Raw genomic sequence first — 288,358 nt, 5'->3', positions numbered from 1 at the left:
CTAAGTATCCATGCTTGAGTTATCAAATGACACTGCTGAACGTGTGTTTGTGAGCATGCAGGAATATGTTAATCAAGACAGATAAGGCTAAAAACAAGATGATAAGCACAACCGGTTAAATACTGAAAATACTGAACTCTGAACTCATATTCAGAGTTCAGTATTTTCAGTATTTAACCGGTATCTTTACCACGGGGCGATCGTGGCTCAAGAGTTGGGAGTTCGCCTTGTTATCGGAAGGTTGCCAGTTCGAGCCCCGGCTTGGACAGTCTCGGTTGCTGTGTCCTTCGGCAAAACACTTCACCTGTTGCCTACTGGTGGTGGTCAGAGGGCCCAGTGGCGCCAGTGTCCGGCAGCCTCGCCTCTGTCAGTGCGCCCCAGGGTGGCTGTGGCTACAATGTAGCTGCTATCACCAGTGTGTGAATGGGTGGATGACTGGGTGTGTAAAGCACTTTAGGGTCCTTAAGCGCTATACAAATACAGGCCATTTACCTTACCTACACCCAGGTGATGGGATGATCACATGCATGGTCCTGTTGCAAATTTTAAAAAACACAGGCTAAAAACCAATAAGTTACAATGCTCCTCCAGTCAATTCCTTGAACCACAGTGAACATCCGGTCAAGACAGCAACACCAAAATCCATTTGGGTGCCATGCAATATTAGAAAAATGTATTTGTAATAATTTTCCATTCAGAGGTCGACATGTGTTAAATGTGTTGAAGAGATAAAATCCAACAACAACAAAACAAAAACAAAAAACAAAAAAAACATAGAAAGAGAGGAAAATAGGAAATCTGTAGCATTTAAAGTCTGAAAGCAATGATTTATTCCATTGATTCTCTGCACTTACTTCCATGTCACTTTAATGACCCATCAAGAGGCTGACCAGCTTTGCGCCTAGCACCAATTTCACCCTGTCTGCTTCCTGTTGTCGCCTTTTCTAACTTCATGCACACTCACACATTTGTCACAAACTCCCACACGTACATAGGCATATGCTCTTTATCCGAATCCCTATTAGTTGGTGGCCAAGCAAGCACTTTGATTCAAGGCTCTCCCATAAGAATGAAAACATCTCAATATGCAGTAGGAATAGTAAGCAACAAAATGACCCAGCTTTTAACCAGGCACCACCTCAGACCTCACTTGGTGCGAAACTTAAAATGTATGTTGTATACTCTATTTCGATTGCACATAGCTTCTGGGTCTGAGAAAATAAAATCAATACATATGTGCCTTAAAAATATGTATTGATTAGGCCAACAGTGTGACTCTTCTGGATACAGATATACTGTATGTAGAAAGTATTTGCAATATTTATTACTTTATTTGCACCTTACTTTGGTACATCAGTGACAGGGATTTCTGTGGAAACAGACCACATTTCCTCTGCTTTAATACCTTTTGAAAGAAGTCAAAGCTTGGAAGTTCGGCCTTGAAGGTTGGAGGTTTGACAGCTTCAGAATATATTTGGGTCCAGAGGGTTTTAGCTACTATCTTAGTCTGTTGCTATCCTGGATTAGTCTCAGCATGCTTCATTTGTTGGTGCACTGATGCAACGTTTAAGGTGCACAAAGTTTGGCAATATAATGAGTAACTTTCTTACAGAGTAATACATTTTGGTAACAGTAACACCCAGCACTGTAAGTTAAAACCGTGTTTCTTACATTATCAGTATTAGCAGCAAAATCAATTGCTCCTAATTCATGAACTTCTATGCTGTTGTCAAGCCCCTCAGGCTCATTAGAAGATGTAACCACTGCTATTGGATTTTCTCTTTGTTCATACACTGAGCATGGCAGGCTTTCAGATTCCCCTGTCCTGATAGTGTTGCTTGTTATTTTGTTTTGAAGTCAGGGTTAATACATGATCTATTGTGAATCACACTGGGTCTTTGACATCCTCCACTGACCAAAGACTGAAATAACAAGACTCTAGAGGAGAAACAGATAGACAGAAAGGCAGACAAACAGGGGGGAACAAGCAAAAGAGCGTAGCTTTGTGGATCACAGCAATTATGATTCTGCTCTTTTAATGTACATCTAAGTCTTTCTGCCTACTGGTAGTTACATTCTAGTTAACTTGGTTGACAACTGACTTGTGATGACACTCCGTATTTTGGTTCTCTCTAAAAGGTAAGTAAAACTGCTTTTTGTAATGTTGCTGCATGCAGACATACACAAGCCAAGTGCCTGCACAGCATTCTGCTGCTGTTTGCTTTGCAGTAGTTAATTCCCAAGAGAGAAAATGCCAAAACTTGAAGACTTCCACTGCAAGTGCCAGATTTTTCTATATTCCCAAAAAAGAAAAAAAAAACAGACTTACTAGTGGACTGGGTATGTACAGGTGCAGCTCTGCATGCCTGTCAAGAATATGCTGCCCCAGATCAGTGGATGAGACAGGCGCAGCAGGCAACCTTTAGTGATGGGGGAAGGAGACAGCCATTTAATTACAATCACATGCATTATGAAGAAATCTTTCTTATAAATGTTCCGCTGACTGAGATCTTCAAGAGATAAACATCTGATGCATGACTGTATGTCCGTGAACGTAGGAATCTTAAAAATGCTAACACTGAATACAGCCATGCATACTTTACATACTGCAATACATGTTCTTTTCATCCATTATGCCTAATGAATCTGTGGAGACACTAAAAAATATGTGAAAATCAAAATTCAGGGTGATGAGTGCTGTATTGTAACTGTTCTTTACTTGCACAGGACACTTCTGATTGTTTAAATACAACACGCATATTTCTGTTATTCCTTGACCCATCTTGCTTAATTGCACGGCTAACAGGGGAATAATTCTGTTCATGCTATGAACTTGTAATGCGATGTTCGCTGAAAGCCCTATTGCTGTGAATGGCAACATATAAATGCATTCAAACTGGATTACACTGGATGATCGTAATGAATAATTAAAGAAAGCTTTTCTGTATTTTGTCCATATGTTCAAGAGAGTCTGGAAAGTAGCTGGAAAGAGAAGTTAATGTTATTTTTTAAAGTACTTACAGGCTTTTCACATTTCATTTTTAACCCACCAGCAGTGAGCACATGGAGACACGGGTTGACAGGACTGCTTATCTGTCAGATGTGATGGTAAGCTGCTCTTTGAGCTGGCAGCAACATGTCATATGTCATCATACACTTATTACTGTGCTGCTATTTCCACACCTTGTTTGCCCACAAAAAATATAAAATACAGATACATTTATAAGAAATGCTCCATTTTAGATATAATCTAAAATAGGGTATTTGGTTTTTGTTGTCTAATATGTAGTCAATGCCTGAATAAAGTCCAATCTGCGATGCTTGATTCAGAGATTTTTCAAAGTTTACATAGATCTTTCTTTAAAATCTAGTTTTATTTGTCTACATAGATTATAGAGTTAATAAAATGGAGCTAGATAGAAACAATCCATCTGTCCTGATTCATGGTTGTTACAGAGAAATTACTGAACATTTCCGGGTAATAAGCTGCAACCGTAAACATACTGTTTTCATTGTTACCTTTACACAAAGAAGCATGTTGGGGATATAAGGTTAGATTAATTCTTGTAAGCTGGTAATATTATCGCATTACCTTATTAATATGATGTTACTCCTACAAGTATGAATAGTATGAATATTCTAATGCAGAGACATTGCTAGCTTATCATCACCTTATCACAGATGTGTGCAGAAGGTTTCTGTGTCACTTATGTCATCATTGCAAAGTTTTTCAGTTCAAATGTATCAAGACATTCATATTATTATCGACAAACATACTGTAGAAAACTACAATATGTTTGTGGAGAAGCTGCCAGTATCTACAGCATCAGCAGGTATTTTCACAGGTAAATAAATATTTAATATCTGAGACCTTTCCAAATGTGTTCATTTGGTAAAGTTTGTTTAGAACTTAGTTTGAGTGAAGCAATGATTTGTAATCTTTCAGGAAAGTCCAGTTATGAGTCAACACAACAAAATAGATGAGTTCAAGCATCGACATTGTAAAGTTTCAGTGAAGGTCTTCAACCATATTTTAAAAGTATTGTTTTAAAGTTTTCAAATGTTGATCTAAGAGACCTCTGAGGGCTGCCTCATTATTTTATTGTTTCAGAACTGAAATGGAAACCGGAAGATAGAAACACAGACCTGCTGGGACTAATTTGCATTGGCTCTTGAGTGAGTAAACTATTTAAATATAAACAAGTTTATTAAGTATTTCCTGTAAACTGCCCGTGCCCCTGTTTCCCATTCTGACAGTGTCTCTCTCAGCGGTGTTTTATTTCCATCTGAAATTATTGCTTGATTTAAGATCGTTCCCTGGCACTTATGAGACGTTGTCTGCTAATGAGCATTTGGCCGATAGAGACAAAATAGGTTGTGTGACTCATTGCATAATGTAGCTCCTCCGATTCCCTGCTGGAGTTCTGCTGTTCCTTGAATAATAGGCCTGGAGTGAAATGATTTTGTGCCAGCGTGGTGCCTCAGTCTTCACTGGACCATGGATGTTATTATATCTGAGACACCAATCCATGTTTCCCATGCTGGGGGCGGGGGTTGAGGAAAACTGATGAAACCCTATTTATCAGCAATGAATATGTTCTCTTTTCCTGCTGGCTTGCACTTTGCTTTTCTCAGTGCCACTGTAAGCAGCCAGGAGATCAATTATTTTAATTATTCTTATTTAAACTGTTCATATATTTAAACAGTCCCTGACTGTAATATTCAGGGCTTACCGTGGAGGACTTTATGAATAGTGTATAAATGAATAATCTCCCTCTGCTTGCGTCATCTTGATTCTGTTGATTTCTTCAGCTTCCCTGCAGATGTCATTGACAAATGAAGACAGTTCAGATGAAAAACAAAATTATTTTAATCACCAAAATAGAATCAAAACTGTCAGACTTGTGTAATTTATCAAGAACATTAGCAGCTGACCTTGCCTCTCTGCTGAGTCTGTCTGATGAACTCCACTGATGCTTTCCTGGACTACAGACGCACAAACAGTCTTTTTTTTATGGCCACACCAACAGAGTCTTTGCCTACCCCCCACAGTCTTAGCACCTGGCTCTCTGAGAACTCCATGAGGTGATCTAAACTGATCCAGAAGGACGAGAAGATGATCTTGAACTAAATCTGGTCATTATTTTTCATACAATTTTCAGTATTTTTCATCACAGCTTGTACCTTTGGCCATGTGTTCGCCAGTGATGAGGCAGTACTCTAAATGTGACAGAGCACACTTGGCCCACCCAAGCAAACTGTATGTGTAGCAAACACTGATCTGGTCAATAGTACTTTAAAAGGCCCTTAGTCTCTTTTAGATAGAAATATAATAAGTGTTTATATTTCTAATGTTCATAACACAGGTTATATTAATAACACAGTTCTGCAAAAACTTTTATTTCAGTTACATGGGATATTTTTGGTAAATTTTATGTTTTTTAGGGTGCTGAATCCAAACATTTCCCTCCGTCACATACAGTTTTTTTGGGGGTTTTTTTTTGCAAAACATGAGGAGTTTACATTTAAAAAAAAAAAGCACAACGGCAATGGAAAAAAATCTATATTTTATTACAATTAACTATGCATATTTTTTCTGAGATTCCTTACCTTTTGCTATGAACAAAATAAACCTGTTGGTACATGATCATTTGAGCTCCTCACACATCCAAACCCACTGTGCCCTCCCCGTCCTACTGACCCTCCTCAATTCCTCGCATTTTCTATATGTATTTCTCTTGAGATTCGATCTTAGAAGTTTAGGATACCAGATTTCATATTATTCCCGAATATTTTTCCCAGTTTAAATGAGTAAAAATCTATAAGAAACAGTCAAAAAATCCTGTGCAGTTTTTTGGTTGCAAACCTGGTGATTTGATTCAATGCAATTATAAAGTGCAAAACAAATTAATCAAACCAACTTTCATAAAAACAGAGAAAACGTTCAAAAACTTGTTTAACGCTAAAAATTATAATATTATTTATTAGAAAAATAGCAAACTGAACACACAAGTTTGATACTCAAATGAGGGTCGGCACAGGAAAAAACTCAAGCATGACAGTCAACCACTAAAACTATTTTTCTTTCTATTTAGAAATATAAGTAACTGCAATATGCAATGTTAATCAAAAAGTAATGATGCATTCACATTCTTCAGCTTTATTGTAAAACTGTACAATTTAAAATTCATGGATAACAAGAGCAATCATATTTTAGTAATTTAGAGTTTTGCTTTTTAGCCTTTTAATTTTGATTAATTAAGCATCACAGAAACATAAGAAATGATTTCGGTAATGACCGCAGCATTAATTTGGGGCTGCTGTGATATGAACCTCCATCGGTGTTCTAATAAATTTGATATAGCCTATTGCATTGTTTATTTTTATTATTCTTATTGTTTTTTAATATTATGATACGCACATGCATCTGTGTCTATCCATCTATGTGCATTGGGTAAGGTCATAGTCTGCTGGTCAAAACCTAGTGCTCCTATATGTGACACACTCTCCTGTTGTGTGGGAAGAAATCAAACATGTGTACATGTCTGTGCAGTAATTAGTCTCCCTGTATTCCATGAACACACATACACATATAATTATGTGGCAGCTGGCTTTGTCTCTGTTGTATCTATGCCTAAATCAATAGACTCCATGCAATTAGTCCTTGTATTTATATTTATATCTTAATCCCAAAGAGATTAGGGATTTAAGCAGATTTCAATCTCTTCAACTGCTAACTTTATCCTCTTACATTTGAGGTAATTATTTCTCCTTTGTATTGAGCTATGCAGAGCTGCAAAAAAATCATTTCTACAGTGCAAAACAATTTGTAAAAGTAAATGACTGTATCTGCACTTTCCTGTTTAGTAGCTCAAACGCAAGCTGACACAAGAAGCTCATGCATGTGCAAAATCCTCCTTACATTGTTTCAGAATTGATATTCTCCACACTGACCCACTGAGCATGAAATAGAATAATGAATTGTCTTTGTGTAAACTTGCAACTCTCAGTAGTGCTTATTCAGCAACAGAAGAATAAAATCACTCTCAGAAAAATCTTGGCTGAAAAGCCAGTAGTTGATTGAATTCTGCTTTAAATGCATATTATATTTCCATATTATAACAATGTGCAGTTGACACCAGATTGCAGACTTAAAATGGTGCAGAATGTTGGAGTTGAGGGAGACTCTATCTGCAAAGGTTTACTGAAGCCATGTAACACATACATACCTCTCTGATAACCTATGCAGTGAGAGTATGTGTGTGTTCATGCATGTATGCATGCATGTGTGTGTTTGTACGTGCCCGATGTAGAACTTCATGAAGCAGTTAGTGGTGGATGTGAAACAGAGGTGAATATCACAGTTTTGTCATTCGACTTTTGGAGTACCATTACATCCTGTTACATCCTGGCACTCCATTAGAATGTGCCAAAATCCCCTCAAAGCTTCGGTCACACTCATATAAACACACATAAACACACGTTAAAGAATGGCAAATGTCTGATCCAACTACATTGGACATTTGGATTCTCACATGTACCTCTGATCTCCGATTCCTCCCAACAGCAGAAGCTGCTGGTGGAACTGAAGCAGTTTTTTGTACTGAAGTCGTTGCATAAGCAAGCAGTGACAAATGTTCTTGGATTATTTATAATGCAGCAGTGACATCTATTTACTTTCACAAAATAGCAACTCTAGAAGTTGGCTTGGATTTCAAACCTCAACCCTCCAGAGGTGTACCATCAAGAGAGGCACAGTTTTTGTACCGTGAACCCAAAAAAGAAGACCCCAGATGGCGCTGACAAATTTAAACTCCTTTAAACCCCTTTAAATCTCCTATAAATGGATTATACAGTGTATTGATGCCGCTGTGAAATCCTGCAAAGCAGTGCTGTTTTAGTTACTACACTACTATATAAAAAGGGGCTGTACAAAGTGAATAATAAACTTATCCCCATAGCTTTCATTAGCCTCTTGCTTCAACTGTATTGCGTTTTGATAAAAGTATATATAGGAGCAGCAAATTCCAGGAGCACCAGGCATCCATGCAGATTCTTTGTAGTCATTTATTCCCAGTTTGTCTTGAAGGAAAACTAGAAAATGGAGGAAGTTTTTTTTGTAACACGTGTTCTCGTGACCTCTCGTTTTCTTTTTTCTGTACCATTCTCTTTATAGTGCTGTCAGCATTAATCTCGTTAATACGACGTAACTCCAGCTGCACTGCGCTAACGCATTAACGTTCTAATGTCGTGCAGCCTTCGCACGGGGCGATCCCCGTTAACTCGCTAACGGGGATTTGCCGCGTTACTGCGGTTATAGCGTTAACCTCGTCTTATTGAGATTAACGCTGACAGCACTAGTCTTTTTTCCATATTGTTTTAGTGCTGTTAACTTTTTTAACAATTAACTAAATATTTCAGACTTTTATTAACTCTCTGCCAGATCACTGGCTTTCAGTCAGCTCTCTATTCAAGACTTTAACTGTAGCTTATAGGCTGAAAGCTACGATTGCATTACCAAAATACATTTAAAAGTGTCATGGTCCTGGGTCGTGTGACCCAGTGTTTGAGTTTTTTTATATATCTCTGGTATTCATTTGTGCCCTAGTTTAGTTCATCTAGTTAATTTCCTCCTGTACTCAGTCTCCCTGGTTCGTGCGTCTACCTGTCATGTGTCATGTCTGCGTGGTTATGTTTTGTTCATGTCATGTCTAATCTCCATGTTTCCTGTTTTACTTTGAAAGTCTGTATTCAATGTCAGTGTATTCAATGTCTCACTTCTCCTGTCCTGTCTTTAGGTTCATGTGTGTCAGCTGTGCTCCCATGTGTGGCCACTTCCCCTGATCATCCCTTATGTGTATTTAGTCTCTGTGTTTCATGCAGTCTGTGTCGTGTCGTCTGTGTTCCCACCCTCCATGTTTTCATGCCCAGTCTTTTGTATTCTTAGCCATAGCTTTCCATGTCTTCATAATTTATCATAGTATTAGGTCCTCAGTTTAGTTCTCATCACTGTGATTCTGCCTTGTTTGAACCCCATGTCTTCAGCCGAAATAAAGGCTCACTTTTCGTTCAAAACTCAGTTTCATATCTTCGCCAGTGTCTGCGCCTGAGTCCTCCACACAGTCAGCCACTGCGACCGTGGCATAAAAGGTGTCAAAAACTTGCCAGCTGTTGTGTTTTTCTAGTTGTATACCAGAAATTAGAGTTTATTAACTTCTGATTATGTACGAGATTTCTCAGTGTTGTGCGTTGAAAATAAATGAATACATTCTTGTCTCTTTTTACCATATGGAAATACTTTCCATTTAAAAATTCAATCATCAGTAACCAATAAGGAGGCTATAGAAATAAAAAGCCATGCAATTCACTGAACACTGATATTTTTTCATGGCTCTGCAAAAGAAAAATAACAGAGAATTATGTAAAATAGCACGTACATGTATTAGTACTCTCACACAGGAAGCTTAATCAGTTTGAAGTATGGAGTCAATGCACGACTTTGCACCCTCACATAATAAATCTAGAGACAGGTGCAATATTATTGCTTGAATTTAAGAGTAGGGAAGTAAAAAACCACTGTGTGATGCATAATTTCCTGTTCAAATTTCCATTTCCCGACGTGTTAAATAATGTACTAAAAGTATATGGAGAGGGGAAGGAAAAGAAATGAAACCACTAGTCACTAGTGTGCACCTCTTTGCCCTGCAGCTATACTGGCTTCTCTCAGAGGTGTGTGTGTGTGTGTGTGTGTGTGTGTGTGTGTGTGTGTGTGTGTGTGTGTGTGTGTGTGTGTGTGTGTGTGTGAAAACTGTGTGCTTCAGATCACTTGATGTAAAAGGGGTTAGAGCCTTTCAGTGTCATCAGGTAACTGATGGGCTGAGGAGAGAAATGAGACTTTGTGTCCATAACGTGGCAGTTTTCCTGAGATCTGGACGGTCGTATTATAGACGGACACTTGCGAGATGTCTGGGCTCATCCTGAAGTCTCTTCTGTTCCACAGGAGGAGTGAATAGAGAACTGCAATCTCACATGGCTTCATATTTACTAACACGATTAGGCTGCAGGGTATAGCGTTTTACTTGAATTTGGATTAAGAAAGCCATTGTACACTGTCAGAAAAATAAGTACAGAGAAAGTCTATTTCTGTCCCTGCTGGTCTGTTCAGGGTAAATCTACCTCTTTGGACAAATTAATGAATCTCAAGTTACGGTAATTATGTAACTTGAGGTGCAAAATGGTCTGTATGTGATCCCAAACAATAAAATATATAAATTTGTAAAACCAAAAGAAATGAGGTAAAATCTTATTTTACTTTTAGGTTTTACCGATTATTTAACATAAATATAAACCCTTTGATCCATTCTGATGAGTTTTATTCTGTAACTGTGTCACATATTGGCCTCACGGTTAGCTGTGATGAAAGGTTCTGGGTACAAGAAGGGGTACAATAAGCTACTTCATTTCTGGACCGTGTCAGCTCTGAGCCAGCCTTTAAGATGGCTCTGAGTGGCTATCTTGTTGGATAGGAATTCATAGAATTGCAACAAAAGATTCTAAGCTCTTCATTTCTTCAAAAAAGAGAAACAGGAAGAGGAGAAAAGCCTCAGACAGTATTGGAAGAGAATAGATGAAAGAAACCTCCCAACACTGTTCACGTAGAATTGTGAGATGGCATCTGTGTGTGTTTTAGATGCATATGCTTGCACTACCAATTTCGGTTACTGCAAAAATGTATCACTAGAGTTGTGCTCCTGATGATTGTTTTAAAGCAATTAAGCTTAAAACAGAGTGGCTCAATTACAGTATTCTCAATCCAGGGGCGCTTTGGCAAAACACCAAAGGCTGCAATGGAAAATTTATTCCTCCAACAAAATATTCTGCTGCCCTTGTGAACTCCATCACATCAGCCAATCTCACAGTGCTCGGTTAGCAAGATTTAAAGCTGCTTTTCTGCAGTACAATTATTAAAGCGGCCAGGAAAGGTTACTCAGAAGCGGATGATTTAGGGGGAATTTGGAAATTTAATTTAAACTTCCTAACTTCTGGTATCAGAAAATGATGAGTATACAAAATAATGGAAAACAGAACCATCCATTGCTACTTATATTTATATTGCTAAACATATTTCTCGTAATCATGTTTAATCCCAGCAGTTACACCTCACCAAACTCTTTAATTATTATAAACTTCCTTCTAAATGTTTCAGGCCAACTTTTCTACTCTACGTATTGTAAAACGAATAAAATAAAAATAGATCAACCACCTTCCCAAAGGGCGAATCTCATTTTGGCTGCTTATATTTCCAAAGTCATTATTTTGGTTACTACCAAGAGCTCATAAGCATGCAGATCAGACTTCAAACCACAACGACCACAGTTTGATTGACAGCAGGATCAAAATGTAAATAAAAATATTTTCACAACTCCATGCATATTTTAAAATAAATAAATAAATAAAATAATACAGTGGATTTCAGGACACTTCATTCTGTTACACTTCACAATAAAACACAAAAAAATCAAGTTATAATATAGATTTTCATATAATCGTATGGTTCGATGTCTGAAGCAAAAGTGCAGATTGTGTCCACTCATTTAAAAAAATCAAAAAACGCATTTTCATGTTTTTTTTTTGTTTTTGCAGGTTGTAAGCTCACAATGGTTGGAATTGAAATCTAGATGCACTGATCAAATTTCAAAGTCTATAGATCAGTCTATTGAGCCTATTGATGAACCAATCCCTATTGTTTACCTAATTGTGAAATGTGTTTTTACTAAAAAGTCTATCATATTAATTATGGATAAGCCGCAAATGTGAGATAAAGTGGTTCGTGTGTGTGTGTGTGTGTGTGTGTGTGTGTGTGTGTGTGTGTAAAGGAGGAATAAGAAGGGAAAGTGTTATAAGAAGGGAAAAAAATATGTCTTACCAGAATTATTGAGACCCTTGCTGAAGATGAGCCAAAAAGCTGTAAAAAGTAATGAGCTAATCTTCACTAAGGCCACCAATAATTCTGGAGGGCACAGTAAAACCACGGTAACATGCTGAATTGAAGATGTGCTGTCATGGATATTATTTATATGTTCGGGAGGAGTCACTCTCAGGCCTGGCAGGCACACAGAAAGACAAAGAAGAGCAGATGAGTGAGAAAATGTAGCCATATCAAAAAACTGAAAAGACAGACAACATGTGGGTTTCCATTTTTAACATTATCATAACAAATGTAGCTTTCTTCAGTAACTTCAAATACCAGCCCAGTAAAAACTCCCGAACCAAAGTGAATGTATGATGTACTATAGGAGAGGGGAGAGAGCAAGCAGAGAATGAAGTATTAAGGGCTGTTTTGCTGAGGGCCACTCCAGCTGTTCTTTCAGCTTTGAGATGTTCCAAAGCCTCAGGCAGTGATCACACTGACAAACCCTGAGAACAAATGCACAGTTTTCAACCGATTTATACCCATTAACAGGATGCCCGCAGGTACTGAGTGTTGTGCTGAAGAAAGGCTGATTCTTTTACTGAAAATAAGCCACAAGAAGTTTCAGATGTTGAACAATTACACTAGCCTATATACCCTTAATGGTAATGGTAAAATGAGACCAGGTTACATTCAATAATTAAATTTCTTTAACATAAATTCACTACAACAAAGCATTTGACAGTACTGTAGTGCACCTACTGTTATTTGAATTTGTTTTATTTAAAAGGGACAGTGCAGTTTATTATAGTTCAAGTGCAAGACATGAAACTGATGTACCGCACGTAGGTTTATAGCTACTGCTAATTTTCAACAATTGTCCCTTGTTGGGCTTCTTACCATCTAAATATCTAAACTGACAAAAGCATTGTATTACTGTAGAAATATTAAATATAGACAGAGTTTTATGTTATTCAGAAGTACTGCCTGGAGACAGAAAAAGAGCTAAACTATTTTTTTTCCAACAGCTTTAGTTCAATTCCCTCTGCTGCCTCCTCAAAAACAAGCTCTGGCCTCCACACAGCCACATTACCTTCAGTGATTATGCACTTTTCCCCCAAAGACAATTTTGTGGATCAGACCCCCTTTCAACATTTGCTAAACACCCCTGCTTGACAGTCACTTCTGGCCAGGTATCGGAAACAGCTGGACAAACTACAACAAAGCAAGACTTTTTGGCCTTTTCTGTGATCCTCACAGTCACATTTACAACCCAAGTTTGAACCAGGGAGTCTTGAATTAGCATCCTTTGTAGCATCATTAGAGCATCATTATCCTAATAGTGCTCCAACACCTTCATCAGCTTCACATGATGAAGGTGCTAGAGAGACTAGTCTTGGCTCACCCAAGACCAAAGGTCAGAACATCTGTAATCTTCTACATGCTGCAGAGAATGCAAGTGCTATCTAGAAAGTAACTCCTGCACAGTGAGGATCACTTTCTTTGATTGTGCAATTATTCTGCAATGGTTAGAACTATAAGTGACTAATTAGTTTTGATAAAATGAAATATTCATTAGAAACACAGGTTTTTTATAGATATGTACAGATGAGGCATTTTGTCAACAAAAAGATAAAAGCTAAGGCTGAATTAAGTAAACAGCTGCTAGACGTATTTAAAAGGGCATATAGTTCAAATAAAAATAGAGGTATTATAGGTGACCTCTATAAAGGATTAACAAATATGAAATTACACTCAACCTTATATATCAAAACAAAATGGGAAATGGAGGGAGGAATAGAGATAAAGGAGGAAGAATGGACAACAATACGGGCATACCAATGGAAATGTAGCAGCTCACAGAGCTGGAGGGAATTTGGGTGGAAATGCCTGATAAGATATTTTATTACACCTCACCAAAAATCTCACTATGAAGGTAACCCTCCCGCTTGCTGGAGAAATTGTGGAAATACAAATGCAAATCACTATCATATTTTCTGGGACTGTCATGTTATTAAAACTTATTGGAAGAGAATACATGCAGCAATACAAGAGACATTTGGAAGATATTCACCTTTGGAAAGTAAAACTCTATTTTTTGGACTTATGCCAGAAGGATGGACAAAGAACGATAAACACTTGTTTAATATTTTACTGGCAGCAGGCAAAAAAGCCATCACAAAAAAATGGCTTTCTTCTGAGAGCCCAACTATGAACATGTGGATGAACATCACAATGGACATTTACAGAATGGAGAAAATGACAGCAGATGTGAACTACAAGAGGGACCTGTTTGTATCACGATGGAAGAAATGAATGGACTACATTAAAAAAACGCAGGCCAGTTCTTGCTTTTGCTTTAGATTTTGACTTTGTTAACTACTACAAGACTAGAGGAAATATTAGTTATATTAATGGAAACAAAAACACACTCCCTACATATTTTTCTTTCCTGTTTCTTTTTCCTTATGTATTTTTTATTTATTTATTTACTGTTTCCTGTTTTGCTTCTTTTTCTTTTCTTTTTTTTTTCTTTGTTCATTCTTTTTGTATGGATATTTTAGTTGTTTAAATATAGAAAAAAATAAAAACATATGTAGTGACCAATTGCTGAAGTTGACAGTACTTGTATAGTGATTCCAAAATGATCAAATCAATAAAAAAAAAAAAAGAGGTATAAGTGACTGGCTTTAGGAGGAGTACAGCATACTAGTGGAGGGTTTTGAGGATGATTTTTTTTCCTCTGAATGTAAATAAGACCAGAGATATTTTCATTACATGAAAGGGGTTGGCTACATGGCCTCTGAATATCCTGGGACAGTATTTTGATGTAGAGGAGTATAGGTAGGAGTTCCCAGCAAACATGGCTGAAATCTCAATGGCATCCCTCTGGTCAAAACTGGCTGCAATGTGACAACAAAAACTGAACCTGAAACTAAAATGTTATTTGAAGCATTGTGAACTTAACACACTGGAGTCTTTCAGTTATCCCCACCCTGTCTGTGACGTCAGTATCGTGGACTGAGGAATGTTCTTCTTTAGATGTGAAGCCAATTTACTCAGTAGGATAAGAGGTTGTGGGTTTGGAGTCAAACCTGTTAGGAACCTTAAAAAGTGAAAATAAACATCTTGTGTTTTATTCTAATCAACAAAGACATAGAAAACAAATCTTCAACAAACTTTTTTCTTACTAGAAAGTCTAAAAATTATGTCTTGGCAACATTGAAGATATAACTCAAACCGACATCAGGGGAATGTCTGCGATGTCAGTTCAACTTTTTGGAACTATTGTTCAATCATGAGGAAAGGTGAGGAAAGGACAGCCAGCTGATGTTAAGGTGCTTGTTGGGTGCTGTGGTCTGCTGCAGGAGCAGCATTGGAGCTGTAGCTGTACAGACTGAATAAATTAATCAGGAAGGCTGGGTCTGCGATTTGTTGCAAAATGGACTTATTAGCTAGAATAAAATGTACTATATGACTGCACATTCTGATGCTTAAAGCATCTATTTAGACAGTTTGAAGCTGTTTCGTTCAATTTCACAATAAAGAAAAACTGTCAAACTTTTTAACAGAAAGATTTATCAGACAATATAGTGCCCTTAGCCACATTAATGCCTATGGGCAATTTAGAATCACTAGTCAACCTAAACCCAATTATTGCATATCTTTGGACTGTGGGAGGAAGCTGGAGAGAACCCACACAGACCAGCAGATGCTCAAGTCAAACGTTCCCGTTGTAAGGCAACATTGCTAACCACTGTGCCAACATGCAGAAAATAGTTGTTTGTCTCTAACAGCTCCAAAAGCGGGTTGCTTTTGTGTTAGCTGTGTTAGGCGTGTACCCCACCTCTACCTCTACCCCCCACCCCTCCCCAGTGACCTTGATAAGGATTAGCAGAAGTGAATGGATGGTGGAATATAGTGCAACTTTCTGTTTTTAAAGTAAGACAAAATAAAATACAATGCATGCCTTTTAATTCCTTAACTGCCTTAATGAAGTCTAAACGCTGAAGTCTAAAGTCTATACCCTGGAATTTCTCAGAGATATTCGTATGTACAATGTTCATCTGTACCTACTATAAATGTTTCTTTTTAAGAGCAGTTTGTTCCACTCTAGGCTAATCACTACGATACAGATAGGGGAGCCTTGTGGGTTGCGTTTGTTGAGCACAGCTGCTATAGTTGCCTCAGATTAAGAGCAGTTATACTATATTTCATCTGTGACCTGTGGTCATGTCAGAGCAAATGAAATTGAAGAATCTACAGCAATACCAGCATAATAGGAGGGAAAGAGTCACAAAAGCTAAAGATAATATCACCAGGCACTAATGCACTCTCAGTTGGACAACCCTTCAATTTAATAATATGCTCTAGACCTGCTGTTCTCACACTGTGGGAATGGCCCCCCTGGGGTGCATGAAGTAGCTGGAGAGGCGATTGGATGACTGGGGAAAACATGCAGTGACACTAAATTGAACGAATATAATGAACAAGAATTAGTTGATGGTAGCCAGCCTGACCTTTATTCCTCTAAAATTTGACTTGGATGCTTTTTGAGAAACCGCTTCCCTTCATTGTTAATAACTGAAAAAATATGTTTTGTGGCACATCACCTCCTTTTGGCTGTTGAATGGGACATGCCATTAGATATTAAAGCAATACCTATGTATGGTCTGATTACGTCCTTATTAGATTTTTCTGCGTGAAATCAGGATCCACTCATGTCAAATGTGTTCTTTCCGTTTCCTTTTCATCCTTACTTTTTTTTCATGCACCTTCTTCCTCCCCCCTCCCTGTTGTGCTTCTTTCTTCTTTCATTAGCAGAACAGGAAATGGGCCCTCTACTCCCCAGGGAAAGCTATTAAAACATAATAATATGCCTTTTCTCACCTCTTTTTTTTTGGTCTCTGTCTTTCTCCCTCTAGCACTTCTTCTCTCTCACCTTTGTAGATGACGGATGATTAGTCGGGAGAAGAGGATGATGATGTTGAAATTGGCAATGTTAACAATGACCTTATAAAGAAGATGCAAAGCATCAACATTTACTTTCCTAATACAGGTGCTAATGAAGTTGTACACCTTAGGCGACTACTCCGTACGCAAAATAAAGTCCATTTAAAGAGAAATGACAATAATTAACACTGCGTGAAAGAGAAAAAGGTGATTAATTTCTGAGAGACATTTGCATGCTCTATCATTAAAAAATGCCAAGTAACAATTTGTATTGGGAGTTATTTCTTAAAGAGTAATTATTGTAAGTGCATTGTGGGAGCATGAATCAGTAGCCTTGACTCTTTTTTTCCCTCTGCAGTGGATACAGATGGCATGCATGCATAGATAAACAGTACCTTGTACCCTGCGGCCCCTTAAACACATAAACACCGCTCTATTTAGAAGCACAAAAGGTAATGTTAGCAGACGGCCTGCAAACCGTCCAGAGACAAATCAAAGTGGAGGTAATGATGTTGAACACCTGTATTCCCCTCCACACAATAATTAATGTAGATATGAATGAACATGACGCAGGGACATCATCAAATGTAAATATCATTTCAAGATAAATTCAAATGATGTGTGAAAATTGATAAATGTTTATCTCTGGCTACCCTGAGTAAAGACGAGTTTCTGCTCGTTGTTGTGTAACTTAAGATGGTGTAGAGTGTACAAAAAACACTGGCTTTTCACACCTTTCTCTCATTTTAAAACCTAAAAGGGAACTGTTTTGCCTTCCTCAGTGCATTACAACTACACCAGAGAACAAATGTATTTCTCATTATTAATGTGGTTACATTAGCACTTAGATTAAGGTGAGTCAGTGATGACAATTACAGTAAACGATGCTCATGACACTGGGCTTTTGCAGTGGGCATAAATTATGCACTCTAAGCCTATGTGCACATACCTCCCTCACTATGCAAAACTGAGAAACTGGTCTGCAGACAAGAAGTTGGATGATTGTGACACCAGCCACTCTTCTTAGTTGTCAGATTGCTCATCCTCGTGTTTTTTCCCCACTTCTTGTTCCTTCCCACCAGAGAGCAAAATGAGACAGCCTTCATTTAAATGCCAATTAAATATAACATTAACACAGTTGCATCGTCTTTTAATATTTTATTACAGCCCTGTTTTATGTCAGATAAGTATAGCCATCTTTATGGCAACTCTTTAAAGTTTTCATGAAGATATTTGTGCTTATATTTGTTGAAAGATATTCACACTACCTTTCTCATTCATCATATGGCCACATGCGTTAGAAAACTAGAATCATTTTAGGACTGCTTACTTTAGGGTCCTCATCACGCCATGGTTTGTAACTTCCAATTGTGTGTCACACTTTTTTTTATACAGCAAATGACAAGGGACACACTAAAGTATCTTAAAGCTTTGGGTTTTGTCAAGTGTCCTGAGTCCGGTTGATGCATTTTAGGACTTGAGACATGCTTCAAGCACACTGAGGTTACAGATGGATTTGGCTCAAACATTACCACTTGTACTTATTTGGAAAACATGCAACATAAACTGGAAGCAAAGAGTATTCTCCTTCAAAGTAAAAGTTGCCAAATGGTGGCAAGCAGATCTCTAGGCATGTGGTGATCTATTTAACAGCTTCACTGTAAAACATGTGCGCATATACTTTTAAATGATGCTAAAGTGTCATGACAGCTGTGTGGGCATGCTTCTAAATGACTGTTCAGTAAGCAGTAAATAAATGCTGCTGGTATACAATAGCTAAGCAAAGCTTCTGTGTTCTGTTCAGCTGAGAGACTGAGGTTAGTTCCGAAGTTATCAACAGCTTCCATTTGGAGCTTTAGAGCAATTATTTCTCTGAACCTTAACTGTAATGTAGAGAATGAAGCACAGTCATTCCAAAACATCTGAGTGATGTTGGATTGACCTATCAAAAGTTATTTCACTTGTATTGTACAGAGATTGCAAACAGATGCCTAGAATTGCTGTTAAATACTGAATTTAAATGGATATTTGAGTCATAATAAATATTTATTTTTATAGTTGAGTACATGGTATTAAAAAACTCTCCACTGTGAGGATGATACTCTTAGACAAGCACATGTGAACTGAATTAAATATCATCTCACAAATAGTTATTTAGTAGTGATGGGAATTCTGGCTCTTTTTAGAGAGCCGGCTCTTTCGGCTCCTAACCGGCTCTTCAGGTTGTTTTGTTGCTTTAATTAATTTATTATCAACAACAATATAAAATTATGCACAAAAGGAATTACTAATGTAAAAAAAACCTTGGTTTTATTTATATATGTTTATATATAAATATATAAGGTGGCCCCTAGAGACAAAATGCATACAAAATCTAGTGTGAGTTTGTGTATTTATACACAAACGCAGCCACTAGGTAACAAAAGCTCAACACTGCCCGTAGCATCCTGAAGCACTTCGGTTGTGTTTTGGAGTTTGTACATGTTTTGTCTCTCGGGGCCACCGTAAATATACTTTTATTTATTCACTCCACATAAAATGTAATAAATAATATAATACAAAAACCAACTATTTACATTTCAGCTTTTCCCTTTTAAACAAATTTAAAGTGAAACAACACAAAACACTGCAAACCACAATGAAATAAAATATAAATTAAATATGCAAAACATATGGGCCTGCATGTATAAACTTACTGAATCCTTTATCATCCGCAACTGAAAATAGTTGTAAAAAATGTAAATACTGAAGTATTCAGTCAGGAGAATAACTGAGATAATCCATCCACAATGCAAGGTTAGTCACTAATATACTGTTGCATGGGCTGGGCTGCAGTTACATTGTAAGGTTTTCCCACATTCACACCTTACTGTTGCCTCCCCCACATCCTTTACATTACTCACCACCTCATCTTCTTTCACCTTCCCTCACCTAACTAATCATTAGCTGTGGCCAGACAGACATAAGATAAGACAGGTTTCAGATAAGACTGATGCTTACGCCTCTGTCTTTCCCCCCTCAAAACCACCCCCACTCCCACTCTGTCACCATCTTCATCATTTCCCACACCTAACTAAGCCTCATCATTAGCTGCAGTCTGCTAGGCATCACACAGAACCCGCTTCATTAAGATTGGCGTTTGGCATTTGCTTTCCATGGGGTATCTCTCCTTTTCCTGTTTCTCATTCTATTTGGTTTTTTTTTAACTACAGCCAGCTAGACCTCAACTCACAAGACTAAACGATGAATGGATGCTTCCTTAACTATGGCAGCGTATAGATCCATCCATTGTAATCAGAGATATAACTGCTTTTTTCCCCACTTGCTGAACTGCTGCAGCACAAGACTTTGTGAAAGAACAGTCAGGGTTTGCCTCTTAGTTTGGCAGGAGCATCTGTGAATGATTAAGAGTGCATACACTAAAGAAATAAACTTTGCAGCTGCGTGTTGTACTCATTATTTAAAGACCATTATCCTACAGCCATCTGACAGACATTTCAACTTTTGGTCAAAGTGGGAAATTTTAACTTTCCAATTTACAACTTTCCAACTGTCTTTTTTTGCGCCTCTAACTCTGTTGTGAATATACTGGTTTTATTAAAAGTGTAGTTTAATTTGAAAAAGCTTTAGAGAAAATTTTCCATAAAACATCTGTAGTAAATCTACAATATATTGCTTTTACACACATATGAACTTCAGTGACATCCCATTCTTAATACATAGGGTTTAATATGATGTCGGGCCACCCTATGCAGCTAATACAGCTTTGACTCTTTTGCGAAGGCTTTCCACAAGGTTTAAGAGTGTGTTCATGGGAATATTATTTTTCCAGAATCACATTTGTAAGGTCAGACACTGATGTTGGACGAGAAGGCCTGGCTTGTAGTCTCTAATTCATTACAAAGGTTTTCTATGGAGCTGAGGTCAGGACTCTGTGCAGGCCAGTCAAGTTCTTCCACACCAGACTCACTCATCCATGTTTTTATGGACCGTGCTTGTACACTGGTGGATGTAGGAAATGGATGAAGCTGCTCAGCCAGGGAAAACCATTCCATGAAGCTCTCTACACTCTGTTCTTGAGGAAACCTGAAGGCCACATGAAGTTTGGAGGTCTGTAGCGACTTACTCTGCAGAAGTTGGCGACCTCTGTGCACTATGAGCCTCAGGATCTGCTGTTGCTGGTGGTCTCAGTCACATCCAGTTTATAATAATATCACCAACAGTTGACAAGTGACAAGGAAATTTAATGACTGGATTTGCTCCGCAGGTGGCATCCTATCATGGTGCTAAGCTGGTATTCACTGAGCTCCTGAGAGGGCCCCCTTTCTTTTACAAATGTTGTAAAAAACAGTCTGCATGCATCGTACACATGTGAAAAGGATCGGATCACCTGAATGGAATGGTTTGGATGGATGAGTGAATAATTTATTAATTGAGTTTGTTGTCTCTCAGTTCTGCCTAGTCTTCTTTTCCACGCCAGCACTTTGTTGCTTTCCTCAGGAAACATTGGAGATTTGGGAAGTGTACGAAAGGTGCTACAGTTACCCAGGATAAACATCCATCCATCATTTCCCTCGCTTATCCAGTTCAGGGTTGTGGGGTATTTTGTGAGAGGCAGAGTGCAGAGTCTTGGACAGGTTGCCAAACTGTCACAGGGCTAATAAATAGAAACATCACATCTCTACATGTTCTCACATTCACACCAATTAACCTAACCCCATGCATGTCTTTGGATTGCAGCAGGAAGAGAACTCAGAGATAACTTCCACAGATACGGGGAAAACATGCAAATTCCACACAGGAAGGTCATATCCTAGATTCAAACCCAGTATTCCTTGTAATATTTCATCCTATAGTGGACTTTTTATTTTTGTCTGCATTAATAAACATGGTAAAAGTTACATGATATCACAGAGAGCGGATAGCGGTGATCTAAGGAAAAGACCTTTTGGCTGTGAGCACTGGAGCCCCGCTCAACTGATGTTCAAACCGTCAGTGTTTGAGGGCAGCCTTAAACAAATTCCTTCAGACAGATCAAGAACAATGTAACAGTTCACACTTTCTGCAGTCCAGCTCCTCAATAGAAAACTTACCAACAAATTAGGATATATGTGAAGGTGCAGATAAATCTACACACAAGACTCAGCAATCAAACTTTCTTAAAAGAACATGCTGCCCAGTTAGAGAGGAAAGGGCATTATTATACATATTAAGAATTGTAACTGCATGAGTTTTATGTCAAGTCAAGTCAAAAGAAAAAGTCACCCGAGCCACCTTTTTAAAAACAACACAAGTGTACTGTTACCTATTTGCAGCCTGGAGCTTCATTTTTTTTAGTAAGAACAGTAACATATAAAAGCTTTACTCACAACCTTGTGGAGCTAGATTATTGTGGGTATTTTTCTGTTCCTGTTTTTTGTTTGTTTGTTTTTAAGTGTTCAACTATTAGTCAAACTTATGGAAAAGGATATCCAAAAAAAGTGAAATCACATCGACTGTATCGATATTACTGAATACATGATGTTGGTGCTGACATGCTGGTGTAGAAATGGTCTAAATGGACAAAATTGTCTTTTCAGCTGTTTGGATTCATTAGAAGTTAGTTTCAGTGCAGCTATAATGAAATGTAATGTAACAATACTGTAGCTGACTTTTGGCTGGCTGCAGCTCCTACCAAGATGATTAATGTGGAATAATTCAGAGAAGGACGGATGATGCTACAAAGGCCATTGCTGTACAGGTGATTTGCTGTGATTTTGTGTCTGCTCTGTTAGTGGTTTTCTTTATTCTCTCTGGTTCTTTCCTTGGTCTCTGGGCTTGTTACGTCTTACTTCACTCCATTTAAACTCCTTTTCCCACATTTGGTTGCGACTATCACTTTCATGCAGATAAAGGCCAATGGGGGTGGTGAGGGCAATATTTAGAAAAACTTTTTCCTGCAGCTTTTGAGCAAAATAAATAAATTGGAAATGACTTCTTCATGCAGTGTCATTCTGCAAAACAGTGTGTTTTTACCAATCCATAATCTTGTTTAATTGCATAAAGAATTATTTAGGGAGTGTTACCTAGCTGTATGTTTGAGTTTATTGTGAAAAGAGCAGCTAATTTGAAGTGCTGAATCTACATTCTCCCCCTTTGGTGTCCATTGGGAGTTTCATGGATGCATCAGCCTCAGGCCAGAAGTCATTTGAAAGTAGAGAGCTCTTGATGGATTACAAGTCCTAGAATGGGAACACGGTCAGCGTAAGAGGGCAAGAGGCGCAATTAAGCTTCAAGGAAAAGTTACATGCTTTAGCAACTTCTCTTTTTAACCAGATTTAGCTTAAAAAAGATTTTCTAGCTGTCCAAACTATCTGAGATATGCTCGCTTAAGATGCTAACTTTGTTTTTACCCGTAGGTAGATTTGTTCTGCAGTTAGTGAGTCTATAAAACAACAGAATCAAGAAATAAATGTAAAGAAATAGTAAGTGTAGCAGGTCTGGCCTGACACTCTGCACTGTGTTTTGTGAATGACAAGTCGGCTTTTGCTTTACCAGTTGAGATGGGTTAATTCTCCCAAAGTTGTTTAACTAAAAATACATTCAGCACAGCAACTTCATGTGACTAGTAAGGAAGTAACACATGGAAAAAGTCAAAGAGTCACATGAAGAAAATAAAGCTCCGGAAAATATGACTACATTAAAATGTGCGCATTTTCATGAGAAATAATGACAAACCAAATAAAATCAGAGGATAATTTTTTGGACAAATATAAACAAATCTATCTTTTAAATGCACGGATGGAGTAAGGAATGAGAGCAAACTTGTGATTTGCTTTATGTGACTGATAGCTGCTGGAACAAAACTGTTTTTATATTGTGTTGTTCTGCACTGTGGGACTAGAAGCCTTCAAACAGAAGGAAGCACTTGCAACTGACCATGCAAAGAGTGCAAGTCATCACAAGGTCGAGATATACCTTATAGGTTAGTCATCAAGTAAAACAGAACCAGCCCATCACTGTCTGGTGTACCGAGATGCTGGCTCAGCTGTGGCTCACCTGTAAGTCTGTTAGACCATTTAACAATTTAGTGAGTTAATTTCCTTTACAGATAAATATACAAAAACATAACACCAAGAAAAAAGACAAAATTGACTCACTGAGTAGTAGTGTAATGAAATAAAATGATTGTTTTATCAACATGGAAATGAGAAGGTTTTCTTAAACAAATGAAAACTGCTGGCACCTTTTCTTTTTTTTTTTTTTTTTACATTAAAGGAACCCTTTTAAAAACACATCAGATCTAAATGGGGAAAAATGCTGGATATCTATACTGATGTGGACAGAGTAATGTGTTAGGAATGAAAGGATCCCACATTGTTTGATGGCCATGAAAACGATCAACATGCGGAGGGCTGACCAAAAGGGCACACCAAAAATTAAAGGGGAAAATGATGCGTCAGTCTTTTCCATTTTGCCAAAATGTAATTGCAAAAACTCAAAATTGAACTTGTGCATGCTCTTAATAAGAAAACGGAGGGTGTCCTGGGGGATCTCCTCCCAGATCTGGACCCAAGGTATCACTGTGTTTCTGGACAGTCTGAGATATAATGTGGTTAGGCAAATGTGGGGACCAGTCAGTGGTAACTATTCTTCCTCTAGGAACCTGTAAACTCTCGCGATATGAGGCATTAACTGGCACCAGGAAGAACCTGGGTCCGACTGCACCAGCGTAAGGTTTGACAAAGGGTGCGAGGATTTCATACCAATAAAAATGGCAGTCAGGGTGCCAGTGTCTCGCCTCTAGAAGTGTGTGCAATCATCCTTGGATATACCTCCCCAGACCATCACTGTACTGCCGCCTAACCAGCCGTGCTGAAAGCTGTAACAGGCACCATAACATTCTCCGTGGCTGCTCCTGACCCTTGCACAGGGCGGCAATGATGGACCTGCCAATTCCAGTCTAGATGACAAATGCCAATTGGGCTCCAAAGTGTCAGGAAGTGAGCACAGGGTCTACTAGAGGACGTCAGGTCCTCAGGTTGCCATCATGAAGCCTGTTTCTGATTAATTGTTCAGAGACATTCACACCAATAGCATACTGTTGGTAATTTTGTAGCTTTGCCAGTCTTCACCCTGTTCCACTTTGCACAAATGAGCAGATATCGGTCCTGATGATGGGTTACGAACCTTCTATGGCCCTGTCCAGCTCTCCCAGAGTCGCTGTCTGTATCCTGGAATCTCCCCCATGCTGTTGAGACTGTGGTGGGAGACACAGCAAACCTTCTGACAATGAAATGTATTGCTGTCGTATCCTGGAGGAGTGGGACTACCTGTGTAACTTCTGTAGGGTCCAGGTATATCCTCATGCTACCTGTAGTGACATTAACCCTAGCCAAATGCAAGGGACTGATTAAGAAATGTTCCTTTGATTTTTTTGAGGATTGTATAAGACTAAACACATTCACCCACACTTAATTAAAATGACCTCCACTGTATAAATGTATTTTCTAAAATTATATCTTGTGTCTTAGATATGTTGAACTGAATATAAGACACATCACAACATTTAACCTTGCAATGCCTGAACCATGAAATTACATTTTTTGGAAACTGGAATGTTCACTGAACCTTCTGACAATTTAAAGAAAGTAAATTAAATATCAGTTTGCACATATGAGTTTTAATTTGTGCTTAAAAATCTATTGTGGAGGGTTTTTTTTAGGTTTCTCAGGGGGGATCACATTGATGATGTAGCGCTCTCAATAACTCCAGAAAACTGGTATGCTTGGCATTACCAGGTTAACAGAATCATCAAGGACTGGGTCATGGCACATCTCATTATCCCGGAGCTTGTTAGTCAGCTCCAGGATAATGAGAGCAGTCAAATGTTAATGTGTCCATAAATACCAATTTGAAATACTCAGAATATGTTTAAAAATAACACAACTTTTTTTTTTAAAGAAAAAAGAAGGGAAATAAATAAAAAGTTCAACAAGTCTCAAGCCAAGAAACAGAAGAGTTATGTCCTCACATGCTAGTCTATATTTTGTGGTTTTTAATATATTTGATTTCGGTATGGAAATGCTGTTATTTAGATTACATTTTAATCTCAAATTTCCCCTTGCAATAAAAATAAAAACATTTTAGCTTCGTGCATGGGAAACTGTACAAAATATTGTGCCCTTGAGAATGCGTTCAATCTTCCTAATGCTGGACACCAGAACCTACCCGCTAATGTAAAGGTTTATCATTTTATCAAGCAAAACCACCACTGTTCACCAGCACTAACCAAGCGCGTTAGCCACGAAAAACTGTTTAACAGAAATTCAACAGAATTTATGTCTTATAACTGCAAACTCTATGGTTTAACTGCAAATTTTGCAGATATCGTAGAAAAGAAAAGAAAAGAAAAGAAAAGGGGGAAAAAAGCTTAAAATACCAAATTAACTTGAGGTTTATCACGTTTTGTATCTTGTCAATTTTATTCCCAAAGTGTTATTTAACTAAACAACCTTTAAAATTTAATGAGCTTGCTGCTTTAATTTTGAGGTTTGAGGATGAAAGTTCTGCAATAGATAACAGAAACGTTCCTGTTTTTTCACATTCCAACCTGGTGTCTCAGCAGTTTGTGAAATACTCACAGCATATATTATATCAATTTGTGTTTCTGTACACAAGTTATCCTGTTTGTGCTTTTTATGTTCTTGAATCTACATTTCCTAATATTGTTTTAATTTCCCCGAACACAATTACTCATCTGTCTGGTCTCAAATGTCTTGAATGTCAGGTCAATTTGCACAAATTGAACTTTTACACAAAAGACTTTGATTGATTATCAAATGTACATCAACGCAATACTATTTCGTGTAATTTGGGGGGGGAAAAAGGAAAAAGGAGAACCCATCACAATCAACAAGACAAGCAGAGAGACTTTTTCATCAAATATTGTTCCAGTAGAAAGTGGGCGTAGAGGAGGGTGACAGACTGTGTGGGCTTTTGTTTACACAATTAAACCCTGACAGGGATCGTGCGAGGGAGAGGCCGGTCGATTTAGCACAAAGTGTCCAATTTGCTACTGGGGAAAATAAGTAGCTTAAAAGCATATGAAGTTGCACTCTGTCGGATGGTTCTGTGTTGTTTGTTGGCACACTGTAATTACTCTGTCTGGACTTTATTGCACCGAGCATCCAGAAGATGAAAAGGGAAGCGAGAGGAGTGAAGGCAGAGTGCAGATGGAGTCAAAGGGCGAATGAATGTTCCAGACTGTTATTTACAGCAGCAAGGCCTGAAATTATGTAGTATGTCAGTGTGAAGTGGACCTTGTGTCCTTGTTATTATTAAAATATGGCTATCTTGATGAAAACCGCCACATGCTAATGGCTCAAATGATTATGAACAAATTACAAGTAATTGGGGAAGAAAGTAAACTTGCATCATTAGAGCTGAACTGTAAAGAGCAAAGGCTTTCTTACACTGCTATGAGATATAAAGACAGCTGAAGTGTTACTTTTTAAAAATGTATTTATAAGAAAACAATTGTTATTCTTTTCGGGTGGCCAAAATTAACCAAAGTCAGAAATTGCTGTGTGGTTGAACAATTGAGCATGTTATCATTTATTCTTAGAAATTGTGAGAATGTTTTCGTGTTAATTTTGTTGTGTGCATTTATCTGCTTTACCTTTAATAAACACCAGCCATCCTGAAAATGATGGTTTGGGGCAAGAAGAAGAGTAAGATTTTCTTTGGCGATGAAGCACACTTGTTAGTAGTCAGGCATTAAAAACTACAGATGACTAATATGAATTTAATGATCCTTTTTGATCTCTGTTTTTGTATAGTGGACATCAATACAGCTTAAAGCATCCATCATGCATCCTTCACTGTTTTGAAGCATTTTAGGCAAAAAACTGGGATGTCCTCTCACTTTTGTATTCTCCTTTACCCAGCTGATTCCTTACTCTAAGCTTCCTGATATTTTCATCCAAAGAACTGATTACTTTACTGAAAATTTCCAACAACACTTTAAAAGACTTTTTTGACCCTCAGTTACCCTCGTTCATCTTTCCGTCAGCTGCTATTTTGCAATTTACAAGAGACCTGTCACTCTTTAGGCTTTTGCCTTTTGATTAGCTGTGTCAGTGGCTTCATCTTGATATAGACAACCACAGGCGCTAAGAAAGGTTATTTTGAGCAGTGCACAGCTGCAACTGATTTTATTTTGTTTTTTAAAGCAATAATATTTGGGAACTTTTCAAGGTGATGGCTCATACAATAAAAATGTTCAATAGCAAAAAAAAATTACAGATTAACTTCATTTGTACATCTGTAAATTCTCTTTCTTCCCTGGCTGGTAGCTACATCTTCAACATCCTTTGTGCACTGTATCTACTATCCAGAGTGGGAAGGTTTAGTGCAAATACTTCATCACTGTGCTTAAGTTGAATTTTCTTGTATCTGTATTTTACTTCAGTATTTATTTTTCTAACAACTTTTTTTCTTTTACTCCCTAAATATTTACACAAATGTACTTTCTACTCGTTACATTCTCAATAGCAACTTCTTGCTTTAGGTTCCGCAGTGTACATTACAGCATTTATATTCAGGGGTTAAAGTGAGCCTAGCAATTAGCTAACGCTACAGAACAGGATCCAGCATTAAGGGAGTAATGTTTTTTAACTTTCAGGTAATTTAAAATGCTTTATGTTTAGTTTGTATTATTCAAATGTTGCATGAAAATAGACTTTATTTTGTATTTCACTTGCTGGGCCCACATCCTCATTGAGGTTTGACAGTGTTTTAGTAGATGAAGGTGAATGGCTTGGACATGAATTAAGCTGCAGTTTGCGGAATACCTTGAAGGGGACTGGCGGCCTCGCAGATCCCCATGTAATAAATAGATGTGAAGAATTAAAAGGGGAGAGAGGGTGGGGCACAGAAACAAGAACAAACAGTTTGTAGAACTGGAGGAATATATATAGATAAGAACAGGAAAGAGCGTGTTTGGAGGCGTGATCCTGAAATTCAGATACTTTATCTCCAAGAGATAAAAAAGGTTCGTTTGCTCTGCTACGGTGAATATATTGTAAAACACTGTTAGATAGTGGCTGTGGTCCTCATGGTTAGTGTTGGGTTACATGAAGTGTAGAGGACTAATTTAAGATGATACTTAGTTAAATTCACTGAATTCCAGCTGATTACCATATGTATACTGTCTAGCACACAGACAATATACAGCATACTGTTAGTGTAAGAAATATAACAGCCGGGATAGCTTGAACCTGCTGACATCTTGTTGAATTCAGTTGCGTAAATTTATAAAGAGCAGCAGGTCAGCTGATCACAGCCTGCACACTGAGACAATTTGCTGGAGCTCACAATAGAACTTTTTGTGCCTCTACACTGCAGTCTTGGGGTTCCTCCACATGTTAGATCTCACTTTAACCCCTGACTGTTCTCATTTTCTTGTTTAAAATGCTTGTGTTCTACATAACAGTGTATATTCATTAGAATATAGATTTGAATAGCATTTATATTCCCGTGTACTAATATTATTTTATTATTATATTAAGATGGTAAAAAGTTCATTTGCAATAATATACATGGTATAATTTTTTATGAGTTACTTTTTACTTTCTTACTTTAATACATTTCAGAGACTGTGCTTTTTCACTTTTACTTGAGTAAAGAAGTTGATTCAGTACTTTTACTAGAGTATCTGTTACGGCCGAGAGGGCCAGGCTGTGGGTGTGGACTCAAATGCAGACACAGAGGGAGGCAAAACGGGCGTGAACACAGTGCTTTATTTACAGTGCTTAGTTAACTTACAAAGCAGGAAACTATGAATGCTATGAACGGAGAACTATGAGGTCAAACTATGGACATGAAACTCCGACTGAGTGCTGTGACTAGGTGCTAGATTTCATGGACGGATCCTGGGAATGGAAAAAGGGGCAGCGGCTTGGATGGAGGTACGCAGTCACTATAATGAGAGGAGACAAGCAGTCAGTGGCAGTCTAGTGAATCATAGCCGAAGGATTAGACTGTGGTGGTTAGGGCTTACGTGTTGCAGGTTAAAGTGTCATGCGAGGAGGGGGTGTCCAAGGGGTTCCGGGTGAGGAGAGAGGGTCCAGAATATACTTGGAGCAAGGGACTTGGCAGGGAGGCAGGCAGGTGGAGTCTAATGATGAAAAGGAAGCAACTAGATGACAGAACCAGCGTTCAGACGGAGATGTGAGTAGTTTAGCTTGGGAAGCGTGACTGCCAGGTGGGTCCTAGGACAAAGAAAACACGGTGAGGAGAAATGCAATTGTTAAGTGCTCTCACAAGGGCTTGGCGGCCTAGCACTAACATGAGTTAGCAGAAGATCTGGCAGAGGTCTGTTGTGAGTGCTGGTCTTATATGCTGGTGACTTGATTGGAACCAGGTGTGGAAGCTGATTGGAGTCTCTGCCTGAAGGTGGAGCCCAGCGGAGGGGGAAAACCCCGCACTCACCTGGGCCATGACAGTATCTGTACTGCTACTTAAGTACAGAATGTCTGTACTTTTGCCACCTCTGCTACTATCCCTTCTCTGCACATGCCCAAACCATTTAAGCCTCTCTAACTTGTCTCCATATTGCTAAACTCAAGCTGCCCCTGTAGTATAGTCATTTCTAATCTCTTTTGCCCCGATCACAGCCAACGAAAATTTGAACATCTTCAACTCTGCCACCCATTGTCTTGCTTGTACGGTCTTTAATTCCTCTGTTCTTCAGAGCATACCTCCACCTCTTCAGACTCTCTTCCACATTATCCTTTACTCCTGGTACAGTAACACAGTGTTGTTTGTGACTATCATAGTCCATGGATACTCCTGGCTGACCTCCTCAGTCAGCCTGTCCATCAGCATCGCAAACCTGAAGGGACAGAGCCAATTCCCTGATACGGTAACTGTAGTAGCAGCCTATTAATGAAGAACAACTTCAAGTTCTAGCTCACAATCTTTGTTTAATGCAAACATGACGTCTGTTGATGTATATTTCAGGAACATAGCTAAGGATGCTCGTATTTTGTACATCAATAAAAGAAAAGGCAAAGAAAAGATTGCTTCCTGTTCTAGAAATTACACATATTACTATATCTTCTTTGTCCTTGAAAGAATGAATGAGGGAGAAAGTTACGGAAACCAAAACAGCAAAGTCATGGCAGCAAGCATGCAAGGACAAGTTGGCCTCACACAATGGCTGCATCATCACCTGTTGTCACATTGTCCTCATTGCTTAGCAGCAGAGCTGTCTGTCCCCTGCATCCTGATCTGCTCAGTTTGTTTCATTCAGCTCAGCAGCAGGGAGGATCTCCCACTGCACCCCGAGCTGAGTACCATTATGTAGTTTGGCACTGCAGAGCTTGTCACACCAGTCAGAACCCACAGTGGTACAGGTGGGTTAATTGGTTCTTGGCCCCAGCAGAGTACCTTCAACCATGAGTACAGAAATAAAAATACTGATATGGGCAATAATATGCTGCAAGGCACTCACTTTCTCTCTCACTTTCTATCTCAGTTATTCAAATACCACTGTTCTATATAGATGCTATGGCAATGCAATCAAATACCTTAAGCATAAGTCAGTTAACTGCAGCGGTGAAATTAATCATCTATAATATGCAGAGCATTACATATACATCCATTCTCCACTCATCATTCTCTTTAGTGCTTTAGATTAATAGTGGTCAGCATTACGGTAGAGCTATATTAAAAGTTATGGCTGTCCCACATCCTGCTAATGATTCAAAAAAATCTAAGTAATGGAATTCTCCCTGTTTTTACATCTTCGTATGAACTCGGACTAGGCTGCATTTGAAAATGGAAAGTTATATAAAAAGTTATTTATTTGGTAGCAGGAGGTTTCATTCCTGCTCCATATCTAACTAATGAGCTTGATTTATAGTCTAGACAGCGAATAGACTGAAGGCTCGGTCGGGGTACGGGAATTGAAAACCAAAATGTTTAATGGTTGTTTCCAGCTTCTCCTCTGATCAGATGCAGCTGGCTGTTGCTTTAAGCCTCCACTGCGCAAAGGGAAAATTCTATGAACTGGACATAAAATAACTGAAGAAAGTAAAGATTTATTTTACATCAGAAGATTCTGCAAACACAAAAGCCAAGGAGGCATATTTATATTAACTCATTCTGACATTTAGCTCAGATGAATCAAACTGAAATATAAATTTTGACTAAGAGCTTACTTATGAAGTGCTTTTTGTGCATTTATTTATTTTTAAACATTTTACATTACTCTCTTTCTTCTGAAATATGTTGCTTCAGAAAAAATCTCCATTGTGGTTTTGTCATGATAAAATTTTAAACTAACAAAAACTGTCCATCCATCCATCTTCTTTAGCTATATCTGGAGCCGGGTTGCGGGGGCAGCACCCTAACAGAGAAGTCCAGACCGCCCTCTCCCCTGCCACCTCCTCCAGCTTATCCGGGGGAACATCAAGGCGTTCCCAGGCCAGCCGAGAGATATAATCTCTCCAGCGTGTCCTGGGTCTGCCCCGGGGCCTCCTCCTGGTGGGACATGCCCGGAACACCTCACCCAGGAGGCGCCCAGGAGGCATCCCTGTCAGATGCCCGAACCACCTCAGCTGGCTCCTTTCGATGTGGAGGAGCAGCGGCTCTACTCTGAGCCCCTCCCGAATGGCTGAACTTCTCACCCTATCTCTAAGGGAGAGGCCAGCCACCCTTCAGAGGAAGCTCATTTCCGCCGCTTGTATCCGCGATCTCGTTCTTTCATTCACTACCCACAGCTCGTGACCATAAGTGAGTAGGGACGTAGATTGACCAGTAAATTGAGAGCTTTGCTTTTACACTCAGCTCTCTCTTCACCACGACGGACCAGTGCAGCGTCCGCATCACTGCGGCCGCAGCACCAATCCGTCTGTCGATCTCCAGCTCCCTTCTCCCATCACTCGCAAACAAGACCCCGAGATACTTGAACTCCTCCACTTGGGGCAGGAACTCATCCCCGACCCGGAGTGGGCACTCCACCCTTATCCGAACTGTTAACAAAAACTGAAATGAGAAAAAATGTTGGAGTCCCTTTTAGCAATGGAATACAACACAAATGGCATCAAGGCAAGGCAAGGCAAATTTATTTGTATAGCACAATTCAACAACAAGGTGATTCAAAGTGCTTTACAGAGACATTAGAAACAAAAACAAATAAAAAGCATGATTTAAAATTGATTAAAACAAGCAAACAAACAAACTAACTAAACACACACATTTCACACCTGTTCGCGCGATCTGGACCCTTATCGTAAGGGGAGCTACCAGTCCTTCTGTGGACGAGCTACTTTCTATTTTAAATTCCCTGAATTTAAAATACTCTCTAGACCCAGTCTAGACCCAGCTGGGGAGCTACCCAGAGCTCTAACCCACTTAACAAACAGACAAACAAACAAAACAGTATATAAAATCAAAACAGATAAAATCAGAAATAGATAAGATCAGTAGTTAGTGTAAGTTTTGAAATTTAAGCTTAAAAGTGTGGATTTGGTGCTTTATTCAAATGCAGCTGAGAACAGGTGAGTCTTCAACCTGGATTTAAATAAACTGAGTGTTTCAGCTGATCTGAGGTTTTCTGGGAGTTTGTTCCAGATATAAGGAGCATAAAAGCTGAATGCAGCTTCTCCGTGTCTGGTTCTGACTCTGGGAACTGATGATCAGTCTGTTTAAGTGACAACATGCTGTCATTCAGGCACAGACAAGTGGCTCAGGACTAGCACCATCCACTGATGAGAAATTAAATCTGATGGCACTTTAATAGATAATGTAATAAAGAATGTCAAATTTTCTTGTACTGCAATATGATGTTCCTCCCAGCTGAGGCCGAGGAGCTTCTCATTCACCAGCATCACACCACAGTCCTGCCTACATGCTCCATGCACATATTAATTTTCTTTGTTCACGTCATGCTCTCGTGCATGAAGGTGTTGGTAAAGCTGCTGGTGCAGCATCTCATTGTAGATGAGGACCTAGCATTACCACAGTTATGTATTTATTGTGAATTTATGGATTTATTCAGTGTTATTGAGTTGCAGGAATTTCAAATGCAATGTTTTAAACAACCCAACCAATACCAATAATAGTTATATTGCTAAGTACTGATGGTTGCTGTGATAATTGGAGAAGCCACATTCTAAATTTAGTTGTAAGAAAACATCCACGGTCTAAACTTTATTAAATTGATCAAACATAAACTGATGTGCTGCATGTGTAAATGAATGTTACTCTCTCACTTTGGAAATGCTAAGTGATAGATTGTGATGCAGCTCAATACTTCAGGTATGCAGGCAGCCAGGCTTTCTGGAAAAATAAAAATGAGACCTCCTCTGTGTTGACAATAATCATTACCAGTGAGCTTGGTAACCTGATCTCGTCTTCAACCCAGTAAAACACTTCACTGTAAAGTCTTAAAACTTGAGAGATGTTCAGGGATTTTAGGGAGGGCTGTGTGTGCACCTCCAGCAACAAAAGGCACACAAAGTGCATTGCTGTTAGCACTTGGTGCATTGGTTTCTACCAGTATTATGGACTAGCATTTGGGACTATGAGCTTCTTCCTGCATCTGGGGAAGGAAGCCAGTTTGACACACTTATTCAGATGAGTGGCTTCGATGTCTCTGAGCACTCAATTTTGGCAACCGGAGATCTTGGCAGAGACTAAAGTTGTATCTTCCACCAAAAGCTGGTTGAGTTTTGTTTTTTGGGTTTTTTTGGGTTTTTTTTTACCTCAAGATGTAATCTTCTAAACTCTAACCCGCTAATGTGATGGCATACATGCTGCGAGCAGCAAGGTTTAAGCAGTGATGCACACTCATATCCATCAAAATCAAACCAAATGACTTCAAGTCACTTTTAAAATGGGATATTGTAATGAAAGTGACATGTTTAATAGCAGCGCTGCAAGCCACCATCATCTAAGAACCATATGGCACAGTTTATGTTAGGGATGATATGGCAAAAGGCTTTCACAACAGGTCCTGTGGCACACAACTTAAGTATCCAATACTTCAAACTGCTGGTCCCTGCAGTTAGAATTAAACAGTGTGGTGAAAACAAAGATGAATGAAATATTTGGTGTGCCAATGGGACGTCGGGGCGTCTGGCATCATATATAGATAGATAGGATAAGGAAGATTTGAATGTAATATGTCAAAAACAGTGATGGAGGGGAGTAAAAGGTAATTATAGGGAAGAATGATTGTTATGCTGTGCAGAGGTAGACAATAAAATCTAGGAATGGAAGGTGATTGTAAAATAGTGTTTTATTTTCTCTATTTCAGCATTTCGGTAAAAGTAACAGTCGTACAGGATTTATTTGCTCCAAGTTGGCATAAAAGGTTCAGTTTCACTGGAGAGACCAGCACAGAAATAAAAGCGTAGATTTTTTTTCATTTCTTGTTATTTTTTTTCCTGTTCCACACAGTCACATGTTAATGTACTCCTACTGCAACTGTGAACACCGGGTAACTACAAATGTGCCTTTCTGTCCCTTTCCAGAACTGTAAAAAAAAATATGGATTTTTAAACATATAGTTCACAAAAATCATTATCCCTACAAAGTGAGGGAGTCTGTAATCAGTTCTATTTGTTTATTTGTTTGTTTGTTTGCTAGCCAATCTAGGTGGTCATTTCCCCCCCAAGGTTTAGAAAGCTGTGGATGTTAGACTGCTAAGCATTGTTAGCACCCATGTCAAAGTTGACCTTGGAAAAAAAATTCAGTCAGCCATATAAAAGGGTATGGGGAGAGCTTAACAACACACACACACACACACACACACATCAGAATGATGCAATAATAGGCTCATATCATCATATTGTACTGAAAACAGGTTGACGTTAGAATGTTGTATTGAAAAATATCATAAAACATCAACATTTTTGTATAGTGTTATGTATGAGTGTTAATAGTTCAAAATAATCTCAATATCAGGGATACATACCCTCACTGACAACACACAGAGTCAAGAGCCGTAAAAGGTGTGTGAAAGCCATCATTTAGAATAATCTAAAACATTAACTTTTGGCTCACAGGATTTACTTACACTAAATACTTTGGTGTGAGCATATTGCATGTTGTATTAATTGCTGATATTAAATTGGCCATAGGTGTGATTGGTTTGGTTGGTTTTGTCTCTCAAGATCCAGAATGCACATCAAAACGGCTGATTTCTACTCCTTTATTTTAATTAAAATATTGTCAACCTTCAAAATCAAAATGTAAATATTTTGAACCAGATAATTAACACACATAGTAAAGAGAACTCCTTTCGGAGTCAGACACTTCCATATGTCTTCAGCTTCACCTGACACTCCTGATTAATACCCTGGTGCACTACTGTAAAGTGGTTGTGCCCATGTTGTCCAGCCTGCCCATCTGCCATAGGTGTGTACTTGTTGGCCTTGTACTTTGTTTGCTTTTCTGTCTGTTATGAACTTTGTTTGATTACTCTACTTCTAAACTTGGACTTTAGCCAACTGTTTTTGACTCATGTTTCTGGGTTTGTCAGATGATTGAATCTTCACATTAATATGCACAAGCTGGTTTTATCAGGGCTCTGACCGCAAGCTCAACATCGGGGAGTGACACCATTGACTTTTTTAGCACAGAGCTTATATTTGGATAGCAGGTGCTAGATTAGTATTTGACTTCAGCAATCACAGGGCAACCTCATGGGTTAGCAATGTCCTTAAACAGGCTGCAAATGCACATCTTTTATTACGTTTATTTAAAGTTATTAAAGCTTATACACAACTTTGTGATGATGTTTGTTATGCTGCTGGAATCAGCCATCAGAAGACGGGTTCACTGTGCTCATAAAGGGATGGAGATGGTCAGAATAAAAACTTGTGGATGCTGTGGCATTTAACTACTAAGCACCTTTGGGTACAAACAGAAGCCAACCAATTATAATCCTCAGATAACTGAAAATGACAAACCTAAAATGGAAGTGTCTATAGTTAGAGTGAGTCTAAAAATGTAAGCTCAACTTGTGGTTAAAAACAACACCAATTAGTCACTCCAACGAGCATGCTGTCTTCATTAAAAGCTGCATCTATAGCTCAGCCTTGTGGGAAAGAGCACAGATCAAATGGCAGACCACAAGGAGTGAAAAAGCATCCAAGGAGCATGTATTTAAAATTACACACTGAAATAAATAATAGATTATTCTCCAGCACACGCTGCATAATGTTTTGCTTTTCTTTCAACAGCATTTATACAAATTCATAACCACCCATCTCATACATGCAACCCATAAACGTATTCTGTAACGGCGCTCCCTCGATTTAAAAACACGTCAACACTCTCCTGTAAATTTGCTTCCTCTATCACCCTTCAAGCTTCTGACCCAAGGGTGAACTCTTGTCCTTAGAGCGTATTTCTGTGTGTATTAGTGACAGCACAAGATTCCTCTGAACAGTGTGTATAGTAAATGTTTGTGTGCGTGCCTCACACCTTTCTCTTCCAGTACAATGCCTCGAGTTGTAATGTATATTTCATGCTTTGTTGGCCACTGCTGCACGTCAACCCTCAGCTGCCATCAAACATTCATACTGCAGAAGCGCATTTACATATCAAGGGACCCTGCTCAGCTAAATCTAGCTGGAGCAAGTACCTCTCCTTCCTCGTCCTGTTATCGCTCTTTCCGTATGTTTCATGTCTTAGCCCGGCTTTTCAGCTCCCTGCCACTCCCCCACCCTCCTCACACGCACACTCACTCTTTCATACTGTTTTGTTCTAATCCTCTTTTGTTAAAAGCCTCTTTGTCTTTCTTTTTGTGGCCATTACTCATTCTTTCTTTCATTGTTATAAAACTTTGGGAGAAGCAAAGAACTGCACATGCTGTCCTCTTGGATAGGCAGAAACCCTGTGGCTAAATTTGTTTAATATATGTGAAAGTACAAATGAATGAATGAATGAATGAATGCAGCTTCGGTGGAGCCCATTCTTTGCAGTAAGTGTGAAGCTGTCCAGAATTGCAGCTTTAATACTGCTACTAATGGAGCATAGTTTTGGCTCCAGCAGGCCACAAAGTCAAGCTCAGCGTTTAATATGAAGCCAATTCAACAGACCCAGGATGTATGTTCTTTTTCTATGAGTAAAGGTGGTTACCAAGGTGGCTGTCAACTCACTAAGTTAAATCAGAGTTTCCTATTCAAATCTAAATTGTTTTAAATGAAAAATTTCCTTCTGGTATGTGTAACCAGTGGTACTGGGTGATTTTATGCTCTCTGCGCACTGGCCTGTGAAAAGCCATTATCCTCATTCTGGTTTGAGTGAACGTGATCTGTGTGTTTTATGATGTGTTTAAAATCTAAATCTAAAACTTGTCAGTGTTGCATGGAATACAGATATGATCATTTCCTGGTGTCTCTTTTTATTTTATTTTATTGTATTATATGTCCTATTTGGCCTTGAAAGGCTAGTACATGAAAGCACATTAAAGCGTTTTGTTAGGGAAGGACTATTATTTCTGTTAATTATTTTGCTTTTTGCTATTTCCCTATAGCAACGCACACACACACACACAGACATCAAGGTATGACATTATGAGTCTTCATCACCCCTGACAGTGTGCTGTGGTCTAGTGAAGTCCGGCACTTGACCGTTCAGGGAAGTTTTTGTAGGGAAAGTGGGCTGAACACAATATTAGGCAGGTGGTCATCATGTTATGCCTGATCGGGGTGTGTGTGTGTGTGTGTGTGTGTGTGTGTGTGTGTGTGTGTGTGTGTGTGTGTCTATCTACGGTCTATTTTTGAAATACATAACATTTATTATCAAATTGCAAGTTAGGTAGAGTGGAGTTTAGCTAGACAGTGGACAGGATTTCTGTTGAAATGTGCGAATGAAATAGTGAGAAACAAAAATCAGCCCCTGAAAACAAACAAACTGGAAACAAATCAAGCTTTTGGAATATATAAAAAATATATCTTTTGGTTTGTGGTCAGGTTGTGAAGCCTGTCACACATAAGTAAAGGTGTCATACGAACACCTCGACAGGCTGAGGTTCTACCATAATGCCACAAGCTCTGCACTTTTTTTTCTTTCAGTATGCCCACACTTGTTTCAGCTCTACTTCCTGTCACTTTTTTTTTTTCAGACTTGCCTCCACACCAGCATTTCTGTCACGCTATTTCCCTCTGTGTCCCAACACCTTTTCAACATGTACATTCAAACTATGTGCATGAAGACATGAATGATACACTGTCCTTAGGATATCTGTCCATGTTACAGTACATCTCTCTGTCTCTCTCTGCAGGTGTGGATGTCTCATGGTTGAATGGAGGACATCACTTGCTGCAGGGCAGGACACATTGACAGGAAATGTGTGCTCTACAAGCTCCCCTGTGGCATTAGACTGTGGAGGGCATTTGAGTCTAGCTATTCTTTTTCTAAAGTGTCCACTCTTTGTGACACCAGAAAAAACAGCATCCAATAATTAAATAAATAAATAAATAAGAGAATACCGGTAAGCATATCATTCTGAAAAAGTGCTGTAAAAGTGGAAGTTGATTTACAGTAGATTTTTTTTTCTAATATCTTTCAAAGACTACATTTTAGAACATCAGAAACCATCTGCAATAAAGCTTCAGTAATATCTACATGTTCCTCATAGTACAGCCAATGGCATTTTTCACATCAGCAAATATTTAGTGCGGAGACATTCTTATTACAGCAATTTCTTAATCCCATAGACTGTAAATAATCAGCATATCTGCAGTACACTGGTATGTGAAATCTAGCTTGGAAACCTAGACCTAATTGCACACTGGAATTTTGAAGCTGTGCAACATCATGACTAAAAAACCTGGGAAGTACTGCATCCTCATATTGCAACATGTTAATCAGAAGATAGGCCAACCATAAAGTGTACTCTTGCTTTTGGCTTTTTGTTTAGTAAAGCAGGTATAATCCACTTTCACATGGACTTAACTTTTCATCCCATTTTATATACAGTTACTACATATTCCCCAATTGCAATATATTATCAGGTATATCCAATCAGTTGAGAAGTGTACCTAACCTTGAACACCTTTTTGATTTTAAAAATATCTCTCAACAGTCTCACATTAATGACTGTGTCAGTGTTTCTGTGCATGTTTCTGACACTGGGGTATCTCTGTGTTCATTACTTACATATGTTAATGTCCTTTTATTAAATTGAAAGTGTAAATATCGAGTAGCTTTCAATCAGGAATGCAGAAAATAGCTTTTCATTTATTGTATATAAACTGTATACCAGAAAATCTGTATTGTTCTTTTGACAAACACAGGGATGTGACAGGGGAGCTTCGACAAAACATATTAAAACTAAATAATAGCAAAACAGTGGGTTGTGGTTTTAGCCACAATTTCAACTTAAGCAATGAGTGTATGTGTAGTATATGTACTGTGGAGTTCCTGAAGGTGCAAACAGAAAGAAACTCAGGATCAAGGATTGAAGAGAGAAGGAAGACATAGACCAGCCATAAATTGACCATATCATTGGCCATAAAAGTTGAGCTCCAGCTTCATCGCATAAATGAGAACTGTATATCAGCCAAGCTAAAGAGAGTGCAGTGTCTAAGTTTGAGGGCAACACATCAGGTCAGGAGCATGCTTGACATTCACAGGGTCGTGCATGTCCCCAAGGGTCCGACTGTCAACGCTGAGCTCTGCTGTGATGTCCGGAGGTCTTGGAGGGAGAGAGTTTGTGCAGATGACCTGAACTGCGCTATATGTCATTGTGCATGCAGCCAACCAAAATAAAAAGGTTGGATTCTTTGTCCATAATTACCGCTTAACATCTGTCCTTTGTGACAGATTTAGCAGCTTCATCTCTCATTCATCAAAAGTGAATTCAAGCTGAAGGGTATCTGGCTTAAAACAGCAGAGGAGGTCTAGCGCACATGATGGAAAACTGCAACTGTAAGTTGTTAAGATGACATATTTGGGAAGCGATCTAATTATATGATGCGACTGAAGGAACCTTTCACCTGGAGCCTGGAGATGATTTTTAAGCAAAGAAAAAGAATTTGTGTTTGCACCTGATGAATGATAGGAACAAGCAGTTAACAAACAATAAAATTAAAAGTTGTTCGTGCAATTAACTGCGACCAAAATCCTATTTCCTCTGCTGATGTTATAATTTGTTTCAATAATGTATCCATTTTAAGAGCATTTACTGATTTGCAGTGCATTGTAGTGCATTTTTCCCTCCTTTGGACCTCTCTTGTTAGTGACTGCTTGTACCATTGCAGATTGTATGATGGGAACGTACTGGGTGAATCCTGAATGTGCAGTAAGGGCAGGAGAAAACGCTTGAAGCTACATCATTTTCTTCTCTTTGCTCTTCCCCCGGCCACCTGAAAACCAAACAACAGTTCGAGGGTGTATATGAAGGGAGCTGAAAAAGAAATACTCTGAAGCCTTTGGTGTAGAAAGGCAGAAAATAGCTTAGGAGAGACACTTGGACACATACCTGACCCAGGCAGTTATAATACACCTGTAGCGAGTCGCTCTGTGGGTTAAAAGATATAGATTCACAACTAGACATTTAGTGTGCACCAAACATGATACTGATCAGCAAGCTAAAAACAAGTGTACTTATAGTGTTAGGGGGACACAAAGGGCATGGAAAACAGCAGCAGGCTGAATAACCAACAAGGAGAGTGCCATGCTATGTACTACAGGGCCACAGACTCAGCGGTGTTGAGCTGCAGGGTCCCAGTCACTGCCTCTCAAGGCCAGATAGAGGTGAAAAGAGAATTATTCAGTGTTGCTTTCTGAGTAGCTCATGGTGGAGTGAGAGTGAGCCTGAAAAGAACCAGGGAGAGAGGTGTACGTACTGTAGGTGTGACAGCCCTATAGAGTGATATATATATTGCATTACTTTGTTGTACACTGAAAAAGCTACTTCCCTTACAGAGCTGACAGATTTGTTTTTATAAAATATAATAAATAATGAAAAAGGTAAACAGTTGCATGGTATGCAGACTCGAGGCTGGACAATGACAGCATAGTTGAAATAGAAACCTATCACTGTACTAGTGAATGTTATGCCCATGTAGTAATACAAACAACTGGATACACACTCCAAAGGGCGATCGAGGCTCAAGAGTTGGGAGTTCACCTTGTAGTCAGAAGGTTGCCGGTTCGAGCCCCGGCTTTGACAGTCTCGGTCGTTGTGTCCTTGGGCAAGACACTTCACCCGTTGCCTACTGGTGGTGGTCAGAGGGCCCGGCGGCGCCAGTGTCCGGCAGCCTCGCCTCTGTCAGTGCGCCCCAGGGTGGCTGTGGCTACAATGTAGCTGCCATCACCAGTGTGTGTGAATGTGTGTGTGAATGGGTGGATGACTGGATATGTAAAGCGCTTTGGGGTCCTTAGGGACTAGTAAAGCACTATACAAATGCAGGCCATTTATTTTTGCACGTCCAAGATGATCCTGTCACATGATGTGATTCCTCAATGATCAGTTACACTTGTGTTTCCATGACGCCGTAGTGCAGTGGTTTACACATTTAAAGAAACCAAGCAAAACATCCTGCGAGGAGAAATCCAGGCAGTTTGAGGTCATGCTAGGAAGAGCACCTGACAGTACCTTAGGTATGCTAATGTTATGGTCTTATTTAGAGAAATACAGCAATATCTGTATTAATATAGAAATTATTTACAGGGTATTGGAAGAGTTCAAACAAATATGACATATCCCATCAAGGGAATGCATTGTGCACTGTGCAGCTAACATCTCTGACTGATTTGTGAAGTTCTGTTTTGTGCACCTGAAAAGTTGGTGTTTTGAAATCACAACACCAAATAGTAGCACGTCGTTAACTTATGGAAGTCCCATCTTCAACCATAGCTTGCTTTAGCATCTACTTGACTCTACATATGACCACAACTTACAAAAAGAACACCATGTTGCATTAAATAATACTTGAAAGTAGCAAAGCGCTGAGCGATGCGACAGGAGTCTTTTAATGGTTAAAATAGTAAAAAGAAAAACCTTAAAAGAATAATAATATGTCTTTTTTACTTTATTTTATAGTAAAACTAATCCTATCTAGAAAGGGACTGAGGTTAATTCCTATTACGCATAGCATCTCCAATCCAGAAACAAATCAACCATGAGGACTGAAGAATTAAGCAATTACAATCACATTACACGTAGAATCCTCACAGCCTACTAAGAAGAAGAAAAAAACCCACAAAACATATTCACACAATAGAAAGTTTCTTTAAGTAAAGTTGAAGCAACTTTAACTTGTGAAATATTTAGCAGATGGGTTATTCCCTCAAGTGTCTGTCACAGAAAACTTTGTCTAAACCTGTCTTCTTTCCATCAATTCTCCAGCTGTGCTATTGCTTTTCAACATATCTGCCCCCGCTCCCACTCCCCAAACCCCCACCCACACCCTTCATACATTTTGCACACCCCCTCTATTTATGTACTAATCCCTCCTATGAACACTTAAGGCAAGGCTTATGTGTGGTTGTGTGTCAGAATCAATACGTGTCCCACTGTGGGCTCACTGAGGAGGATTTGAAGTGAGTGCTGAGTGAGTGTCTTCTGTTGCTGTGGGAGGAATGAGTGCAACTTTACATAGTGAGTAGATTTAACCCCAAGCCCTCAGAATCCCAAACATATACATGCTTGTATCTAAATATTTTTGTATTGACAAGATTGAGTGAGCCTGTAGTTTTTCATTTATTATTGTGCTGGATGGATGTTTTGCTGTATGACCTATGATCCGCTGATGGGTGCCTCAAGATGACATTCTAGGAATGCTTCCCTTTTAAAATGCATTTTTCCAAAGGTTTGCATACTCTTCTCAGTTAAATATAAATGTTGAAATCATTGTGTGATTTTATATATCTGAAGCAATCAGAAAAGGAATTTATGCAGTCGAGTTTTAAGGTTAACAAACTAATAACCTATAAAAATATAAATTAAAAAAACCCAAGTTCACGTGAATAAAAATGTGTCTCACATCTTGCACAGACATTAATTAATTTATTTTTTACAATTATACAAATTTACATTTAAAAAAAGATCCATTATCCACATTATGGCTTGTCTGAACTTCATACATGCTGTTCTGTGTCATGTTTCCATTAGAATTATCATTGTCACAGGGTCACTTCAGCTGTTTAGGAAAAGATCATTAAACAATCACAATAATGACAAAAGTAATATTCCATGGAATACCAGCCTAAAATCTGATCTTCCTGAGATATTGTTTTCTTATAAACTTTACATATCGCTACATACATTGTTCTGCAAGTTGGGAGTTAGCAGGATTCACACATTCAGGTATCAAGTCATTCTTTTTTTATTTTATTTCTTTTAAAAAGGTTGCCAGAGACTCTTTTCCAGTTTTCTCCCTGATTAATACTGCTTGTGAAATCCTTCTATAAAATCCATGAACTGTTGCCATGTCCAAATCTGTTTCTTGGCTACATCCAAATCTGATTCAAAAGGTCTATTAAAGTACAGGTTATTATGTTATCTACATTTTACACTACCGTAGACCATAGGGCACTGCATGGTCTCTCTGCTTCTTAGTATGCGTGCTAATTAGCTCTCCTCTGCCTAAAAACATTCTTCCCCTCTTAGCTCACAGTGAATCTTCTTCTTTGCTTGTTTAAAAGTGCTTTACTATGTCATCAGATAAGTAACAGTAAGTTAACAGCTCCCCATCATAATGAAAACATCATTAGAGGGTTAACATTTATTGTAACATCAGAAATAGCTGGAGGCAACATAAAGTGATGTTGTAATATCACACTATAGTCCATTCTATACTAATAAATAATGTTACTTGAGGATGACTCTGAAAGTTGTGTCTTTGAATTAAAGTCAGACACTTGATTAATTGAATTATTTCAAAACTTTGTTACAAAGTGTGCAAATCTCTTTTACTTGAATAGCCAGTATGGATAAAGGACTTGGTTTGGAGCAACCAGTTACTGTGTGAAATGTGAAGCGTATGCGATTTGACTGAAGATAAATTTACTTTAGATAGTATCATCATTATTGAGCATTATTTAATTGGAGATTATGTATCGGAATTTCAGGAGCGGGACCACGCCTCCAAACACGCTCCTTCCAGTTGTCATCTATATAGGTTCCCCCAGTTCTGCAAGCTGTTCATTATCGTTTACGTGCCCCTCCCTCCCTCCATGTTCTCAGTTCTTTAACTTTTTCACTCCTATTTAGTACATGGGGATCTGCCAGGCCCGGGAGCCGTCGCAAGTCCCCTTCGAGGCCTTCCCCAAACTGCTGCTCAATTCATTTCCAAGCATTCACCTTTACCTACTAAAATGCTGTCAAACCTAAGATGAGGACTTGGGCCCAGCTAGTGAATTGTCAAAACACAAGCTGATTCCAATATTTTTGATATTGCCATGTTCAAAGTCCTGAATCCATTCTCTAATAAGCTGGTGCATACTTTCATGACGAGAATTGTCAACAGTCAACACACTAACAGCAGTGTGAAGCTACTGCTGTGTATGACGTACTTCTGGGTCTCAGTTGAATTCTTCCACACTTTGATTCCATTTTCACAGGTGCACTGGAGCCACGAACCTTTCAAGACATGACCCAAATGAGGTGCATGTGAGAACTCAAATGTCTAGCACAATCAGACTGTAGATTAGCCAGACTTTAACTCGCCAGCTCTCAGGTCCATGTGATGTCAGATTGTGTCAAAGTGCAAATAGCACAGGTGATATTCCATGGCATTCTCCCCTCTCACGTGGCCATCATATGTCGTGTCCTTTTTGCTCTGTTCAGGCAGGTCTTTGCCTAAACCACACTGAGTACATTATCAGAAGTGCTAAACGCCCTGAAGCAGACTATTTCCTGCTGTGTGCTACACATGGTAAAGGACAACAGTGGGAAATGGCTAAAGATGCTGTCATCTCTGCCCAAGTCTGCTTGCGGCTGTTTCTCAGAGCAGGGACACATTTCAACTATAGAGGAGAAGGTTAAAAAAATTCTCTTAGTTAATATTAATCAGACAGTTGTGCTACTTGAAGAACTTCACCTGTCAATGTCAGGTTAGGGGCATGTATGTTTTGAATAATGGCAGTCTGTATTCTGTGGTCCTTGCATGTTGCCCTTTAAATATCCAAGTATAAAAAAATAAAGCCTGATTTAAAGCTCATATTAATGCAGATCCATGTTCTGTCTCTGATTGTATCACACACTACGCTCTTTAATTTATCTATCTGTTGCTCTACTGGAGCATATCTTTTCCTGCAGTCATCCTAGAGGACAGACCTAATAAAGCTTTGACAAATCACTTTGTTTCCACAGATGAAATACTACAGGTCTGGACAATGACACTTCAACTGCTGCAATATAAGAAAGTCTCATAGTTTAATCTCATGGTTATAATTTGCATTCACAGCTGGGAAAACTACTTACAGATATGGCTCTTTTGGTGGCTGTCTAAGTCAAAGTGCTTTTGATTTAAGAGGAGAGAAAATATTTCAACTGCTCCTTTGCTTCTAAGAGCTCAGTAAAAGGCTTGTGAAGGGCCATGGTGTTAACTGATTTGTATTACTCTCTTTTATCAGACTCGGGCCTGCTATATTAAATAAGAAAGAATTGCCTATTGCGGCATAATTATGAATTCATTACTTAGCTGGGGAGATTCGGGTTAAGATCCAACATTCATTTGCTCGGTTCTTGTTTTTCTTTTTTCTCTGCCTTTTCTCATAGTTTAAGCTGATGATTGCTTTATAGCTACACCTTTAATTCAGAGGAATGTTATTAGATAAGGTGAATGCTCTAAAAATCCTGGTAACTTATACCCACTATGTCATGAAGCATTTGGGAATTATTCTTTATGTGAAAACGTAAATCTTACACTATTTGTTGTAACAATAAGAATGTTCTCCTTCCAATACTTGGCCTCTGCGCCTTGCTATCAGCTGTTATCTAAGACCCAAAGCTACTAGAGAGTCTGTCCATATGGTGTGTGAATCCACCAGATATAACAGGGGTGATAATCACCATTTAAAATATGAGCAACTCTCTGTATATCAGCGGTTTAAGTGAAAGATCTCGTTTCTTTCCTGGGAAGAGACACAAATGCCTTAAGTCCCTTTTCCATTGTTACTTACTAGGATCAGATCACCACGATTCGACTCGGATCAACTGTTTCCATTGCAATTCAGTACTACCTTATGTGTGTGGTTGTCGTCATAGCAATGCGTCAGAGTATCCCACGACATAATTAATATGAACATGAATGCTACAACAAAGGTGGACGTCGAGGCAAGAATAGACCTGCCGCACGGTCTGTGGCTTTTCTTTATACTCGGTGAACGCGGCGTTGTTTTTTTGTAGCCATTTTCCTCATTGCCAGGTTTCAAACTTTTGTGAATGAGACGCTCTCATGACACATCAAGTGATGCTACTGACCAGCCAATCAGTGACATGCAGTCTGATGACATCACATTTTAGTACCTGCTTGGATCTCTTGGGACCCCGGCCAAGCAGCTACTAAAAAAGTACCTGGTACCTGGTAATATGACCTAATGGAAAACCCTGAAAACTGTAGCAAACCATGCCAAGTCTATCTGAGTAGGTACGAGTGGAAAAGGGGCTTTAGCGGTTGTGTCCAATGTACAAACCAAATGAAACGTACAGAGCTACTTGCTGTGGTGACCCTTGTGATTAAGCTGAAAGAAGCTTTCTTTATTATTGTTATATTGTTATACTTTGGCCTGTCTTTTTTTTCAACTTTATTGAAATAATTATGTCATAATTTCCAATTACTAAAAAGAAATAGTTTTTTGGACTGATAGGAAGGCAACAATAACTCATATAACTATTCATTACAACCGTGTAGAAGAGCATCTCTGAACCCACAACATGCCCACTCTTCAAGTAGATGGTATATAGTAACAGAAGGCCACTCTTTTCAAAACTAAGGCTACAGTTGAAACAGGCTCACCAAAATATGGCCAATAGAAGATTGGAAAAACATGGCTTGATCGGATGAGTCTTGATTTCTGTTGCTATATTTGGATGGTAAAGTCACAATTTGGTGTAAAGAATATGAAAGCATTGTCAGGGGCTGAGTCTGTGACCCAGCGTTTTGAGGTTATTTTGTATTGTTGATTTTCTTATAGTAAGTTTGTGATATAAATTAAGTTATTGTGTTCTTATTTAGTTAGCGTTTAGTTGAGTTTTATTCTAGTTTTTGGTCCGTCCATGTACCTGTTTATGTGTCTTTCTTGTCTTCTGTTTAAGTCGCTGTTGTCCTCTGTTTTACTTTTAGTTATGCCCGTGCTTTCATCTCCCCAGGCTGTCATGTGTTTCATGTCTGTGTTCCTCATCCTATTGTCAAGCTTTTGTCGCCATGTCTACGTCTCTCCATGTTTCCTGGTTTATTTTGAAGAGTCTGGTGTTTCCATATTCAGTGTTTTTAGTTTTACTTTTCCCTGTGGCATCAGGTTTAATTGTGTCAGCTGTGTCTTCCCAGGTGTTTCTACTTCCCTCATTACCCTGCTGTGTATTTAAGTCCTCCATCTTCCTCTGTTAAGTGTTGGGTTGTCTTTATGTCAAGTCATGTTATGGCACAGATTTTCTGCTTCCTACTGTTCATGTTCATGTTCATGTTCATGTTCATGCTCATGCTCATGTTCATGTTCATGTTCATGCTCATGCTCGGATTATTTCACAGTTGCGCTTTTGCATATTCCCTTTTTTTTGTCATTGTTTTCATAGTTAGTCACAGTTTTTCCAGTTTAGGTTTTAGTTTAGTTCCACTTTTTTGCCTCGTTTTTCTGTTTTTGCATCAGCCATAATATGGGCTCGCTTTTTGTTTAATGTCAGTTTGCCATTCTGGCCGCGACAGGCATGTATCCATCCTGCCTTAGGCTGGTGCTAGTGGTGTAATGATACAGGAGATATTTTCTTGGTATACTTTGAAACCCTTAGTGTCAGCTGAGCAGGTGACAAGTCAAATAGCCTCCACACTCATCAAATTACAATCAAACAGGACAGCTGAAGTGAAACAGGATTTTCACATCATGGACATGCAGCTGACAAACATGCAGCATCTGTATGACGCTGTCAATGTGTGGAAATCTCTAGGGAGTGTTTCAAGCTCATTGTTGAATCGATGCTATGAAGAATTAAAGAAGCGCTGAATGTAAAAGAGGGTCCAACCTGGTCCTAGCTACGTTTCCCTAATAACGTGTGTTGTTTCCAAAGTACTCTTTGCTCAAGCAGCAATCCCTGATAACAACTTTACCTTCTTGAAATTATGTAATCTTTTGATTAATCCCAACAATGTGTTTCCACTTTTTGCATGGATGGCTTTGTAATATGCAATTATACAAAACCATTCACAGAGCCATATTCTTTTGATGTAATATGCTGAGGTCTGTGTTGCACTGTCTTTGACTTGAAAATCATTCGACAGCATGTGGTTTAGCTTGAAGACATGGATTTATTTATATTCTGTTTCTGAATCTGACAAGTGCTATTGATTTAAAGAAGGCTGAAAACTGATGAGCATCAAATGAAACAAGAACTGCTATGATCATACAGATTAGAGGCGGCCTCCATCACTTGTTGCCCTTGCTAATTCATTGCATTAACCTCACTCAACATCATGTAATGATGCAGTCTGCAGAGGAAATGTCCATTTAATTGTTTTTCTTCAGGCTGCTACAAAGTGAGATACACAACCAATAGCAGCGAAGTGTTTAGGCAAAATCAACTAGAACTAACTATCAATAAATGAAATGGCATTCTACAGATTTTACTCTCATTTACTGAATTAAATTTACTGCATTTCACTTTAAAACTAAAGGTGACATGTTTTTATGTTAAGCTCATCCTCCATGTCTGCAGAATTTCAGCAGATTTGACTTGGTGTATTTTGTGTAATAAAGACAAAAAATAGTGAAAACATGAATATTCAGATCCTCTAGACACTGTAAAATACAAATTTATCTTAATATTTAGATATTTAGTGTGCAGAAATGTAAGACTGCAATTGCTTTTAAAAGCAAAGTAATGCTAATTTGGGGGAAACAGTGGAGAGAAGGTAAAAATTAGGGCAATATATGTCAACATATGTGGATGTGAGTGAACACAGAAGCAATACTTGGAAATAAAAAAAGAAGCAATGTAGTAAACTAAAATTTACACATGATCTCAAATAGTTTCCGTACCTGGTTGGTTATTGTCTGGGAAACTGGTTGAGTTTTGCTAAGCAAATCACCACATTCTGATACCAAACATTTTGAGATAATCTCAGAGGCACATCATTGTGATGTCTAAGAAAAGTCACAGTTAAAATCTGTTCTTTTCTCTCTGAACCAACTTCAGTCTCTGGAACAAGCTGTTAAATTGCTAGATGTGATCCTTTGTTCATTTCTATAATATCCAACTATTGTTAGCAATTGGGCTCTTATTTAGCCTGCTGCCTTCATATAATCATCTCTTATACTTCTTTGGTTGATTGGAAGCGGCAGTATTCCCTGATTGTGGCAGGTTAGCTTTCTCAGAAGCTTAAGTGTCTCTGCTTCTCCCTGGTTGTTCAAAAATGGCTAAATAACTGTTGGGTCAGTTACTCCTAAACAGATCCCTGTTTCCATCACTGTATTACAATACTCCAGCTTCAACACTGTGGGATGAGAATGAGTTGGAGCAGCTATTAGTCTGTGATACTAAGCTAGTAACATTCCCTTACCCCATGTGTAATTGTACAGCAGAATAATCTCTAAAACACTGTTATCGACAAGCGATCTTTGCTCTCTACAGCCAGCTGTGTGCAAAAATCAATAACAATCACATCCTATGCACTGATTTTCTCTGGATCTCTGCGACATGGTTGGGCAGCATCCAGTCACAGTCAGTCAGGTTTTCTATAGCAGGTCATCTGTGAGAAAGTTTAACTTATGGCAGCTCTCCAGACTCTCCTCTCTGCACTGTCATTCATGCTGAGGAGTGTCACACTGACACATCATATTTGGAAAATTGACAGTCCTGACAGATGTTGACAATAGAATTCATCTTTGAAACTCATGAATGAAACTAGCTTCTGGAAATGAAGCTTGTATATGTTAGAGAGAGAACAAATATTGCTTTCTGTATCTCATTAGATTATTGTCTCCTTTGGGATAATTTATGTTGGATAAATGAGGGAAACATTGTCATAAAAGATAACACGCATACTAATACTCATTCAGTTTCTCCTGTTACCATTCAGTAATTTCACTGAAAGTGACACTAAAGAGTCTTAACCTGAATAAAATACATAGTCTTCATGCATTCAGCATTCGTCACAGGCTGATATAAAGGTAAGAATTACAATCCTGGTTTTTTGGTGGGCAGTGATGACCAGTCACTCTGTAATGTGGGAGAACAGCAGGCTTCAGTAACTCTTTAATCAATACATAAGCTTAAGTACACTAAGCTTTGCGCTGTTTGCATCAGATTCTCAGAGTGTCGCTCTGTGACTGTCTCAGCAACAGCGCGATATGTAGTCAGTGTCACCAGCAGCCCTCGATGGAAGAGCTGATCCAGAAGCGATGACTGCAAGGGTCTAGCTATGTCTGCCACATGAGCAATCATCGCCTGCCATATTGCTTTCTGCTGCAGCAGTGCCCCGCCCACTGGAGAATCAAGCGTGATGTACCCAAGAAGACTTGGAACAAGCAAATTGAAAGCTATCTTAAACAAAGACATCTAACCCTCGAGCAAGAAAAGGTCAAAGCCAGAGATCAGAAGACCTGGAAGAACATCGTTGACCAAGATGGAAACCCTACGGCATCCACAGCGACGTATTGGCTTCATGGACAACCTTCCCTGCTGACCACCAGCTAGAGACAAAAGAAAAAGAGGACACTTAGTTTGACTCTGTGTCCATAAAATATTCTGTTTTATGTTAACCTTCAGACAGGAAGCCACATGTAGCCTCCAGGTGACAAATTCTAAATGAATTATTTTGTAACTGAACTCAAAATCTAAATCCCTAAATGGTCACAGTATGAACAAAAATCTTTGCACTCATTTGGTGCTAAGTTTTCTCATTCTTGCTTCTGTTTTAAAGCAGCAACACTGATATCTAGGAACATCGTTGCATAAAAATCTTGGAGAAACAAATTTGAATTTTGCTTTTAAAAGCAAAATGGAAGTTTTGTAACTTTCTGATGAAATGGTATTGGATTTGTAGTAGTAGCTATGTGTTTGTGTAGTGCCAACAATCTTCTTCATTAATGATTGAAGCATTAGAGAAATTAAAGCATGAAGATCAAAGCGTAAGACTAAAATAGCCAAATGATTTATTGGGCATTTATGTGAAAAGTTGAAACGACACTACAGCTTTTGCTACTGTTTTTAATATCATTGCTCTCTGGATGAGGTGAATGCAGGTCCATATCGACCTGTTAAATCCAGTATGATTCCCATGAAAGAGTATTTAAAAGGCTGAGATGGGCATTGTTAAGCTTCTTTTTTTTTTTCTTGCTCAGTTTCTTTCAAACAAACTCAAGGATATCACAGTCTAATGGAAGTGAACCAAAGCCTCTCTCTGTCCCTGATGAGATGCTTGTTGTTGGTGTGACTAACATCCGTGGTGGCAAACGCTCCTCCTGTCTTGTGATTTGTCCAGTTCAAGGAGCCTGGAGAGGTGTGACAGGCTTGCTTTGCTCATAACCTATCAGCTGAATAATTACCACTAACATGCTTCTCCACAGGGCTTTGCTGCTATAAACGGCCCCTCTGTCTCACACTAATGGAAAATTATGGCTGCAGTGGTGTCGCAGCAGCAGACTCGGGTCACAGGGGACCAACGTGGACGTATTCGGGTCAGTTACGGTCTGAAGAAGAAAAGTGAGGCCTTCAAGGAAAGAACCACGAGAATAAACAAAATGAGATTTCTCCACTTGTTCTTGCAACATCCTGTTTATCAGGATAGTCCTGATTACACTTAAGATTTGTTTTAAAGTCAATGCAAGAAGATGCAGCCTTCCATTACCACCGTACACATTCGCTAATAGGCCAATTGCTGAACTCTCCTGCTGCTAATGTGAGACATAATAACACACTAAAAACTTCAATAACGAATAAATTGCCACACTGATGCTCACTAAAGTTGAATTATGTGTGTTTCAGTTTCCACACGAAAAAAAAGCAGCGTTGCAAAAGAAATATGCAGACAGCATTAATATGACTAATAACAGGCTCAGACACATACCTGGGGGAAGATTCTAATGATTTGTACACAAAAGTCCACAGTAATTTGTAAAAAAATAAAATAAAAGGACTGGTGGGTTTTTTGCAATGCTTCACCCTAAGGGTAATGTATAGGGCTAAGCTGCCTTTGTAGCATCATACTCTGTTGATGACTCATTGTTAAATTTGTGTGTAATACAAGGAAGAGAGAGCTAATTTGAATTTTTACTTTTATTGCTTAAGCTTCATGTACCATTTAGACTACAACACCACAGCCAAATTATTAAGTTATGGTGCACAGATACTACAGACTGTTATAATGCACAGTTTGTCTCGTGCTTTGCTTAGGGCGTGCTGCATGGGAAGCAAACAGCACCTTGCTGTTTTTTGTTTCAGGAGCCAAGGTCACACCTTTTTCAAGTGGATTTTCCAGCCAAGCACAGGACAGTCATATTTGCAGGTGGAATTTTCCTCACTCACAGGAGGTTCATTGCACTTCAGATTGGGGCTTGCTGTGTAGCAGTATTGGCTCTCCTACCAGCTATGCTACCAACATTCTGATAACCTCCAAGTTCCCCATCTAGATGGTGAATGTAGCAATGGCTTTGGAGTCTCTAAAAAAAAAACCTGACAGAGTAATATTAAAAAAAGAAAGAAAAAAGAGACTTGTGAGATATGACAAAAAGATATGGTTGAAAGTGAAGTGTTTCCAGTTTAAATGAAGATGGTCAAGTGGTGGCATGGATACAATGCGTTGTTTCAGCAACACTTACATGTCATTTCAAATGGTAGTTGATTTTTTTTTTGTTTGTTTTTGGTATTCATAGGCCTATAGATATGTTTTGCATGTGCAGTTGGGCTGAGTCCTGTTTAGTCAACGATACAGAATTGTTGTTCTGCACAATCTCATCAACATGCATACAAAGTGTTTGCAGCACCAAGAGGACCTGAGAGGAAATGTTTATGAGTAACCATCTGCACTAAGCAAGTAAATCTTGGGTCCACACAAATGAAGTAAATTTTTAATACTGTTTCAGTGTATAATGCTTTCATGCAATCACAACCATTTAGTATTTAGTAGATTAAGGAGGAGTTATGTACTTTGTTTGCACTGATTCTTCCCCTTGTGGCTGTAAGTATCACCTAGTACATAATAGTAGTTACAGCATCACTCTGGCCAGCCGGGGTTTTTCTGTGTGGAGTTTGTATGTTCTCTCTGTCCCTGCCTGGGTTCTCTTTCCGGCTTTTAAGGCTTCCCCTTATTTGCCAGGAGCATGACGAGTTGCAGCCCTGCATTCAGCTGTTGGCTGATCCCAGTCAGTTTGGTGCTGATGCTGTTAATCCAGCCAGCTACTTTCCCAAAAGTTCAAGATTTACCAGTTGATATACTTGGGAGCAGAAAATCAAGCCTTGTGACAGTTTGATGTTTACACCAAATCAGCTGTTACTCCAAATGTGTACAGATTTTAATCTATTCACTTATTTGCCTACCATAGTGACCAGGAGTAACAGGGAATAAGGGTTAGACATCAAATTCAATTAAATTTATTCAGCACTAAATCACAATGACAGTTGCCTCAAGGTACTTTATATTCCTTTATATATTAAAGACCCTATAATAATACAGGCATCCTACATCCAAGGAAAGTATCACATGCACACATTCCCCAACCCCGACTTCTTGGAGGTAGTGAAAAAAATAACAATGCAGGATTCTTTCAAGGTTCTGTAACTGGAAGGAGTACGCTTTAAATACTTTAACAAGGATCCATTGGAGGGTAAGTCTGATACCAGCTGCTGCGCTAATTCCCGGTGCAATAGCGCATCTTACGAGGTGGCTGTGGCTCAGGAAGCACAGTAATGCATCTGTAATTGGGAGGTTGTTGGTTTGATCCTCGGCTACTCCAGTCTACATGCCAAAGTTTCTTTGGATTGCATAGTTGGTCTCTCATGTGTTCAGTGTGAATGTTTGTGAATGTTTGATAGAAAGCAATTATGAACAGAAAAAAGCGCTTTGAGTGTAGAAAAGTGCTTTTTAAGAACCAATCTGTGGCTATTGATTGATACCAAATCACAATCACTGATTCTTTACGTACTGTCTGTTAAACCTCTCGTGCTTTCTTTGTTCATTACGAAATGCCTTTCACCCTCCCATGTTAAGAAAACCTCATGTTGTTACTTTTTTATGTTATTTGCAATTTATTTTTAATTTATAAAAGCTTTTTTCCATCTTTCACTTTTCCTCTCATTACATCTGGGCTTTAAAAACTGAGTTTGATGTACTTTATATGGAAGTTCTTTTGGTTATATTTCAGATAATACTCACTATATTTCTGAGAAAGTTGGAGCCCTCACAGTTCTTTAACTGTGTAAAATCCATCAAAGGATAATTTACAAAGTTAATGTGCTGATATGCTGTGGCTGTTATCTGTTGTACCCAGTATCTTCTGATGTTCTCACAGACAAATTTCACACTACAGCAGATAATCTAACAAGATTTTGCCTTTGTGTTTGTTTCGCTTGTGGCCACAGCTCTCTAATCCTTACTCAGGGAGAAAGTGAGCTGGCAGCGTTGCTCTCATTTCTGCTTTATCTGTAAGGTGTGACACAGTTTTGTACTTCTTTTTTCATATGAATAAGTATTCCTCCAAGGCTTGAAAAGTAGCTATGGAGTTTTTGGATTTTTATTTTTAATTAAAAATGGAGGTTGTGTTAAACTTAAATGTATATCTTTGCAGTAGAAACTTCCCTAATGTTCTTTCACTGTGGTCCATATGTCTCACCAACGTTTGTTACATCAAATCCGACCAAGAACAGCTTTCCACTGCTGCTATATTTGGATGTTACGCAAGTCCAGTTTTCTCCAAGCTCACAATCTTACAGGAAAACTGTGGGTGTGCACAATTACGGCATAAGCAACAGGTCAAAGCTATGATGTGCCTAATGAACAATTAAACCGTAATTATATTAGTTTCTCACTGAGGAAACGTTTGGTTGCTTGTGTTGCTAATCCTCACCTGAGACACAGACCCTCAGAGATTGCCTTAATCTAAACGACCAGATTAAGAGGCTCTAAAGGCCAAAGACACATTAAGTCTATGGTCACTACAGCTGTCTAAGGCCACCATAAATCAAGTCTGTAAGGGTGCACTTGATTAATGGTTTTAGTTAAATGTGTATTCATTAGAGTACCCTTGTATAATAGACTTAATAAATTAGATTTGTAGACTGTCATATACACTCAGGCAAATAAATGGTTTTCATCCAAGTAAGAAGAGATGTAACTTTGTAGAAATTATACAATCCTCAGCTGAGGGTTTAATGTGAGCAATGTGTCCCATCTCTCATTGTATTTTCCACTGGAGCCTAATTTATATAAAGAAAGCATCTGATGGTGTGAAATGTGTTCTTGCTATTAAAAAATAAATAGCAAGCTAGTTTCATATTTTTCAAACGGTATGTCTTAATTCGTATAATGGATTTTGAATATTATTTCCAGCTTATATGAACAAAAATTTCATTATGTTACGTAAATATTAACATTGAATTTAACATCTAAAATCTAAATTTCTGTGTTTAAGTGCATGTTAGAGCAGTGAAGTCAATTTTCTGTGTTTAAATGTCATAGTTTAAATAAATGTAGATGTCTGGTGCTGGGAGAATGCCTTATTCTCTGGGTGACATCTCTGAAGCCACATAACGGTAATGCTTGTTGTATAAGAATGTGTCATCGGTTGGAAAATAGCTGTCCTGAATTGCAGAAATGTGATTTTATTTTTCTTTATTATGTTGTAAGTTGTTTGACACTCAAAAATATGCTTTTAAAACCAATGCACAAATAAAAGTTTACATGATGTTGCTTTTACCTTCTCATTTGGCCAAGTTCAGTTAGTCTTGTGTTTAGTGTTTCCAGCCCAAATGTTAGCACATGCAGCACACAGTCCTTCAGCTGCACATAACCCAACCTTCACAACCTTGGCTAGTTGCCCAGCTCACTGGCCACTTTGTATAAAGTGCTGGGTTATAAAGTTGTTGGCACTGCTTGGACAGCTCTATCTGCCATAAGTTCTCCAACAGTCACAAATTGACTCAGTTTTCCTATTTGTTTAAATAAAATAATAGTGAGCAATCAGTTCACACTACAGGTCAGTGTTTTATACCCTTGTGTGCCTTGGCACAGCTCGGTGTTACCGTGCACACTAAGGATAGGCCTGCTGAATCGTCGTAGCCTCTAGCTACACAAGCAGCTGTCTGTACAAAACTTAGCTTCTTCTTGACACCAAACCCTTAACTTCCAACTCTTCCCATCCACCGCCAGCTGAGCTAAACCACACTCTGCTGCCACGTCATCATATAAGAGTGTTTATTAAAAATTGTTCAGTCCATTAAAATATTAATTTTGTTTTTTAACATGGGGATGTGGGCTGCAAAACTAAAATATTTTGGCAGCATACATGTTTATTTTACTCTGAACAATGAAACTTGGCTGCTGTAGCAGTAATGAAGCACGTGCCAAAGCAGCGGCATTGCTTTAAGTACAAATGATTACCACTACAAACACTTAGGGAATTTTGGAGACTTATTTTTAAGAAATTCAGCCATCTACAAAACAAAGTTCTTACAACTGCATTTGACATCAAGGCATTTTTTAGGTTTTATCTGTGGTAAAATCTTTTAAACATAGCTAATCCTTTCCAGTTCACATTTCTTCTTCATTGGTAGAAAAGGTCTTTGTTGAGGCTGGAGGTAATGTCCCCATCAGATAATTTGCATTCTAGACTTAGCTCTCATTTCACAGAGAGTTCTGGGCTGAATTATAACAACAGAGGCAGGTGAGGGAGGAAAAGAATCACCCTGAGAAGTTCAAACGGATTCCGGGAAGGACACAGCAATCACTGCATCTGTCACAACTGCTTTGTTTAATCAATATGTTTGTCAGTTGAAGACAAACAATCATCAGGTCTAAAACTCATTCCGGTTATACAAGGAAATGTCATACGATGGATTAAATGACTTCCATTTACTGCTTCTGTGTATGCAAAAGCCATTTCTTTAATATCTGACTTCTTTCAAACATAAACGACTTTGTTGTCTTCCCCAGAATCGCCATCACTTTGCTTTCTGTACCTAGCTTTTACCCATACATGAATGTTTAAGCCACAGGAAGCTGGGAGAGAGAGATGCTGTATTTTGTTGCAGCTACTAACTTGTGTTTCACTCGGTTTTATAAAGTATAATTATCTCTCGTTTCCAGTTTGTTCATGTTTAAGGTGCTCTGCTAACATGAGGAACAGGTATCTGCATTCAAAGCTGCAGCACTGCTGAGAACATTTCCCATCTGTTGCCTTTCATTTATCTAATCCAAGGTCGCAGGGCTCTAGGACAATGTACCTGCTGTGGAGAGGCAGGAGAACCCCCGGACGGGGGCCACTTTATTCTGTTTTTCTCAGTGAGTGGTGCAGGATTTAAACATTAACAGTTAATTAGCTTCAGTAAAGAAGGCAGCGCCAGTTCTGGTTGATTCATATTTTTGCTGCTATAAATGACCACTCTAGGATTTGAGTTTCATTATATGTGTTATATGTTACTGAGATGGCAGTTCAAATAAACAAGGTTGTCATCATATTTCTTTATAAGACTTTTAAACCCACTCACACAAATGTCCACAAGGATTTATTCAAACTTCATGTTTGCAGTTTACATGATCATCTTGAAACTAAAACTGAAATATAATGTAAAGTTAAAATATATATTTCTATAATCGCAGAAAAAAAAACCCAAGTTAGTTGGTCCATTAGTTAATAAGCTGCTTTCTGATTCCTTTAAAAGAAAAAAAATGGGTTGAATAAATACAGATCTAATGCTGTGAGCCCAAAAAATGAGCAGGATGGGAATGTCACCCTGGGAATACAGGCACGACTGTGCTGCACCCTGGCTCCGCACAGCTGCTGGAGCTGATCGCATCTATTGAAGATGAAGCTTCCACCAGACATGCCGCAGCACGCTTTAGAAGTGCCCCACCACTGAGGCTGAGGAGGGTAGGAAATCAGAACGCTAAAATAAAATAAAAACACTATGCAGACTAAATGCTCTGGGATGATTTGAAAACAAAGATGAAATGAAATAACAAAAATGATGCCCAAGACATAAAGTCACACACACACACACACACGCGCACACACACACACACACAAATACACTATAATATCATGGCACTGTGTTTTCATACAAATTACAATCACATGTCTAATTTACATTCAGATATACACTTACCACCCACTCCTTAGTTACACCTTGCTTCTGCTGGATCGGACCCAGTGCAGGGTTGGCAGAGATCCAGTAAGGTGCTGGAAACATTCTCCAGAGGTTTTAATCCATACTGACATGATAACATTAAACAACTGCTGCCCATTTTTCAATTGCACGTTCCTTCAAACCTCCCATTCCACCACATCTCACAGGTGCTCTGTTGGATTGACATCTGGTCACTGTGGCGTGGGGTGTCGTTTGAGAACAGTGAGCTCTATGCTGCTCTAAGGATGAAATCCAGCAGTTTCTGGAAGACTTGGATTAACGTACTAACAACTATGCAACATTCACAGTCACCCTAAATCACATTTCTCCCCCATTTCTGATACTTGCATTGACCTTCATCAGGTCATCAGAAAGTACAACTTGTACAATGTATTTCAACACAGAGGTATTAATGCAAACAAGTTATGTTAAATGTAAGTTGTGTCGGTGGGATATGGAGTAGGTGTGCATGTAGAATTTATTACTTTGATATTGAACACGTCTGTTCCGACCATTGGAAGTGTTTCACCGAGTGATATCTTTTCCTTGACAGATAAGAGCTAAATAAAAAGCTTTATGACTTCATAGGTCATTGGTTATCAGATCAAGTGTCTTCAAGCTGTAACAACACCTGAAACAAGTGCTGGTCATACGTAAAATATATTTTATTTTTTGTGTTAGCAGGACACCACTCTCATGAAATATTATGTGCACAAGCGCACTAAAACCTCCAGAAGGATTTTGAATCTGATTTTTTTTTTTAAGTTGCATTGAAGTAAAACCTCATTTTAATGGCAAATTTGTTCAGTTCCAAGGATACACACAGCAATAAATATACCCCAAAATAGAAAATAAAGCTTTGTATTTCCTGAATGTCTTTTCTCTTTCCTTTACTTCTTCTCCCTCCAGTTCTCCCGTTTTTTTCCCATCATTCTACGTTTCTCTTAGATTTTTCCTATCTTCTTTCTTGTGCCCCTTTCATCCTCTCTGGTCATCTTCTTCCCTCATTGCCTTCACATAGATTTGCGTTTTGTCTTTCCTCTCCTGATTGTCCTCAGTGGCTACGTGTGTCCCTCTGCACCACAGCTCCCGCCTCAGCTGAAATATGAGGAGCACCAGGCTGTATATCATCTCAGCAGGTTTCACTTAAGCTGTAGTTTAGTTTATATTGATGACTTGTTATATTTTTAGCACTTTGAAAAGTTGAAATGAGTATCATCCAGTTAAACAATTTTAATTAGGATGTTTCAGTAGCAAAATCAAACAAAAAACAGACTCATTAGGACAGTCACCTCTCTTTTACACAGTGTAATTGATCACAATTAACTAATCCAAAATCCAGTCTGCTCATTGATTAAAAATGACTAAATGATTTCATGGCCAGTTTCTTTTATTTAAGTGTGCCTCACATTTCAGGATGATATAATTTTCTCAGAAATACACATTTGTAAAGCTGCTTAGAAATAATAAACTCCAAAAATCATCAAGGCTGAAAGTTTTTTTAATATCGAACTAGCTGACAAATAATACATGTTTCAAACAACATTTAATATTAGACAAAGATAAACTAAGTAAAAATGCAATTTCTAAACTATGATTTCATTTGTTAAGATAAAGAAATGGCTACTGAAACCTACCTGGCCCTACAATGAAATGAAGTTTTTGGAGTGGTCTAGTCAAAGTCCAGACTTAATAAGATTGAGCTGCTTTGACATCACCTTAACAGGCCATTCATTCTTAAAAATGTGTTAATATTGTTAAATAACATGTTTTAAAAAAGGAAGTAAGTAAAGTAAACAGGACACTGTCTCTACTGTCAGAGTTTTTCAGATTCATTATCTACCCTGATCATTTCCAGTTACATATCCTTCAAAGGTTAGTACCTATTTTACTTGAATAGAAACAAAATCTAAAGCCTGACTGTGAACACGAAACAGACAATTCAATTTCCCATCAAACCATAATTGAAATCAGCAAATCAGAAGCAAATAAATGCCACAGAAGTGGAAATATGTGGAACCTTGCTCTAAAATATTTTTCTTCTCAGTTGGCTTCTGTGATTTCGTATTCAAATATACGCTTTCACAGAATAACAATTATGCCCCTGATGTTTGCTGATAGATGTAGATGAGTTAACAGGGTATTGATTGAATGGCAACAACAGTTTCCCGTATTCATTTGAATGATCCTGCTGAGTGGAAGCCAGTGGTGGCACGTTCAGAAAAAACAAATCACAGAAAACAACTTAGGTTTTCTCATCCAAATAGAAAAGTAAATAAACTGGCAGATAGTGATTTACTAAGTGGAAAAGGGCTATTATAAAATCAGAGCTAAAAATTATGAGAGGACTACAGTATATCAGAAATTACTGATGCTGCTCATGAAGGCAGAGTTGGGATGACAGCGTGTACCAGAAGTAGAGTGAAATAATTTTATGTGAAACTTGACAATATTTTTTTTCCCTGTAAAACTTTAATAAAAATTGAAAGGCGCCGAGTTTCTTCTGTCACTCTTTTACAACTTTCTAACACTTGTATGCTTTTCACCCATTTTCAGTACGTGTTGCTAGGCAACAGCACTTGCACCTTATATATATTTTTTCAAATAATACCACATACTAAGACAAATAGTAATACGTAATAATATTTTTATATTATGGATGTTTTGTAAATAAAAATAAAACCATTTTTATTGGACTGTCTTTCAGGGATGCTTTCTGGTTTCCCTTTAACAAACATCACAGCGACAGAATTTTTTTAATTTTTTTTATTTTTAAACAAAGTACAGCCTCATGGCACAAAGAAATAACCCAAACTAAATCTGCACAGACAGACCTTGTTGTCTAGAATCAGTTCATTGGTGTTTTTTTTTATTTATTTTTAATCAAATTTTTTGATAGTAAGAAAAATATTGTCAGAGCTCTGGATAATGTATTGTTCCCTCTAAGTGCCAAAGACACTGATTTTCGTTAAAGGTTCATTTTATGTAAACATTTTACCTAACATCGCATCTGAAATCCCATAATATGCTTCTTATATGTGAACTGACAGTCATAGCTACATTTGTGTACATTTTGGCAGTATGTTTCCTTTACGTGTTTACTATGTAACACGTCACTGTTTAACAGACACAGTGCCAGTTGGAGATGCATTACCATGGTAAAATGTGATTATTCAAGTGTCAGTTGTTAAAATTGATACTGTTTTGTTCCTTCAAATTCTCATACCCAGAGTGTTTAGCTCTGCATGGGGTCTTTTATTTTGAAAATACTGTAATACAAATCTCTTTACCCTTCCTGTGCGTGACTCCCTGTTCTCCTTATGTGCTCTGGGCAGCTAGATGTGACTTAGTTAAAAATGTAGTCTCTCCACCATTTTTAGTGGCACAGAGAAAAATGCTATGGTGATGGATCAGCAAAAATTGTTTGGAGTTTGTGTGATCAGTTCCAACAGCTGTGACGGAGCCAGAAAACAGTGCAGCTGCACCAGGTATAATTCTGAGGTACAGTGGGGCAAAAAAGTATTTAGTCAGCCACCGATTGTGCAAGTTCCCCCACTTAAAATGATGACAGAGGTCAGTAATTTGCACCAGAGGTACACTTCAACTGTGAGAGACAGAATGTGAAAAAAAATCCATGAATTCACATGGTAGGATTTGTAAAGAATTTATTCGTAAACCAGGGTGGAAAATAAGTATTTGGTCACCTCAAACAAGGAAAATCTCTGGCTCTCACAGACCTGTAACGTCTTCTGTAAGAAGCTTGTCTGTCCCCCACTCGTTACCTGTATGAATGGCACCTGTTTGAACTCATCATCTGTATAAAAGACACCTGTCCACAGCCTCAAACAGTCAGACTCCAAACTCCGCCATGGCCAAGACCAAAGAGCTTTCGAAGGACACCAGGAAAAGTATTGTAGACCTGCACCAGACTGGGAAGAGTGAATCTACAATAGGCAAGCAGCTTGGTGTGAAAAAATCAACTGTGGGAGCAATCATCAGAAAATGGAAAGACATACAAGACCACTGATAATCTCCCTCGATCTGGGGCTCCACGCAAGATCTCATCCCGTGGGGTCAAAATGATCATGAGAACGGTGAGCAAAGATCCCAGAACCACACGGGGGGACCTGGTGAATGACCTGCAGAGAGCTGGGACCAAAGTAACAAAGGTCACCATCAGTAACACACTACAACGGCAGGGAATCAAATCCCGCAGTGCCAGACGTGTTCCGCTGCTGAAGCCAGTGCATGTCCAGGCCCGTCTGAAGTTTGCCAGAGAGCACATGGATGATACAGCAGAGGATTGGGAGAATGTCATGTGGTCAGATGAAACCAAAGTAGAACTTTTTGGTATAAACTCAACTCGTCGTGTTTGGAGGAAGAAGAATACTGAGTTGCATCCCAAGAACACCATACCTACTGTGAAGCATGGGGGTGGAAACATCATGCTATGGGGCTGTTTTTCTGCCAAGGGGACAGGACGACTGATCCGTGTTAAGGACAGAATGAATGAGACCATGTATTGTGAGATTTTGAGCCAAAACCTCCTTCCATCAGTGAGAACTTTGAAGATGAAACGAGGCTGGGTCTTCCAACATGACAATGATCCAAAACACACCGCCCGGGCAACAAAGGAGTGGCTCCGTAAGAAGCATTTGAAAGTCCTGGAGTGGCCTAGCCAGTCTCCAGACCTCAACCCCATAGAAATCTGTGGCGGGAGTTGAAAGTCCGTGTTGCTCGGCGACAGCCCCAAAACATCACTGCTCTCGAGAAGATCTGCATGGAGGAATGGGCCAAAATACCAGCTACTGTGTGTGCAAACCTGGTAAAGACCTATAGTAAACGTTTGACCTCTGTTATTGCCAACAAAGGTTATGTTACAAAGTATTGAGTTGTATTTTTGTTATTGACTTTTTTTTGTTACGAATTTTTACAACCAGTGAAAAATCTTTTCACAGTGAAGTGTTCGTAAGATCTGTTTTTAGGTCTGCACGCCATACCAGCCCTTTCTGACACGTGGATACATACAGAGCTTTTTTTTTTTTTTTTTTGGAACATTAAAAATCTTTTCGAATGAAATTTCAGATAAAGAGTTTATTCATCCTTCCATCCATTTTCTGACACTTATCCTGGTTCATGGTACACAGGCAGCAGCCCAAGCAGAGAAGCCCAGACCTCACTCTACCCGGCCACTTCTTCTATCCAGGGAAGATGCTGAGGTGTTCCAGGGCAGCTGAGAATATAATCTCTCCAGCATATTCTGGGTCTGCCTCGGGGGTCCTTAGGTCATTCACAACAGACCTCACATAGGAGGTTTCTAGGAGACATTCTGGTCAGGTGCTGAACCACCTCAACTGACCCTTTTTGTGTAATACAAACTAGTAGTTCCAGTCGCTCTACTCTTTGCTTCTCCAGAATAACTAAGTTTCTTATTTCTAAGGCCGAGCCATTCAGAGAAAGCCAATTTCCAGAGCCAACAAAACCACATCATCTGCAAAGAGAAGAAATCTAGAGGCCAGCAAAGGGACCATCTTGCGTTTAAAGATGGTCATTCATAGTGGACATAGATGGCCTCTTTATTCCTCTCTGAAACCAGCAAAATTAACACAGTGGCAGCCTTGAAATAGTCACTTGAGTTAAGGAGGCTCTCAATTCCTGTTTCGCCATTTGTTTCCAGTGGTCTCTAGTTCATTTGGCAAATACAGCTTCAATAAAGGCCAAATTGTTGATAAAATATGTCCTGGTAACATCTTGAAATTAATTGCACAACCATATGTCCACATATATTAGCACAAGGGCTCCTTTGGTTGTTTGGGTTTTCTTTCTATTACTGTATTTCTGTCTTTACCCTACAAAATAAAGAGCCTTGAAGTGGCTGTTGTCGTAATTCGGTGCTATATAAATAAAGCTGAGTTAAACCGAACATTTTGGTAAAAAAATATTCTCTGCATATTTCTAAGCTACTTCACACAGTAGTTTCGCGTCACTGTCTGCCATGAATGTCCAGCCTGGTCCAAAGCCAATCGAAACCCAACACAAAACAAACTTTAACTGCCATCTTTCAGCATGCTGCCACCTTGTGACCAAAATTTGTAATATCAGGTGAACCTCTGGAAATCTATTTGCACCCCAGAACAACAAATCAACAACAAATGTTACAGTCAAAATAATAATAATTACTTGCACCTCAGCATCCTGATGGAATATGTATTTGACCCAAGAAGGAATCTATATTAACAAATAATGATTCACGACAGAGCTACACAAATGCTCTCTCTCTCTTTTTTTTTTTTTTTTGTTCAGCTCCTCAGATCATTTTAATGCATTGGGGGTTTGTACTCAGCCTTACTATGCAAGTTTCAGTCTGTTTGCTGTTTGCAAATTATTTGTCAGAACAATAGGAAACGACAGCACATCAGAACATATCCAGTGTTGATCCTCTCTATAAACTATGTACAAGAGCATATCGAGATCACAGACGGCGGATTATTGATTTAATTATTTCTAGCATTAGCAGAGATAAAATCCTCATTGGCCAGGCTTTAAGGAATGGCAGAGTTGCTCTGTTTGTTTAGCACAAACAAAACGTATTAAGGGCTCACAAAACACTCGGTGCTCAGCTTCACAATACAGCTGAATGGATGAGAACAATATCTGTGACGCAGTCTGGATATCTCCTTCATGATGGCTCTGTGTACATTGCTCGAGCTCAGTGCGGCAAATCTGTTGTTGGGAAAAACGACAGGGGCCTTTTAGTGCTCTATTACCAAAGGAAGGATTCTTAATTGGTAAAATCTGCAAATAGGACAGTGACAGACAATAAGAAAACATGTTAAATATGGTGTATATTTTAAGACAAAATATCCAGCCTGGCACTTCAGTGATTACGAGTAAATACAGTGAAGCGTCAGATGCATAATCCCCAAATCAAATTAGGAGTAATTTGCGTCACTTAAAATGAATGAGCTCTCACTTAAGAAAGAGTTTTTATTTGATCATTTCCCAAGCACCATTAGGGCCTGTGGAGAGGATCAAAAGTAACCCTGACTTGTGCATATCCACTTCCTGAGAGCACTCAAGATGCATGTAAATGTATTCAGAATCAGTGTGATGGGGGAATTACAAATTAATTTTATATTTGTGTGGGTGTTCTGTCTCACGGGTGGTGAAAATGGAGCCTGACCATTTGTCACCAATCACAGCATCAAAACCTAATGGGAGGCGTTGTCAGATCTAATGGCAGAAGGTGCATTCTGTGATAAAACAGGGTAATTCCACTTCACAATAATCACAGGGGGGCTATCAAGTCGATAACTGCGTTTACAGCAAATGTCTTTCTGCACAGAGCGGGCAATTTTCTCTCTTGCAATAGCCGGAAACCCATTTTATTCGGGGAGTGTAGGGAATTGGTGGGTGCTGAAAGCAAAATTTCCCAGGAGGGTCTGGACATATTGTGAAAATCACTCCTACTGGAATGTAGCCAACATATTGTCACTCAGAGGAGGGTGAATTTGGGAACAATATTGTGTGCGCTCAAAGGAACAAATGCGCTTCAAGGTTGAAAGGGGCAGCTTGTCAACTCTGTGGCACTTTTTGGAATAATCTATTTGACGAAGGTTAGAGATAATGTTGGTTTACCAAAGTACTGCAATTCAAATTGATATCAGACTTGGTCTTTATTCGTCCAAGACAGACTTCCCATTTATCTTCTGTCTGACAGCATTTAAGCAGGGACACATTTGCCTCATGGGATTATATCTGAAAACAATCCAGACTTAAACATGCATCATTCTGTTTGAAGAAACCAAAGGACACACATTCTTTGGACACATTTGGCATCTTGCCTTCTCTAAAGGTCAACAAACCTAACATCATAATGGTCGGTCTATAAATATGAAAAAGCCTTTGAAATTAAGAGTTTAAATTAAGCCAAGAGCCAGAGGTTGATATGATTAACCTCGTGGTGACCATTACTTTACCAACAGTTTTGCCACAAATTATTTATATTACAACTTGCAGATATGCCTTTCCTGTTGGTATTGTGTAAAACATGAATGGAACTTGAATAAATATTAATATGCCCCCAGGACTGAGATAGAATCAATCTTGCTCAAACAGTAAATGGCATTGTGTTCCTCAATCCAGCTGTCTAACTGTCAACTGTCTAAGCACAAGACGTCCACAGACGTTATTTTGGTGAGACGTGACCTTTAAAAATATCTCACTATTTTGTCTGAATTTATTTGAAAAGTCAAATGTGAAAAGTCTCCAACAAAAACCATTTACCATTGTTCTACCAAGCAATTCTTTTCTGTCAGTTAGAGATACATAAAATCACAATATTATTCATAATAATATTATAAAACAATGATATGATTCAGGTGTTATTAATGTTTTATTATCAAAGATTTTCCCATGTATGCTGCATTTTGACACTATTCGGGCACATCATTAATCACAATCACAGCTACTTATTCCTTTTTATCTCTTCGACTGGTCAAAGAGATGCCAACAAGTCATTTAGAGTTTCACTGGATGGTGCAGAATTTCTTCTTCTCAGAACCTCTTTTGATGTGACAAATCACTTTGCCGACAGGCACGGTAATTTAAATGATAAGAACTTCTCTCTAACAAAATTAATTTTGATATGTATCTGGCAAGCGTAGCCACGCTATCGCAGAGAAGCAGCTGGCCCCAAGCTAAGGTAAAGCGCTCATTATTTTCCAATTAAACTCAGTGGTATCTGTCCAAATAAATGCTAAAGGCAGGTACAGGGAACCCAAGTTATTTGTTAAGTTGTCTAAGTGAACCTAATTAAAATGTTGTTACACTTTTACGTGACCTAGTTACTATGTTTATTGTGTTTAAACTGCACATACAAATATATTTTAATACCCCCTTTTAGAGAGTTCTTTAAGGGATTTCCAGAGAAGTGAGGGTTTCATCTTTTTGTTTGTTTTTTTACATTTTACATTTTTTCATCTCAAAAGGTTTTACACTGAAGTGGGGAATCATCTTTTTTACTCACTGGATACATTTAAGCATCAAAAACTAATTTTGTTAGATCTTGGAGAAGATCACAATTTCTGTGTAGTAATTGTGATGATGGATATGTGAGACCTTCTACATAAACCTGGTATGTGACAGCACACATCCTAGGTTCTTCTGGCAGTTTTAACATTGACCAATGTTATGATGATCATATGAAACTGTGGTGTTGTCTGCTCAGACTCCTCATCAAAGGAGTTGGTTTTTCTCCAGTCGGGTGAGAACTGTGCACAGTGATTCATTGTGCTTTGTTTTTCCCATATTTTTTAAACGTGATTGATTTTTCGATTTGACCAAGGCGGAGTTTTGCTAGCAACACGTATTTTAGTTGCTTCTCTGATGTTTTTGATGTTACCCTTCTTCTTCTCCTTTGTGTTGTACAGGTACAATGTGAGTTCAACCATGTAGGGTTTCTGCAACCCCTGGCTTGTGTTACAGCTGATGGGGACAATGGAAAGGCAAATATTGATCTGTTTTTGTGAGTTTTCTTTGTATTTGAGGCTTTTACACACCTCACAGCCCAAGACAGTCAGAATATTTTTCTAATACAGTCAGTGGACTTGGTGGGGTGAGTGTTGTCCTAAAATAGTTGTTTCTATATTGCTCGTTACAGTTTTTAGGTGCTGGAAGTTTTAGTTTGTTACTCTCCATAACAGAGAATATGAACAACATTGCTACTCAGCAGGTCTTTTTTATATAGCTAAGTATCACCCATGGTAATTTCAGGATATGGTTTCATCTCCATGAGTCCAGTTTGATGGAGTTGTTTGGTACAATAATAAGCGTTTTGGATATAGAGAGTTGTGTTGACTGTCTGGTAATCCTGTAGCTAACAGAGTTATTGTCCGTTCGTGAAAAAGTCAGCAATTCTGACTTCACAGTTGAATTTTTTTTTTCTGGAACATCTCCTGAACTCAGATTTTCCACTTGGAAAGTTGGAGTGAATCAACATACCCCAAAATCCATAATGGCAGCACTGAACATAAGCAGTAGTAAAACTGGGAAAGTTTAATCTGTACTGCCACTGTTGTGTATTTTTGACTCACTAAGCCACTGATTAGGCTCTATGAATGAATGTGTTTGTTCAGCATAAAAAAATAAGTAATATGTTGTATTGCTAGTGATGTCTTAATGGCTCTACCTTACTAAGAACCACAACAAATCCTGTTTTTCCTTGAACGCGCCAACTCAAGAGTGATGTCACTCCCGAGTTCAAAAATGCAAATAACCTGAAATGAGGATTAATGCTTCACATGATAATGGATTCCCACCCCCTATCACTGTAGCTTTCCTTTTCTTGTTTCCCTGCATACATATAAACAGTTAGGCTGTACATCTTTACAGAGCACAGTAAGGTACAGATATGGAAGTCTGATGAAAGGTTTCAGACAAAATATGAAAAGCTGTCAGAGAAAACAGTTAATTATAAGTACTGAAGTAAAAACCTCACCAGTTTGCATATATATAGTGAGATGACAAAGAATCAAGTATTTTGGATGTAGTAATATAGCAACCTGACATTTTGAAGAACATGACAGCAGGAATGACTGAATTTATTTGGTAGGAACAGAAAATTGCAATAAAATGATATTCTAAACAGTTCATAGAGTATGTGGGCCACATCAATAAATCAAAGAAACAAATCCCGTATGGTGATCAGTCAGCTCATCAGGCAATCTGTCAAGAGACTAATGCACAAATATGACATTTATCTGTCAGTTAGCTTGTCAAATTGATAGAGCTAAGGACAGAACTGACAGTAATTTATTCTCTTGTCTGTTCTCTGCTATGAAATATCTTGGGTACAAGTTTCACTTAAAAGGAAAAAAGTTTTTTTGCAGTAAGTAGCAGTTCCTAAAATGCTGTCCCCTTACTACACAGATGTTACTGAAGATAGAAAATGTAAACAAATCTTTGCAGTAGCTCAAATGTTTTCCTTTCCCCTGCTTCCACTCTTTGGACTACACTGGTTAAACACGTTGTGGAAATGATTTTCATCTTCTCCTCGCTGCAAAGTACACTGCAGAGATGGTTCTGTTCCATACAATGTCAATGAAAAGACTCAAGAGGCAGAAATAAAAGTCACTACAGGAGGTAGACACTGAGGCAAAAGTGCAGTGAGCTGGAAATGTATCGCTCGAGCAAAACTATATACTTCATGTATCTACTTCATAAATATAAAATATAGCGCTACACTCTCTCACATGTGAATGAAAAAAATGTATTAATGTGCATCATGCTGTTTCCATGACACGGAAAAGTGCTTCTGTATTTCTTTCACTTCTTCTACAGCTTGCTTTGGTGGGTTTGTGTCGTGTTTAGCTTTTATGTAGTTATAGTTTCTTATTTTATTCTGTACATTGTTTCTTTTGCAGGTAAACCCTTTATTCAAGGTTTATTTATTGTTCTTTTAATCACCCACAACAGAGTATAGCCGGTACTGTTTGTGGTTATGTAAATTCGGCCCTGAAAGGATTTACAATGCTGAGAACTGTGAAAAGCAGGGCGTGAACATACATAACTACAAGTGTCTTATTCTGGACATTGTTTTCACTTCATTACTTAAATCACGCTGCTGTTATTGTGTATATATTTATTTATATTTCTTCATACATTCTTATATAGTTCTATATTGTGTATTTTGTTGTACAGTTATTTTATTTTCAACTTTAATTTATATATTTTATCTTATTCTCCCAGTTAAATTTACCCTTCATTCTAATTTGTGTTGTACAGTTATTTCATTTTTAACCTTAATTTATATTTTATTCCTTCCTAGTTAAATTTACCCTTTTTAGTTTTTCATATTTATTTCCTATCTTATTCATAGCCTTTTCCTTTTTTGTTTTCTTTAGGTCACGAGCAGTTGTCCAAGCATTTCACTACATATCGTACTGTGTATGACTGTGTACGTGACAAATAAAATTTGAATTTGAATTTGGATGCTGTGTTTTTCACAGTGAAAACTGATGCAGTCCAGCCCACGGGGTATGTAATGAAACTGCAATAACTATTGGACTTGTGCTAAGTCTGAAACTTGACTCCACTTCCTGCATGAATTGAGTTCCTGGAACCATAATAATATCCATCCTTCACTCCATCTATCACTCCATCCATCCATCCATCACTACTGCTCATCTACATCTGGATTGTTTTTTTCTTTTATTTTGTCTACACATAACATCAAGATAATGTCCATCTTTCCTTCTCATTTTTATTTGAAATATGCAAAGTGAGGGGTTATCCTGTTAACCAACAGACAAACAACAAAACCAGTCACATAATCTCTTTGGTGGATGTAATGATATTTTAATAATAACTGAGTACTCGGGGTTTCACTGACAAACTGATCTTTTCTGCTTGCCACAGAGAATCTCTACGTTTTTTTTTTCCATAGCCGTTTAATCAGCTTTCCATAGTTACGATTTTTAGAAATGTTATTACTATGTAATTTCACCTTGTAAGTATGTCTCTCTCTGTTGACATCTTTTTTTTTTAAGTACAGTCTCATTCATCTCACCCTCTAAATGGTCACAGCGGACCAATGTACCTTGATGACCATGATTCTGCCCGTCATTCTACCATTGCCATGTGCCTGTTTGCAGGAGATTATGTCTATGATATTGACTTTCCTGTGTAAAAGTTGTCATGTGATTTGTTATTGTCACGGTCCTGGGTCGGTGACCCAGTGTTTTTGGTTTAGTACTTTTTCTTTTGATTTTATTACGAAGTATGACTGTTTTGGTTTCAGCTTCCTAGTTTGGCAGTACTTCCTGAGTTCTTGTTTTTAGGTTTTGTTTTTTGGCTTCCCAGTGTTTATTCTGTGCTCCCTCTTCTCTCTGTTCCTTCTGTCTGTCCATGGTGTTATTTTGTCTGCTCATGAGTCTGCGTATGTTCTGTGTCTCGTCTGGATCTCTCTGTCTGTGGTGTACTTCCTGTTTTACTTCGTAGGTCTGTGCCTTATGTCTGTGTGTTCAGCTTTGTGCTCTCCCTGTCTCGTCAGTGTAATCAGCGTCAGCCGTGTCTCCCAGCTGTTTCCTCTTAGCTCTGTTCACCTCTTGTATTTAGTGTCTGCGTCTTCCCCTGCTTGTTGTCACGTCATACCCTCATACCTCCCCTGTGCGATCAGTTGCATACCTGCCTGCTTGCTAGTTTAGTTTTGTATTCCCAGTTCAGTTCAGTTCAGTTTGTGCACATCAATACATCTGCTTAAGGTTCACCCTTTAGTTCCTGCGTTTGTGAGTCCTGCATTTTGGGTCCTCTCTCCCTGCCTGCCTGCACACAGCCATGACAGTTATTCGACATATTTGAGCTATAGCATTGGTAGAAGGAGCTTCTGGGTTTGAAAAGGCAGTCCAACACAGAAGTGCCTAAAAGCCTAAGTCTTTTTTTTTTTTTTTTTACAGTTTTAGGATTCAGAAAAGAAAATCATCCAGAATAAGCTCACTGGCCAAAAACATGTGCTTGACAAGTTGCTAGCCAATGACCTTGTGGGTTTACAGTCAGAACCATTATTTGGCTTGCGAGTTTCAAAACACCAAGCTTTCATAGGCAAAAACGCAACTCTAGAGGCTTCACAATGGGACATCACAAACCAGCAGGTGATGTTAAGTTAGGTACATGAATCTTTTATACTTCCTGTATTCTGTCTATAATTAAAGCTTCTTAGAAGCTGAGTGTGGCTAAATAACTAGTTTCCCTTTACACTTTTAATTATTACTGATTTATTGTGACATTTCTGCAGTCTCAACAATGCAATCAGAATAAATGTGCCCGTTTCTTTAACACAAGTTCTAATATTACTTGCTATTCACACTTCAGTCAAATATTTAAAGGCAGTTTGTGGATGACCAGCAGTTTTTTAATGATTCTGTTTAGCACTGCTGCACAGAGGAGGTTTTTACGATTCATATATTGAATCATAAAACTCATATTTTTTAATAAGAAAGGATTATATTTAGTGTCTGGCTTGGTAAAAGCCTTGCTGCAATATTTATATATGCACATGTAAATTTTATCTAGTTTCATATTATTTATGCAGAAACTTTGTATTAAATCAGCCAGAGCTGAGAGGCTATAAGGCTGCAATATATCATTGTTCGGCTGCTGTCACATGATGCGGCTTTCTACTCTCTGGATAATACTTAAATTACTTTGGCTGTGGTGTTCTGAAGGTAATGATGTCATTTATTTGAATTATTATAAGAAACAATGTGGGGTGCTGCTTTCTGTCAGGTGACACAGACAGTCTGTCAAATATGGTTGCCTACACAGTTTGATTTGGTGGATGGTGAACTGAGCAGCTCATTCTGATGGCTTTGAATAAAAAAAAAAATAGGCAAAATTTACAGCTGTTCTCTCCAGGGAGCAGGTAAAACTTTGATTAGTTCTTTGGGAAGTGAAAAGGGTGGAAGTGGAAAGTTAGGGGAGGATCTGTGTGCCATGTCACTACTAAGACTGAATTATTACTCTAAATAACAGATTCAAAGCCTGCACTAACTACCTCTTCTATCACAGCTTGTAGATTACACATATTCATCAGCACATAAACAGTTGTTCTTTAATTACATATATTGTATAATTTATTAACTCGCTGGCACATCTTTGAAACAACTGCTGATGGATTTGAAGGCTCCTATCTGAAAGAGCCGAGCTTTAAAATAGCAAAATAATTCATGTCCTTTTTGTCCCAGTGACATCAAAGAAACCACACAAGGCTGATGGTGCTTTAATGGGTTTTTTTAAGCTGTAGCTCATAGACTGCGCTGTATTCATTGCAGCATTCATGAGACAAGGATGTGGTATGAAAAAGTTCTGAGCGGAAAAATCCTTAACCAACATAAATGTCTGTGTTCCTGACAAGCAAAACCTCTTTTTGGCCTCTAAGTAACAAATGCTGAGGTAGCATGACATTTTTATTGCCACAATAACTCACCAAAGTCTGATCAGTCACAGCGTTTGAGAGTGACAACTATAATTCATGTCTATCTCCTGGAAGCACTTTTTGGTTTCACTGTTGGGTATCCAGAGATAAACAGTAGCACTTCCGTCAATTTTCAGAAAAATCACTCATTTATTCTGGTCTCAATCAGAGCTTTGATGGTCAAATGAAGATCACAGGATTTATCATAGATGAGTAAACTGGGAAAACGAGAGATTCAATCAATTAATGATTAGGAAAGACACGTTTGCTGCACTCACCTCAAAACCGATTTTTTGCATCTGAACTTGCTGTGTGTGTGTGTGTGTGTGTGTGTGTGTGTGTGTGTGTATATATATATATATATATATATATATATATATATATATATATATATATATATATATATATATATATATAGTACTGTATGTTTGTAAGTTTTCTCCCCAACAAACACAACAATGTCAACGAAACATTTTGCACCGTCAAAAGCACCTGCGGTAGCATCCAAAGGACAGAGGAAGATGCTAACCATCCCACAAAAAGTTGGACATCTGGACATGATAAAGGAAGGTAGAAGTTATTTTTCGGACCATAAGGCACACCGGATTATAAGATTATATCGCATTAAGCGAAACAAAACAGTCAGATAAGTCAAACTTTACTCAACTCATTCTTCTTGCTTCCTCCGAAACCATTGATTCATTCATGTTGAATCCTCTCACAGCTGCTCTATTCCCATGTTCTGGACCTGAAAACAGGGTTTGATCTTTGGTTTCATTCTATAATACTGGAATTATTTTTCTACCAAAGTGTTAGCTTTGAGAGTGTTTAAACAAGAGAGAAAAGTGTGAAAATGTTCATGCCTGTCTGAGAAATGTGTATGAAGTGTGTAGTGAGGGGTTTCACAGAGTCTATAATAATTGTAAAAAAAAAAAAAAAAGTTGGCTACTTTACGGATTTCACCTATCACGGGTTATTTTTAGAACTTAACTCCCGCAATAAGCAAGGGACCACTGTATATACAAGCTGAATGTGGTCGTAGGCAACCATGGGCAGTGATGAGCTAGACTTGATGTTCCTAAAAAAGAAAAAGAAAGAAATGCAAACTTTGGGTTCATCCAATTCTCACACGAAGGCAGCAGCAAGGAGAGTTTCATAGTTTGATCCAGGAGTTAGAGCTCTATCACGGCCACTTTTGTACATATTTCAGGATGTCATTGGGAGAGTCTGAATTCTTGTTGGGAATCCCACAATTGCGACCTCAATTGTGGGAGAGGCAGAGGAATACTTTCATATACCTGAGTAAGCAGTGTCAAAGGTAAAAAAATTTTTTTGTTTTTTACTATTGAAATGTCATTGTGTATTCAGTACTGGTTAACGTTTGAACTATGAGCGCACTTGTTGCCAAATGAAGCCATCTGATTGGTCAGATTTGTTTAATCTTGATAAGAAAAATGGAAAAAAATGATCTTGGTTAAATGGTCAGAGTATCATTTTTTAAATTATTATTAGTATACCAAATTTACCAATTACCATAAAACACACACAAATATAGAAACCTGATTGGAGGTTTGGCACATATAAACACCACCACCTTATTGGTGCTACAGCCATCTACTGAAGAAACTCCACCCAATGATTCAATATTTGACTCATATTTGACTTTAGAATATGTTGGTAATAAAGTCCTGTGGCTGCAAAACAAGCTCAAATTATGATCTCACCACCACCATGCTCAGCACTTAAGGGAGAAAGAAAGTTAAAGATTAAGGATTTTACACAAAACTTGACAAATGGAAAACCCTTTTTTAATCTATAAATGAAATGTGTTCCACAAATGTATCTTTGACAGCTGTGTGCTTTCATTTAAACTGTGGGGGAGCTTGTTTTAGGTAGGCAAAAAACAGTGGCTGAAAGAATATAACATAGGACGTAAATAAACAAATCCTAGTAGACTCCCTAATATGAAATTATGAGCCAGGAAATTAGCATTATGTAGGCATTTTAATTTGAATGATAAAACGAGTCTTTTATTTCAAAGCTAAAAGTAAAAAAGGTCAGATGAAAGTGGTTTGTTTTTTTTTAAATAAATGAAGCCCTGTAGCAGCAGCCACCATCTGGCTACCATAACTGCCCACAGGCCATTGTCTGGATGAGAACCATGAGTCAGCAGGAGGGAGGCAAGCAGAGGTCAACTAGAGCTCTAGGCAAGGTCACCTGCAGGACTGGACAAGCTGGCATAACTCTTGGAAGACACACACACACCACAAACAGATGGCCAAATGGTCCACTGACGCTTCTGTCGATCCATCTGCGGATTATTCTTATCATTTCCAAAAGGTGAAGATATTGATTTTTCCAGGGTTTGGCTGAAAGTGTTTGTGTGTTTGACTGATGCTTATCTCAGTATGCAGCATATCACCTGTCTGTCAGTGCCAGCCTGCAGAACCATCCAGTGTGGAGAAAAATCTGCAAAAGTTTATACCTGAGAGATTTGGCAGTTATCACTGAGCAAAATGTACCTTCCTCTTCTGTACGCACAATGAACTTATGGCTTTGAATAGCAATTAGCAGCATATTACTAATGTAAAAGATTTTTCATATAGAATTTCTCAAAGTAGCTAACAGAGCTGTAATGAAGCCTAATGATCTGTGTGTGTTCTGCAGGTGCACCGGTCTATAAATAATTAATTAATTAAAATAATTATGTGAAAGGCAGCAGCTTGAAAAATCATCCCAGCATCTGCCACACATAGATAAAAAGCAAATAAGTGCTCCATAAGCAATGTCAGTAGAACAATTTTTCATCATATCCATTTTACTGTGAACAAAACAAACCACAACCAACCGTAGTCACTGTGATGTATTTGTGTGTTTGAGTTTCCCTTGGGGGGCATTAAACTGAAAAATTCAATTTGCCAGTTTTCAAAGTGTTTCAAGGATTTTACTTCATAGCATGTGTTACTGACTATAGGGAAGTCCAAATTAGAAACATCCTATTCAAATTAAATGAACAGTATACTTCCAGCTTACAGAACATGTTGCATGATGCTCATGTTCTCCAGTGGTTATTAAATCAGATTTACACACATGAAGCCCTCGATTATTTTTATTAGTTATCTAACTATCATCCATTTGAGGGGGCCAGCTGAAATTGGGCAAGAAGTGAGCTATACCCCCGACAGACAAATCCCAACAATAGCCGCCTCAAGGTGCTTTATATTGCAAAGTAAAGACATTACAGTAATAGAGAAAAAACACCAACAATCAAACGGCAAGCTGCCAAGTGGGAGCAGTGGGAAGAAAAAACTCCTTTTTAACAGGAAGAAACCTCCAGCAGAACCACTCCCATCCACACCTGTCTTTAAAAAAAAGGGACACATTTTTTCCACAGTTCATGGCTAGCTTCTGTCAATGGCCAGATGTGTTTGAGGAGTGGACCCAAAAGCAGACTGGCGAGAGACACGATGAAGTTTAAGAAAAAGCGAGCCATTTATTCAGGCTGATAACTGTCATGGTCCTGGGTCGTGTTTCCTGTTTTATTTTGAAAGAGTCTGTTCCTTGTTCACTGCATTTAGATTACTCTCCCCTGTGTTGTCATTATGTTTCATTCTAGTCAGCTGTGTCTCCACTTTCCCTGATCACCTCATGTGTGTGTTTAGTCCTCAGCCTTGCTGTGTTCAGTGTCGCGTCGTCTGTGTTCTCACCCACCATGTTTGTATTCATAGTTTTCTGAAGAGGGAAGTGGACACACATGGGGAACACAGCTGACACAAATGAACATGACGCCACAGGGTAAACAGGAAACATGGAGAGACGTAGACACCTGGACCAGACAACATGGAAACAAACTTAAGTAAACATACAGTTGGTGCTAGAAATAACATAATACCAAATGACAGAAAAAATAAAACCAACACAAAGAATTCCAAAAAGATCATAATCTCAAAAATGCTGGGTAACATCCACATACCCCCTGACAGCTTGTACATTTTGAATGGCTCCTCTGAGTGACCATAAAAGAGTTTTGTTTTTGTTTGTTTGTTTTGATAATTGCATCCACTTGTGAAATATTTCTCCATAACTTCAAGTTATCTGCTGCACTACTAAGCATTTGTAAAAATGTTGTCTACCCCCTGTGCTGTTAGTTTTTTCACCTTTTTCAACTGGCACTTTTTATGGACTCAAATACACTTGCACTGCATGAACAACCTGTACCACAAACATTGGTTTGACGTTTTTTCCACTCCTGGAACCTCTCAACAGGCACCACCACAAAGTGTTTTTCTTTGTAGCTAAACCTCTGCTTACTTCACTTCTATTCAGCTGCTCTGTGCCGCTTTTTATTATATTTTATTTATTTATTTATTTATTGTGCATGTCTTGAGAAAGTCATTTTTCTCTTTTGCTGCTTTCAGCATAGTGTAAATGTTGCTTACAGCTGCATAGCCTGTGAGTCCTTTAAAGGAAAATATGCTTTATTTTATATTGTACATGCAGTAAATCATGTTTCCGTGTTAGTTGTTATACAAATACATGTATAAATTTTATTTGTATCCTCACGTTGCTGTGTATGCATTTTTGTTATGTATTTTATGTAATACTGTGTGTACTATTATGCAACAAATACTTATTTCTTTTCTGAGATAGTCCCCTATCATAAATATCAGTTTGGTGGTTTGCAGACAGGAATCAATCAGATCAAAGCAGTAAAAGAATAACTATTTAAGACAAACCTAAAACAGACAATTTCTTGAATTAGTGATAATAAATAAATAAATAAATAATATATTCCTAATTTTATTAGGGAATGACAAAAAGGGAAAACCAAGACCGGCTTTTTGTCAAATCCATTAAATTAGTGTTTTTTTACCTGAACATGTTCTCTAACACTGAATGAAGTTCTTTTTTATACCTTATAACTTTCCAGTTGTCGACATTTCATTAAAGTATTCTGAACTGCACAAAGAAATTAATGTATTTTCAGTATAAAGTCTGATTTTTGTACTAAATGAGGCTGTTGTTCTGCAAAAGTATTTCACAGCAGTCGCGCCAGCCTGGAAAAGTGAGATTACAACATGTCTGGAATAATAAACAATCAGCCTGTCATTTGTTCAGACAAATTCTTTCCTGTTAAAGACTTTTTTGTTATTTGTTTTTAATTAGCACCACAATTTTTCCCTTCAACATATTTTTTAAAGTATTTACGAGTGTTCCAGGGTATTCTTCTCATATTTTCTGGGTTTGCCTGACAGTCTCATCCTATAAACAGCCACGCCAGACAGCCAAGACTTAAAGCTGCTGTCTGATTTAGTGGAGAGCTGTATTTGGTGCCGCAGTAAAGTATTGAGCTGCGTGAAGTTGGTGTCACAGTGAGACGGGAGATGCTAGTTAACCTGCTGTGATGAAGTGCTTCAATGCCATTTGCCCAGCAGCAGACTGTGACATTCCAGTTAAACTCGGGGGGGACAAAACATATAAATAAAAGACTTTCATACAGCACTAAATGGTGTAAAAGGTCAGATTTATTTCCAACACAAATCAATATTGTTATCATCCTGCAGGAGTTGGGCTTTCTTTCTTTTCTGTAATTTGTAACAAACACACGCTTTGATCACAGAAACACTGTCTAGGCAGTGTATTTAAATCAGACATTGTTTTGTTGTACATTAAATATGTACTGTGTAATTTATAAAGGGTGAAAAAAATGTCACACCAGGGAACACACTACCTGAATAAGAGTAGTTATATGCACACAGGCCACGACAAAGAAAGGTAATGCCCTACCAGCCATAAAATTGCACACAAATCTCATAGAAATTGAATTCTTATTTATTTATTTTTTTACAGTCAGCAGCATAACTTAAAAACTAATGAAGTTAACTTGGTAGTATGTTTCTTGTAGAGCTGTCGAATGGAAGAGTCACGTCATCTCCCTTCCCTCCAATGAACTATTTTTTTTACAGCAACGGTGGATCATGGAGCTTCTCAAGAGTTCTGAAAGTTAGCAATGTATGCTAGCTAAACCATAGAGATATAGCAGTAAAGAAGTTTGAGACGCATTTTTAAAAGGTAAGAAATGAAAAAACAAGTCTGTTTGTAATCAGCACACATTCCAACTGCTCATTCAGCACTTGAGGGAACTATTTGAAGGCTAAATGACCCACATGATGACCTTGGATTCTGAACCGGACTCTGGACAGGACAGAATTCAAACTTACTCAAGGCCTCTGGATTTGGCAACCATTATTTATATTAATAATATTTTAATCCAAACCATCATCTTTTCCTTAGCAAAAACATGTTTTTTATATTGGTTAATCTTAACCAAGTACTTTGGGTGCTCATTCGACAAACCTAATCACAAAACAAAGTAAAGAGCAAAAGAAAAAGCATCTCAGTGTAAAAGTAATATCTTGTGTGAGGGATGGAAACATTCCAACAAATCTGAACTTGTAATTTGGTAAAAATGCTTCCCCCAAACCCTTAAGTCTGGCTTTTTAATGAAACACCTGCAAACTTACCACAGCATCTCCACAACATGATGACGATGCTGCCATACAGCAGTACCTGGTTCTTTGCTTCGCTGAAGGTCTCACGCTGAGGGAAATGAGCTGAGCTTGTGATGTGTTTTTTGTTGTGGAGGATATTCTACAAGGTTCAATCTGCTATGAAATAAGGCAAGATCAATACATTCAGAGGTAAATGTTACACACACAGACACACACACACACACACACACACACACAATTTGGACAACATCACATCTACAAGAAAGTGCAAAGGGGTTTCTCAGTTGGTAATGCAATTTTTATCTGCCTTGAGGTTCCTTTGCAGAGTGTTTCCTCATATCATTTTTTTTAAAGGTTTTTCCGTTGTCATTTCAGGATGTTGTGTGGCAGATTGAGATGATGGAAATCAAACAGTACGTCAGGGGTGGGCAACTCCAGGCCTCGAGGTCCGGTGTCCTGCAGGTTTTAGATGTCACCTTGGGTCAACACACCTGAATCACATGATTAGTTCGTTACCAGGCCTCTGGAGAACTGCAGGAGCTAATTTAGCCATTTAAATCAGCTGTGTTGGTTCAAGGACACATCTAAAACCTGCAGGGACACCGGCTCTCGAGGCCTGGAGTTGCCCACCCCTGCAGTACGTAGTCTATGTAGCTGTGCACAAATGTATACAAAATGAGCTGAAGAAGACTTGAAATGTTTATACTGTTGTTCACTCATCCAATGTCTAAGGCAATAAACACTAGAATAATATGCAAAGGACATCGGCTCAGGTCACATAAATTATACTTCTCTAAACCATGGAAGAGCTTCTTTTACTTCATCAGTGAGATTGATTTGCTCCACAAAGCTTTTATTTTGGGCAGAGAGAGAATAGATACAAAACTCTTAAACTCCATGTTTTGCAGCAAAAAGGAAGTTGATTAAGGTTTTAACGTTTGTAAATGAAAGATTAAAAAGTGAAAGAATAAGTGAAAAGATAACAAATTTTATAATTCTATCACAAAAACTCAAATTCATCAATTCATGGTCAGCTGAGATTAACATAACTGGCAAGAGTTCTTAATAGAGGAGAGGAGGCGATCAAAACTCCAGACATCCAGAGGCCCTCAGAGCACAAGAGAACAAGGAAGACCAACGGAGGGGCAACCGCGCCACTCTCCCCGATGTATGTCATGTATGTTTCTCAGGGTGTCATGCCTTATTGCCTGAGCCTCTGGAATGCTTAACTCTGCTGCACCAAGGGAGGAAGATCCTGCATCAGGTGATCGGAGGAGTTTGTGGAAGTGTCGACGAGGGCAAGAGTCCTTTCACTTTTCTACCGAATTTAGGCCATTTCCTTGACTCCACAAGACACCTTCCACTTTTTGACCTATTTCCAGATTTATTTAAAGGTATTGCAGAGTTATCCTCTGTATTATTTTAGTTAGTTTTAATCACTTGATAAAAAAGTTAAATCATCATGAAACTCAAGACAATTTTATATTGCATATTTTTCTATTAAAAAAATGAAAAGAAAAATAGTTTCATCCACTATATAATAATGGGTAGAATAATGGGTTAAACCGGTGTGAATACAATGTTAGTATTAATAGGGACATCAGGGGCTGTGACATCTACAAGCATAAGGAGACAAGCTCCAGCAAAGAACACTGGGTAAACTTCAGCACCTTGGACAGAGATGCTACCAATCAAAGTGTCTTAGCAAGATGAAGAATATCATTGTCTGCATATGGCCATCCAGACCCATGTATGGCCCCATGTTTTTCTTTGTTTTTTGGAGACCATACACTGGAGCATTTTATGCTGCTCAGGTACACATTAATGATGTATAGTAGCGTGATTTAAAGCGATTCCTTTTGCACTCAAATAAATCTTAGTGTAATGGAGGCTTTAAGCATTATAAACTTCTCTCAAAGTGATATTAGATCATATTTTTCTCTTTGAATTGGACAGCGGATACAAGCAAGTGATGGGACAATAATAACCCAGCCTTTCCAATTGCAATTTACTACAGTAGCTGGAGAAAGCAATCAGTGGCTGTGTGCATTGATGGGTTTGTCTGATATTAAGGCACAGTTTCACTGACTTTTCATTGACTTTGACATACACATTTTTCACATACACTAATGAGACCGTGGAGTTTGTTTTTGTACGAACATGCACAGATATCCCTAATCACAGAGATGACTGCATCTGATTATGCTTGATGCACCTTTGTGATGGAATTTTAATGAATGGGATTCATTGGAAAGGAGAGAAAGCACATCCGCGTCTGCATAACGCTCTCAGAGGGGAAAAAAGAAAAAAAGGAAAGCAAAACAGGGACAAATACACAAATTTTTCCGACATAACAATTTGTCATTTCATTAGTTTGCACAATACCAGCAGGATAGGCACCTGCTGGCCCTGGCTGTACCATCCATCATGAAAATATGCCACCAGTGTCCATAATCACTCTGTGCAGACAGAATAACGAAACAATAGGCCACATTGCATTCACTTCTCCCTAACCCCACCCCCCATCTCTCTCTCTCTCTCTCTCTTCTCTCCCTTTTTTTCTATACCCAAGACAAGGGAAAGGTTGACCCGCTGTTTTCTGTTTGCCATTTAGTGAGCATCTATTATGGAGATGTCAGAGCACAGAGACTTGGTCTCCCACCAAGAACCTCCAGCAGGCAGATATACGTGAACTTTGTTGCCACACTTCTCTCCATCTCTCCAGTCGCGAGCAGCTTTCTTATCTAATAAAGTAGAACCGACGTGAAAAACAACCTTTAATAACAGAAGTGACCTTTTAGCAGGGAAGATGGTGTGTGTGTGTGTGTGTGTGTGTGTGTGTGTGGCTGTGACGTGGGAGATGGTGGTTGTGAGTTGTCTAGATCACGACCTCAGGTGCTTTCATCTGCCTGCATGGCTCTGTCGACATGAAGACATGCTGAAGGGGACGAGCCACATCAGTAAATTGTAGGACTTTTACCAAAATGGTGGATGTATACATTTTTAACATTTCAGGAACCAAAAAGCGCACTTGTGATCCAACAGAATATTGGTGTGAATACAGTCTGGTGACAGAGAAATTACCTCTTTAAATGATGTTAAATACCAACATTTGACCAACATGAAGTCATGCAGCATGGTAGCACTAAATGGGGTTTTTGCATCAGTGCTGGTTATGCTGCCATCACATGAACTCCAAGGTAAATCATATATGTTTGAACAGTTTGTTGTGTTTCTTGAGGCTTTGTTCTGGCTTTTTTGACCCAGTAAAATAACATAAAGCGAAAAGAACAATATAATAATAATAATAATAATGGATTGGATTTATATAGCGCTTTTCAAGGCACCCAAAGCGCTTTACAATGCCACTATTCATTCACTCTCACATTCATACACTGGTGGAGGCAAGCTACAGTTGTAGCCACAGCTGCCCTGGGGCAGACTGACAGAAGCGAGGCTGCCATATCGCGCCATCGGCCCCTCTGGCCAACACCAGTAGGCAAGTAGGGTAAAGTGTCTTGCCCAAGGACACAACGACCAGGACAGAGAGCCCGGGGATCGAACCAGCGACCTTCCGGTTACAGATGCGATTCCCAACCCCCTGAGCCACGGTCGTATATAGAAGAGTATATGGCTCTGTTGTGTTAATTGATTTGATTCATTCCCAAAGTCAAGAAAATCTTGAGAAGAGAAAGTGTAGATAATCATTATGGGCATGGAAGCCATGAAATAAATTCTACCTTTACAATGTATTTAAAAAAATATGAAATTCTAAAATGAGCCGTAAGAAAGTACACATTTGCATTAATAAGAAGAGGGACTGGAGGGAAATAAATGAATTCTTACATCTCTACTGCTTCCAGCATCCACAGCTTGTGCCTTCACCTTTTTTGTTTACCGAATAAATCTGTTTCCGTTCCTGCCTACACTTCAGGCATCTTTGTATGCGTCTCCGGCTTTGATGAAGTGATTAGCACCATGCTGTTACCCTTAATTGACTGGCATCAAGGAGAGAAGGAATGAATATTAGGAAGCCCGGCTGAAAGATGGAAGACAGGGGTCACAAATTGCAAATAATTTTGTGAGTCCTGTGCTTATTCGGGGGTAGCAGGAGTCACATGGCATATGGTGTTTGTTTGTTTTTTTCATTAGCAAAAAAAAAGGAGGTAGATGTTTGGAAAATTAGTCGAAAATTTAGGCCAGCTGCATGCTCCGCAGGAAGAAATGGCATCAATTAAATATAAGGGAGAAAAGTGAGTGCAGGAGCTGTACTTGTATACTTGCATTCATTAGAAAGTAAACCTTTTTACTCCACTTAATGCAATTGTGTTGTCTTGATTTCCTAATGAGAGGTTGTACTTGAACCATTAAAGGACTGTTTCTGTGTCTGCTTTTCAGCATCTGGATGAGATATTTTTGCTGCCCTCGCTTCAGGCAGCTATTTAATGCTATTAAGGCTCTGATGAAGTGATTAGCAGCATGCTGGCTCAAAGACAAAGAGACTAAGCAGGGAACTGTGATAAATAGCAAAGGTCAGATTTTGAGATTTTGATTAAAATAAATATATGGACCCTGAATTGGATAAGCAGAGGAAAATGGATGGATGATTTTAAGGCTTCACATTTTGTTCAGTGTCATTTACTTTGAAAAAAACACTTCACAGTTAGAATATAATAAAACTATTTTTCATATTAATATGCACTAAGGAATATGTTAATAAAAACACAGGGTTATTATTATGTCTGTAACACCACCCAGAAATCCAAAGGCCTTCATTCAAATTAAGCAACCATTTGGATTTTCCCTTTAAGTGTATCAACCATGTTGGGAACATTTGTCTATTTCATTTAATAAAAAAGTTAAAATATTTTTAGCATTTTTTTTTAAACGTACATCATTTACCTTCTTACAGCATACAGTCACTGATGACTGTTGGGCTGAATATTGAAGAGTTGAAGTAGTAACACAGAGGGTTTTGCAGCATGCATACACATCACATTTGATAATGGTTATAAGGATATTCTCTGGGCCAAGGGGAATTCGAACCGAATTTCCTGATCTAGTTAGTAGTAGGATAATTAAAATAAGAGATGTGTTTAAAAAAAAAAAAGATAACTTTAGCTAGCAAAAACTAGCTTAAAAAAACTGAGCAGATGACTCCTTAGACTATTGCTATTGTTGTTATTATGATTATTATTAGTAGTTGTAGTATTAGAACATAACAAAGTGAATGTAATATTGTCATCGTAGCCATACACAAGCATACAATTAAAGGATGCACATTTTAAAATCTAATTCTGTGGGAGTTGACTCACTTTAGGCACCAGCCTCAAGTTGTCATTTGAGGAAATGCAATTTTTTTGTGCCACACTTTATTCTCCAGAACCAGAGGTTGCCACGTGGGCAAAGCTTAAATTGTACTGTATACACAGCTCTCCCAACATTTAGCATGCACAAGATCTTAGGGCTGCTTTCTTATTGGCTGAACGTTTACAAAATAATCCAGCACAATATTTTAAGAAATGTTTGATCCATTTGTTGATTAAATGCTTTCCTTCGAGAATGTTTTTCAGTGAATATTTTGTTACCATAGCAGTTATTATTCTTAAAATATGTAAAGCAAATATGGCAAACATAGTTTAAATTTCCATTAAATTAGGATACATGAGTTACAGTAGCTAGAGGAAAAGAAGCTAGCTAGCAGAGAGGGGGGGACAACAGGGGGCCATAATTTAGGAGTGACAGGCCTCTGTGTTAGCCTATAAATAAGCTGATTTGTGGAAGGCTGCGTGTCTGTCATTAGAGTGAGCTGGCCTGAGAAATGCTTGCAGAGAGGGACTTTAAATCTAGATGAAATCTTCCTTTGTGGCTGCACCTGCTTGTGATGGAGTAAATATTAGACAGTAAATGAATCACCGTGGATGGAGAAATGGTGGGAAGGTTCTTGTTGAATCAGGGCCCTTCGAGAGCCTCTACAGCCTGCGCTGTTCCGGAACAATAGCGAGAGAATGTAAATCACATGCAGAAGTAAACATATGACAGGACAGATAACAGTGAAGAAGGCTGGTTGGAAATGTCACCCTAATGAAAGCAATGGTTCAGCTCTCCTCCTTTTTTAAGTACCATATATATATATATATATATATCTTGAAAGAAAGGCGACAGAAGAGCCCTGTCTGTTGGAGGAAAGCAACTGCACACCCTGCTAGAATCTGCAAACATAAAGAGGTGGCTTGGCTGGCTTGCACTGTCCCCCCAAAGCCTAATAGCTCAGCATAATTACTCTGATGTAAAGAAACTGCCTACCACCCACCAAAAGTAATGAGTCAAATGTGCTGTCCTCCCATCAAAGTTCATTTATCTCAAATGAGGGAATCCATTACTGCGGCATCTTAGCATTGCAAATGCATCTCATGGAAGTAATTTATTGTACAAGGATTTACTTAGGCCAGCATAATGTTGTTATGATTCACAGTTAAAACACACACACACACACACACACACACACACACACACACACACACACACACACACACACATATACATTTTATATACATACATACATACATACATACATACACATACATATACATGCTGTTGACATGTGTCAAGACATGTCAGGATAAAGACTTTCACCCAGTCTTTATCCTGACATGTCAAGAATCCAAACATTTCTGTTTGGAGCCTGCTTGTGGTTCAAGTTCTATTAGACAGTCATTGTTGGGGTTGCTTTGGTTGAATTCAGGTAAACTGTGTGTGTAAAACAAATGCACCCAGAAATTGCCCACAGAGACTCAGTCAGCAGACTAGCTGCTGGGATTCCTGATTGCTTTCATTCCAGCCAGTTTAGTTGAGCCAATCCTCTAACACACAGACACATGAATAGCAACAGAACCTTGCTCCAGCACCAGAAGATAATGCGTTCTGTGCAAACAATCTTGAAGCAAAGAGGCAGGTGTGTTTCTCTGTATCAATCTGCCACAGCACTCTGGCTTAAAAAAGGGCATCCAGTACAGTTTGCCTAAAACAGCTTTGTTTTAATGCCAAGGGACTATGTCGTGCAAATAATTAGAGGCCTTTCTCACTTGCGATGAAGCACTGCGACATTCTCATATGGCCTTAGAAAGCATGAAGGATAAGGTCATTGAGGATGACTGGGTAAGCCATGTGCCTAAATTCAACACGGGCAAATGCAGAGCATTTTTTAAGGCATAGCCCTGCTGTTGGCTTTTCATCATCTAACTGTCATCAGCTTCTTACAGTTAAATGAAAATGTTAGGGATTACAAAGAGATCATCTTTATGGGGATTCAGTCTTCCAACTCATTCCTTGTTGCTGCTCAGAGATTTTAAAGTCGCAGTGTTTAAAATCTCACAGCTAGATGTCAGTAGATTGAAGTCAGCTGAATTCTGTTTTCTTACCTTCTTTCTCAACTTCTTATGTTTTAAGTACATAATCCCGACTACTGTGGCCGCTGTAGGACAAACGTGATTTAGTCAGCCACTAGAGCTCAAAACATTAAATTTAAACGGTTCCCCATAATGATCATGGCTGGCTGGCATGTTTCTACTATTCTTTGCGGAAAAAAACACACTTTTTCACTATATTTTAAGATATTTAAATGAGATCAACACTTAGCAATAAATCAGAATTGCTGCAATTATTGTTCGGCCGTATTTAACACTTTTACCTCAGAGTCTCCTCAACAATGCAAAAATAAAAAAAGTGAGCAAGGCTGTCAGTCCACTGTTTACCTCAGCTTGTGTTCGTGTCTAATTGTCACAGTTAAATGCAGGAAGCTGTAAATTTTATGAAAGCAGTCTGATACAGGTTGATGAGTCAGTGAAGCTCACTTACGGCTAACGACAGCAATACTGTGGTGAGAAAGATCTTGAACTTTTCTGTTGGAAAGCACTGCTGTTTTTCTCACTGTTAGCTGGCGTTAGTAAAACTTTCTTTGAGGTTAATCTAACATTGTTGGACTTGGACGCTTAGCAAATAAATAATACATTCTCATATAACTTGAGAAAGTAAGTAAATTGCTTATCAGATGGAAAATGTTTTAGGACATTCAAGCATAACATTAGGTCTCTGACACACTGTGTACAATTATAAAACTAAATAAATAAAACAACTGAGATTTGGTTGCAGTGAAGACTTTATTCTTTAATTCATTGAGTTGAGCAAAAAGATTCCATAAAAATGTGACGAAATAATAATAAATAAATAATTTTTTAACACAATCCCTTCATTTCAGGGACTCAAAAGTAATTGGACAAATTAAATAACCAAAAATAAAATGTTCAAAAGAATGTTTATTGGATTAATTCTTATGAGAACGAATTAATTTGTTGGATTGTAATTACACACTAATTAATGTATATTTATTAGTAAGATTTTTCTGACAGTGCTCCAGGTCGGGTCTCTTGTCACGTGGAGTGACCTTGAAAAGGACATGTGCAATTATATCACTGCATCTTGAAGTCAGCAGTCTAAGCAGACATGCCCAGACTTCCACTCTACAAGGTCACTGCCTTCACTTGTGGATGAACACCAAAGCAATCAAACGCCAGCCTGGTGACATGTGCCCAGAACACATCAACTGGCTCTTCATTGTGGAAGAGCAGCAACTCTACTCCAAGGACCTTCGATTGACCAAGATCCTCATCCTAAGGCTGAGTCCAGCCACCTTTCTAAGAAACTCATTTTGATCATTTGTATGTGCAGTCTCATTCACACCCAGTCGATCAATCGACAAGTCTTGCTTTTTCACTCTCACCTCAGTCTTCACCACAACAGACAGCATTTGCATCACTGCAAACACCAGTAATCCATCCGTTCTGATCTGATCTATCAATCCTTCTAGCCTCATTTGTCAATAAGGCCCTGAGAAACTTACATGTTTCCACTTGAGGCATCAACTTGCCCCTGACCCAGAGTGGGCGTGCTAGCTGTTTCTTCACACTCATCCGCAAACGACCCCAGTGCAAGCTGGAGGTGATTGCACACTGAACGACGTCATGTGCAAAACGCAGAGATGAGATTCTGAGGTCAGACACCTTCAGAAATATTTCATTTTGCATATAATGAATATAAATAACATGAAAGATTTTAATTAAATTTTGAAAAAATATTATATTCTAAGATATTCTGATGCACTAATAAATGTTTGGTAACTGCTGAGAAGCTCTACTTAACATTTTGAAAAGAAATCAAGAGTCTTGAATCTTGAATCTTGAACACGTGCATGTCTAGTAAAGTTAAGGTAATGAGGCTGGTGCTACAGCCCAGAAACTGCAACAGGTAGAGTTTCAGTGTTTCCCAGGAACACGTTTCAAGGAAATGTCAGCAGTATCAGCTCTCTATACTGACACTGTAACCTAACATTTCCTTATTGTAATGTAAAACATTTCAAATTAATGGGATTCCAACCCCAAGCTGACAGTTCAATTTTAAAGTTAATTATAAAGAAATGTGTAGTTTTTGTTGGCTTGTTTGTTTCATATGAAACCATCATGAGCTCCAATGTGTTTATCTTTTTAATAGCAGCCATAGAATATCGTGGTTTTGTTTGTTAAGTTTTAAGTTTAAGTTAGTTTTGTTTTCAAATTACACATCTGGCCTCAAATGCTCTGCATCTGGGCCCTCTCCCTGGAAAACTAGTCACACCAGCAGTCAATTCCCATTTGTTCTCTTAGGAAGAAAGAAATAATCAGCAGGAGGGTGATCCAAAAGTATCAAGTGTTCATGAATAACTGCCTGTGCCAACGGGCAAAGATCACCAGATAATGTTTTCATGTACTAGCAGAGAGATTCTCGCTTTCATTGAGCACAGAGCTCATCCTTAACAAAGTGCCTTGGCTTTAGCTTAAAGGCAAATTTTCACCCAATCCTACTGACAAAAAAATTTTTTTTAGCTATTCTACAGAGACACAAGAAGTACTAACCCTTCACACTTTTTTCTGTTCTGACTGCCGGGAAAACAGAGAAACAAACTACTGCAGAAAGCGAGAGGCAAAGCAAGCACTATGTTGACAGTAGAAAACATCTTCCAAAACAATGTCACCCAGTAAACCTAAAAAAAAAAATACATATATATAAGAAAAAACATGAAAATAAAGCATGAAAATTAGTCCAGACAACAAACTCCTGTGGTACCCTGAAGAGAAGCATGAGGACATGTGGTTAGAAGCAAAGACCAATGTGTTTTCGGTTCTACCTGTTTTGTTCTTTTTAAACTGGGCAAACATGCCACTGACATGAAAGTAAAGGTGGCACAGGAAACATAAAATTGATCTCCTCAGGGATTTCCCAGTCGTCTCAAGGTTTTTACTCGTGTTTGCTCCCATGATGACTCTATCTTTAGCCAAAGCTTCCAGTTTTGCTTCCTGCAGGAATCTCAAAACATGTTGCCTTCTAATACAGTAACAGCCCCAGGCAACACTCCACAATATTCACATTACAAAGGAGCAAATTTATTTTTGACCTGAGAAACAACAAAAAAAAAATATGCCTAGTATCCCACATAGCAACATTGGTATGGCCTGGATCTGGCCCACACAATGTGCTTACGTATGGCCCACATACCGCAAAGAATGACGGCCATTTGGTGGCCCAGATCAGGTTTGCCAGAGGTGGCCCGCACATGGGCCAGCACAGGGCCAGTTGCAGACACACTGGTGGCCCTCATTTATCAATGAGCACTAGAGTATAAAAGCTAGGGAGATTAGCAGGCTGACCCCAGCTGGCCAGCTAATGTGCTGAGCTACTAGTGAATAGTGGTGTCTTCAGGCTGTAGAGAAGTCGGAGGGGGGTTTTATGACTCTTAAATCCCTTTCTTTCCGATTTCCCCATCATTTTGGGGTTTGTTTTTGTCTTGAAAGACATGGTAAAGCCATCTCTTTAATTGAAACCTTTTAATACAATCTTGTTTTATTTGTTAATTTACCTTGACACTGTTTTTTCCACCTTTTTAAATGTGTCCCTGCTGAAACACCTGAATAAATTTAGTAGATCATTAGCAAGACTTGACTGCATGCTGAGGTGGCAACCCTTAACCCTACTCGAGTAAATTTAACCTCCTAGGAGCTGGCGTCCACATATGTGTTATCACATATCTGCTGTAACGTGAATCAAATGGCTGAATAGCCACCTCAGCATGCAGTCAAGTTCTATAGAGTCTTGCTAGTGACCTACTAATTTTATTCAGGTGTGTTGCATGTACCATTGCTTCCAGTCTACACCCTGCCAGTTTGTTAGTTTAATTATTAGGGTGTAAACTGTATAATTCTAGTTTTCCCTTTGTGTAAATTTGCTTCTGTTCAAACTTTCCTGTGGCCTTTGTCTCATGGTTACTACTCAGCCTTGCCCGTCAGCACACTCCAACTCAGCCTGACCACTTGGTGACCCAAGCTCTCTGCTGCCAGTTCCACACTCAGCCTGTCACTCTCCACTCATAACAGCCAGCCAGACTTCCTGACTTCCCTCAACTATGCCCTGACCTCAAGGCCAAGATTCAATGTATGACTCAGTACTTGCATTGAACATTTCCTGTTTGCTGGAACATCAATATCTGTGCTCTGCTTCTGGGTCTCTTTAATTTGTGTGACAGTTATTGGATTTTTTTTTTTTGTGGGTTTTTTTTGTGTGTGCCAAAGGTAAGACTTCCACCCATGTATTCTTTCACGTCACTTAAGCACTGTTGTCAGTTGATTTGATTTTTGCCTTCATGCACTGGCCTCGGGAATATAGTATGCTGACAGTTAAAGCTCTGTTTTAAAGACATTTAAGGGTACATTTGTAGGGTGAAGTGGTGTCACAACATTTGCCTTTTGTTTTGCTTTGTATCCAGTTTCCAATTTATTTTCACCACATGTCACTGGTTCAAGTTCAGGCACTAAAATATTTTAATAGTTTTACACAATAAAAGCATTCCATTAATGAAAAGACTGAAAAGATTGGATGGTTTTTCAGGTTTACATTAACCCAGCAAAATTTATATTGTGAATAATGCCCCAGGAATAAAAAGAAAAGGGACTTAATAGACCAAAACATACTTTAACTTTGAGATAGACTGAGCAGCAGAAGGGAGAGAATGATTAGGAAATGTGGCTGATGTCATCTGATTTCAGTTCAATTTTATGTATGTACCACCAAATCACAATAGCATCACAATAGCATTTGCAATAAGGCGTTTAATATTTTAAGGTAATAACAGTGAGAAAACCCCAAGAATCAGACTACTACCCCCTTTGAGACTGGTGTATGCACACATAGTGAGTGAACAAGAAACAAACAATTACTCAGGGTCACCTGATCAAGTCTTAACTATATAACTTTATTGCTGTATTTAATCCGTTTGAATCAAACTCTCCTTCATTTCCTCACTTGAAATGGTTCATTTGTGCACGTATGAACGGAGTAATTGCACTCGTGTGAGGACCAAAATAACCACACCGAGTGCACCGTTGGAAGAACTGGCCTCCTTACAGGTCCAAACAAATTCCAGAGTGGTTTGTTTATGGTGTGAACATGATGCAACCCCTATCTGAACCAACTACCAGGTGTACATTGCAGCTTTGCATTCTCAGTACTGGAAGGTACCACAGATGTGCAAAGGTCTGTACAAGCTAGCAACTAGCTTTTAAATGAACATAAATTCTCTATGTTCTCCAGCAGTCCAGACATAAGCACCTTCTTCCTGTATTTACGTTTGTTGTTCCTGCCCCAGAGACATCTGGACACTGGTTTGTACTGACACATTTTGGTTGGCTTGGAGTTCACTTGAATTTTTCTCTGTGTGAAAATAAATAAAACCACTGGAAATAGCTACAAGTTTACATGCTCATCAACTCATTTGGACCAGAGTAAACGAACTGGAGGTGTGAAAACTCCCTTAGACTTCAAGCCTATTTAACAAAAAGTACAATTAAGGACCTCTTAAGGGATATAATGTTTGACCAAACATTTGCAGTCAATGCAGCGTGGAGGGTTAATACTAAAGCGGGCAAAGAAATACTAATACTTTATAAAAAGCAGGGCAAACTGGGAATGTTTATATATAGCTTTGTTGGGGTTTTTTTATAATAAGCACCTTTTTTAACGCTGTTTTTACAGTTTGTAATGCCTGAGTTTTAAACAGACTGGAGTTGTACAACACGTTACAAATCCATTACAAGGCATGTGCTTTTAAAAGGTAAACCCATTGTGAAATAAATACCAGGAGGACAAAACTGCTGCTGAATTTCACTCTTTTGTGCAAAGGTCATGTCTTTACATCTGTGCGGGTGAATAGACTGAAAACCCTCTTTAGGCCGTCATGTCTCTTTCAGCTTCACCACCTATTCATCACTAAAGTGGTTTTAAAGAACCACAGCTTTTCTATTTACGGTAAGTGTGCTTACCTGACTTAATTTAGAGAGCAGGGCAGGTCATTGTTTTACCTTATTCTACTTTGTACAGGTTCATTTATTGTTAAGATAAGATAAGATACCTTTATTAATCCCACGAGTGGGAAATTTCTGCTTGTGCAGTTTTGTTATTGCACAAGCAGATTTTAAAGGTGTTTGCACTGAAAGGAATGCATCCACTCTAATCATGTTCATAGTAAAGAAATTAAAAATATGAGTGAATGAACCAAAATTACAATTTGACAATAGAAATGCATTTAAAATTAATAGAAAATAGATCCATAATGCATTAATATGCGGTGTTTTCTTCTCAAAAACACTATAAATGTTACCATTAACTGATCTAAAACCATGTATGTTTTTTTAATTCTTCATTTAATTTCAAATAAATCCAGCCAGATAACAGTAGTCACCATTCTGCTCAACATCCCCATCATCTTATTTTCACCAGGAACCACAGCAACCGGGAAGTTTAGCTGATCAGTAATCACAATCTCAGATCTCCTTCTTCAGAGTCTCTCCCATATCCAAGGATTAACTTTAACAACTCAGCAGGAACTGCTGTAGATAAAGCAGTGTGGTCTGATTCATGCAGTGGCTGCAGGTACAGGAGTTTCTGTTGTAATATATCACCATCTATGTTAGAGAGATTCTGTTAATGTACTATTGCGTATCATTTGTTTTCAGATTTATCAACACAACACAAATTAGTGCTACATAAACTGGGATAAGCTGTGGCCCGGGAGGTATTGCACTTTATCCACTAAGTGATTAGTACATAAGTGGTCAGTAAAGACTAGAAAAACACAATCTATACATGCTGGTACATTTACCATGGATATTCCATTTACGCTCAGCTTCTTAGGACTCATTCCTGGAAGTTTTGTGTGTTTCTACAATACATGCAGACTATGATTCTAATGAGTCCATCTTAATTAAAAGAATTATTTGTGTATTGTGAGATCCTTTTTAAAACTCTTTACCATTGCATGTCTTCAGGAGTAGCCTCAAGGCGCTTAATATTGTAAGGTAGACCCTACAATAACCCATACAGAGAAAAACCCAACAATTATATGACCCCCTATGAGCTAGCACTTTGGTGACAGTGGGAAGGAAAAACTAGATAGAAGACATGCTGTGAAAGAGAGACAGAGATTAATAACAAGTATGATTCAATGCAGAGAGGTCTATTAACACATAGTGAGTGAGAAAGTTGACTGAAGAAGAAATACTCAATGCATCATGGGACTCCCCCAGCAGCCTACACCTATTCAGGGTCACCTGGTCCAGCTCTAACTATATGCTTTAGCAAAAAGGAAAGTTTTAAGCCTAATCTTAAAAGTAGAGATAGTGTCTGTCTCCCAAATCCAAACTGGAAGCTGGTTCCACAGAAGAGGGGCCTGAAAACTGAAGGCTCTGCCTCCCATTCTACTTTTAAATACTCTAGGAACAACAAGTAAGCCTGCAGTGTGAGAGCGAAGTGCTCTAATAGGGTGATATGGTACTACAAGGTCATTACGATAAGATGGGGCCTGATTATTTAAGACCTTGTATGTGAGAAGCAGGATTTTGAATTCAATTCTGGATTTTAACAGGAAGCCAATGAAGGGGAAGCCAATACAGGAGATTTATGCTCTCTCTTTCTAGTCCCTGTCAGTACTCTTGCTGCAGCATTTTGGATTAACTGAAGGCTTTTCAGGGAGATTTTGGGACATCCTGATAATCCAAGACATTAGCATAGTGTTGGAATACACTGAGGTTGTTCTTTGTCACTAATCTTGTTTGTGATATTCAGAGACAGGATCTCAAATTTTAGCCAGTACAGAAACGATGGTCATTTGTGGAACTGCAGTTTGGCAACTTTTCTTTTGGAAGATGTTGGCTTAATCAGAATAAAACTGTCAACACACACTAGAATCAGCACTTCCAAATCTATATGTTTCCTCCATAGGCTGGCTGGACTCATCCTTAAAAATCGAGATGCTTCTTAAGTACCTCCCCTTGAAGGTTTTACAGAATTTTACAGAAATACCAGCCAGGTCAGTCTTGTAAAATGACTATTAGAGATGCATTTATAGTGCAAGGGCTGGAAGATATTGCTTCTCACTGGATGTACTGCCTTCAGATTTGGACACTGTGAGTCAAGTGAAAACAGTTTTCAATTGAAACCTGGTTGAACAGTGAAACTGCAGCGGCAGTGCAAACAGTCAACACTGAATTTCCAAGAAGCAATGGAAGAAATGTCCAGATATGCCAAAGAGGTTGTACAACATAGAGGTATCGCTATGTAGCCGTTTGGTTTCTAGTTATACCAGAGAGTTCAGTTTAAATTAAAATATACAATCATATCAGTGCTTTTAGCAGCATCTGATAGTTCGCGTGTTATGCAACTTTGTGGACATTTAAATTGGAATTTGGACAAAGAAAATCAAAACAGAAGCATGAGGCATATGGATGGCAGATGAAAGAAGAAAAAACAAACCAATACAAAATAAAAAACGCCTGTTCTGATAATCTGCATTAAACAACATTTTGCATGGTCTCAAGTGCCTGAGAAATCACAAGTTTGACGTAATTCACTTCGTTATCCCTGCAGAGATCTCCTTTGCATCAAATAAATGTGATAGGCTGTGTGCAGCAGACAAATCACCAAGCAGCTGATAAATATTCACTTAACCTTGTGTATGCTAGTGGCTGTATGGAGCTGTGACACAAACGACCAATTATAATGTAGAAGCCTAATTTAGTTAGGAAAACTGTCAACCGATGACTTAAAAGAAAACATTTGAAGTTAAAACCTCATGTGTTCCCCTTACTTCCAGCATATCAGTGACGCAGATCTTTTATCAGTAATCTGATCTTTCATCTCCGTTGAAGCCAAAAATAACTCACAAAACTCATCTCTTTCTGACATCCGTTACTTTGTGTGTGTTTTCTCTGATAACACCGCTGGGCTGTGTTCACCGTGACTTGTGCTTTTAATCAGATGTACCTCCCAGCAAATGCAGCTCCCTCATTAGCATTCACTGTGTTCACCTCAGTGCACTGCTGGCCGCTCACACTCCCACTCACAGTGCTGTCTTCTTCACTGTAGGATATGATACATAATGCATGTACTCCAATGGCTCCCCCCTTGCTCTCTCTCGCTCCTATTCTATTCCCTTATCCTCCGGTCCAATGAGAATAATGGGGTAAGGGACACAATATTAACAAGAAAAGAAGGAGATTCATTACCTGGTTATCCACTCAGCTGAACTGACCTCAAGCACTATATGAGCAGCCAAATGGCCTTTATGCAAATGTTGTTCAAGTCAACAGAACTCGTGCTGTGATAAACTGCTGAGGATGGGAAGGATAAAACATAACGACTGGGGAAGAAAAAATCAGGTTTGCTCAAGATAAAGTAAAATAAAGCTAACAAAACAGGCACAAACATAAAAGGGCTGTCAGGAAGTAACAGCACTATGCAAAGGTCTTAAGCCACTGCTCGTTTCTTTAGATCTTCACTTCCAAGGAGTCAGACTTGCTTGTATTGTTGTTTTAAAGTGATCTTAAACAGTAGTTCTCCAGGTTTTCTTAAGGTGTTTCAAAATGTTTCTTTGGACATTAGTTCCTTTTACACTCATTTTCAGTCTAGTCATTGTTCTTGATCATTTTCAGAGGAATGTGGGGTTTGGACGTATTAATTAGTCCATCTTCTCCCGGGCCAGGTCACGGGGGCAGAAGCCTAAGCAGAGAATCCCACACCTCCCATGTTCCCAAGCAAGCCGAGAAATACAATCTCTGAATTTTTGAATAATTCAAGCATAAAAAAGACACCTTATTTAAGAGATTAACCAATGTTGTGCTAGCAACCTGTCAGAAACCCCCAGGTTGGACTGAAAATCAGTGGCAACAGGTTATATGGAGTGATACATCCAATTTTGACATTTTTTCTTAGAACCTTTGTGAACATGTATGGAGTAATAACAGTAAGTAGCCATCTCTAAAACATTATGGCTACTCTGCCATGATTTGGCACTACATTTCAGCCAGTGGTGTCAGGGATCTTGATTATCAATATCACTTATTGATTCTAATTGGCTCCATTTTGAGAGTCACCACCATCTCTAAGAAATAGAGAGAAAATAAAGGAGGAGAAACAGAAAACAGCAGGTGGACAAAGGACAGTCAGGGGACACTGACAGTAAAGACGTGAGTGGCTCACAGTTAGCCTAAAAAGTAACTAGCTAGCCAGCTAATATCAATTTTATCCATTCAGTGTCAGATGGATAAACATCAGTGTGGGACAAGATGAAGGGACTGAAAGAGAAAGCAAATGAATGTGGAGGTGAAAGAGGAAGAGCCATTACTGCCCAGTGTCTGCAGGACAGGAGGACCATTATATTCTGGTATAACAGCTGGCCTGATTACATTCAGTCTGAGATAGTTACCGCAAAGATAATGCACGTGTGTTTCAGTAATTAAAGCGTAAACCACAGGCTCCATAAACACCTAACCTGATTAGAATTTAAATGTGGTATCAGTGGGATAGCACATTTAATTTTTATCTAACTGAATTCAAATCCATTCAAACTCAAACACAAAGTCTAAATAGAAGTGGATTTCACAATTCTTTTTGTATGCTTTGGCAGAAAAGTCAAGTGAGAAGTCATCGAGAACTAATACAAATGGATGGAAAGGACAACGAGGACACCGAGTACGAGAACACTGAGACCGAAATGCATGAAACAATGTAAAGTTGAAGGCAGAGAGATAAAAGGGGAACAGAGAGAGGGAGCAGAGAGACACAGTAAAGGAGCTCAGGAGACAGAAAAAGAATCAAAAAGAGTCAGAGACCACAGAAGTCATTTTTACTCTCCAAACATCTTAAAATGCACATATAGATCAAGGAAATCCATTTTTCCTTCTGTACACACTAGTGCACCTCTGCTAATTTCAGATGCACCCCAAGTCATTTTTTTCTCCAGAAAAAGGGTTGATGGTCCCTCTGCTGTCCTCAGGTTGTGCAGAACCATGCTAAAAAAAAATACAAAAAAAACAACAACAACAACAACCCATAAATAAAATCTGAGAATGTGAGGTTCATTTACACTCAAGGTCAGGATCTGTCAGCCTTTTTTTTTCCTTGGGGAGAGGGACTAAAGGACTACAAGGACTAAACCTTTTAAATAACAATAAATCTGGTATGGAGGAATGCAATCACCTCAATATTAACAATATTATCCACTTTTATATGACATCTACAGTGTCTGAGGGCTACACAGAAGAATCAAAGTTTGAGAACTTCTGGAAATTTTGAGAAGTCCTTGACAACACCGACCTCTGTAAAACTGTATATAAGACTTATAAGATGTTTTTATTTCACTGACTTGCTGTGGAACGAGGACAATTGTACTTTTTTTTTTTTTTTTTTGCCTGTCCCATTTGGTTGTTTAGCCATCAGAATTGTTGTCTGAAGACCAACAAGGATACCCAATGGATTTACTTTGCCAAATGGATCATCGTGGCATTGCCGTATTGGTCCATTTGATCGACCTTTGTTTTTATTATTTATTATATTTTATTTTCAGATGTTACAGACGGGACAGACATGAGTGAGGGATAGGAAAGGGAGAGAGAAAGAGGAAGGAAAAGAAAAACAGAAGGGGGGAGAAAAAAAAATCTCGTGGATCACCTGTTGAGAGAAGAAGAATAGAAAACAAGCAAAAAAAAAAAACCAAAGCAACATACTAAACACAACACCATCGCATTAATCTAGCTAAGTGTAAACAGCAGTAAATACTAAATATTCAATGTTGTTGTGCAGCACGCAGGACAGACAGCGCACAATGTGCTTTGAAGTAGCAGCCAAGAAAGGTGTAATTTAAGTCTACGAGCAGTGAACACCCGTGTGCAAACCTGTGTGGGTCAGTGCGCTTGTATTCAAATGGTTTCCACATGTAATGGTCTGCAAGAGGATGTAGAGAGCCATAGCCCCGTCCCCCAGGGCATGAAGCAGGCATGGAGGAGATCCAGGCCCCAGACATCCAGAGGCCTCAGAGTGTGAGAGCCCAAGGAGGACCACCGGAGGGGCATCCGTGCCACCCTCATGGGAAGGGCTGAGGATCCCCAGACGAGGCGTCAATTGTACATTTAATGATGCTTTTCTTTTCCCTGTGCTGTTTATTCTACCAAAAAAGAAAATCAATAATGTTTGGTTTGGACTGTTTCATTTGAAACAGTTGTTGGCTGTTTGCTTTTAGCCTGTGATTGACAATAGCTTATGTGATTAGATTTGTTTCTTAGCAACAATAAAAAAACACTGCTGGTGCTTTTGCCTGTGCGAGGTTGTGAGAATACTGTGAGAGTCGTGCTCATCCGTACGTCTTTCCTCTTGGCTTCCATCACGTTCTTCTCGCACCCCGAACACCTTGTACAAAGTAACTAATTCCCTTCAGATTGGAAATTCCATTAGCACTCTTTACTCCTTCTCCCTCTCCTTATCTGTCAGTGTTCCTCTCTCTGTCTCCCAGCGTTCATTCTGCTCCACTCTAAATAAACCTCATCAATCCACTGCAACAACAAAGTCGCTACAGTCTTCAGAGGCGGTGAACATCATGCTCTGCTGCACCTCAGACACCCCTCCGATCGAGCCTGGAGGTGAGAATTCACATTTCGGCCGAGAAACTGCAATTCAAGGCTGTTCGTTGGACAGTGGGAAAACAAATTTTGTACCACCAGCTCTTTTAGAGGGTAACATTATCATTTTGTATTGGAATTTGTAAAAAAAAGAACATCTGGAAACCAGAGTTGGTCGTCCACACGACTGCTAAAATTAAACTGTTATTCTAACATGTGGCCTTTCACTGATGTCTCTCTAACCTCGACATATGAGACAGAAAATCAAAGAGGAAACTCGGTGTGATTGCATAGAAATCAACCCAGCAGTTGCTTTATATACTTTTGCGAAATTGAGAAGAGTTTGTTAAATTTCAGCCTTCACTGGCTTTGCGGTTGTTTTTCTTGGCTTCTCTTCATCGGCTCCCTGTTTAATCCAGAATCGAATTTAAAATCCTTCCCCTCGCATACAAGGTTTCGAATAATGTTATTGTTGCAAAACCGTGCAAAGAGAAGCACAGTAGTAGTAAAAACATGACAGGCTATAATTTTATAAATTCAATCCTGTCTCAAAGATGCTCATAGGCTAACTTTGTTTATATCAATACACTAAAGCAGCACAGTGTATGCCCCAAATCCTCACATTAATTCTTTTTGCAGATACAATGCTAACAATTAGCAAATCAGACATGAGCGTTCCATCTAATATGATCACTATTTTGATGATAATGGAGTTGTTAGCAGCCATGCATGAGAAGCACTATATTGTGAATTTATTACTGAACCCTCTGTTTCTTTGGTTTTATGAATATTAGATACTTTTGTATCCCCAAGCCTGATAAATGTTTGTCTAACTCGGCCAGAAAAGGATCCAGCTCAAAATAATAAGAGCTAGAATATCAACAAGGGCACCTTGGGACCAAGAACCATGCCTTCCTATTAGTTCAGCCTCAGTGTTTGCTTAGGGCTCCCACTAGGTCAGGAAAAGCCAACAATAAAATCAGAGCCGCTGGTTTACAGTCACGTAAAACATGATTTAGGTAAAATCAATAGAAGTCGTTTAAAGAAAACCAAGAACTAGCATGATAAAAAAAACAACTACACAAATAAATACAAACAATAAAAATTTAACTATGATTAAAACTAGGCAAAACAGTCTGTGGCAATCTTTGTTCTGCCGTTACATGAAGACTTACGTGAACTTTGGACACGTTTAATCGCATATATAATAAACCAACCTGACCAACCATACACAGACAGCACTGAACCACTGGATGAGTTTTTTTTCTCTTGAGCTCATTTAGGGGGTTGGAATGGTGGCGGGAGAATACGAAACAACTTTGTCAGACTGCGGTTAGTGTCTCATTTAATAGTCAGTGTTTTTTTGTTTGTTTGTTTTATTTTTACTCACATTTTTTTCTTTTGCTTTCACTTCTTAGTTCAGTTTAGATTAAAAAAAAAAGGATAGTTTGCCATATCACAGTAAAATACGGCATAACTGTCGCATTTAAATATGACTCATGTGGGTCATTTGTGAGTGTTCTTATGGGAAGATTTGGGAGTGGCACCCCTCTAGCGATTTTAATGACAGCTAAATTGTTATGCTTAGCATGAGCAGGGACACCAGGGAGCAGTAAACAAAAAACAGCCTTTTTTCCAGCAGTCAAAGAGGAAGTTCAGCTCTTCTATTACTACGGGGTGTTTATTTCCAGGGGAGTGATGGAAATTGTGTTAATTTGCAGGTGTGCTTGACAGAGACTGAACCTGGCAGTTATAGCTGTAAAATGTCAAAAAAAAATAGAAGAAAGAAAACAAAACATACCACATATATATTTTGTGAATGATGAAATACATTTTAAAGATACATACAATTATTTAGCAAAACAAAAAGAACTCATTGTTGTGGTAGTAATGCCACTAATGGAAGCAACACTCCCCACTCATGGAGCTGCAATATTTGAAAATGTCTTTTGTAATACTCATTAGCATTCACTTCATGCAGCAAGGAAATAGAGATAAAGGGAGAAAGGGAGAGGCAGAGAGCATAAACAAAGACTGAATAGGCAAATTGGAAGCAGAATAGTTTAGCAAATTAGGTGACAATGAGTGCTTCACCCATCACCGGGCCTCAAGGCTCCCCTGCTGTTTGCTTGAAGTCGTTTAAAAGAAAAGAAAAACATGTCATAATGACAATAAGCTGCTTGGAAATGAAGATAAAGCATTTAAGGTCCTGCGTCGTTGTCTCTCAAAACTCAAAACAACTTTTAGCCAGTTGCACCTCAAGTGATTTATATAATCTTAGGTGAAGAGGTTATAGGTATACAATAGCCAGGTGATTATTTAAATCAATTGTTGTTGTTATTGTTTTATTAAGGGAGGGGGGGGGGACTATTTATCTGTATGCGAAATAATCACATTAGCATTACTAAGCAGTTATTACATTACATGCATTACATAATTTCTTTAATTATGCTGTGCATTCACTCTTTTAGTCCAAAAAATGATTTTAATAGATTCGATCCACCCCACATAAGGGTGGATCTTTCCACTGTGTCCTTAACCAAACAAAGCTAAGAGCTTTATGTGCAAAGTGATGTTAAACCTGAGTTATCCAAGCTTCATCTTCAGGTAACGAAAACAGTGATGAGCAGCTCAGCTTGTAGCATTAAAGCCTCGATTCCTACACATTTTCGTTTTCAGCTTTTCACAGTTCCTGTGTGTTTCCCTATGAGGAATTGTGTCCATGTGTTGGATTGTAGCCTAAGGTTTGTTGTTAACTGATAATTATGTGACTGTATCTGAGGCCATGTCAGCAGGTACTAAATATTTTTTCAAAAGTATTAAATACTGGGTGATGTAATTTTTAAATGTACTTTTCTTTATATGTAATCCTCTAAAGTTACTTTTTATGAAAACAATCATTTTTATGCATTAACCAAGTTTGAATGCTCTGTGCTGTTATGTAACTGACAAAGTTCCAGTACAAGTATACACAGCCAGACACGGCCAACATAAATAGCCCACACAGTCACATTTGTATTAGATAAGGCTCTGTGGGTGGGAGGGGCTGCCATAATGTCCCTGCAGCTGGTGGATCATCTTCTAAGGTTAAAATGTCCACTGCTCTGGGTGACTTTAATCTGCCCTGGTGCTGCTGGAATGCAGCAAGCCTCATCTCTGCCCGACCTAATCTTCAGTGTAATCCACAGACCGACTGCTTTCCCAGCACTATCCTCTGCACCCACCACATGAGCTATTTGGAAGCATTAAAAAAAGCAGAGAAACTGTCAAAGGCGCTGGCTTTGTCTCTTACTGCAGAGTAGACCAGTGCTTTTTAGATTTAGCTGGCCTGAAAATTCACTGGATTTTTCTGTCTTAAAATCAGATGCCACTGAGGACACGCATAAAGTCATCGTCTGAGACACCCATATGGCTTAGGAGGCAAACGCCTTATCTTTTAGGCCACTGGGGCTAATAATACATATATAGCAGACTTTCGTTTATTATGCCATTACAGATGTCGTTTCTTAAACTTAACCAAGACTATAAGACTTGACACATGTTTATGCTAGAGCGAGTTTTAATGTCAACTGGGAGGGAGGAGGGCAAGTTTCGGTTTGACTGTGAACTGAAATCAGCTGAAAGAAGCCGAAGATTTGACCTGTGTACACAAACTTTTAGGTCAGTTATTTTATACTCTTACAATATCATATGTTTCATGTTAGAGAGTAAAATGGTGAAAAATGATCAAGACTAATAGATGGCCTCTTTTTAAAAATTTCAGAGTTCAGTCTGCGCTGAATTTATTTTATTATTTGTAAAATAGTTAGTACAGCCCTTGACCTCAAAATTCTGCTGGACTCTCAGATGGCTCAGCCTCTATAAACTCTCAGTCTGACACAGACTGCACTGTATTTTATTTTATTGCTTATCCAAAGCCATGACTGTGAGGTGTGGCTCATAAATGAAAAATGTGGATGCTGAAACAAATCAAACAGACCGACTATTATCAGCAATTTGAATCAAATGTGAAACCCTCCACCAAAGTGAGGACAGGCAAGGAATTATATATTTAGGAGAGTCACGGCAACTCTTGAGCCGCAGAGGTGCTCTCGTGGCTTCGCGAGAGCGATATTTTTATTTGGAAAAGCGGCTCAAGGTTTATCAGTGTGTACAGTGGTTTTAAACTGGTACACGCTCAAACTTTAATGGATTAGTCTCACTCATTACACTGTCTGTCCGCTCTACTTACCAAAATACACGTTTATCTTCGGAACAGGAGAGAAGGTTATCAAGCTCAGTGTAAATAATTTTACCTGTGGCACTGCTGCTTTATGGTGACGTTCAAGGTGAGAGAAAATTGAAATTTTAATGAATTAGTTCCACTTGTTTTGTTGTGGTGCTTTATGGATGTGGGTCAAATGGGGGTTATCGGGATGATAGTCTCATGGCGTGAAGACAAAAAGGTGAGGGAGAGCTGAGAAGTAACAAACTGAAACTTTGCTTTTATAACCTCACAACATCTGATAAGATGAAACGATTCGAAGCTGCGATCGCACACCCGATGAAACTCCCAGTACCTGCTTTCCAGATGGACAAAGGGCAGAACAATGAAAGGAAAGTGTCTCCTGCTGTGTCTCTACAGTTCTTCTCCTCAGAAAGCTCCACAAAGAGAGGGAATTGCGACAAATGTAATCTGGGAGAAGATTGAGCTGCTTTTTAAAGTCAGCACCATCTCACAATGAAATGCAGCACGCCGCGGCGAGGTGTCTGCAGCTCCCAGGGGAGTTATGGACATCAAGTAAACAGCAGTTGAGTTGTAGCTGTCAGGGATTTGAAGGTCAGCTACGCTTTCCTTTTTATGCGTCCATCACCTAAATGCACATTTTCATACACCAGTTAACGTCACTCAGAAAATAGTGCGCTGTCAGTTCTGCGATCTGGTGACTTAAAGGTTCGTTTTATTTTAGCTGGGAGGGGAACTGATCCGTACATCGTTAAATGAGGGAAACCTTTAAAACAAAGCCTTAGTGGAGTCCGGGTGCTGTTAACAGTTTTTACAGACTCGATCAGCTAAAAGTTGAAGCTTTTTATGCATCTTTATTCAGATAAAAATAAAACTGAGACATGCTATCAAGTTTCGATCTGAAGTCTCCAAACCTCATGGAAATACATGTTTCATAACGTGCCTTCTTCTGTCACCTTGTTGGAATCTGAAATTCCCGATCCATCCAATATCTTGAACATTACAAGAAAGAGGTCAAGAAGTCACCTGAAAAAAAATCTAGATCGATCATATGGCTGTGGCCAGTGTGCTTCATCACTGTAAAGCTTTTGTTTTTATTAAGTCTCGGAAAGTATGAGATTAAATGAGAGGGAGCAGAGTTTATTTCTCTTAAATTGTCTTGCTATTGATTTTTGAAGTTCCTGTTTCTCTTTTTTTTTTTTCCCCCTCTGGGTTTCTATAAGAAATTAGGCACAGCGGTACAATCACCTGCAGAACAACATAATCAACTTACAGGGGAAAGAGAGCCGTTCGATGAAGCCCATGTTTCCAAAGAGTTGATTTTACAAGGTTTATGATTAGTTCAGTAATGGAGTGCATTTTCACTACGGACCAAAAGCAACAAAAACAAAGCCTACTCTACGAATCCCTGGAGATCTGTGTTGAGTCTGACTTCTAAATGTACTCTTCCCATCTCCTTCCCGACTTTTCATCCTTTCTCTCCGTCTGTCTCTGCAGTTTTGGAGGTTTGTGATGCAGATCTCGGCTCCTGCGCCCCTCTGCCCCCGAGTTATCAGTCATTTGTGTTCTAATCGCTGTGTCCAGGAGCAGCCCTGGTCTGGCTCCAAATGGTGGCAGCTCGCCCTTTATCACAGCCAGGTTACACACCACTGAAAAATCAACATGAGGGTGAACAAACAGCGAGACATGTTAATATCTGTTTACACAAAACTGTTCGAGTTTTTGATGTAACAAAAGAGAAAAAACGTCCTCTTCATTCACCTAACTCGTCTATTTTTACATAGGTAATGAATATAAACATATATCAGATCCACTTTGAGGGTTTTTTGCAGGTTTAGTTCCTGTTGGGTGGTTTTTACCTTTAATTAAATTAACAGCATTGATTGCTATCAAAAAAAAAATCATGTATTTTTAAATAATGTGTTATTTGGACTGCTGCTATTAGAAAACATAATTTTAATTTGATTTTTGTTGAACATTTAGAGCAAGTTGACATTTTGTAAAAATCTGTGAAAGGACAAAAACTATATAAACAAAGAGCCTGATAGAATTGGATGTTTCCAGTCTTACTGACTATTCAAAGCACTTTGAACTGCAGTCTACATTAAACATGTTTTTATCTACCTCACACGGTTATACGTGGCTCATTCAGGACATAACCGGTGTTGGGCAGGTTACTTTGAAGAAGTAATTAGTTATAGTTACTAGTTACTTCTTCAGAGTAACTGAGTTAGTAACTGAGTTACAATGTTACTAAAGTAACTAATTACCAGGAAAAGAAACTATTGTGTTACTTTAAAATATGTTCAAATATGTAACTTAGATCCCCTCTTAATGGAACTTACTAAAATATCAATTCCTAAACAAAGGAGAATAGCAAAAAAATAATAAATAATCATGTGCTAACCTATAACCAACATGCAACTAAAATTAGAAATAACTACAACACAGGTTGTCTTTCTGCTTTGGTTCTTCACTGGGTGCCAGCCTTCTGTGAGGAAGGATAGGAGGAGCTTTTTATGAAGACCTGGACAACAGGAAACAAAAACAGGCCCACAAACAATAACAAGGCCGGAGCCGTCACAACACCAGTGCCCTATTTTTGTAGCCTTACATGTCCTACCCTGCACATCCTGGGCTGGGAGAAGACCCAAACAGCTACAGGGCAAACGTGCAAACTCCACAAAGAAAGGCATCGGCAAACCAGGAACCGTCTTGCTGTGAGGCGAGAGCCCTAACCCACAAGTACAGTGTCACAGTTTAAATAAGCTTCCTGGCTGACAGCAGTCATATTTGACTATAAAGAAATAAGGACAGTTTCATTTTGTGTTATTCAGAGTTGCAAAACTGCCAAAAAGGCACAAGCGAGTACTGGAGATGATGTGGCTGACAAGCCAGAAAATGACTCATTCTAATTACATTTTCTACAGCTCGAATAAACTCAACAACCTGTAGGTGAGTGATTGATACACTGCTTGGCCTGAATATACGCATTACTCCACTAATGCATTCTGAAAATTTTTACAACAGTCTTTAGACTATATGAAAACAGACAGGGAAACACCTACAGAAGCACATTAATCCCATTTAATCACAGGAATAATATTCTTTTATGAAGCTCACAGAGAATACAGAGTGTTGTTGATGGAAATGATTGAACTAATTTCACGGGGAAAATTGCAGGTTTGACACAGATAGCACTTTGAGGCATTTAATTTGGTTATTAGAATTTCTAATAGCTCTCGCTGATACACACATTTTCACTGTGAACTACTCACCACGCACAATTGTGTATATGCGTCCTTTCTAGTCGAGCATCGGCACCCATTGTGTTCAAGTCCCATTGTCAGATTTGACACATGATGAAATGAGTATTACAGCACTGAAAGGGAGAGGACCCCTCTGACAATAACCACTGCTGTGGTATGACAATAATGAGGGATAATGGAGAATTGAGCTCACCATCCTGCTGTGTTCTGACCTGACAAGTGACTGTGAGGGACAAAGACTAAAAACCATGGTGGAAAAACACAGAACGGTTAACATTTCACCTGATTCTCCAAGAAGGCTGACAGACTGACCTGAGCCAAGTCCAGTGATAAAAAACAGAGAGGAACACAATGACAGTATCAGTGTGCACATATCACAGAGTCACAGGTGAATTGGTCACACTGAGTGATTTTTCTTTCTGTGCCTTATGAGAGCTTTTCAGAGTCCACTCCAAATGTGTGTTCATCAACAATAGGTGTAACCATTTAATGAAAATCTGAATCAGTGGCGCATGATACAAACACAGTCAGCTTCATGCACTATTGTTTCCATACCTCCTGCATTTACTCATCCTGAACCGGTGATGCTATCTTGAGCTTCACCACTATTGGTGAGTCAGACCTTTGCAGGTGAATGCACTTGTCATGAAGTGCTTGTTTACACTTAATTAGTGTCACTTGTGTGTAAGTAAATGTGCATTAAGTTGCATTAGTAAGTGCGAGGCTTTATCATTAGCAGAAGAAACACTCCTGTCTTGACTGCATTAATGAAACATTACCCCCTTTTCTTCATAAGAAGCTGTTATATGGAATTATATTTGTGTTATGAATAGCGTGCAAGCTAAAACATAATCACAAGCAAACAATTTCCCTTCACAGGTGCAGGTATTCATTCCCATTCGTGCAATTAAAATCCTTGTGCGTGAATTCAACAACCCGCACGTGTGGAACTCATCAGCCAAAGAAGCAGAAAGTACAAAGAAGCCATCGCTAAGACAAGAGCCCCCATTTGATGAAGGCTGCAGCAGATTCAAGCAGCTCTCACATGCAGCTCTGCTCTCAAAGCTGATTTCTGTTCGCTCAAATTAATCAGACTTTTGATATTATGAAAGCAGAAGCCGACGGGAGGAAGACCCCTAATGTGACTGGTCACTGTCAATGCAGTCACGCTACAACATCTGTGATTGATGCCTTCAGGCTACATCAGCAACATGTTTTATACCATATTTATTTACAATTTAAAGGCAGAAATTTCACAATTTGCTTTTGAATCCTGGTTTTTAAGATTTCTCCAGCATTAAAATATTCCACAGATTGTTGCCACAGCAACAAAGAACTGTTGTTAATTCATCAAACTTCCTATTCCAAGTTGTAATCACAGTGAAATGAACTCAGTGACAGTTTGTTTAGCATCACCACTTTGAAAATGATCGGTCACATTACAACTCTGGCCTCCTTCAGTGTGACTGTTGTGGATTCACTGCAGATCTCCACATGCAGACTCTCTTTTACACACCTGGTTTGTTTACACACGAGGACTGTTATTGCAGTGTGCACCTGTGCCTGTGAAATAACATTTTTTGCTCATGATTACGTTTCATCTCACATGTAACTTTTGACACAAATATAGTTCCCTCGGGGTAACAACTACTGGCTAACAGTTCATCGTTTCACTTTTAAACATGAACACAGTTCAGAATCTGACTGAATGTAAACCTGGGGCAAATTAAAATACCTTAAAGTAACTAGCAGCTATTTAAGTTGTACTGAATTGACATGTTTAGATGATATGTGGAAGGTTTTTCCATACATTTACATTTGGAAGAGAGGCTGTCAGGTTAGTACCCAAATGCATGGCACTGAGGCATGAGACTTGGTAGATCAAGGATCAAGTCTATATTCTGGCTACAAAATACTAATCTAACTCAAACCTAAAATGCAGAGTAACAAAGGAAGCTAAAAATCAAACTGAATACTTGAATAATTATTTAATCGTCCAAAAATATAAAAATCCTCGGTGCAAGAGTCAGGTATATCTGTGACGACCCACTCCACTCTTCCCTTCAGCCTGTTGTGTGGCAGGTCTCATCTGCAGGCATGGACAGGTGGTGTGGCTTGTTTCCAGTCAGTGAGACTGGCAACACCTGGGCCCAGTGTGCCAGTGCTCAGCTGCTGTGTGACTCTCCTGCCTGGGACACCTTTTTGGAGTTTGGGGCTGTTTTGGTTTAGTTTTCTGCACTAAACAACGTTACACCATTTCTGTCCTTGATTGTACTGATTACATACAGAATGGTTACTTTAAGTTCTGACCTTGTTTGTTTCTTTTAAAGTAATGTTTATTTCTTCTAATTGGCACTCGTGTGCTTTTCCCTCGTTGTCGTGGCTGTGCGGCACGGTTGGTGACACTATGAAAGAGGCAAAAACAAAATAACCAAAGAGGAAAAAACAAAGAAGGGAAGAAAAAAAGGATAATATGCTCAAAATCATGACGAAAACCCCTGCCTGCTATCATAAAATGGCCTATAAATAAAACTCCAGTATTCCTCTTTTAAGCATCAGCTGCTCTCTGCATGTTATTTCACGCCATGTTGTGTGACTGCACTCAAACACAATCCTGTACTCAAAGCAGTTTGCACTAAAATTGCATGTTATACATACATAAACCCATGAAAATCAAAGCATTACATCCAATAGCATCAATAATTGGAAATCAGTTGCTTTTCACATTTGGAATACTGAAAACTCCCTAAAGTTCATGCATGGGTTCGTTTTTCTAAAAAAAAAAGAAAAAAAGAAAATATATCAAATAAATGAAAATCGTGTTTTCTGTCATGTTAAAAAGATGTCAAATATGTGTTTCTCAAATATACATCACATCAAAAAGAGGGTTTCATCAACATACTTCTCCTTATCATGCAGAGACAGAGAGGTTTCTTATGAAGAAAAAGGAAAAAAAACCACTTTAAAATAACTGATGGGTTTCATCACCAAATGCTGCACTTCAATTTAGGTAGAAACGCACTGCTCAGGACTTAATAGTTCAGAACAGCAGACGATTGTGTCTTTGAAATGTAACTATTTTGTGACTAAAGCATCCCACTTTGCAAATCACTTCAATCCCCCTGCCACACGGAGTTTCATTTTCATGGCAAAAATCATTTTGTCTGAGCAGGCGTCTCATTTCAGATGGTGAATTTCACTGTGAAATGAGGCTTTTCAGAGGAACAATTCGCTGTTTGCTGTGATTACACTTGAATGTCAAACACTTGCAGGAGCTATCCGAGTACTGCGTACCAAGTATGGAAATAAAAACCCACGGAAGAAAAGGCATGTATGGAAACAGACAAATTCATATTCAAACTCCGTGATGATATTTTACTGATTAGACTGAAAATCACAAAAACAAAGGACAAATATTTTTTGACATATAATTTTTACACTTTGGGGGGTTTATCTGGAGAGAAACATCAGGAAGAATTTGACCACCTAAGATGACTCACTTGTGTAAAATAAATAGGTACTTGCTCTGTTAAATTTTATACTCTCTGTCCATATCTGTTTTTAAATGATGTGAGTGTACACACACACACACACAGAGGGATGCTTTAAAAATAATGTTGGGACTCTAGTGTGTGAAATTACCTTTGTTTGACTGTAAAATCTTTATGAAACTATCCCATTTTTCTTTTCATTTTAAAATAAAGTCAACGAGCTCATCTGTCGTCTTCACAGATCGCAGAAAGAGGTACTATAGGTCAGCTTTCGCCTGCATACAGTTCCTGCAATACTGCAAACCTCTTTGAAACCCACCTCTGCCACAGCTCATTGTTTCATGTTGCACATAATCAAACCAATGTGATATGTGTTGTTACTAATGCCTGCTCTGCTGCGTGAAGGGGACTTTTTAAAGTGCTCTTCTATAAGTACTCCAGGTACGCACATGGGAGGTTTCAGAATAGAGCCCTATAGCCAAATGTAATGACAATGGTAGTAATAGAGGACTTGACCGAAATAAATATAACACACGTGTTCGTGGCCATACCTTTTCCACGTATCGGAGCAATAGGTTCTTCTAAACAACTACAGTGTTTTTGTGGATTTGGATACAGTCTCTCTGTCTCTTCATCTAATCCAGACTAGCCCATGGTTAAAGTTGGGTCCAGACAATGTGTTGCAAGTCACTTTGTTCCTTTGGTCATTGAAGCTCTGTCTTAATATCTTAGTATGTTTGGAATCTTGCTTCAACGTTAATCTGGGAATCTAAGTATTATTTGTAGTAGTACATGGCAGCAGCTGCAGTGACAGATTATAACAGGAGATGGTAATGTGGTGTGTTACCAACTTTTGCTGTTAACTATTCATTTTGTTTCCTCCCAGCTTGTTGAGTGGGTTACCGGCAGAACCCACTGGTGGTAACCCACTCAGTTTGCTGTAAATTTTTATTTTCCTAATGTGAGCACATTTGTCTTACTTTGTTTTGACAAATAAAAAGAAAAAACAGCAGCTCAAATACTTCAAACAGTTAGTATTTGTCTTTGAAGTATTTAGACTATTTTGCACTCAGAGAAAAGTTAAGCCGAGAGGATGTGGAGATCGCTCCACTTTTTCTTTACTTATCTTTATTTGTACCTCAGAACACTCCACTCTACATCTTTGGCCCCTTTTTTTTCCCTCTCTCTGTGTGTCTCTGCACCAGGCATAATTAATCGCCCACAGACTGCTGTTTACACTGTCTGATGGTTTCAACAGAAGGAAGCTTCTCTTAGGCAAAACTCTCTACCTCAGCAGAATCAAAAACACTCCTAAAAGAAGAGAAGGAGAGTTTATTTCCCGATGAGTCCTACAGGGGGTCGGTTGGGGAAACATACACCCGCATTTAGGATTTTTCACAGACTTTGAATGTGCTTTATTTTTCTTTTCAATTAGCACATTTCCATATGTGGAAAATATTTTTTTTCTCGACATTTACTTGGATATTAAATAAAAAGAGAAGAATTACATGATGTATGTTTCTGTTTGCAAGCTTTGTGATTACATCTGTGTTTTTAGCTGACATACTCCCACTGACGCATTACATAGATTTAAGTTTCCTTCATCAGCATCTGTTTAAATGTTTTGTTCTGAAGTCATTTAATGGTGAAAATAAATTGTACTTTGCTTGATTATATACAGCAACGCTGCTGTTGAAACTTCTTTTCTGTCACAGTTTTGGGTTTTGCTGTGTTTCTGTGATTCATCATATTAGGGAAGCATGATAGCCCATAGTATATATGTTACCTGTTATGTCAAGTGAATCAACTGAAAGGGATACATTTAACCTCATTAGCAACTATTAGCTTAGTATATTGGTTAATTCTATTTAAAGCTCTATTTAAAATATGTTTAGATTACCTAACTGTTTATTCATTACATTTAGCTATTATGCTCTAGCATACAATTTCAATTGTTTCTGTTTTTTTGGACATAGTATGTATTTATTTATTCATTTATTTATTACCTAGCTATTTCAACTTGTATTCCATTACTGACCCATTTAAGTATTCTTTTTTTGGCCTTGTACTAGTTATCCATTTATTTTATGTAACTGTTTTCTTTCTTCTCTAAAAGCTTCCCCTAAAGACCTTTTGGAAGTCACTTCATTGATGTTGTGGCATCATAATGTTCTGATACATCTCCTGCAATTGAATTTGGTGTTTATATCCAGAATTGTACAAATCTTGTGCTCAGTGGAAATAAAGGAAATCCCATAAATCAAATGCTGCTTATTCCAGTTCAATCATATTTAACATTTGATGTTTATATGGAACATAGTGAAAAATGTCATGACAAATACTAAAGTTGATGAGCCTTTATTTGTCGCTGCAATGTTACACGTACATGTTACATGCAGTGAAAATTGGACCCCTTCCAACCATATATACAAACGAGGCTAATCAAGAGCAGCTGTGTCCTGGGGAGAGAGGAGAGTGAGAGAGACAGAGGGGGTAGGAGTGGCAAGAGAGGAGGAGGCGGAGAGAGCGGGCAAACACCCCACCCACACACTCCCACAGCCTCACAGGATGTAACATCCCCCCCCTTACATTCACGCTCTACCAAAACAACAACAACACCTTATTGTGAGCTGCGTGACAGTGCATCAGTGTATCAGCTACTATATCAGCTACTATATTGTTAGTACCTTTCTTGTGTTTGATCACCAGATTATAATCCTGGGCCAGCAGTGCCCAGCGCATCAGTCGCCTGTTATGGTTGTATATCCGGTTCAGAAAAACGAGGGGATTGTGATCTGTGAACACGGTCACAGGGGAAGAGCTGGAGCCCACATACACTGCAAAATGCTGCAGAGCCAGAAGCAGAGCTAAGGCTTCCTTCTAGAGTAGAGTAGTTCAGCTGATGGCATTTGAACTTCGCAGAGAAATAACAGACCGGATGGCACACACCCTCCTCATCATCCTGCAGTAGAACAGCCCCGGCTCCGGTGGCACTGGCATTGACCTCTAGCTTAAAGGTTGACCTCTAGCTTAAAGGTCGAAAGAAGTTTCACTGCTACATTTCACTGTGTGTTATACTTGTATAACTATGCATGTGACAAATAAAGAACCTTGAACCTTGAACCTTGAAGTTAGGAGCCACCAAGACAGGGGTGCTGCACAGGAGGGATTTTGCCGAGTCAAAAGCATGCTGGCACTCAACTGACCATTCAAAAGGCACCTTTGGGCTACACAGTTTGGTTAGCGGAGTCACGACCACAGAAAAGTTCTTACAGAAACACCAGTAATATCCGGTCATAACTAGGAACTAGGAACCGCCTTAGTTCCCGTCTGGTGGTTGGAATCGGGTAGTCCAGGATTGCAGCAATCTTCGCCTCCACTGGGCAGACCTGTCCAAACCCCACCTGCTTACCTAGGTAAGTGACTGTTGCCTTACCAAACTCACATTTAGCGAGATTGAGGGTCAACGAGGCCTCGGCTAGCCGCTGAAACAGTGTCGTCAGGAGGGACATGATCTGCCCACGTGTCTGTGTATAGCACTACATCATCTAGATACACATTGCACTGGGGCACATCTCTCAACACCAACTGCATCAAACGTTGAAAGGTAGCTGGGGCATTTTTCATGCCAAAGGCCATTACTGTATATTGCATGAAGTGGTCAGGGGTGACAAATGCAGAAATATCTGAAGCTCTGGAAGTGAGAGGCACCTGCCAGTAGCCTTTAACCAGTTTGGTAACAAATTTGGCAGGGTCTATGCTGTCGATGCAGTCTTCTATACGAGGAAGCGGAAACGAGTCAGAGACCGTTACAGCATTTACCTTCCAATAATCTGCAGAAACGGGGTGTGCCATCAGACTTAGGCGTCAGTAGACATGGGGAGCTCCAGGGGCTACAACTAGGTTGTGCCAAGCCGTTTTCTACTAAGTACTCAACTTCCTTTTTCATCACTTCACGTTTGCCGACGGGGCAGTGGTATGCATGCTGCTTGATTGGGGCTGCGTCACCAACATCAATGTCATGCTCACAAACATTGGTACGTGAGGGTACGTCACTAAAGAGAGACGGGTAGGAGTGCAACAAGTCAAGTACATCTTTACACTGGGATGGAGGAAGATGAGAGAGGTGGGCCTCGGCCTTAGCTAAAAAAAACAGAATTTGACAACTGCCCACATTGCTGTCCCTCAGACAGGGTACCCAGATCATCATCACCCTTAACTTCTACACTTAGCAGGGTAACAGGGACTGAACCGGGGACAGCCGTCCCAGCGGTGTCGGATGGTTCTGTCATGCTGGTGTCTCTGGTATGGTATGATTTCAGCATGTTAACATGGCATAGGCGAGTCTTCCTTCTGCGTTCTGGGGTGTTGAGAATATAGTTGGTGTCAGACACTTTTTTCACTATCACATAGGGGCATGAGAAACAAGCTATGAGGGCAGAATTAGGCACGGGCAGCAACACAAGAACTTTGTCCCCAGGCTGAAACTGTCTTTCCACTGCTTTTTGATCAAAATGTCTCTTCATGTTTGCCTGGGATACACAGAGAGACTCTTTTGCTAACAAAGTGCCCGTTGCCACCTGTCCTTGCATGTTTTCACAAATTCGACCACATTAGTTTTAGGCACACAACCGCTGAGAAAACTCTCCTTCAGCACATCATTTCGTCTCCCTGTGGCTGTGTCCTGACTGCTATTCGCATCTTTGTTGCATCACAAGCCTGGAAGAAGCTGTAATGTTGTAGCTCAGCGGTCCCCAACCCCCGGGCCTCGGACCGGTAGCAGTCCGTGAGTCGTTTGGTACCGGGCCGCGAGAGTTGAGCTAGGTCTGAAATGTATGGTATTTTGTTATTGTTTTTATCGTTAACACGGTTTTCCTGGGTCTTTTCACGTGTGTTATGAATAAATCTTCTTTTTTTCGGTAACGATACTAGTTTTATTTTGTTGTATTTATCCGCGACACCGTAAAAGGCTGGTCCGTGAAAATATTGTCGGGCATAAACCGGTCCGTGGAGCAAAAAAGGTTGGAGACCGCTGTTGTAGGTGGAGCAGTTTTGTGGTTTGCCGTTTCAGATAATCCCGGTAAGATTTTGAAATAAATGTTTACAAGTGCAAATGCAATCATGAGATGATACATATTTGCATATAAGAATAGATCTACGGTGAGCACAAACACACAGGTATCCAGGTTTTTGTGGTTTTGTCCATATTCTGAATATGGCATCTACAGTAGAGCATAGTTTTGTTGATCAACACTCCTAACTGGCCATATATCGAAGCTCTGCAATTAATTTTATGTTCCTTGTGCACAAACAAAGGGCAATTACTGCTGTTTTTTTCACTTTAGGGTACAATGTGTATGGTTCCTAGATTAATTATTGTGCATAGAGGGAATGACTCACTTCACTTGAACTATTTAATTTAGGTTTGGTTGCCATAAGAACACAACTGGCATAAAAAAACACAGTGTAAATTATTTGACGGGTAGTTTTTCCATCCACACTTGTGCGCCTTCTCATTTATAACTCTCCTTATTTTCAGATTTTTACTAACAATAAAGTGTTGGGTTTTTTTGTCCAAATTCTTTTAAATGTGTAAATAGAACAGAGAGCCATTTGGGAGAGATGGAACATAAAGGTGTTATACAAATGTAAAGCTTACACTAAAATATCACTCAATATTTGCAGTTTTAGAGCCTAAAAAAAGAGCGGGAGAGAACTGCACGATTAGATTCAATTCGATTTGAATCTGGGAAATTTTGCCTCAGACAGTCAGAAATATTATAATTCAGATCAGTACATTGACATATTTTTTGTATCTATAAAAGGGAAGCTGACACATGCAAGACTTTATCAAAGGTGTGAGCATCACAGCAGATGCCTTTGTGTCAAAGTAGCTGAAGATAAAACACAGAAAAACATGAAGGTGATTTTCCTGTTCTGGGATTTTATAAAAATATTCTGCAGTACATCAAAAACGAAAGAAAACCATTAATCAACACATGAACATTACCTCTGAAGTTACAGCGGTTTTATTAGAGACACAGCTAAGCATTTTGCATTTTGCATAATTTTAAAAAGTTTAAATTTGTTCAGAAGCCTGTTGAACGGCAGAAATTAGGTTTTCTTTTCGGAAGTATGTAAAAGGAAAATAAAACAGCGTCCGACAGCACTGTAAACAACAGTAGACTTGTGCGTAACAAGCAAGCGAATAATGCAGAAAACAGATTTCGGGGATAGACGGGAAACTGTTGTTGAAGTACAGAGAGAGGGAGAGAGAGAGAGAGAGCTGTGCATGAAGTGTGATTTTTATCGTGGTGGAAGCAAAACAGTAAAAGTCAGAGGGAGTCCATGACGATGTTTATGTGAAGCTTAGTTTGGATCTTCTTTTGCTGCTGGTTCGGTCAATATTGTTTGGAGAGAGATCAAACTAACAGCTTTAGAATCAGCGCAAAAAAGACGTAAACACAAAGCGCGGACCCGCCGAAACATCGGAATCAGCGAGCTGTCGGCTTTCAGCCCCGACCGTGTCCGCGCCGTGAGGTGAGAAAGGCGACATCTCAACGATTCTGATCCGTCGGCGGGTCCGCGCTTTGTGTTTACGTCTTTGTGCATAAGCCATGTACCTGCTCTCATTTACTGTTTTAAATGTTTGGTGGTTGTTGAAATTTTGTGAAGTTTCACCTGAGATTCTGGAATTTTGGGCAAAATAAATTTATATAAAAAAATCGATTCAGGATTTTAATGAATCGATATCACGTTATCCAAGCCAGAATCGATTTTAATCGATGAATCGATTATTAAAACCCACCCCTACGCTACGTCTGCCTTCTGTCCGCAGCTCGGACACAAAACATTTCACTGCATCTTGTACTCTGTATGATTGTGTATATGACAAATAAAGTTTGTTTATAAAATTTGTTTGAAAAAGACAAATTCAACTCTTTATAAACATGGAATAACAACTGAATAAGGTGAGTCATTAAACCAAATTCAAAAATCTTCATGTTCATACTTGTTTGGCCAAAGAAATTTCAAAAAACTTTTTGCTCTGACCAAAACAAAATTTGTGTTTTTTTGTGCAAATGTTAATATTTTGAGTTTTTCCCCAGCCACACTTTTCATAACACTGTTCACTTTACCCCACATTCTTTACTAATCATTTTCATTATTGATATTATTGGGTTTTTTTAAGCTCTTGTATGAATCAACTTGTATGTTTTTGATATTTAATTTCAGTATACCATTTCTATTTCATGAGATCTCTGTATAGTACATTTTTCTTTTTCCATGCTTTTTGTCATTCACATCAAGTCAGTACATTTATGTTTTCCACCATATACTTTAAATCTATTTTTGAATAAGCACAAACTTGTAGAGCAATGCTAAATGTTTTCAGTAAAATATCATGTAAAAAGCTATTCTCCCGGTTATGCATGCACTCTTTCCAGAGACCGTTATTACACCAAATGAAGTAAGCGTTTGGATTTGACTGCCTTTGAGTTTTAATCTCGGTTTGCAGTTCCACTCTGCAATGCAGCAATCAATAGTGTATAATTTCTTTCCTGTGGTTCCAGTTTACTCATCCCCAACAAGTGCATTAATATGCCAACTGTTTATATGTTTGCACTCCTTCCTCGACTCAGTCTCGAAATCTCTCTGCATGAGAAGGAATTATTAATCAGATACTAGTTTCCCTGACTGCTTCCTACTGTTATACATTAACTGTTGCATCAAAAGCTGTTTGTGCAGCTTATAAGTCGAGGATGCTCTCTCCTCTGTGTATTGCTTCTACGTGCAAGAGGAGGAGAAGGAATACCCTTCAAACACACATCCCAAAAGTAATTATATCTGCTCCTCTTTTTAGTATTTTGTAAACAACAACTGAGCAGAAGTTGGATTTGTTTTGCCTAAAAATGAGATGAAAACATAAGACACAAAATAGCCCCTACATTTCTAGTTCATTTTTAGGTTTGCATCGCATCACATTGGTTAAAGTTTTTCATCTTTTCAAGAATGTCTTGCCTCGGCTAACAGTGGTTGCTGAATATAATGTTCTGTAACAGTTTATGAATATCTAGATGTTAAATTGTCACACATATATTTAATCTGGTGCCTCTTCTTATATGGACTTTACCAAGCATACAGTTCCTTTATATATTTGTGCACAATCTGGTAACCAGAACACGTATTTGCACTGGTATTTGAGTGTAGGTACTTTTCCACAGACATCAGAGACCGTAATAGTGTTTGTGTCACACTCCATATATTTTTGACAGTTCCAAAATAAGAAATGAGGGAGGCACAGTAATCAGACACTATCTCACCATAGCACTGTAGTGCACATGTCTGTTTTCATTATAAAGTCCAGTTGTGAAGTATTAACGAGACTTGATTTCCCTGCATGCTTTTATTGATGTGAATGCAGAGAATGCAGGGCCATTCTCACACAGACTCTATCAGCCGAAGTATTCTCTCATCTGCCTTCACACGCATATGAATTTAACTGACATCCCATTCTTAATCTGTAGTGTTTAACATGATGTCGGCGCAACCTTTGCAGCTATAACAGCGTTAACCCTTCTGGGAAGGTTACCACATGGTTTAGGAGCATTTACAGGAATTTTTGACCATTCTTTCAGAGCCACATTTGTGAGGTCAGACACTGTTATTGGACGTTGGATGTTGTTGGACCAGTCTCCGCTCTAATTCATCCCAAAGGTTTTCTATTGGGTTGAGTTCAGGACTCCGTGCAGGCCAGTCAAGTTCTTCCACACCAAACTCGCTCATCCATGTCTTTAAGGACGTTGCTCTGTGCACCGGTGCACAGACATATTGGAACAGGAAGCGGCCATCCCCAAACTGGTTTCACAGTTTGAGGATGAAATTGTTCAAAATGTCCCAGTATGCTGTAGCATTGAGTTCCTTTCAACTCCTGAAAATCGCCAAATCCAGATGTCAATGGACAAGCAACTACTTGTGACGATATAGTGTATGTTTCACACTATGATTTACTCATGAAAGGTATCATCAGTTCTTTAAGAGTTTTGTCTTTGTTTTTTCTTTGTTTGCTGATTTTTATTTATTTATTTATTGTACCTTGTGTGACTCCTTATTTTAGTTTCCTGCCTTTTTAATTGTCTGGCCTGTCTGAATTCATTTTCCCTATGTATAAGCAACTGCTCTCATTTCCCAAATCCACACTTTCAATCCTTGGACAACAGACATTTAACAAAACCTGGAGTCTCATGTTAAAGTGATGTCAGCTAAATACGATGATTGACATAACTCCATAAAAGTATTGTGTTATAACACGACTACTGCTGTGTTGTTTAGGGACAATAACATTTCAGAGGAAACACGTAACCTTCTGAGTTTCATGTAATCATAGGTGATAATCCCAACTCTAAGCCTACACTAACCCTACAGTTTGGAAAAAGGCAAAACTGACTTTAAAGGGGGGGGGGGGGGGGGGTGTTATCTGTGTCAGTTAAAATATTTTTCTTCTTAGTTCTGTGATTGCTGAAACTTTTGAGAAAATTTATTAAAGAACAAAAGTTAACCTATATGAGAACATGCTGTACTGAGACTGATTAACATGACACAGGCAGGAATGACAGAGAACACAAGAACGTACAAATTAGAGAAATTAGAAAAGGTTGTAATCTTATTTTGTCTTTGTCACTAGCAGTTCTTTATCTGGTCTTTGCAAAAGATTTGTTCACTAACATTCCTGGTTTCAGATCTGAATATAGATCAACTCAGAAAATCAATAACAGTAAAGACTTTCCCCACGCAAATCTGTCCATAACTTTGAGTAATCCTGCTATCTAACAAATAGAGAAAGCAAATCAAATCACATTATGTACTTGATGGAGGGAGGTGAGTAAAGAGATGTGACAAAGAAGAAGAAGTCCTATAAGACTTGGGAATAATCTAGCTGTCCCCATTCCCTTCAGTAGTGAAGGCTCGTTTTATATTTCTATTCCATACGTAGAGAGGAGTATTATATAATCTACATCGTATCATATAACTATGTCCCAAATGGTCTCAGCTTCTTAGTCACCACAGGTCACATTAATGTTTACAGATCTTGATTTTTAGTTTGAAAGCACATTTTCAATCATTAACTATCTGAACTGTACAGATGGTTATTCCAGGTGTCCAATAAGCACAGTAAAATCTGCTATGCACAGCTTTTTCTTCTCATTATTGGTTAATGGCACAAAAAGTTTGAGCCGAAAAGCCATGACACTGAAATTACTGATGTTGCAGATTGTATATGAATATATTCTTGTTATCAGCCCACTGAGAATACAGGATCACGTTCAGATCGGTTAAGCCATGACGATGAAACAGATGAATAATGTTTAGGTTGATCATGCTCTGGGACTCAGATTAAAATACTGAATTTAGATGGTGATGGGAAATAAAGCGAGTTGATAGGGCTCAGGGGTAGTATCTTTGAAAGGATGAGCTCATTCCTAAATAATGGTGAGCTAATTCCTATACACACTGTAAAAGTTGCACAACCAGCAGCTTGTGAGACTGTCAATAATGAAAGAACGAAGGGGGGATGCTGAGGGGTTTAACGTTCTGATTATTGCATATCCAGTGTGCTGTCAGCTTTTTTACTGCTCCAGCAGATTTGTGGCATCTGACAAAGCCCTGAGTTTAAAATCTTGAGTCAAGCATTGTTTCCATTGACATAAAGCTCATTGATTCCACACTGGACTGCCTCACTCTTGATGACCTGCTTGACTTACTCCCATGAGACTTGCCATCACTGTTGCCATTGTAATACTGTCCTCCTGCAGTGGTTGCAGAGGGGAGGCATAGGGAGCCATTCAGACCTGAGAATCCCTATTTGTGATGAAAAGAGACAGAAATTTCTTCTTTAAATTGGACAATTGTTAGAATAGAGTCCAAGCAGAGGTAAAGGCACTGGACCTCTACGGTTGCTTTGTGGTTTCTGGCACAAAGAAGTTGACAATGGTCACCTTTCAGCCCAGTGGTTAGAGGTGTTGGGCAACCAGGTTGGTGAACACTCTTGGCTTTCTGTTTCCTGAGCAGATTTTTTCATGTTTTATCGTGTCATGTTGCCTCGATTAAGAAGGTAAATACCAAAAGGAGGTGTAGTTTGCATCAGAGGAGAGGTGACCTGTAGTTTGGATGACTTGATGATGAAATCCCACATGTTGGGAACGATCATAAAGGAAACCCTTTTATTTTAGGCATTTGTACAGCTAGTTTTGTAATAGAGAAAAGCTTTTCCCAAATTGGGCCAAAAATAAAGTGGTGCATTATTAATTTAGTTCAATTCAATTTTATTTATATAGAACCAAATCGCAACAGCAGTCGCCTCAAGGCAATTATTAAATCCTATGAGTGTATTATTTACAAACTGAATAGCTTATTCACCTCTATCGTTTTCTTACCGGTTTTTCAGCTATGGTGGAAAAGGTCCTGGAGCGAGTCCCACTTTTCCCCAAAGGAAAACGCATCTTTTTGAAAACGCTCTTGAAAACGAATACATTTGAAGACGGTGCTTTCGCGTTACAGTGTGGACAGCAAAAACTGAGACTTTCAAAAACGATGACGCATTTTAGTCATGTGATGCAGTCATGTGACCAATTAAACAAAGATAGTGGAGGGGATTATACAGCAGTTGTTTTGTTTGCTCTCAATCTTGACGGCCCTATTAAAGATTAATATCAGTCTGTACATGCTCCAGATAGCTTTTCTTCAAGTTCTTTAATTCTCACTCGCTTTTGCAGCTTTGTACTTTTGTGTTACTCGCAGCAACAACTCCACCTCATCGTTAGTCCATTTAAAAAACTCGGTGCTTTTCCTCAACATTTTGCCGCGACGTTTCGAGCCGCAAAGTAAATAAACGGCAGACAAAAATGAGGCAAGCCGAATTTTCTTGCGTTTCACGCATGCGCAGTACAGGAACGTAAGCGTTTTGTGTTTCGCGTTCTGTGAAAACGACTGAAAACGCTAGTGTGGACGCGGAGCGTTTTCAGATGAAAACGGCATTTTCAAATCTATCCGGGCTAGTGTGGACGTAGCCTAAGATTAACCTAAAATCCACATGTCTGCACTGTGGGAGGGACCCTAAGCCACCCAGGCACAGGGAAAACATACAATTTCCATTCAGAAAGGTCACAACTGACCAGCAGGGTCAAACCCAGAACCTTTGTGCTGTGAGGCGACAGTGCTAACTACTGCACAATCATGCCACGTGTAACCTTCAAAGATACCATATGAGTCACTTCTTTTTTTATTGCTCAATCCTGATAAAAGATGCTTCCTGTAAATCACAGCAGTTTTGTTCCATACTGTAAAAAGTCCTTGCTGTAAAAAACTCTTGTGGTTTGGCCATATTTCAACCATCCTCTAAACATGTTAAGTCAAGTGCTGGTAACAAGCATACACTGTTCCAGCTACATACAGACATAATTTGCTCTCGCAAAGCTGTCTTGTACTGCAGACCTGCCTTGTCTATACAAATGACCAGTGAGATGATGAATGCTGTTGTCATTTCTACACAGCACTGCAGTTCTGGTGAGAGACGAATCAATGTAAAAACTCCCCAGAGATCCATGCTTCTCTCTATATCCCTGCCACAACACATACACTCACAATGACCACAGCATGACAGTCCCAACAATGCCTCGTTTATCATTCAGTCTTTGTGCCCCTCTCATTGTGAACGACAATGAGAGGAAGACACTTTTCTCACCTTGAATTACATGCATGTAACAAATGAATGCCACAAACACTCTCCTCTGTCCTGTGAATGTGAAAACATGACCTACACTGTAACTCACTTCCCCACTGATCTCACATCACAGTGTTTTCAAACCTTTAAAATACTTTATCCCGCTTAGTATAGAGTGAATAAAATACCTGTTTTTTTAACTGTACATTATAATTAAGGGAACCTGACTGACATATAGAAGTCATTGACATTTGTAACCTAGCATCTGATCAATCACAAAGCACCCGTGCATGAAGCAAACCCTTATTTCTTGATTATTTTACTCTAAATGTCACTATAATTTATAAAACGAACATTGTGCTGTGTTAAGTAAAACTCAAAACTTTCCAGTCCAACAAATAAACTCATCAAAAAAGTTTTTAATAGATGGATCAGGTGAGTGATAGTGTCCTTCTGCCATAGACCTCAGACTTGTTTTTGCTAGACGATTGACCCCCTGCTGGCTATTATGCAGCTTTATAGAACATGATACTGTTTTCTGACCCCACATCCATATTTTATGGACTCTTTAATTTGTGAAAACATTTGGTTCTTCAAATGTAAGAAAGCAATAAGACATATTACATTTTTTGTTTTTGACACATGTTGATTGAACCATGTTCCTTTCTTGTCTAAATAACATGTATTTTATTTTAAGTACCTATTTTAACTGCCAACACTACAGTAAGGGAAAGCTTAAATCAAATTCCTTATTCTTGGTTAAATATGTACAATCCCACTTCCAAAAAAACTGAGACGCTGTGTAATTGTTTGCTTATTTTACCGATTAAAATGTGTCCTGTTTTGGGAATTGTGGTTGTTTTTCACTATGTTGCTCTTGGTTGTATTTAATGTAATTAAATTGGAAGGGGCCAGTATATTGAAATACTTGGAGCATCTTAAAAAAGGCATTTCCAAAAAATAATTACCACTCTCATGTCTGTAAACTAAATGTGAAGAGAAGCCAGGGTGTGAGTTTAGCCAAGTGCTAACACTGGGGAGAACGACGGGCTCTGCGCCGCTCTGTCCAAAATGACTCTCTCTACAAGCATCTGTCTGGATCATTTATGTCTATTTTTGCTGGTGTTTATATGACACTGTATACATACACACAGGCAAGTTTGTGTATGCCATCTGTCTAACCATACAGACTGGAAGAGTCCAGCCCAAGTCCAACTCTCGGCCTCACACACTAGCTCAGGCAATTTCCCCACTAGAGAGATGATATTCCATGTCCCAAGAACCAGTTTCAGCAACTGGAGACCAGTCTGCCAAGATACACATTGCACCGAAACCATACAGCACTCCAGGAGGTGTTGGGTCCACCTGGAGGGCTGACCCATGTGCCTCTGTTAAACTGAACCTACCTGCTGGGCCCCAGTGAGCTAGACCTCAACTAGCAGGAGCTCCCCAGTGAGCCCCTTCCTGCCTCCAGGGACGGGCTCCAGGGTAGGGCCCCAGTAACCCAGATCCAGGCCCATGGTTTTATTTTTCATCATATTAGTCTTTTAAAGGCTTGTTCTGGCCTCTTACTTGGGACCACTTAGTCTTGAGAGACCCTAGCACAGACAAATTTCCCCCAACAAGATAGTCCCTGTGATCATTAGGACATACAGACTCCTGTACTACAATAAAGTGGTGATTTATGAGGGGAGATATATATTTTTTTCTAATAGAGTTTTTGCATGACTTTTACTAGTTCACTTTTTTGTCGTTGAGAGGGTGTACATGCTGACAGCCTTTGGGAAGGTGGGGCTTTTCAAAAACTGCAGACCTCAACAAGCAAGTATACATTTAAGTGGCGTGGCTTCTCGAAGTGACACAGAAGTCTGCATATGACTGCTGTCAAGTGTGACTAAATGTAGGCTTATTTTTGAGTTATTTCAAAAGTCTCCTGCTGTTCATATTTCAGGATTTTGCTCTCTGGCGTTTCCCCTTCTGTGCCTCTTCTTCAGACTTCCTGCTGTTTTAGAAAAAGAACAAAAACACAGTTGATGAATAAAAGAAAACAACTTTCCTCAGCACATAGCACCTCAAGCTTTTTGTGGCCGACACAAATCAGTGTGATATCGGGGAACACAACAGGTGATCTCTCTTTTATCAGAACAGTAATAAAATATGATATATAAAAACCTACAGTTTAGTTCCTACCTGCGGTTTTGTTATACATGATTCTGCTGAGATAGTGTTGTTTACTTTCCCACACTGTGAGGGAGATGTGGTCTGGAATTTGGCATTTCACTGTCGGGAGTTTTATTTAGTTAATCTCAGAACACACTTCCATTGTTCTTCCCTGACCAAAGACTAGATGATAACAAGTTAGCAGACCATCACAAACTGGAGAAAACGGTATAAATGCACAGCACACTTCAGCCGGAGCCTCGCTTTTAAAGTTTCTGCACATAACAGCAGCTCCAAACAGCACTGAGAGGGAGTTTTTTTTGCTAGAAATTGTTGAGCAGAAGTCCAGCAGTGTCTCATCAGTAAGGTGCAAAGACCCTGCTCTTGTTTTTCCAGCCCAGCCACTCTGTGTTGTTTTATAGAGACAAGGAAGGGAAAATATTTGATGTTATTTACTGCAGCTTTCTCTTAGCAAGGTGTTCTACTGACACTGGTGTCAGCCAGTATATACCACAGTCGATGTTAATTTCAAATGTAACTCCATTGCTTTGTCATTGGAAATGACAGCATGTTGGTTCAGTTAGTGAAAACTGGAATTAGGATGTCTTGTACTGGATGGATGTAGAAGCTGGCAGTAAGTTTGAAAATACATGACTGAAAATAAAGTTTTGCATACAAAACTTACATTATGTTCACTAGTGCTCAGCATGCTGTTGTTATGTAACTACGGGCAACCATGTGAAAGTCACAAATCCCCCCCTTTCTAAAATTATCCTCAAAGAATTCAAGGAAGGAGGTATTAATTGTGATATTGATGAGTCAACCATTTAGCACAGAGAGCAAATATCAACCTCTGTGTCAAACATGTTCACCTTTCACTGGTGACAACAGCTGTGTCTTCTGATACAGCCCAGAGATATTAAAACACAAAGACGGCACAGCTGAGTGGACACAACCAGTCCTCTCTTTTTCCCCGCAAAATTCACGTAACTTGAATGCTTTCCAAAGGGTCAGACAACAAACAGCCTCCACAGTGCACCCATGCATGCCAACGTACAAATCTGAATGGGCAAAGTTTGTTACCAATACAGCAACGTTGCCACAATACCATCAACTTTTTCCAGAAATGAAATTAAGGTTAAAGGGTTCTCTTTACTAACGCACATAAGTACCTCCAAACAACTCAAACACCACAAACACACTACTGCTAGGACTCTTTATGATCACAACTGGTATTGACAAATTGGTGTCAAAGGAAAAGTTATCACAATGAGGAAATGGGCGGTGTGAATATTCATGAAATTCCACACCACTCTCACCTTCACAGAGGGACTTCACCGTGAAAACTAAAGTTTGTATCAAGTTGTAGACATTTTTCCTCACTTGTCAATTAAATATTATAACAACGGAAAACATAAATAGATCTTAAGTCTTTTCATGCCTGAAAGAGTGAAAAAAATCAGAATTTTCTTTTGCACTTCAGAGTTTATATCCTCTAGGACACATGTCTAGGCTCCAAATTCATCACGAATATAATGCGGTCCTGTAATATATCCACAGTCCTTCCCCCGCTTTCAAAGCTGGTGTGACAACTTGAGTATTACACGACATCTCATGAGACTCAGGGAAATGGGCCACACTGCAAAGGCAATATCTCCCAAACTATGAAGACATCACTGATTGCTGCGGACTACCAAAGCTCATAGGATGCCAAGGGAAATGATTAAGGGATTAACGTTTAGAGAAATAGTGCTTTAGCATCATCAATGAGGGAGACAATTAAAGTAATATAAAACCCACAACAAGAAGTGACAAGGGAAGGAAATTAGAAAGCTGTGGGCAGTAAATGTTCCCAAGGAACTTATTTAAAAATGACTATCATGTCTGGAATGATGGAAAACAAAGGAGGAAGGAAAGAAAGAAAAGAAATGTTTGCCTGTGAGAAATTCAGAAAGGACAACCAGAAGTTTGTACATTGTAAGAAAAGGAACTCAAATGTATTCTTTTTATATTCCAACATTTTAAGTTTTTTTTTAAACTGCATGTCACGGTGATAGGGTGTCATAGGAGGTCCCAGCTGTCATAGGAGGGGAAAAAGACGGGTACATCCTGGATGGGTTGCCAGTCTAGTCCACAGTACAGTGACAGACCCTCACATTCACAAGTAGAGACATCTTGGAATTACCAGTTAACCGAATATGCATGCCTTTAAAAAGAAGATGCAAATACATAACAAAGAAACTGGTGCTAACCACTATACCACTTCTTCCCCATCTGAGGCCATACTTGTGCTTTTCATGCAGTCACAGGTATGCTCTTAGATTCCATTTTGCTTTCTCGGTGAAATACCTTCTACCAGATTCATCAGTATTTCACTGAAAAATGAAAAAGAAATGCGAGAGCATACCTATGCTTTTCATGCAGTCACCCGGGAAATGCAGCTCACACTAAAGATTGAAATAGGTCTGAAATCCAAGTTCCTCAAAAAACTGGAGATAAGTCATTCAAAGCACGAAAATTACAAACAGACATAAAATTATATTTCTGTTTATGTATTTTGTTATTAAAAAAAAAGTCATCTTTTGCCATCTTGCTAACTAAAAATCATGTAGCAGTCAACAGCTCTGTTTGTGATCCGCAAGTTAGCAATTTTAGCGAACTAGTTTGGAAACTTGCTCCTGAATAACACATCATAATATTAAGAATCATAATAATAATAATAATATTTCCCATGGTGGAGTTTGTGAAAAACTGGATAAAGTCAGCTTACACATGTGCACCCATGTATCTGTATCGCCTGCTCTGCCATTACGAGCAAACCTGTGCTGTTCATGGTGGAATTGGAGCTAAAACCAAGAATAACACCATATGTGCACTGATGCAATACCTTGTTATAAAGCTTATAATAAAGCAGTACTTTATTATAAAGCACACTGAGCGAGCTAGTTTTACAACCCATCACCCATTTGGCATCATCGTACCTTCAACGTATTTTTACAATTGATATCTACAGTTAAACATTTAAGCAATGCCACATCACTGACTACATATTACACTAAAGAATTCTTAAAAATATTAGTTAACTATTACAGAGTGGTTAAAGACAGTCTTGTTGCTCCTTCCAAGCCTAGCCTCCCAGTACTTGTGCCTACTTTCTTCACCTCTCTATCTCACTTTTTTCCTAACCTCTTTTTTTGGAATACTCTCTGTAACTTCCTCTTTCCACCACCAAGTCTCACCTTCTTGGCAGCTCCCATCACCACTCCAGCTGTACTTTTCCAGTCATCTGATAAACCTTTACCTATAACTGAGAGTCTGTCTCAGCTCCTCCCTGAACTCTGTGCAACATTCTTCCTTTTTCTAATTCCAACAAATGCCTTACCGCTACCTGTGTGCACCCTCATCCCTCACTCCTTTACATCACCCTGTGTTGCTCCTTCTTCCAGAAGTACGTGTTCAGTTCTTGGGTAATGTGCTGAGCCATCGACTGTGGATATTTAAAAACCTCCTTTCATGTAAAATTTTAACATGGTTGCCTCACAGCAAGATGGCCGTGGGTTCCCCCCGTGTCGGCGTGGGTTCTTTCCAGATACTCTGGCTTCCTCCCACAGTCCAAAGACATGCAATTGTCCATAAAGTGTGATGTGAGTGCAAATGGTTGTTTGTGTTAGCCCTGCAACTGACTGGCGATCTGTCCTGGGTGTAGCCTGACTCTCAATATGTGACAGCTGGGATAACTGCCATAGCTGCCCGGGACTTCATATAGCACATAATTTACTATTTATATATTATATATCACCCACTGCTAACTCCTAATATGTATGAGTAATAACTATTAAACAATATCTTATTATTTAGACACGATGAATACACAGATTCAGGTGTGTATACTGATTATAATAAAATTTATACTATGAAAAAAGTCAAGACATATTAAACATCGATTTTTGACATGCAGAATATATTTTTAAATTTGGATTATCATCGCTTAAATTTCATGTGTTTGAAGAGCAACACATATGTATTTATTCACACATGAATTTTGCCTTTCAGACTTCACTGAAAAAAAAATGGAAGGACAGAGGAGAGAGAGGGGGCAGCTAATTGACTCTCAAAGGATATCGCCCCTGCAGGATTTTATCGATCTCTGTGACAATTTCACTGACGAGCAGATAAGGACCCGTGATCCGATCATTCCAGCCTCACCTGTGCTCTCTGCCTGCAAGCTCAGTGTCCTTGACGTTTGTGCTGCAGAGAACTAAGCATTAATTATCAAAAAGGGAAGGGTAATTGCAGTGACACAGATAATATGTTACCATGCTATTACTTATACATAAATGCATTTCAATACAGAGAAATCATTTGGAAAAACTGAACATGTTTTGTTGAGATAGAGAAAATAACTAATGTATGTGGTGATTAGATTCCAAGGATCTCAGCAGTGATTCAAGAGAGGACCTCCCAGAGTCTAGACTGGACGTGATGAAGATAATTGGCTGGAGCTCTGAGTGTCTTAGTTGAGCTAGTGTAATGATATTAGTTTGGAGTTTGATAGTGTGGGAAAGTAGCAGTGGTGTAAAGAATAGACTAGCAGCTGAGCATCCAGGAAAGCAGGGAGATGAGTGATTACAGATCTTCTTTATTGAACTTATGCATAATCTTGTTTTCATTGAATTTTATGTAAATTATTCTGGCATTGGTTCAAAACAAGTGGTAAATATTTCCTAGATTAAACAGAAAAGGCCAAAGGGTTCAGTTTTTGTTAGTCTCCAGAAAGCGAATATGCCCTCGTTCCAAAGAGCTTTATCACTCAGGGATAAACATTGGCCATGTATTGATTTATATATGAAAAAAACAAAACAGAGAGTATCGATGTTATGTCTGCAAACTGCCCAGAAGCTGCCGAGCCTTTGCGGCTCAAAACGCCGTGCATTAAGATGTCACCATGGAGCCAAAAGTGCACCAAGTACACAGACTAAATCAAACACCTAAGCCACTGGCTCGAAGCAGCAGATGAATGTGTTAATTGATCACACAATCACAGCTGTCTGCCTGCAAAGTTTTTCTGCCACCAAGTGGTCAGAAAAATCAATCAGTGCAACTTTAAAGAAGCAAATCAAATTGTCACCCAGGTTGGTTTATCTGTTGTTCTTTAAGAGTCATTTTCAAACGTTCAAGCTACTGCTGAACATTTTCAAGGTAATCAGCCTGCTTCTCTGCACCTCCATCCACATCTTTAAAGTTTGTGCATGTGTGTCACAGGTAAAGAGAGGATCAAACATGAGTTCATGAATTTGTTTGATGTGCTTAAACCGCAAAATATTGACGTGCAAAAAAGGAGCTATGGATCTTTCCACCTGACAGAAACAATTATGCTTCCTAAAATGCCAGCATTCCTGTTTGCATAGCATTTGCATCACAGTCAGTGATTCAGTAGAATATAATAAGATTAACTGGATTAGTTAACCGGAATTGATTTTTCCAGCCCATAAACCCTAATGAAGATTCCACTGAATCAAGCCATCAAATAACAAGCAATCCAGATGCCAACAATAAACACCAATTGCCACCTTCAGTGGCAACTGCTGTGTTACATTCTCACTGTGAAGGTTGAGGACAGTGTGCATGCCAAGCTCTCCATATGGAGCAGCTGTTCCAATCTAATCAGATGCTTCTACTGAGGCCTTTTTATTGCATCAATATCTAGAAGATTATTTGGGTTTAATGGACAGGTGGCCTCAAGATAGCACATGTGAGAGGTTTAAAATGCCAGACTTTGGGCCACAGGCGTTATTTAAAACTGTGCACGGAAAAAGACAAACTGTCTTACTCGGTCCTTTCAAAGTTCCACAGTGTAAGGCTCACTTGATATTTTTTGTTGATATTTTGTGTTTTCTGATACATGAAACACAGTGTGGTGGATCCACATACACCGTACGTTAGTGCCGAGAATTTAGACGTTTTTCAGATAAATTTTAATAGCTGTTTTCTCAAATTCCCAAAATCAATTATTTAATACTTGAGTGTTTATATTCTTGTTAAATTTGAATACATATATAATATATAATCAATCAAATGCAAAAATCTTTGCCAGTGAATTCACTGGTTTCAGATCTTTCACAACTAACTGTCAAACATCCAAGCATGAACTGAAACTTACAGATAATTAGAAGGTAAAATAAATCCAAATAAAAATCTTCTCTGGAAATGTGGAATTGATCATGCATCCATCTGGTGTTAGACTTAAGTTCATTTTTAACAGGGAAAAATGGGAAAAATGAAAATCCCCTGTTGTCAGAAGGTTGCCAGTCACTGAAATTTTGGTAAATGACCTGCGATGCTGTTACCAAAAGATGGGGGTGGGGGTCAGGGAGCTTGGGGGGTTAGGGTGCTTGACAAAAATAACCTTTACCTGATTCAAATGTGTTGAATTTCCTATTCAGGGTCAGATTCTCAGACATGTTGAGAGGACTTCCTGTGCAGCAGCTGTTTTTAGATCACTCCATCAAAGTTCTGTTATTTCTCCCTGTACTTGTGATGTGCAAGTCAAAGATAACCTTTAGTGATCTTCAGCTTGACTTTCATTTTCATGAAGTTGGTAAAGTGAAAGGAAATGTATCCAAGTCTGGCCAGCAGGCTGTTTGTCAAAGATTGTGTTTGTGTGGCCCAAAGCTTCCTGCATTTTCAGACTCTGCTCGTATATAAAGGCACTTTGTCACAGACCAAACTGCAGGTAGTTTAGACTGAATGTTTTCCTTAGAAGCGCCACAATGTTACAGTAGAACAGTGTTGGGCAAGTTACTTTGAAAAAGTAATTAATTATAGTTACTAGTTACTAGTAACTGATCCGTGCAACTGATATAAGGTGCGGTAAGCTGAACACAGCTTCAGCCGACTGTTTGCTGAAAAATAGTGACGCGACCGCACCACATTTTCTTGTTAGTAACAGTAACAGCGTTGTAATGATAACGAGTAATTAGTTAGATTACTCGTTACTGAAAAAAGTAACGCCGTTATTCCCATCACTGCAGTAGAACATCCCATTTTGGATGTTGTCCTCAGGCTTGGAAAGTGTGGCCTTTTTAACTGAAAACTGCTTGATTATAGCCAGAAACACAGCTGTCCTCATCAGTGATGATGCTTGATATGAAATTCGGGTCATTCTGAAAAAGAAGTTGATGCAACTCTGAGATCACCCACGACATGCAAACGGTGAGAATGGGACATCCAGGGAACAATATGGAAAAAAGGAAGGTGCACTAGTCCCACTAGAAACATGATTTTGTTTGTTTTTGTTTTTTTGTATTCCCAGATGCCAGGGACCAAGCAGTAAAGCATAGAGGACACAGGTGTTTAATTCAAAAGTGGGGTTTTATTTACCCAAAAATATGAAAAATAATTAACAAAGCCAAAAATTTAAACAGGCAGACCAATAAAAGAGGTCAACTCAATAAACTAAACTCAAAATAACAACTAACAAAACCTCAAACAAACATAAGACAGAATGCCTTCCTGAAATGACATATAAGGGAACTTAAATAATTGAATATAAATAATAATTAACTAATTTTCTCACTCACTATGTGTTAACAGACCTCTCTGCACTGAATCATGCTTGTTATTAATCTCTGTCTCTCTTCCACAGCATGTCTTTTATCCTGTCTTCCTTCTCTCACCCCAACCGGTTGAGGCAGATGGCCCCGCCCCTCCATGAGACAGGTTCTTCCTGGTAAAAAGGAGTTTTTCATTCCCACTGTCGCCAAAGTGCTTGTTCATAGGGGGTCCTATGATTGTTGGGTTTTTCTCTGTATGTATTACTGTAGGGTCTTTACCTTGCAATATAAAGTTCCTTGAGGCGACAGTTTGTTGTGATTTGACGCTGTGTAAATTGAATTGAATTGAATTAAATACTGCTTAGCTAATCCATCTGACACTCGAGGGGAAGCCTGCCATATAACCAACTAACACAAAAAAATAAACAAACTCCAAACACCCCCCAGGCAATAAAGCATGAGGCTGTCAGCAGTACTTCAGGTCCCTCAGCCCTTTGACACATTTTGCCAACCAGGAAGGAGAAGCCAAACCCCTAGGTAACTCAAACAAAGAAAGATGTATTAATACAACATAAAACAGAACTTTGACCTTGCGCTGTCCGTATGTGTGCACCCAATAGAATAGAATAGCATTCAGAATAGAATAGAACTCAACTTTATTGTCAATGCACATGTCACAAGTACAAGGCAACGAAATGCAGTTTGCATCCATCCAGAAAGTGCTTCAGCAATAATATAGATATATTACAGAATATGGATCTATTATAGGTATGTTACAGTGTACACGGTATGAAGGTATGTTATGAATATGCTATAACTATAAGTATGTACAGACATATTTATTAGGGGTGCAACGATATTCGTATCGATATTGAACCGTTCGATACAGTGCTTTCGGTTCGGTACGCATATGTATCGAACAATACAACATTTGTAATTTATTTTATCAACTTTCCTTCTGACGATGCTGTCTGTGTTGAGCGCTCAGTGAATCTGCGTTCGACTACTCCGCCTAGGCTGCACTGTCGACCCTAGGCGGAGCAGTCGAACGCAGATTCACTGAGCGCTCAACACAGACAGCATAGTCAGAAGGAAGAGCGCAGGGCAAGCTAGCAAGACAGAAGTTAAGCTCACCTTGCAACATGGACGTTCCCCACTTTCATTCAGATCTGGCGTTTGGAATTATTTTGGTTTTCATGTGACGTATGACCCTGAAGGTAAGCGAGTCATGGACTAAAGTAAAACAGTATGTTGGATGTGCCATGCAATGCTCAATTACATGGGTGGGAACTAGTGTGTTAGCGCAGTTAGCTCGTTAACGTGTTGGCCGTCTAGCCCCATGCACGGGGCGATCGGCGGTAGCTCGTTAACGGAGATTTGCCGTGTTGTGGCGTTAAGGTCATTTCAACGAGATTAACCTGAAAGCACTAGTGGGAACACAACGAATATGACTGCACATTTACATCATCTTAGTGCAAAGACAAAAACAACAAGCATGCTACTAACTTTAGCCGAGTCATTTAGACAGCTGTTAGCACATGATTCTCCTTATGCTGCTGAGAATATAGCCCAGAAGAAGCGGATAGTATAGCTTTTATTTTGGAAAGAGGCATTTCTCTGTAATAAACTCTCTTTTCCAAAGATGAGTGATTCCTCAATCAGATACAGGGCTCGCAAAATCGCTAGCCCGACGTCCTGGGGCTAGCGATTTTTTTCAGACGGGCTACCCTGCCCGTCGGGCTATTGTAGGAAGGAAAAATATATGTCGATGCTTTTGCATTCTTTCAGAAATGTAGCTGGGTAATTATGTCATTGGCATCTGTGAGCCACTGTCAATATGTGACATATTGAAATCGCGTTTGAATTTGCGCTTGTTTTTTTGCTTTCACTTTGCAATCGTGCGAACTGTGTATAGAGAGCGACAGCACTGATCTGTGAGTGATGATAATTTGTGCACCAATTCCTCTGACATCGTCTTATTAATCGTTAGCTTACTATGCAAACATGACAAGTGAAATCTCCCGCAGCAAGCTTAAACATGTGAGAGGTTGATCGCGCAGAGAATCGCTGAGCTTATGTGAGTGCCTGTGTAAAAGCAGCAGGATTTATATTTGACTACGATGACCTGGATGACTGAGAACCTTCACAGACAGATATATATTTTAGTTCTGCTGAGCCAAATAAGACAGGTCAGGGTGAAGAAGTGACAGCCAAAGAAAAGCTTACCACAAAACGGAAAAGTTATGACAAATCAGACTATAAGGCAAAAAGAAAGTGCAGCTTTATGGTTTCATGGACAAAAGAATTTCTGTGGCTGCAATATGACGAGCTAAATAACCAGGGCTGCACATAAGTGGTCCACAGGTGCGCATTCGCTGTCAAAATAAAAAACACGCACAAGGGTTAGGGTTAAATTTAAAAACTGTACTTTTGAGTTAAAATATATATTCATAATTTTAATAAATGACAAATTAAAAAGGCATGAACATTTTTTTTGTATCGAAAAAATATCGAACCGTGACACCAAAGTATCGAACCGAACCGAACCGTGAATTTTGTGTATCGTTGCACCCCTAATATTTATATATCCATATCCATATTTATATAAACATTGTAAGGTGTGATGGAAAAATAATAAACCAATTTAATAAAGAAACAATACATTGGACAATAAGTAAAATATATTTAAAGTAGTGACTGCAAAAACAAAATAAAGTGAAGCAAACTAGTGGTGAGGTGTGGATCTTACCGTGTGTGGCTTGCCATCACACCAGAGCACTTCAGATTATGTGTTGTATACTGGAAATTACTATCAGCTTTTTATGTACAGGTTCTGAACACCAAAACACAGCAAATCACACTCCTCCATATTCTTATATGATCTACTTCCATCGTCAAAGTTGGAAAAACTCCCAGATCAGGAACAGATCAGAACAGCTTAATACACAGTGCATATGCATAATTTAACCAGGTCCTTGACCTTTTGAAGAGAATATGAATGTAGCCCAGGAGTGTAATTTATGTTTATAGTATAATATGCCAAGTGAGGTTATGGGAGTCAAGGTGGTGACAGGTAATGGTTCAGACATCCAAGGTTGTGACAAGCGTTTGCATCCTGTCGTGAACCTGGAATTAACATCTGCCCTAGTACTAGCTACAGTTAGGATCCTTCTGCATGATGTTCAGTTGACTTTCACTTAATCAGATTTTATTTGTTCTAACCTTGATTATTCACTGACATTAACAATAATGAAGATTCTATGCACAGATATTGCTGAGTGTCAGTCAGGCTTTATAAAAATCCATCAAATCTGACAAAAGCTATTCAATATTTTACCTTCATACAATGAATGTTTTCCAAGTTACAGCCAAGTTACAGGCCCTTACTCTAGATAACTGGATGCATTTGTACTGTATGCTGCTTCAATTTTCCCAGCATTTCAAGCCCTCAGAACTTCAAAAGGACACAAGAGAGCCACATGAATTTTTTAGGATTGAAAAATACTTTTTGGCTCTTTGAAAAACTGTAACCAAATTAATTTTAGGCCAACACCAAGTGTCCCAGTGTAATTTCAAATCTTGTTTTTATTATCCAAATTTTTACATCAAATATGGACTATATCAAAGATTCAGTGGGGAAAATTGCACCAGTCTCGTGTGTATAACACAGAGGAATGGTTTTTTTAAATAAAAAAAAAAGCATTGGTGCTGAGGCTGTTTGATCTGTTTAATGAAAATTTTCTGGAGAAAAATTCAAAAAGTGCATTCTGGGTAAACTTTAAAGGGTTACATTATCATGTGGGATATGTGGCTGATCAGAACACGTCATAACATGTGGAAGGGTTTCTTTTTTAACTGCATTTTGCTACGTGCGCATCTTCTACCTGTGATTTCATTTGTGTCAAAGTCATTTTTTTAATTTGGTACTTCCTCGCAGTCACTAGCCTCCCATACCCACCTTGTGTACCGTTCCTCCCTCAGGCGTGTTTTGCTTATATCATCAGTCTTATCTGTCATTTCTACTTATGTTGTTATACTTTTGTCACTTAGTAATCTGGTCATGTTTTCTGCCAAGCCAGTAAAATAAAGTCACTAAACTGAGCCTGCCTGTTTGCACACTCTTTACCTTTTGTCATAGTGGGGACAATTTTTCTTTGAAAGGTACACAACATCACCAACAGAACACACATTAACATAATATCACTTCTTGCTGGGAAGAAAAAACATGTTATTGACTTGAATTGAAAAGTCGAGTTTTTCCTCAAAGTGTTTTTGTGAAGCCAGCACTGGACAAACCACAGAGGCAACGCATTCATCCAATTCAATTCAATTTTATTTATATAGCGCCAAATCACAACAAAAGTCGCCTCAAGGCGCTTCATAGATACAGAGAAAAACCCAACAATCATATGACCCCCTATGAGCAGCACTTTGGCAACAGTGGGAAGGAAAAACTCCCTTTTAACAGGAAGAAACCTCCAACAGAACCAGGCTCAGGGAGGGGCGGGGCCATCTGCTGCGACTGGTTGGGGTGAAAGAAGGAAGACAAGATAAAAGACATGCTGTGGAAGAGAGACGGAGGTTAATAACAGATATGATTCAATGCAGAGAGGTCTGTTAACACATAGTGAGTGAGAAAGGTGACTGGAAAGGAAAAACTCAATGCATCATGGGAATCCCTGGCAGCCTACGTCTATGCGGCATAACTAAGGGAGGATTCAGGGTCACCTGGTCCAGCCCTAACTATATGCTTTAGTAAAAAGGAAAGTTTTAAGCCTAATCTTGAAAGTAGAGATAGTGTCCTTCTCCCGAATCCAAACTGGAAGCTGGTTCCACAGAAGAGGGGCCTGAAAACTGAAGGCTCTGCCTCCCATTCTACTTTTAAATACTCTAGGAACAACAAGTAAGCCTGCAGAGCGAGAGCGAAGTGCTCTAATAGGGTGATATGGTACTACAAGGTCTTTAAGATAAGATGGGGCCTGATTATTTAAGACCATGTGAGGAGCAGGATTTTGAATTCAATTCTGGATTTAACAGGAAGCCAATGAAGGGAAGCCAAAACAGGAGAAATATGCTCTCTCTTTCTAGTCCCTGTCAGGACTCTTGCTGCAGCATTTTGGATTAGCTGAAGGCTTTTCAGCGAGTTTTTTGGACATCCTGATAATATCCGGATAACATCCAGGAGCACGTTTAACATGCTGGGTCAGTAAGACTTTACATTTCTACTGCCGTGGACCTGTTGATCACAGAGTTATCACTGACTGGTTTCACTACAGGAGAAAGGAGAGGCCGTGCTCCACACTGGGGGATCAAAATGAAACATCATCAACAACATATGTTCAATCAGTCTTGCACAGCAGAATGTCCATTAGAAAGACGTGCATCAATGTTTATATGGGTTTAATGAGCAGGTGAAAACTAAGTCTGGGAATTCAAGGCCCATTCACACACAGATGCACACTCACACGCAATCTTTACAAACACAGTGAACAAGTCTCCGGGGATTGTGTAGGACTTTAGTGGGATTATAAACAGATGTTGGGTACTGTAAAAGTCAAATGAAATCTGTACAGCGAATAAAGGTCAAGGACGTACTTAAAATGTGTCGACATCACGCTTTAATCATATTTTAACTCCGTAATGCCAAATGTATCATATTTAATACATTAATTTTAATACATAACTAATTTTAATTCGTTTTTGAGACCTCGACATTATCAGTGGGATTTTTTTCCCTACTGAAGAACCTGAACAAATTGCACAATGAATTTTGAAGCAATAAATTGCACAGAAATACCAAAAAATATCAGATTCAGCTAAAATTATACTTTTCTTTAATTTATGTATTTATTTGTCAAAAGGTTAAAAAAAAAACTCTGTATGACATTAGCTTAACCACAGTTTAACACTGCAGCAATAATGCATTATAAAGCTTAATCACAGACTCTATAAAAAAGATGGACATGGTTACCGTGCTGTTTTCTTTTACATCCATCCATCCTCTTATCCAACTTTAGGGTCACAGGGTGACTAGACCCTATCCCAGCAAGAGATAGACGCTGGACAGAAGGTCAGTGTGTCGCAGAGCCAACGCCTACAGTTAATTTAGAATCACCAGTTAACCTAACCCCACTATCTACAGGTTTTCTAACTGTGGGAGGAAGCCAGAGTACCTGGAGAGAACCCCCGCAATTGTGGGGAGAGCATGCAAAGTCCACACAGAAAGGCCCCGGCCAAATGGTGGATTCGAACCCAGGCCCTGATTTGAGTTACCAGTGCTAACCATCATATCCTCACCATCGCAATGTTTGTTGATTTGAAGCCAGATGTGATCACAAGGTAATGTTTATAATTGTGATTTGGATAGTTTTCCCCTTCATAACTGTGCAATGGGTAATCTTTTTTATCTTTTGATACCTTTGAGCTTCAAAGTTGGCTGCTGTGACTGTCACATGTCCTGGCCGGATGGTAAGGCCCAGCAGACAGTTATCAGCTGTTTGGCTGCTCCCTTGTAAAAAAAAAGAGTTGCTACAGAGGGACATGCTCTGCATGTTTGATTTGACAGAAATTTATGCTGGACGTCTCCAACTGGAATTGAACCAGCAACATTTCACTTGCCACGAAAATGTGTAAACCACATACCCCTAATCTGACCAAATCAGACCTCGGGTACATGAAATTCCAAAGATGAGGCTTAAAAACGGTCTGTTTTAACCTTTCGATCAAGTACATCATTTTTTTTCCTTTCCTTCAAAGTAAAAGCCTGATTACTGCCATCCTGAAAAAAAGCAAAAAGCGATGTGGCATTTCCTCCTAACCATGGTATCACAAACCAGCTGGGTGTATCTTTTGGCCTGTATGAATACTCACGTTCAACATGCTGGCATGTAACCGGTCATTGTGGGCAAAGATTAGCTCCATTAAAAGACAGAGTGGAGCTGGAGGTGTTGGAATTGCTCTCTGTACTAATTCTGCTCTCTCTATTCAGGACTTACAGGGAGATAATGGCTCATTCCTTTCTCGTTCTCCTCGTCTGTACCAGCCCGAGTTGTGACAATTCAATCTGTTCAGTGTCTTCCAGCATGAATTATGGATGAACCCCGCAACCTCTGAGTGTGGTGGGGATTTACGTTGATCGAGCAGCCTTTTGCTCCGTAACTCCTCCTTTTTGTGTCAAAGACTCGGTGTGGATTTGAAAGAGGTCAGAGAGAGAGAAAAAAATCAAGGTAATTTACAGCGCATCAAAGCAGAGTATCCTGTTAACATGCCGTTACTCCCGCGGTGGCAGACTAGTGATTGACTGCTGGGAGCTGAAACCCATTAGCTGTGTTCATCCTGCCATCGAGCCCCTTCTGACAAACAATTAGTACGCATCAGCCCATTTAAGTGCTTTGATGGTGCAGCCCAGGTCAGGTAAATAAAAGGCACTGATTTGCAGAAAGATGTTTTTATCTATAATCCTGTGGAATGCAACTACAAAAAATTCTGAGGGTGAAGATCAGTGCTAAAAGTTATCAAAAAAAAACAAACAACTAGGCGTGTCTGTTTCTATTACCAGCTTTGGAGAAATTCTGACCTCTTCCTGTTTTTGTGGCTATACTGTAGGGATGCTAGTGTCGACTTGCCAGTTAGTCAGCAGGCCCATCACTTCAATACATCAGCAGCTATGGGACGGATTAAGATTAAATGCTTATGCCCATTTACAGTGTCTACTTTGGTACCCAGACTCTTGACCTTCCAACGGCTTAAAATAATTCAATTTTGTCAAAGGCTCCGGCAACCCATGGTGTCCTTTGATACGAATGCCATAATGCACTGGGTTATTAAAATATAGAGATGGATGTCACTCCCACTTCGTCATATTGTTAAGGACCCCTTTATTAAATTTAAATGTACCAGGTAAGATAAAGGATGTGTTTTTAATGAGGGCATTTTAAAGTAGACTATGATCTTTAACCTAAAAAAGAGTAAAAAGCAAGTAAAGAAAACTCCACTAATCAGTGTGTGAAAACTAAACAAACAGAGTGTCGAATCTGAACTCTGGGTGACAATGTTGTAAGTTTCTCAGCCAGGAAACCAAAGTGTTGGACTTTGCCTCTCAAAGCCTGAGCCATGAAATAATTGCCAGAAAAAAAAAGTAAATACCAGCTATATCTGACATTGTTTGTGCATTTTGTTTAATAATGTAGTGTGCAATTTATATGCTGATGATACAGAAGGCTCAAACACTCACAAAAACTCATGTAGCACATATGATACACTCGGCGTTACAGGGTTAATTTCCGAATTTAGCTGTTTTCAGTCCCATTACCACAGATGTATAAAATCAAGCACCATTTAAGAGCTCACTTTATTTGAGCACGCTACTGTAATATGATGCCCCCATTACTAAAGTCATTTTGTGAAATTTCCTAAAATCCTAGCTATTCCACAGTTGACTTTAAGTGGTTTTACTGCAAAGTGGGAATGTTATGAGTTATGATGATCTGCCATTTTAATGTGCAGAAAGAAGTCTCCCACTGCTGCCAGTGCTCCTCTAGCAAGAATATGTATACATATAAAACCATCCAACATATTTATGCAGCACTGCTGCCTCTAGATAAAAGATTTCCCAGTTCATCCAAATGGGTCTTTTCTGGGCTTTTTAATATCCTCCCTGTGCCTGTATGTGATCCTCCCACAGTTCAGACACAAGCAGGTTAGCTTCATTGGTGAGTCTAAATTGCCCAGAGGTGTGGTTGGTTGGTTGTCTGTCTCTCTGGGCAACCCATCCAGGCTACCCCACCTCTCACCCTCTGACAGCTGGGACAGGCTCCAGCCACCATTAACTGGCTAAGCAGGAAAATAGATGGATGATGTCATTAAAAATGGCCAAAGATTCAAATATCGAGGTCAGTGTTTGTCCAGATAATGAGCCTAAAGCTCAGACTGTTCTAAACATTCTGTTCATGGCTTGATTTTAAATTATTGTTTGTGTTTACTGTTAATGAGAGCAGAAATTCCTAATATGGTCATCTTAAGCACACGGCTCTGGCTTTGAGCTCACGTTTGTTGGAAAACCCAAATAAATATAGATTCCTTCCCTCGTGCAGAAACAACACACAGACAAGCAGTTGTTACAATTAAAATTATATGAACATAAAAGTGACAAATCACATTAAGTCTAACAAATCAATACGTTTAATGGGCATAAACTAGAACTAAGTCCACAGTCATGTACCTGCAGAGGCAGCAACACTCACTCTTTTTTGAACTTAAAAGCCTTACAAATATGAACAACAGTATAACAACGTAAATCCAGTAATCACATCACAGTTATGTCATTATTTTTTATCACAAACACTGTTCAGTTATCTGCACACTTGCACTACAATCAGCTTACAGGAAGGAGGAAAACGATGGCGTGGTCTGCAGCTGCTGACATTAGTTTTATTTTTATTGCATCAAAGGACAAGAACATGATGGCAAAATACAAACTGTAAAAGAAAGATGTGCTCCCTAAGTCTAAGGTTTTGTTTGTTTAATGATCTCAGACCACGTTAGAGAGTAATGCAAACATAATGTAATGAATTAATTTCCCCAGGATGTAATTAAATAATAATATAGTACTTCATTGCTTTTTCAACAAGGTAACATGTAAAACAATATATATATATTGAGAAACAACCCCTGGGTCACAGCCTACGTGTGCTGCTTGCACATGAGCCTGAAATGATTTCATTTCTTTCCGATGAATCAGCTCTGTCTCCAGCTAGTACAGTCTAGGAGTCATTAGGGATGATCTAACGTCAGATCAAATTTTATTTAGCACTGAAGAAGAGTGATATCACTGTGTAGTTTGTCATGTAGGATGGCCGGGGCCTGCAGGATACAATTCATCTTAACAAACATGTCGCTGGGACTTTATGTCTTTAAGGGGAAAAGCTGACAGGGTTGATTAAAGGATTGCTTTGTATTTTCTTCCCGAGTCTTTCTTAAAGCAGCACTCCCATGCAGTTTTCTGTTGCTGTATTTGTCCATACTGGGTGTGAGATGATTGCTTCCTAATGCATCTCTTGTACAACTGATAGATATGTGCAAATTTGCATCCTAACAGTTAACAAGACTTAAACACAGCAGTCATATTATCAAATGTTTAAATAAAACAAGAATTGTGCGCTACAGGCCATGTTACGGCAATGCCCACACCTGTTTTATGAGGAGATTTGCTATTTGTTAATCAGTCACAATGTTGTGCACTTCGCACATCAGTATCAGCTTATTGTTATCCACATAAATCCAAAATGTTACCCAACCCAACATCTATTGGGGCCGTAAAAGAGTACGTTTTTCCACATCACATCACAATATATGCTTTCCAAAATGGCTAATTAAGTTCATCTTTATTATCTAAAGCTTATATATTATTTTAAAACATCCTATAGTGGTGGAAGGATGTAATCTTTATATAATATAGAAATTAATCTATTCAGAGATTGGGTTCAGTACTGTCTGACAGCATGCTGTATGGCTGTGCATGTTTCAAAGAATTCTCTGATAGTAGGTCATCCTTCATATTTTCATTTTTGTTCAAGCCTGTTGTGGTGTCAGCCACACCCTGTGGTCTGGTGTCACATTGACTTTTGCCAAGTATTTTTTTTTTTAAATCCTTAACTGTGCTGGTCGCATGCAGAGACAGACAAGCAGCAGTGGTGTGGTGCTAACACTGATGCAACAAACACTGAATAAGAGAAAGTCAGCAGGCATACAACAGGGCATCTCAAATTAAACTGAAAGCACCTTCTTTCCCCTTCCTCTAGACCATCGTATTGCCATACTGTTTAGTATGTAGGTAAACGGATATAATGCATTCCAATGCATAGTACAAACTCAACTCTGAAAAAGCTGTAACACTGTGTAACATGTAAAGAAAAAACACAATGCCGTGAACTGCAAACTTTATAAACCTATATTTTATTCACAACAGAACAAAGAAGACATACCAAATGTCTGAAATAAGAAAATGCAGCATTTAAAAATATATATATTAGCTCATTTTGAACTTGATGACAGCAACATGTGTTAAAGATGTTGGGACGGGGCCATGTTTACTTCTGTGTAGTATACCCTCTTCTTTCAACAGTCTGTCAGAATAATGTTCTGAAATATATCCATCAAATTGAAAATGAGCCAATATTTTTCTTAAATGGTAAATTTTTTTGTTCAGTTCAAATATTTTCTAATCTTTTCTTTCCTATATTCTGTGGTGAATAAAATACAGGATTGTAGATTTACCTGCTTAATCACAAACACAGACTGTATATAAAGAATGGACGTAGGCACCACAGCATTACCCACTGGTTAACTGGCTCCAAATTCTGAAGTACCAGTGTTGCTGTTCATGTTTGTTTTTTGGGCCCAAAACTCAAAATATTTGCAGGAGAGGATTAAGGCTTAAATAATCAACTTAGGCTAGCTAGCTTATAGGGGTGGGGTGGGGGGGATCGATGCAGCATAGTATCACGATATTTTGTGTGCCAATGTTGTATCGATACAGGGACAGCAAATATTCACCAGATAAATATTTTATTAAATAAATTAAAATTCTCTAGATGGTGGTTCATGAGGTGAGCCCTCATGTTCTTAGTATTTCCAAAGATAATAATGTTTGCCAAGCAAACTTAAAGTTAATCAGCTCAACCAAAAGAAAAACAAAAACAAACAAAACACATCCCACACTGGACACACTCAGGTTCACAAATCTGCCTTCTAATTCAGAGCAAACAGTAAAGTAAGTAAACCTCCTTACATCTATTAAATACATACATGAGGGAGGGTGAGGCCCACTTATGGTCAATTTTGATAGCAAGGGATTGCACAGATCGCCTGATGGGAGGCAACCTTTCTGCAAACAGTTGCACTCAGACTTGGAAAGACTGAAATCACTCAGAGAAACTGTTGCACGTTGACCGATAATTGCTATCTAATTTATGAATACAGATGGCTTGCCAACATGTTGCCATCAATCTGAATGAGTCTGTCAATGAGGACAACTCGAGAGGATTCGACTCAACTAGCTGCCTGCTGGTTGTATTCTGGTTATATTTCTGTACAGCAGGAAGGTTGCTGTGAAGTTCTGTTAAATGTCATTTTCTTTGTAGACAGCAGCAGTGTGATTTTTGATAATTTATCACAGTGAATTCCTGTATTATCAGAAACAGATTGCATGTAATTGCCAACTTCACCCTATTCACTCTCAGATTGATAGCACCAGCCATAAGTGATGGCATAACATTTATAGCAGGTTTTACAGAGTTGCCATGTTTGACAGTCTGAAGTGAGATAACTTTATCTTATCAGATAAAACAGATACTGACAAAGTTTAACTGTGACGACCTTGAAAAAAAGGAGATAAACTGTGTTAAATGTGCAATACTCATCATAAATGGAAAAACACAATAATATTGTCTTGTGAGTGAGGTATTATGATAATATCATATTGTGGGGTGTCTGGTGATTTCTGCCTAAACTAGCTTGGTTAGCAAAGTACATCCATGACTCTTTGGATGAATCTATACTCCATAACACACAAATAGTATAAGAGTATTTCCCTCTTAAAAATGGAGCACAGGCTCCTCGGACAGTCTACTGATCCAATTAGCAGCAAGAATATTCTTATTATTGTTATATATATAAAAAAATTGCTTCAGTTCAAATATTCAGCCACTAGCTGTCTCATTATGCTAATGCCATCTGTTTCTGTGCTTGACTGTTAGTCAAAGTGGCCATCCCCCTAATAATGCAAACCTTTATACTTCATCAAAAAATAAATAAAATAAAATAAAACTGGTTAATTATTCAAAGGTTCAGACTTTGCACAGATTTCATAGATGGAGAAGTTTGCACTTCAGACCAAAACTACATTTTTGCCCCTGTGCTGTAAATTAGCTTATTTTTGCTGTAAAGATGAGCATTTTAACACGGCAGTTTGAAGAATGACTCACAGTCAAATTCAACATGTTCTTGGGACGCCTGGTTTCATAAGACTAAGAGGATGGTGGGAAAAACTGTTGAAAGAGGCTTTGCAAACTAGTCCTGATGCCACAAGTCTCAAGCTAAAGGCAGCAACAGAGATATAGGACAAGAGGATGAACGCTCAAACCCAAAAGAAAATCCTTGTTTCCTGTTTGTTCACACATAAATAACGACTGAAAAGGTACTGAATGGTGGGACGTGAACAGCTCCCAGACATTCCTCAAGTAATTCCAGCTTGCAGCTTGAACTTTTGCATCAGCCCTAACCAAGCCCAGTGTACCCAGAATAAAAGCTACAGGCCACAAATCAATTTTCTCGCAGCAAGTTGCTTTGCAGGGCATTATGGCTTTCCAGATGACTGGAGACAAGGAGTTAGTCAGAAGCTGTTTTAATGCAGATGAGGTGGGAAAGTTGTTGATTTTTTTCTTTCTGTTTGTCAATTTGCCACAAGACTGACAAAATATGTGATATACTGGTGGGTCAGGAAGTTCATTCATTACTTGTTGTAGGTACATGTCCACAGGGGAGAAGATAATTATTATACTGTGTTTATTTCATGCCCAAACATCCAACTAGGCCAACTCATACAGAATTGATGTTAATTAGCTGCAGCTGACTTAGTCGTCATTTATGGCTGGTAAAATCAATGGCAGTATAGCTGATTCATTTCACCTTGGACAGCTCATTAATACACTCTTATAATTAATGATATTCTGTGCATATGGCTTTGCCTTTAGAAGCTCGCACTATGAAAACTCATGTGACAGTCTCTTCTCTACTAACAACAATTATTTCAAAACTACACTCACACATGCCCACAGCAGACTACAATACAAAACTAGTGCTTAAAAAATAAGTGTGCTGGCTGCTTCTGTCTCCATTACAGGCACGGTTGCTTAATTTCTTCCACCACTGGCTCTACCTCAGCTGTATTAAAGGGGCTAAAGGTTGATTTGGACCATGCTGGATCAGTAAATACTAGGGGTGGGTTTTAATAATCGATTCATCGATTAAAATCGATTCTGGCTTGGATAACGTGATATCGATTCATTAAAATCCTGAATCGATTTTTTTTATATAAATGTATTTTGCCCAAAATTCCAGAATCTCAGGTGAAACGTCACAAAATTTCAACAACCACCAAACATTTAAAACAGTAAATGAGAGCAGGTACACGGCTTCTGCACAAAGACGTAAACACAAAGCGCGGACCCGCGGATCAGAATCAGCGAGATGTCACCTTTCTCACCTCACGGCACGGACACGGTCGGGGCTGAAAGCCGACAGCTTGCTGATTCTGATGTTTCGGCGGGTCCACGCTTTGGATCAAATCGATTCAGGACCTTGTGAATCGGAATCGAATCGATTCTAGAAATCAGTGACGATACCCAGCCCTAGTAAATACCTTCTCTCTCTCTCTTTTTTTTTTTACTGCGATGTGCAATAGCTTTCTTTGAAAACTACTCCCAATACATCTTCCAATACAATCGTTACACTGAGATTTTAATTTAAAAAAACACCACTGACAGTATTTTATTAGTGATCTGCAATGATATGATGAAGTTGTGCATGCATAAAATAGAGCACATAAGTCAGTTACTACATGCAGAAGGCTAAGGGTTTTCTTTTCTAACTGTAACATTCGTAATTTGTTAAAAGAAGTTTTGTAAACTGTATTTTTTGTTTGTTTGTTTTTGTATAGTACATACTACGTGTTTCACACATAACCGAGATGTAGTGAAGATACCAACTCTGCATCTGTGGCATTGCTCAGTTTAGTAGATATGTTTGCAGTATAGCTGTTTGGGGTGTATTTCTTTACTGTGACATCACTGAAAGCACGGATGATCTGATATCCTCGTGTTGGTGTTGTTCCCAGACCATCATGAAAATGTTGTTCCAGGTTCAACATTGCAAGTGACCAATCACATTGTTGTGACGTTATTCTTTTGCGCGCCAAGCCATTCGTGCATTTATGAAATTCCAATGTTGCAAGGACAATATCAATTCTGCTTACTGTTTATAAAGGGTTACGGTTAGGGTTAGGGTCAGGGTCCGTTGTCTCGCGGACAGAGGCGGTTTTCACGCAGCTTTAGTACAGTTTTTTGTTTTACGCCGGTTTTTCCCGAAGTCGCAAAAGTATGACGTCACAACATTCTGATTGGTCACTTGAAATGTTGATCCTGGAACAACATTTAGTATGATGATCTGGGAACAACACCAACACGAGGATATCAGATCAACCCTGAAAGCACAGAGGTAATTCCCTCCTGAGTGGCAAAGACAAAATAACCAGCGTCTCGTGCTGGGCATTCGCAAACACTACTAAAATTGGAAAGTCCTGCCTGTGAAATCGACTGCACAAATATCCATCCATCCATTCTCTTAACCACTTATCCAATTCAGAGTCACAGGAGGGTATCCCAACTGACAGTGCACAAGAGGTGGGGTACACCCCGAACAGGTTAACAGTTCATCACAGGGCTAGCACGTAGAGAGAGACAACCACATGCTCTCACATCCACACCTACAGCCAATTTAGAACCAGTTACCTTAACAAGGTTAGGTTAGGATCGTGGCTCAGACATGGAACCTTCTTCATATAATGGTGGAAATGGTGGTGCACATTATCACCTAACTTCATCAGAGTTCCTGGTTCAAATCCTGGCTGGGGCCTTTTGGTGTGGAGTTTGCGTATTCTCCTTTTGCATAGATGAGTAATCTCCAGCTTCTCCAGCTTCTCCCAGTCAGACAAAGTGGTGATTTTATATTTTTCATGGATGTGAGGCAGTTAATTGCCTTAAATCAAGCGGTCTACGCATGGTTAAATGGCTTGTAGTCTAAACTGCTTTGAGTGGTCAGTAAGACTAGAAAGCACTGTACAAATACCAGTCCACTTCCACTACACCTGTGGAAATGCGCTGTGGACTTTACACATCAAACGACTTGCTGTATAGAATTTCTAGAAGCAGCCACCCAATAGCAGGAATCAGCCACCATAACAAGCGACTTCTTATTTAGCCATCAAAGGGAGTATATCCAGTCTTGACTTCCTAATAAAATTAAACCTAAATGTTGTTTAATTTCAGTTGTGACATAAAACATAGAATTTTTTTTCTTCAGAAGCATGAAATAATTTTAGACAGCTGCATTCACTTCTATTCATTTAAGACGATCTTCTAGGTAACCTACAAACAATTTCAGTACAATGCCACAAATAAGATTAAATGAAATATTACCCAAATTAATGCTGCTTCATAAATTACCAGGGGGCATCAGCTGAGATGAGATCTGGTGATTCAGAAGGTCGCACCATGTGACTCATATGATTTATTTAAATTCATACTAAATCATTAAACGACTTCCCCCCTTCTCTCTGTGGTAGACAAGTAATTATGTCTCAAGCAATGCTGGATTCCCAAGTTCAGGATAATTTTTTGAAAACTTGCCTTTCTGATTATTTAGCTTTCAGCTCATACACACAAATCGGTCAACGAATTCAATATCAAAGCAACTCTAGCAGTCGTACGCACAATCAGGTGCTTCAGGGTCAAAGTTCACGACTTTATAATCTCCCAGTTTCACATGCAGAAGCAACTCGAATATGGCGGGTTTCACATGTGTGCCGACACTTTCAAGCAAAGTTGCAAAAATAAAACTGGACTGATAAGGAGAAGGCAGCGAACGCTCTTAAAGTTTGGCATATTTACGAGGCGTATTTAAAGGCAGCACAGGCCGTTGGCTGTTTAGAGAACTTTCCGGGCTCATAGACGGGATGATGGTGCTGTAGCGTCACTCTGTTGGCTATAAGTACACAACAGAGACTTGTAGTATGAAGAGTAGTCTTAGTTTCTCTTCGGAAAAAAAGAAAGGGGGAAAAAAAGTCATCTGTTGAGGTTGAACCTCCAGCCTCCCTCCTCCCCCCGCTCTGGTTTAACTCCTCACTCCCCCTAGCGGCGGAGCTCCCAGCCGAAGAGCGTCACAGTGCCGGTGTCGGTCCCCACAGTCGGAGTGAAAGTTGTCTCCGCTCGGAAAAGCGGGGGTTCGGGACTCGCCAGTTCGCACCGCCGTAGCTTCACGCGCTTACTCCCGGAGAGATGAGGCGGAAAGAGAAGAGGCTGCTGCAGTTCGCCGGGCTGCTCATAGCGGCTCTTCTTTTTCTCCCAAATGTCGGGTTGTGGTCTTTGTACAAGGACAGAGTCTTCGACAACTCGCCCGACTCAGTGGACGGTCCGGGCGGCATCCCCCAGATACAGGTAAGGGAGGCTCGGCCGTAGCGGCTTCTGTCGCCGTGTGACCGCGGTGGAGGTGTCCGCGAGAAACACTTCAAATGGGAGTTTGTTCGCACTGAGGAGGCGCAGATTCCGCGGAGTACACACTCCACAGTGCCCCTGTTCTCGCTTCGGAAGGTTTAACCCCGATATATCAAGCTTTTAGCTGCATTCCCATGCTGTGCGTGTGTGTGTGTGTAACATGACTTGCCAAGATGGACTGTGTTTTAGCGCTGTCTTAGCAGTGGGAAGACAGCGGTTAGAGCGACTAGGATGAACGGGAAGCCACGTAGCTAACCCCGACCTGAGCGTGGCAGTAAACTTACAATAACACAGACTTCAGGAAGTTGTCAAAAAATGTGAAGCTCGCCGTGCTGCGTTCAGAGGGTGACAGACGTCAGATCGCGGTTAAAAAGTGCAGGGAAGGGTTACTTTCACGTGATCGTTCCTTTGTATCCAGACGCTGTTCTTTATCACCTACAATGTATCGCTTTATTTAAAGAATAGGAAAATAATCACCTATGTGTAGGCCTACATAAACGCATGTAGCAAAACGAGGCTCTACAGTCTGCTGGCTAGTTTCAACACAGACGCCCAACCTCTTTCCCCCCCCACAGCTCAAGGTATCAGCTTCAAACTGCGTGTACTGCCCAAGTAAGCGAATGACAACCAAAGATGTTCAAATCAGAGTGACATAAACCGTGAAACACTCCCGGGCTTGTCATACTGGGAAGCAGATACGTGGTGGTGGTGTTGTGAATCCATTTTTGAGCGCTCTGTAGAGAAATTGTGCCACAATTTGCAAAATGTTACTCATTGCAGAGCTTCTGCAAGTTCTTGTTTGACAAGATTTTCATGGGCAGCCACTCATGAGAAATAAATGAACATCCTTACAGGCTCTCCGGTCAGAAAGTAGTAGACAACTTTCTAGCTCTGTGAAACTTCACATTTTGCCTAAACACAGTTTTCCCTCAATGCTTTCACATTAGTATGTGTTCAGTGCGTAGGTTCTCATTGGGCCTTCATCTTAAGGTGATGTTGAAGCAGCTGATAAAGCTGGACTGAGATATTTAGCAGTAGCTGCTATGGTTAGCATCAGCTAAAGTATGAGTAGGAATGTTAGACGCCTGCATGTGTGTAAAAAGAACTTTGCGTTGTTATATCGCAGCATTGTATTTGCTGACACAACCCTTTTTTTGTGCAGTGAGTAATTTCTGTTACATGAAACTGACTGAACCTGATGGGTCACATTTAGAATAGAATAGGACAATGGCTTTTAATTGTCATTGTACATGTACAACAAAATTGTAGGTGCTTCCTGTGTCTTTGCAGTAGCCTACATAAATGTTGTGTGATGGCACACACACGCATATAGCACTGCTTGAGTGCCATATAGTAGCTTGTTATGCCCCTCTGCGGCTGCACTGCCAGAGACTTTAGGTGTTGTCTGGGTCTAATTGCTGATTGTCTAGCTGGAAAAGCTAACCTCAGGCAGGTCTTTATCCACACCTCGTCAGCTGACACAAAGGCGTGTCTGAGGTTAGCGTGGAGGAGTTGGCACTACTTCTAATCACCGTGCTTTTTTTTTTTTTTTTTTTTTTTTTAAAAGCTTAGGTTATTACTTAATTTAAAATAAAAGCCAATATTTCATCAAACTCTGTCAGTTTCCACTTTATGTTGCAACGTTAAGCTGTGTTGTAACAGTATCCTTGATTCCTTTGCTCCAAGAGACTATGAGAATTAAACCAACACATTGGTTGTGCAGGCATGCAGTCGTAAAAGACAAGACGCACAGCTCAGGGGGGATGCTCTGGATGCTAAGCATTGGTCACATGCTAATTGGCACCTACAGACTATCAATGCACAGCTGTGTGGGGTGCTTCTTGAACATCACTGATCCAGCGTGTGTGGAGACGTTGCTGGGTACTCTGGCTGCCCAGAAAGACAACAAATGAAAGACTGCCAGAATATTCCTAGTGGAGCTCATGCTCAATAACTTGCATATAGATTTCTGAAAGTAATTATTTGGCTTGTATGGAACACCAAACTAGTGTTACATGATATTTGAGATTTTCTCTTACATTGTGCATTTGTATCCTAATGTTGTATGGGTAATGTTGTAAATTTGTAACCACACCCTGAAGGTTCAGCAGCTAACAATGACTAATGATATATTATGATGTACTTGGTTTGAAAAGTGCACTAAACTGGCAACCTGTAGAAGCCAAAATAAAAATCTGTTGACAGATGCCTCCACTTTCAGCCTGTAAATGGGGATAACATGACATTGAATTTGTCTCAACAGCCAACAGAATGTTTCTGCAGTAGGGTAGAAGAGTAAAAAGCTTTTGGAAATAATGTCATCAGATTCAGTTAGCATGGGCTGACATAAGTTAAAAAGGAATGAATAAGTGAGAGGCCCAAGCTGATGCTGGGTAAGTTATGTTGGTCCACTTTCCTTTTTTTTTCCCCAAGAAAATGAAAGGGCCCAACAAATCAGACCACATTTGGTAGACAATGGCAGCTTCTCTAATTCAAATGAGGCAAAATCTGCTGAATAGAGGCTTTCATGGATGTACGGGCTTGCATGTGTGTTAGTGTGAACTTTGTGGTGGTTGCCGATTGCCAGTTGCCCAGTCTAGCAAACTTGGCTGGAGTGGAGAGGACAGAGAAAAGGCAGCTTTAGTGCATCAGTTAGAAGAACTTCTTTCATATCTCTGAATTAATCAAACCACTTTGCTATTTAGCCCGCAGATGTTAATAAATGCCCCCTCAGAAGTCCACAGTGGTGTCTTCTGTGTCTTGTTGTTATCTGTGAATAACATTGCATTGTGGGAATGATAAAGCCAGCCTATTCTGCACAGATCTCTACGGATTACTTTCCCCCGCTCAAGTTTGTATTTGATATCTTAAATGACAAAGAAATGTTTTGAATGGGGATTAAAGGACATCCGCAAGGCAGGGAAAGCCTGTTACATATTAGCAAGCTGTGTGATAACAGCTGTCAGCCGCCACAGCGGTTTGATAAGGGAGTAGACGGCCTGATCTGAAGAATGAAGCCAACTTATACCATTAATAGAAGAGCATTTAATGGCACGAGAATGCTGCAAGTCATTTAACAAGTTCCGTCTTTAACAAAGACGCCAACTCAACTTTTTCGATGTGGCACCTTCAGTGTAGATGGACATGTTCATCCATGGCACTCTGCACTCTGCTAATATAAATCTGTCTGCATCAGGTGCACGTAGTGTAAGCTGTAATCATGTGCCCGTGCATATGGTCTCTGAATGAGTAGTCCACACTGCTCGAGAAAACACAAGCTGGCTTAGCTCTTCCCCACCGTGACAGTGACAGAAAGGTAATTTGCACATTTCCCGGCTCATATTAAGGACTCGTGTTGAAGCAGAGGTGGCTCAGCTTCCTCCTGCCTGCTCCAGCAGTTCAGGTTAAGTGGAGGTTAGAGAAGATGAGAAGAGAGGGTGGAATTAAAAAAAAAAAGAGGCTGTGTGGTCTGACCTGCTGCCGGTTGTGCTGAGCAGCTAACTGATTGCATGAGTGGACTGGCTGATAAAAGCATTTATGCTAACTTGCTAAAGCTTTTAATTGTGCTTACAGTGTTTTGGTATTTTGCTAAAAATGTTTCTTCATAAGCAGAGTTTTGGTCAGGTCTTAACTTCCTCATCAGGAGTGACATCATTGACCTTTCGAACTTAAATACTATTCTTAATGGTCTTGAATATTTTTAAAGCTATTCAAATCAAGTTGCCTGATTTTTTTTTTTTTTTTTTTTAACATTAATCTCATTTGTAAAGGGGGGCCTTTAATGCTCATTTTCAGAACATACTTTTATCCCCCTTTGGCAGGCAGCACTGTGGGCATCCAAGTTTGTGAATACTATAACTCGAATGGAGCCACGTAGGAATATTCAAATTGACACCATAGATTTATCCACTAAAAATCTCAGATGAGTTTGAACATGAGTGACCTTGAGGTCAGGTTTTCTGAGAGTCTTGCCATAACCAAAGAAGGAAGTGACCTAGGATTTTGAAATTGATACCATAGGTGTATCAACTTGAAATGTTGGATGAGATCAAATCTCGGTGATTTTGACTGTAAGGTCAAGTTTTATGAAGATCTCATGAACATGATTACTCAAACGATGCAACTTAGGATTTAGAAATTGATTATCATAGATGCATCAACTTGGAGGCTAAGGGGTAGCCACTATTTTTATCTTTACAGTAGCTTTACTGAAATAGCTTCACATCATTGTGTGGACAAAATAATCTTTATACTCAGGCTTGGTGTAGGCCTTCAGGTCACCCTCTGTCTGTAAGTTCTGCTCTCCTTCTAAGGCTAGTTTTCCTTTAGCTCGGCTTTCTTCTGATTGGCTTCTGCTAGCTCTGTGCTTGCAGCCAGAGTTGAGTGCCTGAGATGGCCAACGTTATTGTCATCATGCTGAGCTGAGATTAGGAAAAAATGTGTAAAGTGATGCATTTAGAGCAGTCTGAATCCTGAGCTTTTGGCTGCGGCCAGCGTGATTTATGAATCTGAATAAAAGGTCATTTTAAATGAACAATCTCCAAATGTCTCCGCTTATAGTTTGAGCAAAAACCAAACACAGGGGACAGCTGTACAGCATCTAGCCTTTATTGGTAAACGTGAGTTGGGGCGATGTGCAAGTGTAAGGCAGGTCTTACAGCCTATCACAAGTCTATCACAGGGTTAAAAGAGAGAGACGGAGACCAATTCACACCCACTTAACATGTATCTCTGTGGATTGTGGGACAGAGAGAACCCACTCGGGCACAGGGAGCACACACAGGAAGCCGTCAGCTTTATGACAGGTTCAGACTCTGCTGTGAGGCAACGCTCCTATTCACTGCACCAACGTGCCGCCCACAATTTTTCAGAAAACCGCTGATGATCATTTTATGACTGGGGCTGCTGCTACCAGATGTGCCCAGCTGTTATGTAACAGATAACTATGTTTGGGCCAAGACTTTCCATTCATTGCACCTTTCGCTGATAGAATCTAAGGATGAACGCAGGTAATTAAAGCTAGCGAACATCGAAGGCCTGCTCGAATATCATTGGTCAATCATGCCGGGACTACAAATGACTAAAAGCAGAAACCGGAAAGCTTTGGCACAAAGTGTCATCCCTTGGCTGCAGATTCCTCGCTGCCACTATCTGTTTATAGAGGTGATGATGGAGAGACTCATGCTGTGTTTACTTAGTTTGTCCAACGCCTGGAAACAGCTGGTTAGCAAGAAGAGATGTTCACAAATAGTGTTGCAGTCTGTCAATATTTACTGCCAGTGATAAATGTACTATTACTCAGGCCAGGGGAGTGTCATTGATACAGTATATCGGTTGTGTTTTAATATCACTGGAGATGTGTTACACCTTTGTGCTGCAGGCTACGTCAACATCACCATCGCAGTGCTGCTAAAATTACCAGTACTTGTTTTTTGTCTTACAGTTTTGGTTGTCGATTTATTTATTTATTTTTATTTTTTTAAGAAAGTCTTTGAGGTATGTGTGCGCGTTTGCTGATTTTGGCTGATTCGCATTTCTGGTAACATCTTTTTACTTTAACCTCTTTTTGACTGTTTTGCATTGGGAAACCTGATTTATAATATTTCTCGGTGTACTGTGGAAGTTATAGGAGTGACACTTTCATTACACGCATACTACATGTAAATGTAGTGATATGAAAACAGGCTGGGTCTTTTTTTTCTTTTTATGTGTTAAAGTGTTGATGGAAAAACATGTCATAGCGGCAGTGATTTTTAGGTAGCTCTGCTCTACACACAGCTCTGATTTTATGGCTCTGAAGTGGTTAAAACTTGAATTTTCACCATTGCAGATACTTATTGTTTTGTTTTAGGCACTGATGTGATGTTTGTGAAATTTCATGTGATTTTTCTATTGCATTCCAAAACCGCTGATGGCAGTTTCTTTGTGCCTCCTGACTGTAAACAGAGATATAACATTAAGGTTGAATATGCAGCAATAAGTACTCACCACAGCAAGTAGCTCCACATGTTGGACTTTTTAGCCTGGATGCCCTTCCTGATGTAAACTGCAAAGGGATTTGTTTCTCCTTCCTTTGAGCTTTCACTTGTTAGGCGAGTGTGTAAACAACTATGGAGCCACTGATTATGCAGTTATTTTAAATTTTCAACGATCATTAGGACAAATACTGACCTGGAGGAAACTCAAGCCCAGCTGAGCCTAAAACTAGATTGGACTCCATATACTTGTTAGTCGTCCTAGGTCAGGTTCCATTTATACTGGCTCCTGCTAACTGGATGTGATCAGTTCTGATAAGTCCAGAAGATATAGTGTGCACTTGGAAAGAAAGTTGGCCAAGATTCACAACCCTGTCACAGCGAAATGAGAATCATACAGGCTTCTGTACACTGGAGGCTACATTTATGAGCCACACACTATAGGGTGGGTTACTGTTCATTCATCACTGCAGGACCTTGTGCATTTCGCCTCTGACACATGTGCAGTGCGGTACACTCTTTGACTCACACGCACTTGCATATACTGCTTTTACAGTCAGCAGAAGGTCACTCAATGACAGCCTGGTCTTATTAATGAGCAGAGCTCATAGTAAACAAGGACATTTATGTAGAGTGCCTCAGGAAAAGGGGAATCCTAACAGGGGAAGAATATTGCAAGAACATCTTGTTTAATTTTTTTTTTTTTTTTTTTAAACTGCAGTTTGTTGAACCACAGCTTACTGGACAAATTACTCGAGCGCGCACTAGTTTCTGTATAAATACCCCCGGTGCTTCAGTCTGATTTTGAATTCCCTGGCTGTCTGCTTGTGATGTATTCCTACCCCACAGTCACAATGCAAATCAGATATTTGTTTGACCCTTCTGTCCTCCAGGCTTCCCACGGGCCTCGAAAAACATTGAAAGTCTGACATTTGTACTTTTGGGGGAAATAAACAAACCTTTGATGGTTTATTTACTTTTTATTAATTCCAAAGAACCATTTACGGGCTGTTATGTAGCTGCGGCTTCACAGACGTATGATTGGACCCAATGAAAGGATTTTAATTGGGAAACTGCATTTTTAACCTACATTGTTATAGACGAGCAAATACTTTAATGGCAGTGTATTGTACGCAGAGACTCTCTGTACATATTAGCATAATGTGGGTGTTACTTATGAAGCCCCTTGACAAACATAACACGTTAAATAAATGATATCTCCTTTGGCAGCCAAAACTTCTATAGGGAGACGTGTAGAAGTAAGACTTGACATTTTTCTCATCTACAAAACGAAATTCTAGGAACTGGGCCAGCTAGACACAAAGTCATCTAAATGCCCCAGATTCCGATGCCCCGGAACAATCGTCTTCAGGGCCTGGTCCCTGCTTTTCCTCAAACTGTTTGACCTGGAGCTATGTGTCTGTTTCCACTGTTGCTATTCTGATAAACATTAAAGTTGAATAAGAGTTTAGCCTTTGGTCCTGTGAAAAAAATCTCTTTTCTGCTCTATCGACGTTATGTGGGAGAGAGGGAATGATGTTTCATGCCAATAGCAAGCAGCGATTTCAGAGTGCTCGGGAACCTCGAGGCTGCGCCTACAGGAAATCTGAATCCAAAGTGTGCAGAAACAAAATTGAAATTGAATGGATTTAGGCTGCCCTCGCAAAACATGTTCTTGCACCAAAAATACACGCACACAGGTCTGGCCTTCCAGGCACGTTTCTGGAATTGGGAGTAATTTTAGGCTGCACTGAATTTCTTTATTTGACAGCAAGTGTAGGAAATGCAAGCTCTCTGCAATTAAGGAAATCACATCAACGCTCCGAATCCTGTGGGGTTAAGAGCAATTAGAGGGGCTGTGAGTGCAGGATTAAGACAATTTAACATGGTTTATGATAACCGCTGTGCGAGTTCATTACACTGCACACAGCTGTACATTAGGATTTGGTGAAAATAAGAGCTCCGCACTGGATTTATTTTGCACTCGCTGAGGTAATTGCTGAGATCGTGAATGTGGATTTTAAAAAAAAAACAAAAAAGAAAGATGAAGAACTTGTTGGACTTTTTTTAAAATTAGGATTTTTGTGTGCATGTATTGCTTAGTTTTACATTAAAATACTTAGATTATATGAAAATTAACTCCTTACGTGATTTGCCGTGTTGGGCTGTGCATTTAAATAAAATGCTGCCAAGTTCAAAGATACGAGCACTTCTTTGTTGTTGCTAACTAGCATGGTCCTTTACTTTAGCTAGAGCTTAAACACGGATGTGCTGCATTTAGTCACATATTTCATTCTTTAACTTTTCATTTTTAGCTGATGCACTGAATGCAACACTCTGCTGCTGATTCAACACGCAAAATTGGCGCATAACCAATGCCAATATTTATTCTGCTTTTGTTTAATGTTTGTATTCCAGTGAAACAACTGTTATTATGTCATTTACCTGCTGAGTGATCTTTCACCTCTTAATCATGCTATCACCAGCACAAAAACAGTCACCCACCGATGACTGTAAATTCCTATATATCGGCTGATTTATGGAGAATAGCGCGCGGGCCGTATGTAGTAAAAAATGCACTGATTGCAGTTTTCTTGGTCATTCTGGTGTTTTTAAACATTAGTAAATTGCACGATCTTCTCTCACTTCCTCACAACAACAGGAAATAAAGCACTCTCTTCTACAGGAAAGAAGTACAGATAATTAACAAGGGAAAATGTTGTGTGTTCTCACTTTTGCCTGACGTATTTTACTTTACTAAGCAAAAGTAGGTGCAACAGGTTTGTATAACAAAAAGCCAGTAACTCTATTTTCTGGTGTTTCTAACTTCACAACGTAACGTGATGTCAACTCCTTCTGTTTGTCATTCGGCTCCATAGTTTTCCTTGTTTCTGCTTTGATCCTGTGACTGTTCATAATGAAGCTCCTGGCTTGCGGCTGGCTCTGAGCTCTGGGAAGCTTTAGCTTTAACCACTTTTTCCCTTGTTAGCTGCTTTTAAAATGTCCATGTTGAGCTGTTACAACTCCACGGTTTGCTTCACTAGCAGCTGCCGACCTGTTAGGTGTGACTATTTGCTTGTGACGCTGGCTGTGTGTAAAGCATGAAAGCGCCCAGCATATAAACAGACTTGCGATCACCAGTCTGAGCTGAGAACGCTAAAAATCATCCAGCTCTGGTCAATCTCTAATGTGAAAATGTCAGGGGGCATTCTTTTCATATTTACATATAAAAACATACAATGCGTTAAACTGCAGGCAAACACCTTTGCCATGCTGTGTAACCCCTAGAGGGTGCTAAAAATACAAAGCAGAAACCCCACAGATGTCAAACAGGATGAGGGTACAGAAACTCAAAATATGTTGAAATGACAGTGAAGACTACTGATCATCTCACAGCCATGAATGATCGAGGCGAGGTAGGTAACAGAGATGACGTTGTGTTAGCAGCATGCATGTATGATTTCTTGATTAGAAATACGAACCAGCAGTGAGAATATGCCACTTGCATCTTATCTGAATCTTCGGTGGGAAGCTGTGACTTCTTTTTCTGGACTGAACGTATGAAAATTGGACAGTTTACTGTTTCGTATGGTAACGATGAGCAGCATATTCTGTTTTTTGAGAAGATGGGAACTGAGAATGTTTTCTGCTTGTTCTGCTGGAAATTAATTAGTTGCACGATCCATCGAGTGCTTGTTTCAGCAAACACTCTAATGCGATGGTGCTGTTTTCATACAGTTCCACAGAGGGCTTTTCCCCCCCTGCTTTGCAAAAGCTGAAATTTTCAATGAAATGCAAAATATGTAATAGAAGCAGCGAATTGTAACATGAGATGTGGTCGTAGTGAGATTAGAGCGAATCACCCGGCTGCAGGATTTTGCGATCAGGAGAAAAGCTCTTAACATCAGTACCTGATGCAGTCTCACTGAGCTGTGGGCTAGCTGTGCTGCTAGACTGGGAAATGAGATTTTATCTTTAATGTGTTAAGCCTCTGGAAATGAGGGAGACTGAGGGGTGAAAGTCATTTGCAAAGACAAGTGGAGTTACTCGCTGCAGTCTCAAGTTGTTGTACTTTATCACTCTGAGCGGAGAGAGAAAGGAGGGAGGAAGGGAGGGGAGGAAACACCTCAGGAGAAAAAGGCAGAGCACACGGGTAAAAGAGGTGTTTGTTCACAGTCTGACTTTGTTGGAGAGCGTTTCCTCCCCAGGTTCCTCACACAAGGCAGACGTTGAATCGCTGCTGGCTGCGGCACAGACTGAGCGCGTGCAGAGGCTGCTCTGTATGCCTGGCAGGGATCTGCTGCCCCAGATCAGCACAAGGAGCCAAAAGAGGGACAGGTGCAGCTGAAAGCCTGTGGATACAGAGCAGGGAGTCAGGCTTTTAATTACAGCCACGTGGGTTATGAAGCCGCTTTTTTATGTTCAGATGATTAAGCTAATCCCTGGATGCTAATTTAAGGCCTGCACTGTACTTCGCTGTGCTGAGCCTCACACAGAAGAAGGTGCACTGTTTTATGTGGACTGTATAATATGTATTTATTTATATAATTAGAGTGGCCTATTTCTAACATAAATTTGTCTTTAAATCTACATAAAGTCACACTAACCACTGGTCAGGTGTTTTTATTTCACATAGAAACGGTGGCCTGAATAATTTAATCACTGATGCAATAGTTTTTCTGTTAGTTTTAAACACAAGCAGAAAACCTGCGCTATAAACTCTGGAACTTTAAAAAATCTCAGCACAGAAATTGATGATTATATTGAATTAGTTCCTATTAGGTTATCGCTGAGTGTTGTTTGATTGGATACTGTTTGTGTGGTACTAATTTGGTGTCAGACCACCTTAAGAATTGCACTCAATGGATAAATAGTTGGAATTGTGTCACAGGTTGGGACCGCCCTCCTATCTTTTGTGTTGAGCTTGAATACAGACAATGAGTAGCAGCCAGTGGGGAAACCCTGGACTGAAGGCATTTGTGTAATGGGTGTTGGCTTGTTCCCTCATGAAGACGACCTTTGATGACCTTCCTGTACCCTTAATGAGGAGCTTTGGCACCTTAAATATATTAATAAAGTTATGGCTTAATGGCCATTAGAATAGACTCTGAATTTTTTCCAAGGGTAGCTGTAGAGGCAGATACTGTCACTAGTTCTGATGCTATTAGCAGACTTGGAATGTGACGTGTTTCTCCTAGTAGGGTTTTAAGAGGTAAAGTGTAAAATACTGTAGGACAAAGCACCAGTGTGGAAGTCTCCATTCCTATGTTCTAGGTTATTCTTGAGTGAGTGTCATGTTGCTATATTTGCTGCAGACACCATCGTTTAATAGCGTATGTTACACCCACCTGTTTTCTTTTTGGAGCCAGGTTTGTAAAAGTGCAGCTGCAGGCCAGTGGCAGGCCTTGGTAATGTATTATAGTTCTGCAAACCCAATAAGGAAAGATTTCATGCTGTGCTATGATATAGCAGATCTGACAATAAGACAAGAGGAGCATTTCTCAGCAATTTCTGCTGTCTTCTTCCGGCCATAATATAGACTAAAACCTCCTAACACTGACAAATAAAAAATAAAAAATGTACAATCTGCTGATGGTTTAAAAAAAACAGAAATGAACACAGGCTGACGGATGCTAGAATAAAGCAACATTCTGGTTACTCACATTATATTTATATTTTGTACTGAAAGTGTTTGACTGCCACAAAGAAGAAGAGAACACAATCATAATCCGGCTCCTAAAATTGGTACTCAAAGTGTAGAGAACCTTTTTTTCCCGTTTAAAAACAGTAATAATGATGCAGAATGTTGTTGTGGTTTTGTTTGTTTTCTCTTCTGCTTCAGTTTTGCTTCTGGAGGTGTCAGCGGGTGGGCTGAACATGCACACATGCATCCACCCACCGTTTGGTAATGTATCAGGTTTCTGGGTGATTTTAAAATATGACCCAACCCTAATCTACACTAACCAAACAGGTTGCTGTTGCCATCTGGATTACCGTACCATGAGAATGGATGAAATGTTTTCAGCGAATGGAAATCGCAAAGCTTCCTGTCCAAACCATTACCGATGTGTCTGTGCCGGTGGGCGATGGGGAAATATTTTCAGACTGCCAGCGAGCTATTGTTGCAGGTTATCTGTCCCGCTCCAAACGCTGCCTACATTGTAGATTATCTGTGTTTGTTACATTAACCATGTGAACACCGGCTCTGCCCCTTGTACTCCTCATTATCAGCTGCTTGTAATTGTGATGAAGTAGGAATTAAAGGTCACCTACTGCTAACTGCACTAGCCATTAGTGTTACTCATCAGCTGAATTCCTGAACTGTAAAACGTTCCTGATTAACTCGTAGCACTGAGAATATGTTAACTGTTGCCTGAGCTCTTCTTCAGACCAGGTTGTCGGTGTTATTTGCTCACAGAGCAGAGACTCGGTTTCCTTTTTCTTTGCTGCAAAAACTCAGTGTGCACTTGACCACAATGCCTGACTTGTGATGAGTTTATCTTTCTCAAGGGAAAATGCACCATTGTAGTTTTTCTAGAGAGATTATTTTTGTTTTTGCTTGTGTTCTTCCAGTGTTGAGCTTTAAAGTGTGAAGTGTGTGTGCGCCTTTCTGCAGCTTGTTCTGAGTCTGTGCCTTTTAAAGGTACTCCGCTGTGGGCTTTGTGCATATGAGATAAAAAGCTCTGTGTGTGTGCGCACAAGCACAAAAGACAAAGCAAGATCTTTTCTACATCACCTGCCTGGCTGCACAGCAGTAAAGATAAGTTGATAAGGCAAACTGCAGGCATGGCAGTTAAGTCAGCCAAGCATCATGGAGGAGGAGGGCAGGCGTCGGCGTCCTTAGCACGTGATCCACTTCATTCGAGGCAGGTTGCTGCTATGGTATGTTTTTCTCATTCAACTGTGTCCATTAACAACTGAGCAGAACCTCAGAGCACTGCGGTGTGTTCACATGCCTTTCAGTATTGTGGTTATTCTCCTCTCTGGGGAGGAATGTGAATCAGAAATGCCAGTGGGAAATCCGGCTTCCTTTTCCAGGTTCAAGGATTAAGAATAAGTCAGTGAAATAAATGTGGATTTCTGTGAGAGAAACACATTACACGGCTTATAAAGACTTCCTGACTGAATTTATTCAGGTCCTCCAATATTTATTTTTTCTCACAAAATTTACATAAAAAAAGTTTTTGCAGAGCGAAAGCACTGCCTCGGCAGGAGCATAGCTGAACCATGGCACAACTAAGACTGTAGTGAAAGACAGCTGGTTATATAATGGTGCTCATAATTGAATAAGTGTTTCCCCAGATTGTTCAGTGATAGAACCAGAAATGTAGGGGTTTGTTTTTCAACACTTCTGAATACTTAAAACACAAAACTCATGTCTAGTGTTGAAGTGATAATGGTTGATACTGCATTATATTGAACAGTCTAATATTCTGACCCATAAACGAGGGGGGCACAATATTAAAAAAACCAAGACCTTACCTGATTTCAATTATGACACCCTATTCCTCTTCAGCATGTCTCCTTGGCTGGCAGTGCACTGCTTCTAGTGCTCCTGCTTTAGTTCACTTCCTGGAAGAATGACCACTTGCATTTGAGCATATGAGCATCCCCCCCCCAAACAAAAAAAAACAAAACCTGCTTATTCATTGAAATGTGAGTGGTCACTGATCATTATTCAGGTCAGCTGCTTGTGGCAAATCCTCTAGACTTTGTAGTCAAATTCTGCATGGACAGTCTGGCCACTGGTTAGCCTGCTTAGCTTCTGGGGGTAACCGGCAATCATCCAAAAAAGTGTAGCATTCCCCCCTCAGCTCGCCAATGAGACAATAGAACAGGGACTACAAATGTAAATGGCGCCAACGCCCCTTGCCTATGTTCATTACTATAATGCCATAACTGCCCAACCTAAATTTGGAGTCCATATTAGTGAGATAAGGATGTTTTTGTTTTTTTAATTCAATTTTATTTATTTAATTATTAAAACCATTGACTCACTTTTTCATTCGCAAGACTCTTCGCTTAATGCTTGTCATTATCAGCATACTGGATTTATTAAAGGATCATTTTTCAGCACTAGAGTTGTCGCAATGAAACTATTAACACAGCAGTATTAAAAGCATACATTTCTCCATCCCTCTGCTTTCAGTAACACCTGATTAAATTCAAGGAAAGAAAAAAAAAAAAATCTGAAAAACCTGCTCGCATATAGAGCCCGGTGGGAGCAGGTGTTGTGTTGTAAAAGCTTCCAGCGTTCCTGCATAGCCTGATTATCCAGAATAATCCATGTATGAATGAATGTAAACATAGCAACGAAGGCTTCGGCTCTCTCCTCGGTGGCACATCAGCAGCTGCTTCTTGCATAGCTTTGTCGAGCTTGCCTCGCTCGCATTCCCACAGTCGTGATTCATGCCATCAAGTTTCCAGAATGAAACCTTTCTTCTCTCACCATTAGGCTATTGCCATCCCGGTTCCCTGTGAAGTGTGATGCCTTCATTTCATTTCTGACAGACTGTGGTGCAATAGATGTTTCCTGTAGTTCAGACGGCTTCAGAGGGCTGGTTTGAACTGAGGTAGTCGGCCTCGTTTCCTAGTCTTAAAGTGCTTTTTTTTTTTTTTTTCCCAAACTGCAAAAAAGGCTGCCACCACACCAGCACTTCTGAACAGCTGTTTGAAGATTGACATGCTGTCTCTGGAAGAAATTGCTGCATTTTTTGCTCTGCTAGACCATGGCCTTTCTTACTGAGCCACTCACCGAAACAGCAGATGATGTCACTGCCAGAATTCATGAGATTTGAATTGTATGTATAAATATATATAAAAAAAGAAACTCCACCACCAACAGCAGCAGCCTACTGGGCTTGAATTATAGTATGGAGAACATGTCCTATTTTCCTTGTCTAGGTAAAGTGAATAAATTGATTAGTTATGCAAGCTGTGTGGGTGAGGAAAAGATAAAATAAGCAATAAATGTTAAGATTTATTTCTAAGCTGAGGAAATATGGTAGCTGATGCAATGTACAACAAGTCCAGTTTAATGTCAGCACCCTGTCGCCTATCAGCTGCTTTGCATTGAGCAACTTTTTGCCGTTTTCTTTCTGCAAAATTGCTCCAGATACCCGTTACTTGTATGATTTGTGGTATTATGGACATAATTTAACATTTGTTAACACGTATACTAGAACAAGAAACCATGAATGCAGATCACTAAATAAACCAGTGAGCCACTCAGTAACTGGAAGGTCAAGAAGATCAGCACGAGTTGCTGTTGCTAGTTGGCACAACGTTTTCTTTCCTCTCTCTCCTCAGGTTTGCCAAGCTGAACCAGCATGACAGTCTTCACTAGTGGGGATAGTTACAAAGCTTTCTTCGTTATGAATTAGCATACATGTTTTTATTGAACATTTGAAGAACTAGCAAAAAAAACACAAACTCTTGTAGAGGACACAAAGTCCGAGATAGAAATGACAAGGAGCAGGTGCATCTAGTACAGGTAGAGCTGCTGCAAAAACCCACAGAGTTCAGCAGCCAGCGCAACAAATTCTGGATCCTTGGCTTTTAGTTAGCAGTTAGCATTAGCAGCACATCCTGCGTCCAATGTGAAAGGACCTTTATGCTGCGCACTGTGACTAACGGCCATGGTCCCAGGTCAGCCCTGACTTTGTGTTAAACTAATCCTAAAGTAATAATGGTATTTCTAACCACTGATATACTAAAACTTTATCCTTTCAACAGCTGCTGAAAGTTAGGGGATCTAACTGCTATCGGATATTTGTATATCCAGCTTCAAACTGTATTACCCTTCAAGGACCTGCAGTTCAAAAAAGCGCCCCTCCGACAGCCAAACCCATCTGTTCTCTGATTTGATAGTTAAATTTGTGATTGACATGACATTGGCCAATCAGATGAAAGGTAGAAAAATAGGGTCAAAATTCGTACTTGTAACTTGCAGAGTTTCACCCGTATTTTTTGGCTAAGTCCACACACAAATTCTTTTTAAACATACAAAACTGATTTACAAGTACAAAATATTTATGACCACAATTTGACCCCATAGATGTCTGCCTTCTCGGAAATGATGAGCACAGAGCTGATTGGTGAATCACCTGTGTTGCTGCATGTGGAAATGGGATTTGAGTTTCTTTCAGCTATGAACGGTTGACTGGCACGTATGAATTAAGCTCATGACAAATATGTCATGCTGCGTGAAAAATAACTCATCATCTTAGCTGTCATTTAATTTTACCATCCTGCCCCTGAGAAGATCCCACACACCTTTAGTGTCAGCATGTTTCCAATTCTACTGGCAGCAGTTCAGCTTCTATAAAAGTCGGATAAATAATCTCGGCGTTAGATTTACCCTTTCAGTGGAGTTCAGAAGGGTTCTTCTTTATGTGTGTCTGGTGGTTTTTGGACATGGACAACACTCAGCCTCAGTGGTTAATGTATTTGCTTAATGTTTACAGGGTTTTTTTTGTTTGTTTGTTTTTTTCTTTCTGCACATTAATGAATAAGCAAAATACTGTTGATGTGAAATGAAAATGCAATCTTAATCCCTCAAGGTAATAATGATTTTTATTTTGTATTTTAATTAAGATTACACCATGCTATTTAGGAAAATTGCTGCTTTCATAGAAGGAGGCAAACTTTTTCTTTAGCGAAACCTTCTACTGCCCTTCTTGAGCAAACCAAATGATAAGGAATGATGGCAACAAAGTCTGTGTAACCTTTAGAAAATGCTAATTGCTCTGCATAACTGGGGGGAACAAAGAGCGAACCACGGTTCTAACAGGCTAAATCGTTGAGTGCGCTAAATGTCCTGCCCTGCATTATTTGTCAAATGGTATTTCATTTGTGTAGCTCGAAATATTAAAGCATAAAGTGGGATGACTTTCCAGAAGTCTCTGCTGGGGTCAATATTTTTCTTTTTGAGTCTAAAATTGTCCTGTAAGAAAAAATGGTAACTAGCTGCATCTATGAATCACCGAACTTTCTGTAACTGATCAATCCTTTGATTTGAAGAGGGGGAAAAGATATTAATGACCATTCTACTCAAACCCTAGAATAATAAACATCTTGAGGGTTTTTTTGTTTTGTTTTGTTTTTTTTGGTTCAATGTTGTTTTTAGAAAAGCTACTGATGATTGAAGGGAGGTTAATCCCTTATTAAGGAATCAGCTTAAATTTATTATTGTTGAACACCCGTATTCACAAACCAGTAGAGTGGAAACTACTGTGTAAAAGTACAAACATGTGAATTTTTTTATTTGAATCTTATATCTCCTTCCCCATTTCTTCTTCCATTGTTGGGTCCCTTCATTGCTTAGGGGAACTGGTGCTTGTCATTTGTCTCGGTACCCAGCCCTGATGTGTGCAGCAGGCTGAAACAAATTTGTAGATGTTCAGCTTGTTATTCTATTATGAACCAGCCACTGAATAGGGTCTTTCTAAATATTCACAAAGCGTTGCCTCTCCCTACTTTGTTTCACATTATGTTCTCATATTGGACTGTTGTCTGCTGAACCTCGAGCTATCATCCGGTGGCCTGATTGTCCCTTTACTGAAAAATGTTGATAATTGCCTTCCAGTGGAGCTGTAAAAGCTCTCCCTGCTGAGTCCATTGATTGGCTCTTTCTAACCAGTAGTGGGAAGGAGCAACTTGCCTGGGGCTCTCTGGCTCTGCACAGCACAGTAAGCTTGGCATGGCTTGGCGAAGCAGCCGTAGGGAGATGTATGGAGGGATGCTTGCAGGATTAGGGGCGCTGAGATAACTGATTTGCTGATCATTATGTAAGCCACATCTGTCCTCTGTCCCCTCAGTGGCAGCCGGCCTCCCACGCTGAACACAGCCAAACCCGGCAGCAACGTGAAGCGATGAGACTGAGTTCTGCTTACAGAGTGGAAGCCAGGGGATGAGGCGTGGGGGGGTGGCTGAACATTGTCCTGGCTACTCGTCAGGAAAAAACATGAAGCAGCACGAAGATGGGGGTAGCTGGAAAAATGATATCCATATAATGGTGCTTTTAATTTTAGTATAAAAGCCTGCAAATGGATGTAGTAAATCATATTATCTTTGATTTAACGCTGTAAGAAAGTTGTTTTGTTCAACAATTTGTCTATATTTTATCATTTAGTCTGGAATTGTCATGACTGTTGATTATTCAAATAGTCATGATAGTCATGGCTCGTTTGAAATTTTACCGCATTTTGCTTTCAGAACTACCTAAATGTTTTCAGATCCTCCTTCTGGGTTGCTGAAGATTTGTCAGCTGCAATTCCTTGATGCAAATCTTCCATCGCATCCCATTAGTGCTCTATTGGTTTGAGATTATTTGAGCTTTGTGACCTAGTATCCTTCTTGAGGCAGCCATTCTAACATGGGTACACTGTGGTCATAAAGTGATAGACCTTCATATGATGCTCACCTGGTAGCATGGGGCCAAAACACTCATGTAGACAACTTGCTGGAAAAATGCCTCTTTTGGTTTTCTGCAAAAGGAATGATATGTAGTGTGACAGGAAAAATACCACATCAGTGCACGTGGTTTCTGTCGCTGTACCTTGATTGGATGTAGGACTGAAAGCAGTTTGTGCTTTTGCATATTAAAACAAAAAAAAACGAGGACCGTGGGATGACGACTTTTAGCTCAGTAGGATCAACAAAATGCTCTTTGAGCTGGCAGTATTATAGTAGTGTAAAGTATTTCCATTCATTCACTTGCTCAGATGGGATATTAAGGAGCTTATCTGAATGTGTTTTCTCTGATAGGTTTGGACAAGAGCCAACAAAGGCTGTGATCACAGCCATGGCATTACTATTGGAGTGCCTTAAACATCCATTATATTATCTGTCCTCTGATAATTACGTTCTTTTAAATGGCACGGTGTAATCTAAAACCTTTCTAGAAACAAGTCCTTTCACTTGGCAATCATCTCAGTAATACCACTTGGCAAATGTTTGGGCAGTTTTTTTTTTTTTTTTTTTTTTTTTTTTTTTTTTTTTAAGCATTATCTAAATTAACTAACTTCAATGGTTATCCTAAAAAAAAACAGACTGCATGTGTTGAATTGCCAATTTCCTGACCTTGGTCCAATTTAGGGATTTATTACTGTTAGTTTACCAGGAAGTCCCGTTGAGATCACAATTAAAGTGTGATCTGGGCTAGTTAGCTGAAATACAACCGGACATATCTCAAAAATGGTACAAATACAACAAACAAAATATAAAATCTGTAACAAAATGCACTATATATAATATCCATAACATAAAACGTTAAGTGGCTTCATGAAACAAACATCCATAAGTCTTCTTCCCTGCATCCGTATAACTTCATTCATGTTCAAATTTAGGCCTTTCTGTAAAGTATTCCATGTCCGACGTGCATACTCAGAAAATGCCATTTTCCCAAGATCTGTCAGAACTCTTGGTTCATAAAAACAAACCATTCAGAGAGTGAAGCTGGTGACTATTGGTACTGGGAACAGGGATGGGTATATAGGTAAAGTATTAGTTTAGCCATTTAGAGGAAAATATACAAGTGCTGTTTTCTTTCATTGGTTAGTCAATGCCAACATGAAAAATCATAAGACATGCAATTATGAATCAGAGACTTTGCATTTGTAATAAAGCATGGTTTTAAAATTCTGGTCCCCTCAACCAGATTTTTGCAATCCTTGCTGCTGCAGAATCCTTCCATAGATTCCAGTACACCTCTCTTGTTCAACTGCATTCCTCAGTCTCTTCATTAATAGATGTATATTTCATCTGGTCCTAATTTTTTTTTTTTTTTTAAGTACTTGCAAACTGTCTTCACATTAATGAACTAGATAAAATACTGACTTTTTTTTTTTTTTTTTTTTTTTAAATTGCAAAATAAACATCATGTAAGCAGTGAAACTGTTCACACAACATTTTAAAATCTCAAAATTGCCTTTTTTGTGTCTGTGTGTCACGCTTCCAAGAATTAAAGAGTTTTGTGCCAGGAGAAGGCAGAGAAGCAGCCATCTGTCATGGCCTTTGTCCAGTCCTCTGCTCAGTATCTGTGGTTGCAGCAAAGCTGTGGATAATGACTCTTGTTGGTAGATGAGACTGTGTGGCAGAGCAGCTGGGCTCTTCTTTCAGGGAGGTCTCAGGGCCTCAGTCACTGCCCTGAGAGCCTCATCTTTAGCAGTGGAGCTGGAGCCCAGGGGACATTTGAGAAGAGTCAGAACTCCCAGTCGGCTTTTCTTAAACTTAGTTTTTGGGTTGATGGAAAAAAGCTACAAACACTTTATTTTTAATGGCATTAAAATATTCTACTACTTGTATGTTTGTCCTCTTTACTCTCGCAAGTTGCTCATCTCTTAAATTGCATTTTTTTTTAGAAGTAGTAATTTATCCTAAAGGTTTATTTATCTATTACCTGTTCTCTTGCATATTGGTTTGACACCGAAGGAGATGCCCACTTTGCAGGAATTTTTTTTTCATGTTTCATCTCATGTCTACAGTTTTGTTGAATCTCAGGCAATTTTGGCTGGTGGTATTTACAGTGGTACAGTGCTCTGCCTTTAGAAAGTACAGTCTAATGCTTCTATGTGATGAAGCAGGACAGCTGGCGCAAGCTGACGTGCCTGTGAAGAGGAGGGAAGAAGTGGAGGTAGAGGAGGAGCAGGGGGTGAGGTGAAACAGGAAAGGCAGGTAATTGTGTCTCTTGGGGTTGAGGTGGATCTGCCTGTGATCTGACAGAACGGGAAAAGGAATTTATAAAAAAAAAAAAGCACAGAAAGGTTTCCTCTTCTCACGCTGAGCTACTGACTGCTCTCAGCAGGTGGAGAGGAAAGAGAAAAGAGAACTATTGACCCAAGGTGGTCTGATTCATCCTCTGAGAATGAATGGGCAGTTCTGTTCTCATCACATACCGCACCGCTGGTAATACCAGCTTTCCTTCTACTTCAAACATTATCCCAGACACCAGATGTTTTTTCTTTTTCTTTTTTTTGTCATGAAAATTCAGTTCCTCAAATGCAGGAAATCTTTCTGAAGCAAATACACGATTAAATTGCAAAATTCACTAACAGAAAGTATTCACGAATATTAGGTGATCTTGATCCTGACTTGATTCCTAGTCTGTGTGATGTCATATTGCGTCGACGTGTGACCAGAGTAGTGGATTTTCCAGCGCGTGTACGACTAGCTAGCGCGCATGAGGTTTGCCCATCTCCTCCAGCTCTGTTCAGCCTGTGTTGGAGTCCTTCTATTGGAACTGAAGCAGGCTATTTCATTTTGGCCTGCGATTCTCCCAAAATCCAAAAAGTGGTCACCTTTCATTTACCATTTGAATCTTTGGTAAAATGATCCATTTCTTGGTCCTCCTCGATTACTAGTTTCACAGTGTGTCTTTTGTTCTGTCTCCTTCTCCTCACCTCCAACTGGTCGTGGCAAATGGCTGTCTCTCCCTAAGCCTGGTTAAGGGAGTTTTTCCTTCCCGCTGTCACCAGGTGCTCATAGTGGGTCATGTTCTCCCCGTGTTAGCGTGGGTTCTCTCCGGGTACTCCTGCTTTCTCCTGTAGTCCAAAGACATGCAGTAGTAGGGTTCTGTTAATTGGTCATTCTAAATTGCCCATAGGTGCGAATGGTTGTCTGACTGTGTGTGTAAGCCCTGCGACAGACAGTCAACCTATCCAGGGTGTACCCTGCCTTTCACCCTGTGGTAGCTGGGATAGACTCCAGCCCACCCGCGACCCTGAAAAGGATACGCAAAAGAGAATGGATGGATGGATATATGAAAATAAACATGGATTTACTAAAGTCAATTGTTACAATTTCATGTGCAGTAGCACTCAGCGGTCACTGCGGATGAGGCTTTTTTGTGGAGTGGCGGCTGCAACTTCTGAACAAAGGTGTACGTGGATGCCGGGTTGGATCCAGGAGTGGCTGGTCTGGATATGAATAGAATCACTGAGAGTAAAATAAATTAGAAATTTTGGAGGACAATTGCTTAAGGACTACTGTCAGCTGCGGTCAAAATCCAGAATTGAATAGCTGTGATTTTTGTGCAGCAAAAAGCAAAGTAATCGGGTTTTGAGCTAATTTTGCCTGCAGTTTGATTGCAATCTTTGTGGGTTAGGAAAATCCATCAGGTGGACACAACAAACAGGAATTCAAACATCTGACTCTCCTCCAATTGTCTTTTTTTTTTTTTACAGTCAGTAGGCAAGAAAATGAATTAGAAAACGAGAAGAAGAGGGAAATACGGGACCAGTGCTTTTATTTTCTTCCGTCCTTTTCAGTCCTTTTAAGGTGGCACTATTACCTCGGCATTGTATCCGTACAAATAAAATACCAGTCTGAAAACATGTCAGTCGCCAGCTCACATGTGCGACCGATTCTGCCGTGGGTGTCACAGCAACCTTAGTAGAAAGACTGAATTCAGCTTACATGAGGGGCAGTGTTTTGTTCAACTTTCTAGTTGGATTTAAAAAAAAAAAAAAAAAAAAAAAAAACTGTTCCGGCTTTCATGAATTAAAAAAACAACATCTGTGGTTCATCTGTGAAATCCCAAACCTCAAGCAGTCTCTGTACCCATGGATGGGAAAGAAATAATAAGACACAGAGCGGAAAAACAGAAATGAATGTAAGCCAGACATCTGTCTCCGAGTGACCACACATACACTACCTTTGATTCTTTTGCTCAGACAGAAGCAGACCTACTGCTGCTTTTGTGAGCGTCTCTGGCATGTTGGAACTGTGTGGCTCTGATGTCCCTCAACAGCTGCTGAGAGTCTAAACCCACAGCACCAGCATCAGTCCCACTATCTGACCAAATAGCAGACATAATCTGCTGTTGGGCAGATTAGCAGAAGACCACATCGGCATGGAAATGAGGTTAGGCAGCCAGCGTTTCAGAGAGCCTCGCCATAATCTGAAAATCCCTCCATCGAGGTCACCAGGAGGAAAACCGATGGACCAGTGACTACAGTTTCACTACCCTTAAATATGCCCCCAATTCAGGTGATGCCCAGGCTGAATATATGCTATCCTTATTAATTTCCCTCATCTCCATTAAGACATGTGGACTTCTTTTTACACAAGATGTTTGCATGTAGGTCATCAGTAGCCACTGGCACATTAAATCACATCATTGCTGTGGAAAATGCTCCTCTTTGAGTGGCTACAAGTCGTCATAGTTGCCCTGCCACATAACAGGTTGCCTTCATGTTGCAGCCTATGCTCTTTAGGTATACATTTTTCTCTTTGAGTAAACTGATGCTATTGTAGTATGTGAAAAATGTGCAAAACACCTCTCCCACGAGGCATCCTAACCCTGTGCCTGAAACACATCAACCCCTTTCCAGAACAGAGGAACGGCAGCTCTGTTCCCACCTCTAAGCGAGTGAGTTCCTCAGCATGCTTCAAAGGAATCAGAATTCTACCACATGTATCTACAATTGACTTCTTCCTGTCACTAACAACAGTCCATGGGCACAGGTGAGGGTAGGAGTGTAGATGCACCTGTAATCTACAGCTTCAGCTTCACGCTCAGTTGTCTTTAACAAAAACAGATCGGTTCTACGATGGCCGAGGCTGCGCCGAGAGCTCTGTAAACCGTCTGATGTTTGGGAGGAGGAATACGGGGAGCAGTCTAGAGCTCAGTATTCAGAGGGAGACACCTTTTTAATAATGTGTGTCGCTCCAAGGAGACAAATTCGTCAATTTGGACAGACTGATATCACATTTTTAGGTAGATTAAGGAACGCGGCTTTGTCTCCATGTCTTATGCAAATACTCACACATTTGCTGCCTGATACTCTCGGTCTGTCTTTTATGAGTCTGTGTGCAAACACTGACTGACATGTGGCCTTTTGTCATCAGTTAAATAGACCACTAAAAGGCTACATTAAATTTAATGAGGGCTCATGGTGCCAGGTGACAGGAGTTACATCCCTGTGCTTTCAGCTCTCTCGCAGCTTTTTTTCTTCTTCTCCCCCCTCTGCTTTCCTTTAGAGCATTTGTTCCTGTTTGCGTTGCATTTAAGACGTTTTGGGGGCCTGTCAGTTAATATGAGAGTGCTGCATGGAGACAATGTGCCCTGTGAGGATCATGGTGTCACTCTTTCAGTGACTTATCAGGGTGTTTGGGCTGAGTCTTGAATATTGATGGAGCCGAAAAGTGCCCAGAGTGGAATGAGTTTGTGGCAGCGTGGATGCTTTGTGATGATGGTGATTAGCAGAAATGAGGGAGGCAATAATCTGCTGTGGAGTACCGCAGAGACGCAGATGATCATGCCTGGTATCGCCTTAGTTTCCGTTCCCTTTCAAGCCGCCTCTGGTCCCGTTGTGTGTTGCTCATGAATATTGATTCTCCGGCTGAGATGAAACTAAATTTAACTTTCACTATTGTCAAAAAGATGGTTTAAAGGTACTAAGGTCATAATAAAAGTAATCATTTATATTACAATATTTTAAGGTGGTCGTTTCACATTGTTTAACAAATATACAAGGTAGAATATGAAAGTACTTCATACATACTGTATGAAATGTACTGATGCTTGGAGGGTCTAGACAAACTAATTTATAAACATTTTCTTCAGTAAAAAAACAAAACAAAAAAACCTCACAAAAGAATGAAGTCGTTAAAGGGTTTGTGTTCCGTGACAAACTCTTTGCTGCTTCTGGCTGCACGCCTGCCTTTTGATCAGCGGTTTTACATTTTCTTCAGCAGATTTAGCAGCTATTCAAACCAAAATCAGCCATGCATTAAAGCAGCACAGCTGGCTTTGTTGGGAGAGTCTTGCTTCAGGTACTTACGAAACATGAAATACAAAAGATTTAGCAGGTGTTCAAACCAAAATCGGGTTCTTGAATTTGAAGCTTTTTCACATCCTAAATCGCTGAACAGTAGTGTATCAGTAGTTTGTCTGGGTAGACCCGGAAGTTTGGAGTTCTGTGTCTATCCTGCGGTCGTCTACCAGCTACTTCTGTTTGAAGCAAAGGAGCAGGGGCTGTATTTTAGGGTGAGGCTGGACATCTATCGCTAAGGCAAAAGAAACTCATTCTGGATGCTTGTATCCAACACACCGTTCTTTACTACCCAATCTCATCACCAGAGCTGATGAAAATAGGTTAATTGATTGACGAATTAAAAGTTTGCTCTCACTTGTCCACAGTGGGCCAGTGCATCCAAATGAACTCGTCAGGTAGGACCTATAGTGCTATACCTGGAATCGAAAACCCAGGCACTACACCCTAGACTACGGGTGTCAAACTTGTGGCCCCCGGCAAACGAGATAATTTCACGTCAGTCGTGTGAGCCAAATCTTCAGACCTGCTGAGAATTCATACAGGCAAATGTGAGACTTTATTTTGATGGGCACATGTTGCAACCAATCACGTGCAAAGATGGACTGGGGTCAAGAAAGAAGGAAGGGGGGGCAGATGTTCTGGGGAGCAGAGATGCAGAAATGTGTGCATGTAGCACAGAGTCACAGCTCAGTGTCTGAGTGTCTAAATGAGGTTCGCAGGCCCGACGGTGTGCTTGAAGCCATTTATAATCTAACTCGCCGTAAACAAGCAAGCAGAAATGTTGGACTTTCAACTGTATTTTAATAAGTTTTACAGTTTTTTCCTATGGATAAAAACCTCCCTTGGCCATTCATACTACTCAAAGTAATGAAGCAATAAACAACTAAAGATTGAAACGTTTGTTTTTCACTTTCTGCTATAGAAATGTCAGGTGTGTGTTTTTTTTTTTTTTTCTTTATAACTACTACAGTTAAAAAAAACAAAAAAAAAAAAAAAACGAAAAATGGGAAAACAAAAAACCTGACCAGGCTGGGCAACGAGCTACCAGAAGTTTCTTACAATTTGAGTTCAAAGAGTTGTCAGCTTTTTCTTTATCGCGTAGAAAATGCAGGTAAATGTAACTTCTTTACACTGAGAGACGGGGGAGTTTCACTGGTCTGGCCCACTTAAGATCGAAGTGGTCAGTATGGACTGATTCTTATAAAGCGCTCAGTGCTTTCTAAGTACATTCACACACTCTCATACTCCGATGGATGCATCGGAGAGCAAGTTGGGGTTAGTATCTTGCCCAAGGATACTTGACATGCAGACTGGAGGAGCTAGGGATCGAACCACCAACCTTCCAATCAGTAGGTGACCTGTGATGTAAAATGAGTTTGACTCCCCTGCTCTAGACCCTTCGTGGAGCTCTAACCTGTGTCTTTCGTAGCTGAGCCTTGAGCAGTGTTTCAGGTTCAACCTAAATAAATGACATAGATGCAACACCCTGGGTCACGATCCCTGCCATTGCAAAGTTGTAAATTAAACTACACAAATTTGGCACCCTCATTACAAAAAGTAATTTACCACAAACTTGTGTGATTGGACAATGCTGCATTCTTTCATGTGCCATTGAATTTGAGTTTGGCTTCATTAAAATTTGTCTGCTACTGTAAATCAGCTCTGGGGTTACTTGTAGAGCTTTAGGAAAATGTGTGAAATGTAATGAAATCCTGCTTAATCCTGTGAGGGCTAAATCCTTATAACAGTAACTGTAACCTTAAACATAACTGGTGTTTTTGAAGAGGGGGGGGGGGAAATAATTTTTGTAAGAATTGCAGATAGTTTGTATGTTTCAGAATGTTTCTCTTCCTCTAAGTCCAGTCTGAATAATGAGCACAGCATGTACTGATTATAACCTTGCAAGGAACAGCAGTAACCAGTTGGTTGGTATGACACGCAGTGAAGTATTCAGGTCGAGTTGTTTTATTTTCCCGAAGTAATGACATCTCCATGAACCTTAGCAACAAGAATGACTTAACTGTAATACTCCATGCCTAGCTGTGCCACAATCCAGTTAACTAAGAAAATTCAAGTGGATTTTAAAGGAATACACTCAGTTTATGGGGTTTTCTGGTGGCCCTCCTTACCTTTTACTCATCCAGACCATGTGGGCATCACTGTTAACCATGGCCACCTTGAGCTGAATTAATCCTGTTTGCTTATTGCGTAGAGAGAACTCCCTTTTATATCCTCTACCTGACTCTAACCAAACCTAACAGAGTTTAGTGCGACTCTGATGTGAAGGTTCTTGCATCTAGATATCAGCTTTATTAGTTAGTAGAGATGTTCACTTTTAACTGCTCTTGTTCTTCACATTTCTGGCTTTTCAGTGACAAACTTGCAGGCTGCTTTTAGTGTGAAGCTCTTTTAGTCACTGTGTTGTTTTAACCTGCCACCCACAGCACAAAGCCTTAAAAACTTTGCAGACTTTTACTTTTTCTTTTCCTCTTTCATTACCCACGTGTGGACAGTTGTTTTCATGCCCATCCTTTTTCCGTCTATTTCAATTACTTTCTTTCCTTTAACCACCCGCCCACGTCCTGCGTCCACAAAACTAAACATGTGCACACATTAGCTGAAAACTTTCCCCCCTCTCCTTGTCTTGTTTTTCAAGGTCTTGTTGAGCAGCAGGAAAAACCCCAGAGGAATATTGTGGCGATGTGCGCTGAAATTTTAATCAGGAGGAAATGGGGCGGCACAGTACTGCTCCTTTATAGTATGAATTTGCACAGATGGACTCTTGCTGCTTGTCAGATCCATATGCGACACACTGAAGGTGTCTGCAACAGAAAGGGAATGAAGTAGTGGGATCATGGGGTCGGAAAAGGGAGGCCATGAAAGAAAGGAAGGACAAGTAAATGGAGTGGAATCAGTTTAAAAACAAACAAACAAAAAAACTTATTTCATTTATCCACACCGTCTAGTCAGTCATCTTACAAATGGGCTGAAGGTTTTCTTCGGTTGACCTAAGAGGTTGAGTACTGCATGAAGGGATGATGTCTTGGAGCACACAAGTCTTCATTGGAAAAGTCAGAATTTAGATTGAATCATGAGTTGATGCAGTTTTCTTCACACAATTTAATCTGCTCTAATCAATGTACGAAAGCTGTCCAGTACAGTTATTACAGCTATTAAAGTTACAGAGTATTCAAGTACAATTCAAGTTTACCATACTAAAATTGGAAGTCTAATTCAGGCACTGAGAATGTTTGCGGTGCCATTTATCAACAGAAGCTATTACTGGCTGCCCCGTTATTCTCAAGGGGTTGTTACAGCGGGCAGCTCCGCATGTCTGATTTACCAAATCAAATCAAACCTTTCCTTCTGCAACCCCAAAGGGATTTCTCTCTCTCTCATCCTGGGACTGAACCGCAGATTTTCTGCTTGTTAGCCAAATGTGTGAACCATTAAACTATGCAGCCATGCTACGTATCAAAAGAGGATATAGTAGTAGTTCCCGTATTTCAGGCAGCCCCAGTTGCCTAAGTATAAGGCCTCCCAACTCGGGGATTGCTGGTTTTTGAGCTTCGTGTGGTGTGTGAGAAGCATGGCAGGTTATTTACTTGGTTAACTAATTAACTGATAAAACATAAGCATTACAGGGTTAGCTGGTGGTTTGATATCCACTTTCTTCAGTCTGTATGTCACAGTCGATGAGGACCAGTGTATCGCAGTGTTACATACAAATATTGCCTCTGACATTAGTGCCAGTTTTGTGATACCACGCCAATGGCAGCATTTTGGCAGTAACTGTTGTCTGATAGACTGGCATAGAATCTCTTTTAGTTTGAGGAGGGTGTTGGTGGAAAACTGGTATTTGAGTGGCCAAAAAGACAATAAATAAGCTGTTCAAGGTTTTCCACCCCAAAGTTTACCAGCCAGTTTCTATGGTTTGCTAGCCCCAAGCTAGAGCATGGCCCCTGGATGTGTAACTATAAATTCCTCTTTTGTCAGATTTGGTCATCTTCAACCGTCATATTTGTTACACCAGAAACACATTGTTAAGCTTGTGGGAATGTTTTGCCCCCAGATGGAGCAGAAAATTTCCCATACAAGGTCATACTGAGTAATGCATATATTAACTTGACAAAAATCTAAGCCTAACATAACCCTTAAATTGTCAAAATGATCTCTGGGTCATAGGGGTGGGGGTCCTCACTTTGCAATAGGGGTGGGGGGAGAGTCGGTGCCTGAGTCTGAAGGCTTAATCAAAAAGATTAACCTAAAACGAAATCTTTGTGGTTATATACTGTCCATTAGTTTGTTATTCAGGGTCGTATTCCTCTAAGCCAGCAGTCTGTTTAATAATTCATAGTATTTCATGCAGTCAGTGGTGCCATTTGTATTTAAAGTGTTTCACTAATTGCCTCCTCCCATCGAGCTAATTATTTCTCCATTGTGCTGTGATCCTGTAATTCACAATGCAGAGTCACTGAAAGTCACTCAGCGTGTAGAATGACTAAGTGCAAGAAGAAACAGCCTCCACCTTTGTATGCTGAGCTGCAGTGTGTGTGTGTGTGTGTGTGTGTGTCAGTCAGGGCATTGATATTCTCCTCACAGGGTTGTCAAGCATGAAATAGAAGAGTACACTTTCTGTGGATAAACTCTCAGCAGAGCATTGTTAGATAGTGAGAGCTGATGCTCTGGAGAAATCTCTTAGCTGACACAGATACTGACGGGGTGAGGTAAAAAAGACTGAGTGTGCTGTTCTGTTGTGTAAACGACTTATGTTGGTTTTTCACATTTTATCTCATTAACAACAAAAAAGGTGTCTTTTACCATCCTCCTGACCATTTCTGTGTGCGAGGTGGCTGAGCCTCTGCAGGTTTGGCGTGGGAGGTTGTGCGCTGGTTTGGAACAGAAATGTCTAGCACTTGAGATTCAGCTTCAGTCAACTGGACAATCAATGATTATGTGACTTTGATTGAAGAGTAAAAATGGCAATCTCCAATTTTCACTGCACTTCCACATTACTAACCGCTGGCAAACGTTATTTTTGGTGCACATCCAAATTGATCCCCAATCACTGGATTAGCAGATGTTTTAGAGACGTGCTATTCTTCTGTTAGTCAGTCATAACTCTCTGTTCATCCTTGTTACCGCATTCATCTAAGGGCCTCCCCATGCCTGCCGCCTAGTGCCGGGCAAACTGCACCTTACGAGAAAGCTGACGCCAAATTTACATCACATCCCCTGTTGCAAGCCGCCATTTTTGCTGATCGTGCACGTTTCAACTGACTTTTACTGAAATGAAGAGATGAGTCTACAGTCATGTCTCTTTTATATATATATATATATATATATCAGTCCAGAAGCTCAGCGATTCTACAGGTGGAGGTGCTGCAATAGTTTGAAAAGATGGGATCACTCTGTATTTCTTTTGTTTTTTGCTTCCACTTTTTTTTCATATTCACCTTCTTGTACCAATCCTGATGTGGAGGTTTTGTCTGAGTGATTTAGTTATTTACACAGCATTAAAAGCTTGGCCCAGAAAAGAACCACTTCTTTTGGGCTGCCAGCAACCATTTGATGTGGTTTGCGTGTCTGGCCTGGGTGCCACCTGGATACCTCCTTGGTGAAGTGTTTTCGGCATGTCCTACTACTTACTGGGTCAGTTAATGCGTTTCACCTAAGCATTTACTTCATTGATACAGTCTACGATGTGGCACTTATTTCCAAAGAATTACTAAAATAGGAGGAACTTGAGGAGCAAAGTTAAACCAAGATACCAACTTGCAAGCGTGCATAAGAAGCAGCTGGTTGTGACTGAAGCTAGAAGTTCTCTTACATTGCTTGCTTAATAGCTTCAAGCTGAAATTGGTTGAACATGTTGTGAATGATTGTTATAAATCAGGAAGTTCTGGAAGCTCTTCCCTACTTACAACTGTACGGCAAAAGGATATTTTAAGACACACTGGAGTACAAAATATGAATATGAACATCTGTGGAAATGTGTGCTGTATGTTCACATGGCAGCCAATATACTGTTCACTGGTTAATCCAGCCATCAGAGCAGAGAAAATGCAGGTGTGTGTATGTGTATGATGGTGCTCATAACCATCCCTCTGTCCAATTCTGTTTTTTCCATCAGGGAGTGAATCGTGCGGGGAAGGGCGCTCAGCTGGGACGCAACGGTGTGCGGCGAAAAGACTGGCATGACTATGAAGCAATCAAAAGAGACGCATCTCGATCTGGTTTGTCAAAATCTCTTTTTACAACTTCTGCAAAAATGAAACTTAATGAAGAAAGATGCTTTTGGATTTGCACGCACACATCCAGAGCGTTGCTCTCCTGGTATCCAGCAAGGGTGTAAATCTGTGCTTTGGATGCGTTACTGGTGCCATAAATACTGTTTATATCTTCTACAATCATCACTGATTGGGTTTAATTTTCTGTTCAGGGAAAACAGCTTTTACACACTGAGTGTAAATTAGTCCAAATGGGTTTATCTCCTGAAATGAGCCGTTAAAGGCTAAAAGTTATTTTCCACTCTTCTTTCCTTTAGGAGGGAAAAGTGGGTAATTTCTGCTTAATGAAACATGCATGTCTGTAGATGATTAGAGTTGTTTTTTGTTCTCCACAGGACCATACTTCTTCTTTTAATGAATCCCCAAAATATGATGATGTAATATTATCCTGTGTGGCTTTTTCTTTTGTCGTTTTGTTCTCAAACATTAATCTCCGATTTATATATCCAGAGACAAACTAATATATTAGATTAGTTTTGACTTCAGCTATAGTTAACAAGAGGGTGTGTTCTAGGATGGATGCAGCTTCTAGGTCTAAAAGGTGGAGCTTTCTAAGCATGAGAAGGGGGCGACTCCTGTGGGTCCAAAAGGGAAGTGTGTGCGTGTGCGCATGTGAGAAAACAGACCCAGACTTCTTTGCTCTTAACATTTCCTGATGAGTTCATGGACTCAATTGCTAATTTGAAGTGTTCTTAAATAAAACACAGTATTCATTTGAGTAAATTAGTATTAGAGTGAATATAAGTTTAATTCCAGTTATTATAATTCTGTAATTCTAGTTCGTTAAGTTCTTTTCTTTATCTCGTGCACACCTCTGTTCCTGTAGTGATGCAGTCACTAAAAGCCCAAATTCACTTACTGTTTAATTTCTCCCCTCTTGCCGAATTTCTGTGAAGAGAATGACGTGTGAGATTTGCTTGCTCACTTTTGGTCTGTATAGATTGAAGTTTTTGTGATGAAATGTTGTTCATTTGTAGGTAACGGTGAACAGGGGAAGCCGTTCCCCCTGACTGATGCTGACCGGGTCGATCAAGCCTACAGAGAAAACGGCTTCAACATTTACGTCAGCGACCGCATCTCCCTGAACCGCTCTGTTCCTGACATCCGCCATCCAAAGTGAGTTATGTGTGTTTTCGGTAGAACACCAAAAAAACTTGTCACTTTATAGTCTTATTCATATGTTTAAAGATAAATCTGCAGAGTCTCTAGCGTCACTCTGTATATGAGACTGCACACTACTGGCCCGTGTAGTAAAACACTCAAAGTTTTACTACACGAGCTGCCATTTGATTAGCAGTAGAGTTTTTACAGAGGTAGACTTCATGAGTCAGTGAATAACTGAGTGTTGTTCAGTGCTGTTCCAACAGGCTTATGTTGGGGATTTTTATCACATCTCAATCTGCCATATCAGTCATTTCTATTGAGTGTGAGGTGGGCACCAGATGAAAAGAAAGAGAGAAAACACTTCTTAAAATTTCTAGCGAAGTGGCCAGTAGCCTCAGGCAAAACTGCCATTTTCTACAAAAAATACATCTCTGTTGGTGTGAGCATTTTCATCATAGAGGCAAAAATGGGCCACACAGGACCAAGGGTCTGCAGGTTTTCATTCCAGCCAAAGACTGCAGCAGGTTATTTTACAGATTGGCATTCCATCAACCGGAGAGGAAAAAAATGAATCACCTGCCGCAGTCCTTTAGCTGGATTGAAAACCTGCTGGTTCTCAGCTCTTTGTGTAAGATACATGTTCCGCAAGGCTAATATTTGAAATCAGTGATTCAGATAAGCTTTCTGCTCAACAAGATGCTGATTTACACTAATTAATAGTGAAGGTCAGTGGAAATGTTTCGTTTTTTTTTTTTTTTTTTTTTTTTTTTGCCTTGAAAAGGACGGGAAAGGCGTTCATAATGTTTCGGTTTAACCCTCTGTAGAACCTGGGACCATTTCGTGGCCTTTGCGTTTTTTAATTCCACGCCATTTCCACTGTGTTTAAGCATAAAACTGTGTATTCCAGTGCTTTACAGAACACAGGCATACTCGCACAAACACAATGTGTTCATTGCTGTTTAGCTGAGAGTACGGATGTCAAACATGAGGCCTTGGGAGTAGCCAGCAGGCTGGTTTTTGGCTTGAAAGAAAAAAACAGTGAAACTTGCAGTGAAATATATTTTAAAATGAAATGCATTGCTGTTACCAGCATGGCTATGTTCAGACAGTAAGACTATACAGGAGTGAAAATGTATGGAAAGTCCACACATCCTCACAGGAAGCTGGCAGCAATGTGGTGACCACAGGCCATAGAACCAAAAGAAACAAAAAACAACTTAACTTAACTTTGGACCTACTTTAAGCTTGGGCAGAGTGATTCAAGCAACTACTGATGAGAGTGAAGGATACTGCTGATTGACATTAGAGGGACACAAATAACCGCTAAACTGGTATGCATTTGTAAGGAAAGTAAATGTAATTAATGTGGAGACATTATGATGCAATTACATTTATTTTACAGAGACATCAGGCTGTTCTTCATATTTGTAGGATGCACTTGTAGTTCTTTAGAGAGGGCATTTTATTCTGTTCTTTTCTTCCTTCCTTTTGATGTTTGGTTTTACTACCTCAGGGATCGATTCGGGCTGTATGTGGCCCATGAACTAAAATAAGTGTGACACCTCTGGCTTAGAGCTAGTGTATAGTTGGTACATTCGCTGTTTGGGTCAGATAAGGAGGTCAAATTCCTACCAATGATTAACTGTGTCTGAAGACAACTTTAGGCTTAAACGCTACATTTGGTTTAGTTTGAATGTCCAAAAAGAGCCTTGATATGTCCGTCCGTAACGTCATCTGACTGGTTGTGTTACTTGAACAAAGAAGAATCGACTCTAAAGTTCAGACCTGATGAAATTCCACAGCAATAAAAGAGGAAAAATGTTGTAAAGCTGTTTAACCAGAGTGAAAGTTTAATGAGTTTGGAATGGGTACTTTTTCTGCAGTATATGGTAAATGGCCTGTATTTGTATAGCGCTTTACTCAGTCCCTAAGGACCCCAAAGCACTTTACACTACATTGTATAGTAGTGTATAGTGTATATATAAATATTATGCTATTTAGCAACTTCAAAATCCAAATGGTTAAATATCCTTCTTTTAATGCACTGTTTAAAAAGTCTCTTTAGTCTAATTTATTTTTAAACATAACAATTTTTAACAAATTGAAATCTTTTGATTAAGTGACAAATGTTCACTTAGATCTACAAGTTTGATGTTTGACAATCACCAACAACTGCATTATTTTCACGTTATTTTCATTTTACAATGACCAGAGCTTAACTCGTATCCGTGCTGAAATGGACGTATTCATCAACCCAGCAATCCACCGGTTCCATACAGGCATCATCCAACTCTCCTGACACGTGCAGACATGATAAAAGTAGTCAAAACTGAGAAAATTGTCACAGAAACTCAAGAAGCTTAAATTAATTTAATTTGTGAGTACATTAACACTACTGCATTTGGGTTTAGCGTGTGGTCAAAATCTGCTATGAAGGCTTGAAAGAGTAAATGCAAAAGAAAAGATTTTGCAAGAAAAAATGCAAAATGTCCAAAGTGAAGCAAATACAGATTTCAATGTAAAGCAGAAAGCCATTATTAGACACCAGGACAATTCTGCCCTAACCAAAACCTACTTGGTAATGTTTGCACCTTTATTATCCAGGCTGGCTTTGGTCCAACTCATTACGACGAGCACTGTTTCGAACAATTGCTCCGATTATCAACCTGACCAGCCTATTAACAGGAGAGAGTTGGCTTTACACACAGAAGTTGATAATGCACCATGTGTTGCCCATGTACTTGTAAACCATGTTCTTGATAGTAATTAACAGTGTCATTGATGTCCCCCCGTGTGCAAGGTGTTATGAAGTGACAGAACATGTGTGCCGCGTTGTACGGGAGCAGCTTTCCGTCTGGCTGCTGTGGGGCTGCGAATATTTTTCAACCAGGATTTTCTTGGGAGGAGGATGAGTTCAGAGGATGGAGAAAGTGGAAAGTCTGGCTCTTTTTGATTGGTCACAGTGAAGCAACAGGGAAGCTTAATAAACGAGACAAACTCAAAAACCCTTTATGACCCCCATTTCCTGCCATGGTTATTGAACTGGATGGAATGAATAACATATTGATGATTTTGCTAATCTGTGGCCAAGAGGCCATTAGAGTCCAATGGGATTATCTCCTTTGGAGTTTAAATAAATGTCTGGCTTTACTGTTGGAGTCTGCAGAAAGCTTGTGGAATAAAAATGGTGTGAAAACAATTTTGTTCTGTGGGAACATGAATGTGCATAGCAAACACCACCCATCAGTTCTCATGTTTCTAGTTAAAGGAGGGGTTCATTTGTAGAAGCATTCAGAAGGCAGATTTTTATGAGCAAGAAGTGTAATGTGTTAACTTCATTGACTTGGAGGTCATTTTAATCAATTCTGTCATCTTTGTTTGATTACTCCGAGATGGAAGATGATCCCAAAGGCAAAGCTTTGCTCAAACTTCTAATAAAGTTGAAGTTGAAGAATAACATGAACAAACAACAAGTGCAACAGCTAGCACTTAACTTAACTGCTACTTGGCTTTACTCTTCATGAATAAGATGAGACAAGATGTTTGCTTCTTTGTTTACTGCCCCGGTGTCGTGGACTTGATGCGATGACGAGGTGCACATTAAGCTGAGCATTTTCTAGTATTCAAAGTATTCAAAGACGGATGCTGTAGAAGCACGGTGAGCCATATGGGCCCGTGTTTGCAGTACAGAGTGCTGGGTTCTTTCCAGCTTCTCCTCTGACTCATTTAAGAACAAAATACTGAAAATAAACTCAACGGCAACATTATAAATATCATCTGCTTAACAGCTTTGGATCTGGTGACCCGATTCGTCACAGATCAGCCTTCAGCTCTTTCCCTCTACCTGACAGGGCTGTTCTCTGACCCTGCTGTCACTTTCTTGTGGGAAGCAGTTTTAAATGCTTTCCCTCTCAAGGTCCCTCCAGGACAGCATTTATGTTCTTTCTGATTTTTTTTTTTTTTTTCCCCTTTTCTTCAGATTTATAAAGTTTCCACATCCTGTGACCTTTATGAAGCATTTTCCATCACAGAGCCAGTTTCCACCAGTACGGCATCACGGTGGCACACTTTATCAAGTTTATATTGGACAGAGAACTCTTTGCTTGTTATAGCTGTCAAGGGAATAGAGTTCAAACTTTGCAAACTCACAGGCAGCAGTATCGTGAAGCAAGCGTGGAATCAAATGTCAGAAAAAGCAGATAAGTGAGAAATTTCCAGTCGAGTCCTTAAGGTTTGCCCGGCCTGCTAACGGTAGGATGATTTTAAAGGTTGAGCTGTTGTGCATAGACACAGGGATTACTTTAAATTCGTCTTTAGCTCTTTGGTGTTATTTTTATCCTGATTGCATCAAGGGAGCTTTCTGAATATACTAAAAGAATTTGGCAATGGTTCAGAACATAATGATTCTGCTAAAGTGAGCTGAGGGAAAGTCTTTGTTCAGTAAAGGTACAGGCGCTGGCACAATGATAACTTAATAGAAAAACTTGGAGTTCTTGTTCTTGCCTTTTTCTGGTTCAACATTTTGGACATGTCTTTCACAACCATTATTTTAGAAGAGGTTTTTCATTATATATGAAAGCTTTGAGTTCATAACTGGATCTTTGCTCAGCCAGAACCACCTACGGGCGATGGTTAAAATCTGACTCAACAGAGTTCTGTTGAAGACTGAACATTTTTATTGTCTAGGCCACTCGGGCTTGTGGGAAACTAGCGCGAGGATCCAGATGTAGGGCTGGGTATCGTCACTGATTTCTAGACTCGATTCTATTCTGATTCACAAGGTCCTGAATCGATTCAATTTGATTTGAATCTGGGAAATTTTGCCTCACACAGTCAGAAATATTCTAATTAAGATCAGTACATTGACATATTTTTGTATCTATAAAAAGGAAGCTGACACTTTCCAGACTTTATCAAAGGCGTGAGCATCACAGCAGATGCCTTTGTGTCAAAGTAGCTGAAGATAAAACACAGAAAATACATTTATATAAAAAAAAATCGATTCAGGATTTTAATGAATCGATATCACGTTATCCAAGCCAGAATCTATTTTAATCGATGAATCGATTATTAAAACCCACCCCTACCCAGATGCTTCACACAGGGCTAACGGGGATGGGGGAGGCCAGCAGGTGTATCTGTTTTACTGGTCAAAGTAACAGAGTGACGGGTGTCCGACAGCTGTGTGCCAAATCTATTCACATCAGGCCCGGGCCTCTCAACAGGATTCGTATATCCATTTCGCTCTCACTCACTACCTGAATGACACGATGGAGAGACACAGAGGATGGGTTTCAGGCAGCCACACGGGCCTTGAGAGACTTAATTACTGCCGCGATAGATTCTCCTCCTGATCTTTCAGAGAGCGAGAGAAAGAAGAGACAAATGTCTAGAGGGGCAAGCCAGCAGGTGGTATGCTTCATTAGATCTTATTAAAAGAGCAGCTCATTGTTCAGGTTGGGCTGGTAGAGGGCGCACAGCAGTACAGCAAGGTAAAGGGCAGCTCCACAGGTTCCAGAAGAATTTCTACCACGCTCTCCATTAGCATTTTAAATAATAACCCCAGCACAGAAACACATGGAGGATTATTCTATGTGGTAACTGCATTTTGGTAAAGGCCAAACAGACATGATGATGAGGCTCTATGAACCTTTGTTACAAAGAGAAGGGCTTACATGTACAATGTACCCTGAAGAAAAAGTTGTATAGAAAATCCGATGAACTTGCAGAGTTAAAGGTAAAAGAATAAAACATTTTACAATGCTTGCCACTGAACTAATGAGTGTGGGCATGCCTGTTGCTAACACAATACTATAGTACGCTAGTATGCTACATTATATATCTCCAGTCCATCTGCAATTTATTTAGGTTACACTTCATCGAGCAGGTTGAAAAGGAATAAAGCTATTTTTGCAACTTTTTTGGTCATTAAAAATATTAAAAGATTATTAGGAAAAATGTGCAAATCTTCCTCCTTGTAACTTCTAAAAATAAAGATTCCTTCCCCTTCTTGTAACACAACAGCTCACTGAATGTCCTTGAATGTTAGACTGTAGCTCAACAGAATAGGACATCTGAAAATGTCGTCTTCACAAAAATCAAAAACTGTCCCTGATTTAAATTTGGCCAATCAGTGCTCAAAGGTCATGTCATTGTGTGCTTCAAACTTGCACTTATACACAGAAAGTATTTAAACTGTTAATCTGTTTAAGCTGGCCTTTTCAAGTCAAAGACCTTCACTGGTGATGAGAGCTGGATCTCAAACTCCAATTCAGAGACCAAACAACAGTTTTCAGCTCGCAGCATTCAAGCTTGAAAGCAACGGTCAGGTGACCAGTAACGTGTTCGTTTTTCCAGCGTTCACAGGGTTTTGCTGTAAAAATTGATGTTCAGACTGTCAATGCAGTGTTCTGCTTTAACAAACTGAACTATGGTGTGTATCTACCACACAAAGTGTGTTTTGGCACAAAGTGGATGGAAAACGCAGGTGATTACTGGTCACACCAACACAGTCGTTGCTCATCAACCACTTGTTCCCCAAGATTTATCTCCTGTAGATGTATTACCCATGCGAATACTCTGATAGGGACAACTTTGATCAGAACAGACCAATAGTGACCAATTCCAGGGAGCAATCCAAAATTACATTTCTGTTGGGGCCAAACGAAAAGGCCTATAATCCTTTATGGAGTTGGAGGCCTTTGTTATCACACCTTGAATTATAGCTATTTTTCACTATTGTCTGTCATTTTCTAGATGAGATTTCAGAGTACTACTGAGCATTGGATTGGTTTGTCATTACTGGTACCACCCAGTGTTTACTTGGTGGCAAGGCTTCCTTCTAGGATCGCCCCCCACCCCTTTGCATGTACTACACAGAAAGCAGAAGGCGGGAACAGCAGTAGCAACAACCGAGCTTTGGATTGATTTTTCCTAGAAAGAAGTGTGTGTCGAGATTGTTTGTGGTTGTTAGTATTACTAACAGTAATTGGGCATCGAAGTCATCAAACTTTGTCCAGTAGTTAATGAGATACTTCACACTGGCTAAAAATATATTATTACATATTTCCCTTTTGTCTATTCCCCCTCTTATTTGTGTCTTCCATGTGTTTGTGTAGCTGTAAACACAAACTGTATGCAGAGAAGCTGCCCAACACCACGATCATCATCCCGTTCCACAACGAGGGCTGGTCGTCGCTGCTCAGGACGGTTCACAGCGTGCTGAATCGCTCTCCCCCACAGCTCATAGCCGAGATCATCCTGGTCGACGACTTCAGCGACAAAGGTACACAGCGCACACACGCTCATCACTACTGAGGAGAAAACACCTGCGTTCGTGTACATACGCACAGTCTGTGTGGCTTGCTGCAGATAACTGAACTTTAAGTGAACTATTTCTGCTGTTCTCTGTCCTCCCCTGCTCCCTTCCATGCACAAACACAAACCACTGAATCATTTGTTTGCTAGTAATGTTGACTGTTGCACAAATACCGAGCTGCTCAGAAGTAAACGTGGCGGCCAGCTTCTGCGGAGGCCCGAAAGTGATCCCAAGACACTCATGCGTATGTATATTATAAACAGACCGGGAGAGAAATGGAGACACTCTCACTCATAGTGGTGAGTCAGGATTTCAGAAATGTATCTCACTGGGCCTGTCGGCCATTTCTTAACAAGACTAGAGTCTTGTTGCTGAGAGCCTTGCCTAAATTCACTTCTGAGCATTTGGTTGGTTGTTCTTGCCAGTATGGTCAGTAAAAGTACAATAAAATAAGAAACATAATGCATACTGCAAAAAGGTAACAATCTTATTTGTAACCCATTCAGTATAATTCCAAGAATATTATTTCTATCTGCAGTAGTAATACTTGGGGGTCAAGGCTGTTTTCTAGGTCCTTCCTATTAAGCTGGGCCATATCATACCGTTCATGGTAATACCGGTATAATGTTGGGCAACGATAAGAAAATGAAATATCGCGCTAGAATATGGGTAAAACGCACATGCGCAGTGCCTATGTTTTCATACGCACATAGCGGCGACGGAGAATGAGAAGAGCGAAAGCGGATCGGTTTGTAAAAATGCTGCAGCTTCAGTGGTGTGGAACTGGCTTGGCTTTTGTCTGTCAGATACACAACAAAACACTATCTTTGGTAGAGCATGCTAGTGGGCCGTCGTTATTACTGTGTTTTTTGGAAAATACGGCACACTTAAAATCAATTCTTTGATTTTTCTGAAAATCGACAGTGCCCCTTATAATCTCGTGTGCCTTATGTATGAATTCTGGTTGTGTTTACTGACCTCGAAACGATTTTATGTACACGGCGCTTGAAAATCTGTCAAATGTTTCAGTATGACTTTGCTGAGTTACGAAGGACATGCACATGTCGAGGAGCGTGTCAGGCTACATTTCACTGTGTGTTATACTTGTATAACTATGCATGTGACAAATAATAAAGAACCTTGAAGAACCTTGAAGCCGCAGCGCTTGATGGATTGTCGGAGCATTACGGCTATTGTAGGCAGGCGCCTCGCGGAGTGATACGTACTGTGCTTCAACATAATATTACCGTATTGTGTGTGTGTGTGTGTGTGTGTGTGTGTGTGTGTGTGTGTGTGTATAACCTCTTTTTAAGTTTTGTGGATATTATACATGGTTATGCTGAGGATGTGTCGGCCAGTTTCCACTGGAAATGCCTTTTTAGTTAAACTGTCAGCAAGGAATTTGCATTTGCACTGTTACATTTTTATATAACTTTAATGCAGATAGAAAACAGCTGCTTGTTTAAATGAAAATGCATTGTTGTTTTTTTTCCCCTAATAAAGTTGTGGAGTTGTAAAGTATTTTGTCTAGTGTCAATTATATCGTCAGTTATATCGTTATCACAAATTTTCAAATGTAAATCGTGATAAATATTTTTGGTCATATCGCCCTGCTCTACTTCCTATCCTCGTTTCAACTTACTTTACGCAGGCAGCTGTAGCAAAAACCCAACACAGAACACTTAGAACAGCTATGATACTGAATAAGGCAGAAACAGCAGGAAATGGACAGCTGGGTTTCAAAGAGGCTTGCAGTGGCGCAGCAACTTAGAGGAGTTGGTGTGGTTCAGCTAATTTGGTGGTGGCCCAAACTAATATTACACTTGGTTATATTAAATGCAAGTCCTAACCAAGCTCTATGTGCGAGCTCGTAACATCAGCTGAGCTTTTTTGTATCATTGTAATAATGCCAGGACAAATGTTTAGCTTAAGCAGCTAATGCTAGATGTTTGTCATGGCTGTTTGTGTATTTTCCTTCTAAAATCGACACTGTGGGTTAGTTTTCAAAGCAAAGCCTCAAGCTTCCCTGTCTGCATAAAAAGAATTTATATTGTTAATATGTTCGGAGCTGCTGCCTGCAGCCGTCTCTGAACAGATGCTGATGATGAGGGTGTTCTGTGGCCCGGCTAGTGTTAGCGAGGTTAGCAGCAGAATAATCTACTTTCTGGTGTGAACCGGTATTCTCACACAGACAGCTTAATCAGTTTGAACTCTGGAATTAATGTACAGCTTTGAACCCTTACATAATAAATCGGGGGGACAAGTGCAATGTTATCAGCAAGGCCTCGATGGAGGTGAGAACACGATATTAATCACGAAGCCTGCTGCAAAGCCACCGTGTGATGCATAATTTCAGGTTCACTTTTCCAGCTCCTTAGATATTAAATAATTTATGGAGAAAAAAGAAGAAGAAACTGGCATGAAGGAGGATTTTTACTCGACTTTCAGAGGTGAACTGCTCTTGTCGGTTGTTAAGGAGAGAGGTAACCGCTCACATTTTATCAAACCCTGTCACTTTCTTTCAGGCTGATTAACAATCTCCGTGCTCCATGGCAGCAGGCTAGCCCGCAGAGTTACTGATGGCCTGTTATATTAATTGGCGCTGTTTTGTTTTGGTGCCTCACTGCTGACATGAGGAAGATAAACAATTGATGAGATGTTTTTGTCAGTGCAGTTATATTTTCTGAGGTGCTAATTAGTACCAGGTTTATATGTTGTGTAATTATAGCCTTGTTGCAGAGCGGCGTTTCAGGAACAGCCTCTTCTCTCCTTTTAATATCATAATTAATGCAACTATTCCTGTTTGACTTAGAGGATACCTGATGATTTATATTTGTCTCTGTGCTTGCTGTGCTCAGCTTTGTGTTGTATTGACTCAACAGAACTTTTCTCTTTGGGTTCAGGAAAGTTTTAAGTGGATTGTGAACTTCTGCTCATTTCAAACTAATTTAACTTCTTGTGATGTTATTTTTAGATGTTAAAAGTGTAAGAATCTTAAAATAGATTAAATTAAATGTGAAATTAGAGTACTGTTGTTCCCAGTTTACATAAATTGCAAGTTTGTAATGTGCGTGTAGGTGTGTGTCAGCTTCAGATCAGTTCTTGTGCTCAAAAGTTAGAATTCAAAAGACTATTATTGGAACCGAACATCATGTTTAATGAATATGCAGATGAAAAGTTATGTAGCTCTAAAGTTATATACTCGATTAAATCCTCCCCTAAAAATCATTTTCTTGCATCTTTTGAAGATAACATTATTTATTTAAGTTTAATGTGTTGCTATAAATTTTCACTGTCTTTGGTCAACCAAAAAGGGAAGCGGTTGCTGGAGCTGTACGTGGAAGTCATCATTATTGTAAATACTAAGAGGGGAGTTTTGGGTGGGAGATTTATTTATTTATTTTTTTATTCTAATGCATTATTTTAAAAAATGGGACCAGACATTGACTTAAGCTACTTAAAAACAAGTCGAATTAGTAAAAGCACTGTGACAGGTTATAGTGAGAGTGAGGGTTATTGCTTTGTAACAGAAGGCCGCAAAAGGAGGTGGGAAAAAAAAAAAAAAAAGATTATAACTGTCAATATTTTAATAGTTAAACTGTGGCTGCTTTGTTGGGATGCATAGGTGTAAGATGCGTTACTTACAGGTCCTTTTTTGGTAATTTGTCAAACTGTGGCGCTCTGGTTTATTGGGGCATCTTTGAAAATTTTGAAGTTGTTCCTGACGTGACTTTTTGTTTTGTTTTTTTTGGGGGGGGGGTGGTAGCATCAGAGAATCCTAAATAATGTAGATGTCCAATGAATAATGCCGAATTATTGTTTCTTAATTCATCAGCTGCTTTGAATTTGTGTGGTAATGCATGTATTGTGAAAAGAATAGATAAATTTACATATTTGAGTCCCGGTTTGGTTGAAGCTTTAAAACATTCAGGTCAGTCAGTACTCCGAATCATTATTATTGCAGCTGGTCCGCCACTGTAATTCTGCCTCTAGATGACAAATAAACAAACACGTTTTTGTTTTGTGATTCTGAGAAACTGACAAATTAAATCTGTCTCATGCGGTGTTGTAAAGTTTCAAAATCCACTCTTTCCTTGTGCTCCTTCTAATTTGAGGGTTTGAACTTCTTCACTCCAGCTATGGAAGAACTGTGAAATCTAATACAAGCTTATTGTAGGTTATTTCTTTTCTTTTTTTGAGTGACTCAGTCAGTTATACTTTTTTGTATATTGACTGATTGCAAAGCACAGCCTGCCTCCTAACACAAAGAACAAAGCCGCACAGAATAATTGACTGTGGCTGCTGAGCATTCACACCTATAGATGATTTCAGGAATACCTTAATGGGTTCTGATGCCTAGTGGTATTTAGTTGAAAGAGACTTGAATATCCACAAGTAATCTGAAGAGAAATAAATCAGTGTCATTATAAAATCAAGCCCAGAGGACGATCAATGATGAGACCTAGAAGTGTGACAATAATGTGGCTTTATAGTGTGAATTATCTGAGTATTGCAAAGGTTGTTGTGATGACTCATGCCTATGACCACACAAAGGTCACTGTTCAGTTGTTTTTGCAGTACCATATGGCATTTCCAGGTGTCAACATTAAAAAAAAAAAAAAAAAAAAAGCAGACTTTATTTACCCTCTAATATGTTAAAGAAGTTTTATTCTGAGCATATTATCATAAAATATTCAAATAAAATTGAAGGAAGAAACTGGGTAAATGGAAATGTGCATAATTTCTGATGATTTGGTAAGATTTTATTTTTATAATTTCTTACTGTTAAAAAAAGAAAAAGAAGTTAGACTAGACTCTGTATTGTCATCGTACATGTACAACCAAATTGTGGAATATTAAATACAATCTTTGTAGTATCTTCAGTTCTCAACTGTGTTCAATCCAGGATTGTTCATGAATTTTAACCAATGGGAGATGAAGTGAGGATAATGTCATAGGAATACCAAAAACAGAAAAAACACTTATTACATTACATTTTTGTAATACCATTTACAGGTGTGGATTCAAACGGTAAACTTTTAGATTTTTGTATGTTAAAGCAATTAATAACTTCATAAGTGAGTTATGCCACTACTGGGCAAGTAAAGTACTGTGATGTACATAAACAACGTCTTAGTATATAGAAAATAATGTCATATAATATAGAATGAATGGTTTACGGTATAGCTGTAGCTGTATATACATAATTTCTCCATAGGCATCAGTATTTACAGTGTTTAGATGTGTTAAAATGCGCTACGTTGTTGTGAAAATGTCCTATAATTGTACAACGGTTTGTTACAATGCAGTAAAAATGCAGAAAATCTATTTCCAGAGTTAATTTATTGTGTTTAAAAAAACACCACTTAAATAAGTAGTGTTGGGGAGACACAGTCTAAAGTTCCATATACAAGAGAAGTGCACTGTGGTAACCTCGTATTGTACATTTTGCTTGTACATGCAGCAGTTCAATAAAGCTGGGACTGTGACTTGAAGCTTCTCAAAACCAGCAAAGACCGCTCCTCCCAAACTGAATAAGCAATGTAACATTCACAGATGTTTCTTTTTTCAGTTTATCAGGCGCAAAAAAACACATACTGAGTGAATCAGTTATTACAGAGACAGCACACTGGGATAGATGGGGTATGATTACAGTGGTGTCCTCAGGCAACCGAACAAAAGTGCACAAGAACATAAATTCAGTTCCACTGCAAAGCAGACATGGGCGTTTATCAAGAGGTTGATGTGCAAATTTATGCATCGCTCTGTGATGAAATGGGAAATAATTATAATGGGGGGGAAAGGGGAATTTAATTTGGATGAGATGGAGGATGGAGAGATATGGATAAACTCATCAGAACAAGCTGGAGGAGAGAACTTCTGTTGTAGCTCTGAACTAGAACACATCAAAGTGGATTATAAAATAAGAGCACTTTTTTATTTTTTATTTTTTTTGGTTTCCCACATTATTTATTATGCTCATGCATTTATGTCTTCATTTCTAAATGCCAAATAATGTTACAAAAAGTCATGAATATATCCGAGCAGTTCAGCAGGCCATCAGTTACCATGGCAGCTTGAGGTGATCATTTATTATGAATAGGAAGAAAAGGTTTTTTGTTCAAACTGTAGAAGGGGTGTCAGGTCCCTATGCTGTAATCCAGGTAAGAAAATCCCAGGTTGATTCTGCTCATCTGAACACAGCATATTTATCACGCAGTTGATAAAAACACTGCAGTCAGATGAGCAAAATCACCTTTGTGCCTATAATCATGTAAATTTCTACTGATGTTAGCATTTGATTGTAAAATTGAATTCAAACTGACAATAACAGCTTGTTGATCTTCAGGGGTTTAGGTTTGGGATATTACAGGTTGTGCTGTGCTTGTGTCACCTAGTTAGCGGGCTAGCGGCTGAAAATGTTTTACAGGCATTGCCTGATAAACTTGCATGTGGTGTTGTTCTGTCTTAAGTGGCATCTTCAGTGCAGAAGAATTAGTTATGTATTCATCTTGTGTCTTTTATAAGAAGAAATTACTTAACTTTGAAGCCTTCTTTTAGATTTATTCATCTCATTTTAAGTCTATAGATGTCATCACAAGTACTAAACAAAACAAATTATTCATACTTATTTTTAGCTAATGAGAAAACATTTAATTCCAGACATTGTGTGAACTTGACATCTTAGCAGGGTGAACATTTGTCCACATTGGTTTGTCCTTCTGCAGTAGGAACCAGCTGCACCAAGGACAGCACAGGTAACTTTTAAAATAATCTGCACTCTGAGCACCGTGGGAAATATATATAGACTTCCCACAAAACCCATCTGACCCCTGCCTTGAGTGTTATGATCCTAGACTCATGAACAAGCCTAAGCTACAGGAAAGCTTTTTGCTACTCCTTTGTTCTTTGATTCTCAGGGTTACTGTTTACCTTTAAACAAAACAAAAAACTGACTTGCACAACATAATCTCTCTTTAAACCAAAGCCCGATGTAAACCAACCCGCCAAAAAAGTAAGCTATTTAGTGTATCCTAAGCCAATGCGGTCAACGCAGCCAGACTCCAAAGCAGCAGATTAAAATATACATTTGAAGTTGTCATTTTAAATGTCATCTTTAATTATGCAACCTGTTTGGGAAAACACACGAAAAAGAAACGTTCACACTTTTCTGTACAAAATGTTCACTGCCAAGTAATGTTTGTGTAAAATCTCTGCTGTAATTTCAAAGTGATGATTGATTTGGCTGTTGCCACCCACCGAAGTGGAAGAAAAATATTACATTTAGCAATATTTGCATCCACATTCATCTGTTTTTCAATACGTTGCACCTTGTCAGGGTAACGTGATCCCTACCTCGCTGTACCCTTCTCACACACGCTCGCCCACGCTTACCTCTGAGCTGCTGGAGAAGTTCATTCAGGCAGAACACTGACTCATAGATAACACGCAAAACACTGAAACCTGCTGTTTTTGTCTTCTGTCTTCTTTTATCTCCTGTCTTCCCTCCCGTTCTTCTTCTTTTTGCTGTTCTCCTTCTCTTCATTTTCCCTGCATGTCTCTAATCTTTGAGTGTTCACGTTTCTGTTTTGTCATTTGTTTTGTCTCATCTTTAGGATAAGACATGTCTGCCCTGTTTCATCTCTTTGACGTCTCATCTTGTTTGTGCTTCTCCTTTCTTACTTTTCAACTGTACCAAAAATAAAAAATAAGATGAGTTAATGAAACTTATTTTAACACAGCTGTTACTAAATTAAATAGTAAAGTTAATCCAGCACAGTATGTGAAATTTGTGTGGCTTATCCTGTGTTTTTAAGTCAGCTCTGCTTATTTGCAAGTTTAATGCACTTAATGCTATTTCTTTAGTTAATGTTTGCACTATATTCCACACTAAGGCTGTTCAATATAAGGATATATATCGGATGATAATATAAAAACGTCTATCGTTTCATTTTACGCTATCGTTTGTTTCATGGTGTCGCAAAATAAACTGTTTACGGAAATATTTTTCATCGTTTTGATGGTCATTATAGTGGCTACATTAATTTGTTAAAGTTCTCTCTTATATTTAATATGACAACACTATGGACAGACAAGCAACTGTTTTTACACGTTGTTGTTAGCAACCACGATGGTAAAACAATGGCGTGGCTCTGCCTTCCGCTTGTTTGTTTTGCAAATTAACCTTTCACAATAAAGCTCAAGATCCTGTTCAGACTTTTTCAAAATAAACTAAATCGTGAAAGAGTATGCAGAGTTTTATGGATGACAAGCAAAAAAGAGGCGTTAGGTGCTAAAAAAATAAACCTTAGACTCAAACATTAGAACAGGCTTTCTAGAGCACGCCGTGTAATACATACTCGCAAAGAAATACAACTTATGTCTAAAAATGTATAGCTAAAAGTCTCAACTCTAGGTACACGACGCCCAGCTGAAAACACTTCACGCAAGTCGAGCTGCTCAAGATTCACAGAATTTACAGAAAATGTAAAATTTTTGTGATTTATATCGTCATCGGGATGATGGATGTCTTATATCGGGATATGAGATTTTGGTCATATCGCACAGCCCTATTCCACACACTGCAGAAGTACAGTGACACGGTACACAACATAAGTTATTGGGGGAAAAAATACAGTCCCGATCCAAAGTTTAAGACCACTTAAAAGTTTAGGACCACACCTCCAAAAAAAACCTCTAGTTCAAGGAGACGAGGGCTTTGTTTTTGAAGCTCTTCAGTCTCAGATTCTGATGGTTATGGGTCTGCAGTCGACACCAGTAACACCCTTAATTTGGGTCGACGATCGTCCAGTGTCTTGACGGACGGCCAATTGAAACCATCAGCGCAGTGCTGGTTACATTTTTTTGAGGTCTTCCACTTGACTTTTTTTGTTCCATAACCATCAGGATCATTTAAGAAATCCCAAAAACCTGTCTTACTGCATCCCACCTCAGCAGCGATGGCACACATTCAGCAACCCTTTCCCCTTTGCCATCAGAACATCATGACAGTGTGACTACCTGACAGAAAATGACACATTTTTGCACAGATTTGGCCTTTTAAAGGCATGTGGTCTTAAACTTTTGATCAGCTGTGAAACGGCTTGTTTCATTTTAAGTGTTGTTTTCAGTAAATTGCATGCTCAAAAAATGTTTTGTCTCAGTCCCACTTCTTCTTGTTGCATGTTGAAGCTCTACTTTGGAACCTTGTTAAGATCCAACCATGCAAAGTATGAAAATTTTTTTTTTTTTTTTTTTTTTTTTTTTTCATTTCATTTTATTTATTATTTTTTTATTTTTGGTGCCATTTTTCAAGTGGGCTTAAACTTTTGATCAGGACTATATGGGAACACACCTACAAAGCTGAGTGAAGGCAACTACGCTCTTCTTTAAATGAAGTTAAATGCACAAATTTAGCTCAAGCTATGACTGCATTATGTGGCTTTGAATCCATTTCAGTGTGGTGGGTTTACATTTTTTTTTTTTTTTTTTTAGTGGTTTAATATCATACATTATCTGACATTTCTTCATATTTCAATTCTTGGTTATTTCTGTTGACTCTTGCTTGCTTGTTTTATTTGCCCTGACTGTTGCAAAACTTTCCAGCGTCGTTCATTTGTCATCTCACATTAATGCATTGTTGTCCTTTTTATTTCCATTTTTTTTAAAATTAGTTTTCTTGTGGTCTTTTACCTCGCGGCTGTGACATTTTGCAGTTGCAGACAAAGAACAAAACCCGCCAATGGGCAAACTATGTAATGGATCTTATTGGAACACACAAACCTGACATTCAGAGAGTAGTTCCTGTAGTGCTTTTTCCCCTTTTTAGATCTAAACCAACATGTTTCCTGTCTAATTGCTCGAGGTTGTCAGTAATGTAGTAACAGCAGTTCTGAGCAGTCTCCCTTTTCAAATGACTTCCTGAAACAGATTCCCTTTGTGAGCTAAATGGAAATAAATTTCTTTGTATCAAGTCTGCTGTGTTGCAGTAAAATCTTGGAGTATTTAGTTAACAAGTAGATTATAATCACTTTTCATTTGTTTTTTGGGGTTTTTGAGTATTTTAATTGCTGTATATTTTTTTTTTTACTGTTGCCTTCAGCTGCTGTTTCACAATAATTTTTCAAATTTAGGATAAAACGTTCTTTCATTTTTTTTTTTCTTGCCTTCCTTCCCTCCCATTCCTTTCTCCATCCTTCTGTCTTCCTCGTCCATCTTTGCCTTCTTCTTCTCTTCCATTCTTCTTCTTCTCTTCTTCCTTCTTTTCATGAACACATTTCATGAAAAGTCATGATATATATAAAATTGTATTTTTAATTCATTTTTTTATGCAACTGTTTCAAAATGACAGCCATCAAATTCCAAAGAGGTCATTTCTTTCCCAGTTTAAACCAGGTTTTCTTTTGTAAATGAAATATGGGTTAATGAAACCTATAAATCACTGCGTCATGTTAATTTACACACTGTCACGGCTTTTTTTGCAGTAAGATACATGTGAGCATGAATAGCTTTATGTATCAACATTAGCTCAGTACAGCAAATTACATTAGGTGAAGAGCAAAGCTGAATTTAGTGCAGATCAGGCATCTAATCAACACACAGCTTGCTGGTTAAGGTCTCAGTCAATATACATTGATCTGACAGAGTGGATTGGTGGATCTTTTCTAAATTACCACCACTGTTAGTCATGATATGTGTACACTCAGTGCTGTGCACGCCTGTGAGAAGCTAAACGAATATAAAACTGGCCACGGTGATGCATTGGTGTGAGTCTTAAAATGATCCTGAGTTGTCATCGTAATGTTTTCTGCTTGTTTCTTCTTCTCCTCTTTTTTGGGACTGTGATATGTGTGATCTGTGGGAGTGATCTCCTTCTCTTCCAGGCATCAGATCAACAAAGCTCCTAAATCTGACTCTGGTAGAGCCTTGAGCCTGATTGGCTGCTGGGATTGTTGGCTGCGACATTACTAACCTCAATTCTGCTCTCTTCTAATCTCTTTTACTGCCGACATGGAAAAACTTCAATCATTAGAAAATGATTGGCAGTAAATATCAGTTTTCATTGTATTTCAATCAAAGAACAAGTGTTGCTCTTTTTTTTTTTCTTACTTTTTTTTTTTTTTTTTTTTATTGCCACTGACATTCAACAGTCATAAAATAAGAAATTCATCATAGAAAAGCAAGAGGGACCAATTTCCCCTCCTACAATGGTCTCAGTAGAAAATGATATGATGTACCCTCAGCACCTGCTGGGTTTTGATTAAAGCCTACGACTGAAAGAAAGAATTCTGCTTCTGGTCCAAAATCAGCCCCCTTTCTTTTTCCTTCTGTAGATGAGAGGGAATCTCATCATATGATCTGTCATGGCATGCCTGAGGTTGATTACTCAGCAGAGTACCACGCACACGTTATCGTTAAAAGAACACATAAAGCACTTTTATTTGGTAATAACCTAAATCATTATCAGATGAAGAAAAGAGGATTACCTTATCTACTGTGTACGTATAGTAAATGATTAAAAACACCATGACATAGGCTCCCCTTATCCTTAAAATTGCACTAATCAACACTTCCTTTCCTACAATAGATGATATTACTGCAGGTAATTTGATTGGCATTGCATAAAGTGATTAACCCACGGTGCATTCTCACCTGATCCTGCAGGTTCCCTGAAAGAGTTGGTTTTCCAGCTGCTTGCTTTGCCATTTCAGCCCTTCATTTTACTTTGTTTCACGCCCATTGCTTCTGCTAAGCTTTGAACCAAGTGAGAATGATGGCAGACAAAGTTTGTAACTAGTTGGTGAGCATAATGGAGCGTTCAGTGGCAAACAAAGAAATGTTTGGGTTTTTTTTCCCAATTCCGTATTAGGCAGCTGAGAAAGGTCATTGTTGAAGGATACTTATAAAAAGCTGTACTGAGATTTTTCAAAGAACTTTGTCCATTAGAACCAATAACACCTCCAAACATGTCAGTATTTCAACTTTGCACTTTTAACAATCACAGTTGCTACACTAGAGAAAACAGTGGTTGAAGACTGTAGCGCCACCAAACTCTCTGCAGCGATGTCATTGACCTTGAAATTGTTGCTATGAATCTAAGATCAGGTCTTTGTCTTTAACTGATAAATTGGCAAAAATGTACCGTACATGGATGTCAAGCAGTTTAACCGCCAAATGGCGTAGGCAGTTGTCAGCCTTGCTCTGACATAAGAACATGACCTGAACACAACCGTTAGCTACTAGCTGACTTGGGTCCCCTAGTACAACCGTCCCCAACGTTTTTTGTGCCACGGACCAGTTTTAATGTCAGACAATATTTTCACGGACCGGCCTTTAAGGTTTCACGGATACTACAAAATACAAAATACTACAAAATAAAATGATACGACCAAGACAAAAACGATGGTGTTTTGTAAATATAATAATAAACACAAATTCATGTGTAATTGTGTAACTTTATTATCAGCGTCCTCCTGAAATGCGCCAACGACACTGAGAGTAACATCCTCCCCTCTGCCCCTTAATGCTCTCTGATCGCTATGGTAACACGTAAATATTTCTTTCAAAATAAGAGACACAACTACAACACGGGAAAAGACCCAGGGAAACAGAGTTAACGCTAAAAACCCTGAAAACCATAAATTTCACACCAGAGCCTCAACTCTGGCAGCCCGGTACCAAACGACTCTGCCCGGGGGTTGGGGACCGCTGCCCTAGTGCAAAGAGATCTGCAAAGATTCTCTCAGATTGACTACAAGATGTTGGGAGTCTGCTTGTGTTTATACATTGGACGACACTTGTATGCAATCCTTTATCAGTCTGTCTGACATTACACCGCGGCTGTTTGGTGACAGATTTCCGTCCACCTTGCAATTGAAAGTGGTTGTTGAATGTTGAGGGTGTTGCACCCTTAACCGTCGACCAGTTGGTGATCACAACTGCAAATGTAATAAAACAACCAAACAGCCACCGACTTTTTTTTTCTTTCTTTCTCTTTCCCTTCCCTGTCCTGTTTTACTCTACAATGATTGAACCATGAAACTGTGGTAGGCACTTCAGCAGTTCGAATGAGTCGTTAATGTCCGATTTGTCAGCTCTAAAAGTTGTCAGTTATCACTTTAATGTTTTTTTCCTCTTAATGAAAAACTAAATTTAGAAAATAAAAGATTTTTTTTTGCTGTGTTGTTAAAGATAAAAAAGAAAAACTCAAAGGATTTTGATTTTGCAGCTCCATTCTTTCTCTTTGGCGTCTTATCTCTGGCATATTATTGTGCTCAGACATCGTCGTAGCACAGTTTCATTAAACCAGGCACCATGTGAGTCCAGATGTATCCGTCACTGTTAACTGTGTTCTGTGACAGTGACGGTCCCGCTCAGCAGGACCACCGAGCCACACTGCAGTATTCACTGGAAGCCTGTCACTGACTTGAGATTGATAGTTGGATTATTCCCTCCGCTGCCTGATGGGATCAATTAGACAACTGTCTGAAAAACAAACATAACAGTTGATAACACTGAATTTTAATGAAGGGAGGAAAAAAATCGTTATGGTAGAACGAAAGTATTAAACTTGACACTGATTGTATTCTCAAATGTTTAGTGAACGGCTCTAATTGTCTCCAAACATGTAATTAGTTCTATATCCTCGGTAGGCAATGTGTTGCCAGCAATTTGAGATGGCATGACACGTCCTAAATGATAGTTATCGTGTTTTGGCAGGAAAATGAAAGTGCTGTGTAGAGGCAGGTGATAAATGGGCATGGGAAATACATTTACTCACAGAGTGAGACAATCAAGAGGCGTGAAACAACATTCAAAGAGGGGAAGATTGGTGAGAGTTAATGGGAATGACAATGTCAGAGATGTGAGCTTGGTGCTTTGTAGAAGAATGAAGCAATTTATGACTTTCATCAGACCATATTAGTGAATACCTTGGACATTAGGTCGTCTCTGGCACACCTGATGGTTGGCCATGGTTGATAGATTGGACTGTAAAAGGCACCTTCACATTTGAATGAATACAATGGATAATTAGAACAGAGGTTTAAGAGAAATATGTATAGAAGAGGCCTTTTTTTCAGTATGCATAATTTTTTTTTTCTCCACTTTTAAGTGTGAGATCAGTGTTGACTTTATATTTGCAAGGACATCTGAGAACATCAGGACCTGAAAAGGGAGCAATTAAATGCTAGTGCCTGGCAAACATTGGCCACTTTGATCAGCGTACTTTACTGACACTGCAATATCAATTGAGAACTTTAAATTTGGGAAAAAAGTCCCCCTCTTTTGGGGGTTACAGTTATTATAGTCATCATACACATTCCTTTTCCCCCGCACCCTTAAAGGTAAGAAAACGAAACCTTTTCGGTGGAACTCTGGTTACTGTCAATCATTTAAATGCATGAACTGTTCCTCTGCCTTAGTAAATGCTTTGAGTCATTGGTGTCAATAAGTCCTAGAATTTCATAATGGCATTTCCATTTGAGTGGATAGTTTGAAACAATCAATTTTGTGTCTTTTTATTTCCTGATTTAATACCCGCTGTCTTTTTAGATAGATGGCATACTTTTAGTTTTATAGAACATTACTGGGAGAATCACTGCAGCTTTTTTTTTTTTTTTTTTTTTTTAAGTCGCTGGAAGTCGAGCATATTATCTGACAGGATTGATCACAGGAACATAGATTAAAAAATGCAGTGAGATTATTTCATTCCTGTATATTTGATTTGATTTTTATTGAACCCTGACAGTTTGTGCTGCTGATGGGAACCTTTGAACACTCCCCAGACAATAAAGAGCCAGAAATGCATAGTGTAAAGCAGGGCTGCAGATAAACCACTTAGTTACTTTGGGGTACTTGGTTATTCTAAGCACTGAATGAGTACTTGATTATACAGTGTCAGTTTTACCAATGAGAACCTACTTATGCTTATAAGAGACTATAGCATGAAGTATGTGCTGTTCTACTGGGTCAAGTGTTGCAGGGATCTTTCAATAGGTTGGTTGTGCTGCATGTAAATATTGTCTTAGGAGGGTTAGAGAAAGAGAAATTTCCAAAATGTCCAACTATAATCTGTTTTCCTCTTTATTGAGCAGGCTAGAAAGTCCACCTTCAGAATTGGTTTTGGTGTTCTTGCTATTGTTTTGTGGCACATTGGGAACTGGATGAAACACACATCTAAAGCATATCATTAAACACATCTCTTACTGTTTGGCTACCATCTTCTTCTTACTGTGAGGAGTCTCCACATTATGTGGCTCCCTCACACTATTCCTAACATCCACCTTTGTTACACCTGCCCTCTGTATGGCCCCTTACCGACACTCAAGAGTCTTCGGTGGTTTCTTTTTCTCTTACCTGGTGTTTCAAGTGTCCTTTCCAGTCTATCCACTGTCTGCACATGTCCAGACCATGTTAGCTTTGCCTCTCTTACTTTTTCTCATAACTCCATAACCTGAGCTGTCACCAAGGACTCATCTCCCACTCCTCCCACTCGTCTACATTTACTACCTCTACTCCTTATTTTACCGTTACATCTGTTCTGTGTTGCTTTAAGTTTTATTCCTCTTCTCTCCAGTGCATACCTCCACCTCTGCAGGTTCCCAGCATCTGTTCCCAGCTCTCACTACAGATCAAAATGTCATCTGCAAACATCAGTCCATCGAGACTCCTCCCTGACTTCGTCTGTCAACCTGTCCATCTAACTGCAAACAAAAAGGGGCTCGGAGCCAATCTCTGATGGAATCCCACCCCCAGCTCTATTCAATCTGTCACTCCTTCCGCATACCTCACCGCTGCCTCACTGTCCTCATACATGTCCTATATCACCGTCACACACTTCTCTAGATCCACAGAGACTCAGTAGTAGCGCCTTCTGACCTGCTCTGTACTTCTCCATCAGCACTCTCAAAGCAAACATCACATCTGTAGTGCTCTTTCTCAGCATGAAGCCACACTGCTGCTCACCTCTCTCCTTAACCTAGCTTCAAAAACTCCAGAGCTGCTTTGCATGTTGAACTGCTCTCTCTGCAGAGCATAATTGCCAACAATTCACTTCACAGTTGAGAGCAACATTGGGCTGACACAGCTACTCTATATATCATTAATAAAGGTTGACGGGTCCTGCAAAAGTCTTGGAGCTTTCTTTTTACAGTTACTACGATGTGGTGCATCTCATGCCTGGGTTCTACTACTTTGATGAGAGCACAAAAACTCATATTATCTCCAACTGACAACAGCTGGTCAGTGTATTGAGTAAGAGCTTGTTATTTTCACAGGCTGGGAGTCGTCTCTGGACGTTTTCTTTGGCTTCTTCAGTGCTTGCTGAAAAGCTGCCTGTTGTCGTTTCCTACTGTATGCTTTAGTAACTCCTTAAACTCTGCGTTTATTGAAACTGGCTTTTCAGATGTGTTTTTCATTCCTGTTTTTTGACATTTTAACACAGAATAGCAGAGCACAGGATTTTCTTTATATTTAGTCATTGGTAGTCTTACAAATATGCATGTGAGTAAATGAGACTGGCACAGTTTCCAATTCTGCTATTTTGTGGTAAAGATAATTGGCTTGAAGAAACTAGGAAATGATTGCTCAAAGTACTGACCAAAATAATGAGCCAATTGATGTACAAATATAGGTATCAACATGACCCTGCTGACTATTATTGGCACACTGACTATTATTCATCATTTATTTCATTTGTGATACCTGAAGAACTTTAAAAGTAGCCTGTTATTTCTGTAAATACTTCCTTGTTACCTTTGAACAAATAGGGGAAGAATAGAAACAAAATCAAAACAAAGACCAGGATGTGAGGGGAAAAATAAAAGATTGATTGGACAGGAGGTTATTCGTTCTGTATCAGTATTAGCGGGCTAGCGCTGAGAGCTTCTGTGACAATGATTGTGACAAAATTGAGTAGCCTGTTAGCCCTCAACGTAGTGAAGGACAAAGAAGACAGACGGCAAAAAGAGAAGGATTTAGAAGGACAGAAATAACACAATAGGGCAGGAATCCATTGTACACAAACAGTGTAATGTCAGGAGACATGGATATTCTGTGGACAAAGATGCCTGCGGTCTCAGTGAAACCAGTTAGACCTGCCAACCTGCCCAGCTACAGTAAATGATGAGCTTCAGCTTGGTGAGAGGAGAGAGGGATGAAGGAGGAGGGGTGGCGGTGCGGGGAGGTCAGCTCACTCTTCATTAGGCTGTAATTGAATTTCCACAGCCCGTGCAGGGAGGATGTTCAGCTCTCGCTCTCCCTGCAGGGGACTGTTGGCTTGCTCCAGCTTCCCAACCTCCCCAGTACTTTCAAGGTTAGCTCAGCTAATGGGCTAGTTTCTCCATGGATTTTTCTGCACGCCATCTGTCATCTGCATGTCTGACCATGTAGGCGAGCAGGTACACACTCCATTATGTGATGCTGTGGTTATAGAGTTACTAGAGAAAGAATACAGTAGGGGTGGGCAAAATAGCCCTAAAATTAATATCACCGAATTTTGAGAATTTACACTAACAAAATTTCTGAAATGATATAAAAAGCTGAACAGCGTTTTATTGATGCTCACAGCATGCAGACAGCAACATAAGTAGATGCATTAAGTAAAGGCATTTTCCATTATTCTTTTCCAGTGAGCTACTGTCACTGATGACATTCTTCCGAATTTGAAATGAGAATCTATTGAAACAAGATGCACCAGCAGCATTATAATGTCATAATGGTGAAGCAGCAGAAATCAAATGTAAGCACAAACTGTAAAATAACTGCTTAACACAAGTTTATCCATAACTGTCACATAATAAAACAGAAACATTTTGTACAGCTGGGATGTTGCATCTTGGTTTGAGCTTTTTAACCATTTGCTTTAACGCCCTCCTTTACGTCAGTCATTTCCATCCACCTCTCATGTCATATGGAGCGCATCTGAGTGCTCCAACGACTGGTGGAGTCATTTTAGATTTGGGTTGCAAAAGTTCCTCAAGTAGTCAAAGTTTGTTTCCACTTTTAGAGGATCATTTTCTTCCAAAGTACTGTTTTGTTGGAGGTTGTTGAAGTAACTCTTTCCTGGCACTAAATCGCTATCGGAGGCTGACACGCGGCTGTTGCTCTGATATGCCCGGCCTGGTCTTATTGTTGTGCGCACCAGGAAAGGCATGGTGTTGCTATAGCAATATTATTGCCATTACGATGACATTTTTATATTATGTAAAAGTTCATTGTGAAATAATCATAGAAGATATGATATGGAGCAGCTTTACTAGGAGTGCAGAAGGCCACCTCTGTCCTGACTCAGAGGACTCAGCAGTGTCTTATTGTTAAAGCTGTTCACAGACTCCAAAAATGAGTCTGTAGGTGGCCTGCATCTAAATCCTCAAGTGACTTTGAACGGTTATAAAAGAGAGTTGGTGTAAATTTTGTATTTTCTTTTTTGTATTCATTGATAATGTGCAAAATAGAACTTCATAAAGCTCTGCAATCTTTGTCTTTGTTTTTCACTGGTGGTAGACTATGGTACGGACTATGGTAGATTAAATGAATGAAAAAGTGCTAAATAATGTTTTAAAACATGAAGGTCCAGTGGGACACAGGCAAATGTCTCCTGGCTGCTAACCCTACAGAACTGGAAGCTATGCCACCAGTCTCTTTCAGTCTCCTGACTAGATCCTTACGATGGGCACGTTACCTCTCTGTGGTCGGTATTGTTTTAGCCAGTGCAAAGAAGAGCTGCAGGCAGCAGCCTCAAGGAATGGAGACTATACTTTAAAATCCATATGAATGGTGTACAGCATGTGCTTCTGAGAAGGTGACCCCAGTCGTTCTCAGTGTTCTTGTCTGCATTGCTCACCTGTCATGTCATGTTTAATTTGGGGGAGCTAATGTTGTTTCCCTAATAAAGCTGTTTTGAGGGCCAGGGGGTAAAAGGCGGTGCTTTTTGTATTTCCTTTTTTTTTTTTTTTTTTTTTTTTTTTTTTTTTATACACGAGAGGCTGTGCGAAGTAGTGGAGCGTGTTATGTTTTATCAAGTGTTTGCCTTTTTAATTGGCGTATGCTTTAGAGATGAGAGCTGTTCTCTGGGGAGGCTGACTTCATTAGCACCTGTAAGCATCCAGATATGTTGGAGAAAAGTGAAAAATTGAGCGAGACAGAGAGCGGCACATAAAGATCTTTGTCTTCCAAAAATTCTTGCCACAAAAGATTTCGATCCAAAACGTGTCCAGTGTTCTGTACCCAGCTGTGACTTACAGGATGAACACCACCACACAAAAGTGAAATATTTTGCGTGTTTCTTTTTTTTGGGGGGGGGGGTCGTTTCCAAAGGGGTTGTTACTCCAGTTATGTCTTATTAAAATTTTAATTGAGAATAGCACTGCTGTGCAACGGATCATTTGCATGTATATTAGTGCAAATGTCTGGCACTCTGCCAGTGTAAAGGAGGCAATCTTAATATCAAAATAATTATCCATATAGGTTAACAGTTGAGCACAAAACAAAAGAGAAGGGGAGGAACGGGGGAGAGAAATGTACAATGATATGAAAAATGGTCAATAATACAGGGGATAGTTTGAGCTGGAGAGCTGTTACTGTGCTTTAATGGCCTTCTCTGGAGAACAGAGCCCATTTGTCTGCTGTGCAATTTGGAGAAGGAAGAAACTCCAAAGTAAGCACCTGGAACAATTAGTGGCTGTACGCTAGCTGAATGTTCAGCTTTTCACCAAATCTGAGACGTGACATTCGTCTATCCTGGCCTGAAAGGAGACGCTACCGGTAGACTGCAGCGAGAACTGCCAGCATCTGAGCCAGACTCTCTCTCATCGTGGTCACCTAAATGCACAGTAATGGCAGGTTTTGTAATAAGGCAGATCGCGCTAACATAATATGCACTGTTAGTTGATTATTTACCTGCTACATTAACGGGAGAGGACGTGCAAATGTTACCGCTGCTGCTGGGTTGAGATTCACGAGTCCGGAGCAGAATTTAAAACATGACATTTAAGGTTATCGTGTGTTTTGTGAGCAAATGCTTTTGCATATTCGTAGTGTTTCCTCCCTTAAATGAAATATCTACTTTGCAAGTTGCCCTGTCGTCATCCGTTCTCGTAAAGTATAATCAAACTTTTGAGCGTTTGAGCCGGCATGTTTCCTGCCAGGTAAATGACGCTCCGCAACGTGGTGACGTCATTCGTGGCGACTGGAATCGATAAGGGAATCGTTTGCAAAAATGGCAAACAATTCCAAGGAATTGAAACAGTGGTTTTCGATACCCATCCCTACTCCCATGCATATTGGTGTAACACTTGCTGCAGTCTGAGACTGTCATGATAAATAGAACTTACCTTTAATGCACACCAAGTCACGTGATCCCTCCTTGCTACAGCAAATGTTCCCTCTGTTTTCTTCAGGGCAGAGCTATTGTTTACTGGTCGCTTTATGTTACTAACCTGACCTGCAAACTTAGGGAAGTGACTAACAGAATAAGATGAGCAGTAGAACTGCTTCCCTGTGAAGCAGGGGTGTCCAACTCCAGGCCCCAAGGGCTGATGTCTTGCAGGTTTTAGATATCACCCTGGGTCAGCACAACTGAATCAAATGATTAGCTCATTAACAGGCCTCTGGAGAACTTGAGGAGGTAATTTAGCCATTTAAATCAGCTGTGGATCAAGGACACATCAAAAACCTGCAGGACACCGGCCCTTGAGGCCTGGAGTTGGACACTCCTGCTGTAAAGGGTATATGGTTTCAGCGAGGGTGAGGAACTTGGATATTTGTGAGGGACTCAGATTTGAGCTGGTGCTCCTTCCACATTGGAAGAATCCAGTTAAGTTGCTTCTGATCTCCTGGACACCTCCTAGGTTTGGTGTTATCGGCATGTTCGCCTGTTTGGAGGCGGGGAGGGGGGAGTTCAATCCTTTTATAACAGGAAGTAACTACTAGGAGGGAATTAAAGAAGAGACTAGAGAAACAAGATTATAGAGCTATAAATATTTTTTTTTTGGCAGATCAAGAACTAGACAGTCAAATTATGTGACAACAGGGGGCAGCTGACATATCTTTAATCCCACATAACACTTCTTCAAAACAGACAATTAAGGAAGGCTTAAAATCACAAATCAAACCAATAAGTATATAAAACCCTTCCGTTGACACTCAAAAGAGAAGTGTTTGTGTTTTAGTTTGCATCATGTGCATTTGTTGGCATGAAGGTTTTTAAGCACACATAATAAGTGTTATTGAAAAATGACTTATTGATCCAAACATCCAGCGTGCCATCACGCTTTGCCATTTCTTTCCTTTATTCCTAAACGGCACATAGAAGAATACAAAGTGAGCAGTTTGATGGCTGTTGTTGTTTAACAAATAATAAAGCACATCATACAAAGACTAAAGAACTGAAGCATAGTTTTGAGAATTGATAGTATGAAAAATATTGCCTATGCCAAAGGAAAACAGCATTTGTTTCCCTTCTGAATTCTTCTTCGCTGGGCCTGAAACAAAGGTTGGCTTATGAAAAAGCCAAATGTAGTTGAGCCATCATGTTCAGACTGTTTCTACTGCTTGACTTTTTCTGCACTTCTGAGTTTAATTGCTTAAAAAAAATCACATTGGGAACCAAAAGCTTATATTTTCAATAAAAATTTTTTTTGCTATTCCATTGTCAACAGAACCTGGATGATGGTATCTGTGACAAAACTTAAATTCTCAGGTCCAAGCTGGCAGACCGTGGAAATGACTCTCAAGGACTAACAATCCCCACAGGGATATTTTTATAGCAGTCGACAGCAGCAGTACGGGGCTGCTTGACAGGATGAGGTTTGGAGATTTAGAGTGAGCACAGCATCAGTGCTGCCACGTTAGCAGTGACTCTGTCTTTGTAGCTGTTGCTGTTCTGTCTGTTTGGCCACTGGCTTCCTCTGTCATATCAAATGCTCCCACTTCTCCACAGTTTCATCTTTTTGTATTGTTTACATTTATTTTTGTTTTTTGCGGACTACTTCTACAGCTTTAAGTGCAATGTGTAAGCATTTAGAGAGTTGGTCTATTTCAGAGAGTAAACATGGAAAACAGTCAAATGCATCAATGTATGCATATTCCTTTCTCACTGGTCCAATCTTCCCAGAAAGCTCTTCACACCCTAATAATATGAGTTTGGTTTGAATTATAAAATGTTTGATTTTTGCTTGTAGCTAGTTGGAGAAATTTATAAATTCAGTGAATCAATATGTGAAGCATTTATGATTCCTTCTGGGCCAACATGGAAACTATTTTTTTAACCAGTTTTGCCATTTGGCTCCTTTCTGCTGTTTCTGTGGATAGAAAAGCAAAACATGGTCTGAATCAGGGCAGACTGACCTGATCAGAAGAGCATGCCCTCTGCTAATGCCTCGCTTTTAATGGATTCCCTCTTAGACGCACTGACTGAATTTTTTTGCAGGCTTGACAGTTGGTTAGACATGTAAGAGGTCAATTTCACTTGTAGACCAGAAGAAATGGAATGCAAGAACACATTTTCTTTAAAAAAAAAAAAAAGGAATACAGAGACAGGAAATTGTCCTTGAAACATCACCACCTATTACCTAGAAAACAACTGGAAAGCACGGATGAACTTTTAGCCTTTAGTCTCTTTAAATCCAGATTCTGAGCTTGCTTGTTGGTTGGATGAAGAAATATGTTTGACTGTGAAGGATATTATTTAGAGTGGGTCTGAAATAACTACGCTCTAAATGCGGTCCACCGATATAAAATCCAAATAAAAGAGAAAACCAACCATTAGCTGTAATAAAGCCAAAGTGGTATCAACCATTAGTGAAGTCCCTTCTTCAGGCTTCAAGGTGAACATCTGGGCTATCTTGGTGTTTTAAAAATGAATTAGAGCAATGGGTGGAACTGAGTCACAGAGGGCAGTATTTTCTAGGGGGTTACTGATTAAGTGGCAATAAGGTCATTTTCTGTACTAAAAGAAGTCTCCAAGTGTAATTACCTCCTGCCGGGCTTGGATCTAGTATCCTTCTTTTAAGGCAACATTTTCCATGTACATGGTCCTACATGTATAAAACACATCTTACTTCTAGTGTCCTATTTAAGGGAAATGGAAGAAACATGGAAAAACCAAAGAATTGAAATATGCAGGAGAACTGAGGCAGCCCCACAGAGGCGGTAGTGTTTGCTGTGAAGCAGGAGCTTGTGTGCCTGTGCTCTAAATGTTTGACAGTGCTTGAAGGCAGAAACATGAAATTGTCCGTCCTCTCCTTGCTTATCAAAATATTGCTTTCATCATTTTATGATGTGACAGCAAAGTGCACATCTGTAATACATCTCTTATCATTGGCTCAGTAGATATTTAAGCAGTGTATATTTTGTGTGACTGGGGAAGATGAGGGGGAGTGTTCTTGAAAAAGAAGGGGGAAAAAAAATCCCTCAGACTGGCTTATGTCATCACGGACTTTCCGTCAGCATCCTCCTTTTTTATGACTGTTGCCAAAAAAAAAAAAGCTGCTTCAGATGTTTTCAGCTTTGGCTCAAAGAGAGGATGTGTGATAGAGTTCACAGAAGCAGCCGAATATTTTGGAAGAATAAATTAGCAGCTTGGTTCTTTGGTGCTGTGCCAAGACTTCTGGGAAGTAATCCAGCACCTTGGAAAGATGAGATTTGGATGACACATTGGATTCACTCTAATTTGAGGTTAATTGAATTGAAAATCCCCCCCAGCTTCTACCAACACAACATATACAGGAAGGAATGATGAACTGTGTTATGGATGTGTTGGTTATTTTATACAGCTGGCGTTCCTGAACCCCTCAAAATATTCAACAAATCTGGATTATTGATCAGGATTACAGATGCTTCAGCTTTTTAGTCTTTGTTTTTTCTTCTTACTCTAAGGGGGTCTCTTAAAACTTTTTTTTAAACAGGTTGCCGAATAGCTACAAGTAATGTAGAAAAAGTTTCCAAATAAGAGTCAAAATGAATGAATTCATATATGTAACAGACAAGAGAAAAATTTGTCACATTTTTAAAAACAAATTAGAATTTTGGTAAAATAGCAATGTTAATTGTTAGCTAGAGGATCAACAATCAACCAAATTGGTAGCTAATTTAGTCCATCAATGGGTAAAATAGCTAAAATTATAAAACAAGAAGACTGAAATTTTTTTTTTTTTTTTTTAAATATTGACATTTTAGGCTAACAGTTGAAATAGCTAGCTAACAACCTAGATTAACTCTCAAACTTTTTAGCTTGACATAATGTATAAAAGCTTGCAGTTGGTCAGTAAACATAATGAAAAACTAGCAAGTGGGATAGTAGCTATTTAAAGAAGATGAAATACAAAGGCAACAATTAAACACCGGTTAAGACAGAAACCATACCTGTTAAACGGTAACCTGAAAGCAATGCATCAGTAAATGATGAGCTGTAAACGTCGACATACGGTTTAAACTGAATTTAAATGAACACATTTGCCGCGTCATATCCACATCAGCAAATGTTTAAGGATTTTTATCCATTAAAATGGGTAAATATGCCATTGAAGGCGGAATATTTACCCTCATGCATAATTTTCATGACAAAACTGCTCCATTAGACTTTTGTGATTTTCCCCCAACCCCAGGTTTCTCATGGTTATAATACAGGGGATTTTTCATCTTTATATTAAACAAAAGATATTGCACCATAAGACCCTGTACACTTTTTAAATGTTGAAAGGTAGTTTGTTCCAATCTTTGCAAATTTGCAAAGCATTTTTGTTAAGCAAAATGAGGCGCGTTGACGTTGTGGATAAAGTTAAGTTGATGTGATTAAATATTTTTATAGTTGATATTGTGATTTTTTTTTTTTTTTTTTTTTTTTTTTTTTTTTAAAGTGACTTTTTTTCTTGTTTAGCATGGTTTCTTTGCTATAATGTGTTTGGAAGGTGGTCTTCATGATTACTTTTGAGGTGCTACTAAAACTGGTATTTATTGCATGTACAGTATCTTGGTCAAATTCATATTAATCTTTTCTGTGATCTGGTGGTTCTGGGGCTGAAAGATCTTGGGAACCACTGTACCAGTTAAATACTTGCTCTGGTGCCCACGTTTCACCCTGACCTCTTCTTTTTTTTTTTCCTCCTAGTTTTATTGTTTGTGGTTTAATTCTAATAAATGACTAAGTGGAAGATGCATTCCTGGAACAGAAAGAGATTGAAGGCAGCGATTGTTTGTTAGTTCGGTAAATGGGGTCTACAGAACTGACCCCGGCATCGACGATGTCCGAGCCCTCTTCATGTCCTGGATTTCACATTCTAATAATGACTAATGTGTTTGCCGATGTCAGCCTGCTCTCATTAGAGTGATTTATAGCCCCGGCAGTTTTCAGTAAACCAGAGGAGCCGTATTCCAATTTATTCAGGTCAAATTAACCATTCATAATTAGACACCATAACCTTTCCCGCTTTCCTTTCCTAGTCTGAATGCGCTTTACATGAAATGCAAATGTTCATTGTTTAATCTCCCTGCTTGTCATTAGGGAGGCTATGTAAGAATCGCCCCATGCAGGGCAAAAGTTTAGCCTGAATCAATCTCCTAATGCTTAATAGCTAATGGGCTGATTTATTGCCATGTAATGAAGGTGAAGGCCTTCTTTTCTCTAATGGTGGCATTGACCCTATGGAGCCCCTCAGCCATTATTCCAATGTCAAAACTGTGCAGCTTATATTATTGCTGCAATGACTCATTTTAATATAAAGTATATCACCTATAAACTTACTAATCTCCAATTACTCTACTTGGCTGTAGGAATTATTTGAAAGATTTTACAAGTACAGAATTGGCAAGTATTCTGAAATCTGTTACATTATATTGATTTTTTTTATTATATAATGAGACCTGAAACACACACACACAGAAACATTTTGTATCAAGGTTGGGTGATTTTTTTTTTTTTTTTTTTTTTTTTTCCCCCCCCCCCCCCTCAAAAAAATTTCCAACCAGCCATAATCCGTCCAACCACCAGTAACTGGTGATACATTCATGGAGATGTATGTATCTCTGTGTCACAAGATTATGTTAAAGGCACATAAGTCATCAGGAGGGAGAACAACAGTGCTTATATTTTATCTCACTACATACATATTTGTCAGCCACAACATTAAAACCTCTGACAGGTGAAGTGAATAACATTGATCATGCAGTAGCCTCCTGTGAGTCTTTGGGCTGTGATATGTCATGCATTTTGAGGTTACCTAGGCATGTACAACCTAGCTAAAGGCTATTGTACACTCCTCAGTGTCATTGGCTTCCCCCAGCAGGACATTATGTTCTGCCACAAAACAAACTGCCCGGGAACAGCTGAAGAAACATGACAATGAGCCCAAGGCACTGACCCAACCTCCAGCCTCCCGCCTCCCCAGATCCCAATCCAATCTAGAATTGGCAGCATTCAGTGGACCTAGCCTCCTCCATAGAGGCTGCAGCCCACAGCCCACATGTCCCACAGGAGCTACTGCCAGCATTTTGGTTACAAACACCACAGGATATCCCCAAAGGTCCTGTTGTAATGCCCCAGACAGGTCAGAGGCATTTTGGTGGCGTATGAGGAAACAACCCAATGTTAGGCAAGTGCTTTCAGAACTTTTCCAACTATCAGAACTTATGCCAGTTTTAATTGGATTGAGAAGTGGGGCACGTCGGGTTGTCGGTCTATCACAGGACCAACAGGGAGAGACAGAAAGACCAAAGTTGGATTTCATTATCACTTTGCTAAATAAATTATTTCCTGGCTTTAAAGTATTTTTTTTTTTTAATATTTCAAATTGGATAGGGCTAATTAGAGCCAGACCACTTGAGGCGGGCTGCATCTCAATTGAGGCCTTCAGGATTAAGTAGCAGAGACCTCTGTGACAGTTTGATAGACAGCACCTCTCACTCTGGTCTTGATTACTGCTGTTGTCTAATTCGCTTTGCTTTGCTTTAATAATGTCTGATTGGGGAGTGTTTAGACCAGATCCAGTCTTTTTGGACTAGCTGGGAAATGATGGTGAATTTTGGTGTTGGGTTTCAAGTGATGAGCTGTCATCTTCTTAGCCTCAGTTTCATTAAAAAGTTAATGAAAGTTTAAAAAAAAAAAAAAAAAAAGGATGAAGGGAAAGTGTGAGGATGGAGACAAATCGGAGGACCAGCTGGCGTCTGGTTTGTTGGTTTTGGCCAGTTCTCCCATTTTCAGTGCCTCTGATGTCTGTTGGGATTAGGAGTACCTCTCCAAGAGGCAATGGCTGCCAAGCAGCATCAGAACAGAGACGAGCGGAATGAGGGATGAAGGTTGGGAAGTGAAGCAACAAAGGTAGAACAAAAAGTGAAAGAATTACAGCTGGAAAGAAACAACTGAGTGCAGAGATAAAGACACTGTCAGTCATTTGAGCAGCTGCAGATTACAGTTTGAAGGTGTGAAAGGACTGCCGCCTTTCCTCCTTCTACCCTTCTGATATTCAAAATCCAATTAGTGGACGTGTTAGAGGGAGCTGCTTTGTGACAGTGGGCCATTTGTAAGGAGGAACACTGACAGAGGTAATATTTTAATGTAAAGCGTATCTTCCTTTATTATGTATATAATGTTCTCTTTTCGTAGTCCTGAGAAATGTTCTTGTTCACATTTTTGATGTTGATGCAGAGAAGAGGTGCAAAAAAGAAAAAAAAGTCTGAGTCACACTGGACCTCATTCGTGTATTACTATGAATGATTTAGACTTCTTTAAATAGAGGCGATATAGTGATGGGCTTGTGATACGCCTGCAGAAATTTTGCTTGAAGCCTCAATGGTGTCCCTTCTATGTTAGTTAGTTCTGTGTTAGCTTTTTGGGGGAGCTGGAAGCTACCATGTTTGGACAAGAGGGTGAAGTACCAAAATGATGAGCTTGGATAGGTATTTGCACATGAAACTTGTATGAACAATTCACACAAAAACACTTGTTTTACTCTGTTAATTGGTGTTAAGAAACTATTAGTGCTAATAAAATGGTAGACTCTAACTTAACAGAATGGAAACACAACCCATCTTTGCTGTGTTTGAGACTTCTGTGCAGGCTTCTTTTTTTTAGCCCCAGAGATTGCAGCATGGATATTGTTCAATGAAAGCAGAGTTTGTTGGGTTTGCAAGGTCTTAACTTTATAATGTAATGTGTCCTAATATATTGTGAGTTAGCACTAAATAAATACATTTTTAATTGAGTTGGTCAGTACCTTAGAATGGTGAAGGCACACTTTGATCATGACTTCTTTCTTCTTATACAAAAAACCCAAGCCTCTGCAAATGATTTTTGACCTCAAACCATGTGCTCAAAGAGACTTGATGTGACATTTGTTGTGTTTTTGTTTTCTGGCGCTGTAGTTTGATTGTTTGGTGAGCTGGAACATGATCCTCTGCAGAGTCACTGTAGACGTCAGATTTGGAGGCAATGAAATCATTTGTCTAACAGTAGACAGACGGATTAAAAGACAGTGCTGAGTCATGTCTGTCTGTTGGAGACTATTTAGGAAGCACAATTTGTGTGGTTTGCTTTTCCAGTGCATCTGTTTTGTCTTTGCTCACAGTGGATAACATTATAACTGCGACCATTCACGTCCAGTTGGTTTGTAACATATAGCGTCTTATCAAGATGTTCCCCTTTTGAGGTGGTGTTAAGTGCAAATGATTTTTTTTGGTGGTTACTGAATATTTAAACAGAAAGTGAAAAGCACTGGATGGATGGATGGATTGAGATGGAGGGCATTCAGTTTTCTACTACAACACTGGACTTTCTGGGTTTTTCTCTGCAATGGTCGACAGCTTTAGAAACATTAACACTAGACAGATGGCCATTGAAACATGGCTTTAAGTGTGACTTATTTTTTATATTTATTGACCTGTCACAGCTGACTGGGCGTTTGAGCAGAAAGACTTAAAGGCTCCATTTAGAGCAGGATTGATTTCTGTCAAAGACGAGCTGTGATGAAAGATTGGAGAAAATGTGCATGTATAAGCCCCGTCTCTGATTGATTGACGCTTTCAAGTTGCCCTGTCTTTATATGTCGCCATATATATAGATACCCCCCCGACACACACACACACACACACACACACACACACACACACACACACACACCATCCACCCTGTTCCAGTGTATTTGCCATTTTAGGCGATGGAACTGACCATTTGACTGACACCTCACTCTGAGTTGAGATTTACTGTCACTGCTGCTAGAGAAACACGGGAAAATGGCACAGCTGCCATGCATAGGACCAGTGGCTCAGACATGAACTTTAATAAAACTCTTTGATCGTGTAATTTACTCAGTGAAGGGATTGTTGTCGGGAAAAGAGTCCATAATGGGACATTATGAGTTTTGGGTAGAATGAATATCATCACAATTTTGGCAGCAGCACTGTTTTTCTTTTTGTTTTGTTTTTTGTTTTTTTTTGTTTTTTTTATTTCTTGCCAAAAGGCTTTATGACCGCACATTAGAGGGGCTGATTTAATTCCTTTTTCATTCCTCGCAGTTGGTTTCTTCCTCTTGAGGGTAACATTCTGTCTAATGACTGCAGATATAAAAAAAGAAAAAAAAAAAAAGTCAGTGAGTGTAGAAAAGTAAGTAATATAAAGTTTTTCTCTGTATGGGTGAATGTACGTTATGATGTAGAGGCCTTAAGGGGGACATTTCAGTGTGGAGCATGTGGCAGCAGCAGATGTCGTGTTTGATGGTGACAGCTAATGGGTTAGTTTTCTTTTCATGTTTTTTGAAGAGCATTTTTGTTGTGAGGGTTTCCTATTTGTGGACAGTTTTCTGAAGCAGTTCATGCCAGTAGATCCGTATTTACCTGCACGCATTAACAAGGTATGATATTGATCCTCTCTATACCATTATGGCATTTTCCCCCTCTTTAAATTATGCTCTCTCTCATCTTATCTCTTCAGAACACCTTAAGGTGGCACTAGAGGAGTACATGGTACGGCTGCCAAAGGTTCGCATCCTGAGGACCAAGAAGAGGGAGGGTCTGATCCGGACTCGCCTGCTTGGAGCAGCTGCTGCTAAAGGAGAAGTCCTCACCTTCCTGGACTCGCACTGTGAAGCCAATGTGAACTGGCTGCCTCCACTGCTGGGTGAGGACTTCATTATTGAGCCATGACCCTTAACATGAGCCCGATCCTCAACCGGCCTGCACTGTGTGCCCCGGTCATCACCTTAGTGATGGCTACTCTTTACGTGTGACGTTAAACTCATTTTGGGGAAAAATAAAAATTCAAATTCAAATTTTATTTGTCACGTGCACAGTCATACACAGTACGATATGCAGTGAAATGCTTAGACAACTCCCCATGACTTAAAAAAAAAAAAGGCTATGAATAAGAGGAAATAAATATGAAAAATTAAAAAGGGTAAATTTAACTAGGAAGGAGTAAAATATAAATTAAGGTTAAAAATGAAATAACTGTACAACAAAATACACAGTATAGAACTATATAAGAATGTATGAAGAAATATAAATAAATATAAAAAAAAATATATATATACACAATAACACAATAACAGCAGCTGTACAAGTGTAAAAGTGTCCAAAAATCTATTAAATACGATTTAAAAAAAAAAAAAAAAAAAAAAAAAAAATAAATAGAATAAAATATACCAAAAAGTGGCACATTTGCTCGGCCAAAAAATTAGACAACAGCTCTCACTCTGCATTGCCTCATTACAACAACCATGATGTTTGTTTTAATGTTTCAAGCACATCTGCTCTTCATCAGATAATGAATGTTGTTGGTCATGTGAGCTCATCACGTGAAGATGTCCATTCAGAGCCCATATATTACATAGTTGCTAGATAAATAACATCTCAAAGTCATGTGTGGGTGCATTACACACTGTTAACTGTCTGAAATATTATTGAATCTCTGAATAAGTAAATAAATACATTTTTCTTTTTTGGATGAATGTAACACTTGGGGGGGAAAAGCACTAAAAAATAAATGAAAAATGAAATAAAAAATGAAGGTTGTATCATTGTATACAGACAGCCAGAAGCTGAACCAGCCAGACATAAAAATACAGGGATCATAAAAACAACTAAAATAACATCAATTTATTGATTGAGACCTTTAGGAGCCAAAGTGTAAATCCAAAAGTGTTCTTATTGTTAGAGTAAAGTGTTCTCTCCTTGGGAGATGTACATGCTCAGTGCCAGCAACGTCCTTTCCTTTGGCAAAATGGGTCAAAAGAAGGACTTGACAGGCCCAGAAAAGTCAAAAATAGTGAGATATCTTGCAGAGGGATGCAGCAGTCTCAAAATTGCAAAGCTTCTGAAGCGTGATCATCGAACAATCAAGCGTTTCATTCAAAATAGTCAACAGGGTCGCAAGAAGCGTGTGGAAAAACCAAGGCGCAAAATAACTGCCCATGAACTGAGAAAAGTCAAGCGTGCAGCTGCCAAGATGCCACTTGCCACCAGTTTGGCCATATTTCAGAGCTGCAACATCACTGGAGTGCCCAAAAGCACAAGGTGTGCAATACTCAGAGACATGGCCAGGGTAAGAAAGGCTGAAAGACGACCACCACTGAACAAGACACACAAGCTGAAACGTCAAGACTGGGCCAAGAAATATCTCAAGACTGACTTTTCTAAGGTTTTATGGACTGATGAAATGAGAGTGAGTCTTGATGGGCCAGATGGATGGGCCCGTGGCTGGATTGGTAAAGGGCAGAGAGCTCCAGTCCGACTCAGACGCCAGCAAGGTGGAGGTGGAGTACTGGTTTGGGCTGGTATCATCAAAGATGAGCTTGTGGGGCCTTTTCGGGTTGTGGATGGAGTCAAGCTCAACTCCCAGTCCTACTGCCAGTTTCTGGAAGACACCTTCTTCAAGCAGTGGTACAGGAAGAAGTCTGCATCCTTCAAGAAAAACATGATTTTCATGCAGGACAATGCTCCATCACACGCGTCCAAGTACTCCACAGCGTGGCTGCAAGAAAGGGTATAAAAGAAGAAAAACTAATGACATGGCCACCTTGTTCACCTGATCTGAACCCCATTGAGAACCTGTGGTCCATCATCAAATGTGAGATTTACAAGGAGGGAAAACAGTACACCTCTCTGAACAGTGTCTGGGAGGCTGTGGTTGCTGCTGCACGCAATGTTGATGGTGAACAGATCAAAACACTGACAGAATCCATGGATGGCAGGCTTTTGAGTGTCCTTGCAAAGAAAGGTGGCTATATTGGTCGCTGATTTGTTTTTGTTTTGTTTTTGAATGTCAGAAATGTATATTTGTGAATGTGGAGATGTTATATTGGTTTCACTGGTAAAAATAAATAATTGAAATGGGTATATATTTGTTTTTTGTTAAGTTGCCTAATAATTCTGCACAGTAATAGTCACCTGCACACACAGATATCCCCCTAAAATAGCTAAAACTAAAAACAAACTAAAAACTACTTCCAAGAACATTCAGCTTTGATATTAATGAGTTTTTTTGGGTTCATTGAGAACATGGTTGTTGTTCAATAATAACATTATTCCTCAAAAATACAACTTGCCTAATAATTCTGCACTCCCTATAGAAGAACCATGTTATGGAGAGACACATAGACCCAAAAATAATGACATTAACTGTGGTTCTGCACAGTTGCTACTCCTCTAAAAATCACAGTACTAAGAGCAGTGATGGGATTAACAGCGTTGCTTTTTTTTTCAGCAACAAGTAATCTAACTAATTACTATTCCTATCGTTACAACGGCGTTACCGTTACTAAGAAGAAAATGCGGTGCGGTCGCGTTACTATTTTTCAACAAACAGACGGTTGAAGCTGTGTTCAGCTTACTGCAGTTTATATCAGTTGCACGGAAGTAGCTGTAAGTAATCTGGGCGCTACAGCTTTAAGCAGCTGCGCACTCTCCCGCGGGCGGCAATCACTGTCTGTAGACGATCACTTTTTGGCACAACACCTGGGGCTAAGGGGGCAAAACAATCGCATGAGTGCTGCTGTTTGACTGAGGAAGAATAAAGTAGTCGTGGTAAGCCAATCACATGACCACTTCAAGATGACAAAGCAACAAGGTGAGAGAGAGAGAGAGAGAGAGAGAATTAAAGACAGCAGAAAAAGAGAGAGAAATAAAATAAAAAATGAAGGTTGTATCATTGTATACAGACAGCCAGAAGCTGAACCAGCCAGACATAAAAATACAAGGGATCATAAAAACAACTAAAATAACATCAATTTATTGATTGAGACCTTTAGGAGCCAAAGTGTAAATCCAGAAGTGTTCTTATTGTTAGAGTAAAGTGTTCTCTCCTTGGGAGATGTACATGCTCAGTGCCAGCATAACTCAAGCAAGCCACAGTGTGATTCATACGCTTGGTGATTAGCAGCTGAACTTTCCTGATCATGCTTTCTTGTAGCACTCGATGTTTATGCCAGCCCACACAGACATTTAAGCATACATATCACATTTTGAAATCCAGGATATGAGTTAGAATGAGTATTTTTTTTTTACTCATTATATGGGCTTGGACTGCATATGGTTTGCATGTAATGTGATCATGTGACCAGCAGCATTTGATCTAAGGTGCCTCTACTCTGTGTATTGCTGTCTGAAGGGCAGGTCTGTTTGTTACAACTACCCGAGGTGTGTGAGCTAAAATGGTAAATGTGCTTATCAGAAAAGTGTTTGATATCATTCAAACGAGAAGTAGGGTCATTTTCTGACTCCTGTGGGATCTAACCTGCTGTAGTCAGAGGAGTGGCTCCCTTACTGACGACTAGAAAAACTGCAGGTTTAGGACAATTTTACATCTGTACGCTGCTTCGATTATGCGCACACAGCTAATGACAACACAATGACACGTGTAAAATAAGTGAGCGTTATAATTCATCCATTAGATTTCAGCCAGTCACAAAGCAATAAATCTAAGCTAGATGGAGCTGAGAGATATGAGGCGATGGTTACTGATTTATACTGAAACCTTTTAACCTTTTTTCCTGTAAAAGTAAATGGTAGAAAAATAAATTAATATTTTGTAAAAAATTATCAATCATTTTATTTGTTCCTAAAAACATGTTTTTTTACCAATGGTAAAAGATAAATCATGGTAAAAATGGTCAGGATTGATACATTTCAGTTTGTAACACAGGAGCAAATTTTCATTGTGTACGTACACACACACACACACACACACACACACACACACACACACACACACACACACACACACACACACACACACACACACAGAGTTTCACCAGTTGTTTAAACAGCCCATCGACCCCTCATAACCTGCAGTCTGTGGACAGGGGGGCGAGTAGGCTTTGCTTGGCTGTAAAAGGTCTAAAGCCACAAAGCTTGGAAACGACTTTTCTGCACCATCTGTTGTCATAACCTGCTCGCCATCGTGTGTGCCTCCTTCTGTCCCTCTCAGACCGAATCGCCCAGAACAGGAAGACTATCGTATGCCCGATGATTGATGTCATCGACCACGACAACTTTGGCTATGAAACACAGGCGGGCGACGCCATGCGAGGGGCGTTTGACTGGGAAATGTATTACAAGCGGATCCCGATCCCCACAGAGCTGCAGAAGGACGACCCCAGTGAACCCTTTGAGTGAGTGACTCTGATACTTGGTTAGGGATTTTTTTTTTTTTTTTATACCCATTATCTGATTGTGCCATGACTAAATGCATGCATCTGTTCCATGGGTGGCCCCAGTGGGACTTAAAGCTTTTCAACTGGGTTTGTCTGAGCTGTGCACCTCTGAATGATTTACACCACACCGTGTTTATTCACTGAAGGTCTTTGTCGGCACTGCTATGCTCATACATGCGTTTGCACCTGAGTGTTGCATAGGATGGATACTAAAGCACTCGACTACTGCCCCATTAAGCTGCAAAACATGAAAATGAATTCCATTTCCAAAGTGGATAAATGCCAAAATCCCAGTCTTACATTCCAGAGTGTACAGAGAAATGGGAGCTTTCTCGGATTTCAATGAACCAGTGTGGCGGTGAAGTGAAGATGCCAGCTCGCTGTCTTAAACGTTGTCTCTGATTTTTAATGCCAGTACAATATCTATATCAAAAGCTATGTCATTATAAAAGACTGATTATGTTGCAGCACTGAACTATGACTTACTTGGTTTTTCTTATCAGTTTGGTTTATGAGTGGGAAAAGAGCGACATTCACCTATTTTCATATTATTTTGCTACTTCAGTTAGGGCAGAGCTCTTCAAGGAATTACTTAACCTTTACTTTTAGCTGCTATTGTATTAGCTTTTATGCAGCAATAGCTTAAAAACAGATCTATGTAGATCTGTGAGTTCTAGAGTTAAAACAATTTAGAGATCGGTGGATATTTAGGTCATTTCACAGTCACCTCATGTTTTATACAGCATGACAATTCCAAAAAATGCAGTTTGTCAAATGGCCTCAAACTAAGTCAAACTCTAGCTAATAAGACAAAACTTTATAAAAATGAAATAGGAAGAGATTCATTTATTTATTTTTCTAACTCAGCCATATAGAGATATTGAGAGACGGGTGCCTTCGCTGGGCTGCAGCTCAGCTTATTCAAGTCACTAGGTCCACTTCCAACAAACACAGTTGGAAGTGGACCTTCCAACTGTGTTTGTGCTATTTGGAGCATTTGTAATGCAGTTGTCTGGCAAATCATGTGGCTCACTGTGTGGTTAATTGTACTAAAAACCCACTGAAAATGTCTGTGCTTCAGGTTTGGTGAGTGAAATTCTACCCAATTATTTGTACCTGCAGTAATTAGCAGGTATTGGTGTCTGTGTTGGACCCATGTGGTGCCTGGGTGCTCTTTGCACTAATTGACATTGCTAGCTTAGATGATAACTGACACTCGACTAGGGCTGGGCCATATCATACTGTTCACGGTAATACCGTGAAAATGAAATATCGCGATAGAATATGGGTAAAATGCGTATGCGCAGTGCCTTTGTTTTCATACAAACAAGGCAGAAAAAGCATGGCGGCGACGGAAAATACGGCACACTTAAAATCAATCCTTTGATTTTTCTGAAAATCGACAGTGCCCCTTATAATCCCGTGTGCCTTGTGTATGAATTCTGGTTGTGTTTACTGACCTCAAAACGATTTTATGTCGTACACGGCGCTCGAAAATCTGTCAAATGTTTCAGTACGACTTTGCTAAGCTACAAAGCCGCACCGCGGCGTAATTGTCGGAGCATCACGGCTATCGTAGTCTGGAGCCTCGCGGAGTGATGCGTACTGTGCTTCAACATAATATTACCGTATTGTGTGTGTATAACCTCTTAAGTTTTGTGGATATTATACATGGTTATGCTGAGGATATGTCGGCCAATTTCCACTGGAAATGCCTTTTAGTTAAACTGTCGGCGAGGAATTTGCATTTGCACTGTTAAATTTTTATATAACTTTAATGCACATAAAAAAAAAAAACAGCTGCTTGTTTAAGTGAAAATACATTGATGGGTTTTGTTTGTTTTTTTTGTTTTTTTTGCACTAATAAAGTTGTGGAGTTGTAAAGTATTTTGTCTATTGTCAGTTATATCGTTATCGCAAATTTTCAAATGTATATCGTGATCAGTGTTGGTCAAGTTATTTGAAAAAAGTAATCAGTAACTAATTACTGATTACTTCCCCCAAAAAGTAATCCCGTTACTTTACTGATTACTTATTTTCAAAAGTAATTAATTACTTAGTTACTTAGTTACTTTTTAAAAACACGATTTACAACCTGAAGAGGTGATAAAGCGATAGATCTTTCAGCCCAATTCTACTTTTTCTACATAATCCATCATACAAAATGTAATCAAATGGAAAAGTTTCTTTTTTTTAACTTGTTTTATCAGTTTTAATCTTTTAACTTTATGCATCAAGCAAAAATTTAATTATATGCAACATTCTCTGACTTGAATAAATTAGTTTAACATTTAAACCTATTTTCTGCACATTCCAGCACATAAAATAAAATATTTTTTGTGTTTACACTCACTCTTTCAAATAGATGCAAGTAAAACACAGCAGAAAATAAAGTCAAAGACTCAGCGGTCCTGTTGCTCTATTTTCACCTGTAAAGCAGGACTGCGGTAGGCGGAGGTTTACCCTGGTGCAGGTGTGCCTCGGTCAGTTGAAGAATCCGCGAGTTTCTCTGAGTTTCCCATTACATCGGTGCTTGCTTGGAAGTTTAGGGTTTTTTTTTTCGCTGTAAAAAGAAGTTTTCTTCCCACGCACGATGGACACTAATGTTTTTGTCACTTTTTATGGAATCAAACTCAAAGTAAGGTCAGTACTTCCACGCTTTAAACGCTGCACGCTCATACACTGTCGTGAGACATTCTCGCTAAAATCACGGTTTTAGTAACGCAGCGTTCCTACGGGAAAGTAACGGTAATCTAATTACCGTTTTTGCAATAGTAATCCCTTACTTTACTCGTTACTTGGAAAAAGTAATCAGATTACAGTAACGCGTTACAAGTAACGCAACCCATCACAACCCAATGAGTGACATCATTGTGACTACAGTTGTCCCTCATATGGAGTTTTTTAAATTGTTTATGTTGACGTTTCAAGCTGTTGGTTGGACAGAATGAGCTGAGACATTTTTGTGTGTGTGTGTTGTTATTTTTTAATAATTTGTGAGTCTCTTGTTTAAATGATTGGCTGCACATGTAGTTAACCATTTGAGTGTCTATAAAGTTTATTTTAAACAAAGATCAGTCACAGATTAATGTGTTTACAGTGTCATTGGATGTTATTGGAAGGTTTTGACCTTACAAAGTGCCTTGAGGCCACTTTTGTTGAATTGATTCCCCGGCAACACTGCCTCTCTGCAAAGAAGCCTAATAGGTTTTTGCCATACTTTCTTCCCCTTTCTGTACCTTTTAAGTAATGGACACTGAAATAAATAAATAACCAAATAACTGCATGGGATGCCAAACACTCCATTTGTGAGCTTTGAGGGATTAGTTAGACATTTGTCTATGTTTGGATGCCAGAGAATATTTGACTATCCTGGGGAAATGCTGTAGGCATGATCAGGCGGTGATGCAGGAGGATAAGAAACTAAAGAAGAAATGAGCTGCAGAACAATCAGAATCAATCCTCATTTCGTGAATTAGTCTGCTCTTCTTACCCAAAGAAATGACCTTCATCAGTGCAAATCCAATTTGAGTCGCAAAGATTTTCATTTTCACTCTGACATTGCAGCAGTGGAGAACGAGGCATGGTGGGCTGGCAAAATCCATCTCGGAGGTGTGCGTGCGTGTGTGTTTGAGGGTAATGGAGTATGATTTTTATCCCTGTCCTCATGCCTCTGTCACTGTCCCTGTCCCTTTTGTTAATGCCATCAACACTCCCTTCATTCTCCCCCCCCCCCCCCCCCCCCCCCCGCTCTCTGTCTCTCTCTCTGCTTCTTTAAGTTTCATTTAGCAGTTAGCTCAGGCTAACAAGGTCAGTAGACTGAAATGGAGAATATCAACTTGAGCATTTGTAGTTTAATCTCAGTTGTTTGTTAGAAAGACCTGGACCACGCTGTCCTTTACCTCAAATACACCCAGAGATTCTGTTCCTTTGTAGGAATTGGTACTTTGTCTGAGAAGATGGTCTAAAACGAGCAAACTTACCATTCATCAGTTACAGTTAAAAGAATAAATAAAAGTACAAAACTAACAGGACAATAAATATAATTTTCACAGGTCTGACAAATGCTGTTAACAACTTTGCCAAAATCAAATGTAACTTAAAGTTTATGAAATCATGATTTAATTTAAACATAATTGTTGTATCATCAATCTGATTTACTCTGACAGCAGTCAAATGGGTACAGAGATTTTATATTCTGGCAAATGTACATGTTGAGCCCAGTACTTTACTTATGGTATTGCATTTTCTTGCTGCTTCTGGCCTGTTAAGGTCACTTTAGTCGATGCCGGTCAATATTAATTCAGTAGAGCTGCTCTGTGGCGGAGGGCTGAAGTCTGTACTGTGCAAATCCAATTTGCCATTTCCATTTCTATTGTGATTTTCTTTTATTGAAAAGAAATAAAGTTTAATGTTGACATGCGTAGGAAGGTAATTACAGGCATTCAGAGTGGTGGAATTTCCGTTCTCGTCTTTAAACACTACAGCAGTGTTTCGCAAACCCGGCTGGACAAATTTGTGGCCACCATCACACCGGTCGATGTTCAGCTTGTGCTTCACAGTGTGGGTGAACAGGTAATCAAAAAGAGTCTGTATGGGGTCCTGGTACTAGCAGATGGTCTGCAGACTTTCTGTGTGTGTGTGTGTGTGTGTGTGTTTGTGTCTGTTCAATATAAAGTAATGACATTTTTAAAGTAAATAGACAGTGCTGTCTGCACATGAGACTGGGACCCACGCTCTGGACAGATTGTTTTTAGTGTGCTACAACACTGAATTACGTTGACAAGGCGAAGACGGACCCACATTACAAAAGCAAAGAGGATCTTCGGTAGTGCTGGCTATCCACTTCATCCATCTTAAAAGGTTGACCGAGTCAGGTAAAGCATGAGATACTTAGTGATTGATCTGGAAATGGATCAGAATATATTTTTGTTTATATTGTGGTTATTATCAAGAAATTGAGGTATTTTTGTCCCCCCCTTTCTTGTAACTTATCCTCACTATACAGGGAGTGCAGAATTATTAGGCAAATGAGTATTTTGTCCACATCATCCTCTTCATGCATGTTGTCTTACTCCAAGCTGTATAGGCTTGAAAGCCTACTACCAATTAAGCATATTAGGTGATGTGCATCTCTGTAATGAGAAGGGGTGTGGTCTAATGACATCAACACCCTATATCAGGTGTGCATAATTATTAGGCAACTTCCTTTCCTTTGGCAAAATGGGTCAAAAGAAGGACTTGACGGGCTCAGAAAAGTCAAAAATAGTGAGATATCTTGCAGAGGGATGCAGCAGTCTCAAAATTGCAAAGCTTCTGAAGCGTGATCATCGAACAATCAAGCATTTCATTCAAAATAGTCAACAGGGTCGCAAGAAGCGTGTGGAAAAACCAAGGCGCAAAATAACTGCCCATGAACTGAGAAAAGTCAAGCGTGCAGCTGCCAAGATGCCACTTGCCACCAGTTTGGCCATATTTCAGAGCTGCAACATCACTGGAGTGCCCAAAAGCACAAGGTGTGCAATACTCAGAGACATGGCCAAGGTAAGAAAGGCTGAAAGACGACCACCACTGAACAAGACACACAAGCTGAAACGTCAAGACTGGGCCAAGAAATATCTCAAGACTGGTTTTTCTAAGGTTTTATGGACTGATGACATGAGAGTGAGTCTTGATGGGCCAGATGGATGGGCCCGTGGCTGGATTGGTAAAGGGCAGAGAGCTCCAGTCTGACTCAGACGCCAGCAAGGTGGAGGTGGAGTACTGGTTTGGCTGGTATCATCAAAGATGAGCTTGTGGGGCCTTTTCGGGTTGAGGATGGAGTCAAGCTCAACTCCCAGTCCTACTGCCAGTTTCTGGAAGACACCTTCTTCAAGCAGTGGTACAGGAAGAAGTCTGCATCCTTCAAGAAAAACATGATTTTCATGCAGGACAATGCTCCATCACACGCGTCCAAGTACTCCACAGCGTGGCTGGCAAGAAAGGGTATAAAAGAAGAAAAACTAATGACATGGCCACCTTGTTCACCTGATCTGAACCCCATTGAGAACCTGTGGTCCATCATCAAATGTGAGATTTACAAGGAGGGAAAACAGTACACCTCTCTGAACAGTGTCTGGGAGGCTGTGGTTGCTGCTGCACGCAATGTTGATGGTGAACAGATCAAAACACTGACAGAATCCATGGATGGCAGGCTTTTGAGTGTCCTTGCAAAGAAAGGTGGCTATATTGGTCGCTGATTTGTTTTTGTTTTGTTTTTGAATGTCAGAAATGTATATTTGTGAATGTGGAGATGTTATATTGGTTTCACTGGTAAAAATAAATAATTGAAATGGGTATATATTTGTTTTTTGTTAAGTTGCCTAATAATTATGCACAGTAATAGTCACCTGCACACACAGATATCCCCCTAAAATAGCTAAAACTAAAAACAAACTAAAAACTACCAAGAACATTCAGCTTTGATATTAATGAGTTTTTTGGGTTGATTGAGAACATGGTTGTTGTTCAATAATAACATTATTCCTCAAAAATACAACTTGCCTAATAATTCTGCACTCCCTATAGAAGAACCATGTTATGGAGAGACACATAGACCCAAAAATAATGACATTAACTGTGGTTCTGCACAGTTGCTACTCCTCTAAAAATCACAGTACTAAGAGCAGTGATGGGATTAACAGCGTTGCTTTTTTTTCAGCAACAAGTAATCTAACTAATTACTATTCCTATCGTTACAACGGCGTTACCGTTACTAAGAAGAAAATGCGGTGCGGTCGCGTTACTATTTTTCAACAAACAGACGGTTGAAGCTGTGTTCAGCTTACTGCAGTTTATATCAGTTGCACGGAAGTAGCTGTAAGTAATCTGGGCGCTACAGCTTTAAGCAGCTGCGCGCGCTCCCGCGGGCGGCAATCACTGTCTGGTAGACGATCACTTTTTGGCACAACACCTGGGGCTAAGGGGGCAAAACAATCGCATGAGTGCTGCTGTTTGACTGAGGAAGAATAAAGTAGTCGTGGTAAGCCAATCACATGACCACTTTAAGATGACAAAGCAACAAGGAGAGAGAGAGAGAGAGAGATATGATACACCTGCTGTCAGACCTGCAGGTATCAGGCTGTGATGTTCTCCTTTATAGTGGACAGAATTTATTTTTTTGGAGTGGCACAAATAATTTGTGTGTCATCTTATTGAATGCAGAACAGCTGATTGTTCTGTAAATAGTTTGAAATGGTTATTTTAAAAAAAAAAAAAAAAAGGTAAAAGGTAAATGGCTGCAAATAACTTTGTTGTTTGCAAAACTTGTGCATATGATTTTAAAATTGACAATTTATATTTGCATTTAAAGTTATGAAATATGATTCATTAAACATGTTTGTGGTTGTCACAGTAAACTTTTTCTACTTGTGTGATTTTTAGATCAATTGTGTTAATACAGTATGTCAAAATGAAAACATCACTGTAAATTCAGACACGTGAGGTTGTGCTGAAAACAATGATACCAAACAAGACAAAGTAAATAGTTTTTAAAGGTGAAATGTGGAGGGAAAATCAAAAGTAGTCAAAAATGGCCAATTATACCCTGGACCCCAGATTTTTTTTTTTTAAAGTAACGCAGTAGTTACTTTTCAAGTAATTACTTTTAGAATCTTGTAACTCAGTTACTAACTCAGTTACTTTTTTGAAGAAGTGACTAGTAACTATAATTAATTACTTTTTCAAAGTAACTTGCTAAACACTGCCAAATGGTCAGGGCACCTAACTGTAAACCCACAATTGTTAATCCCATGTTTCAATGAATGAGATGTTTAGTTTGGCTTTAGAGATACAGATAACTTTGACACAGGTGGTGCTGAATAGAGGAACTAATTCAGGAACGCCAAAGTCAGAGTCATAAAATTCAGTCCAAAAGTCTTGAGCCACGCTTCATTTCAGCCACTGGTGTTGGGGGTCTTGTCAAAGCTGATGGAAATGTGAATACTCCATGTAATACCATTTGGAGACCAACCAGTAACTGTCACTGACTTCATTTTTCAGCCCTCAGCCATGATGGGCTGATGGAGTATTGTGTTGACTTTAAAGCTCATTAGAACTGAAAAAGTCCTGTTTGCCCAATATACTGTGTTACTGAAGTGATTTATGTTTCAGTTAATCACTGCATGCATTTTTCATTTCTCTAGCAAAATATAAAGAAATGAGGGGCATCTCAAGACTTTTGCACAGTACTGTGTATACGAAACCCTGATTAAATTATATGCCTGAATAAAATGAATTAAATATGTCCTCCCAAAACGTTTTTTTCTTTTCTTCCACAAACAGATTTTTTTTCTGCACAGTGGCAAAACAAAGTAGTTGCTAAGCAACTCAGGAGCAGCAGTGTGAGTAGTGACTGGGTCAACTCATTATCATTTTAAATTAAGTGTTTTGTAGCAACAGGGTTTTTTCTGGCTTTGGGTAGTGGCTCCCTGTTTGAAAGAGAATGGAATTCATTGTTTTCAAGAGGTCTTTGTGAATGTTCACGTGTGTGTGTGTGTGTGTGTGTGTGTGTGTGTGTGTGTGTGTGTGTGTTCAGGCATTTGTGAGAAACAAACACGACAAATGACCACGAAATGATGAATTAGAGGTTCCACAGAATCTGACAGATACGGAAGCTGAATTCAGTTTTATAATACAGGTATTAATTGGACATTCATGCATAGAATAATATGTCAGATGTATTCAAAATTGCATATAGAATTAAGTGAAATGCCTTGTTTTTCTTTGGTGTGCAGTATATCTGATGATGCTAACCAAATGCGGATTTTGTTTTCAATTTAATTTTATATGAATCAAGGATTTAGCAATGTATAATAATATCCTACAGTCCAAAAACAGCTTTTTGATCTCATAGACAAAGACAATGTACTGTCAAGTCAGTCCACCATGACATTGGACAAAATCTAAACAAATCGAGCCATTAAAACTCAATTCCAAACATCAGAGGCTGTACAGGTGCAGTCATTAATACCATACACTAGGGATGGGCAATATGACCCAAAATTCATATATCGATATTTTTAAAAAAAACTCTATATATCGCCCAGTCCTACCATACACTACAAATTATAATTGACTGTGAAGTCAATGACCAGTTCTTGAGGGGGAGGCTGCAATTGAAACAATCAAAAGCTGCTGATCCATTGACCTAGTCAAGCTAATTGAGACGAATGGAATAGATGAGACGATCTTGAATGGGACATGGTTTGTTTCCATCACCTGAAGCATTTTAAAGCATCTGCACCTGAGATGATGTCGCCTGGCCTGGCGTACAGTGGAGTGCAACTGGCTCCCGGGCAAAATCAATAATTGTTTTATTATGTTTTATGCTTGTTATCAGTATAGTTGAACATACATGTGGTTGTTACCCTGCCAGATTAAACTTTAACTTGTGGTTAAGCGATCTTCATATTGACTAGCTTGTGAGATGTCAGTGCTGTCATTCCCAAAAGCCGCTGGGTTTCCTTCCACACAACTCTGGGAAGAGTGTTTGTGTTTTCTCCCTCCGGTGAACAAGAGCTAACAATCACCACCCCATAAATCAGTGCCCACGCAGTGTCTACGCTCTCTTTGCTAAACTCACACAGTCTGCTGACCATACCCACCATCAGCACTCACACACAGACATGCAGCACTGTTTCTCTGTGCCCCTGCAGCTACTGTTGTTCACCCTTTGTCCTGTGATGAAAGTCTGTCTGGTGCATTTCATTCTGCGCTATTCCAGGGAAGCAGATTGTGTGTGTGTGTGTGTGTGTGTGTGTGTGTGTTTGTGTGGCAGCTTTGTTTGCTTCACTTTGTTTCCTCCAGCATACAGCAGTCACCAGTTATGGACAATGAACTGCACAAGCACAGTTATCTGGTCAGACAGGTCAAGTATGCCTGTGTGAAAGAATTATTCAAACTGATAAAGCCGCGCTTTATCAGAACGTAGGCAGGGGAAAACAAGAGCAGCGACCTCAGCTCGTGTTTTTATGGCCTTTACGACGCTTAATGTGTGATTTAGGCTCAGTCTCGTTTCCATTTTAGTTTTTATCACTACGATCACAAAGCTGGTTGTTAAGGAGCAGTTACGCATTACGGTTTCTATCCACCGTTACCACCATAATACATACTTTGGACTAACGGTAAAAAAAAAATGGAAAAGTGCTGCTGGTAAGAGGCAGATTAACTTCCATGTGACATTTCTTTGACTTAATGAATTTAAGGGGAAAAAAGCCAAAGTTGGCAAGCGATCTCTCTGAACACTGATGGGACCTGAGATTATGGTCCAAGCCCATCATATCGTCCATGCTAATGTCTCTAGACTCATAATTCACTAACAATAGTATCCACCTTGGTTGCAACAAAGACAAACGTGGTGTTTCAACATGAGACCGATTGGAAAATTAATTCTGTATTCCTCCAATTTATTTTCCTTTTATACCCTTTGCTATTAATTTCCATACTGCTACAATTTAGATTAAAATAAAATAAAATAAAGCTCTGAAATTCTGAGCACTAGTGTCTCACTAGATAATAACTCTGGGCACAAGTGCCTTGTAATGTTTCAGGAAATAGAAGGAAACAAGGTTTTTCTTGGATTTATAATGCTCTCTGTGAGGTTATGTTCTCATCTGTCTTGCATCATTTCATAGTTCAATACAGAATATTCCCCGTGGATAAAACTTTTCTTTCTCCGCCCGCCTGCTCCTCCCGTTTTCCTCCAGTTGTTGTCGGTGTCCTGATGAGAAGCTGTTCGATATTTTACGTTCAGTTTCGCTGCAGGGAGAAGCTCCCACTGCACTCTGAGCTGAGGACTATTATGTTGTTTGGCACTGCTGAGCTTGTCATCCCAGTCAGTATTCTCACTGGTTCAGATGGGTTAATTGGTTTTGTGCTGTGAAGAGTGTCACTGGGTTGCCACACACACGTGGGGATGTGAAAAACACAGCTCTGGAGTGGGATAGAGCCGGAATTCTCTAACACACTTTTCTGTTTATTTAATCCTGTGTGCATTTAGCAAGTCACGGGATGTGACAAGGGTATGTTCAGACCTGGCACTTTATATGTGTGGCCAGCCTGGAAGATTTGAAGTCATTTTAATACTTCCTGTTGTATTCCAATATATGCTCAACTGTGCCTTTGTGTCTTTTAGGTCTCCAGTGATGGCAGGTGGACTGTTTGCTGTCGACAGGAAGTGGTTCTGGGAGCTCGGGGGATACGACACCGGTCTAGAGATTTGGGGAGGGGAGCAGTACGAGATATCCTTCAAGGTAAGAAAAACAATTTAAAAAGAGAGAAGAGCGCACACAAGTGCAGTGTAGCGTCGAAAATAATCAATAAAATCACTTTGACGTCCGTGAAGAAAGCTGACTTGATTCCCAAGACGTGTTGGTCCTGGTTTAATGTTTGGATTCAGGCGTTTCAGTTTTGTACTGAATGTACTAAACCCAGGGTTATGAACCGTGTGTGTGTGTGTGTGTGTGTGTGTGTGTGTGTAAGCAGAAAATGACAGCACTGAATACCTCAGTCATGCTTGTCACTGACTCATGATCTTGTAAAAATTGCTTTTTTCCTATTATTTAAAAATTAGTATCCAAAAGTCACATGACTAATAAGTCATAATAAAACTGTATAGAAGTGATGACATCATTCTTGGCAAAGAAATTCATTTGAAATTGAGGTTACAGTGTTGAATCATTCTCTAGTATGTTGGTGCAAAATCTCCCTTATGCATTCAGCTGGGTTGAGATTTGGAGACCATGAAGGTCAAATTGCATAATTCACATCATTTCATAAACCTCAAGCCATCCAGTGAGCCCTGGTGCCCTCGGATTACCTGTGTCCTGTTTCGTCATAGGATAAAGATGATCACGCTTCTAAGAGGACCCAAAATGCTTGCTGTCAGAGCGCCTCAGAACATTTATGGTTTTCTTGTGGAATTCCTTTGACCTGCCAGTTTTTAACAGACAAGTCAAATCATCCATTAGCAGGAAGCAGTGGTGATTCAGGAGACTGGGGTCAGTAAGAAAACAACAGTTAGACTGTATGCTGTCTAGCTTTTTGCACATCCTCTAGCACTGAGAGTGGGCAGAGGAAGTGGTAGAAAGTATAGTCATCTGCAGTGACTCAGTGTTGCTGTCAAAGATTAAAGCCGAATAAGCCCAAAATCACCAACAAGTATATGAAATACTGTTTACTGATTCAAGGTTAGCCTGTGAAGGGGAAAAATTTGAAGTTCATGTGAGTACTGACATACTCAGAAAGCAGACACACTGGAAAAAAGAGGCTGTCTGGAGAGAATACGTGTTCATGGAGATATTGTCAAATTTGATGAAAATCAGAGAGCAGAGTGTTCAGAGGAAATGGGAACAGTGATGGCAAGGTGCAACAAAAGGAGAGGGTGGGGGGGATAATATCAGAATCAACAGGAAAGACCACGTCATTGTCACTAAATTGAGAATTGGTTACAGTCACTTCAAGAGTTGTCAATGTCAGGAAAAGAGACGAAGGAGAGAGCTTGTGAAGAGAGAAGAGGCGAGAACGGGTTAGAATGCATTAGAAAGCAACTGGACTAAATAAAGACTGCAATAGAAATGGGCAGACCTGGATGAGAAGAAGATAGTTGCACAACTTAAATTGCTGTAAAGCTATTAAGAAAAGAGGTCTTGTTGCTAAGTGCAGGAGTAAATGAAACATTTTTCACATTTTTCCTGAACCACCTCCTTCTTAATAAGCGCTTACTGATTTTAATGCTCATATGCAGCATTACTATATTTTGACATTAAACGGCTTTTAAAGAATTTGGTCCCATGTGCTTCCCTCTCTTTGGTTTTCCCCGTATGTCTTTAACTAAGCAGCTAAAAGACTTGTAAAGCAAATGGTGCTTCCCTCATTGTGGTTTCAACTCATGAGCCAAATATAATCTGTTGCATCTACGACTCTCCACATTAATCATACTCAGAAGTCCCTATTAGATTATGTTTTTGTCTGGTACTTCACCATGAATTATTCTACAACACAGCCATAACTGCTTGCGACTTGGCCAGTATGTTAAGCAGTGGTCTCCCCCTCCTCTCTGCATGCGCCGGACAGACAAAACGGCCCGTCACAATAATTGAATTCTGGTTTGAATGAGTAAGGACTTTTGTCGTCTCACTCAATTAGACACAAAGGCCACTGCTGTGTAGTTTGATGAAATTGGACATATGCTCCTGTGTGATAGTACTGCGATTGTTCCTTAGAGTGAAATTTCCAGCACAGAGGCATTGTTGTTTATACAAATTGAACACCTAAATCTAATTTTCCATCAAAACAGTTTTAGTTGTGACTGCCTCTTCATATTAACATAATGCCATTTTGCTATTTTCTGCTATTGATACGGAATAAGAGAAATTTCAACGTATGCCTTGCATGAAATGTTGCCTATGTGAAAAGTTAGGCAACTTTCACCTTTTATCTATTGGACGTCACTATGGAATGACAAGAAAAATACTCCAGCTAAATGACGCACGAGCAAATTCAAAAGCACAATAATAATATACAGGGAGAAGCTAAACAATAAGGCAAAGGATTGCTCTTAGGAGTGGTTGATCCATATGAGCACTAAGAAAGGTCAAATGTTAAAAATAGTGCTGTCATCCCATTAAAATGACGTTTATGAGCTAACCGCGCTAACGCGTTGACACCGTGCAGCCCCACACGCGGGGCGATCTGCAGTAACTCTCTAACAGAGATTTGCCGCATTAATGCGGTTATGGCATTAACGTCATGTTAACGAGATTAATGTTGACAGCACTAGTTAAAAATAAAAATCCTTGAAAGATAAAGTGGTTTAGTCTTTTGTTACTATTACATTACAGCGCTCCATGTTTTAGAGCCGCTGCATGCAGGAGACTGCAGCCTCATTGTTCTTGATACCGGTCAGAGGCTTGTAACAACCGCAATCAGTCGGATCACATGGTTGTATTACAAAACCTGTTTTTAAACAAACAAAATCATAAAGACTTTGTTTGATTCTAGCTATGCTACCATGTAGCTACAGCCAAGATAACTGCCACGTTTCTTACAAAAAATATATGAACTCACAACTTTAAACCATTTGCTGGCTGATGAACACTGCTGCCCGGCTGACAGCTGTGAAAGCTTGAAAGGAGTTTTATGAACCACGCACACATTTTCTGTGCATCAGGCTTTACTAGCAGACACCATTCATCTTTAAATAAATGCGCCGTTCATTTTTTGCTTAATTGGGCAAGCAAACTCTGCATGAAAGGTTAATGGATTTAGTGACTAAAGCTTTGAGTTGGTAACAGGAAGATTGAGAGATTCTTGGGTGAGATTAGTTTTATTTGGACTAAAAAAAGAGACTCATTCTTCCATCATACTGTGTTGTTGCTATAGCGTTTCCTTCCCTCTTTGTCCTTTTAAATGAAAAGACATCAAAGCCCTTCAAGAGACATTTGCAATGCTGATTTGTTAAAAATAATTTAAGAGCTACATTGCTTTCATCCATGTTTACTCGTTTGCATTCTTTTCCCGGGCCCTTTTTGTTGGTATGCTAGATTTCTTGGCATCTTCTCCTAAAAAACATCGATCCGTAGCACCACTGCAGTTGGAGTGCAGAGCCAAAATATCTTCTTAATACATTAAGAAGGATCCCCTTTCTCTCATTAAGGTAACCATTCCTCACTTGACTTTTCAGATGTAAGTTAGTGCCAAAAGTCAGGTATAATCAGATTGATTATGTGTATGGAATTAAATTATTGAGGTGTTGGGGCCTTCAGCATTATGCCAGTGTAATTGCATTCTATAATTTGTTTTTGAAAGGAGCTATATAAACAAGATGGTACTTTAAAAGGACACAGCTTTTAAAGCTGCTCTGGGCCGCCGTGCTGTGGTTTCTGGTGTTCATGTTTTGAGGCGAGCAGATTGTAGAGGTTGAGGTGTTAGAGGTGAGTGATAAGACTTTTAATTTAATCTGACTGCCACTGAACCCGAGCTCTTGATCCCTCCTGCGGTGGGGCGCCCCTGTTATTAAGCTCAAGTGCTTCAGTGCAGGGATAAAGGGGATGGAAGGCACCAGTGCAGCAGGTCAGACTTTCCCCCCTACAGCACAGTGTGGAGAGGGTAGATTCAATCTGTTATTTCCCCTGATTCTGTTTGTCCAAGCTGGAGCGATGCAACAAACTTGACAAGGAGTAATTGAATTGAAATAGCAGCCAGCTGATGTCCACTCTGGAGAATCGGGAGGGGAATGAGAGTATAACAACATTCAGGTGGGAAATTATAATTTTGCTCTCGTTACTATATGCCTGAGCTTAAATACAGCCTCTATCTTCATCACCAGAGAGGTTTCTTTCAGAAAATGTCTTGACCTTCAGCCGAAGGCAAGGAAGACTTTTCTAGATTAAAGTGTCTGAATTTCAAATTGTATAAAGACAGCATATTATGACTGTTATATCATCAGACGTTCAGGCTTCAGAGGTTCAAGTCACGACAGAAGTAGGAGGAATGCAAGATTTAGGCGGATATGGAGGACAGTGTGCTGTAAAGGTCACGGGAGGTTTTGGTGGAGATCTCATATAAAGTACACTCAATAAAATCTTACATAAATCTTAAATCCTGATTTAAAGTAGATGTATTTTAATCTGGCTTTTAGACAGATTTTGATCTTCTTCCCTAATCTCCTGAAATGCTTTGTCCATAATATTCATAATCAACTAGTATGTAAGCCTTTAACTGGCTAAACGGGCCAAATATTTATTGGTATTTCATTCACTGGTATTGATGTTAGTTTTCTAAGGTGCTATGAAAACGAGTTACACTAGTTTGTTTGGAAGAGCAGATTTTTGCATGTCTATATATAGACGAGAACACCTCTACAACCCACATGTCCCATCCGATCTCCTTAACTGGAACATCTAATTCCCAGTAGCTTGTGGAGAAGTCAGCAGCACACGTTTCTAAGTAACATGTTGTAGCCTAAACACATCTGTATTGGATATTAGTTTGATCGTTATTGTGCAGCACACTGTGTTAATGTTTCAGCTGAATCTTTATTAGTTTTTTTTTTTTTTGCATATTTTATCGACACGTTTATCTGTTAGTCAGATTGTGTTTGTGCATAATTGAGACTTAGATTAAGATCAGACTACATTTTATGGTTGATACGAAAACTCTGATAATTACGTGGTAATTAATTGCTTCTTTTTCTTTCAACTGTTACACGTCTGCATCATTCAGCTAAATAAAAAACGGGTTGACATCAACAGCACACTGAGAGAATAAATTCAAAGCTTGTAATGTAAAAAAGATAATCCCGAACTCTTTGGGGTCAAAAGTTCATATAGTCAAACTTTTGACCCCAAAGTCTTCTCATTAATTTAAAGTGTCTAATCTAAGTGTCTAGTTTTAAATTACTAGATTTTCACACCCTGTAGACTTGAAAGGTAGCTCTGCTTTTGCTAAGTAGCATACCAAATCCAATTTGAGTCTTTGTCATTTAGCTAAGCATGATTGACTTGTCTCATTCTCTTCAGTGTAATTTCCTCTCTTTGGTCTCTGTGCAATCTAGAAACACATGAACTTTTTTCAGAGTTCTATCACCTCTGCAGTCCTTTATAAAATAGGATCCATATCTGTAGTTCTTTGAAGTTTTCAACTCTCTTTGTGCTACTTGAACCTGCCGCTTTTGTTCCTCTCTCCAGGATTTCATGACCAAGTCAGCATACCTTGCACCCCTGTGCGTACCCTATACAGTCCCTACCCTTCTTCAGTTTAAAGGTCCCTCTCCTACTTCTCCCATTTATCCTTTTTTTTCCTTTTATGTTTTGACCTTGTCTACTCTCAGTTGCTTTTTCCTGGTCGTGTCTTCCCACATTTTGTCTTTCTCACATAGTTTTTGTTTCATCTCTGAAATGTTAACCTCATCTGCCCCTCTCAATTCCAGGCTGTTCAGTTACACAAATTCACTCTCAGACATGATCTTTATCACTGCTGACTCCCCGTCTCTGTCTCTGTAGGTGTGGATGTGTGGTGGTCGGATGGAGGACATTCCTTGCTCCAGGGTTGGGCACATCTACAGGAAGTATGTCCCCTACAAAGTTCCTGGTGGTGTCAGCCTTGCCAGGGTAAGTCTCAGATCTGTCTTAAGCATTATGGGAAAGCTTGATGTTTTCCATTTCTGGTGCCTTGTATTTGTTCAGTGACCTCATGGTGAAATGTCTTGCCTTGTGCAGAGGTGTCTGTTAGGAATTTCTCTCACTATCTGTTAAGCTTCACCTCAAAAACCCTTTCTTCTCTTTACTGTCCAAACAACAAAAGCCAATGCGCTTTGGAGCACCACAAACATAATAACCAGTCAGTCTAGGCGGTGCTGAGCAGAGTGTAAACATGTAATGAATAACTACACAAAGTGCAAAGGAAATCCATTAGTTTCTTTAATATGAAAGGAAACAAAATCCGAATCAGGTTTAAATAACTAAATATCAGTATCAGTCTTAATAATGCTGCATTGGTTGGGCTCTACAGATGTTGTGTGAAAATCTATAATGTGTATGACTTCAACTTTGGTCTCTAGTGTGAGTGTTAAAGTCCTTCCAACCTCCAAAAGTGGATTTCTTCACGTCTCCGTCTACGCGCAATATTGATGTGTATTTGGACACAACTCGGTAAACAACAGACAGACAAAAATCGTGATCAGGGACATGAAATGTTGGGCCATCGCATGAAAACTGTTACATTCATGCACAAAAACACAAATCAGTGTATTAAAAGTTGCAGCTATTTCACAAACCCTGCTTTCGAACTCGTTTGACATGCGTGACCTCCACCTGTTTCTTCATTTAACTCCATCATCTCAAAGTTCTTCATTTAAGTCTCTCAGTGAAATGGGGGAATGATCGTTGCCATGCACACACAAACATCAGCAGCCTGTGATTACTGCACTGATGGTGGCAGTTGGATACTTTTAACACATCGCTCAACCCTTCCTGGGAGGTTGCAGAAGCATTAGCATTAACAACTCCTATCGGTGACTGGCCATAAAAACCCGATTACTATCCAAAATCTACCATCTACTCAATACTGAAGGATAGCATTACATGAAAAGACCACTGAATTGCAAGCCGCTGTGAGTGTGATGCAGGCTTTTAGCAGCTTTTGTTTCCTTTACTTTGCATTTCTAAAAGTTGTCACCTACACACACAGCATACAACTTAGAATTTTCTCATAATTAGCTCCCTTTTCTTTATTCCATGGCAGCTTTAACACTGTGAAACAGTATGAGAAGTGTTAAAAATGGCTTTCTGGCCTGTAGCTGAACATTATTCATTATGCATGACTCAGCCTCATTCTGACACCTGGCTCCGTTTGGCTCAGATGAATATGTAATTAATCCCTTTGGCCTCGGTTTTTGCCTTCTTGGTCTGACCATTAGCCCCACAGTGAGGCTGTATTGAATGCTGATAGCAAACAAACAGGCTGGTTTTAACAGTATAAAAGTATTGACTGTACATGGGGCTGTTATGAATCTGGTTTTTGTTGATTCCTCTATTAGTTTACAAAGAATCAAATAATAATACAGGTTTTTATTTACTACTGACTTGCCCCATTAGACTAGATGATTAGCGCGATCTTAGGTCAAGATAACTCTGAACACCAAAGGCTCTTTTTGTACCACACAGTGATGGCTGAAGTCACTGACCAACTGTTGTATTTCATTTTAATTTTTAATTTTTGTATTAGCTGATATATTTTATTTTGGCCATGGCTTATTGTAAAAATGTAAATAATATAACCAAAAATCTTCATGTTTGGCTTGTATGGCTCTTCATTTATATCTGTTTTCAAACACACCTGATAGAAGATCTGATGAAAAAATGTTAGGAAGAGTGGAAGGTGTGTGTGTGTGTGTGTGTGTGTGTGTGTGTGTGTGCGTGAGAGATCTACAGAGAGCTTTTTTTTGTATGTCAGCTTGGGGGGAGAAAAAATCTTGGCATTTTCTTGTTTTGTTTTTTAGTATTTTTTTTTTTTCTCCACATGTCATTATCATGCAAGTCATTTTTTAAAGTGACTTACATGATAATGACACAAAGCGCTGTCACACACAAACAGCACTTTAAGATTTACCTCTGTTTTGTGGACCTTAGTTATCAGTTCAGCTCTAAAAGCATAAGGTTGGTTAGCACAGTTTACAAAGTGCTCTTAAGCTGTTATTTTTTTTTGTTTTGTTTTGTTTTGTTTACTTTTTATTTGTGATTTTTCTTTTTTTTAAACATTGGTGTGAAAAACACTGAATAACATCCTTATATAAGTAAATACTTACTGTACATGGCTGGCAAATTTGAGAGTGCCCAAGTCTCATTACTATAGCTATGTACATGTTCACTTCCACGGACGTGACCCCCTCCAAATGATACTAACAATCACTGAGCGTATTTTGGATCATTTGTGTTGTCCAGACTCTTCAGTAGGGACTGGGGAAAAAAAACAACAACTACTACAAAGAACTGCTTCTGTATATTTTATAATGGATTAGTTCTAAATTTATGAAGAAAAATTTAGAAGTTCTAAATTTATGAGAATGTGTCAGTTGTTTTGGAAAACATAACTTAAAATATATCCTCCAACAAAACATTCAGAGAGATGGAGCTAGATATTTATTTCTATATATCATATCAAAATAAATCAAGTCAACTCGAGCTCTAGTATGATCAGCAAAATGATGGAAAATTTCATTTAGCAGCACAAGTATAATGTTGTGTGAGGAACACAAATCAATAGATTAGTGCAGGGGTGTCAAACACAGCAAACATAATCACGTAATCAAACAGCCCATTGCATGACTTTGTAAAGTGTGAAAACTGCCAAGGAGGGCATAAATTTGGATTTTTAGCTGTGTTTTTGGCAGTTTTACAGTCGTCTTACTAACAGACATTTCTTATTTAAGATCATATTTGGACTTTAATGTACCCCACCATGTTTGATAGCGCTGGATTAGAGCTTCAACTATTTCACAAACATCCGACTTGTGCAAATCCACCCCTCTATCCCTCTGCTCACTGAAGCCTAAAGTTCTCCTGCAACATGCAGGAAGACAGCAGACGGCTAACAATTCTTAACCCCAAAATGTTAAAGGTACATGTTTATGTCACAATGTGACACCATAATATAAAATAACCAATCAAAACAGCAGGAGGTGGAAAAAGTTTAAGATTTTGTGTGGTAAAATTGCTGGGGGGGCGGGGTTGTCAATCTGATGATGTGCTCTGGCTTTGTGGGTAAATAGGGCATAAACTTAAACCACTATTGATTTCTCTTAGGTGGCTAAAATCCATTTTGTTACTGACTGTGTCGTCAACAGTCCATGACTTTAGTTCCGGTGCCGGTCAATGCTCCCGTCTGCTTGGCAGCTTGACACCACCTGCTGTTGATGACACACTGTGTGTGGCTCTCACTTCAAAGCAACTGAACCAACCCCAACTGAGTAAAAAGAGTTTTCCCAGTAAAAAGCTTACCATTCTAAACATCCACCCTTTTCCCCCCCGCCACTTTTATCAAACTTAGGGTTGCAGGGAGGCCAGAGTCTGTCCCAGCTCCCATAGTGTGCGAGGCGGATACACCCTGGAGCAGTCACCAGTCCGTCAGAGTGCCTTAACTGTTTCAGTTTTAATAGTAGAGATCTGCTGCACAAAATCCAGAATGTATATCTAGACATGCAGAACTAACGGACTGAAGAATTCCCTTAACAGGACTCAATAAAGACTTTGGTTTGTGTAAGGATTTAGTCATGGCTCACTAAGAGACACTTCTCCCGTGCTCTAAAAATCTTTTGCCTCAGGAAAGAATTAAACCTTCAAGACCTTTTTTTTTTTTTTTTTTTTTTTTTCTTTTTTCACTTATGTTGATTTTTTTTTTTAAGTATCATGGTGAGAGAAGCATTTCAGCAGGTACAGATAAAGAGAACAAAGGATCTCCAGACATATTTATAGAGTTTTGTGTGCACGTATGTGTGTGCACATCAGGGAATCTCAGCCCCCTCTAAGTCCAGTCGGCACACAGGAAGATAGAACCACTGAACTGCACTTCACCTAGGGAGCACAGAGCTTGAGTTTTGCTGCAGGCGATGAGCTTTGCTACAGGGATTTTATGTGTGCCTGTGTGTGTGTGGCTGGAAGCTTTTCTTCACTACATCTGTACCTCCGAGGGTTGGAGGATTTGTATTTATTCCTTCCTGGGAGGATTGCTGAACTTGTATTCTCATTCCTTTCACCATCCCTGCCTCCAAGGCTGCTACCATCTATACTCCCAGGCATGCGTGCACACCCCAGATGCTGATGCCTCAAAGGCTTCAGATGGATGGATTTCGCATTGCTCAGGCTTTTATGTTTGCAACTCAAAGCAGGCTTAAAGAACCTGTGTCAGATGTTGTCTGTGCTGCCATTACTGTCGCTCATCTTGCATCGGATTTCTCTCCTCCTCACCTGTTTTTTATGCCTCTTAGTCATGAATATTAATGCTCTTATAATGAGACAAAAAAGGGTGGGGCTTTTTCTGTGAGCTTATGTCACTACATGTATAATTTAGTGGCCTAAATGCACAATAAATAATGCATTCTTTGTAGCTGATGTCTTACATTTGGGTGTTCTTGTTCATTTTAAGTTGCTCTCATTAGATCTTATAACAATCTCTGTTGAGCGACGGTTCACAGTGGACATTGATGGAGTCCTTTACTCCTCTCTCAGATTCTCAAGACTTCTATTGTCCTGTTGCGTTGGCTGCACTTACTCCACCAACACAGAGGAGGGAAACTCTTTTGAGGATCCGAGTGTTCAATGTTGTACCGAGAAGTCTTGGAAGTCTTCTCGGGTGATTCGAGCTCTACTCGCATCTTGACATGTGTAGATTCTACAGTGTCTCTCAAATGATTCACATAATGACCAACATCTTAAGATATGGTAGGTCAGGAAATCTCAGTGCCTTGCAACCAGCACCATATGACAAAGTTGACATGAAATTGACGACACAGCTACTGTCGTTAGCTGCTGTTTTCAACGGGTCGTGCACATCTTGATTTTTATAACCTGGCGGGTTGTGCCAACGGTGCGTTTGCCGAGTGCACAATCGTGCCATGCACCTATCGTTCAGGCGAATAACGTAATGGATGTGGTTGTGCAATGATATTACCAGCACCACATGAAGCAACCAACACAACTCCGCTAGCAGTTAAATATCTGGAACTCTGTCAGCTTATAAAAACTAAAGAAGCATCTTGTTTGCCCAAACAACCTACATGGATATATTCTGTTTATTTGTTTTGTTTATGTAGCTCGCAGTAAGTCCATATTCTATTTTTTTTCCTTCTTGGTTTTCTATCAGTATCTGATGGGTTTAAAAAAAAAAAAAAAAAAAATTGTTTTTCCTCATGATTTTAGTAATTATTTTTTCAGGATTTGATCTTGTAAAAAGACATTAAATCAGACCTTTACGTGCTTCACTTTTTCAGAAGGGCTTCTTGTTTCGTAATCCTTATTTTTATTCTCCAGGACTTCCTTGCACTAAGAGTAGCTCCTAGTGATGAAATACCAAGAAAAGTCTTAAAATTACCACTTTTTCTAAGAATTTCACCTTAAGGTTGGGGTTATCGAAATGGTTATTCCCAAGGCATATTAGCCCTTAAATCTGGTTGGAGTGGTGACTTTGACCTTTGGGTTTCTTTAGGAGAGGAGAAAAGGTGGAACCACAGGAGTGCATCAAAAGAAGACGTGCCCCCCCCCTCCCCCCCTGAGTAAAGAGGAAGAATGATTTTCTTTCCTGATAATTCATCTTTTCAATCTTTAGTGAATAATGTCATTAGTATATAAATATAAAATAAAAACAAGTTGAATTGACAAAGCAGTAATACTTAAGTGTGGATTCACAACATCAACTCACATTACGCATATTGCTCCTTTTCTTCTGTTAAAGCCAAGCCAGTCTCACAGCTGATTTCAGATTTTCTTATTTCATAAAGCTACAAAGAATGTTTCAGATCCATGTGTAATGTCATTAGAGACCTAATTAGGCGTAACAGCTTCCCAACACCAAGTATATAGAAAAAAAGAAAAGAAACAGACAGTTTTTCATCCTTTATAAAGGCACCTTGTAAATTAGCACATAATTCAGTTCAGTGTTGTATCTGCTTTCGTGACTAGAGACAAGGTACTTTTTTCATCTCTCGCCTCCCGGGGCACGATGACAGGTCCTGTATGATGACTGGCCTCCTTTCTGCTGAGCGGCTTTGATCATTTTGTCATGTCAAATCAATCAAAACTTCAAGGGTGGCAGGATGTACAAATGATGGCTTTGTTTGTTGCAGTGAAGACACGATGCCCAGAAAGGCAGGAATTTAGCTAACAGGCCAGCTAACTGTAAGACTTTAAAGCAGATTTTATTTATTTATATATTTATTACAAATATTTTCAGACAGCAAAAGCAGAAAAAAAAAGGCATAGGGGAGAATATTAAATGTGCTGCACAGCGTGACAAAACTAACACAGACTCTCAGATAGCTGTTCTGCAGATTACGAGTCTGGAATTAATCTAAAGGGAATTTCACCACTTTGATGATCAAACTGGTGGTTGGTTAGGGAATAGACGCAAGTACAATTGGTCCAGTTTCTCATTAGATGACTTTGAAAAACTGAAACTTCACAAATATTTAAATTTCTAACATATTTCATGACTTTTTATCAATGCTTTTATCATAAAGAAAATTCATCAGATTTCTTCACCTATGAGCAGCTTTTGTGAAATCTCTCATGGCTCTTTTATGGAGCAAAATATATTATTGATTTACATATGGTAAGATGGTAAATGTATTAGAGGGTTGCCTGCACAAACAAAGCCTGGAATATCCATTAGTAACCAACTAGTAGCCACAAAGGAATGTAATGTGCATGTGGACACTTGTTGCAGCCAATAGCCCAAATTGTAATACACTGAAACAGCCACGTTATTAAGAAAAAAGAGGAAATATTGGCTATAAAGGCTTTAAAGACAAAAACAACTTTCTCTACCTGAAAGTTGTTGTAAAGTTAACTTGGGCGTCTTTGAAGTCAAACTCTTAGAGTCTCCCACAACATTTTGATGAGATGTGATGCAGGAAAATGCTCCGTTTTGTTGATGTTGGACCTCCGCCTTTGATACTGTGGACTCATCATGTTCTGCTAGATAGGCTGAGACACTGGCTGGGTATATCAGGGTCTGCTTTGGAGTGGTTTGAATCTTATTTGCATGAACGATCCTTTTCTGTGGCTACCTCAGAGTACAGTTTCTCTTCTACTTTTCTTGCCTATGGTGTGCCACAAGGTTCCGTTTTGGGGCCTTTATTGTTTTTGTTGTATTTACTTCCTCTTCAGCACTTATTGAGCACTTTTAAGGACATTTCTTATCACTGCTATGCAGATGATATTCATTTATATATCTCCTTTAAGCCCAAGATGTTTCCATGCTACAGATTTTGCATAAGTGCATAGACTCCATTAGAGGTTGGATGGCTGAAAACTTCGTTCAACTAAATGAGGAGAAGACTGAAGTCCTTGTTTGTGCTCCTAAAAGATTTGCACCTAGTGTTATGGAAAACTTGGGTCCACTTGCTACATTTGCCAAACCTTCTATCAGGAACCTCGGTGTAACTTTTGACTCAGCTCTGACTTTGGACGCTCATGTTAAATCTCTGGTCCGCTCCTGTTTTCATCACTTGAGAAACATTGCTAAGCTGAGACCCATTGTATCGCGCTCCGAATTATAAATTGTCATTCATGCATTTGTTTCATCTCGTCTGGATTATTGTAATTCTTTGTTTGCTTGTTTATATAAAGCCTCTTTGGAGCATCTGTAAGTTGTTCAGAACACTGCTGCAAAGCTTCTGACCAAGTCCTCCAAGTACTCCCATGTCACACCCCTGCTGATTCAGCTGCACTGGCTCCCTAATGAATTCAGAATCCACTTCAAGGTTTTGACCTTGACATTCGAGGCTCTGCGTGGACAAGCACCAACATATATCAGGGAACCTTTACATCCATACATTCCCAGCAGGTCCTTGAGGTCATGTGATTAGGGCTTGCTGGTTGTCCAACACACGAGGCTGAAAACTAAAGGCAACAGAGCTTTTGTAACTGTGGCCCCTAGACTGTGGAACTCTCTCCCTTTGAGCCTGAGATCTGTGGACTGGTCGCTTTTAAAAACAGCTAAAAACGTATCTTTTTAAACTTGCCTTTGGTTGATTTTTGTTTTTATGTTTTAGCTTCTGTGAAGCACTTTGTTTTGTTTTTTCTTGAAAGGTGCAAAATATATGTAGATATAGATATAGATATATAGATATAGATATAGATATATAGATATAGATATAGATAGATATAGATATATATAGAGAGATAGATAGATAGATAGATAGAGATAGATATATAGATATATCTATATATATCTATAGATATATATATATATAGAGAGAGAGAGAGAGAGAGATTGATATATAGATATATATATAGAGATATTTTTTTTTTTTTTACTTTTAACTGCATTTCCTGCATTACTTGATTGTCAACCAAAGAGGCTGCTGTCTGATGAGCCAATTCAGGCACTACAAACACAAATCACTGCTGTCAGTCAATTTGTGACAGCTTAGCAAATTGGGGTATTTGTTGGTCCAGTTCGTGCAGAACTTGATCATGTAGTTGTGTAAGAAGCAGAATTTGAAAGAAGAATTTACTGCATATACAAAGAAGTAACCTGATGGTAGCAAAGTTATTCTGTGAGCCTCTGCTTTTGCCAATAAATGAACGCACAACATTTTTATAAATGCAGTCATTTATTTGATTGGTGTGAAAACTTGATGTCTGTTGTTCTGACAGTTAACAGTGTGAAATGTGGTCTGTAACTGTAGAGTTAACTGAGAAACCATTCTGATCTCAGAACCTGAAGCGAGTAGCAGAAGTGTGGATGGACGAGTACGCCGAGTACATCTACCAGCGCAGGCCTGAGTACCGCCACCTGTCGGCAGGAGACATGACTGTGCAGAAGGAGCTGAGGAACCAGCTCAACTGCAAGAACTTCAAGTGGTTCATGAGTGAGGTGGCCTGGGATCTGCCCAAGCACTACCCACCTGTGGAGCCTCCTGCTGCTGCATGGGGAGAGGTACAGTTGCTCTTATCCTCTAATTAAAGGCAGCCTAATTGATAGATGGAACTAGAGCTACCAAGAAATGTGTGTTAGAAAGTCATGACAGTGAGTACTTTGAATATGTAAAGTGAAGCTATTTTTTTTCTCAGCTTCATGTAGTTTAGTTTTAAAATGCCACTTTGTGTGCCAGAGGTTCAGTCTAAAGATAGTTGGTCTTGTTACTGGTGTCTTAAGCAAATTCTTCTTTTCCTCCTTTGGTATGGCAGGCCAAAAGATAAGAGTAATTACCAGCGGTTTCCTCTAAAATAACTCAAGAAGCTGTCAGAAATTCCCTCCATTTGGCTCTAATATTCCTATCTGTCTGTCATACCAGACTGCTGTCTGGAGCTGTGGACCGGTTACACTCAGTGCATGAATTTAATTAGAGCTTAATTGCAGTGTTCTTGCCTCCTGAAATAACCCAAACTAATGGTGTAATACTACTTGAAGCTGCCTGATGATTTTTTTTTTTTGCATTATATTCTTTGTGATTTTGGTAGTTAAGAAAACCTCTGATCTCTGAAGTTGTACAGCTCTTATTGCGTGAATGACGTCTTTCTGCCGTCTTTCATGCTTATGTGACTCTGCTCTTATGTGTGTTTTTTGATGAAGATCCGTAACGTGGGTAGCAGCATGTGTATGGAGAGCAAACATTTTGTGTCGGGGAGTCCTATCCGCCTGGAGAGTTGTGTGAAGGGACAAGGCGATGTGAGCTGGAGACATGGACAGGTACGGGAAAAAGTCACTGAAGTCAGTTATTAATCAGTGTAGCTTGAATGGAGCCTGATTAAGGTCATGTTATTAGTTCACCTTCAACGTCTAATTATTACTCATTTAACCCAAGTTCTTCTGTATACAGGAAGAGTGATGGGAAAGAAGTCAACCTGTGTGCTCACAGTGAGCACGCCTAACACGGTCCCATTGATACAAACACTGTAGGTGGCAATAAAGAAAACCTGCAAATCCAGAGAATTAATGCGCTGACATTGTCCAGATCATAACAAAATGTGCATCTTCATTAAATTAAAATCTCAAAATAGAATCCAGACATATCCTGAGGGGAAGCGTAAGCTGCAGCGTAACTGTATTAGGCAAACTCGGCACGGCATCATCGCTGCCCGTGCTGCTCGCGTTGGTAACCTGGAGTGTGTCTGCCATGTTGTCAGATCTTTCTACTGACCAAGCTGAACTTGCCGTACAAAGCTCAAAAAAATGTGGCCTTTGCGTACAGATTTATAGGCGTCAACATGGTTTGACTTTTTAAAGACAAGCCCAAGTGGCCAGTGGAGAAACTGCAGGTTTTGCCAATCCGTGAGTCCCAGAGGATGTTATGATTCCAAGGATTTTGCAACAGAAATGGCCTTTTTGTTTTTTGTTTTTCTTTATATTTTTCTATTTCCATGAGAGTTTTGGTTCATCCATCATAATGGGATTTTTTCGTGTTTTTGTTCAGGTTTTTTTGTTTTGTTTTGTTTTGTTTTGTTTTGTTTTCATCAAAGACTTGCGTTCTACTTTATTTTACTTTTTTTCTTGTGGACCTGCCCTTAAATATTTGAAACCCTTGCACACACAGTTCCCTTTTTATTTTTAAAGCCTGTTTTTGAAACTTTTAACTGCCTCCTTTTTCATACATTAATTCAACATTAGGCATGCAGAAACCATACTTTGATCTTCTTTTGATACCCGGGCCAAAAGTCGTTATTTTAGAAGTTTTTAATAGTTTAATTTTCCCCATATAATTTTAATAGTTGATGTAATTGCACCCTTGATTTCATCAGGATCCTGGCACGCTTTATTAAAAGAAGCTGCTCTTTAATTTTGTCATTTTGTCAGTGATAGCTTCGATAGTGTGTGTGGGCCAGTCCTTACATTGCTGAAGGTGGCAGGTGTACAGGTAGGAGTGATTTATTATAACGGCTATTTTCTTGCTGTGTCATCAGGCTGTCCAGGATGTAATAAGCATTATAGCGATCACCTATACTCCACAATGTAGGTTTAAAAAGAAATCTAAAGGAAAGCGTAGTCTGGTGGTCCACAAATGTGCCTTTCAACTACAAAGTTGAGCGATTTTAGGTTTTTCCTAAGGACACATTTATGAAATCGCTTAAGTAATTGGATTTTGTCAGCTAACGAGACATAAATGTCAAAAAAATAGTGCCCGCATAGATGGAAAAGCTTCTTCATTATCTCTGCATTGTTCTAAAAGGACTCTGCACTCACACGTCACAGCGTAGATCTTAAAGCACAGCTCATAATACAAACTTAATGGATTGAATGTCCCCTTTTGTTTCCACAGCCAAAATACTGCGCCTCAGAGCTCTGACAGTTTAATTGCTTTAATCTGAAGATGCATTGTAGTTTAATTTGTGTCACAGTCTCAATCTGTATTCAGAGCCAGCACGAAATGCATTCGCTGCAGCTCACAGGTGGCCTCTCTGGCAGCTGTCCTTGTCGGGGCTTTTCGATCCTGTACAGGAGGAGTGGAGCAAATCATTCAGACAGTGTTTGGGAGCCAGAGGGGCGACAGTCACCTGGACACAGATGGAGATTAAAAGTTTAATTTTGTATGTTTGGTTTTAAGTAAGAGCGAATTAGACTTTTTTTTTTTTTTTTTGGTCTGGATATGTCTGGAATCCAGAAATACTTCTACATTTACCAAATCAAAATGAGTCATTTGCTGGTTTTAATGAAACTAAAAGCAGAAATCTAATATGAGTTGTTAGCTGAGATGTTTCAATTCATTGTACATATCAAGATTTATCATAATCGTTGATTTCACGGCTAAGGCAGCTTTGATATCAGCAGATTATGATATCAGTCATTCTGATGAACTCATCAACATGTAGACAAATGGATAAGGATCATAAGAAGCTGCGTTAATCCATCACTGTCACAGAAAACGAAATAAGGGTCAAGAAAAAGAACAATTGATACAGCACACGTTGGTCTTTGTTTTTTAGGTTTAGAACCATGAATAAAAACTGTATGTAATCATGGATATCCACTCTGTATTCATAGATATAAGATAAATACAAAATTATTGAATCAAAAATAAAGCAGTTTTTACCAGAAGTCCCAACCGATTCTTATTCTTCACAGTCAGGTTACCAAACCAGGCAGCGATACAAAAGGACATCACAGATTCGATAAAACTTTAAAAACTATAAAACAAAGACAACATCTCAGATGAGACATTAAAAGATCTCATTTTCCTTAAAAAGAAAAGTCTTTGTTGAACTTTTTTAGTAGTGGCATCAGCATGAGATTGAAAACACAGTTTATGGTCAAGTACCACACCTGGATATTTATAACTCTCAACTATCCCAGCTTTAATGATAATATGTGATGAGCTATCAGAGGACTTCCTAAAATCAATAATCATAGTTTTTTCCCCTCCTTTAGTTTAGTTTTAGACACATTAAGTGACAAGAAGGACTCATCACACCAATTTACAAAATCATCTACAACCTGTCCATGGCCTGACTCGTCCCCCACTAGAAGACTGACGATCACTGTGTCGTCAGCAAACTTCAGGATGTATCTGTTTGTGAAATTACTGCGACACTCATTTGTGTACAGAATGAACAGAAATGGCTATCAAATAAAACACAGTCAAATTCAGCAGTATTTTAAAAATGTTTATTACTAATTTTCCCAATGACCTGAAGGCTACTCTAATAATAAAGTAGTAAAGTGTTGTTCTCATTTCAAGTAAAATAAGGCTTCTCCTTAAAAATAATAAGAGCTTGTCTTCAAATAGTGTTTAATTTAAAATAATGAACAGGTTTAGTTGGGGTTTCCCCTTTTCTTCATTGTTCTGAACTAAATTTTCTTTAAGCCTCTTTTCCCCCCCACCTGTTTCTCCTCTTCAGACTTCTGCAGCTCGTCCTCTGTTTCCTGTTTTCACGTGTGCTCTGAATAAAAGATTTGATTGACTGCTTAGAGAGTTACAAAGCCCGCAGTTGGGTCTGTGTTTCCTTTGTACATATACGTGACTATAGTGAAGACAAAGGAAAAGGCTGCACACATTAAAATAACCTTTGCAGAGAAAGATGGAAACAGTCTGTCAAAATCTAGTAATATGTCTGCGTCTGTGAAGAATGACGGGGAATCATAATAACAAAAGGTACACTATTGCTCATCTGTCAAAAACGTGATACCTTGCTAAGCACCTTCTATGACACCAGCAGTGTCATAGAAGGGGGGGTTTTGTAGCGATTTGATTATATTGTGATCATAGACTGAACCTGACTCTTCTTTTACAAAACTGTGGTCTTCTTTCAGACCACATGCACTAAAATGCACCCAGTATAGTGTATTATATTAGGACATTTTTCTGCATGCAGACATGTTTATGGGCTGGTTGACATGAGAACAAAGGACAAACATTTTCAGTAAACGGTTAAAAAAATATCTGCAGTGCGAGTTGAAAAAATCTGCCTATTTAAAAGCTGCTCCCTTTTCACAAACGGGCACCACAGCAGGTAACTCCACGTGTTGGATTTGGCAGAGTCTTGCACCAGATGCGTTTCCTGACATTTGTGTCTCCGGCTGGAATTGAACCAGCTACCTTTCGGTCATCAGTCAGATGTGTTACCCTCACTGGATATGGGGGGAAAAATGGTGACTAAAGTGTAGTGAACTCTCCTGTCAGTGCTGCACTGCTTCCAGTACGGCTGCTATTTTTAGATTGCTCCCTGAAAGTCTGATTCACACTGAATGGACACAGACTGGCATTTGTATCGCACTTTTCTTCTCTTACTGACCATTCAGAGCACTTTGAACTGCAAGCCAATTTCACCCATACATCGCTTTTAGCACTTCACACCTACAGCCAATCAGAGAATCACAAATTAACCTAACATGCATGTTGTTGGGTTTTGGGAGGAAGCCAGAGTAACCAGGAGAGAGGAGAACACAGGTTTCATACAGAAAACTCCAGAAACCGAGGTGTTCAAGTCTCCTCCTGTATAAAACAGGTCAGAAGTTCCCATCAATGATCAAAGGTCACAACTATGATAAACTTTTAGATTTTTATAAAATTCAATTCAGAACTCTACAGAAGCAAAACAGCACAAAGGAGCAAAAGCAGCTTAATAGGAAAGTGAAAGTTTCTTACAGTAAGTTATAAAAACGATTTCTCCCACATTGATATTTTAACCCTGTATCGCTCTTTTCAAAAGTTCTGACCTACAAAACAAACGATTCATTTCAAGTCCCCTGCAAGTCCCTTCACCCTGTGCTGAGAATTTTTCATGTCGCGTAAAGATCATCGCACTTCAAAAAAGGAAAAAATCATTACGTTATATCTCCTGCAGGTGTTTACGTTTGGCTGGAGAGAGGACATTCGGGTGGGCGACCCCATGCACACGAAAAAAGTTTGCTTCGATGCCATTTCCCACAACAGCCCCGTCACCCTGTACGACTGCCACGGCATGAAAGGCAACCAGCTGTGGCGCTACAGAAAGGTATGACAGAGATGAAGCGGAGATCAGAGTCGGAGCCTTCGGCGTGGTTACGTGTAATGTTTGTGTGGTGAGCTCTTTCTCTGAGCCTTTTTGTTTTCCTCTTACAGTACAAAACAGCAAAATTGCAAATGTAATTGCTTCAGAATGAATGACTTCAAGAATGCTTAATCAGTTCCCAAAGCTTTGCACTTTTTAACCGAATCTACGGGGCTCATTATGTTGTTGTGCTTTTATGCTCGGCTATTACAAAGGGCCACGTTTCTATTTTTGTAACCATTGTGGGATTTAATGTAGCCACAAAGAAACATGCTGGCAGCAGTAAACAACACAAGTTGAAAGCGTTACTTGCAAACATTGGTTTAAAGTGGACCTGTTATACCCATTCCCAGCTCTGTATATTCATTATTTGATTCTATTAGAATCTTTGCATGAGTCACTGTTTAACATGAGCTGAGTTTTAGTGCAGTCTTTATCCTCCACCACAAACAAGCCATTATAGTTCCTGTCCTCCACCTTTAACCCAAGATTATTCTCATTGGCCGTCCCTCACAAACAGAAGGTTTGAACAGTCGAGATATCCCCTCTCGCTGACATAAAACAGACGAGACATGAAAATGTTGAGCATTTAGAGCAATAAGCTGTCAGGGAGTCATTGTTTCAAACACTGTCCGTGTTTCAAATGAGCTTCCAAAGAGTTTCTCTTTGACGCAGCCCGTCATCTCCCTTGTTTCTCCCTCCAGGATAAGAGTCTGTACCACCCCGTCAGCAACAGCTGTATCGACAGCAGCCTGAACGAGCGGCGTATCTTCATGAACACGTGTGACCCGTCCTCGCCCACTCAGCAGTGGCTGTTTGAGAAAACCAACGCCACCGTGCTGGAGCACTTCAATCAGGGCGCCAAGTGAAGTCCTGCAGCATCCACGAGGAAGGACTCACGCAGAAGTGGAGCTGCTGCTGCTGCTATTGCGAACTGGGGTATTTCCCATTTACCTCGCAATGAGGTGACAGCTGTTTCTCTTTGGGGTGCTGGGAGTGAGGCAGGACGGGACGCAGAGGGGGTTAGTTAAACGCATTAGTGTGAGGGAAGATTGGGTTTGAGTTTGATTGCTGGGATTTGTGTAAAAGTTACTCTGTGAGAGATGGGTGTGTTCTGTCGGGGTGCTGCTGTGGCAGTAGGTCTGTCTCACTTCCTGATTTTTATTTAATTTTTTTATCGTCTGCCATTCCTCTTTATTTCTTTTGCCCGTTTCAAATCTCCCTCTCTTCCCCTGTACTGTTTCCTCTCTGGGGGTTTGTTGTTTGCAGTTCTCTCTCCCTCTCTTTCTGTCCATCTACCTTTTATCCTCCAATCTCTCCTCCCTCGTCTCTCTCCCGGTCTGCCACTGCCTGCATGTCCGTCTCTATCTGCCTGCATGACTGCCCCTTTGCCCACCTTTTTCATTCTCCCTCTCAAATATCCTTATGTCTCTCCAGCTCTGACAACCTCCCTGGGGGTAGATGAAGGGGGGGAGGGGCTCTTGCTGAGCCAAAGTCGTACTGACACCTGGGTGAAGCCAGGCAGAACCACTCTGAAAATCACCTGGTGAAGTGATTCTCCTTTACAACCTTCTGTTCCCTCCCTCATCCTTCCCCTCATGTGTGTAACTCCTGGTCTGCGGGCAGAGCTGCATTGAATGTAGTGGGTGAAAGTTGACAAAGACGGTCCAAGGAGATAAGACCTTTTGCACGTGCCTCACTTATTTGTTCCTTATTCTCTGCTTTCCTGTCTGTATTTATTGATTAGTCCTTCACAGATTTGTCACTGTGCCACGTTCTTCTTATATTCCTCAGAGGCGAGCGCTATCCGATGCCAGGGTATGTGCAGGCTGACTCCTGCTGGGTAATGGTGCAGTCAGACTAGATTTTGCTTTCTTCATAGAGGTCCTGCATCTCTTAAAATAGCCAATAAGAATGCAGGCTGTCTGAGGCCTACGCAGAGATAAAAGCGACAATGGCAAACAGAAGATCCAAGGTAAGGTCATTGCACTGCAACAAGGCTCCAACAAGTGCTTCCTGTGAGATCTCACCCTGGAGTGGGTCCCTTTATTTGAGAATGCTTTGAGAAAAGCTCCTCAAAGCAGTGACCACTAAATCAGGAGGTATTTGTTCAGAATTTAGTTTTAAGGTTGCGTGGTTACTGCGGTTTGTTAGCTAAATAGCCGTGCTACTTCGCATCACCCATGCTACTACGACTCCTCCTCATTATTCATACTACATCTCATAGGATTTGCAGTATACAAGCAAGTGTGCTTTTTTGGCACTACGCACACAGCAAGATGTTTAAAGTTTGGTGCTCATTTGCCTGCTACATTCAACAGTGTGTACTTTGTTGGGGCTATACCAAAAGCAAATGGAGAAAACAATATGCAATTATTATAATAATAATTATAATATGCACTGTATACGTTTTCCCAAGCCAAACTTCTGTCTGACTGCACCATGAGAGCTTCTTTGTCATTATTGTGGTGGGAGTGGGAGTAGCTGTCACACCTCTTTGAGTTTCTCCTTTGCTTTCTGTGCGCTATTTGCCGCTTTCCACTCAGTCACTAAAGCAACCCGGTCACAGACGGCCAAGCAAGGGGTCTCGTCAAGGTGCGGAGCAGCAGGCAGCACCACAAATAGACCCCTGCGCGCCCGGATGGCTGGCCGTGTGACTGACAGGCCAGCTGATTCTCAGCAGGGCTGCCTGATTGGCCGGCCGCCATGGTGACACATCAGTGTGAGCGGGAGTAGAGACCAAAAGGGGAAATTATCCAGGATAGCCTCGCCAAGGTAGCGCTGGGATTGAGACTAACGTGTGTGTGTGTGTGTGAGAGAGGGGGGTTTAAAATGCATTAAGCACTTATGGAATGATAAACTTGAATGAAATCTTAGTGCCTTGTTAGAAGAGGACTAGATGTTGCTGTGTGTATTTGCAGAAAATGTGTGTGGCCTGAAATGTCCAGATGAAAATAGGGAACAATTCCTCAATTCAGGAAGTGACTTTGCTTGGATTTTTTTTTTATGCTGTAAAAGACTCCTCAAGTCTTTGAACTGATCATGAATTGACTTCTGGTGCAGGACCTTGAACGCACCACTGGCTTTGTGAACACACGTGTAACTGCTGGCTGTGAATAGAGCTAAAAAGACTGTTTTTTGTTGTTTTCCCAGCATATTTGCTCCTGCTGTCAAAAGTAAACCACAACCCTAAGAAGACCTTTTGTTGTATTGAAATCATGATATGATGCTGTGTTGTTTTCCCACTTGTTCAATCCAGAATTATTATAATGAGAGAGGAAATTGCTGTCTTTGTTTACCAGTGTCGCCATCCGCCTTTATAAATCCTTTTCTTCATTCTGTTTTTAATCAAATGTGCTTTCATCCTTTCTTTGATCCTGTGGTTTAGCTGATGGTGATTTTGCTTGAATCCCTGTTTGACACTATGTTTTGGGATGTTCTGGTCTGTCGCCTGCACACATTCTCTAATCCCATTTTGTGAAGCAGAACAGTGTTCAGTGTGTGCCATTTTAATCATCAGATCCAGGTATTGGGCTCTGGAAGATATTAACATGCAGTAGTAGACCAAAAGAAATGGTAATATTCACTATATATCACAATATTTCAGTATTCAAGTCAGATATTAGAAAATGTTGGGGAAAAATATATATTGAGCTCCTTGTTGTGTGCAGATTAAAACCTTTTCCAACACAAATGCAAAACGGATTTTATCACAATCAGTGCAAACAATGATTTGTTGTTTCCAATTCTGTCTTATCACATAAATTGTTCACACAAATGCTAACCAAGAACCCATATTTAGATAGCAGAGCTGGTAGATTTGCAATGAGATTATTGAGAGGTGAAGATAAATAACTATCACAAGTGTTTTCTAACATGTTCGACTGTTAAGTTGTTAAAACCTGATCTACTTTTCAAAAAACCCTTCTTGAGTTACAGTAAATGGTTCATTTGCCAGCATGTAACTGTTATTTATTAGCAGCAGGAGCGTACTAAATGTAAACCTTTTTGTTGTACACTGTACACTGTCAAATTGTTAAAGGATGACTTAGAATTATTGTTTCAGACCACCGAGTAAGGTTACCAGCAGATGATCCGACAGGAACAATTTGTTATCCACTGTATATCCAGATATGATTTCTTTGAATTTCTTTTCTTTGACATCATACTAGAATTGATAATGGGCTGGGCTGTTGCTGGGATCGTTTGTTTGTTTGTTTTTTCTAAAGAATTGTCAATACGAACACTCTTTGTGGAAGTTTTATAGAAGGTGGGTACATAAGGCAACATTTTTGGTTCAAATGAGACTGTCGAAGTACTAAAAGTTACTTTATAGTTCTCTCTGAGAAAGTGTACTATTCTTTAATATTTCATCTTGTTTTTCTTCTCTCACATTTATCCTGCAGAACAGTTTATTGCATCTGTTTTTCCTTGAGTCTGCCAAGCCCAACTGTCACATAAATCTTGGATAAAAAGAAGAAGATTATCATCATTACAGACTTTTGGCTGTGTTGTATAGAATTAGTAAGAAAAGTGTTTCAGGTAGCTGATGTGTTAGCTTGTGCTTTTTCAAAGATGTTTTAGGCATGAAGAGCTATAGTAGGGCCAGAAAATCCCTTATTCCAATAAAACATCAGGGGCAGCAGAATCAAATGCAGTAGGACGAGCTGATTTTAGAGAAAATGTAGAACTTAGCTGTCAAATAGAATGCCATGATTAGTCAACTGGAAGGCTAGTGTTTAAACAGGTATCTGACAGTTTATTGACAGTAAATCATGATATAATTTGACCTGGAACGTGCTAAAATGCTTTATAGAATAGCCAAAGTCCTATTTTTAAGTAACAAAATATAAAATTACAGCAAAAGTCTTATTTAGATGTCCTAATCTTCCCTGCAGAGTAATCTTCATGTCCCCCTTGCCTCAGCTGCGCAGAAAAGAACCAGAGGTCATTGCTGGTATTTAGAGTTGAGTCTTTTGGGTCTCACAACCAGAATCGTCATTAACATGACTTTTTTTTTTTTTTCCCTTCAGGAAAATGTTTGGTAAAGCCCCAGTCACACAGGCCTGGATCCACCATGATTGAGATGTTGGTGCTATCACTAATAAATCTGAGGTTAAAATAACATTATCAGTATAACAAATTAAGCTATCTCACTACAGTCTAAACTCAGCTCTGTCCCTGTTGTTGAAAGAATAATCCCAAGCTTGGCATGTTTGCCTCGAGGGCAGGAAGACGAGGAGCACCTTTTGTGAATTTTTTTTTTTTTTTTGACAGTTTAGTGAGTCGTCACAAAATGATGGGAACTGCATTCTGCAGATAGGATGATAGCAATGATAATCAGCTGTTCTGCAGGAAAGGATGGGGGAGGAAACGAGATGATGCCATAATTGCGTTCATGCTCTTCATCTTTACTGTGTTTTGTACAAAGTGCATTAAATTAAAAATGAACTTAAATGGATCGTTGTCTCTGGGGAAATTTCACAGGATGTTGCCAACTGTATCCCTTCAATTATGTTTAATTGAATAAGCTTTTAAAAGTGTGGGTTTTTTTCAATCGGAGTAATATGTACCTTTCCATTGCACATGTAAAGTTTGTTTTATTACATCAAAGCATAACTAGGGTTGAAGACTTTGAGGCACTGCTTTATTTCAGCGGTAAAGTATTTAAGTAAAAAAAACAAACAAAAAAACTTCCTTGCAGACACTAGGGATACAAATTTAGCAAATCGATTTCACTATCACTTAACATAGATCGGTTCTCATTGGCACCGTTTTTAGAGTCGACACCATCACTAAGAAACATATCAAAGGAAAGGAATTGAACTACTGGGAACCGTTCCCTACAAGACCCGATCCTCAATTCCTGTCCCTAGCTGGCACCCATATAATGGTATAAACCACAGTTCAAGTACACAAACACTTTTCCACAGCTGCTGGGATAGAGCAATCGTAAATGTGCTGAAACGTTTTATAACGTTAATATCCAAATGCATTTTTAAGGTTTTTTTTTCCCACCTTCATATGTTCAGTGGAAAGTCTGTTGGGCAGAATAATCGTAATTTACAGGAGCAAATGTTTTTAATGTCAGTGGCCAACGTGGCCCATCACACAATGTTGTGTACGTGTGTGAGCTTTGATGTGTAGGGAAGTGTACATTTTGTATCTCAAAAATATCCAATATTTTTTTTCTACTGACATTGCAACTGTAAAGGTGTATTTAGGTATTTAACAAACTGTACAATTAAACTGGAATTGTATGATATTTTTTTCTGAAAATTGTAAAATAAAAAGGTTTCTATATTTGGATGAACGTCTGCCTGTGCTTCTGGGACTTAATTTAAAAAAAATAATAATAATAATTCTCCATAGTTGAATAAATTAGTTATCATCAAATCAAGTCCTTTTATATAGCTTTATAATGGGGGGGGACTTATACTAGAAGCCTCTCGCCTCTAACCACCTCTTTAAGCCGGGAGTGTCACTGCGACCCTGCACCCAGGGCACTTGGGGCTTGATCCAATCTCTTGGGTTGGGGTGACGATGTCTCCCCCCAGCATCATCCTGACTCCCCCTTGCTGTAGCATGCATCTTTTTTACCCCCCCCCCCCCCTCCTTTTCCTAACATCCAATCCATATAGCTTTCTCAGTTTTGCCCTCAGATGAGACATTCTCAGTCTGTGTGAGGCAGTGACCAATCAGCGTCAGAGATGACAGAGCACCAGGTGGGCGAAAAGGCTGCTCATTCCAGTTGCGATCGTCTTCCCTAAATAACTTCAGCGTAAACGTCTGGTGCTCACAGCTTTCTAATTTCCTCCCCTTGTCACTTCTTGTTGTAGGTTCTGTATGGCTTTAATCGTTTCTCTGACTGATGGTGCAAAAACACACTTTCCACATGCGTTAATCCCATAATCATTTCCCCCAGCAACCCGCTAACTCTGATGGCTTTCAGGTTTCAGTGATTTATCCGTGGCTGGAGTGATATTGCTTTTGCAAGTTGGCCCATTTCTCCCAGAGTCTCCTGGGATGTGTCGTAACTCAAAACTTTTCATGTTGGCTGAGAAGGACTGAGAACGTTCTGGTTTGGTAAGAACACTTATAGTGTCCGTGTTATGGGAGCTTTCATGTAATTGCACAGTCACAACACTCGAGCAGCAACATGCTGATCAAAGGACTGGTTTTAGGTTTCTGAGAGTAAAAAAGAGAAAGTTTCAGCGATGATGCAATATATTCAGGGTGTGCAAACCAGACTGATGTTATCTGCATACTAATTGTTTTCATATTCATATTTATTTCCAGTTAATTAGCAAATAATCAACATTCCCTGAGACTCAGGAGCTGTAACTGGGACAGAGATCAGCTATTACATTAGCACAGTGTTCCTCTAAAGATATCCATTAAGTTTCTTTATTGGGCTCAGCACCATTATAAAAAGAAAAACAATCCAATTGTCTCCCATAATTCACTAATACCCCCTCTCTCTGTGCTGCTTGCTCTCTGGGCCAACAGCTCCTTCAGATTACACAGCAAAATGGGAAGACGTTTCAATGACAGAGTGTCACGGTTTTGATTCCACGCATCTTCAAAGAGTACAGAGGGTTTGTCACATTGAACTGCACAATTATATGGGGGTGTGGGGAATATGGTTGCCTTTTGTTTTGCAATTTCTTGTCTCACGTCATTTTGTTCCATCCCACGCTGACAAGAAAAGTTTCGGATGGAGGAGGAAGGCTGTCTCACACATGAAGGCTTAAATTGCAACTACCTTTAAATACAGCAATGCAAGGGTGGCCACATCATATTGCATCTGGCATTGCTGTGAAGCAGTGCTGGGTCATCTCATTAATTCATCTAAATGCAGATGACAAAATAGTCCAAATACATACTGAGTCGTAATGACAGTGATGCCATGTGGTCTGAAGGCTTAGCCAAGTATGGGTTCGCAAAATATACTAAATGTCATATCAAATATATAATGCCCTTCATTTGATCCCCTGGGAATACAAATGGACAGCCATTTAAGAAATTGCATTAAAACTTTAAGTAAATTTGAACCTTTGGTAATGCAAATTCTGTAATATCTGTACAAACTGCATTATGTATGTGTAGCATCCCTCTTCATCCACAGCATTTTGTTCTGTATCACAGGCGTATAACCTGCAGCATCAATTACACCCAGGTTTCATAGTTCTCAAAGCATAGTTTTATGCATATGAACATGGGGCGCCCTTGCTAATGGGAAAGTTACACAGCTGTTGAAAAAGAGACACACCCACGCACATCTACACATCTGCCAATAAATCTGTTATTCCTGTAGGAATATGGGGGGAAAAAAAAACATGTTGACAAATTCTTTGGTCATGCCTATCATAACACATTTTTCCCTGCAGCAAAATGTGAAGAAGGCATCATCGCCTCACATAAAATAATATAAGAGATGGGAAGAAACTAAAAAAACAAAAGCAAAACGTACACACGCCACCGCATGAACAAATATAATAAAAAGAAAGAACAAGGGACTAAATAACATTGTGTTTGTTTCCCATGGCGTCGCCCTTCTTCTCTCTCTCAGCTATCAGCCCTTTGCCCCTCAGTCTTATTATCTCGGTCTTGGGTCAGTGAAGGATAATACAACTCCAGCCTGAGAGATAATACATCTCCGGTCAGACCTCACTTCAAAGCAAACTAACAAGCTCCACAGACAGACACACTTAGCTGGTCCATGAAATTCAAAACGATACAGAGCTTGGGCTGAAGCGGCGCCCGTCATCGATTGATTCATTGTTAGTGGGAGCGTCTGTGGGGAGAAAACAGAGGTGCAAATTCACTGTCGGGAGGCAGAAGGAACTTAAATGTGGGATAGGGTTCTTGCCTGTGCTCTCCTTCTCCACAACTCAAACAAAAAGCAAATGAAGAACAATAATGCAGAGTTAACACTTCGCCACAACGTAGTTCTGCTTAACTCCAAACCACTAACATCTGTGTGTGTTCCTAAGAGTCGAGAGTAACTGATGCTAGCTGTTATGCAGGTGCTGTTTTGGATGTTGAACATCAAAGCTTTTTAGTACTCTCCAGCTCTCCGTTTTTGCTTTTCTTCTCAGTTCTCAGACATTTGCTTAAAGCTGCTTCTTTCCTTATATTTTCTTAGTTCGGCCTATAGACTACAGTAAAAACAACAACAGCATACTGTGAAATGTGTCCATTTCTCTGTGCTCTACAAGTCTTTGGTGTTGCTTTAGTGACACCAGCTTAACCCTTCCCTCATGTCTCGATTCTGAACATTATTAGAAACATCTTCAATGAAAAATAAGCTATAAATTTGTAGAAGAATACATCATGTCAGTAGCTGTCGCTGGTAGATGTCTGCTTATATAAGTGCTGCAATGCACAGGGAGTTTGGGCTTGGTGGTAGGGGGTCAGCCACGTCCCATGGATAAACCTCTGGGACCGCTAGATCAACTCTCACTTGTGGTTCCAAGATGTTGCTTGTGCACAGCAGCAGCCACACCTCAGTAAGCTACTATTTTGGTTAAGTTGTCCACATCTTCTGCTTAAGCCCAGTTAAATACAGTAGACAGATGCATGAGTATATAGTGAGACCCATGCATGCGTCTGCCAGGAGGAAGTTTCTCTTTTCAAAGATTACTTAGAAAGGGAATCAAACATAAATAGCACAAAGTTTCTCTTTTCAATCACAACTTCTTACCTTTGCTGGTAAGGAGAGATTGCTAGAGATTTCAGAAAGTCACTGAATCAAAAAGAGGTGTGCAAGTACAACAAAATGTCTTTCTCTGACACCAAACTCGAGGTGATGGAGCTGTAACGGCAAGTTAAATTTTTATGTGCGGCCAGACTCATGGATGAAGGCGACGTATGATCCTGGCAAACATGAACACGGGTGTTTTGCTTTTCTCTGTTTTAAATGAAACTTTATCCTTTGATTTTACATCAAATAGTCTTCATCTAAAACTAAGTGTTATAAGGTATAAAAACATTTTTTTGGACCTGGGTGAGGGCTTTATTGAGACATTACTGACATACTTTGAATTTAACAACTGTTGCGTCAGACAGTTTGGTTAAAAAAACATAACCGATGCCTCCAGGTGGTTCTTCCGATGAGCGTATGATGTCTTTGATCATTTAAGAATTTAACCATGGTCAACTTTTGTAGCAAAAGTCTTTCAGGAAGGTTTTCTAAGACATACTTCAAATAGCGATGAAATAAAGAATGAAAACACAGAATAGAACCAAAAGGACAAAAGACTGTTTTCAGGTGCAACAATTTGTTGACTTTGAATGCTTCTAACCAGATCTGTGAAAACACGTACGCGTGTAAAAGGAACATTTTCACATCAAGAATGCAGCTCCTCATTGAGATTCCTCATAGTTTCCTCAAATGGTCCCCGATGCTGTAGTGTGGGCTCTGAGGACTGTGCAGCGCCAAGGTGACAATGACAAGAAAAGTGAGTTTTATCTCCCTGCATTGATTAAATAAAGGTCAGAACATTTATTTTTAGAATCATTACACACTCTAAAATACTGATGCCGAATTGATTTTGGTTGTTTTCAGCTGGTTCTGATTGATGAATGGGGCCCATTGGTGATTCTCATGCGGGTCGTCGTGTCTGTGCCGTTGCAGGGATACATGGAGCCAGACTAGGCTGCACGGATTTTGCATCGATTTGTCTTCTACTAAAACTTGAGCTATGTAGAGAAATGACAACAACATTCATCATCGTCTCAGCTGCTTTAAAGAACAGAGATGAGAAAAAGTTTTAGAAGCGCAAGATCATTATTGTGTCCAAGTCTGGATGAGCACATCGAGCAGAGTCTGGTGAAATACTGGGAAAGGGGCATGACGTCTACATATGTTAATGACTCGAGAGGTGACTAATCCTTTTTCCCCAGCATGAAAGGATTACACAACGAGAAACAGGTAGGAAGCATTTTGACATTTGAAGAGCCTGGAAAGTAAGCGGATGAAGATTTATTCTAAGAGCAGCTTTGGCAATAGATCAAATTTAGTTGCCTAATCTTCGAGCTTTTACTGACTTTCTTGCATTATTGTCATACTTTTAGCAAGTTTTTCAAGTTGTCATGTTAATTTGTCTGACAAAAAGAAAGCAGGAGGGCAGGAGACCAAGAGAACTGTATAGTATGTATAAATACACACACACACACACACACATGTATACACACATGCCACTCTGCATGGTTTAAATCATTCTCCCTTCCAGAAACTGACTCATGCACGCTCACCCAAGTCACTCAGAGCTCCATCCAAGGCTCAAATTTTCATCTTTGTCACCACCAGCGTCCAGACTCTTGGGGGTCCTGTCCCTGCTGGATTCCATTCTGCCATGGAGGGTCATCGGAGTTAGACCCCAAATACATTCTCTCTCTCTCTCTCTCTTAGAATCTCTTAGGATGAGGGTTAAGGTTAAGCCTAGGGGTTTGGGTCAAGTAATTCTTTAATAGAGAGAGTCAGTCGGCCCATATTAAAACAAAAGCCAGCAGCTACAGTAGCTGTTGACTAACATACAGTTATTGGTTGGACTCCTTTTGCCAACATGCTAAAGTCTTACCTTGTTTTCACTCATGGGTGTGAGTTTGGAGCTTTTCATTGCCATGTTTTTAAAAACTGAACAATACGTAGCATCACACGCCGTAAATCTGGTCAACTCTGGAGACAGAAAATAATGTTTAAATCACCTGCTTTGTGTGCCGATCATCTGTTGCCTGTAGTCCCTTCCATGAGCACTGATGCTTAGCAGCAGTTATTTTAACCAAGCTTCTGAGCTCCGTGCTGCTCCTGATGGTTGGGCCAAAACCTTGCACGGTAGCTCACTGTGTGTGTGAGCATCTGTGTGTGTGGATGTGTGAATGAGCTCCAAATGTTTTACCTCAATTTGCACTGAAGAGAAAATACAGATTCTGTGTACAAATATCAGCAGCTCATATTTGTCGTGTTAATGTGTGAATGGCAAGCTGTTTACTCAGTATTCAAAGACTATTTTAACTCCATGAGGTTCCGTTTAAAATTCTATACTCATTCCTAATCTTTCCTATCTTTGAGGGTACAAAGTCAGATAGAAGCTATTAAATCAAGTACAAATAGACAAGAGATTAAAGTGGCAAAAAAAGAAAAGTGAGCGATGAGCACATGGTCAGATTGCTGAGCTGAGGTGATGAGAAGAGAGATAATAATGGACAGCAGAGAAAATTAGATGTGGGGAGGAGAAGGGGAGATAAAAAGGTGAAGTGATGCACTTTAATAATCCCCACAATCACTCACACTTTTTCCAGGTTTACGTTCAGGGAATTCGAATACATTGCTGCAGAATTTGTGACAGATCATAAGTGATATGACAAGAAAAAGCCTTTTGAAATGTATTCCAGCAAATAGAAAAAAATGGGTAGACCACTAAAATAGTCCAGTGCATGAATAGAAACCTATAGAAAACAGGAACGAGGAATGATCTGTGTTTCAGATTCAAAACACTGTAATCTATATTTAACTGAGCCAATGAATTCATCCGGCCAACATAAGGACTCTAAATGAAAAGGAAAGCAAAAAACAGGAGAAAGTAAAAAGAGAATGGAGCATATGTACCATAAAAAGGATCCAGACACCAGAGAAAGAAATAAAGGCAGAAAGACGGTGAAAGCAAGTGGAGTTTGGACAGTGACTAGGAGGCACAGGAACGCAGGTGGATAAAATATAAAACAGATAAAAGACAAGCAGACAGTGCGAATATTTCTGGGCTGAAGACGTGTGCAGCCTCATTTCCACTGCCGCCTTTCGTGCTCAATTCAGAGTAACCACTCATATCTAATTTCTGCAGTCGGTTTTTCAGCCCTGACATAAACTGACAGCGACACGTGTGGGCACAGCAACAATAACACAAGATGTCACATTTGTTTTTCTACCATCGCTTCCCCCGGCCTGCGCTCGAATGCATTTCAGTTCTGGTATCTGAGCTTTGCTGTTATGTGCTAAAGGATCTTCCAAGAGGTCTGTGCTTAACCCAGAGAGTAATTTAAATTGTAAAATATAAACTAGAATTTATTATGTACCTACCTGTATGATGCACCTAGCTAACGGTGCTAGCTAGAAATACCTTATATATCTCTCCATCCTCTAGTTTAAACATGATGACTTCTGGCTACACTAAACAATAAACAGGCCAACAACCAAAATGTGAAAGATTGGGTTTGCTAATGCTAATGCTAATCCACAGACCAGGATTGCTGCAGTTGTCTTTTATATACCACCTGGGTTTTGATCCCAATCAAGAACTTCAGTCACACCAGGACTACTGGTAGTGTTTTGACTTTTCCAGGTTTAAATTCGTGTTTAAACCAGGATTAAGATGGTAACTGTACCTCTGTCAGTCGTATAATTGAGCATTTAGCTCAGAACACTGCTGTGGATACACACAACAACACAGAGGAGCCAAAAAGGACTATATTCATCTTTTGCACATTGTCTCTAGTGTGACACAAGGCTGCAATAAGTTTTCTCTACTTGTCACCGACTTTGGTTTGAGCATTTGCGTCACCCCATGAACGTCCCTACACCAGGTGGCGTGAAGCCTGCCCGTCTTTTGCTTTCCAAGAGGAGTCCATCTCAAGGCAGCTTTTGGAATATTTTCCACTGGCCATGCCTAAAAATGCAGCAGAGCCAAGTCGCAGAAGCTTGTAATGAGCCAACAAGGACCGTCTGGTCCAAATATTCTTAGGACTTCTGAGGTCAATTTACATTTATTTCAGTTTGTCCAGCTGGGAATCATAGTGTATTAAAATACTTAACTAGGAAAAGTGTTAGCGTGTAGAGGCAGATTTTCTCCAGGTTAACCTACATTTGTATCGACTTCAGCATTCAGTTCCCGCTTGATCACAGATGGAGTGAAAGAGCCTTGGAGACTGAAGGAGAAACGAAAGCTTCAGAGTGAATAAGCTCTGTGTCAGATTGCCACTGTGGAGGGATCCTGCTCAGTGATTACAGGCACAGTGTGAGGTGGCTCGCTCTCTGACAGCAGAGAAGGTGGCTGTCAGCCTCACAGCCCTTTGTTTTTATTGGATCAGACCGAAGGCTTGATGTTTATGTAAGAGTACACCTATCTTAACAGCCTAAATCACAAGCTGAGGGGCATCACATCACCGCTAATTGGGGTTCAGAGCCTAAATTGAATCCTCATGCTAGCTGGGCACTGGAAGGATTATTCTCTGCCAGGGAAGCCACAGATCACATTTTAGGAGCAAAATACAAAGTGGCAAACAACAGGCAGCTGCTTGGGTGAGGGTGAGGGAGAGGGAGAGAGGAGAGAGGGAGAGAGAGAGAGAGAGAGAGAGAGAGAGAGAGAGAGAGAGAGAGAGAGAGAGAGAGAGAGAGAGAGAGAGAGAGAGAGAGAGAGAGAGAGAGAGAGAGAGAGAGAGAGAGAGAGAGACACTTTATATTCAGCAATCATTTCTTCACAAAACATCATAAACAGTCTGAATAAACACCAAATACCTCACTGAATTTATTAGACAAAAAGAAACAACATGAATGAGTAAGGGCAAAGACTGACAGCTCTTACATGATGCAGGAGGACTGGCCAGGCACGCTTGGTTAAATCTGCCTAGCAAGAACCTGCAAATCAACACAAAGGGAAAAACAGACAGCAATTCTAGCCCAGGCATGAGGGCCATCACATCATCTTATACTACAATCAATGGTTCAAAATATATGGCAACTCTGTTATAGTAACTGGCAGTGAGTGGTAATAAAATAAGGCCAGATTAATTCATTACAAGGTGCTTATGTTACTTTTTTGTATCCATATAAAGTTACCATATCCCATTTGTCCATTTAAGAGCATTGCTACCAAACCACTGACATCAGTAGTTCAGGCTTTTATGAGTTAGGGTTTACCCCAACGTTAAGCCGAACCTTTCTCTATGTTGATGCCATGAAATAAGAGTTAAAGTAAAATGCCACTGAAAATCAAAAACGAACAAAAATAATTGATGTTATTCATGTACCATTCAGTGATCTGACTAATCCACGTTAGCTGCATCTTGTCTGTAATGGGTGAACATCACCATGGTAGCATGATAACACAAGACAAACATGATAAATGGAACTGTTAAATCTTCAAATTAGCACTAAGCGGGCTAGTGTGGCTGCAGGCTCTTGGCTTTTGTTGCTCAATAAATGGGTTACACCATCATTTCAGCACCAAGGCAAGTTAGTACCTTGCAGTCACAACTTTGTTAGTGCTCCAAGGAGTCACATATTACACATATTGTTTTGCTACAGCCACTGCCATCAGAGATATGAGACATATCAAGTCACGGCAGTCATCTGTCACTCCCATCTCATCATGGTGTTACTTTTAACTGCACTGTGGTGAGTGTCATTTTTCAGCCTGCCATCTCACAACTTCCTAATGCGGACTTTATTGCACTTTAAATAAAAGAACTGTTATCTTAAGGTAGACAGTGCATCAAGATGGCAACACCAAAGGATCACTTGTGCATATCTTAGCATGCCTAATGTGTTTTCATCCCAGGGTGTTGAATGCTGCCGTTGCAGAGGTTTTTCTTTAGTCCTGCTGCTGTGTCATCTTCCCCCTCAGGATCTGACCACGCTGTTACTTTCCCATGTAGGAGTGTCGTGGAGTGCAGAACCCTTTTTCTGTTAATCTAAATGTGTACTGCCACTGTCATCATGCAACTGCAACGATGTAAGTATCAGTTTGTCTTTTCAAATTTTAGATGAAATAAAATGAGACGAAACAAGCTTGCACTGGTGAGCACATAGTTTCATTTACAAAACAGACATTCATTGTAATGAAAATGCCTGAGCTAATCATAATACATATATATAAAGATTATTTAAAAAAAAACCCTGATGAACTGGAGTTGATGTGAGGTAATGGAATCACAAGCTGTAGCTTTAAGGTAATCAGTGTCCCACGTTCAGTTGATGGTTTCAGACACACGGAGGAGGAAATGGAGGAGGACGTTTGTGACTCCAAATTTTACTCGATTATCTCAGCACAAGTATGAGGTAAATAAGAAAATGACTTTGGATCTGGGTTGTTGACAATACAGACCTGTGTAGTCCATTTTCGACAAATTCAATCTTTTATGTCCTCTCTCTGTGCTGTTTGCTTCATACTGAGCAGATAACAGCCGGCCTTCCACTCATTTACTACCTTATTTCCTCTCCACTGCTGCCTTAATACCTTCATCAGCCTCTAAACAAATAGCAGCATTAATGGGTTTGGGCTGACATTTGTGTGACAGTGTGAAGCCAATTTTCAACAGGTTTTTTTTCAGCTTATGAAAAAAAAATAAAATAAAACCGCTCTGTAGGAGTTTTGAGTTAAAGTTAGTTCTTCACACAGCATGCAACAGCACCATAGATCCTCATACCACCCATAGAACAAATAAGGTAATAGCCACTTTCTTCAAAATGGATTGAGCCCTCATATTCATTTATGGGAATTTATAAAAAGCAAACAAAAAAAGCTTATAGCCTATATGGCTCAATCCTGGAGTTGTAGCCAGCCGCCAGTCTACTCTGATGCACTGCTTCAAATCCGTTCCACTGAACTGGAACTGTTGGAACGCTTCGTGTGTTTAGTGCAGTTTAAATGCCTTTTCTAATTAATAATTTGGCTTATAACAACATGTCTTATAATAATTTGGCATCTAAGAAGCTTATGTTTCAGTTTAGGTGTAGGAAATGTTTATATATTATTAGTCAGTTACTTAGCACTATTAGCAAATGCAGGTTTATGTGCATTGCATCTGTAGCATTTGTTAGTAGCTTGAACTGCGTGCACAAGTTTTGCACAAGTGGTGATGGAGATGAAGATGGAGGCTTAAATGGAGCCTGAGTGATGAGGGAGAGGTGGAGATGTGGAGGATGTGGGTTGCACAAAGCCATCTGCAAGAAAGAATGACAGATAAGTAGTGAGATTTAAAGTACGCTGAGTGAAGGCCGATTGGCCTGAAGAAGGGTGGCAGAAAGATGATTGGACTAGACCAGTGATGTCACAATCCGCTTGACACTGTTGGAAAGTGGAAGTTAGTTGGCAGCTAATCTATAAAGCTTAGATTAACTGCCAACACCTGGGAAGCAGACAGATGTGTGACTACAGATCTTTCTTATCGAACTTATGCATAAGCTTCCTTTGGTTTGAGGGGAAGTTGAAGAATTTGGAGGTAGTCTTCCTCCTTTGCACAGTGAATGGGGAAAAACAATGTACCAGCACCACTGGGAACAAAGCAGCATGAGAGTATACCTACCACCATCATGCTTGACAGTTGGTATATATTTAGGGTGGAAAGGCTCACTTTTACTACTCTACTACCTCATCATTGTGGCCAAATAGCTCAATCTTTGTACTTTGTATCTTTGAGCTTGAAAAAATAAACTTGCTATGCAGTCACTTAAGGTTAATACATTTAAAGGCAAATGTAGTCGGCTGCATCGTTGTATAACCATTAAAGGCCGCACAAAAAAGGGAGTGAATTGCAACACCCCACATTAATGGGACATGTACAAGATTTCAGAACCTTTAAGCTTCCACTTGGTCTCTGCAAAACTAGACAATTTCTGGAAAAAGTACAAAGTGTTTACGCCACTCTCATCGTTCTCATCCTTCTCACAAAGACAACGTTGATCATTCCAGTAAATGCCCTGTAATAGCAATTCCTTTGACTCTGGTAACAGAGCCCTGTAGCCCTGTGAGGAATTCTGATCACTTTAAGCAGAGAGAATATTAAGGAATAGCGATGGTATTATATATGACCACTGAGAGAGGGTTTGATTTAGAACGATGCTGATCCTGTATCCTACCAACAGAAACCAATTTAATACTTATTAGTGCACTCTCGCAAACTAATTACAACTCAAGGTAACTTTTGGCAAGTAACTTCCAATCACTGGGCTTTAAACTCAAGAGGACCAACATTATACTACTGGGGAAAAACAGTCTGCAGCTTATTCTAATTGACTTAGAACCGTATTGAATTCTCCCTACAATTTTGATTCACTTCCCTGACTTGCACTTTTCCATAACAAACAAAGCAAAGGCTCATGGGTATTTATATAAAATAGCTATGCCAAAATGAGAGAAAAAATATCTAAGAAATAAAGTTGAATTAATTACAACCAGTGGGCATAGCACAAAACCATTGTTACACTAAAATATATTGTTTAAAATGCAAAAACCATGAACTGGGAAAACACTGGTGGAAACAACAGCCCATCCCACTTTAGATGTCAACTTTTTACTGTTGAATTATGATATAGCAACACAATTGCTTATTTTCTACGGGATCCATAAATGCGATCTAGTACCAAAAGCAACAATTTCAAGGCATAAGCATGAATTTGCTGTAGAAATTTGCTTTTTTTACCCTTTAAATTGGCAACAGATGAAAAATGAAACCTGCATCCAAAACAAGAACAATCATTTTTTGCATAATACCCGTGTTTTCAGGATTTTTGTCTAAATGGGGGTTGCTCATGGAGGGCTAACATCCATCCATCCCAGAGGGGATGCTCGCACCTATCCTCACTGTCTGAGTGATCACACATCGTGGAAAGATTGCCAATATGTTGCAGGGCAAACACCAACTGACACAATACTAAACCAAACCCCTTAAAAAAAAAATGTAAATTTGGCAACACTATGATTTTAATTAGGGACTCTGTCAAACCCCATCCTAACCAAAGTCTGATTACAACCAGACCAGAAAATGGATTTCTATTTGAAAACTGTACAAATACAGACCAATAGAAAATGGTATTGGTAAATATTAAGCCACTGAACTGCCATTAGCTACTGTACACTGCACCTTATTATATCGTTAAAATCTCCAAGTCTGGAATTCTACTGGAGAAATGGGATGGTTCTCTCCAAAAGATATTTCCTCATTTTGCTTTGATAATAGCGATGGGGAAGCTGTCCATCACTCTGGTCCAAACATCTTCCACAACAAGTTTAAATATTTCTACCTAGTCATATTTTGAGAAAGACAGTGAGGAACAGAGGAAGAAACAAGTGTGCAGGGAATGATGATGGAAAAAGATAAACATGACCAGAGAAGAGGGGGAAAAGGTAAAAAGGAGAGGTTGTAAGAACAAGGAATGGAATGGGAAAAAAGGCTACTGCCTGAAGTTTTATTGATTGAAATATATTTTTTGTTCAATGCAAAAAACAGTCATGTGCTGTGGGAGGACTGAGGTTGGAAGGTGCTGCAGTGCAACGAGAAAGTGTTTTAAATTGAGCTGCAATATATCATTCATCTGAGTCAAGCGATGCGGGCCCACATGTGACACTCCTCGTTGTGTGCATGACCTTGTGAGTCAGAGTGAGAGTGGAAGAGTTTTGTGTTCTCACACTTTCTGTGCAAACAGTTCAAAGTCATCTCTTTGTCTCTCCTCGAGACAAAAACCATCTACGGAGCCACACTGGAGACTTCGGCTGCATGAAACCATATTAGGGCGAGATATGAACTATCACACAGAGGGAAATCTGAATAAAATGAACTCATGAATAACAAATATTTCATGCTTATTTTGTTTTTCGCCTTTTCTGTTTTCCCTGGTGTTGCATGAAAGCTGAGGAAAGTGAGCATCACTCCAGCCGGAGAAAGAAAAAAAAAAAAAAAAGCCAGAGAATGATAATCAGATAGCGGCTGCAACGACTGTCTGATTGGTTTGATATTCAGCTTTAATCACAGAGAATGCCGAATTCATTATTTATACATTTCCATTCTTTCCTTTGTAGTTATGGCCTCTGAAACATTGAACTTTGGGAGCTGTGTAATTAACGGATTGCCATGCTGTGCTCTGGATTCACAATGGCAGCCTCTGTAGTGCATGACTGCGTGCGGTGTGTGTGCGCGCTCACGTGTGTGTGGGGGAGAGATAGAAAAAAATCAAAGATGAATACTAACAGATGTCTCGAAATGATATCATGATAGGTTTTGCCTCTAAATGTCACAGCATCATAAACAGAGAGAAGAAACGGATTAAAAAGAGGGAAAAAAAAAAGATGACAGATATTTCAAAACACCACACCATCACTGTCACTGCCTTAAGAGATGCAAAACTGTGTGCTACTTAGTAAAATTAGGAAAAGTTTCTGTTATAATGAACGTGTTATGTGGAGAGATTTTTCTTGCTCTTGTTCAAAAAGGATGTAAATAAGGGGAAAAAAATCCATGAGAGAAGAAAAGCTAAAGCGGATGAGTGACTCTTTATTTTTATCCAGAAGGTTTAATTAATGCAAAGGTTAGTGATTAGCCAATCAGTGCCAAGGGCTAGATGAAATGTTAAAGTTGTTGTTCAGTGTTTTCAATCTTTGCAATGCAACACCGGGGGAAGGGGCTTGTCCCAGCTGAGGTAGGGGAGACCGGGGATAGTTGTAACGTGGGTCAGTTGTAACACTTCCAATTTCTCCAATCAGGGCTAAGTTTCAAATGATGTGACTCATCCTGTGCATGCACAATTCAGTTCTGCTATCACATGTGAAAAATCAGCACATTTTGTCAAACACAGACAATTTAACATGAAAAAAAGTAATTTGTATGCCAAAAAGTAAATTTTTCTACTTTATTTCAATGTTTAATAGCATTATCTGCTTTGCAGTTAAACTCATCAAACTTGAATTATGTTATTTGTATGTCTATGGGGATATATTCTGTGTAGGTCTTTAGTGCTAATGTTTTAGCCGTTGGCTGTAATGTTGGCTAGTTCATGGCTATAGGAGTCTGGGTCAGTTGTAACAGCAACAGTCTGGGTTAGTTGTAACAATAATGCAGATGTTACAACTTACCACGCTATTACTTTAACTTATATTAAACAAGTTGGGGCAACGACATCAGCAGAGAGAGGTTCACTGGTCGCATTTGTATATGCGGTTAATGCCATTGGCAACACAATTCCTCCACTGTTTGTGTTCCCACACATACATTATGCAGACCACTGTGTCAGAGATGGACCAGTAGGAAGTACTGGTAGTGGAAATAAATCAGGATGGATGCAAGAAACAGATTTCCTCATCCTTTCTGAAGCACTTTGCAAACCACACCAAGGTAAGCCATGATAAAAATAATGGAATTGCGATGCTGGTGAACAACTACATTTTTTCAGCTTCATTGTTATGTTCAAAATTGGTGCAAGAGTTGTAGGTTATAATGCCCACTGAGCCAATGAGGCCAAACTCAAGGAAGACCAACCAAAATTAATGAAATATTCAGACAGAATATTCAGTTGCAGAAAATTCCATAATTTGTCTTTTTTGGGGGGTTGGAATATGTTCAAAAGCTAGATTTCTCCATTCTGTCACACACACACACAGCTACATAAATGGATGTAAGTGCATTCATGTGTTGAATAAACAAAGATTACATGTTAATGTTTTGTTAGTACCCTTATTTCATTGTGTTACAATTAACCCCATAGTCTGGGTTAGTTGTAACATATCCTGGGGTGAAATGTAACATTTCACTCTTCGTGTTTGAGACCATACCATGCAATGGGTAATTGTGCTGCAGAGAAAATAGCTGCACTATTTAATAGCAGAGACATGTAAATACTTTGCATTACATTTTGAATCCACTACCTTAAAAGAGCTTCAATTTACAGACAGAAATGTCAAAAATGTTACAACTATCCCCGGTCTCCCCTACTCTCTGGACGTCTGCACTTTCATCCAGTTAACCTAACGACATGTGTTTTGGACTGTGAGAGGAAACTGGAAAACCCACAGAGGCATGAGGAGAACATGCAATCCCCACACAGGAAGGCTCCAGCCAACCAGGAGGTTCACACCAAGAATCATCTTGCAGTGAAATGCTCTACTATTCATGAGAAATGACCTCTTCCCAGGGACTCCCTCAGGAGTTACAGGTAACACTCTGCCATTAGTGATGTTTTCCCTCCAAGAATAACCTCGTCGATAATCCCGTATTTTGAGCATGTTTTTTTGTAATTTTGTATAAAGTTGCAGCATTATCATAATGTAGTAACAAATGAAAAAAAAACCTTCTAGATTATGAATTATATTCAGTTCATTATCAACAATTCCTTTTATGCAAAGTATGAAATCCGTTATATTTTAAGGTAATATTGGAGTTTCAGTCTTGTTGGCCCCATATTTTCTGATTTTGGAGGTAATAATTAGAAGATTATTAGAACATGGAAGGCTCTCATTCTGAAATGCCTCTGAAAACATTTCAAGTGATTTTAGTTTTTTACTCACGGATAGATCAAAGTGGGCAAGGCTTAACGCTGTTGCCTCACAGCAAAAAGGTCCTGAGTTTGATTCCACCACCTGCCGGGACCTTTCTGTGTGGAGTTTTACATGTTCCCTCCATGTTTGCGTGTGTTCTCCCAGATACTCCAGCTTCCGCCCAAAGTGAGTCATCCAAGTGACTTCTTCAGTTCAAGACCAAAAAACTCGCTCGGATGAGTCACGAAACATTTCTCACACAGAAAACACCATGACCAGATGAAGAGAATCATCTTTTTGGGATTTCCTTATTATGATCAAGGCCTTCCCAAAGTCTTGATCATAACTCCATTGAAAATGTATGGACTACGCTTGAAAGCCAGGTCTGTGCCAAGAAACCAACCAATTTAAATGAACTCCAAGAAGATTGGTCAAACATCCAGTCAGAATTTGCCAGAAGCTTGTTGATGGTTACCAAAAGCATCCAGTCAAGGTGCAAACAACTGTGTTCGGAAACAACAGAACAGTTCAAAGAAATCATTAAACATCGTTACAGTGACGTACATGCCCATTGTGAGTGTTTGTAAACAGCTGTACTTGCTGTAACTGACTCTAGGATCTTCCCAGCGGTCTTACCAATCACTCAATATTTATCACTCTGGTGATACTTTTGGAAAGTACATGAAGACTGTCACTCAAACGTCATCCAGGAGGAGGATATCAGAATTAACTCTCATATGTACACTCTAGATGATAATATTGTTGAATAATTTACAGAGGTTTTTTTCTCCTAGAAATTCATGCACTACTAATCGTTTTTTCTAAACATAGTCACACTTGATTATGGACCACTGGCAGCGTTTTTGTGTGTGTGTAGGAAGTGTGGTGTTTATTCTACATTCAAGGTAGAATTCAGAGCCAAGAACTGATACAGGAGGTTTTCATGCTGGGTGGTTAGATTTAGGCAACATATACACTTTGTTTGAGGTTAGAAACATATGAAAGTTTTAATGGCAAATACAAATTCATGTTGAACACACTGGGAAATGTTTTTATTTCCACATTAAAACAAATAAATAATCTTTTTTTTAAATGCTTCTCAGCCACAGAGGTGACAGAACAGGTAATCCTGCCAGCTGCAGAATCATCATCACCATCATTTAAACCACATTTTGTCAAATCTATTTGTGCAGTTCAGGTCAGTCTGCCAGGTGCTCCTCAAATTGATGCATACACAGCTGTCCTGAACAAGGACAGTTATAATAGATACGAAAGATTCTGTGTTTTTCATTGTGTTTTGTTGGTCTTTGTCCCTCACAGCTGTTGGTCAAGCCTGAACACAGCAGGCTGCATGAGCCAGACTTCCCATTATCCTCAATTTACCCCCTGCTATTGCTCACCAACTGTGGTTACTTTCTGATGTCTGTGCTTCTCCTGAATGACCAAATCCAACCATCAGTCCTGTGATTATAGAACTAAATGGATGGACAGCTGTTGGCATTTATGGATGACATCTGGGCACAGGACAAATTAGCCAACCAATGAAACAGCTAGTTTAACCCTCATCCTGCCCACTGTTTTTTTTCTGTCATTCTTAATTTTTAGGACTTTAAGACAAATGTGTTCCTAATGGAGTGTTACATTGCTGCTTTGATTACTGTGTTTGCTGCCTTCGTCGTCTGGATGGGGGACTTTCCAGACTGGAATTTAATATGTTGAAGAGGTCTCTTGATCTACTGTACCTGAGAGAGCTGTGACATAACGAGCCCCAATCTGAGCAGCAATGACTCTCTTGGGATTAAAATTTCACCTGCTGATGACTCAAAAGAAGTTGCATTTGCTCCTGAATCACAGACAGGAAGGTAACAACCGTTTGTTCCTCCTGTAACAGGGCAGCATGCTCCGAGCCTAGCAGGAGGCAAATTCAGTGCTATAGCTGCCTGTTGCGTTTGATTAGCCTCAGTTGTATCTTGTACAGCCACAGAGAGAACTTGGTTCACATTGCCAGCAATAAGTCAGACACAGCAGACAAGCCTTCCCTTTTTTTCACAGAATCTGTTCATAATATTTATGGACAGAATTTCTAAATACAGCCACAGTGTGGGGGGTTTAGGGCTTTCGGCTTCAGGCTCAGAGATGCTAATTCTCACCCCTTCTGCTTCCCACTTAGCTGCAAACCACCGCCATTGGTCTCAATCTCATCTCTACTTCCTGAAGAGGATGCGCTTCTCTGGGCTTCATGGAGAGATGACCTCCAAGTTGCAATTGAGGTGGTTTGCAGTCGAGTGAGTCGGATGAGAATTAGTAGGAAAAGGTTGGAGTACCCACTTCAGGTCAAGGACGAGATGCTGCCTCAGGTGAAATGCATTGGGTCTTGTTCATAAGTGAAGGGAGAGGGGAGCAGGAAAAAGACAGACGGCTTGAAGCAGCATCTGCAGTAACGTGGAATCCTGCTTGTTGTAGAGCAGAGCCCATTTAAAGGTTGCTCTACATTCTGACCTCACAAATGGTCACAAGCTCTGGGTAGTGAGTGAAAAAATTGAGTGGATACAAGCAGAAACTAGCTTCCTCTGTGGGGTGTCTGTGCTGTCACCTAGAGATGGGGTGAGTAACTTGGTTGTTTGGGAGGGGTCACAGCAGACAGAGTGCCTCCTAGGTGAGGACTTTTAGGCATCTTCTTGGAGGAAGAGGAGGTGGGCATGTGAGAAGACTCCAGGCAGATCCAAGACACTGGACAGACTCAATATTCTTGGAATCTATCAAACTAGATTCAGAGCAGGGGTATCAAACTCCAGTCCTCGAGGGCCGGAGTCCAGAAACTTTTAAATGTGTCACTGCTGCAACACACCTGAATAAAATGAGTAGGTCATTAGCAAGACTATATAGAACTTGAATGCATGCTGAGGTGGCAACATCTAACCCTACTCAAGTACAAAACTATGAGTGTTTGAAAAAATGTACTTCTGAAAGTACTTTTATTGCACCATGTTCATTCACTCATGAGCTGTTGAATCAAATGACTGAATTACCATCTCAGCATGCAGCCAAGTTCTATAGTCTTGATCAGTTTTATTAATTTTATTTAGGAGTGTTGCTGCAGGGACACATGGAAAAGTTTCAGGACACCAGCCCTTGAGGACTGAAGTTTGACACTTGTGCTTTAGAGGATTCACTTACAGGATTGTATGTTATTTTTTCAGGCTGTGCCTTAGGCCTAACCAAACCCCGTGCACACAGATGTTGCCACTAGACACTTGCCTTTGAGCTCCTGGGGCCCGAATCCTAGAGACTCCCCCAGGATTCCACTTCTGTTTATAGAAGTCTGAAGCCTGGGATTTTGGCTAAGTGGCCACTAACGCTACAGTTATGGGATATAAAAAGATGTTGCCTATTAAGCCTAAAGAAAGCAGAACCCATACCAGATTTTAATTTGGCTTTGGCTGTGTACCTCCATATTTGGATTTTGTCCTGATGACTCATCAACAGCAGTTTTGGCACAGACCTGAAATTGTGCAGAGCAAAACATCCACCTCTGTGTCAAAGCAACCCAACTTTCATGTCAAAGATTATTACCAGTAATGAGAGCAGGATATCTGGTTATGACTCAGACCAAACAGCAATTTTCAGTGGACAAGTCTAAGGGTGTGCTTCACGTCTGCGGCACAAACAGGAAATCATAATTTACTGTGCTGCTGCCTGAAACGTTATCACTACAAAATAAAATCCATATTGAAAGTTTGTTTACTGGACAGAGTGAAAAGGGTACAGCTAATATTACATCTAGTTGGTGTAACAATATATTGTGAGGCAGGCAGAGTTGTGGCCTCAAATGCAGGACTCAGACGCAGAACTGAACTCAAAGACAGCTTTATTGCTGGACTTGCAGGAACCGGAACACTAGCTAGGAAACTACATAGGAACCACAAAACAAACAGGACACACAGCTTAGAGGGAAATCACAACCAAGAACAGAAGAAAGCTAAGGGCTTAAATACACACATGAGGTAATCAAGGAGATGGAATACACCGGGGACACAGGTGAACTAAATCTGACTAATGAGACAAGGGAAGCCTGAACACAGAGCACAGTGGACAAGAGACCCAGACTCAAGACATAAAAGCTAAAGATCAACACAACAAACACAAAGACATCACCGAAAAGAGAAAAAATACTTTTCTGACATAACTAATCTGGAGAGCAGACAACCATAGAGACAGGGTACAGAGAGAATAGACATGGAGACAGGACAAGGGTCGCAGGCTAAGATAATTAAATATTACAAAGCAAGAAGATAGATCAAAATATAAACAGATTAGAGACTATGAATTTGACATGAAGCTATAAACTAGACACAGACTAATTTAAGCCAACATGGAGACAATGAAAGACTAAATACAGGAGATGCTAGGGAGGATGCACAGAGACGAGACCAAGGCAGACTGGAAATAAAAGTGAACTTACTAAATTAAACAACAGACTAAGACATAGAAATACAGACAACTAAACTAGGAAGAACTGGGGGAAAAAAAACTAAACACTAAAGGACTAGTCAATGAAAAGTAAAATGTAATCACGTAAGACACTGGGTCCAAAACCCAGGCATACTAACAAAGGTGGTAGTAGCAGCAAAACTTTAATGAAGTAAAGTTTTGGACTTTTGGAGAGGCACAGTAACAGAACTTTGATTGTACGTTGTGTAAATCCTCCAGCTTTTCTACAACTGCATCAGAGTTTAATTTGTTCTTTCTCACTGAAAATCTGCTCTTTCACATGAAAGATATTCCACCATGGTTTTAGTTGTAAAACAGCAGTTCCCTCAGAGTAAACAGATGTTTCCGTCTCCCACACCACTGGACATTTAACCACACATGATAAGCAAGAGGCAGCTGAACGTTGCCCCCACATTGGGAAAACATCTGTCTCTGGTTCCGACTGCTGGGGAAATGGATTTGCTTGGATTTTGCTGATTTTGAAATGACATCTGTGATAAGATGGAGAATCTGGTGCAAAATGTATAACAATTTCACACAACTGAACAAGTTATTGGAAATTCTTTAGTGCTTCCCTGCACATTTTAAACAAATAAAATGCGAGTGCTGTTGTGCAGTGCTGAATTCAGTGTTGACTGTATGATGACTCAGTGATTCAAGTAATTATTTTCAACTAATTTACCCCCTAATTTTGTTCTTTGTGTGAGAACATATTGTTGGTTAATTTTGTGTATTTATTTTCATGCCATTTCTGGCGGAGGGATAATGAGAGGCACCTTTGAATAGAGGCGTAATGAAGAACAGATGTGAGCTGCATTGTTCTGAGCACGTAATTCTCCACTGAGCAAAGGATGAGGTGTGCTACCATTATTATCAATGCTGTAATTGGGGGTAAGATCCTCTCTTTTTTTAATGAAAATTTTTAATGAAAAATCACACACATAAAAAAAAAATGTGAATGGTACCAGGTGATAAGAAACTTTAGACAAGAGACACGGGTTAAACAAGCCAGGCAAATATTTCATAGTCTCTGCTGAGGCAGCAAGTTCATCAGTAAACATATAATATAAAAGAGATTTATCCAGTGTTTTTTCTAATATCAATAACAGAAGTAGGACAGAGCAAACACAATCACAGCAGATCCTTTGTTGCCACAGTAATCTCAAAAAAAGGCAGTTCAGGTATTACATCACTGTTATATGGTTGAGGGTCACAGATGCCAATAGACCCAATAAACTGATCTGCCACGCCAGTAATGTTGTGGGGATGGAGGTGGAGAGGCAGATGTTGTCCAAGATAAGGACAATACCTCCCACCCACTCCATGACGTGCTGGCCAGTCCCAAGAGCACACTCAGGGAGAGACTGAGATTACCCAAATGCACCACTAAACAACACAGGAAAATATTCCCGCCTGTGGATATCTCTGTACAACTCCTCCATCTAATGCACAGTACACACTGCAATATTTACAGTCTTTTGCACATCCTCTACAGTAAAAATAATTTTACAGTTTAGAGTACACTATGTGCACAATTATTAGGCAGGTTCCACTGCTCTTGGTCAATTGAAAATGTAATGTTTGATTCTTCTCAAATCTTTGGTATTTAATATATGTCTTTTTTTCTCTCAATATGTTCTTGAAACCCTGTTTGCTATTTGCAACAAAATGTTTGATGGTTCTGTGGTCACGCCCCAACATCTTGGCAAGTTCAACAGTGCTGCATTCCTCTGAAAGACTTTTTACAATTTCCGACTTTTCAGAGTCTTTTAAATCTCTTTTGGCCCATTTTCCCAGAGGAAGGGAAGCTGCTAAAAATTATGCCCACCTTTATATAGAGTGTTGAGCTCCTTAGGCCACACTCTCACTCATTATTCAAATACACATCAGCTGACATGCTTACATCCAATAAGTACTCGAGTCTATACAGCTTGAAGTTGGAAAATATGCATAAAAATGACGATATGGCCAAACTACTCACTTGTAATAACTGTACACACAGTGTAAAATGTCATTTATGTATATATTTCACCTCTGTAATATTCTGGATATTTATAATCGAACTATTTGTATATATTACAGCTATCTCTTATATTTTGTAAACTTTGGAATACATTGTCTTATTTAATTAATACAGTCTGTTATTGTTCTTATTGTCTTGGAGCAACTGTAACCACATCATCTCCTTAATAAAGTATTCTGGCTGATGTGAAAACAAACAAACAAACACATTGGCGTTAACTAAAATAAAAATAAAAACTAGACTAAGTGTCTGATATTTATTTATTTATTTATTTATTACCAAACGAACTAAATAAAATATAATATTAAATAAAACAAACATTACAGCTTGCCTGATGGGTCACTGAAAGACATGTTTATTGAAGCACTATGACACACTATAAGTCAACAGATTTTAAAAAAATCACGTGTTTTTATTTTGGTACCTTAATTTCTCTAAATTTTGCCTCTGACACATGCCCTCCCTCCAGTACAGCATTAGAAAGACTGAAACTAATAAAACTAAAATAAAAACAAACATTTTCAAACAATAAAAACTAATGTGAAACAAGAAAATCCCCTCTGCAATCTAAACTGAATTAAAAACAAAGTCAAAACGAAATAAAAATAAAAGCTAATTAAAAATACAAAACTTTAATAACTCTGTATGTTACTGCCAGTAACTCCCTTGAATTCGGCTATTTACCTGAAGTAGTTTGCATTGTTTACAGGTCAAACAAAACAGCTGTAAAGTTGCGTCAGGCGCTGTGGTTTTGGTCGCTGTCCGTGGTCCTGAATTTTTCATTGCATGTGTTGAGGGCGGCTGCTGCTTTCTCTGGTGCTGAAATTCTCCATAAACCAGTGGTTCTTAGCTGTTTCACATATCAGTAACTGATGGATGTGTTCCTGTAGTTCTTCAACTGAATTTAACCTTCCATGTTAACTTTAAGGTCATTGTTATATCATATGCTGGCTGGCTTAAGTGCAGTCATACTACGAGCATGCTGCTAAGAAACAGATTTGTATTCGATATCATTGCAGCTGACCATATGTTGCACATGTTTTGAATTCGCATATGTTTTGAATAACAGTGCGGCTGATGTGTTAAGTAAGAATCAGTGTTACATTGTTCATGGCAGAAACATCATGCATATATACAACGGTCCTTCTTATCATCTTTGTAAAACTGCTCTTAACCCTGAGGAGCTTGTACTTCGTCCATGATCATAACTGTACCAGAGGCAAATTTCTTTAAATAAGCTCGACTATACACTTGAAAGATGTCATTGATCAGTTATTACTGCACTGCCTGCAGGCTGTACAAAATGTTGCAGTTCGCCGTTTGGCAGGAAAGACACGGTATCACTCCTGTATTGACCTCCCTACGCTGGCTCCAGTTTAAAATTTTATATCTTGTTTTTAAGAGTTTCAGTGGTTTGGTAGGAGTGTGGGGCTGTAAAAGTTCAGTTACGTAGGATGGCCAAAGCCCAAAGGTCTACGAAGCAGCTGCTTGTGGACAAAACAAAGGCAACAGAGACAACAACAACAGCATAAAAAAAAGAAAAAAAGTTTACGTCACCTGCAGTGGACCCGCCCCTTACCAGTGAGCCCGCCCGCTGTTTGAGAACTACCACCTTAGGGAGTGACATGAAAGTTTTCCCAGTAATTCTAGATTTAGTTGTTGCACCATAGCCTATATTTTCTGGCATCATCACACACAAAGCCAGACCTGTATTCTTGCAACATTGTGTGTGAGACTTCTATAAGCTGTTCTTCTGTGTCTTTTAGGGGTTGGGGGAAATTAAAAAACATTCGGGGGATGGATATCCCTGAAATGATATCAAGTCAATTTTTTGTAGTTTTTGAAAATGAAACTAACGACTGTTCTCAGTTCCCAAAAGACTGATTCTGTTCATTTGGACTGAGCGTTTTGTGTGGGTGAAACGGTTCTTCAGTCTTCAGTCTGAGCTGACTGCAGGATTCCCCAGCCTTATAAACAGTACCTTTGCACAATGACTGAAACTGTTCTCAGTTCAACTTTCCTCATGGAATAGATTTTTTGTGGTGGTCAACAAGTTTGTAGATCAACTTAACTCCTTGGTTTCCTGCCTGGGGTTGAGCTGAACACTTCTAAAACATTCACCATATTTGATCTCTGTTAAAG

The 288,358-nt window shown here is 39.4% G+C and overlaps 1 protein-coding gene across 2 annotated transcripts; it reads left to right on the top strand.

The window, feature by feature from the left end:
* Positions 1-150,728: 150,728 nt before the first annotated feature.
* Positions 150,729-263,771, top strand: LOC120733999 (polypeptide N-acetylgalactosaminyltransferase 10-like). 2 transcript variants are annotated; one of them, XM_040032539.1, is made up of 12 exons: positions 150,729-151,574; positions 182,519-182,621; positions 183,653-183,791; positions 190,898-191,064; positions 221,018-221,203; positions 225,509-225,692; positions 236,908-237,025; positions 242,777-242,884; positions 251,709-251,930; positions 252,567-252,683; positions 257,273-257,422; positions 258,163-263,771. In XM_040032539.1, exons 1-12 carry the CDS (start codon positions 151,416-151,418, stop codon positions 258,325-258,327), a joined length of 1,818 nt encoding a protein of 605 aa, XP_039888473.1. In that variant the 5' UTR covers positions 150,729-151,415; the 3' UTR covers positions 258,328-263,771. The 2 variants fall into 2 exon arrangements, with proteins under 2 accessions (XP_039888473.1, XP_039888474.1); XM_040032540.1 differs by lacking the exon at positions 150,729-151,574 and adding an exon at positions 180,645-180,956 and having other exon boundaries at positions 182,455-182,621.
* Positions 263,772-288,358: the final 24,587 nt, after the last annotated feature.

The sequence above is a fragment of the Simochromis diagramma genome, unplaced genomic scaffold (genome assembly GCF_900408965.1).
Source record: "Simochromis diagramma unplaced genomic scaffold, fSimDia1.1 OVJJ01000216.1, whole genome shotgun sequence".
Lineage (NCBI taxonomy): Eukaryota > Metazoa > Chordata > Actinopteri > Cichliformes > Cichlidae > Simochromis > Simochromis diagramma.
Note: the sequence above shows the minus strand (reverse complement) of the source record. Positions and strands in the feature narration are given on the sequence as shown.

What these genes read in the sequence shown, in the direction of transcription:
- LOC120733999 (XM_040032539.1), top strand. Translation starts at nt 151,416, where the DNA reads ATGAGGCGGAAAGAGAAGAGGCTGCTGCAGTTCGCCGGGCTGCTCATA. An exon ending in CGACGACTTCAGCGACAAAG is followed by an intron (nt 191,065 to 221,017) that starts GTACACAGCGCA and finishes TTATCTCTTCAG; the next exon opens with AACACCTTAAGGTGGCACTA. An exon ending in TGAGCTGGAGACATGGACAG is followed by an intron (nt 252,684 to 257,272) that starts GTACGGGAAAAA and finishes TATCTCCTGCAG; the next exon opens with GTGTTTACGTTTGGCTGGAG.